Source organism: Mustela erminea, chromosome 5 (genome assembly GCF_009829155.1).
Source record: "Mustela erminea isolate mMusErm1 chromosome 5, mMusErm1.Pri, whole genome shotgun sequence".
Taxonomy (NCBI): Eukaryota; Metazoa; Chordata; class Mammalia; order Carnivora; family Mustelidae; genus Mustela; species Mustela erminea.
The window spans coordinates 115,939,187-116,223,117 of NC_045618.1; the positions used below are offsets into that span (position 1 = coordinate 115,939,187).

At 47.4% G+C, this 283,931-nt stretch overlaps 5 protein-coding genes, 4 long non-coding RNA genes and 1 pseudogene across 15 annotated transcripts; 6 read left to right on the forward strand and 4 right to left on the reverse strand.

Moving 5' to 3' along the window:
- Positions 1-5,210: 5,210 nt before the first annotated feature.
- On the forward strand, positions 5,211-31,722 carry PLEKHD1 (pleckstrin homology and coiled-coil domain containing D1). Its single transcript, XM_032344600.1, has 13 exons — positions 5,211-5,460; positions 15,554-15,647; positions 15,989-16,078; positions 16,308-16,384; positions 17,249-17,340; positions 18,358-18,410; positions 26,174-26,268; positions 27,669-27,762; positions 29,408-29,586; positions 30,144-30,276; positions 30,615-30,759; positions 31,111-31,260; positions 31,503-31,722. Exons 1-13 carry the CDS (start codon positions 5,312-5,314, stop codon positions 31,670-31,672), a joined length of 1,521 nt encoding a protein of 506 aa, XP_032200491.1. The 5' UTR covers positions 5,211-5,311; the 3' UTR covers positions 31,673-31,722.
- A 31,902-nt stretch (positions 31,723-63,624) lies between these two features.
- CCDC177 (coiled-coil domain containing 177) lies at positions 63,625-67,361 on the reverse strand. Its single transcript, XM_032344601.1, has 2 exons — positions 67,250-67,361; positions 63,625-66,249 (listed from the first exon to the last, which is right to left on the reverse strand). The coding sequence occupies exon 2, from the start codon at positions 66,219-66,221 to the stop codon at positions 64,101-64,103; it is 2,121 nt and encodes a 706-aa protein (XP_032200492.1). The 5' UTR covers positions 66,222-66,249; positions 67,250-67,361; the 3' UTR covers positions 63,625-64,100.
- Positions 67,362-67,484: 123 nt separating this feature from the next.
- Positions 67,485-93,582, forward strand: LOC116591588. Its single transcript, XR_004286059.1, has 3 exons — positions 67,485-67,582; positions 92,749-92,827; positions 93,536-93,582. It is a non-coding gene; the product is annotated as an uncharacterized LOC116591588 (long non-coding RNA).
- Positions 93,583-93,663: 81 nt separating this feature from the next.
- LOC116591589 lies at positions 93,664-96,595 on the forward strand. The gene is made up of 4 exons (XR_004286060.1): positions 93,664-93,712; positions 93,821-93,892; positions 95,647-95,715; positions 96,522-96,595. It is a non-coding gene; the product is annotated as an uncharacterized LOC116591589 (long non-coding RNA).
- Positions 96,596-100,768: 4,173 nt separating this feature from the next.
- SUSD6 (sushi domain containing 6) lies at positions 100,769-194,024 on the forward strand. Of its 3 annotated transcripts, XM_032344605.1 has the most exons (7): positions 100,769-101,082; positions 141,198-141,257; positions 145,204-145,406; positions 184,678-184,875; positions 185,868-186,006; positions 189,341-189,768; positions 191,920-194,024. In XM_032344605.1, exons 3-7 carry the CDS (start codon positions 145,286-145,288, stop codon positions 191,943-191,945), a joined length of 912 nt encoding a protein of 303 aa, XP_032200496.1. In that variant the 5' UTR covers positions 100,769-101,082; positions 141,198-141,257; positions 145,204-145,285; the 3' UTR covers positions 191,946-194,024. The 3 variants fall into 3 exon arrangements, with proteins under 3 accessions (XP_032200496.1, XP_032200495.1, XP_032200497.1); XM_032344604.1 differs by lacking the exon at positions 141,198-141,257; XM_032344606.1 differs by lacking the exons at positions 100,769-101,082; positions 141,198-141,257; positions 145,204-145,406 and adding an exon at positions 174,302-176,663.
- LOC116592180 lies at positions 134,174-134,235 on the reverse strand (annotated as a pseudogene).
- On the forward strand, positions 146,315-170,374 carry LOC116591594. The gene is made up of 4 exons (XR_004286061.1): positions 146,315-146,325; positions 148,855-148,861; positions 154,614-154,616; positions 168,135-170,374. It is a non-coding gene; the product is annotated as an uncharacterized LOC116591594 (long non-coding RNA).
- An 8,790-nt stretch (positions 194,025-202,814) lies between the features above and the next one.
- Positions 202,815-234,793, reverse strand: LOC116591595. The gene is made up of 3 exons (XR_004286062.1): positions 234,176-234,793; positions 231,679-231,829; positions 202,815-202,853 (listed from the first exon to the last, which is right to left on the reverse strand). It is a non-coding gene; the product is annotated as an uncharacterized LOC116591595 (long non-coding RNA).
- A 66-nt stretch (positions 234,794-234,859) lies between these two features.
- On the forward strand, positions 234,860-239,722 carry SRSF5 (serine and arginine rich splicing factor 5). 5 transcript variants are annotated; one of them, XM_032344609.1, is made up of 8 exons: positions 234,860-234,981; positions 235,877-236,021; positions 236,298-236,368; positions 236,493-236,591; positions 236,894-236,963; positions 238,190-238,263; positions 238,702-238,812; positions 238,910-239,722. In XM_032344609.1, the coding sequence occupies exons 2-8, from the start codon at positions 235,896-235,898 to the stop codon at positions 239,175-239,177; spliced, it is 819 nt and encodes a 272-aa protein (XP_032200500.1). In that variant the 5' UTR covers positions 234,860-234,981; positions 235,877-235,895; the 3' UTR covers positions 239,178-239,722. The 5 variants fall into 5 exon arrangements, with proteins under 5 accessions (XP_032200500.1, XP_032200501.1, XP_032200499.1 ...); XM_032344610.1 differs by having other exon boundaries at positions 234,861-234,977; XM_032344608.1 differs by having other exon boundaries at positions 234,864-235,777.
- Positions 239,723-241,989: 2,267 nt separating this feature from the next.
- SLC10A1 (solute carrier family 10 member 1) lies at positions 241,990-264,198 on the reverse strand. Its single transcript, XM_032344603.1, has 5 exons — positions 263,608-264,198; positions 256,905-257,115; positions 247,060-247,238; positions 245,330-245,526; positions 241,990-242,686 (listed from the first exon to the last, which is right to left on the reverse strand). Exons 1-5 carry the CDS (start codon positions 263,961-263,963, stop codon positions 242,511-242,513), a joined length of 1,119 nt encoding a protein of 372 aa, XP_032200494.1. The 5' UTR covers positions 263,964-264,198; the 3' UTR covers positions 241,990-242,510.
- Between the last annotated feature and the right edge of the window lie 19,733 nt (positions 264,199-283,931).

Genomic DNA, 283,931 nt, shown 5'->3' on the forward strand with positions numbered 1-283,931 from the left:
GAGCTGAGGAGGCTGCCCTATGGGAAGATCTGCTCTTGTCCCAGTTGCTGGGAGCTTTTGAGGCCCGATCAGGATGTGACTGCAGAGAGACCCTTGTCACCCTTTCCTGAGAATGTCTTCCTGCCCATTCCTGACTGGAGTGGGTTAAGGAAGACTCTGGCTCACTCTAGCTGAAGTGTAAGATCAGTGACCTGCACCCCAGTCAATATTCACACATTGTCTTACCATGGGCTAGTCACGTGTTGTGGCCATGCCAATACCTGCTTCATGCAACGATGGTGACTATCAAGTGGGCATGCAGACTCTGGATAAAGGCAACATCATGGTGATGTATGTTCTTTCATACAGCCAAGGAAATCATCAGAATGGAAAGACAACCTAAGGAATGGGGGAAAATATTTACAAACCATATCTCTGATAAGAGTTAATATCCAAAATATGTAAGGAACTCATAACTAAGTATAACCTGATCAGAAAATGGGCAGAGGTCTGGAATAGACATACGAGTACCAAGGTAGGGCTGTTGGTATAGGTGCCAACCGAGACACTTATGTGCAATGTAAACACACCCTCTGATGCTTTTAAGGGACAAAATATATGGTATCATCCACCAGGGAATATGCCTAATCCAGGGGTGGTATTGGCTCATGAGGACCAAACCACTACTGTGTTATCACTAAATGAAGATTTAACTAAAGCAAAAGCAACAAAAGCAAAAATAAATATGTGGGACTCTGCCGAACCAAAAACCTGCACAGCAAACCAGCAACAAAATGAAAAGGCAACCTATGGAATGGGAGAAGATATTTGTAAATCAGTGATCTGATAGAGGGCTAATATCCAAAGAAGACAACTCAATATATTTTTTTAATCCAATTAAAAAGTGGGCAGAGGAACTGAATAGATATTTTTCAAAAGAAGATATACGAATGTCTAACAGGTACATGAAAAGGTGCTCAGCATCACTAATCAGGAAAATGCAAGTCAAAACCATGATGAGATATCATTTCACACGTAGCATAGCTGTTGTCAAAAAGGAGATAGTAAGTGTTGGCAAGGAGGTGGAGGAAAGGGAACTCTCGTGCACTGTTGGTAGGAATGTAAACTGGTACAGCCACTATGGAAAACAGCGTGGAGATTGCTTAAAAAATTAAAAATAGAACTACCCTGTGATCCAATAATATCACTTCAGGGTATAATACTCAAAGGAAGTATCCTGAAGAGATGTCCGCACTCCCATGTTCGTTGCAGTGTTATTCACAACAGCCAAGATACGGCAACCACGTAAGTGTCTACAGATGGATGAATAAATGAAGAAAATGTGGTTCATATATGCACAATGGGATAGTATTCAACTGTAAAAATAAGGACTTTTGGCCATTTGCAATAACATGGATGAACTTGGAGGACCTTATGATAATGGAAATGAAACCAAACACAGAAGGACAAATGCCCTCTGATCTCACTCATGTGTAGAATCTTAAAAAGTCAAATTCATTGAACCAGAGGATGGGGAGATGTTGGTCCAAGGGTACAAACTTTCAGTTATAAAATGAGTAAGGTCTGGAGATTGAGTGTACAGCATGAGGTCTATAGTTAATAATACTGCATTGTATACTCGAGATTTGCTGAGAGTAGGTCTGAAGTGTTCTCACCACACACAGGCACACAAACAAAATGGTAACTATGTGAGGTGATGAATACATTAACTTGATTGTGGTAAGCATTTCCCAATATGCATGTAGTAAGTCATGTTGAACAATGTAAATATTTACGTCAGTCATGCCTCACTAAAGCTGAGGAAACAAATAAAGGCCAAAAGAAAATAAAATATATATTCCTGTCACTTCCCACATTCCGCACATATTTGAGGGTGTTTCATGCTCCAGAAATGACTAGGGGAGTAGTACACAACCTTTTTGAAAAGTAATAGACAACTTTTTGAACTTCATTTTACTCCCCTGGAGAATGAAAACTAATAAGTACCTCACTGAGACTGTTTCAAAAATTCAACGAAATGGATAGGATGTAAACAAGCTTCTTAGAACATCAGCTCTGGGGCTGAGCATCTGCCCTTGACTGGTCTCACCCAGTTCCTGGTTAAGATTGAGCAACACCAGTCCCTGCTGGGTCCAAGGCACTGAATTGCCACCAGCTTGTTTTGTCTTCCTCAGAAGCACCTGCCTGGCCTTCAGCACTCTCACCAGCGAGGGCAGAGAACACAATGGAAGCAGAAACGGCTTCTCCCAGGGCTCACTTGGTATGATCTGGGCTGCTTAGTTGAGGGAAGCATGCCTCAACCATTATCTAAGGTCGGGTCAGGTGTCCTGTGTGTAGAGGGGACCGGCAAAGATTGGTTTCTATTCGCCCCTGAAGAAACTTGTGCTCTGTTTGTTCCAGTAAAGACACTGAACATTTCTCAGGAGCCACTTGGGCTCATTCCGCCCGGCTCCTTGGGAACAGTTTCCTTAAGAACGCTTCCAGGTATCCTGCCTTTCTCCCTCCTATGGCTCAGGAGCTCAGCACTAGTCCTTCCCAAGCAGCTAAAGCTGGTCCTGACCTGATTAAGCAGAAAAGGAAATAATGTATTAAAAAGACATTGGCAGGGCTAGAGAACTAGAGAACTAGACCTGACCAGAGGTAAAGCTTCCAGGAATGCTGCCACACTGAGGAAGCCCGCTGATGACAAAGCTGCCACCACCACAGAACTCTTGATGCTGCTGTCTGCATGTCACCTGCCCAGGACAGCCAGTGCAGCCAGTGTGGACACTGCTTGCTGCCTGGGGGGATGCAATCTTGCAGCCACAGCTGACCCCCAGTCACGTGCTCCGAGTACCACCTTCCCTGGAGACACCGATGCCTCTGCAGGCTTTTTTCTTCTTGTCTGTCACCAGCATCTCCAAGTCCTGTCCTAGTACCCCCAACCCATGCCCTCCTCCCCAAAAGGCTTCCAGCACAAGTTTTCTAGCTTCCATCTGGGAAAAGCAGGACTCCTAAAGTGGAACATTTTCCATGCTTTGGAACCTGTGTCCAAAAGAGCCCTGAAGCGTGTGAAATGTCCACTCTGCCTTCTACCCTAGCCCTGTCTCTTCCCACCTGGTGGACCGGGGCCCTGGGCCGGACCTGACATGTTTCTGCAGGGGGCATGAGGAGGCACAAGGAAATTCAGATGTGGCAGTTTGGACAATGAGCACCAAGGTATGCAGCGGGGGCTTGGGAACTCCAGAGTTCATTAGGGGAAGGTGTGGGAGCCCTTGGGGAGACTCCTTCTTGATCAGACTCATGAAATGAAACGTTAGACCTGGGAAGGCTGTGGGGAGGACATAGTGAGGATCGCAAGCTCAAATCCCTACAGGGAGGAGGCAGGCAGTTAATAAATGAGCATGACAAGCTGAGCAAAGGACAATAGGGCATGGCGGGTCTGGAAGAAGGCCATTTTAGGCAGGAACATTTTAAAAATGTTTAATGGTGTGCAAATGTTGGTAAGAGAAAGCAGTTGCTTAGGAGGGGGTGGGGGATGGCAGTTGACTGGATAGGGGCAGGTAGGAACTTTCTGGGGTGATGGAAATATTCTGTATCTTGTTTGGTGGTGGTTACTCTGTGTACATAATTAACAAAATACACTTGGCCAGATAAATACTTAAGGTCTGTGCATTTATCCTGTAATAATTACACCTCAATTTTTTACTTGGGCAAATTAATACAGTATATCTATAAACCGATCTGGCTCTTAGGCGACCCATTTGCAAACTTTTTTTTTTTTTAAAGATTTTATTTATTTATTTGACAGAGAGAGAGATCACAAGTAGGCAGAGAGGCAGGCAGAGAGAGAGAGAGGAAAGCAGGCTCCCTGCTGAGCAGAGAGCCCGACGCGGGGCTCGATCCCAAGACCCTGGGATCATGACCCGAGCCGAAGGCAGAGGCTTAACCCACTGAGCCACCCAGGCGCCCCCCATTTGCAAACTTCTGTTCTAATCCAACTCCTTTTTCTTACACAGGAGGAATCAGAGCTCCTGGGGAGCGTGGCGTGGGGTGGTTTTTCTCAAGGGCACAGAGGTGGCTCCTCCGCCCGGGAAGGGTGACTGCAGTGTGGTCTAGCAGGCTGCCTCTTACTGCGCAAACTCACTCCCCTGCTTTTGGAGCGGTGCCAGCGGGCCGCGGGGTAACACAGCCCTTCCGTCCAGGGTCCCCAGAGGTTGGACAGACGTCTACCTAGGCGTGGAGGCCAGCGGGTCACCCAGAGCCCAGGCGGAGAGGAGCGGAAGTGGGTGGAGCGCCGGACCCCGCAACACCCGCCAGGCGCGCAGATAAATCACGGACGCAAACTGCACTGACGTTCGGCGCTGGCACGAGTGCCAACTGCCGACGCGGACAGCCAAGTTCTGGGAAGAGGAATCTGATCCCGGCGAGGCGGCAGCCGTGCCGACTGAAACCCACTCGAGGGGGGGCGGGAAGGGCGGGGAGTCTGCTCTCCCTGCGGGCGCTTCGGGCACTTACGGAATTCTTACCTGGCCCGCGCCCAGCCCGAGGAGGCACTGGCATCTCCGCTTTACAGGTGAGAGAAGCAAGGCTCTCCGCAGCTCCTCCGAGCTGCGTGAGGACTCAGCTGCGGTTCCAAACCTGTCTAACACCAAACCCTTGCCCCTTGCTCTCCTCTACCCAGCTCGAGTAGGTGTCTGCAGGAGTGACCCAAGCACATTACAAAGCACACGACTTCCCAACTTCGGTGAGGCCCTGCCCGCACGCCGGAGGGTACAGGAGGTGGCGGTGCGGGGTAGAGCGGGGCGCGAGGGGTGGGGGTGGGGAAACGCAGAGACCGCAGCCCCGGCCGAGCGACCCGCCGGGACCTTCCGGGCGCGCAGAGCCCGGCCCTCCAGCCAGCGCCCGCACTGATTGGCGCTCGCGGTCGGCCTCCAGCTAGCTCACCTGCCCCTCCCAGCCAATCGGGGCCACCAGAATTGGGACTGTCGCGGGAAGCTGGAGGGAGATGCTGCCGGCTGGAGGCTGAGCCGCCCTCCCAGCCGAGTTCCCACCGGGCCCGCCCCAGCCGCGAGTCCAAGGCGCAGGCTGCGCGCCCCGCGACCCTTCGGCGCCGCGCTTCACGCCCCTCGCGCTTTCGGGCAGCGGGTCCTGGCCCGGGCGGCTCGGCTCCTTTGCGGGCTGGAACGCGCCCCGACGGCGCCCGAAGCCGCGCGCCGACGCCGCCTCCCCGCAGCCCTCCGTCGCGCGCCCGCCCTCGCCGGAAGCCCCCAGTCTGTGCCGGCCCCGAGGAGTGGGTGGGCCCGGCCCCGGGCAGCCCCGTGGAGGCAGGATGTTCACGTCCAAGTCCAACTCGGTGTCGCCCTCGCCGTCCCTGGAGCAGACTGACTCGGACGCGCTGGACATCAGCACCAAAGTGCAGCTCTACGGTGTGCTGTGGAAGCGGCCTTTCGGGAGGCCGTCTGCCAAGTGGTCCCGGCGGTGAGTGCGCCTCCTGCGCCCGGTGAGAACCGCCTGGGGAGGGAGCCTGGGGCCTAAGAACCCTGTACCATTCTCGCTATTACCGTTGGCCTCTGACTTCCTTGGTGACCTTGGCCTCGCCCTATTTCACTCCTGCCTTGGCTGTCCCTGGAAGATGTGGATCTCCGCTGGGACCCGGGCCATCCCTGTCGGAGTGCTGGCCCACCTGGGGTGGTACCACTGGCCCGGGGACGGGACGGGGGGGGGGGGGTGAGATTCCTCTATGGAATGCATCTAAGTCTGAGTGGGGAGGTAGGGCATGGTCCGAAGAGGTCATGGCCGTGTTAAGTGCCCATCTGGGTCAGGTTAGGTCAGACTCTGCCTGGGAGGGAAAGATATCCAGCCAAACATATCCTCCTGGCATCCCCACGGACAATTCCATCATCTTCACAAGCCCCCCTCTCCCGCACTTGACCCTGTGCTAGCTCCACCGTGGGCTTCTGACTCAGCCAAGAGAGAGAGGAAGGGTGAGGAAAGGTCTGTGCCTGCGCTTGGTGGCAGTCATGTGGCAACCCCTCCAACTCTCCCTTGAACTGATTTTTAGAAATCTGAACCTTAGGGAAAAGAGTCTCCAGTGCTCTGGCACAGAAGCCGAAGAGGAGGAACTGAGCTGAGACAGAGATGCGTGGAGGCTGAGGGGGCAGGGGAGAGGATGGATCGGTCCTGTCCCAGGGATCGATCTGTAGGAAGGGGTGTTAAAGAGGGTCAGAGCAGCCCCAGCCCAGCTTCCCTGTCCACAACTCAGAGGGGACTCCCCAGATGCCAGGCAGTAGCCACTTTCCACTTACAAAGGGGCCCAGAAGGTATTGGAGGAAGGGGCTTCTTACAGGAGGAAGGTATTGGAGGGATGGCTCATAGCCCTGAACTTGAGGGAAGCTCCCCACGCTGGCTGCAGGAACAATGGGCCATCTTCTGGACGGCTTCCACCCTCAAGCCAATCTCAGTTCTGAGATTTGCTATTAGAATGGTCGCTAGAGCTCAGACACTGATCCAGCCTCTCCCTGGAGGTGCGACCCTGCACGGAAAGGAGGAGTGTGTCCAGATGCTCTTTCCCATCCCCCTGTGAGTCTGTCCTGGAGCAGGGCCTCAGATATCCCAGAACCACAGATCGCAGAGATGTTGCAGCGGTTGGTTCTGATGTTCTGTTTTGATGAATAATTTAATATTTCTATAAGACCCGTAGAACAAAAGGATCCATGGAAGATGCTTTATGATTTATGGAGCGGGTTTCACCTACCTTTGTTGGTTCTGCCCGGTTTCTCTCTGGGACTGAGTGGGAGATAGGTTTCTCGAATTCCTCCAAAATTAAACTTCTCTCTCATCCCCTAAACGGAGGCCCGGGGCAACGCGGAGGGCATCTTCTGGGGGGCTTCCAAGGTTGGGCTAAGAAGCAGTTCCTGGTCTTTAGCAGGGCACCCTGGTGGGGAAAGGGAGTGGGAAGGTTGCTTGTAAATTCAAGTACCATCATCGCAGTGACCCCCATGCCCCTCTCTTCTGCCTTAGTTGCTCCCAGCAGCTACTGGTCCCACCCCATCGGGTCTGGCTCCTGCCCTGAGTCTGGGTCTCATCCTCCAAGACCTTTCTTGCCAGCCACTTGCACCTGATCACATCTTTAGTAAATACTAGGGGCCTGTGAACCCCAGGGTCTATCTCCTAGCCCCCCTCACTTACAGTGGTGGGGACCCGAGCCCTGTACCCACAGTTGTTTTCAGGATTGGGAGGTGTCAGGGGCAAAGGATCCCAGCTCCAAGCCCATTGAGGGCACCAAGGGAGGCCTGGGAGGCTTTAGCTCCCCCACCCATACTCTGCATCAGCAGCCCCCACAGCCGCTCCAAAAACCATCCAGTCTCATTGAGAACAGCGTGTGCTCTGCAAATACAGCTTCAGCTCAAGTCCTCCAGCCTCTTTCTCAGGGGGTTGTCACCTCTGTTCCCTTCTTTTATAGGAATTCTAGAGCTGCCACTTAACAGAGTCCCCCTCCCCTGGGGTTCAGGGAACAACTAACAGCCCACCTGCCAGTTGGGGGTGGGGGAGGCCTGATGCTAAGCTTAGCCCCCTCTTGCTTCCCGGCAGGGCCCCCTGGGCCCCAGTTCCCCATTTGTGAAATAGAGTCTGGACTTCAGCTAATTAGTAGCCACAGGAAGGCTTGGGGAGGGGGCAGCCTAGGCCCGCCCCTGCAGAGCCTTGCCATTAAGGCGATCGATGCCCTGGCTGGGGCAGCTAAGGGGAGGGGGCCTGGAAAGGCTCCCGCCGCATCAATAACGGGCAGGATGGAACCAGCGGTGGCCAGCTGGGTTCTATAAAGCCTCTTCCGCTCAGTAGCTCGGGACCCATCTCAGGGCCTTTGCCTCCCAACCATACCCCACCCAAGCAGCCCTGCCCTTCCTGGGGTGGGAAGATTCCCTCAAGCTAAAGGACCCGCTTTCTCCCCAGGGGCTACCAAAGGGGAAAGGAATCAAAACCTTACTTAGAAGAGAGAAGAGAACCTGGGAGAAGTGACTAGAGGGTAAGGTTGATGACTCAGTGCTCCCTCGTCTGTGAGCAGTGGAGATGCAGAGGCTGTTGGCAAAGACCAGGAGGAAAGGTGTGGAGAGTATCTCAGCCTCAGCCAGTGTCAGTTGCTGCAGGTCTGGACCCACAGGCAGGCCAGCCCTTCCAGGGTTCAATCCTCTCCCCAGCCTCTAGTCCCTGTCCCAAACCCTTCTGAACAAATGCCAAGGCCTGAGCCCCTGATGAGGAGGGCCCAGTCAATTACTGCAGCAGGGCCTTCTATACAGCCCCGGGTTCCTCCTTCCCCCATATAAGGTGGCCATTAGGGCAAGCTAGGAGTCAGTGTCCATTAAGTGCCAGGGGAACTTAGGGAACTTAGTGGACACTTAGGAGAACCCTTCTGAACAAATGCCAGGGGAACTGTGAGACGGTGGCCCCACTTCCCAGATCTCAGGGCATAACCTGCCCGGGTGTGGAAAGATCATCTGTGGTCACCGTACCAAAAAAATCTCGGGGAGACTCTATTCCCACAGGGATTTGGGTCTGGGAGTTTCATCAGTGGCCCTGAGTGCTGTTTCCTAGCGATGACGTCACCACGCGGAGCCGGCTCCCAGGCTGAAGGGAAGACCTAGCATGTCAGCAGCACACGCCAGGCTCAGGCTCTCGTGGCAGTGCGACTTGGTCTCGTTTTCTGGCTGACACAGAACTCCGCACAGCTGGCTGCCTGAGGTGTCCCATGGGCACAGCTGTAGCGTTATTGCTCGTCTTCTGTGCTTGCACACTCCTCTTCTTATCATCGACTTGGGTCCTTCAAGCTTCATCTAGTGCCACAGTGTGGTGGAAGGTGGCCAGGGGGCAGGTGAGGATCTCTCCAGATCTTTCAGTCTGTTACCCCTGCCCCTTTTGGAGGTGGTGGCTTCCAGGTTCCCCTGAGCCCTTAGGTTAAGGAGGTGGGTGCCATCTCACAGCCAAACAATGCAATACCAGCTGTTCATTCCGGCTTCACTCACACGTGATGATTCACGGAAACTTCTTTTTTTAATTTTTTTTTATAAACATATAATATATTATTAGCCCCAGGGGTACAGGTCTGTGAATCGCCATACTTCACAGCACTCACCATAGCACATACCCTCCCCAATATCCATAACCCTACCACCCTCTCCTGACCCCCCTTCCCCCAGCAACCCTCAGTTTGTTTTGTGAGATTAAGAGTCACTTATGGTTTGTCTCCCTCCCAATCCCATCTTGTTTCATTGATTCTTCTCCTTCCCCCCAAGCCCCCCACATTGCATCTCCACGTCCTCATATCAGGGAGATCATATGATATTTGTCTTTCTCCGATTGACTTATTTCACTAAGCATAATACCCTCTAGTTCCATCCACATTGTTGCAAAAGGCAAGATTTCATTTTTTGATGGCTGCATAGTATTCCAATGTGTGTGTTTGTGTGTGTATACACCACATCTTCTTTATCCATTCATCTGTTGATGGACATCTAGGTTCTTTCCATAGTTTGGCTATTGTGGACATTGCTGCTATAAACATTCGGGTTCACGTGCCCCTTCGGATCACTATGTTTGTATCTTTGGTGTAAATACCCAGTAGTGCAATTGCTGGGTCATAGGGTAGCTCTATTTTCAACTTTTGAGGAACCTCCACGCTGTTTTCCAGAGTGGCTGCACCAGATTGCATCCCCACCAACAGTGCAGGAGGGTTCCTCATGGGGACTTCTGAAGGGAAATCAGTTACCAGTGCAAACAAGCCCCGCTTCCCTCTGCCCCCAAGCCCAGGAGCTGGGCCTTGTGGCTGCTGACGGCCTGTTTGAAAATGGGCCTCCCCAGAATAGGGGTCAGACCTCAAGCAGGGCCCACGCAGGCAGTTCAGGACTTGGAAATATGAAAGCGACTTCCTTTGAGAGCAGCTCTGGCTGTGCTGGAAAGCAAACCTAGGCTTAGAGGCGGGCGCTCGGAGTTCAGGTCTGGGCCTGTGGGAGACCAGCTGCTGAGCCAGGCCAGGGGCCCTGCCCCATCTCACCTCACGGGCTGCTGCAGTGGAGGTGGGTCACGCTGTGGTTTTTCAGCTGTGTTCTGTGGAGGACTCTAGAGATCCCTTGACCGTACCTAACCACAACAGGGTGGGGCTCCCAGCCTCTGCCCACTTCACCCAGTGCCTCTGCACTCCGATCGGTATTACATAGTAACCTTGTCTTTACTGTATTGTTTGAAGAATTGCGCTACCATTTGTGAAAACTCCCTTGGACTTGATGATGTCTGCATAAACTCCTACTTGTCATTCCTGGTGCCCTTCACAGCGAGGTTTCCTGCTGTCCTGCTGTCCACACAAGTGGCATAGGCCAGGACAAGCGTCCCCGGAGCCCACCAGGTCACTCGGCATGAATAGAAAGGGACATACGCTGGGGGCTGTGTCTTTTCTTACCTTCCTTCTGCCACTGCTGAAAAAGGACACTTCTGACGAGCTATCCTTCCCCTGCTCTAGGATTTACCTGGCCCCAAACACCACACACCTGTTCTCAGTGCCCGAGAGTCTCAGGGATAAGGGAGACGGTGTGCCGATCTATTCTGGAAGTTTGTGCCCAGGGAAGAAGGGGCAGCCAGGCAGCCAAGACATCCGCCTTCCGGTGAAACATAACCCTTGTGTAGCTCACCTGTCTACTGGGCTCTCGCTGCCCTCTTGAGAGTGAAGTTAACTGACCCGAGGTCTAATCCCACATCCTGAGGAAACCTACACCTGCCCCAGGGCTTCTGGCAATCCTCAGGGAGCTCCAAACGCTTATTTCCTGAGGGGTCTTCTGCAGCGGGTCCTCCCTGCAGCAGCTCAGCTCATCCCTCCGTCTCCCCACCCCCCTTCCCCACCCCCGCAGGGACATACCCGCCTTTCACACAAGGTATTTGCGAAGAGGTTTGGCAATGAAAAACGACGGAAGAGGCATTTAAATCACAGAAGTGTGAACCCTGTCTCATTGAATGCTGGCTCCCTGTTTTCCGGAGCCTTCCAGACACCCCGTCTTGCCACCCCCAGAGATGGGATTGTTCACCACTGTCTCTTGACACTGTAGGACCCAGCCGCTCACATCTGCCCTGGGGCCTCTGTCCTCTGCACTCTCCCACCAACCCTCCTCCCCACAGCCCTCCAGGATTTCCCCTGGCTCCAACTTGCTCTCGCTCTCGCTCTGTGCTCCAAGGCCCTTTCCCGCCCTGACTCCCAAACTTGACTTTTGCCTTTCCAAAGAGTAAGGAGCTCAGCAGAGTGGATCCCTTTCTTAAACAGGACCTGCCCAACTTTGAAGATACCCGTGGGTCTAAGTGTACTGCCTGTCCTCTCACTTCTGACTGGATTGACCATGAGGCCAGTGTTGGCCATGAGGCTCTAGCTGAGCCCTCGTTGCGTTCAGAGCACTGAGGAGGGGAGTAAAAGGTGGAGACAAAGCTTAGGAAATACCTCCCAGAGTCCCTTGTTCGTACTGGATGGCACTGGTGTCCACCCTGTCACCTAAGCCAGCAGCTGCCCTCATCAGCAAGAAGCAGCCCCACCCTGCTCTGGTCCCTGCTTCTCTCTTTGACCTTCACTCACCCCCTACTATCCCTCCCCCATACCCCAGCCTACCCCTTTTCTATTCATCTGCCAGTAATACCAGACATGTTTTATTAACCTTGAACACATGGTTCTTTACATGTGCTGTCCCTTCTGTCTGGAATGCATTTCTCCCTTTGCCTTCCTCCCAGAGTCCTGACATACTCCTATTCAGCCTTCAAAACCCTGATCAGTTGTCACCTCCTCTCAGAGAATTCCCTTGACTGGACACCTAAACCATCACTACTCCTTAGTCTATACTCTTTTGTACCTCATACAAACTGGTAATGTCAATGTGTATCTGTGTGCTTTACAGTGTCCCGGGGTGTGCTGGTGCTTGGCCATGTTGCAGTGCCCTGCCAGTGCCTTAGAATCATCCCAGCTCCCTCACTTACCAGCTGTGTGACCCAGGGCATATGACTTAACTCCTCTGGGCTCCTTACCTTGCCTCACTCATGTGAGGAACGAATGAGTTAACACACATCATGATGTTACCAGAACAGCGCCTGGTGCAAAGGAGAAGCTCGATAAGCATTAGCTGTTTTTTTAAAGGATTGATTTCTACCCAGTCTCTCCTGTATTCGACTCTAAGCTCCTCGAGGGCAGGGAGTCAGAAAGCCTCAGAGGCCCACTGAGGACTTGGCTCTACCCAGTGATTCATTAATGCCTCCTGACCTGAGCTGACCGGGAGCTTGCCATCTGTCTGCCGAGATGAGTTCTAGGAAAACAGCCACTGCAGGCAGGAGGGATTGGGAGGGTCAGGCTGAGCCATGAGGACCGGCCATCCCAGAGCACAACAGTCCAGAACATCAGCTGCGTCAGCAGACCGAGACGACTTCCCAGTCTGCCCCTCCCTTGCTGCTTGATCTCCCTGTGCCTCCACTAAGTCACCAACATCCAGAAGCACAAATACCTCCATCTCTTAGAGTTGCTGTGAGAGATAGAAAAAGATAATGCCAGTGAAATACTTGCCAAAGTGAGTGTCCTGGCACCTTGCAAATGCTCATTTAGCTGGACATGCAAATACCATCCTTTAGGGCCTGAGAGAGGAGGCCGTGGCCTTGACCAGACCCTTCCCCTCACTCACACGCTCTGGGCTGCACCCCAGGTGGCGTGGGGCGGGGCTCACTAGCGGGGCTGCCAGGGAGAGGCCTGGGACTGCCGACAGAGCTCGGGTCAGGCCTGAAGTTGTTCCTGGATGGAAGGGTGGGCCTTGGACAGGAGGGAGCTGAGATGCAGGGAGAAGCCCGGTGCTTGGAGGACAGGGGCTGGCCAGCTGGGCTGGAGGGGCCGAGGGCTGCTGCCAGTAGGAGCCAGTGGGCTGGCAGGGGAGATGGGAACAGAGGCTGGGGCAGCCTGCCGCAGACTCTAAAATATAAATAATAATAAATAATATTATAATCATATTTATTATAACCATAATAATAACAACAGCAGTAATAAAACTAAGCATTTATTGAATATTTACCATGTGTCACAATACACTACGTCTTTATATGAACAAGCTCATTTACTTATCCCCTAAACCCTAAGAGATGTGGCTGCTATGATTGTCCTCAGTCACACTTGGACCTGAGGCCTGGAGAGACCAGGTGACTTGCCCTGGCCGCACAGCTGGTACGTGACGAGCTCTGACCGGGACTCCCCAGCCTCAGCACCTCTCGCCTCCGGCTGGTGGTTTTCTGCCCAGTGCTGCCATGAGCAGAAGCAGCTCCGCACGAGGGGAAGTAGGAGCAGGGACTGTGGTCTGCAGGCTTCTGCCCCAGCCCCATCTCTGCCCAAGCTGGGTGACTTTGCCCATGTTATTTCTGCCGTGGGCCTCAGTTTCCTCATCTGTCAAATGGGAACAAAAGTCCCGTCTTCCAGGATTGTGACCTCGATCAAACACTCAGGCACACTCAGAACACTAAGCAGGGGAGCCAGCACACGAGAACAGCTAAATAATGGGGGTTGTCTCGGCCCTGGCATCGTCCGCCAACTGCACAGGGCACAGAAGGAGATGCCTCTGGCTCGCAGTCAGAATGAGAGCGTCGGGGAGCAAGGGGAATTTGAAGAAAGGGACAGGAAGAAGACATGTCCTGTGCCGGGCCACTCCGGTTCTGGGCTCTCACCTGCTGAGAGGAAGCTGGGCGTCATCAGTGGGAGCAAGGGCTGTCACTGAGACAGGTTTATGAATGAAGGTGGCTCCTGGAACCTGGCAGTGTACTGGCCAAATGCACCCTTTGTTGGGCGGTACTCACCCCTGCCCACTGCGGAGTCGCTCTCCTCCAGGTTCATGCTGCGCCCCCTCCCTTGACCTTCACGCCCACCCAAACCAAGCTGAGCAGAGCTGACGCGAGGCTGGCCTTGGTGTGCATGGTGTGTGGACCCTTCATGGGCCCCGTTATCGGATCTTGCTACCGCCATGCTGTGAGCCTCACGGTTCCTTCCAGAGCCCCACTTGGTTCTCAGGGCCTTTGCACCTGGGGCTTCTCTGCCAGGAGCATCTTCTCAAATGTCACCTTCATGATCAGGCGCGCCCTGAGCACTGTGTTTAATATCAAAACCCCCACCCACCACTCACCCCATTACTTATCCCACTTTATTTCCCCCCTGAGCATTTGTTGGTATCTGGTATGTGGACTTTTTCTCTTGCTTACTTACCATTTGCCCGCCCATGCACATATACTCAACTGTAAGCTCTATGTGTCTCTCTTGCCCACAGTTCGCTCCCTAGCACCGAGTACAGTGCCTGGCACACAACAGGAGCTCAGCAATGAGTCTTCACAGCAGCCCCAAGAGACAAATATTTGCACCCCTCATGCTAGAGAGAAGCTTTGAAAGGGAGGCTGAGCAAAGCTGAGAGCTCGCCTGAGATCGTGGCTTGAGGTTTGGGGGCTGTTTGACGCCAGAGCCCCTGTTGTCTCCCTGCCCATTGTGGCCAGTGACCATCCACCTGTTGTCCCTCCTCCCCAGCTATGTCCCTGGCACAGTGCTGTACCCTCGGTGGGGAGGGGACTCTGGAAGTGTCAGGAAGGAAAGAACCTATTTGTCTTTATTAGGCTCCCGTAAGAAAACACCAGAGACGGGGCAAATAGCCACTTAAACTGTTCCAGCTCTTCTGGGGTAGGTGTTATCATCCCCATTCCACAGGTAAATAAACTGATGCTCAGAGAAGTGAGCTAACTCGCCCAGGGTCCCCCAGGTGGGACATGCCAGGTCTGTCTGGTGCCAAAGCCTGTGTTCTTAACTACCCTATGAAGTTTCTCGGAAACCAGCAGGGGGCCTCTCCCTTGGCCTGTGGATCAGAGAGGGCATGCCCCTGCCCCTCAGGAGCCCAGCATCCCCTCAGGACAAGATGAACACCTTAGCGCATATGGGCGCTAAGGGTCCAGCGCACGGCCCAGTCAGCAAGGGCAGGAGGAGCTGGGATGGCACTGTGGGCCGGGCAGGTTCCCAAGGAAGGGGGCAGCCAGATGAAAAGCAATAGGCAGAGCTTTCCGGGGACGATGCACAATCTCCTTCGCAGGACTGTACAAAATGTAGTGAGGTGAGGGGTGGTGAGGTCAAGGTCAGTGTTGGCTTGGACAGAGAGGCTGAAGGCAGAAGTGGCGGGAAACCCACAGGGGTCAGGTGCTGGAGGGCCCAGACTGTCCCTGCATCTGGGCAGAAGGTGGTATTGGTGTCCTTTCTCCATCAGGGGTCGAGAGGCTCCTGTGCCAAGGATGCCAGTGTGGCAGGAGGGAGGTAGCCAAACATGGAGGTCCGTTGTGGGCGTCTCACTTCTGCTTCCCACTGGGGCGAGGGCCAGGCCGTTCCGGCGGTGGGTGACTAGCCAGCTGAGGCCTTGGCCCAGATGGGGAACGTGAGTTGGTGATGAGTCTGATCTAGTGTCCCCAGGGTGGCAGGACCTCCGAGGCCTTCTTACTGTCCCAAGAAACCTCACGCCTTCCCTCCTGGTTGCCTCTTCTTCCCCACCACCCACTCTAGGTTTTTCATCATCAAAGAGAGCTTTCTTCTTTACTACTCTGAGAGCGAGAAAAAGAACTTTGAAAGCAATAAATACTTCAATATACATCCTAAGGTGAGACATTCTCCCCCCCAGGGCCACAGAGGGGAAGGTCTCGTGGGGACAATGGGGGAGTGTATCCTGTAAGGGTAGAAGACCTTCTCTCTTCTTGCTCTGGTCTAGCAGAGAGTCTGGAGAACAAATCCTTCCTGGGGCACAAGACTCCCTGCCTCTCCTGGGCTGACCCCTGTGCCCTCCTATGCCCCAGAGCCTGCCCCAGCCCTTCCTCTTCCTTTTGGGAGTCAGTCTGGCCCCCAGCCTGGGGTGCTGGGCAGGACCTGGCTTTGGCTAAGGGCTCCCAGAGGCCTTGAGTGACCTGGGTGGGGTGGGGGCTGCCTATTCTGGTTCTTTCCCAGGGCGTCATCCCCCTAGGAGGCTGCCTGGTGGAGGCCAGGGAGGAGCCCAGCATGCCCTATGCCATGAAAATCTCCCACCAGGACTTCCATGTGAGTAAACTCTCCCCTTAGCGTGGACTTAGCGGGGCAGACCAGCCTCTCCAAGGACCTCCAGACTCCCTAGGGGCAGCCTGTCCAGTGGCCTGGCCTGGGAGGGTGTCCATGTCCTAGGGATGTGTGATGGAGGAGCAGAGCTGGGCCATTGGGGCCTTGTGGGTGGTCTCTGACGTCCTGGGAGTGGCCTCCCCTCAGGGACACCTGTGGCTCCTCTTCCTGGCAGGGCAACATCTTGCTGGCTGCTGAGTCCGAGTTTGAGCAGACCCAGTGGCTGGAGATGCTCCAGGAGTCTGGGAAGGTGTAAGTGCTCATAGGCAGGGGGACAGTCCCGAAAGGGAATGGTTATGGGCTGGGTCCACCCTGATCTCCATGCCTCTTCACTGGGATCCTGGGTGGGCACTGAGACCCCAGGAAAGGACAGGGTAGGGAGAAAAATAGCTGGGCCTCCTTGGAAACAGAGCTGTGGATGCTGGTTAGGGTGGGAAGAAAGGCCAGGCCAGGTGTAGAGCCTCTGAGGGGGATCTGCCAAGTGGCTTTGAGCACAGTGAGCTTGGCCTGTCTGGAGTCACAGGTGGCAGACGTGGACAGCACTTGTCCTGAACTCCTGGGAGCAAATCCAGCATCGCTCGGGGGGTTTGGCTGCCTCCCGACGCCCATCTCACCTCCCCAGGCCCACCGTGAATCCTGGCACAGCCTGACACTGGTGCTTTGTAAATCAGAGTCCAGATCATAGAAACCTCCAGCCTAGCACGATCTGTTTATCCATAAACCCCAGTCCTGGCACCTGCCTGTTCACGCCGGATCATGCTTTCAGTTCAACAAATAACACCGAGCGGGCCCCACACCAGGCCCTGTGCCCCGGGGGGTGGCGTGCAAGGGTGTGGAAGGAGCCTGGGAAGCAATCTCTTCCCCGCTCCGCAAGTGCTGCTGGCCCTGTCCACGGTGGCCCACTTCGCAGCCTGGGCCAGTCTCCAGGGACGGTAACTGATCGATGCTGGTGGCATGCCCAGAACCACGGGTGCCGGAGTGAATGGGGCTGGGATTCTGGAGGAGACGGGATGGGCGAGCGCAAACCATGCCCAGTCTCCTTCTCTGCCAGCCTTCCGTTGTGACGATTTTGTGTTTCTTCTTCTCTTCTCTGTCCCATCTGCCCTCCCTCCCCAGGACTTGGAAGAATGCCCAGCTGGGAGAAGCCATGATCAAAAGCCTGGAGGCCCAGGGGCTGCAATTGGCCAAGGAGAAGCAGGAGTATTTAGGTTGGCTAGAGGGATGGCCTGGAAGCTGAGGCTCCCTAGTTAGCAAGAACTTTGGGGCCAGGGATTAGAGTGTGGGCTTGGCAGTGGAGCTGGGGGCAGGGCTTAACGAGCTCTAGGGAGACACAGATCAGCCGGAAGCCTAGAGGCTTTGACCTTGTAACCTGTGTCCTTTTGGCCAGCATGACAGGGGGCAGGAGGACCTGGTGGCCAGGAGCCTGAGCTCTGGCCACAGCTTTGCCCCTTCTCTGTCAGCTGTGTAGTCCCCACGCAGTGTAGCCCCCATGAACCTCAATGTTCTCATCCTTAAAATGGAGACGAGAATAGTCCCTAGGTTTCAGAGGTGGCGGAGGGCCAGGGCAAATGAGAACATGCCTGAAAGTCCTTATTTCTTGCCCACACGGTATGGGCCCCATAAATGGAGTTGATGTTATCCTGCCGTGGGTCCCCAGGTCCCGGCTTTGCCCCTAATCCCTCGTACCTGCCAGCTCACTTTAAGCCTGACCTTGTGTTGGTGACTGGCTGGCCAACATGTTCTGTTTGGGAAAGAAGGTGAGACTGGGGGTTTGATCCTTTACCTGGGATCCTCTCCCCTGCCACCTCCTTAGACACTTGGGGCCTCAGCCTTGGTTCCTTAGACAGCCCTGTCCCCCCAGGACCTGCCCTCCCCCACCCGCCAGACACTAGTGCAGAGGGGTGGTGATCTGAGCAGCAGCACAATTAACAGCACTTCTAGGGGGTACAGACACCCACCCACCTGAGCTTCTGAAGATGAGGCCATCCTTGCCTTGTGAATGCATGAACAGGGACAGTGAGTAGAAAGGAGGGCGGCAGCGGAGGCCAGCACGGCGGCTCCCAGCCCCAGGAGCTGGCGCGGCTCTCTGGCCGGCCTGGGCATGGCAGGACGGACCATTTCCCTGGGAGATCCTGAGAGTGAAGGAGGTTCCTAGAAGGCACCGGCCCCTTCTTCTCCGGAGCTGCAGTGAGCTTTCTGTGAAAGGGTGCGTGCTTGCTTTGCAGACAAGCTGATGGAGGAGACGGAAGAACTCTGCCTTCAGAGGGAGCAGAGAGAGGTAGGCGCGCTGGGCTGCTCCGTACGGCTGCCCCTCCCCAGCATGTCCCACTCTGGTGACTCCTTCGCAGACTGGCCTGTGTTTCTGGCATTTGGGAATCATGCCGGGGAGCAAGGCCCCCAGAGAACTCGCTGGAAAGTCAGCCAGGTGGAGCAGAGAGGCCATGGGGTGACAGTGCTTGGGGCTGGCTCGGGCTTCTTGTCAGCAGTGTGTTTCTTCTTGCCGGTGCCCAGGGACAAAAGTGAAAAGCGTAGGTGACCACTTTCTAGAGAGAGTCATCCCCAAATTGTATGAGCTATGTCAGTAGGTAACGAGCTGCTTGTCACTGGTGATCTTCGTGGGAGGCTGGCATGACCTCTGTGATCTGGAGAGGGGCTTCTGCATATCGGGGTGATTGCATTGGATGATTTCAGGGGTTCCTTCCTTCTCTAAGTGACACAATGGAAGTACCAAAAAAGCCAAGCTAATGGGACATTAGCCTGGGGCAGCCTGTAGAGAAAGGGAGACCCTGGCCTCATTAAGGACAGGGAGCCACTGAAGTCCCCTTCATTTGGAATCTCCATGCAGCCTTGGGCCTTGCCTGTCCCGAAGGGCCATCAGCGCCCCTGAAGGTCAGAGACGGGGAGTGTTTAGCAGTACAGACTTGGAGCGAGGCTGCCTAGGTCTGTGTTTGATCTTTACCGCTTCTAGCTGTGCAACCTTGGACAAGTTACCTATCCTCTCTGAACGTCCGTATTCTTACATGAAAAATGGAGATCATGGAACCCATCTTCTCAGGATGCTGTGAAGATTAAGTGAGATGTTACATATAAAATACTTGGCACATAGGGCTGAGTGAATACCCATGTTTGTCAGTATCACGCTCAGATTATTATTATCTAGGGGCCCAACCCGCATGTGAGCTGCCTGAGGCCTGAGGCTGCGGAGTGGCCTGCCCATGGGGGGAGCCCGATTCAGCCCACTGCTCTTTGTCCCCTTGATTTTCCTTGTCCTCATGGGGCCGGGCCCGTCAGCCCCGACTCAGTGCCCGCCTCTGTGACTTCCCTCTCGCCAAGCATCTTTCCCGACCACCCCTCCCTGGGCTCTGAGGCAGACCCTACAGTCAGGAAGAGTCACCTTCCTGGAGCAGCCTGAATATTCCCCAGGCCCAGACCGCAGCTGGCCTAGGATGAGAGCTTGATAAATGCAGGATGACTCCATGAGTGAGCGTTTTGGATTCTTATAATTTCGCATTACATCTTGATTTTCATCCACTGGGACGATTCATCCTCATTTCTCTCCTTCCCCCAAATGGTGTCTGATATTCTTGCCTACTCATCCTTCCAGCTGGACTTGACGCTCACTTTGTCAATGCACAGCAACAGAAAAAAAAAAAAAAACCCAAACCAAACCCAAAACAAAACCCCAAAGCCAGTGGGGATTTGTATTAGGATTGCGTGGATTTGAGGATCGGCCTTGTGACAGCGCTGAGCCTCCCCCCCCGCCCGCCCGCGCATGTGTGGGCCTCCCTGCGTCCCTGCTGTCATCCAGGTCCTGTGTGAGACTCTTGGCATTTTCTTCACACAGTTCTGTCACTTTGAGAAGCCGGACTTCCGGTGCGTTGTCGGCAACCTAGAGACAGGTAACTGAAGCCAGAGGAAGGGATGGAATGACGGACACAGCCACCGGCAGGGAGAGAGACAGACTTATCCATCAGAGAGGCTAAATCTGGGGCAGCAGTCAGTCGGAGGAAAATTTAGACACTCTATCTAGGTCTTTAGGCAAGAATTGAGGACAGCGGAGACCCACTGCATGCCGGCCTCACTTAAAGCCATAGCACGTTGAAGGAATGAGGCCTGACAGCTGTGAACTCCCTGGTTTTGTGGCCCAAGAACGTGACTCCCTCCGGCCCGGCCGATTCCCACAGCGAAGGCGGCTGTGGACAGGCAGAAGGGAAAGGTCTGGGGCCAGGAGACTCAGATTGGAGTCTCAGCTCCATCACTGACTGCATGGCCTTGGGGGCCTCAGTTTCTCCATCTGTGATGCTCTGATAAGAGTTAACGACTGTGCCCGCCCAGCTCCTGGGTTGCCTTGAATCTCGGTGACTAGAAGTTACAGAGTGCATCAGGGACGCCCAAGGCTCTTGCAGGTGTGTGCCATGCGTGGTGGGGCCACACGATCCTCCATCGGGAAGGAAGGCCCTGGGACTCTAGACATGTGAGCAGAGAGTGTAGGTGGACGCCCCCAACCCCCCGGGGCTCATCTGCCCTGGGGCCAGGAGGCCATGCCCTTCCCTGGGTGCAGGTCCCTCCAATTTCCCTGGCTCCCTGTGACCTCATCTCTCTCATCCCCTGGAGCAGGGCAGCCTGCCTACTTTTCCTTTTCTGGCTCAACTCTGAGAGCTCAGCCTTGCCTGTGAGCAGGCACAGGGGAATTTAGAAAAGCCCAGGGCCCGTTAGGCAGGCATCTTGCCACCCAGGCTGCTCCTGGTCAGAACAGACTCTGGGTGTTGGAAAGAACCTTCCACTTCAGGGTGAGGCTCTCTGCTCACCTCCCTGAGGGATGATACCCTGATTCTGTTGTGGGTAACTCACAAGCTCTGGAGCTATTCTCTGCCTTATTGCTCTGTTGTTTGAAAGCTCTTCCTTCCCTTGAGCTGAAATTTGCCTTCGGGTGACTTTTCTCCAACCCTGAGCTCCTGCACCTTAGGTCAGGCCCGCGGGTCAGAGGAACAAGCCCTAGACTGCGAAGACAGGCTTCAGCTGCTGCAGGTAGGTCTTGGCTGACCTCAGCCTGTGGCAGGGCTGCTCCAAGTGCTCAGACCCTCTTGGCTGCAGGAACAGAAGGTTCTGGATGCTCCGGGTTTGTAGAGTCTGCTGTCATCCAGGCTTCTCAGGCTATACCCGGGTATCAGTTTTAGTTAAGACTCACACAGGTGAAGTGAAAGGTGGAAAAGAAGTGAGCGACTGGGAAGAGGTTTCTGTTTCTTTGTCCTCATTAGTCCGTAACCTTCTTGTTAACAGTAGAAATCATGCTCTCTGTAGAACAGCCTGAAAACAAGCGTTATCCTCGATCCCACAGTGAACAGACAACTGCTGCCAACATTTTGGTATTTTTCTTCAGTCTTTAAAAAATACATACTATTATAGGGGCACCTGGGCGGCTTAGTCGGTGAAGCATCCGGACTCTTAGTTTCAGCTCAGGTCATGATCTCAGAGTTGTGAGGTCGAGTTCTGCAGGGGGCTTCACACACAGCATGGAGTCTAGCTGACATTCTCTCCCTCTCTCTGCCTGTGCCCCTCCACCTGCTTGTGCTCTCCCTTTCTCTCTAAATAGATAAAATATTTAAATATATATTTATATACACATATTTATATGTATATTATTCTTATACATATTTTCAACATAAGAGGATATTCAGTTTTATTTATTTATTTATTTATTTTTTTAAGATTTTATTTATTTATTTGTCAGAGAGAGAGAGGAGCGAGAGCAAGCACAGGCAGACAGAGAGGCAGGCAGAGGCAGAGGGAGAAGCAGGCTCCCAGCCGAGCAAGGAGCCCGATGTGGGACTTGATCCCAGGACGCTGGGATCATGACCTGAGCCGAAGGCAGCTGCTTAACCAACTGAGCCACCCAGGCGCCCCAGTTTTATTTATTTTTTAAAGATTTTATTTATTTGAGAGAGAGAGAGCATGAGAGGGAAGAAGGTCAGAGGGAGAAGCAGACTCCCCATGGAGCTGGGAGCCCGATGTGGGACTCGATCCCGGGATATTGGGATCATGACCTGAGCCAAAGGCAGTTGCTTAACCAACTGAGCCACCCAGGTGTCCAAATATTCGGTTTTATAGCCCGCTTTTTCGTTATACCTTCATTAACACTGTAGCTTTAGCAAGTTTTCATGTCATTCAACATTCTTCAAAAACTTCATTCTTAATGACCATGTACCAGTTCATCCGATGTGATGTTCCATTTAACTACTCCTCTATCTTTGGAAACCTAGACTGTTTTCACTATTTTTTTAAAGATTTTATTTATTTATTTATTTGACAGAGAGAGAGAGAGAGAGAGAGATCACAAGTAGGCAGCGAGGCAGGCAGAGAGGTGGGGAGAAGCAGGCTCCCCACTGAGCAGAGAGCTGGACTCTGGACTCGATCCCAGGACCCTGAGACCATGACCTGAGGCGAAGGCAGAGGCTTAACCCACTGAGCCACCCAGGTGCCCCTAGACTGTTTTCACTATTTTAAATTATGGCACAGGAAACATCTCTGTACACTTAACTCTTGGTCTGCTGTCTAATTGTTTAGGAGAGATTCCAATGGGGGAAATCACTGAGTCTGAGCAAGAAATTTTAAGACTCCTGAGGCATATTGACAAATTGCTTTCCAGAAAATTTGTACCAGCTTTCACTCTCCCCAGCAGTGCGTAGCCATTTCCTTCTTGCTCTACGCTGCTACCCACGTTTGAGTCCTTCCTTCATCATTGACTAGCTACCGTGTGGGGAAAAGGGAATAAGTTTTCCTTGACCTTTAGGTACCTCCGCTTTCCTCATCTGTAAGATGAGGATAAAAATATTACCCACTTTCAGAGCTGTTATGAGGATTAACTGAGTTAATACGTGTAAAGTAAGCTCACAGAGAATATTATCCATCATTGTCATTATTATCACATACAAGACCTGTTTCAGAATTCCCTTTTCTGTTCCTTTGAATTGCTGTCTATCCGTGAACAGATACCACACAGTTTTGGTTTATAATACCATCTATCCTTTATTAAGCACTGACTATGTTGCAGACAATTTGCATAGATTAACTCATGTGATCTTCCCATTAACCCTACAAGGTAGTACTGCCCATCTCTAAGAGTAGCTCCATACCCTCTCTTCTCTCTGCACTACATCCAAAGGCAGTCGAGACCACACCACTGGCTTCATTTCCTGTGTGTGTGCAAATGACTCCCCATTGACAGGTGCAGTCCCTTTTCTCTGCTGAGCTCCAGCCCCTTAATATCCAACTGTTGATGTCACATCTCCAGCCAGATGTCTGAAAAGTACTGCAAACTCAGCATGTCCAAGGGTACTCATGATCTGTCCCAGCAGAGCTGGTGGTCCTCTAGAGCTCCCTATCTCAAGGAATTCACCACCATCCATTGTTGGTGCAGACTGGAAACCCGGGAGTCATGCCTCTTCCAAGGTCTGATAGCATTGCCCCCACAAGCTCTTGAACCCACCTGGCCACTTCTCTACATGCCCTGTTCTGGCTCACATTAGCAGGTCTTGCTGGACTAAGGCAGTGACCTCCCACCTGGGTTCCTTGTATCCCTCCAGGCCCCTCTTCATCCCTTTTCTCCATGCTGCAGCCAGAGTCACAGTTCACAATGGAAGTCGGATTCTGTTGCCCGCCTTCTTCGCCTACTCCTTGCCCAAAACCTTGCTCTTGCTCAGGAAAAAAGACCCAAATCCCCAGCATAGCCCAAGGCCCTGTGTGGCCTAGACTCCTCCCACCCACCCTCACTCTGGGCCCAGCTGTTTGAGTCTGTCTTGCTTCTTTCGGGGCAGGAGGTTTCCGAAGGGCCTTTGCACATACTGATCCTTCTTCCTGGCATATTCTTCCCTCTTATCTACCTTCTGCTCCCCCCACTAGTCATATCCTCCTTCTTGTCCAAGGCAGCTTTCCATAGGCCTGTGTCCCTGTCCTGCACATCACGGGCCTTGGTTTGTAAACATACTCTCGTGTGTACTTATTTTATTAGTTTCTGATTCTTGCGTTGAGCCGGAAGCTCCGTGAGAACTGAGACGTGTCTGGTTTTGCTCATCTTCACATCCTCAGTGCGGAGCCTGGCAGGTGCTTGGCAATATTAAGCACCCAATAAATATGTGTGGCATGAATGAATGAAACCATTCAAAAAAAATCTCATTGGGATTTTTACTGAAATCGCATTGAGCCTGTAAATTAACTGGGAAGACCCTTTACTATAATCTTCCCAATCAGGGGCCTGCATTCTTTTCAAAAGCATAATTACTTTTTACTGGGGATTTAGAAATAATGCAATGAAGCATGGTCGGCAGGGATTATCTGGCTTGGAGGAGAGGAAACTTGGGGACAGAGGAGCCGTCCCCAACACCTGAAGGGAAAACGGATCAGTCTTATTCTATGGATCTGAGGGGAGAAGCCGGACCTGCCGGTGGAAGTTACGAGAAGGCAGCTTTGGGCTCAGTTGGCCCAGGTGGATGAAATGGGCTGCCCCTTCTCCTAGGTGTACTTGGAGGACTCAGGGTGTCCACAAGTTGGCTGTGTCCTTGGCTTTGCCAGTCTTCTGTTTTGCTAAGCGCCGTTCCCCAGCTCTTCCTTTGCTGGCTGGGATCTTCAGGGTTCAAGGCTGAGGAATGGTAGCTGAGGACAGCAAGTTCCCAGTACGGGAGGTAGATGCTGAAGGGAGAGAGTGTGGTCCAAAGACAGAGGCGGCGACAGGAGCATTGGAGGGAAGTTTTGCTCCATCAACAAGAATCAGCCCTCTCCTCAACCCCGCAAGACTTGTGGCAAATTCTGGGCCCTTCCTCAATGCTTCTGTATTTGTAGCTTTCAGAAAGGGCCCATGCTGAGGTTGAACCCGGAAGGAAGAGCTGTGAGCAGGTTGTTCTGGAGTGAAACAGGCTGTCTGAAGGGGCGAGTTACCTGTCATGAAAGCCGCTCGAGCAGAACCCGGGCCATCTCTTGGCAGGAAAACTGATCCAGGGATTCGAGGGTCTGACGAAGACAAACACACCTTTTAAGTGCCCTTGACTGTAGAGGGCTCTGATTCATGGGTTCCCGTTTCTCTGACTGTCGCCCAGCACTCAGTGTGGGCCGGGCCCGTGGTTACAGACTCAGGTGGGAAAAGCATGTATCGCACAGACCTGGGGCCAACGCAGGGAGGAGGGGTAGGAGAAGCCCGATGACTGTTTGAGTGTGTTATCTTCAGGAGCATCGGTTTCACTCTCTGGTTCTTAGAGGCATCGCCAGGGTCTGCTGGCATCTGAAGTGCCAGAAAATTCTATCTTCCCGCAGTGTGAACTGTGGAGGAGCAAAGCAGTTGTTGCAAAACTGCTAGCAGCTAAGTTTCTCTCCAAGCGCACCCTGCAATCCCACCTGCCGGTGAGGCCTGGGAAAACAGGGCCTGTGGAGGGCGCATACTTGCTGGAAAAAGATGGTGCCGGCCAGCATTCCTAACAGCACAAGTCTGGCCCTGCCTGGGGGCCTGCCCGGCGCTTTCTGGCTCTCCTGTGCCCTTTGGGCTGAGCACAGGGAAAGTTGCAGCCACTGGGCTGCTTCCTAGAAGCCCCGAGGAAAAAAGAGCCCTGAAAAATGGGGAAATGGCTTTTCTTCACCACCCTTCACAGATGGCACTCTAGGGATCTTTGATGGGAATAGACACTCATCCCTTTTTCCTCTGGCACTTGAGAGCCGGCCAGCACGCCTGAGGGTGTTAGCGACTGGAGTTGTCTGGCAGAGTAGATGTCTGGAAAGATCTCCACCTCCAGTCCCAGGGAAACAACCTTCCAGCCTTTCTAAATGCGCAGCATGCTCAGTGTGTCTGATAAGGCCAAACCCCGCACAGACCTTGGGTTTGTTGAGATTGGGTGTCATTGAGTGGGACCAAGCCTCCTTGGGACTTGCCCCCGAGTCTGCTCCCATAGAGCCTGGCCTGGACTGCATCCCAGGGGGCTCCTGGATAAGAGCTGCGGTTCCGACCTCAGAAGTCCTTCGCTGCGCATGACTCTTCTCTTCCCCTCTGGTTCTCCTCAGGAGCTTGAACGCCTGAACCAGGTGCTGGAAGCTGAGAAGCAGCAGTTTGAGGAGGTGGTGCAGGAGCTGAAAATGGAGCAGGAGCAGATCAAAAGGTGGGGGTGGTGCCCAGGAAGGGGTGGGAGGGAGGTGCGCCTTGGACAGAGGGTGAGAACCCATGTTTCCCGTCAGGCCTGGGGAGCTCTCGGCCAGCAGAGCCTCACTACGTGATGGCTTGGTTTGGGTCTCTCTTACCAGTGCTCCAGGCCTCAGGGTACCCAGAAGGAGCTGTAGAGCCCACACAGACTGGACATGAGGCACGGGCAGGTGCAGACCAGCTCTCCCTTCCCCCCAGCAAGCCTCTGTCAAGCCTTCCTTACCCAGGGGCAGACGGGAGGTGCCATTAACCAAGACCCCCAACAGCCCCTCTTCTCGTTCTGGCTAATTCTGTCCCTTGGGATCTTTAGTCCTGGGTATGATTTGCAAACCCAGTTGCCCAGCTACACATTCCGATCGTGTAGCAGAATGAGAATCTCTTGAAGGTAGGGCCCAGAGAGCTATATTTTCAAAAGCTTTCCGGGTCACTCTGATTCGGACTCTCTAGGGATTTGGAGACTAATGCTCTGGGTTTCTGGGTTCTGCTGTGGGGGTGGTTGTCACCCTCCTCCTCATCATCACCACTGATAATCAGTGTTAGCTCAGAAAGACTTTTCTTGCAACAACCTTATAAAAGGAAGTCAATTAGACAATGGCTGCGGGGAGGGAAAAGCTCCAAGAATCTTAACAAGTAAACAGCCAAGCCAAGCACCTGCTTATCTTCAGAATTGTGCCAGATACTGGAATAGAAGATAAGTACTCTTATCTTACAGTGCAGGATCTTACAATTTGGTTGGGAAAACCAGACTCACACCCAGGAAACATCAACACAGTAATATATAATCAGCCATTAGGAGGCACAGTGCAGACTCCCTGTGTCATCGGAATTAAGGTATACATGTGATCCTCGTGGGCAAAAGAGAGGTTCGATTGAGCTGGACCTTGAAGGATGGGTAGGTTTTCAGAAATTGGGCAGGAGGAAGGGAAACCAGGAGTAAATGCCTGAGGGGGCCTAGGCTTGCAACAAGGAGATTATCACCCCAGAGAGGGGCCTCAGCCATGTCCCAATTCAGAGTGAGTAGGGGTTCTAGTAGGGTCCGTCTGCAGAAGACAGTGGGTGGGGCCAGGATCCCCATGGTTTCTCCAGTGCTTCTCTCTGCCTGCGGGGTGGTCCTGGGTTTATCCCATCTGACAGATGCCTGTGTACCTGGAGCACGTGACTTCAACCCCACTTGGCTGGCATCTCCTTCTTTCAGCCCCAAGTCCCTACAGCTGCTGTCAGGACCCCACCAGGCAGAGGGACTGGCCTTCCAAGGACCCCTCTGAGCCATATCGGGAGGTGAAGCAGAAGCATTTCTGTGTGCAGAGGGGATTGGGAGAGGTGGTGGACACAGCCATACCCAGCCCTCTGTCCCTGCAGGGAGCTCGAGCTGACAGCAAGATGCCTCAAGGGTGTGGAGCAAGAGAAGAAGGAGCTGAGGCACCTCACAGAGTCCCTGCAGCAGACGCTGGAGGTGAGGGGCCACTGGTCCGATGGTTGGCCTGGAGCCAGGCTGGTTGGTTGGGCCATATGACACTGTTTTCCCAGCAGCATTTCCCCAGAGGGTTCTCCATAAAGGGAATGGGGCATGATGGAGTTCTGATCTAAAAGATTTCTTCTCTGTGGACCAGCGAGCCCAGGAGGCCTAATGCAGGACCCAGAGGAGCAAATTCAAATTTGTCCTGCTGTGACCATGGCCTTGGGAAATCCACCTTCTTCAGTGTTCATATATATATATATATTTTTTTTTAATAAATTTCTTTTTCTTCTTTTCTTTTTTTTTTCAAGATTTTATTTATTGGACAGACAGAGATCACAAGTAGACAGAGAGGCAGGCAAAGAGAGAGAGGAGGAAGCAGGCTCCCCTCTGAGCAGAGAGCCTGATGGGGGGCTGGATCCCAGGACCCTGGGATCATGACCTGAGCCGAAGGCAGAGGCTTTAACCCACTGAGCCACCCAGGCGCCCCCAGTGTTGATATTTTTATACCAGATGAAGAATTACTTCTTGTGGCTCATTCACATAGCTGCTCCTGGGTGAAACTGATCATGAAGGGAAATCAACTGTCATATTACCTCCGTTTGATGCCACAGAAACTGTGAGGGGGAGGAAGGAGGTGGCATGTACCAAGGACCAAGTGCCAACTCTGTCCCCAGCTCCTCCTCCTTGACTTTCCCTTGGTTGTTCCTCCACACCTTGCACAAAGACACTCTGACTCCTCCTCCAAACCACTGAGCTCATGTGTCCTGGGGAAACCTAGCTCTTTCAGATTCTACACCCTTGCCCAAGCTGTTCCTTCTACACAGAATGTCCTTCCACCTTTTCTCCGCCTGGAGAACTCATCCATCCTTCTAAGACTCAACTCCAGCATCACCATACCCTAGCTTCCCTGACTCTTCCAGGCAAGGGTTTGTTCTGAGCTCTAGGCTCCTGCTGCACTTTGCACATCTGTTATGGGACACTAGGTTGTGTTTTCCAAACTGTGAAGTTCACTAGACTGTGTCTTAAGGTCTCTCCAACCCCAGCACCTAGCAGGAGCCTGGTACATTGCTAATGTTTACTGAATTCATGAATTACCTTAAAGGCTGCAAGGTTTCTATTTTCTCTCAGCTGACTGGGGCTTTGTTTCTGGTTCTTTTATTTGTTTATCTTTCCACTTCACATCATGATAGATGGTTCTCGTGGAGTGTTTCAACTCCAGAACTTTGGGGTAGTGCAAGACCCCAGATTGATAAATGGGGAAGACGTCTACCTCTGTTCTGGGCTCACTCCTCTTGGGTGTTCTTCATGAGCCCAACACACTCCATCACTTGCCCTTGGAGGAATAAAGACCCCCAAAGGTCATGGTGCCCTTGGGCCCCGGCTGTACAGGTGTCAAGTTCCCTGGAAGCTGCAGTGGGCTCCTCCCCGAGTCCCTTGGTGAAGGAGTAACCTTACCTCTTTGTTTAGGAGACCTTGCTTTACCTTTTATCACCAGGGAAGAAGTAAGATATTTCAGGTGTCTCTCCTAGAATGTCGAGTGAGGAGGGCATCACTCCCTGAAATTGAAGGGCAGATGAGGGCAGCCATGTTGGAGAGCCTAGATTAGGCTCTTTCTCTTCCCTCCCTCCCTCCATGCCAGGAACTCTCCATAGAGAAGAAGAAAACCCTGGCGATGCTGGAGGAGAATGAGAACCAGCTGCAGACACTGGCCAATCAGAGTGAGCAGCCCCCTCCCAGTGGGGGTCTCCACAGCAACCTGAGGCAGATAGAGGAGAAGATGCAGCAGCTCTTGGAAGAGAAGCTTCTGGCTGAGAAGCGGTGAGAGGCCCTTCAAGCTCTGAGTCCAGTGTGGTAACGTTCCTTGAACTGCACACCCACATTCTTGAGTTCTAGCTGGCATTGACCAGATAGATCAATTACTTCCTTTTGCCTAGGACTCACTTTCCCCATGAGGCAAAGGCAAAGAAAATTTTCACTACCCAGAGCTGACTTGATCATTATCTCTTGCAGTGGTAGGAACCATACAGAGAGGCATTAGGTCGATCTAACAGTGCTTTGTCACAGGTTGGGGATGTCTTCATAGCTCCTTTGTACAAATGAGGAAACCAAGCCTAGGAGGGTTGATAGGACTTTTCTGAAGTTACAGAACTAGCAAGACTAGGATCCGAGACTCTGGTCTTCTGACTCTAAGCCAGGGGCTTCCCCTCACTGTCCATACCACTCCTCTCATCCCCTGGGTGACAGAACCTAGAAAGTTCCGGGGTTCAGGAAGCCTGGGTGTCAAGACTTCTCCAGCTAGGTCTCCAGGAGGGGCTGCCCTCCCACTGGAAAGCCCCCTCCATGAGGAAGCACTGAGCACCCCTTGGGCCCCGCAGGATGAAGGAGAACGAGGAGCGCTCTCGGGCCCTGGAGGAAGAGCGGGAGTTCTACTCGACCCAGTCCCAGGCCCTGCAGAACTCGCTGCAGGAGCTGACCGCAGAGAAGCAGCAGGCCGAGCGGGAGCTCAAGGTGTTGGCCAGGGCCTGTGGGCAGCTGCCGGGTTTTGCACCTTCCCTCTCACATCCCTTACCCCGCCGTATCTCGGCCCGTCTGACCCGCTAGGGGCAGGCGATGGAGCCACCCCTTGGGGAGCAGCTAACGCGCTACTGGGGTGCAGAGGCTGGGGCCGGGCCATCTGCTCAAGGGCGCCTACCCTAGTCAGGATATGGTAACTTCCATCCAAGTCCAGAGGCAAGCAAGCCCTCTTGATGGGGGGTGGGGGTGGGGTGACCAGGGAGGGCTTCCACCGGAGATGGCAACTGCTCCCCAGGACCCCTTTTCGTCTGTTTTCCCTCTCCCCGCCCCAGGCCGAGGTGAAGGTCCGCATGGACCTGGAGAGGCGTCTGCGGGAGGCAGAGGGGGCCTTGCGGAGCCTGGAACAGGGGCTCAACTCCAAGGTGCGGAACAAAGAGAAGGAGGAGAGGATGCGGGCTGACGTGAGCCACCTGAAAAGTAAGGCCCAGCCCCGGGTGCCAGCCCCCAGTCCTCGGGCTCAGCCCTCACGGGAGTCCAGACCCTGCGGAGCCGGGATCCGGGCCGGGAGCGCCGCACGGGCCCCGGGGCGCATTAGGCGGTCCCGAGCTACCGAGGGAGTTTCTTCTACAGGCTCCTGCCGCCGGCGCGTCCTGGGCTAGGCTTCCTGGGGCTCTCGCACCCTGGTGGGGGCGCGGCGGGGAGTTCCGTGCCCTGCCCGGGCGGGTGGGCGGGGGGCGCGTGTGTGCGGCGGGAGTGGGAGCCGGGAGCCGGGGTACGGGGGCCGGGCCGGGGCCGGGCGGAAAGGACGCAGCGGCACTGCGGCCGCAGGGTTCTTCGAGGAGTGCATCCGGAACGCGGAGCTGGAGGCCAAGATGCCGGTGATCATGAAGAACTCCGTGTACATCCACAAGGCGGCCACTCGCCGCATCAAGAGCTGCCGCTTCCACCGGCGCCGCTCCAGCACCTCCTGGAATGACAGTGAGTGCGTCTGTCCGCTCGCGCCTGCCAGGGTGGGAAGTGCTGGTCCAGCTTGGAGGCCGGACTAGGCAGCCTGCACCTGGCTCCCCCGGGCCTGGCCTCGGGCATCTTCCAGGATTCCGAGAGCTCCGGTGGGTGCCGAGAAGCTTGTGGGGTGGGAGCGAGGGTGGCGGGCTGGGGTTGGGGCCCCGGGCAAGCCTCGGTGGCGGAGGGAAGGCTGCTCACGGCCTCCCTCTCCCCAGTGAAGCCGTCCCAGTCTTTCATGACCTCCCAGCTGGACGCCAACAACATGGAGGAGCTAAAGGAGGTGGCCAAGCGGCTCAGCCGGGACCAGCGCTTCCGAGAATCCATCTACCACATCATGGCAAACCAGCCAGGAGCGCCGTCTGTGGCTCCGCGGGGTGGGAAGTGATGAGGGGGCCTCCCCTGCTTCCCGGGTCTTTCCTCAGCCGCTGGGTGGGCGAGGGGTGTCTGACTCTACCCTCTCTGCTCGCCTCTGGGCCGGAGCTCCACCCGCAGCAGCCTCACCCTCAAAGCACAGGGATGGCCCCTCGCTCTCCCAGACTCTACCCTACCCTCGCGTTTACATCAGGCCCAGTCAGGCCCCAGCTGGGTCCTGCCTGGTGCTCACCTCAGGCTCCCTTGGAGGCCAGGGGGGGCCTGGCTGCGCTTGGAGACCTTTTGGTTGGGGAGTGGTGTAGGCCGGGCCCACAGCCCTTTCTTGTGCCCACTGCATCTCTCTCTGATGCTGTCACCCTATCCTTGTAATGAAGGCCTCCCCGCCTCACCTTGTCACCTGCTAACCCCTGTGGTTCCTAACCCTGTCTTTGCTTCTAAGACCCACAGATATCCCGCAGCCAAGGCCCTCACTTTTACTACATTGTGGGGCAGGGAAGAGAGGGGCCTAACACAGTGACTTTTGGGTTTGTGGCATACCACTCTTGCCATGGTGTCTCCTTTCCTGAGGTTGGGCCCTGATAGAGGGGCTGCCCACTCGCTCCCATCCTCAGGAGCCACCTGCGGCTTCAGGTGGCTTGGAGGGTGACGTGACCCTGCCCCTTTTCCCTCACATTCCTCCTGCTGGGTATCTAGGGCCCAGGGCCCTGACTGAGATATGGGGCCAGCAGTGATTCTGAGGGCTCTCCCAGATGACAAGTAGTAAGCTCAGGGGGTGGGACAAGGTGGCATTGCCTCCTACTGGTTGGATAAGGAGGAAGCTGCTTCTGGCTGTGGGGGCCCTGTTGGTCTGTGGGATCACAGCTGCCTCCCTCTGAGCTGCTCCTGCTTTAGCCACCTTGCAGCCTCCTCTTTCTGCAGAGGCTTTACCCACTGAAGCAATGTGACCCTGGAAGATGAAGGGCCTGGACCTGTATAAGACCAGTAGCCATTGGCTGGCCCCATTGTCATTGGGGGTGAAGCTGAAACATCTTGCTGGTGGTCTGTGAGGGGACAGCCCTCAGCCACAGACCGACTGCTCTTCTCTCTTCCTAGCCACACTCTCCAAAGCTGCCTGGGTCTGTTGATCTCTGCCAGAGAAAGGGGGTCTACCTGGGATCTGGGTGCTCATGGTCACTGTTGGTGTTAAAGGTGCTGATCTTCTGCTGCTTTGCAAACAGAGCGAGGAGCCCGGTCTGAGCGGTGCACAGATGGCTGCCAGGCACGCGCCAGCAGAGGTGCTGCCCCCACCCCCCCAAATGCGTGCATATCTGCTGGACAGCCTACCCAGGCCAGGCCGCGGTGCACTGCTCACGGTGCTCACGGCTGCCCGGCAAAGCTAAGGGGGACTCAACTAAAGTCCTGGGGGACTCTGATGGCTTTAGCCGGTCTCTGCAGAAGCCGGGTGGGAACAGGGGCAGAGACACTTAGAATCGATGCATCTGAAAAGGGATGAGTCTAAATGTAAAAACTGCAAACATGTAGAAACCTGCATAGACTTGGAACTCATTTATCTAACATTTATAGAGGATGGACTTTGAAATGAGGAGGAAGAGGTATACAGTCAAGATTACCGTGTTTTTGGTTTTTTAAATAATTCTGTTAATAATGGTTTGCTCTTGGAAAAAGATCCTTTGGAAATTTTCGAATGTGTTTTTCCCCCAGGCAAGCTATTAACCAGAAGAGAAAGTGCTTTTCCGTGCACATTCACCAATCCTTATTTCATCTCCTCCTATTTTACCTTGTACTTTCTATACCTCAGGCAAGTCTGGGCTATCTGGGTTATCTTCAACCAACTGAGCCGTCCATAAGTATTTATTTGTTAAAAGCTCACTATGTACCTAACACTGTAAATAGAAAAAAAGCAACATCTCTATATGAAAATATATCACAGTGGAAATGGCTTATTGGAAATGTACTGATCTGATTTTTTAAAAAAAACAAAACCCGTACTCCTTAGCCAATTAAATGGGTTTCTTGGAGTAACGCTTCTGGTGTGATCATTGCTGGAGAGATGTTGCCCCCTGCAGGCCAAATATGGACTTGGGCGATTCCTGGCATGTAGTCTTTTTTATTTTTATTATTTATTTTCCATTAACTTAGTGTATTATTTGTTTTAGGGGTACCGGTTTGTGATTCATCAGTCTTACACAATTCACAGCATCGTCGTAGCACATACCCTTCCCCAGTTTCCATCACTTAGCCATCCCATCCCTCCCATCCCCCAGCAACCCTCAGTTTATTTTCTGATATTAAGAGTGTTATGGTTTATGTCCCTCTCTGGTTTCATCCCAATTCACTTTTTCCTCTCTTCCCCCATGATCCACTGCCTTGTTTCTCAAATTCCACATATCAATGAGATTGTATGATAATTGTCTGTCTTTGAGTGACTACTTTCGCTTAACATAATACCCTCTAGTTCCATTCATGTTGTTGCAAATGGGAAGATTTCATTTTTGATGGCTGCATAATATTCCTGTGTGTGTGTGTGTGTGTGTGTGTGTGTGTGTGTGTGTGTTCGCGCACGCGCACGTATGTGTGTGTACCACAACTTTAATCCATTCATCTGCCGATGGACATCTCATCTAGGCTCTTTCCATAGTTAGGCTCTTGCTGCTATAAACATTATAAACATTGGGGTGCACATCCCCTTTTAGATCCTACATTTGTATCTTTGGGGTAAGTATCCAGCAGTGCGATTCCTGGGTTGTAGGGTAGCTTTGTTTTCAACTTTTTGAGGAACCTCCATGCTATTTTCCCGAGTGGCTACACCAGCTTGCATTCCCACCAACAGTGTAGGAGGGTTCCCCTTTCTCTGCATTCTCGCCGACATCTGTCGTTTCCTGACTTGTTAATTTTAGCCATTCTGACTGGTGTGAGGTGGTATCTCACTGTGGTTTTGATTTGTATTTTCCTGATGCCAAGTGATGCCAAACACTTTTTCATGTGTCAGTTGGCCATTCGGTTGTCTTCTTTGCAGAAATGTCTCTTCATGTCTTCTGCCCATTTCTTGATTGGATTATTTATTCTTTGGGTGTTGAGTCTGATAAGTTCTTTATAGATTTTGGATACTAGCCCTTTATCTGATATGTCATTTGTAAATATCTTCTCCCATTTTGTCAGTTGTCTTCTGGTTTTGTTGACTGTTTCCTTTGCTGTGCCAAAGCTTTTTATCTTGATGAAGTCCCAAGAGTTCATTTTTGCCCTTGCTTCCCTTGCCTTCGGCGATGTGTCTAGGAAGAAGTTGCTGCAGCTGAGGTCAAAGAGGTTGCTGTCTGTGTTCTCCTCAAGGATCTTGATGGATTCCTGTCTCACGTTGAGGTCTTTCATCCATTTTGAGGCTAGTTTTGTGTGTGGTGTAAGGAAATGGTCTAGTTTCATTCTTCCGCATGTGGCTGTCCAATTTTCACAACACCATTTGTTGAAGAGACTGTCTTTTTTCCACTGGACAATTTTTTCCTGCTTTCTCGAAGATTAGTTGACCACAGAGTTGAGGGTCTACTTCTGGGCTCTCTACTCTGTTCCATGGATCTATGTGTCTGTTTTTGTGCCAGTACCATGCTGTCTTGATGACTACAGGTTTGTAATAGAGCTTGAAGTCCAAAATTGTGATGCTGCCGGCTTTGCTTTTCCTTTTCAACATTCCTCTGGCTATTTGGGGTCTTTTCTAGTTCCACACACCACATGTAGTCTTAATAAGGCATCACGTTTGAGGAAATCCTTCCCACTGCTGCCCCTCCTGGGAGTGGCTTCTTAATAATGAACTGAAAAATCTGTGTTCCCACCCTGAGGTTCTGGCCATCCCCATGTAACTAGGACCATGAGCTATATTTTATTCCGATTTGAGCACTGACCAAAGGGAGCAGACTACATGAGTGGGAATACCCCAGGGGAGGCAAAGAACACCTGTTTTTATGGCTTGCTGGTTTCAGTGTCCCACTGGAAATTGACAGCATGCCTTCTCTGATCAGGAGAGGTTTGTGCTTTTGTTTTGTAATCCTATATGAGAGAGCAAGAAATGATAATGACTGGATTCTTCTTTTTGGTTTGTTTCCTCCCTGGGGATAGATAATTGATCATCATGCCCAGGACTCTCCCGGTTTGTATTGTTTCCCAGCATAATTATTTCTTTTTAAAGATTTTATTTATTTATTTGACAGACAGAGATCACAAGTGGGCAGAGAGGCAGATGGCGGTGGGGGGAGCAGGCTCCCTGCTGAGCTCCATCCCAGGACCCTGGAATCATGACCTGAGCTGAAGGCAGAGGCTTTAATCCAGTGAGCCACCCAGGCGCCCCTCCTAGCATAATTATTAATGGTTCCCAGCTTAGGCGATACTTCTGTGGTCATCCTGGTTGTAATACTGTTCCCTGAGAGTATGTTAATGGGTGAGGTAAGAAATCTTAAAACACTCAGGTCCTGACCCACTGCCCAGCTCCCAGCTCCCAGCTCCTGGGAAGGATCCACTGCCTGTGTTTGTCTCTGGAGAGACGTCACCCCCTAATCCTATCCCACCCAGCTCTGCATGACCTGGGCAGCCTGTGGGTGATCAGGTACCGTCTAAATAAAATTTGGAGCCCACCATGAGTGAATGATGTTGGTGGAACAGAGACTTACTCCAGTCTCAGGGAACCAGCCTGCGCCAGATTTGGTCTCCATGGAAAGTAGTCATTGAAACAAAAGGACTGCTCTGAAGCCCTCAGATAAAGGCCGGCCGCCCTTGGGGAGTCTTGTGCTTCTGCAGGGAGCTGGGATGGGCCTGCTTAGACTCCGAGGCTGCTGCAAGGGCTCCTGAAAGTCAGAAACCCTTATGGCATTGATTCTTGGGAGGAAAGCTACTGACTTCTTTTACCTCTCACATCCCTGGTGAGTAAGGGTAAGGAGTGTTCTGGTTTTGCTTCTGGGTGAGACTTGGTGATTGGGCAAAGAAGTAGGGTTGAGACAGAGCTGCTCAAAGGCAGGAGGCTCCATCTCAGGGGTTCCAGAAGATTGCAGAGCCAGAGTCAGCTGCCAGGGCATCTGGGGGGCTCATTCTCTGCACTCTGTCTTGCTTCCCCTGATGGATCTGATCCCTGCCTCTAGGCTGAGGGTCCTGCCATGAACAGATTCAACCTGTCCTGTTCCCTGGGCAAACACTGGGGCTGAGGGGCCTTGGAGTGTCACTGATCACAGGAGAACCTTTCCTCTAGCAGAGCACTAACCTGGCCACAAGGAGAGAAAGGAGGGAAGTTGGGCCCCTTGCACTTGCTGCTGTGGGGGTGGGGTGGGGGTTTCTCTGATGGTGAAAGGTCCATTCTCAGCTCTGTAGGTTTTAATAAGTCACTAAGTAAGATGCCTTCTTATAGGGGCATCTGAGTGTTTCAGTCAGTCAAGCATCGGCCTTCAGCTTAGGTCATGATCCCGGAGTCCTGGGATTGAGCCCTGCTGGGCTCCCTTCTCAGTGGGGAGCCTGCTTCTCCCTCTCCCTCTGCCTGCTGCTCCCCCTGCTTGTGGGCTATCTCTGTCAAATAAAATAAAATAAAATAAAATAAAATAAAATAAAATAAAATAAAGATAAAATCTTTAAAAACAAAAAAAGGCTTTTTTTTTTTTTTTGCATTTCAATTAACTTTATTGAAAAGTATAGCCCTGAGTACCAAAACATAATGGTGGTTGGCTAGGCTACCTCCACCAACTCAGAATTAACATTGATGTAGTCAAGTTTTTGAAATATATCAGCCTTTTGGGAAAACTGAAGTTATCCACAAAACACAGTTCACAAAAGTATAAGATACATTGTGGTTTTTTGGTTTCTTTTCCAGTGCACATTTACCCATAACGTGATATCAAAATTGGGTACAGCCATCGTGGATGGACTCAGGCTACTTGTTGCACTGAGTAACGGTTTACAACACATCCAATGCTGTGTATCTCCTTACAGTCCCTGACTTCATAGAAAATCTTGAATACAACCTTAGCAACTTCATACTTATGAAGATGCCTTCTTACTTCTTTAAAGACTGTTTTGGCACAGGAGGAGCAATTAGTGAAAGCATACTGTCTTTCTTTAAAAAATTCTAAATTAGAAGCAATAGTAGTTTTTATAAAAACAGCCCTTAGTAAAAACTTCTGGAGTGTTAAATCAGCAAGTTTTGGGGGCAAAGTTATCTTGAATTACTAACACAATAAAAACAAATTTTCTTGGTGAGATTAGATGGAGGCAATAGATACTGTGTAAATGTTATCATGGATACAAATATCACCTGTTTTTTAGAAAAAGTATTAAAGATAACTTAATATGCTAAAATGACTAAGACTGTAGTTTTGCTTTTATAAAAGGCCTTCACATTTGAGTGTAGTTCCCAGGTATCAATAAAGTCTAATCTCTGGATTATCTATTACTTGCACTACAGGTACCAAGGAACCATTTTATTTATTTGACAGAGAGAGACACAGCGAGAGAAGGGAATACAAGCAGGGGGAGTGGGAGAGGGAGAAGCAGGCTTCCTGCCGAGCAGGGGGCCCGATATGGGGCTCCATGCCAGGATGCTGGGATCATGACCTGAGCCAAAGGCAGGGGCTTAACCCACTGAGCCACCCAGCCCACCCCTGCCAAGGAGCCATTTTCATATAAATCTCTCAAATCTCTTGAGGCTGCTTGGAACCTTTGCAGTTATCAAGTTCTATGAATTGGGAGAACTGGGAACCTGCAGCTCTATGGTGAACAGAAACACGGCTGCTGCTACCAGGGCTGATCACAGAAATACGATTCTCAGGGAGGAAAGATGTTCTGGCTCAGGATGAACTTGATGCCATGGCATTGTCAGAAAATTTTAGTGTTGAGATGAGAAGAGGAAAGATAACTAATTTATTACCCCCAAAGAAAAGGCAGTGGTGATTAATCAGTCATTTGGAAGGCCATCCTAGGAAAGGAAAGATGTCTATTCTCATGTTCATCCTGATGTCTGAGACCACCTGTCAGGCATCAACAGATATTTATTGGGATGCCATGGCCTGAAGTCAAGCGCCCACCATGTGCTTATTATCTCTATCACTTGCTATTATTTTTTTCATTGTGGTAAAATATGCATAACATAAAAGTTACCATTTAGGGGCACCTGGGTGGCTCAGTGGGTTGAAGCCTCTGCCTTCTGGCTCAGGTCATGATCCCAGGGTCCTGGGATCAAGCCCTGCATCGGGCTCCCTGCTCGGCGGGGAGCCTGCTTCCTCCTCTCTCTGCCTGCCTCTCTGTCTACTTGTGATCTCTGTCTGTCAAATAAATAAAATCTTTTTTAAAAAGTTATCATTAAAAAAAAAAAAAGATTTTATTTATTTATTTGAGAGGGAGAAAAGCAAACTCCCCACTGAGCAGGAAGCCCAACTTGAGAAAGTCAAGCCCAGGATCCTGAGATCATGACCTGAGCCAAAGGCAGGTGCCTAACTGACTGAGGCACCCAGGCGCCCCCCCCATTTTGACCATTTTTAAGTGCACAGTTCAGTAGTATTAAGCGTTTTCACAAAGTTGTGCAACCACTTCCAGAACTTTTCATCTTGCAAAGATGGAACTCTACCATTAAACAGCTCCCTGTTTTCCCCTCCCCAGCCCCTGGCAACTACCATTCTACTTTCTGTTTCTATCATTTTGACTCCTTTAGATACCTCGTAAAAGTAGAATCATTCGGTATTTGTCTTTTTATGACTGGCTCATCTCACTTAGCATAACTATCCTCAAGTCTCATTCACACTGTAATGTATGTGAGAATGCCTTCTCTCTCTCTCTCTCTCTCTCTCTCTCTCTTTTTTAAGATTTTACTTATTTATTTGACAGACAGATATCACAAGTAGGCAGAGAGGCAGGCAGAGAGAGAGGGGGAAGCAGGCTCCCTGTTGAGCAGGGAGTCCAGTGCGGGGCTTGATCCCACGACCCTGAGATCATGACCCAAGCCAAAGGCAGAGGCTTAACCCACTGAGCCACCCAGGTGTCCCAGAATGCCTTCTCTTTTTAAGGCTCAATAATATCCTACCACTTTTGAAAAGAAACACTGATTGAAATCTTATTTTTCTATAAATTGTTGGTCCATGATGAGGCATCTGCCTGTCTTAAAGGATAAGAGAGTCACAGCTGAGGGGAAGGAAAGTTGGGTCCCTGTGCTTCCCTTTGCTTCCAGGTGGCTCCTCATCATGGCCTGGTCTGAAGGGACGCTGTGGAGCTCACTTCCTCCTTCTTCCCACCAGATGGCGGCCTGCTCTGCGCTGGGCTGGCAAAATCTGGGGGCCAAGTGAGCTAAGGCTCCCGGAGAAGGGGGAGGGCTCGGGGACACTGCTTGGTTTCTGCGTTATTGGTGATGAATCTCTCGGTTGTTCTCCCTTTTAAGATATGACACAAAAGTCTCCGCTTCAGCCATCGTTCATTAAATCTGTTCTACATCACGTAGTCTCACATTCATTTGTCTTTTTTGTCCTCACAACATTCCTCTCCTTGAAAGCCAGAGGTTAAGGGAGTTTGGTCCAAGATCACGTAGCTTCTAAGTGGAGTTTCAGGTCTCTGAGTTCATGGCCAGTGTTCTTTCTAGCATATGTAAAATATCATATCTAAATAATTCCATGTAAGTTATTATTTTTTTTTAAGATTTATTTATTTATTTGACAGACAGAGATCACAAGTAGGCAGAGAGGCAGACAGAGAGAGAGGAGGAAGCAGACTCCCTGCTGAGCAGAGAGCCCGATGTGGGGCTCAATCCCAGGACCCTGGGATCATGACCGGAGCCGAAAGCAGAGGCTTTAAGCCACTGAGCCACCCAGCCACCCCTCCATGTAAGTTATTTTTAGTGGGTTTCTTTTCTTCCCCACCCCTGCCACTCCTTCCCTCCATTTCTTTCTTCCTTCCTTCAGTGAATATAAATATACCGATTTCCTCTATGTTCTAGGCGCCAGAATCTGCCCACAAATTTTTCCTATTATGCGTCCTTAAGGGCTTGACTCAACTGTTTGGTGACTGAGAGTTTCCTGAGAATTCTTCCGTTCTGAAGATGTTAGTCCAACAGAGCAGGCCCTGAGGGTTGGAACATCTCAGCCTAAGAACTTTGTAAAGTAACCAAGCCTTTTCTTGCTGCCTCCAACCCCTCCCAGGCTGGCAGTCTCTTTCCCTTCACCCTCCTTTGCCCTCCCCCACGCTTCCCCGGCCAGTGTCCTCTGGAGCTGAAGCATCCTCTCTGGGAGGAGGCAGCCAATGGGAAGCCGCTGGGCTGGAGATCTAGAGGGTCTGGGTGGTCCTGCAGAATCAGAGATTAATTCCAAGAGAAGGCCAAGCCATTTGACCTCCCCCCCCACTTTGTACAATGAGGCTGTGGAATTAGATGCTCTCAAGAGCCTTCTATAATACTGGTGATCACACATCTCTGCTCGGAATTGCCTTAGGGGTGGGCATGAGATAGCAAGGAGACTGGTCCTTACTGAGTCGTCACTGAGTTCACCAGTCCTGGGTCTGCCCTCTCTCAGAACTTCTTGTTATGCAATCTGACTTTTATCTTTTCTTATTGTTTAGGCCTTTTTGACTGGTTTTTCTGTTATGTTCGAACAAGAGCTGCCTCATTAATAGTCACCTTAGCGTTTTCAGAGTTGTTGTGGGATCCCCAAAGACTGAGAGTTCTTTTCCTAAGGAAATCACAACATTTCCAGTCATGGACTGGGAACTAGAAGTCACCTACTCATCCAGTCAACAAATGTTTGTTGAGAACCCACAAGTATATTTTTAAAAATTCTAGACACACCCCCTCCACAACTCAAAATCTCTGAAATTGGGGTACAATTTAAATTTTTAAAGTCTTCTTATTTTTTAAAGATTTATTTATTTATTTGAGAGAGAAAGAGAAAGAGAGCGAGCTGGGAGAGGGGTGGAGGGAGAGAGAGAGAAAGAATCTCAAGCAGGCTTCATGCTGAGCACAGAGCCCCACACGGGGCTCCATCCCAGGACACCGAGATCATGACCTGAGTTGAAAACAAGAGTCAACTGCTTAACCAACTGCACCACCAGACGCCCCTGAAATTGGGATATATTTCAGATTGCTGCTGGTCACATGGCCATCTCCGTGAGGTTGCCACTGCCTTTGCAGACATCAGACATCCTAGCATCACAAGTTGTAGACTATGTGTCAACAGTTTGGTGAAAAAAATCCGCAAATACTCACAGAGCACACTCTTCATAAATAAGGGTCACGTAGTTGTCGGGGAGGTCTGAATCAGACACATTTGGGGGCCCAGAATCGTAAAGCTGGCTGTAGAGCCTAACACCCATGACACTTCATTCTTTTATGGATTCTTTTGAGAAAGGCTGCATCATCAAGACTCTTGATACCTCAAAGGAAGAGACGGTCCTTGTCTCAGTCAGATTCTCAGTCAGAAAGAGAGGAATCAGATTTGGAATGAAAAGCCTAGAAATACCTTTGCCCATTATTTCACTTCTATTTCCCGATTTTATTATGCACAAGCATAGTGATTTACGATGAAGATCCTTGACTCATCAAATCCAGAATGACTTTTTCAGTAAGTGTAAACTAAAAATCCAGAGTGAAAGCATCATGTCATAGTTTAATTGGCAGCACTTTTAATTTCTTAGTGGGACATAAAATAATGGTATGCCTTATAGTCAATGATGTCTTAAATTGGAGAATATGTACTCTGGCCCAACCTCTGTCCTGGCACGAGGAGACGACTGTGAACAAGACTCAGAACCCCTGGGGTGCCTGGGTGGCTCAGTGGGTTGAGCCTTTGCCTTCAGCTTCGGTCACGATCTTGGGATAGAGCTGGCATCCAGCTCTCTGCTCAGTAGGGAGCCTGCTTTCCCCCTCTGCCTGCCTCTCTGCCTACTTGTGGTCTCTCTCTCTGTCTAATAAATAAATAAAATCTTAAAAAAAAAAAAAAAAGAGTCGGAACCCTGGTTGTTTATTCAGCTTGGCTTTGGAGAGTCCTTTCGATATCAGTCAGGGACCTATAGGACAACCACGTTTCTTTTTTTTTTTTTTAAGGATTTTATTTATTTCTTTATTTGAGAGAGAGAAAGAGAGTGAGAGAGCCCAAGCACAGGCAGTGGCAGAGAGAGGGGAAAGCAGGCTCCCCACTGAGCAGGGATCCCGACATGGGGCTGGATCCCAGGACTCTGGGATCATGGCCCAAGCTGAAGACAGATGCTTAACGGATGGAGCCACCCAGGTGCCCCTGACAGCCACTTTTTCCCTATCAACTTGTGGCTTCCAAGGTTGCCCTTGAGATTATAGTCTCCAGCAATCCGCAAGAATTTCCCTTTTCTGTTGTGCCTGGGAGGAGCCCCAGCACCTCTGTCCTCACTTAATCGGTAGAAACTTGGTCACTTGGCCTCGTCCCCTGCAGGAGAGGCTGAGCACCTGGGGTAGAAGGTGACTAAGGACGGAGGCTAATGGGCAGCCAGTGGTCTCGCTGGGCCCTGTAAGCAGCACTGTGGAGATGCGGGAGAGTCGAAGCAGCCGAGAGCCTCCTCAAAGGAAGTGGAAACACCAACATGCCCATCCTGCCGTTGTGTCTCTGGGAGTATCAGGCACATCATTGCTTAGGAAGGTGTTCCCGACTCAGAATATTAGCCCCATTGGTAACCGGTTTTTGATAGCTCTGATTACCCATGGGAGCTAATGAGGTTAAGGGAGTGTGTAGTGCTTCTCCTAAACCATGAATCTCTATTTGAGATATTTTTGGGCAGAAGAGATTTTTTTGGGAATGCCTGTAAAGCCCCATCACTTAGCACTGCCAATTCCGCCTCTCTGCCTGCTGGGGGCTGGGGGGGGGGGCGGCGGTGCGGTGCTGGCGGGGCTGGATGGTTTGCTCACTGGAATGTGTGCTAGTGACTCGGCCTGCGGAGCTTCAGCCTACAAGATACAGAACAGAGCGGGGCGCCTGGGTGGCTCAGCGGTATAGGCTTCTGCCTTCGGCTCAGGTCATGATCCCAGAGTCCTGGGATCGAGCCCCACATCGAGCCCCACATTGAGCCCCACATCGGGCTCTCTGCTTGGCAGGGAGCCTGCTTCCCCCTCTCTCTCTGCCTGCCTCTCTGCCTACTTGCGATCTCTGTCTGTCAAATAAATAAATAAAATCTTCAAAAAAAAAAAAAAGATACAGAACAGAGCAATGGTGCCGAGGCCATCGGACGTCCTGGGGCAGAGCTTGGGTCTCATCTATTCCGTGCTGTGTGATTTGAACACATTCCTTAACATTTCTGGGCATTGGATCTCTCCGTTGTGAATGTGCAGCCCACAAATGTAACCGTAGCAGCAGTATCTGCCCTTACCACCTCACAGGGGTGTTGAGAGGATCCAGAGAGCTGCCGTAAGGGAGAGCTCTGTCTTGTGTAAATGCTTCCTACAAACAGTACTTCGCGTTGGCGAAGAGAGCAGGGGTGTGCACGGCGGGAATGCTCCTTGGGTGAGCGACGGTGGTCTGGCTCACTCTCTCTGATGGGACATTTCTAAGCCACTTGGTTGAAAGCCTCTCCCTTTCCTTACACACACACACACACGCGCGCGCACACACACACACACACACACACACACACACACACACACGGAGCTTGTTGTGTTTGGTATTCAAAGTAAAGCCTCTACGTCAGGGCTGAGGAACTGAGGCCTAACATTGGCGGGGAAGCCGGGCCATGTCTGCCTCTCCCCTGAGTGGGAACTGAGTACGTTTTTGTTGGCAGCTGGGGCTGGCTGTGAGTGCCAGGAGGCGCCCATCCGTATGCCCGGGTTGGCCCAGCACACAACTTTGTCTCCCCTCCCTGGCCAGCTCTGCGCACGGGCTCCTTTCTGTCTCTCCACCTCTCCTCAGCGTGAACCTTTCTGTCATCCTCTGAGTTCTGGGATATATTCCCGAGTTCCTGGGCCTCTGGAGCTGCGCTATCTCCTCTTGTTCCGCTGTCATTTCCTAGCAGAAAAGAGGTTGGGAACAAGATGCTTTCTTTCCTCTTGAGAGCATGCAAATCAAGACAGAGAAGGGAAGACATTTCTTCAGATGGGGCAGAGAGGAGGATGGGAGGCAAATGAGGAGAGATCGCTTGGAAAGAGGGAGGGCCCGTCAGGACACTTCTGTTTGCCCTGAGAGAACATGCTGGCTCCGGAGGCTGGAAATGTCTCTGAATCAAAGGACAGGCCTCGGGGCTTGGAACTGAAGACCCTGCCACCAGGGTGTTGGTTCTCTCTCTGCTTCTCCAGGCTTCTCTTTGTGTGTTGACCTTGCCCTGTCTCACTGCAAACATCTGGGAGAAGACCTAAGGCAGCAGCAGTTTGGCCAAAGGAAGGAGAGGGCGCCTTCCTTGAGGCTGGCCATACTCGTCCCGGGGAAGGGATAGGACCCGCAGCTCAGGTCCTGTTCCTGCTGCTTGGCTGAGCTGTACTTTCCCAGGCAATCCACCGGCCCAGAGCTGGGTGGGAAGGATATAGGCAGAGGATAGAGGTGGCGGTGTGTGTGCACGTGCCTGCACCTGTGTGAGTGTGTGTGTACATGTGTGCGTGTGTATGGTGCAACCTGTCTGCCAGGACTGTGGCGTCGGGGTGGGGGTGGGGGGAGTGCAATGCCCCCAGGGGAAGCAGCCTCCGCAGCAGCCGGATCACGTCCTCCCCAGGCTCCAGTGGCTTCCTGAAGGCGGGTCAGCAGCGGTTGTCATGGCAACAGCCTTGTGGGGAGGATCTTAAGGAAAACACTGAGGCTGGAATGTTGAGAATATTTGCCTACAAATGAGTCTGTCTTTTGCTAAGAGCCAAAGAGAGACAAAGCCCAGCCTTTGGGGCATTTCAGTCTGAGTAGATCAGTGGGCAGTGGTACAGGTGGGCTCAAATTTGAGTTTCCCTCCCTGAGATGGAGGAGGACGGAGGACACCAGGGGCTGGAGGACTCTTCTCTCTCTCTCTCTCTCTCTTTTTTTTAAAAAAATTAAAGATTTTATTTATTTATTTGACAGAGAGAAAGATAGTGAGAACAGGAACACAAGCAGGGGGAGTGGGAGAGGGAAAGCAGCTTCCTGCTGAGCAGGGAGCCTGTTGAGGGGCCCCCAGGAGCCTGGAATCCTGACCTGAGCTGAAGTTGCCGCTTAGCGACTGAGCCACCCAGGTGCCCCCTCTTTTTTTTTTTTTTTTTTTTTTTAAGATTTTATTTATTTATTTGATAGAGAGCCCACAAGCAGGGGGAGGGGCAGGCAGAGGGAGAGGGAGAAGCACGTTCCCCGCTGAGCAGGGAACTGGACACAGGACTTGATCCCAGGACCCTGGGATCATGACCTAAGCTGAAGGCAGAAGCTTAACCAGCTGAGCCGTGCAGGCGCCCAGCTGTAGTTCTCTCCTAACACAGTTGTGTGAACCCCATACCACCTGCCTGCCCCTGTGCTGGATCGTCTACCACAGACTATTGTTCTTCGAGGTGTGACAAGAGGGTTCCCTACTAGCATTCAGGCAGCCCGCAGGCAAGGACTGATTTCATACACCCTGAGCCCCTCCCAGGGAGCCTGCTGTTCCCCTAGGTATGTTCACTATCCATCTCCAGTCCAGCAAGGACTTGCTGGAGTAGAGACTGGCCACATCAACAAAGGTCACCCAGATTGTGAGGCTCCTTACCATAGGCTCTTTTTTTTTTTTTTTTTAATTAAAAAAAATTTTTTTTTTTCTTAAAGGCTTTATTTATTTATTTGACAGACAGAGATCACAAGTAGGCAGAGAGTCAGGCAGAGAGAGAGGAGGAAGCAGGCTCCCTGCTGAGCAGAGAGCCCAATGCAGGACTTGATCCCAAGACCCTGAGATTATGACCTGAGCCCAAGGCAGAGGCTTAACCACTAAGCCACCCAGGTGCCCCTTTGCCATAGGTTCTTATCTCCACTGGCTCAGCTTTCCTTCCAGTCAGCCCTTGAGGAAACAGCTGGTGCTTTTACAGTTCTCATTTTAAAGATGAAGAAAGAGGGCGCCTGGATGGCTCAATCAGCTGGGCGTCCGGCTCTTGGCTTCAGCTCAGGTCATGGTCTCGTGGCTGTGGGGTGGAGCCCCACATTGGGCTGTGCACTCGGGACAGAATCTGCTTTGGATTCTCTCTCCCTCCACTTGTGCACATGCTGTCTCTCTCTCTCTCTCTCAAATCAATAAAATCTTTTTTTAAAAAGGTGAAGAAACAATGGTCAGAGAATGCTGGCCTCAAGAGAAACCTGAAGCCCCACCCTCTTCTCCCATCCTAAGGAACAGGATGACACCAGGCCTGATTGGGTATGTAGGGAAGGAGGTCATGTTCTAGGCATGCTTGATGGGGAGGGGTGCCCAGGGACTTCCCTCCCTGAGTAAGCGTGAAGGTGTGGAATGAACCTGCTTTGCCTGAATGTTGGACAGAATTTTTTTTTTTTTAAGATTTTATTTGTTTATTTGACAGACAGAGATCACAAGTAGACAGAGAGGCAGGCAGAGAGAGAGAGAGGGAAGCAGGCTCCCTGCTGAGCAGAGTGCCCAATGTGGGACTCGATCCCAGGACCCCGAGATCATGACCTGAGCCGAAGGCAGCGGCTTAACCCACTGAGCCACCCAGGCGCCCTGGACAGAAATTTTTGCTCACTTGTCCCCAGCATGCTTTTTGTGGTATGCCCCTTTCTTTACTAAGGGAGTGTTAAGCTGTTCTGGGATTCAGGAGAAACGAAAAATGGCCCCCTAAGTGAGCCCTGAGCCTACATTAAGGGGTCCCTTATGTGGAACAGCCTTGCCTACCGGGGCAGAGATACTTCAGTTATAAAGTGCTTGCATTTCGCTTGTCTCGGGACAGGGTAGGGCTGGAGGGTATGAGGTCTCTGGCCAGATCCCGTTATGCTGTCACACCACAGAGCAGCCATCCCCTCAATGTCCCACTGCCACAGAAGGTAGAATTGGGGCTGGAGCTCCGCCTCTGGACCCAAGTCCCCATCTCTTTCCTTCTGCCCCTTCTAATCTTGAGACAATGCCAAGCCGTAAGGGGGGATGGTCATGCAGCCTTGGGCATCCCCGGGGGAGCTGTGCACACTGGTTCCGGGTTCCTGCTTGGGATCACCAGTCCCCGGTGGATGAGCTCCACACTAAGTCATCACATTCTTGCAGCTGCCCTGGGAGACCAGGGACATGTCACTGCGGGAGTGATTATGACTCCTTCCCCAGAGCCTGCTGCCTGGCATTAACTAAAGTCCTTGTTCTGAGATTGCTTGAAGGAGGCACTTTGTTCTATCACTAACTTTCCTTCTGCCTCCTCTCTCTCCCCCTCCCCATCCACCTTCCTTCTATCCTACCTTCCTTCCCTCTTCCCTCCCATCTACTCACTCAAATTTAAGCAGATGCATCCCCAAGGCGTGCTCCCCACTGTCTGTCTCCTGTAGGTTAAAAAGCAACAGAAACCAAATACTTCCCGAGTTGAGAGCCATGATGAATTAATTATTCATAGACCAAATCTACGGCAAATTTCAGAGTGACTTTTATTCAAGGTTGAGGTTGTGAGGTTCCGGGTAAAAGGATTAATGACCACTCGCGACACATCACAGTCCTCCCCGAGTAAGTCCTAAGTCCTTCCTATCATCTCTTGCCTCTTGCCCTTGACTGTGGTATATGCATAGACCATTCCCTCCCCGCTGTGATGGAAACTTCTAGTTGTCCACTAGTGCCCATTCTCTTTCCTTTTCTCGTAGTTTTAGCTTGACAGGAGGCTAATGAGAGACTATATTCTCCAGCCTTCCTTGCAGTCGGGAGTGGCCATGTGACTAAGTGCTGGCCAACGAGAAGGAAGAAAACCGGCGCACACAGCATCTACAGGAGGAGACTGTTTGCCTTCTAGGTCTTCTTTTTTCCTGGAACACGGAGATGGTGCTGGTGAGTTAACATTGATCACGCAAATGAGGAAAACACCCTAGAAGATGGCAAGGTAAGACAGAGGAAGCTGGACAACGGGGGGCATGGGGCCATCTACCCAGCCTGGTCCTACCTCCCTGCCCAGGCACTGGAACGCAACAGAAAAATAAGCCTCTTCTCAGCTTTGTGCTCATCCCAAGGCCTCACTTTACATGTGAGGTGTAGGAAGCCATTTTTTTTAGGAAGCCATCTTTGAGCCTCGCTGGACCAGCACTTCCTGGGAGCTTTCCCCCATGCCCTCACTGGAGCACACACCAGAGAATCCTATAAAGGCTTGTCGGTTTGTTTGTAACATACATGCTATACCTGGCCCAGCCTGGCAGTACTTTGAGGCAGGTACCACAATCTTACCTGCTCCTTTCACTCGGGATCTGGAATACAGTAGGCGCATAGTAAAGGTTGACTAGCTCGATGGGTAGAGCCATACACCTGCATTCTGCCTTAGTTCTCACCTACAGAGATTTGAAGCCCTTCAAGCCCAAACTGAAGAACGGTTCCCATTCTTCTGTCTTCCTACAAACACACACAGGACTTTCCTCCATGTCCAGTCAGCCAGGCCAGACCCCAGGAAGGGTTGCTTCCCAAGAGGGATTGTTGAGTATGGCCAAAGTGCAGCCCAGTGCTAGATCCCAATCCATGACCCCTATTATCAGATGTGCTTCACCCAAATGTGAGGCCTGGCAGTGTTTTCAGTAGGTCCCTGACTTATAGCAGGAGTTACCCTTCCTTGATTATCTTTGCCTTGAAAACTTGGGTAAAAGTGGTGGGCGTTGTGGAAATCTATGCATCACATTTAGTTGGAAAAGGTGTGCAAATTCTTTTATAATTTGTTTTCAATTCACACAACCATGGAGGTCTGTTCACACATCTGGGATGGGGCAGCCCTGATAGATTTCTCTGGTCACTACATAGATGGAACCATGCACCATCTGACAGACCAAGGCTTTGGCAGTTGCTCTGAGAGCTGGGGCTCTGGCCTCCAGCCAGCCTATCCTTGAAGACACTTCCCCAGAGCATTGACCTTGGTAGCACTTAGATGTTGCTGCTTCCTTTCCTTCCTTCCTTCCCTCCGCCTCTCTTTCTCCTTCTCTTTTCTTTTCCTTCTCTCTTCTCTCTCTCTCTTTCTCTCCTTCCTTCCTTCCTCCTCTCTCCTCCCCTCCCTTCCCCTTCCTTCTTTCCTTGTCAGACCATTCTTTGGGAGTTCTTTGTACAGACACCAGTTTTCACTGTGGCCTGAGGGTTCCGAAGAGCACAGTCTGCCTGCCTCACCACCCGCAACAACCTCAGTTTGGGGGACCAAATGCACAGCATCCTCACATTCCCAAACAAACCTCCAACATACACATTGTGATCCCACTGCCTAGAAGGCTCAGAAATAGCGTCAGCTTTCCAAGGGCTCAGTGGGTCTAGTGATCTTCAACCGGGGGTATAAGCAGGTCTTCAGGAATTGAGTTTGCCCCAGAGCAGAGGAATGTATCCTTGAGCCAAAAAAGAATGAGACTGGCACTTTTGAGAAGATGGGCCATTGGACCCCGCGTTTGCCTCAGGCATGATCTCCACCGTGACAAGGAGATTTTAGTGGTTTCCTCCCCAGCGTTTCAGCCAGCATCCCACGCTTTTCTGGAAAGTTATAAAATGCTGAGCTCCCTCGGGCACAAATTCTGATGCACGATGCTCCCGTTTGCTCCCTAGTGGAGCATGGGGTGAAGGGTGATGGGAGGGGAGGCCACCCTCAAGTAGCCATCAAACAGGGGAGTCCTCTGGCGTCATTAATCCCTTGAGCACACCCCTCATGGAGTCACTTAAGCTAATGCAAGGTCACCATTCCGAAGCTCATGTTCACCTTACTTCAACGTGTTCAGGGGTCATAAGATGTGGAAGGCATGAGTCTGTGTGATCTTAAGCTTTAAAATACTCGATATGTGTTGGCTTTCAATGGTCACACTTTTATACTACATTCTAGCATAGATATCCAGAAGCATGCGCCCAGGTCTTAAGAAAAACATCACTGGACACCATCTAAAATTAAGACAGTTTTATGTTTCGACTTAATTTTTTCTGTGAATTAAGAAAAAAACTGCCTTTATTCAGTTTGAATGGAACAGACACCTCCTGCCAGCCTGTCGGCAACCCTCCCAGCACTTCCTCTCCGAGCGAAGTTAAGAGAAATTGTTCAGCTAATGATTACCTCTGTTTCAACAGAATTCAACTTTTAGAAGCCACTGATTTTTTTAAAAATAATGAGATTAATAATAAAAGCTATTTATTGAGCTCATGCTACCTGCCAGGCACTATGCTTTTATTCTCTGTGTGCTTTTAAAAAAAAAAAAAAAAAGATTTTATTCGGGGCTCCTGGGTGGCTCAGTGGGTTGGGCTGCTGCCTTCGACTCGGGTCGTGATCTCGGGGTCCTGGGATCGAGTCCCACGTCGGGCTCTCTGCTCAGCGGGGAGCCTGCTTCCCTCTCTCTCTCTCTCTGCCTGCCTCTCTGCCTACTTGTGATCTCTCTCTGTCAAATAAATGAATAAAATCTTAAAAAAAAAGATTTTATTCATTTATTTGAGAGAGAGAAAAAGCAAGAGAGATCACAGAGGGAGAGGGAGAGGGAGAGGGAAAAGCAGACTCACCGGTGAGCGGAGAGCTCGACGTGGGGTTCGATCCCAGGACCCTGAGATCATGACCCGAGCCTAAGGCAGACACTTAATGACTGAGTCCGCAGGCGTTCCTTCTCTGAATGCTTTATCTCATTTTCAGGACAACCTGTCAGATATTTACCATTATTGTCCCACTTTACAGATAAAGAAACTGAGGCTCAGAGAACTGGTATAATTTGCCTCAGGTGACCCAAAAGCTTGTGTCTGCCTCTCCAGTTTTAACCACTACACAGTTTTGCAAGAGGGCTGGTCCTCAATGATATGGGCAGACACCAGGTTCCCTCACTGTAGGAAAGGCTGTGTCCTGCCATCCATATCTGATGGTCCTAGAATAATATTCCCAATCTTTGCACTTTGTTGTAGGGAAGGACCCGGACGGGAACTAAATTTAAAAAGACAACAAAATAAGGTGTCTTCAGAAATTTTATCTCCTGGCATTTGGTCTACAGCCTCTTCTGCGAAGGGTAACAGTTTGGCAGATCCAGCTCGAGTAACTTGTGGGGTCACACGGGACCCTGCACTTTGAAAGGCTTGTCTGTGGTTCAAGGCTCTACTGTAGCTGTCTTGAAATTGTTAGTTATATTTACATTTTCCCTTTGCACTGGGCACTGCAAGTTGTATAGCAGGCCCTGTAATTGAGGAGATAAAAGTAATGCATTTTCGACATCAAGTAGCTGCAGCCATGAACTAGTCGGGAGCCAAAGCTGACATGCTTTTGGCACTCCCTCGTCAACAAGCTCCTTGTATGGAAAGTAAGTGACCAGAGGAAGCCACACGAAGGAAATGTCCACTCCTCTGCCCCACAGCAAGAGCGGGTGTTGACGGCAGAGCAGAGACTCAGCGCTGACCCCATCAGAAGAATAGAGGGCAGTTGAGAGGGAGGCACCTCTGATCCTATTTGAAAATCCCAAGAGAACGGGGATAGAGAGCTCTGGGTGCCCTGAGTTTGGGTTTGCCTGATGCCCTGACTGGTGGCAAACAGCCCAATTTCAATGCCTCTGACATGAGTCTGTCCTTCTGATCTCCAGTTGGAGTTGGGAGCCCTTGCTACCCCCTGTTTTGAAACCCAGCTGTTGAATTGTCATACCATTGGAAAGGCTCTGCTTAATCAGGTGGGGTGAGGCTGGGGTGGGGTAGAGTATACACACCTGGCTCCCCGCCAAAGGGTGCCTAGAGGTCTGGAGGTCCTGCCTCTGGGTTAGCCATAGTGAAGCCCAAATTGAAGGGCAGAGTTGAGAAGGAGAGTTGATGCCATCTGGTGTGGCACCTGTCTTCACCCCTGTTTCCAGCTTGCAGATACGCCTCTACATTGCCTGTTTGGTTTTCTCACTTGTTTATGATTTTTCTCGATCCCCCGCACACTGCCAACAGTCAGCTGTCTCCTAGAAAGCGTCTCTGAGGGTGCTGGGTCTCAAGGAGCCATCCCTGCTGTGCTCAGGTGAGTGCTGTCATTAAATATTAGGGAACGGAAGCAGAGATCCTGGTACTTAGGCTTTGGCCACCCCGCTAGCAGCAGTGGCTAAGGGTGATATGGGCCAGTTGGGGAGGCAGCATCTATGAGACACACCATCTGGACAACACTGGAGCTTTATAAAGAATTTATCCAGTTACAAAGCACCAGCAGCCCATTATTTGCTGGATTCTCAGGATTTCTCTCCTCTTATTCAGCTGTAACAGGAAGAAAGGACATCCAAGCTGCCCTGAACTATTTGGCTTCAATGCCAAAGTCAAGGTTTATGAGTGATCATTGCTGGGCATCTGGAGACATTTTCTCACTGCTTCCCCAGACCCCTTTCCTAGAGTCTGGGCATTAACTCCCAGAATGCAGTGCTGCTCAGGCCGACTTTTGGCATCCCCGCCGCCCTGAGCCGTCCTCTGCCATCTGCCCCTAGGGCCTTTCTCTGGCTAGCTCTGAGCTAGCAGCCTGCTTGTGGCCCTGTGTTGTCATGGAGAAGGTTTTAGAAACATATTGTTGGATTGTGGGGTGTATATCTGCCACCTGGAAACAAGTGGGTTTGTAGAAGAGCCACCATGGAGGAAGGGAGAGGGCTCTTGGAGGGCGGAGCCGGTGCCAGAGTAGCCGGCTGGGGCAGAGGGACAGGAGCCTGCACTGCTGCTGGCTGTTTGGTATTCTGGACAGGAAGCCGCATGCCGATCAGCTTGCTTCTACAGGGCTCCTGGGAGCGTGCATCAGACAGAAGGCTACAGACTCTGCAGAAAAGTTTGCAGATTCTAAGAAAATGCCCTGCGGTGCAGCCCACTGCTGTGGTGGGGGAGGCCAAGAGAGCTCCCGTTTAGACACACGGATGTAAATTTTTGCTTCCTGCAGGTAGAGAAGCTGGCCTTTGCCTGTGCACACCAGCAGGCTGCCCTTGACCTCCCCGGGACAACTTCTGAATTCAGGGACATCTATTTTTGCATGAGACCTGGACACCCCAGCCATCTGGTCATAGCCTTCCTACCTCCATGCCCAGTTCCTGAGGGGCTGCTGACAACCCTTTTAGGGCACCAGTCACCTTGCTGTTTGCTGCTTTGTAGGTCAGAAAACAGTCAAGTATCGGCAATTTCATATTGTTCAGCCAAATTGAAAAGCTTCAGGGCAATCTGGCACCTTTCATCAGGATTGGACAATAAGAACAGTAAAGAAAATCCATAGTAGATTTTCTCTTGCCTAACGAATACAATCTATTACTTTCTAAATTATTCTAAACTCCAGCACTTTGTGTACATCTCAAATCTTCACCTTCCCAGTGATGCACTTTCTACCAAATGCGACCTCACAGTTACAAAGCTTTTGTAAAAAAAAAGCTCAAGCTTTTTTTTCTTTAAATAAAGATTTTATTTATTTATTTGACAGACAGAGATCACAAGTAGGCAGAGAGGCAGGCAGAGAGAGAGGAAGGGAAGCAGGCTCCCCGCCGAGCAGAGAGCCCGATGTGGGGCTCGATTCCAGGACCCTGAGATCATGACCTGAGCCGGAGGCAGAGGCTTTAACGCACTGAGCCACCCAGGAGCCCCTCCCTTGAGCTTTGTATACTTTTTCTTCTGCTACTCGAGGTAGAAACTGGATCCATTCTGGGGCCTCTGGGTGATTCAGTTGTTTAGCATCTGCCTTCAGCTCAGGTCATGATCCCAGTGTCCTGGGATCGAGCCCCGCTTTGGGCTCCCTTCTCAGCGGGAAGCTGCTTCTCCTCTTCCACTCTCCTGCTTGTGTTCTCTCTCTCGCTGTGTCTCTCTCTGTCAAGTAAATGAATAAAATCTTAAAAAAAAAAAAAAAAAAGAAAGAAAGAAAAGAAAAGAAAGAAAGAGACTAGATCCATTCTGATGCCCATACAGAGAAGAGACATCTCAAATGTACCTTCTAATGGATTCCAAGGATTTGTTAACTGCTTTAGTCACTGGCAGAAGAAACTGTACATGTTTCCATTACTTGTACATTCTTTTTGCTAGAAGTTTCAGCAACTTTTGGAAAACCCCTTGGAGTGAGCTTGCTTACCTTTATCCATACAGATCTGACATCTATGAACTGGGACTGCATTTTGAGTCGGGACCCAAATAGCAAAGCATCAGAGTCTAAGGCACCTGCTCTCTCCTTTCTCCTCCCTGGGTCTTCCCTCTGCTGCCTTAAGATGGTTCCAGTGAGAGGCTTTGAAGCATCTGTTGAAACACTGACTTATTTAGCCGTGCTCAGACTCACAAGATATATATCCCGCCTGTATTTTTCTGCCTATGGCTTCCCTCTAGTGTGCTCTAGCCTCTCCTCCCTTCTTTTTATTCCTATTATTTCTAGGCCCCCACGGCATGTCATAGTGATGCGTTTACTTATTTTAATAACCCTTCCTCGGGCAGCCTTTTCTCCTCCGAAACAGTTCACGTCCCTCCCTCCTTGTTATTTGTTAGCATTTCTTTTAGTGGCTGCAGGAAACGGGAGTCCATGCAGAATTCTTGACCTGCCGATGGCAACGGAGGCAGACTATGGAAAGCAAGGCCAGAAATTTTGGCTGGGCCTGCCTGTACCAAATAATTAATGGTTTCACTCTTCATATCCTTATTTTTAAAAAAGATTTTATTTATTTATTTGACAGACAGAGATCACAAGTAGGCAGAGAGGCAGGCAGAGAGACGGGGAGGAGGCAGGCTCCCTGCTGAGCAGAGAGCCCGATCCAGGGCTTGATCCCAGGACCCTGAGACCATGACCTGAGCTGAAGGCAGAGGCTTTAACCCACTGAGCCACCCAGGCACCCCACTCCTAATATCCTTTCGTTGTGAATCTCAACAGGAAGGGCTGGTCTGATAAATGATAATAGGTGTATCAGGTGAGGTGAAGCCTCCCCTACTGGATGCTCCTTTTCAGGAAGGAAGCAGGTAAACCACCATGCTTTAGCACTCAAACCCCTAGCTTCACAAGACAGTGAAAGCAAGCACTTGCACCTACGTGCAGGAGTAGCCGATTGTAACTGGGAATGGTTGGTACAGGCAACACCCAGAAAATAAAACACGGAGCTTGCAGCCCAGAGATGGAGGGAGCAAAGGAGAGAGTGTTTTTTGTTTTTTAAGATTTTATTTATTTATTTGACAGAAAGAGATCACAAGTAGACAGAGAGGCAGGCAGAGAGAAAGAGGGAAGCAGGGTCCCTGCTAAGCAGAGAGCCTGATGCAGGGCTCGATCCCAGGACCCTGAGATCATAACCTGAGCCAAAGGCAGCAGCTTTAACCCACTGAGCCACCCAGGTGCCCAGGAGAGTTTTATTAAACTGCTCTAATAAGTAGCTTTTTTTTTTTTTCTCCTTTTTGGCAGGGCAAAGTCTTCTAGAAAACCACGTGCTTAGGGATAATTGGGAAGCCAAGTCCTTGACACCTGCAACTGTCCTAATAAGACCAGAATGAGTGGAATGGGTTAGAGTGGGAATCCCCAGCAGAAGGTCTGACCAGGGCAGGGGATTTATTCACATCATTCAGATAGAGAGAGGGATGGATGATGTCTAATTTCCCTTTGAGTCCTAAAATATGGTCCGGTGGCCTAGGAAGTGGAAGCCTAGCCCCAAACGACACAAATTTGTCAGGAAGGAAAGAGTCGCCTAGAAACAAGTAGGTGAGGAGGTGGGAGAATTTACCAATGAGAGTTAATCACACCTGCAAGATGAACTGGACTTGGGCTTGTCTTCCAGAGCAGTGGCTGTCACACTTCAAAGAGCAGCGCATCGGGTTGCCTGGGCGGCTCAGTGGGTTAAGCCTCTGCCTTTGGCTCAGGTCATGATCTCAGGGTCCTGGAATCAAGCCCCACATCAGGCTCTCTGCTCAATGGGGAGCCTGCTTCCCCCACTCTCTCTGCCTGCCTCTCTGCCTACTTGTGATCTTCTCCCTCTGTCAAATAAAATAAAATAAAATAAAAATTTTTAAAGAGCAGCACAAATTAACTGGGAATCTTGCCAAAAAAGCAGCCTGATAGAACTTCCCATGTTGATGGACACATTCTACACTTCCGCTGTCCAATAGGGTGGCCAGCGGTCACGTGTGGTTATTGAACACTTGAAAGATGAGTAGTGTGACCGAGGAGCTAAATTTTTTAGTTTCATTTCAATGTGACTAACTTACATGGAAACAGGCCGATGTGGTTAGTGACTCCCGAATTGGAAAGCATGGGTGTAGAGCAGTGGTTCTCAAACTTAGGTGCACACAGGGTTCCCCCGGAGGGCTTGGTAAAACACAGATGGCAAGGTCCCACCTCCACAATAGCTGATACTGATCCTGCTGGCCTACGCCCACCCGTGGAGAACTGCTCTGGAACATGCACCGAGCTTCACGGTCAGCATGAGAATCTCTCATCTTTGCTCCAGGCAGCGAGCCTCAGTCGCACCCTCAGGGTCAGCATGCCTGTGCATGGCACAGTGGGTGGTGAATTCAAGGCTGGCTTTGGAAGGCTCCGGGAGGGCCCCCTTTTAAAAACTATCTTTCCCACTGATGCCCGAGAAGTGATAGGACAAGACGAGTTACAGCATTTACTGCACAGCCAGAGGAACTGAGGTCCAGGCTTGGTTATGCCCAACACTAGCCTTTGTGACCTTGGGTGAGTCACTAAAACTTTGTGTCTCAGTTTTCTCATCTGTCAGATGGGAAGAATAATAACACTTACCTACCTCATAGAGGCCTGCTGAGGATTAGGGGCTTAAAACAGCCACGTAGTATGTGCTCAGTATGGATTAGTTATCACGATCCGCAATCCCAGCATTCACAGATCATTCACTCCGGCTACGTACGCACTTGGCTCACCCTGCAGGCTCTCTTCAAACAAGAAGATACTCCTGGGAGTCACGCTCAGCCTGCCCTACTATTTTGCTGAGGGCTCAGGAGGCCTGTAAGGTCCACTGGGGACTCCCTCTAGGATGCCCAAGGACAGAAGAATGGTGACAAAGCAGGAGGGCATCTCGCTTTCTGACGTACACGTGAAAGCTAGCACGGGCCTCTCGGCTGTGCACTGCTCTATGTCCGGAATGGGGACTCGACTTCTCCAAGTCCAGCTGCGCCGCCAGCCCCCAGGCAGCTGTGTGCAGGGCCAGTGGGGCAGGGAAGGATAGCATTTTTCTGCACCTTCTTAGGAAAAGTCATCTGTTGAAGATGAAGCAATGAGAATATACACCCACCTCTCGCCTTCTGCTCCCACATCTGTTCCTACAATGAGCCATCAGCACTTTCCCAGGCTGAGCTTGTCCCAGACCCCCTTTCTCATGCCCACGTGGCCATAGCAGAGACAGCAGCCCATCCCAGAACTGCTGCCAGGCGTCACAGCTTGCAGAGCCGGCGCACCTCCCACCTCCTCTTCTACGTGGTTCTGCTAAAGATACTACTGTGGAATTTGGTACCATGACTGAAACGTCCTTTTCCCCAAGAAAGGCGTACCCATTTAAAAACATTCGGTCATCTTAACCATCATTTAGGAAGTCTTAAAATAAAATTTTGAGAATTATCACCAGATGTCAATTTTATTGCCAAACATTTGGTAAACAAGGTAATCCCTCCCTCCCCCAAACCTAGCCTACAGCACATCACTAGGGGAGCCATTACTCCAGAGCCCCTTCCTTCAGATTGGTTGGGGGACTGCCACACAGCAAGGGATACAGACAAACGCAAAGGGCTACCATCAGAGCCTGGTGTCCAGTGGGAGCACCTGGCTGGTGTTTGGCCTACCTCATTCCTTCCCTTTCTACCCAAGTTCAGAATAACAATATCCATGAATTGAGTGTTATTTCCCAGAGATTGAGCTGCTTTCCAAGCATTAACACATTTAACAGCTGCCTACAGTGTAGGATCTGTTGTCCTCCTTTTACAGATGACAAGAGGGGCCCATGGAACAGTAGGTAAGAGTCTGAATAAGTCAAGAGACTTGCTTCTTTGCCAAACTCTTTGCCTTGAAGCTATGGCAGCCACATGGACTGGATGTTCAGAACTTTGTAGATTTTAGTCATCCCATCATGCTGACATGTTCTGAATGTCAACATTTTGGCATCCGAATTCCATTTCCCAGCCAGTCTGCCACACTGAGTAGGGGAAAGGAGAAGTATGGTGGCAGTAGGAAGACGCTTGGTCAGTGTGGCAAGTGTGGCTCATTGCTGGGCTCCGGAAATATGGACCCTCTACTTACAGGCCGGAGCCTGAAGCAGCTCTGAAGCTGGAGGTAGGTGGGATCAATGGACCCTACCCAGGGGCAGCTCATTTTCTCCAGAGCTTAGCATTCCCTGGAAGAATACGCCCACCACTTCCCTCCCTCTGAAGGAACAGGGATGCTGTAACTGGTAGGTATGTGTGTGTGTGTGTGCATGTGCGCATACAGACACAAACACAGGAGTGGGTATGGATCTACTGTCTGACAGTCCTATGAATTGTGCACGTGTCTGACACAAGAACATGCCACCAAAACTGTACTAGTGGAGAGGAAGAGAGGCATGAACACTTCAAAATGGCAGCTAATTTAAAAATCACTTTGGACTAAGTCTGTACTCACATGGGACACGACAGTATTTGATGAATCAGGAAGAACAACAGGGCAAACAATGATCATCACTGTTTCTCAAAAGGAAACCACCCTCCCCTCTATGTCCTAACATCAGCTACTAACCCCACCTTCTGTCCCAGCCCTGACTTACGGGAAGCCTAAGCAGCACCAGGGCCCAGTCTGAAGGGACTTGTGAGGGGATGGCTGGGGCTGGGAACAGGTGCACCCAGAGGGAGCACCAGAGCTCCGTGGAACAGCAGACACAGGTGAGCAGAGCAGGTGCTCTTCTATATGGTCCGGTAATGAAAGCACGTGATTGGTCAGAATACAGCAGGTATCTAATACATCAGACAACCGAAGCCAAATGTGGATCTCATACGGGGCCCAAACCACATTTCTAGAACAGAGAGTTATCTGCTGGGTTCCTGAAAGCTGCTTTCCAGGCCCTGTCAAGAAATGCCAAGTTTCCCTGTGTTCATCTGCCAAATGTTTCTGGGGGATGTGCGGGCTGGAGATGGCAGACGTGTGGTGGAGAAAAGGCAAGTCTACAGAGCAACCTGCGGGCAACCTTGATCACCTGGAAGTCTTAAGAAGAATATTTAGTTCACTAACCATTCTCATCAGTTTAGTATTGATCCGCAATCTCTTTTTGTTGGAACTTTGAAGCTGGAAAGGCCTCCGAAATGTTGAGTTTCTGGTCTCAGCACCAACAGTCGAATGATGAAGCTGGTACCCTGTTTTGGTGATCTGGGACTCTGCACGGCCTGAGGCTCATTCTCTGCCGATCATTACCTTTCTTTTTTTGATGATCGTTGTTTATGCTGCCTCTGTTAACGTCATGACAAATAACATCCTTGAAGGTAATTCTTCTCACTCTCTCTTGACTGTAATTTAAAACTGATTAAGTACATGACCTTATGAATTCGACCTGATTAATCAAGGCTCCTTGTTAATCAAGGGAAAGAGAACAACAGGGACTGAGAGATGGTGTCATGGTTGGCAGATGGTGTGTCCTCAGAAAACTGAAAAAGCTTGAAGTTACTGCCTAAAGGACCATCAGATCTGCCCGTGGATGGATGCCAGGGTGGGGAGGTAGTTAGGCCCAATGAGGACATACAGATATATGTCTGCTCATGACCGTGAAGCATCAATGGTCCCCAGGGTCAGGGATGGGATTTTGTCTTCCCAGCATCCAAAGCAGTGGCTGGCACACAGCAGAGGTTCAAAGTAAATTTGTCAAATGAATGGAGGCTTGTCCACCCAATCTATCCTTCCCAGATCTCCCCAGATCACCAGTCAGTTGTCCACCAGCCCTCTACCATCTATGCCTCCCTCTCTCCATCTAGTATTTATGTGTATACCGTATGTGAGATGCTAAACTGTGAGCTAGAGGGGATTCGACACTAAACAATATACAGCCCCTGATGCAAAGTCAGGCACCCCTGTTTCAAGGGACTTTTTAAAGGCGAAGAATGAGAACTGGTGACCTTTACCGAGGAGCTTGAACACAAACTGCGTTATGATATGACTTCACTCCTCCATCCCCTCTTCACGTTTGGCAAATCCCTTGAAGATTCAGCCCGTGTTCTTCTGGAGGGAAACATCCATCTTCCTGTCCGGAGGTGGTGTAGGCACTGGTCATTGCTTGAGCAGGGCGCTGGACTAGCTTCACTGAGGTTTCCACCTGAAACAGTTTTGTCCTGCTTGTTTCCTTGGTAATGAACCAAACAAAGGCTTCTTCCAACCCTTCCCACTCCTTCCTAATCCATTTCACGTTTTCTCTTTTTGGAGCCAGGGGACGCTCCAAGAAGGCAAATAGAAAGGTCTGAGACCGCTTCGGGGCTGCCATTTCCTGGATGGTGAGAAAACTTCCAGCATGGTGCTCTGAGGTCAGCTCTGGGCACTTGTTAAAATGTTTACATTAGGAGAAGTACACCTTTCTCCACCCACCATCCCCACTGCCCCCCAACCCTCCAACTGTCCCTTGCTATGGTTCAGAATAAGAACCACTTCTCTCTGGTATCATGTCAAAGAGAATATAAATGAAGGGCCCGACAAAGGATTCTTGGAAATTGCTCCTCCTCAAAGGGCAACAGGACCATTTATCCTAGGATATAGAGATGGGTCTATATTCTAGAGGATAGTCTGAAATTTAGAAGAATCATTCTTTACGATGACTATGTCTGGTTTCTGTTTTTGTTTTAGTTTTACTCAGCTGTGTGGATCTCTCTCTCTCTTTTGTTTTTTTGTTTTTGTTTTTGGAATCCAAGTTTTTTTTTCCTTTACACAGTGCTCTTCTCTTAAGTGCAAACCTCTAATTTGGTGACATTCAGATTCAGACCTGGGCCTTTGCATCACATGGGACACTATGATCTGCAATTTGCTTTCTTTTTTTAACTTTATTTAAATTCCAGGTAGCAGCAACGTGCTTTTTGAGACCATTCTTTTCTGCACTAGATCACGACAGTACATTGTACTCTCTGGGCATAGTCCAGTCACATGATCCCTTCTGTCTGGCCATTGCACCTGCAGGTATAAAGTCATAGGGCTGAGAAACCACTTGATTCTGATTCATCTTCACAGTGCTGAGGAGGGCCGAAGTCACGATACCAATTCCACAGGTGGGGAAACCAAGGCACAGAGAGGTGATCTATCCAGAGTCACTCAGTAAGTCAGCAAACAAACTGAACAGAGGGCAAGGTAAGATCACCTGTGTACCTTTCAGTGCGTTATCCAGAAAATCAGACTGTGTCCTTCTCAGATGAATGCACGTACTTTGGAAGAAAGTAGTTTGAGGTGGAATTTTCTATTCAGGTTTCAAAAGCTCTCTAGGAAATCAGAAGCCACAAGGTAAGAATCAGTATCAAATTAACCTTTTAGTTAAATGCCCCTGACTCACGGACAACACCAATTATTCCAGCTAGCTCACTGATAATCTGGTTACCAACAAGAAGAAAATCAGAGGAGAAAATTCAGCCATTCAAGAAATAAACCTTGGCACAGCTTCTGTGTAACACCGAAATATTGCTCTTTTCTACACAATGCTTTTGCACCTGCAGGCATGCAACCGGGGAAGGGGGTATGGGTGAAGTGTGAATGTATGTGTGTGTGTGTGTAATACCAGACATTTCAGGGACAATTCTGTCCAGCAGAATATACACGAAACATGTCTAATATAGTAGTTCTCTACCCTGATTCTTCTCTTATTTTTATTTTTTGGTAACTTTTATTTCCTGATCCTGATTTAATGTAAAATGTAATGTTTTCTGTGATGAAGGCAGAGTCAGTGGGTGGATATGGCCAGAGGCTAATTTCAGCTTCATGGGAAGGAAGCACTCTAGACATTAAAGTTGCCTGAAGACAACGGAGTGGGACTTTTTGGACCAGGAGGTGGCCTGGTCTTGCAAATATTTTCTCCCAGAAGCTAAATGATTATCTGCTGTGACGCACTGCCCCTTCCAATGCCTAGGAATTCATGTTCCCAGAAACGAACTAGGCCAATGGCAGCCCTCCTGCCTCTCTACTCCAGGTCAAGAAAGGCACAAGGGAGACCAGCAAATAATACTGAGGCTGTGCTTTGGATCCAGAAGACCTTGAGGTACCAGGAGAAGAGTACTGACAGCCCCGTCTGGCCAGTGGGGAAGGTGAGGCACAGAAAGAATGATTCGACACTTTCAGCAAAGGTGAGGGGGAACCAGGACCTTAAGGGGGAACATTCTCTTTTTCCTCGTGTGAGGGAGGAGGGCAAGCTATACTATCAACCATAGCGGCCACAATTCTCCACAGCAAAGCGGCAAGGCTAGCCACCACAGATTACCCTGAAGGCAGCTGGATGGCTCCTTCACCGAGAGAACCTAGCTCCATGCTCGCTGGGCCCACCCTCAGGACTGCACCCAGGGCTGGAAACTGAGGGAGGATCCGGCTGGGCAGGCACATAAGGTAGGTAGCTCTGCTTCATAAGGCATGGCTGCTGTCTTTTGAGAAGTGGGCTCCACACCGGGAGGTGGGCATCAGACACGACCTCCCCTGAAGCTACCCTGCAAGAAAACAGAATCGGGGGGAACGATGCTACCTAGGGAACTCATCATCCCCAGGGGCTGGGGGCTTCCACTACAGCCAAACAGCATCACCAAACCAACCGACTTCTTGTGTCGCTGGGGAGAATAAGGGTTGGGGGGGACACAAATGGATCATTATTTGCAGATGATTGTCTAACTAGAAGGCCTAGGGGAATCAACCAAAAAACTACCATAACCGAGACCAGAGTTTGCTCAAGTGGCGGATTAAAAGTCAAGCATACAAAAACCAATCGCTTTTGGCGTCCCTTGGTGTGGTCTAACACCTTGGAAGAGCTGTGCTTTTCTGCGAGGCCTCTGAGCTTTGTGCAACTTGCCATTATTTTAAAAAGATGGAGGGGAGCCAAGGTCAGGCCACCTCAGCTGCAGATACCAATGTCACCCCAGGCAACAATATGCGGAAGGTGCCTGGGCTGACTGCTGCAGAAGGGGGCGGCCACCGCTACACCCTCTCCTACAGAGGCCCTCCCTCGCCTCGTCCCCACTCAGCCCCCCTCTCCCAGTTCTTTTTCTATTCCAAGCCCAAAGACACACTGGGAAGCATGGCAAGGGTCGCTGCGGGAGCCACCCAGGATGGATGTGGTTAAAGATTGTGCTATGTCATTTGCAAATAAAGTCTGTTTTTTTAAAAGGCGGTGGGCTGTCAGGTCTTTCTGTCCTCTCGTTGCCTCACTGGTCAAGACCCTGGCGAGGCCAGGGCGTTGAGCTGCAACCGAAGACTCCCCTAGTCTGGTCATAAATGCCAAGGGAGGCCCCGCAGGACTGAGCCTGGCAGCCTGGCCAGCCCAGGACGGTGGTCATTTGCGGTCCAGGCTGGCGTGCAGCTGGGCTTCCCGCACCATGCGGTCGAAGGAGCGCGTGTTGGTCTCCTCGCGTACCTTCTCCCGCACGTGGAAGGAGGCCCGGGCCGTGGAGCGGGCGGTCTCCAGTGCGCTCCGCCGCTCCCGAGAAAGCTGCTCGCTCCGCTCGAGCTTGCGCCCGATGGCCTGCAGCAGCTCCCGCCGGCGGGAGTCTTCGTCCCTCTCCACCTTCTCCTTATTGGCGCGCTGGGCTCGTTCCTTCTCCAACCGGCTCTGGCCCACACGCCTTGCCTTCTGCTGCACAGCTTCCTCGGCTGCCTGCGTAGCGTGCTGCAGCCGCCGCTCCCCGGCCCGGGCCAGCGCCTCCAGGTGCGCCTGGTGCTCGCGCCCTTTGCGCTCTGCCACTTCCTTGGCCCGCCGGCCCTGCAGCTCCTCCCGCCGGGCCCGCTCCCGCAGCTCGCGCGCGCGCTGCTCCACCAGCTGCTCGTAGTTCTCCTGTGCGCGGCCCAAGCTGGCCTCTAGGGAACTCCGCAAGCCCTCTCGTTCCACGCGCTCCTGCCGGGCCCGGCCTTGCAGCAGCGCCTCGTGGCGTGCTCGCTCCGCCCGGCTCAGCTCCCGCTTCTCCCGCAGCAGCTGGCCCTCCTGCCGCTGCTTGGTGCGGGCCGCGCGCTGGGCGCGCTCCCTGCGGACCAACTCGGCCCGCTCGCGCCCTTCCTGTAGGCCCTCCTCCCGCTGCTTCAGGTTCTGCTCCTGCTGCAGCTTGCGCAGCCGATCCTCCCGGGCCGCGCGCTCAACCCGCTCCCGCCGCAGTAGGCCCTGGCGTTCGGCCAGCTCCCGCCGCCGCTCCTCGCTGCGCTCGCACTCCCGCTGCCGCCGCCGCGCCTCCTCCCGTTCCTCGCGCCCGCGACGGCCGCGCCGCTCCTCCACCTGCGCCGCCCAGGCCCGGCGGCCCTGCTCCAGCGCGCGCTGCTTCTCCCGCTCCTCGCGCTCCCGCCGCTGCTCCGCCCGCACGCGCTGCTGCTCCCACTGGCCGTGCGCCGCGGCGCGCTGCTCCAGCAGCAGGCGCTCCTCCTGGTGGCGCGCCAGCATCAGAGCCGCGATCTTTCGGTCGCGGTCCGGCACCCCGCGCAGGCCCCGCTCGGCGCGCACTTGGCGCACTATGCGCTCCACGTGCTGAGCCGTCTGCGGAGAGTGGCTCAGGTCACCTAGGCTGAAGCTGCGGCCTGTGAGCGGCACCAAGGCCAGGGCGGAAGGACGGCCCAGGGGGTTAGGGGCGGAGGACGCGGAGCCCGCCGGACAGCTGTTCCTGGCCGAGGCCCGCGGAGGCCAGCGCAGCTCCCGCAGGCTCTCCCCGCTGTAGGAGGACGACGACGCGCCAGACTCAGAACTGAGGGCGCCCTCGCGCCGACGGGACAGCGAGTCTAGCGAGTGGCTCTTCCTACCTGCCCGCGAAGCCGCGGGCGGTGGTTGCGTCCGGGCCGGAGATGGGCTGGAAGAGGCCTTGCGGGTGGCGCGCGGCGCAGGCGAGCCCGGGAGGCTGGCACTGCTGCAGCTGCTGCTGCTGCCAGCTGCGCCGGGGACCGAGGCGGCGGTGGCCGCAGTCCCCAAGGGCGTGAAGAGGCGCCGCTTCTCCTCGCGCACAATGCGCTCTCGCTCGGCCCGGCACTGCTGCAGCTTGGCGCGCCGCTCCGCCTCGTAGGCCTCATACAGGCCGGTGGCCACTCGCATGGAGCGGCCCGGGGCCTCGCGCACCAGGTCTGCCAGGGCCCGTGGCAGCAGCTCCACGGGCTTGACTGCGCAGCGGGCGCAGGCCTCCAGCGAGCGGGGACTGGTCAGCACGTAGCGGCTGCCCTCGGCCTCCGGACAGTCGAAGTTGAAGAGATCCAGGTGGAGCAGCGGAGACTGCTCCCGCCGCCCGCCTTCTTCCGCTGCGCTCGGGACTTCAGCCTTACGGGGCGCCGCCGCCGAGGCCGAGCCCGAGGCTGAGGCTGAGGCCGAGGAGGCGGCGGGCTGCTGGGCCCCCTGTGCCTCGGGGGGGCCAGGTGCGGCGGCTGCATCCCCATCCGAACCTTCAGGCTCGGCTCCCTCCTTTTCCTCTTCCGGCACCGGGTCCACCATGGCTGAGTCCTGTCCTTTTGTGGAGTCCCTGCGCAAGACAAGGTAGGGACATCGAGGAATACATGAGAGCAGTCCCCCCGCACCCCCCCCCGCCCCATTCACATACCCCCACCCCCAACCTAATCAGCTTTGGGATTAGGCTCAGAGGCCCGGTGGGACGTAAATCATAATACCAATGCCCTGAAAACCCAGGCGAGGGTGGAGGGGGGTCGGGGAGAGTGGTAGGAGGGATGAGACTGTTCAACCGGAAAAGCCTCAACATTCCTTAGCCCGAGTGTGCGGGGCAAGGACCTGGGGCCCGGCTCCCCAGGGCGTCTGGCCCGCTGGATGCATCTCCTTCCTGCTGCAAGTTAAGATGAAAAGATCGCGGTGCAGGCAGTAGCCGGCCAGGGAGGCGGTGGAGGATTCCCGGGAGGATTAGTGTATTTGTTTGCAGCTTAGGCAGGGACCGGGGATGCAGCTTTGCAGGAACAAAAAAAAAAAAAAAAAAAAAAAAAGAGAGAAGAGGCCTGTTCATCCTCAAAGTGCATGGCTGCGAGGACCCCATTTACCTAGGGAAGAAGTTTATTTGGGATTAGGCTCAGAGGCCCTCTGATTTGTATGATTAAATTTACATGATGTATATTACATGATTGCCCCCTGCCAAAGGAGACCCAGGCCCCGGGGCCCGGGGCTGATGGAAGGGCTGAAATAAATGCCTCAATTACAGAAGGCCTGCCCGGGAGAGGTGTTCGATTCTTGTTCTGTCTTTTGGACAGATCTTACTGGGAGCTATGCCAGTCCTCCTACCCCCACCCCCGGTGTTTGCTGGGGATGGAGAAGGCGCCTGGGTCCTCTCAAATGCACCCGATCTCCTCCAAGTCTGAACGTGCTAAAGGCACCATTCACCCCCATCTAAGCTCCGACACCTGCCCCTGGATGCTCTCCGAATCCCCCTACCGTATCGCTGCGAAGTGGGCTCTGGGGACTCAGCTAGCCCGGCCACGCCAGTGCCCGCAGCTCCTGGCTCTCAGGGCAGGTTCACTCACCGCACGTCCCGGGCTTGGGCCCCGCGCGGAGGGCTTTTGTTCGCAGCTCGCCGCTCGCGGCTCTCCCTTGCGCGTCTTCAATCCCCGCGCCCGCGGGGTCGGATTACTGCCGGCTGCAGCCGCGGTAGGAGCCCAAGCTGCCACCGCAGCCACCGCCAGGGTCTCTCCATGGGGCCCGCACACATCCCAGATGCTCCCTACCCGCGGGAGGGGGAGTGCGACAAGGTCTCCCTAAAATAACGCGGCTCTGCTCCTTTCCCTCACACTGGTTCTTGAAAAAGGAAGCCGGCTTCCATCGCTGCTGCATCCCTCGCGTTCTCTCCAACGGTGAAGGTACCGCAGGTCTGGCGACGCCCCCGGCGCCTCCTGGTGGACGTTCAAGGGTGTTGGTTTGTTTGCTTAGAGGGCGAAGAAAAGAAATACTTGTATATTTGGCGGAGATGGATATATTAAGTTGTTTGGTGCGGATGGAGATCTATCTATCTCCATATATATATATTTCGGGGAGGTGGATCTATATATATTTGGTGGAGATGGCTATATATGTGTGTATATATATGTATGTATGTATATTTGAGGGGAGATGGATATATATGTATTTGGTGGGGATGGATATATATATATATATATATATATATATATATATATATATTTGGAGATGGATACACACACGCGCGCGCACACACACACACACACACGGTGGATATATCTGCTGAAAACCCCTATTCCATAAGCACCTCAACTGGGTAGAATGAAGGAATAGCTTGGCTTGTTTCTCAAGGGGACCCTGAAAGACATAGAAACTTGATAGTGAATAATTGCATAGAAATAGGGTTCATCATCCAAACTATGATTTTATTTTTTCAAGAAAAACTAAGAGCGTTCAGGTAGGTTTGAGACAGTCAGAAAATGTGTGAATAGTGTTTAATGTAAACTTGGAGGACTTTCGGTTCCAGGTAACACACATTGGAACCAATTAGGGCTGTTTGATGAGTGTTATTTTGAGACACCTCCTCCCACCTTTTTTTCCCATTTGGAGTGGCAGTGGCTATAGGAGACAGATGGGAGGAGGACTGGAAGGAGGAGCTTGGCAGGTGGGTGGGGCATGATGAACTATGTTGTTAATAACCTAGCTGCTGTCAGATAGGCAGTGAGAGGCAAGTGAAGGATTGAAAGCAGGGAAACAACATGATTGGATTTATATTTCTGGAACATAACCCTAGCAACAATGGAGTGAAGGGGGGGCGTTCAACAGGATGCAGGAAGCCCTGTTAGCTGGACACTATAGTCACCCAAGGCAGGAAAGATTGGGACTTAAGGGGGAAGAGTAGCAGGAGGTGCGGGTCTGGGTGACCTGGGGCATGTACAGATTCCTGAAATAGAAAAAGAATATTCAAAGATAGCTTGGCCCTGGGGGTGTGAGAAGCAGTGAAGGGTTAGAGCTGACTTCCTGGAGCAATGAGGTAGTTGGGTGACCCCAGTGAGAGCATGGACCCAGGAGGGAGGATTAGGTGATGGGGAGGGCCTGGGAAGGAGGGGTTCCTTTTTGGACCACTTGAGTGTGAGGCGGAGCTGGCCAGCAGATGGGGCTAGAGTTTAGGCCATCATCCCTATATACAATGTTCCTAAAACCAGCAGAGGGAGTGAGATCACCCAGGAAGGGCCGGAGGAGCGGCAAGGGAGGCAAGAAGGGTATTGATGAGGCTGCTCAAGGACGAGTCCAGGAAGGAGACCAATAAGGACAAGCATGAAAGCCATGGTGACATCAACAAAAACAGCTTCAGTATGGGTATTGGGGTTGATGTTGAAATGCAGGAGGTTAGGGGAAGGTGGGAAAATGAGCATTAGTAAAACTTAATCTTTTTTTTTCTTTTTTAAGATTTTATTTATTTATTTGACAGACAGAGATCACAAGTAGGCAGAGAGGCAGGCAGAGAGAGAGAGAAGGAAACGGGCTGTTTGCGGAGCAGAGAGCCCAATGCGGGGCTCGATCTCAGGACCCTGGGATCATGACCTGAACTGAAGGCAGAGGCTTTAACCCACTGAGCCACCCAGGCACCCCTAAATCTTAATCTTTTAGTGGAGGCTACTAGAAAACATGTTCAACCTTTACACCAGAGGGAGGACAATATCTTCAACCTCCTGGACAGAAAGCAAGTCTTCTCTGACCCGGAGGGAAACTCTATCTCCCAGAGATGTTTGCTGTACATACTTCCTTGGAAAAATGGTCCAGAATAAAAGCCTTTACAAGACATCCAGAAATGCTATGGAGAACTACCCTCAATAGGAAAAGGGCGCAATCAGTCAGGTGGCGAGGAAGAGGTGGGGCTAGGATTTGGACGAGGCCCTATCTGATCCTGAAGGGGCCACCATGCTTCGTGTTTCCACAAGTAAACTATATAGAGGTGAATTTAGGTGCAGGTGAGAGGGCAAGCCAACCTCTCCAAACCTTGGCTTTCTCTTTGCACAGAGTCCCATTCCATTGCCTACCTCAAAGATCAATAATGTCTGCTATGTAAATGCCACCTTTGTCACTGAGTAGGGACAATAATTGCTACCTTCCAGGATTGTTGTGAAAACTGGAAAGATATAGGCACAGTACCTAGACGAATGTCTAGGGGAATAAGCAGTGATAAAATAGGTACCATTCATTTTGATAAACCTCATCTTATAAGCATGGTCAAAATCGAGAAAGAAATACGTATAGTGTCTATAAGTTTTAAGGGGAAGCCCCGCAAATGTCCCGTGTTTGATTAAGGAATGATTCATCAACCGGGAAGGTCACAGAAGGAGAGGGCATGGGAAGGGGACCCTGAAATAGGACACCGATCTTTAGCTAGCCACTTCAGCAGAACTGACTTGCCCAACGGTGTTGGTGGGGGCAGGCAGGAGGCAGGTTTCACCACTAAACACCCAGATAACTCTCACCTCTCATCTTGAAGTGCATTGCACATTTCAGGAGATGGGTTTCTTTCTTTCTTTTTTTAAATTGGAGATGGGTTTCAAAGAGGTTAAATACTGATTTCCTTCAGGTTGGGAGTCCTAGCCTGCCCAAGGTCCAAGGTGTTAAATCCAAGTTTATTATGGTACCCAGTAAAGATAGGAGCCCAGTTTGGGAATGCACGCCCGCCCCTTGTAGGTAAGCCAGTGGACACGGTGGTGAGGAAGGTCGGCTTAAGAGTCATGCAGACTGCTTGTTCAAATGCCAGCTCAACAAAGCTGTATGATTTTTTTTTAAAGATTTTATTTATTGGGCACCTGGGTAGCTCAGTGGGTTAAAGCCTCTGCCTTTGGCTCAGGTCATGATTCCAGAATCCTGGAATCAAGCCCCAGCAGGGAGTCTGCTCAGCAGGGAGCCTGCTTCCCCCTCTCTCTCTGCCTGCCTTTCCGCCTACTTGTGATCTCTCTCTCTGTGTCAAATAAAAAAATAAGTCTTAAAAATATTTTATTTATTTGAGAGAGAGAGAGAGAATGAGAGAGAAAGAGAGCATGAGAGGGAAGCGGTCAGAGGGAGAAGCAGACTCCCCGCCAAGCAGGGAGCCCAATACAGGACTCAATCCCGGGACTCCAGGATTATGACCTGAGCTGAAGGCAGTCGCTTAACCAACTGAGCCACCCAGGCACCACAAGCTGTATGATTTGAGACAAGTTTCTTAGGTCCTCTAAGCCTCTCAAAAGAGGAGGCCACAATGGGGACCGTTATTTTGCCTTGCACAGGCCTTTAGAGATGATGATTTGTTAAGTACCCTGTTTGATCCTTTAATATCCTAGCTCACCGGCAGTCTGGGGAGCTATAACAAATTACCTCGCACTAGGCGGCTTAAACAACAAACGTTTCTCATAGTTCTGGAGGCGGGGAGGTCCGAGATCAGGGTGCTGGCAGATCTGGGGTTTGGTGGAGGACTCCTCTTCCAGCCTTGCTCATAGCCAGCCCCTTGGGTTGGCTCCTCATAGCAGAGAGAGAACAAGAGGGCACAAATTCTGTCCTGTCTTTTCTTATAAAGACACAAATCCCATCATGAGTGCTCTATCCTCGTGTCCTAATTACCTCCCAAAGGACCCATCTCCAAAAATCATCACATCAGAGGTTAGGATTTCAACATTCGATTTGGGGGACACCCAAACATTCAATCCATAGCTCTCACTTAATTTGGACAAAAAACCCCTCCAACAATGTAGACATTATATCTCCATTTAAATTCATTTTTCTCAGTGCCCACTACCAACCTCAGCTCTGTGCACTTGGGTTATCCCTTTTCTTCTCAATATAATTCTATTCACGGAACAGGGATTATTCAATCTAAAACTCTAAGTCAAGAGTTGGTAAACTATGATCTGTGGGCCAGATCAACTCACTGGCTGTTTTTGTACATAAAGGTCTATGGAACACAGCTATGTTTATTTGTTTCTATGTTGTCTATGCTACCGGTTGTGCAACAATATCGGAATTGAGTTTTCACAGAAACGGTATGGCTCAGAAAGCTAAAATATTTACTCTTGGGCTCTTTGCAGAACAAGCTTGCCAGTCCCTGTTCTAATGGCTGAAAATAGCTTGTGCTATTGTGCTAGTGATCAATTGATTGCCTTGCACTTCCAAATTCACTCTTCAGGACCTGTTCTGGGAGAGGGGACTTGACGCATTTTCTACCGGACAGTAAGGAGGATGCTGAGGTTTGCCAGTAGAGGGAGCTGGAGGGACGTTGCAGGAGAAAGGGGCCGCTCTTCCCGGTTGCTTTGGGTTGATTTGTGCTTTTACTGGTACAAGCTGCCTGATGAATGGGGCGGGCGACCATCCTGCGACACCCTGCTCCACCTGCATACCCACAACAGTCTGTGGCTTGCAGCTGGAGCCCAGGCCTGGGGAGCGCTTCTGAGGCAGACACCACATGTGTTCAGCCTTGTGCCCCTAGTGGGGCCCTGACTCCCTCTCTCCAGCCTCAGTCCACCTTTAAAGATCATTTCCTGCTTTGCGTGGCATCTGTGGAGCAGCCCCGCCCCAAACCTCTCTGCCATCCGTGGGCAGCAATCACATCCTTCCCAATGAGCTCTGAATCCCAATTGCCAGGCAGACCTCCCAAATTGTCCTTCCTGAGTACTCTAAGACTGCGTTAGGGAACCCTATATCTCTCTATATCTCTGTTTTTACTCTCCTTTTAAAGCTTAATGCCTCCTTATACCAGCTTCCTCTCTTTAAATTACTGTATCGTTTCTTTCTCCGGATTAGACCCAGAGTAATACACAGTGTAAAATGTAACCATTCCCAATTCTTGAGGCTAAAGCCTGAAAGGGAAATTTAGGACATAGATGAGCAGGTAAAACGTAGTATCTGTTAAAAAATAAAGTACTTATTTTGTACTTTGTTAGAGTAATAAAGGTCTATCACAGTAGGAAATGAGAAAATACAGGGAGAAAACACAGGAAAAAAATCACCTATAGAAAAAGAATTGTCCGAAGACTACCAGCTTGGTTACAGCTTGGTGTGTAGGTGGTAGGGACTTGTAAGTTGTGGGAGGAGAGGTCCCTATCTGTTTCCGCTCTCACCTGCTTAGGGCTTGGTTCACAGCACACCCTTCTGTTGAATGCATCCACAAGAGGGGGGGTGTCCAACCGGTGTTATTTTGTTTGCCATATATACAAGGAAAGTGGCCTTCTCAGAATATTTTGAGTCATTAAGCCACTTTGATGAATCACCGGTGTTCAGTATGGTGAAAAGGTGATGGTCATGTCTGAGAACTGTCCTGTGGGATAGTGGAGACCAGACTGCCCTAGACTGTGGAGGTGCATCAGAATGGGAATCTAGAGGGAATCTCACAGTTTATCTGATGGGGTTTTCTCTCCCTTCTGGAAGAGCCACACCTCATTCCATCCACCGCCCCCCATAGCACCAGAGAAGTGCCCTTGTTCCTGAGTGTGACCATGCACTAGGGGCGCTGCCCAAGGTCATTTTGTCTCTGAACAAAATGGATCTGCTCAAAAGAGCCGGCCGTTGTTCACGAGCTGGCCTTGATTCCAGTCTCTCTGCCTGTCCCCTGGGTTGTCTGTTTCTGGGATGAAGCCACTGCTGATCAGCTCTTTAGACCTCTTCCATTTCAGAGTGGTTAGTTACTCTGCACTGGGGCGCTGCGCCAAAGGCAGAAGTCACAGCTTGTGTTCCCCCAGGTCTCTCCTCTCACTCTCTGCCTCACTCACACACACTCCTTGTTTTAAATGGACAGTCCTCGGGCGCCTGGGTGGCTCAGTGGGTTAAAGCCTCTGCCTTCGGCTCAGGTCATGGTCTCAGGGTCCTGGGATCGAGCCCCGCATCGGGCTCTCTGCCCAGCGGGGAGCCTGCTTCCTCCTCTCTCTCTCTCTGCCTGCCTCTCTGCCTACCTGTGATCTCTGTCTGTCAAATAAATTAAAAAAAATTTTTTTTTAAATGGACAGTCCTAACTTCAGATGTTGTGCGCCATTACTCTCATAGGGTCTTAAACCAGTCATCCTGATATTTATATTCAGATATTCAGAGAAAAGTCATATTCCACTACTGGAGATGGTGGCCCCTTTTTGCACGTTTGTCTTGCTATTGGGCTCCGTTTTACCATCCACATGGGTCCATCAATCACACAAGAGGAACAGCAACAAAGGCATTGAAAACTTCTTGTTACAAAGACCCCAGTGGGGCTAGGAAGCCTGGGGATACCGAGAAGGGTGAGACAGGACCCTTGCCCCATGCGCCAGTTGAAATAACAATACCCAAACATCCCAGAAGTTCCATGAATAGTAGGGTTCAACCAGTTACAAGAGCTGGTAAACGACATAGAAGAGCAATCACGAGGCAGAACATTGTTAATACATTAGTAACAGGTGCATTACTGCAGAACGTCAATAATGTGTAGTAACAGGTGCGTTACTGATTCTTGTACAGCGTTAGGTGAATTCTTCAGCCTCTCCGAGTCTGACTCCCTTTCTGGACTGAATCAGTTTGCTAGGGCTCCTGTAACAGTATCTCACAGACCAGTGGCTTACCCAGCAGAAATTTGTTGTCTTATGGTCTGGAGGCTGGAATTGCAGGATCAGGTTGTCATCTGGCTTGGCTCCTTCTGGCATCGCTCTCTCTGGAACATCTTTTTTTTTTTTTTTTTTTTAAGGTTTTATCCATTTATCAGAGAGAGAGAGAGAGGGGGAGAGAGCGAGCACAGGCAGACAGAATGGCAGGCAGAGGCAGAGAGAGAAGCAGACTCCCTGCTGAGCAAGGAGCCCGATGTGGGACTCGATCCCAGGACGCTGGGATCATGACCAGAGCCGAAGGCAGCTGCCTAACCAACTGAGCCATCCAGGCGTCCCTCTCTGGGACGTCTTTCTGTGACGCAGTCTCCTCCTCTTTGAAGACATCAGCCCACCCTGACGACCCCACTTTAACCCCTTCCAAGGCCCCATCCTCAGTCACATTCAGAGATGTTGGGGGTTAGGACTGCAACATCTGAGCTATGAGGGGACACGGCTCAGCCCATAATATTGATGAAGTGGAAACAAGGGTTCCACTCAAATATTGATTGAGCGTCTATTGTTTGCCAGGCACTGGGATCACACGGACAGGGCCCCATTGGCATGGGATCTGTGATAGGGAGATGATTATGGATCAGTTACACCAGGGCTGGGAAGGAGAAGGGCTGCTGGGAGAGCGTCAGATCAGGTACTGGACTGCCATGGCCTGAACTAAGGCAGCCACAGTGACAGGGAGGATAGAAAAATGTTAAAAATGGGGCCTGGGTGGCTCAGTCAGTTAAACGTCTGCCTTTGGCTCAGGTCATGAACCCAGGGTCCTGGGATCGAGCCCTGCATTGCGCTCCCTGCTCAGCAGGGAGCCTGCCTTCCCTCTGCCCTACCGCATGCTTTTGCTCTCTCTCTAATAAGTAAAAAAACAAACAAACAAACAAACAAAACTTTAAAATTCTAGAAAAATGTTAAAGATATTTATGAGAAAGGATCAACAAAATTGATACATGATTAGACATGGGTCAAAATTCCTAGGTTTCTGGCCTGGGCAACAGATATGCGGGGAAGGTCATAGTATTTGCCGAGTTCTGGCAAAAATGACGAGTTCCACTTTAGACCTGTTTTTAAAATTTATTTCAATTTCTTTTTCATCATAATAAGTGCAGTTTAATCCCCATCTCCATTTCCCCCATCTCCCACCTACCTCTCCTCTAGTGACCGTCAGTTAGTTTTCTATAGTTAAGAATCTGTTTCTCGGTTTCTCTCTCTTCTCTTTCCCTTTATTTCCTTTGCTCATTTGTTTTGTTTCTTAAATTCCACAAGTGAGTGAAATCATGTGGCATTTGTCTCTCTGTGGTTAACTTATTTTACTTAGTATAATACTCTCTAGCACCATCCATGACGTTGCAAATGGAAAGATTCCATTCTTTTTTATGGCCGAGTAATATTCCATTGTGTATATGTATCACCTCTTCTTGATCTATTCATCTATGACACACAGCTGGGCTGCTTCCATATCTTGGTTATTGTGAATAATGCTGCTATACACATAGGGGTGCTCATATCTCTTTGAATTGGTGTTTTGTATTCCTTGGGTAAATATCCAGTAATGTGGGATCGTAAGGTAGTTCTATTTTTAAGTTTGTGAGGAACCTTCATGCTGTTTTCCACAGTGGCTGCACCCACTTGCATTTTCACTGCCAGTGTAAGAGAGCTCTTTTTCTCCACATCCTCGCCAATGCTTGTTTCTTGTGCTTCCCTTTGGGCCTGTTTATTTATTTATTTTAAAGACTTTTTAAAAAAATGTATTTGACAGAGAGAGACACAGCAAGAGAGGGAACACAAGCGGGGGAGTGGGAGAGAGGGAAGCAGGCTCCCCCACCGAGCAGGGAACCCCACGAGGGGCTCAATCCCAGGACGCTGGGATCATGACCTGAGCCGAAAGCAGACACCTAATGACTGAGTCACCCAGGTGCCCCACTTTGGACCTGTTTAATGGTCATAGCCATCAGGTGTCTAACGTAATAGATGAGATCATGAGTTTCTGAGTCTGCAAATCTGGGTCCAAATCCCAGCTTGTCCATGTCCTTGCTGTGTGGTCCAGGAGAGCAACTCAACCTCTCTGAACTACCATTTGTTTGCTCTAACCTGGCTAGCTCAGTTGGTGGAGCATGTACTCGTACTCTTGATCTCGGGGTTGTGAGTTCAAGCCCTACGCTGGGTGTGGGGCTATGTAAAATAAAATACAATTTTTTTTTTTTTTTTTTTAAGATTTTATTTATTTATTTGACAGACAGAGATCACAAGTAGGCAGAGAGGCAGGCAGGCAGAGAGAGAGAGGAGGAAGCAGGCCCTCCGCGGAGCAGAGAGCCCGATGCGGGGCTCGATCCCAGGACCCTGGGATCATGACCTGAGCCGAAGGCAGAGGCTTAACCCACTGAGCCACCCAGGCGCCCCTAAAATACAATTTTAAAAGGCTGCTGCTGAGACTTAAATAAGATGAAATACGTTCATCACATAGCACAGTGTACCTGTGTACCTGGTGCGGAATAAGCACTCAGTAAGTAACAGGGCATTATTGTTCCTAAATTTGGATGAGATGATGAGCAAATCCAAGCTTTCTTTTGGTTGATTTCCTTTGCATCTGTAGATTATGTCTCTAACTTAGATTTCCGTTCCTCTGCTCCCTTTGGAAACATTGCCGTCCGGTTATTTTGCCTCTTGTTCCTGGAGGTGAGAGGATTTCCCCGATGCCCTGAGAGAGCAGGGTAGAAGACAAGATTGTTTTGTTTACCCAGGCGAGTTTGAGAAGGGACCTCAATGATCACTTCACCTTCTGGCCTCCAGGTGGCGCCGCTCCTCTGCTTAACTCGCGTCTCTGGCGCTAAGCCTCTGGAGTGAGAAACCAGGCAGGAAAACACCAAACGGAATCCCTAAAGCCCAGGGGAGTGCTGAGTGCCCTTGAAGGACAGTTTCTTTCTTTCTCTTATTTTTTAAGATTTTTTTTTTTTTTTTTTTTTGACACACAGATCACAAGTAGGCAGAGAGGCAGGCAGAGAGAGACAGGAGGAGGAGGCAGGCTCCCTGCTGAACAGAGAGCCCGATGGGGGACTCAATCCCATGACCCTGAGACCATGACCTGAGCCGAAGGCAGAGGCTTTAACCACTGAGCCACCCAGGCGCCCCGAAGGACAGTTTCAAAAGGCAGCTTGAAGATGTGCCTTCCTCATTTGGCCTGTAGGAATTGACTCATAGGCACACTTCTCTAAGCAGGCCGTGGTGTTTCACGCTTCTGCCTCTCCGCAAGTACTTTTTGCTGTACTTTTTGATGCTACTCTGCCTCGAGAACTCCCTCTTGCCTCACAGGTCAGCTCACACGTCCCCTCACATGTCCCCTCCTCCGTGAAGCCTTCCCTGATTAGACCTTCATTTTGGGTTGGACACCTCACCACTGTGCTTTCACCACCCCCTGAGCGTTGCGTTTGGATGGAGCTACAATTATATGTATATATATTTTTAACACTTTATTAGAGAGAACTTCAAATATTAAAAAATGGAATAAGTGATCTAATAACATCAGTCTTGCTGATCTGTAATTTCGGCTTTTCTTATATGGTTCCCTCACTAGACAGTGACCTCTATGAGAGGATCTGTATTTTATGGCATCTGGCCCCAGATTCTGTGCTTGACATAAATATTCAATAAAGATTTGAGTAATAAGTGGAAGCATCCTTGGTCCCGTTTCTCTAGTCTACTTCCCCTTTTTTCTATTTGGGAGGCTCTTCCCACCTTGCCTTTGGTCTTGGAGGTGAGCAGGGAGAGGGCTGTGGGCATTGCTAGCGGCACACAGGACTCAATATGGCCCTGCTGTGACTCCCTCCTACATCATGTGACCAAATGTCAACTCTGTCTTTTTTTATGAACATGACAGATTAATGTCTCTGGGCCTCAGTTGCGTTATTTGTAGAAGAAAGAAAGAAAGAAAAGAAGGAAGGAGAAAGAAAGAAAGATAGGAGGAAAGGAAGAAAAAAAGCAATGATGCTTGCTTTGCAGGGCTGTTGTGAGAATCAGATAAGATACCCAATAGCTTGGTACACAGTGGGTATGCCACAATGCTACTTTCCTTTCCTGTGGGTTTTATGTTGACTCAAGGGAAATGACTTCATCCTTGGGAAAGAATGGCTGTTATTCATTATGCAGCAGGAACAAGGACAATGGGAGTCTTCGGGAAACACCGGCTTCCCCTGCCTGGCATGGGAAGTGGAATGTCAGCCTTCCCGCATGGCCAAGGCCTCTGTATCTGACAGGGGAGGCCAGACTGGCCAAGGCAACATGAGGAGGGCAGCAGGTGCCCTGCACAGTGCCCTCCAGTTCTGTTTGTCCTTTCTTCTTCCTCCATTCATCTGATGCCCAATGTTCTTGAGTGCCTTCTGTGTGCAGGCCCGGGGCTAGGTGCTCAGGCTATAGTGAACAGACAGACTTGACCATGCCCTCACAGAACCTGAGGTGTCTATGGATGGGGTGGAGGGAGACACAGGTGCACATTGCAACGAGGGATAAGGGTGACGAATGGAAAGTGTGGGCTAGGAAAGCAAATGACAGGGGGATCTCACCTAGTCTAGGGAATAGGAGGGTTTTCTTGGGGAAGTGACATTGCAGCCGAGATATTAAGAACAAATGGGAGTTAGCCAGTCCAAGCATGTGGGGAGAACAGAACCTAACCGATCTCCCAGCCTGGGTCATCTCTCCAGGTCCACTCATGCAGTGCCCCATGTGTGTGTCCCACCCAGAGCTCCCTGTCTCACAGCTCTGCTTACTCTGCATCTCCCCCAAGCCTCCTAGTCTGGAGTTTCCTTCTCACCAAGGAAGTCACCCTTAGATAGCAGCTGAGAAATGTTTCCTTCAAGGAGCACTTGTCTTCTGCTCAAGGATGGTTACAGAGGAATGGTCTTTCAAGAACAAATTCCGAATAGTGAGAATCACAGGTACTTTCTGGCCAATGTTTTGGGGGAATCACAATTGGCTGCAGACTCTTTCCTGAGCACAACCTCTGCCTCACAGAGCAATCTCTCTGCTCTCTCTCTGTCACCGCATCCCTTAGCTTCTGCCCATCAGAGCAACGTGGCAAGACCCAGAGCCCGTCCTTTCCGATTTGGCACTGCTGGAGGCCAGGGCCCAGGGCAGGCCAGGGGATCTGATGAGGGCAGGTAGGTGTTCTGTTACCAGGCAACAGGACCCAGCCCAGCTCGGGGCAAAGAGTGAACTGGACGTCAGCACAGAGTGAGGTCAGCCCACAAAATGGTCTGTGAACCTCTAAAGGAAACAAAAGAGCACCAAGAATGGAGCTAGTCTGCTTTCATTTCCTCTTCTTGACTAAGCTGGAGATCAGGGCAACACTGGCAATGGAAGGCGAGATCCTGGATTCCCCCTGTGGGCAGGGATGGAGAAGCACGTTCCCCATCAGACGATAGCCATATGGTTCATCTCTACTGACCCTGCTGTCCCAAATGCGGTGCCGTTCAAGGACTTTATGTGCAACTTGGATGTAGACAGCATGATCAAGCATGATGCTCATCTAAGCAGGGGACCATAAAAATAATTGTTGCTAGGATTTATGTGACAGACACTTTTCCCCACGCCACATACTTTTAAATTTTTAGTGGATGCTCACAGTGACCCTAAAATGTGGGGATTAGCCACTCAACAGGTGACACAGGAAGAAACAGATTGAGAGGAATTAAAATGCCCAAGGATACACAGCTGACATTGGTGAGACAGGCTTGGAAAACCATCTAAAGCCTTTCACCAGCACTGAGAAACTCCATTCATTCATTCACCCATTCGCCAGAAATTTACTGAGCTCCTTCCATGTGCCACAGGCAGTGTTTGAGGTAAGACAGACAAAATCCTGCCCTTATGGAAGTAAATCCTGGCAAGGAGAGTGGGAATAAAAAAGTAAACAAATTAAAGAGATAATTTCAGGGACACCTAAGTGACTCAGGTAGTTAAGTGTCCGACCCTGGATCTCAGTTCAGGTCTTGATCTCAGGGTGATGAGTTCAAGCCCCCCACGAGGCTCCGCACTGGGCATGGAGCCTACTTCAAAAAAATAAAAAGTAAAAAGAATTTCTCAGAACTTCTATCTAAAATGAAGTGGGCTAACAGAACCATTTGGACGGAATGGTCAGGGAAGTTGTCCTTGAAAAAGGGACATCTGTGTCAGAGGGAGCTGCCATAGGGAGGATCTGAGGGAAGGTCCTTAGGCAGGAGAGGAAACAGAGTACTGGACATTAATGGGTTCTAAGGGAGTTGTCATTCTAGACTGATTTTCAGGAACTTGACTGGGATACAGTAAGATCCAGTCCTTGGGCTCAGAACAACTACCTAAACACAGACATGGTAGACCCGCGTACACCAGCCGGGCGGACAGGGGCTGGAGGGTCAGTGAGCGGGGAGGGTTAATGTAATCTAGAATTACTCTCATCAAAGTAGGGCCTAGGGTGGGGAAGGGGATGGATCCTCTCCTTTGAGCAGGTTACGGCCCACCCGGAGATCTGAGCATACTCTGGGCACTGACTGCAGCGTAAGACACCGACAGACAATAGTTAGATGGTCTCTGTGGAGGGCAGCCACACCAGGGTGGTGAGCAGGGCCAGAAGACCATTTATTCCAGATGGAGAGCTGCCTCCAGAAAAATCTAGGATTGGCTGGAAGGAGTTACAAGGAGTCTGATTTCTTTTTCTTTCTTTTTTTTTCTTCCTGCTGATAAAATGAATATATGCAGACAATTCCCAAAGCAGAGAAAAAGTATAAAGGAAAAGGAAAAGAAATCACTTTATTCCCACTATCCAGAGGCAATCACAGGTCATATCTGATGTAATTCCTTCTAATATTTTTCTAGGCTTTAAAAAACGTAGTTGAATCAGGGCGCCTGGGTGGCTCAGTGGGTTAAGCCTCTGCCTTCGGCTCAGGTCATGATCTCAGGGTCCTGGGATCGAGTCCCACATCGGGCTCTCTGCTCAGCAGGGAGCCTGCTTCCCTCTCTCTCTCTCTGCCTGCCTCTCTGCCTACTTGTGATCTCTCTCTGTCAAATAAATAAATAAAATCTTTAAAAAAAAAAAAGTAGTTGAATCAAAGTGCACCTGTCCACGGTTTTGTCAGTGGTATGTGTGTACATAAATGTTGAGAGAAGCGGCGGAACAAGCAGACTGCTCCGAGGCTGGGCTCTCGAGTTCTTAGCCCGGGCTTCAATCCTGACAATGTCCCATATCAGCTGTCTGATCCTTCCCACCCCCTATGCTATCCCACCTCATCTGTAAAACAAGGATTATAATATAACCCTGCCACATAAGGTTGTCCGAGGTGTGAATGAGCTAGTGTTTGTAAACCTTAAAAACTGTGCCTGTAGACACCTGCTGCATAACGCTTGCTAAGGGAATACTACCCTTCTTTTGTCAAATGTTACATCATAACCATTACAGTGACACGAAGATGTTTTATGGAAAATTCTATTGTCTGAATCAAAGTCCATCCTGTATGTTCACGATAGCGAACAGTCCCCTTGTGTTGGACGTGGTTTATTTCTGACGTTTCAGATGGTGACTGCCTGGAACTAGTCACTGGGTCTACACTTCCAGTTGGTGTATTTGGATGGAGTCACAGAAGGGGATTAGTGGGTTAAAGGACATGGACTTTGTTTTTTGCTTTTTAAGAAAGATTTATTTTTAGGTAGGAAAACATCTAACTGCTAAAAAAATTCAAATAGTACAAAAGAGATTACAGTGAGAAGGACTGCTGTGATTCCTGTCGTCCACTTTCCTCCTCAGGGGCACCAAAATTGGTTTCTTGTTTATGCTTCTGGAGCTGATCAGTAGAAACAGCAGATATACCTCTATCTCTATCATCTCTATCTCTATCTCTGTCTCTATCTGGTGTGCATTTTTAAAAAGTTGGCATACTGGGGCACCTGGGTGGCTCAGTGGGTTAAAGCCTCTGCCTTTGGCTCAGGTCGTGATCCCAGGGTCCTGGGATCAAGCCCCACATCAGGATCTCTGCTCAGCAGGGAGCCTGCTTCCTCCTCTCTCTGTCTGCTTCTCTGCCTACTTGTGATCTCTGTCAAATGAATAAATAAAAAATCTTTAAATAAAAAAAATTGGTATACTACTACTAATGCATCTTGCCCTTTTATCTAGTATGTCTTAGAGACATTTTCTGTTGTTACCTAAAGAGTTGCTTCATTTGTTTGCATGCCTGCGAAGTGTTTCTTATTAAGGATAGGCAATAATTTAACTAGAAATAGATACAGGCATTTAAAAGTTATTTGATGCATATCAATGTATCTTTTAAAACTGTGCTCTGGTTAGCACCAGATAAACCCTATAGCCCGTCTGATTAGTGGAACCAGAATTAAAAATCCAGATCAGCTCAGGGGTGCCTGGCTGGCTCAGTCAGTAGAGCCTGTAACTCTTGAAGCTGGGGTCCTGGGTTCAAGACCTATGTTGGGCGTAGAGCATACTTAAAAAAAAAATCCAGATCAGCTCAAACCATGTTATCTCTGCAAAGATCTTCAAAGACTAATTAGTAGTGGTTGTCTCTAGGGAGGAAAACCAGTCACTGAAGAATCCCCTCCTGATGGCCCCCTGAGGAGATCTGACTAAAAATGAACTGGGCTGACTTGTGAGGTATAGGTCTCTCCATTTTTATTTCTTTTTATTTTACTTTTGAGAGAGAGAGAGAGAGAGAACATGAGTGGAGCGGTATGGGGGTAGGGCACGGTGAGGGGCAGAATGAGAGAAAAATTCCCCAGCAGGCTCTATGCCCAGTGTGGAGTCTGACACGGGACTAGACCTCACAACCCTGAGATCATGACCTGAGGCTCTCAGTTGTTTTTTGATTGTTTGTTTGCTTTTTAAGATTTATTTACTTGGGGTGGGGAGGGGGCAGAGGGAGAGGGAGAGAATCTCAAGCAGACTCCCAGCTGAGTGGGGAGTCGGTGGTTAACCAACTGTGACACCCCATGAGGCTCTCAGGTTTTAAAATGTTCAGACATCGGCCAGGTGATTGTATCTTCTAGCATGTTCTGGCAATTCAGAATAGAGGAACTATGGCTGTATGAGAACCAGCAGGCACGTTCTACCTAAAGACACTCCATTTCAAACACCTTTGTACACGGTGCTGAACACACCTCAGTTGTAGACCTCCAACACAGCCCAGAGATGCCTGGAAGGGCTCACTCTGTGCATGCCTGTGCCCGGCAGGCTGGTGGGCTGGCTGGGGGGGGGGGGGGGGAACACAGACTCCGTCTGAGCCCCGAGTCCATTCCAAGGCCTGATTCTTCTTACAAATGCCCTCAGGTGTGGAATGGAGAGGAGGCAACACTCTGAAAGCCTCCTGGAAGAGGTAGGGAGAAAGGTGCCCCACAGAGGGCCTTCCTGTGGGGACAGAGTGTATCTTGGCCCTTTGCAGGGCCAGCTTCATGGGATGAGATCTGTGCAGCTTCACGGGGCCCCACATTCAGTATAACCCTGCCCTTAGTTTAATGTTCTTCTGCTTTCATCTTGGAATTCTATTTTTTAAAGACTTTATTTTTAAGTCATCTCTACATCCAACGTGGGGCTCGAACTCACAACCTGATCAAGAATCACATGCTCCACCAACTCAGCCAGCCAGGTGCCCCTGTCTGAGAATTCTTAATAGTTTTTAAGCAAGGGGCGCCCTATTTTCATTCTGCACTGGGCCTGGCAAATTACGGAGCCAGTCCTGTCCCTTTTGATTACAGGAGAACGGTGACATGATTTTTTTTGCTGCCTTAATGCTAGAAAGGCGAGAACTGGGTCTGCCTGGAAACCTCCTGGCTTCTAGACCCAAAGCGGAGATGTGGACGCCAGACTGCTTTGCCTGGAGAAGGGGGAAGAGGACAGTAGGAGGGGGAACAAGAACCCTGGAAAGGTTTTGGGGCCTGCCTATCCTGACATGCCACTTGGTTACTTCCTCATTACACAAGAGTGTATCTCCAGGGGAGAATATCCATCAGTGGCCAGCACATGCCCGACATTTAGAGGCTGGGCCCCACTGTGTTTCAGCCTGACCTATGACCAGGAGCGGAGGGGATTAGTTGCCTGCTTGGGCTGGACTCTGGGATGAGCATGTCATCCATACGAGCTACACAGATAATATTGCATCTCCATAGATAGATCTATATATCTTGACAATGTATACCTATAAAAATATTGTATGTTTTACCAAAGACAAAACAGAGGGTTAAATAATCGGCATAAAACCACAAGAATATATAAATAGGACACAGAAGGAAAAACAATCACTTTTTTTTTTTAAAAGAAACCACTTTTAATCCCATTTTCCACTGGAAACACTTGGTAATTTCTAAATGAGGAGCTATCTCTGGAAAGATACATGAAAAAGTCACTGCCATTGTCTCTGGGAAGAACTGGCGAGAGACTAGTTTTACTTCCCACTTTGGTATGTTTTGAATTTTGTACATTGTGCATGTAATACAAAGATGTGTTATTTTATATAAATAATGGTAAAGAGTAGGAGCTTGGGACTGTTATAAGAAAGAAATTAGTACTCTAGTCATCTGGAGTGTTTGGAGTATGTAACTTAACCTGACCAATTTTTTTATGCCAAACTTAGGGGAAAATGCAGTTTTTAGAATTCCGGGATTTTAAATTTTTATTTATTTAGAAATATTCTGGGGCGTCTGGGTGGCTCAGTGGGTTAAGCCGCTGCCTTTGGCTCAGGTCATGATCTCAGGGTCGTGGGATCGAGTCCCGCATCGTGCTCTCTGCTCAGCAGGGAGCCTGCTTCCTCCTCTCTCTCTCTGCCTGCCTCTCTGCCTACTTGTAATCTCTCTCTGTCAAATAAATAAATAAATCTTAAAAAAAAAGAAAGAAATATTCTATTTATTTATTTGACACATACACACACACACAGATCACAAGTAGGCGAAGAGGCAGGCAGAGAGAGACGGGGAAGCAGGCTCCCTGCTGAGCAGAGAGCCCGATGTGGAGCTCAATCCCAGGACCCTGAGATCATGACCTGAGCCAAAGGTAGAGGCTTAACCCACTGAGCCACCCAGGTGCCCAGAAGTTCTGGGATTTTAGTTCTGAATAAGAAACTGGTAACCCTGTATTTGTATTTTATTTAGGAAGAAACCGTGGCTCCTCTTCTTTGGAGAGGTTAAGTAACTCAGTCAAGGTCATACAGCTTTAAGTGGTGAAGCCAAAACTAGAATATGGGTCTAATTCCAAAGCTAGTGCATGGGGAGAAGAGAGACCTGTGGGAACTCAGCTCCTTATGATGATGCCCAGAGCCATGCTGAAAGAACACAAGAGTGCCGCTTAGGGGTCTGTCCAGGGAAGCTCTATTTAAAGCAATGTTGTATAAATACATTGTAAATTCATTATGGATAAGTTTCATTGTAAAGAAACCATAAGTTATATACTCCTGACCTGGACTAAGGTGAAGTTATATATAGTTTTAAACATTTCGCCACAGAAAAATGAATGTGGGCTGCCTCATGCTATAACCAAACATCAGTAGGGATGTTACAGAATTTGCACTAAAGGCCCCATACCACCTTTATAAAATCCAAGGGATTCAGACTTCCAAAATATATCCAGCCCAAGAGTTATAAGAAAGATAAAGTATTAAAAAAGCAGTAGGCAGAGATTGCTAATTGCTTATCCAATATCCATTCTTACCATCTTATTTAATATAGAACTCTAACTTTCCTGGGACTAGAAGTGTGCCCAGGTAAAATATTACACTCCTAGCCTTCCTTGCAAATAGGAGTGGCCAATAAGATGTAAGTAGTTGAGTGGGGCTTCTAAGAAAACACCCCCTTTTCTCCTGGCTCTTCTTCTTACTACCGGAATGTGGATGTGATGGCTGGAGCTATGGCAGCTATAGTGAGTATGTTTAAGCCACAGTAGTTAGATCTCTGTTAAAGGTAATACTAACTGAAACAATGGCCCAGGAAAATGCCTGAGGACCTATAAATGTCATGAGAGTCCATAAGTGCTCCCTAAAATTGATGTGGTGCTCATGAAGATGTTCCGATGATGTTAAGGATACCCACAACAGGAAGGAGTGAGCTGGCAGTCTCTCAGCTCCCTATAGAACCTGTGTCCCTGTCATCAGAAAGAAGCTCTCAGGAGTCTCATTGGTGCTCAGTTCTGCAACCATTGATGTCAGTTTCAGGGAGAAAGGGATAAGGCCTCTAGGCTGTGGGTATAAGAGACCAGGAGGGGCTTTGCCACCCCCACCCCCGCCAAGGGTGTGTGTGGAAAATGATCAGTCAGTGGTGATGGGCTTTCACCAAATCCTGTTCCTGAACCCAACATGTCTTAAGAGAGTCTGTCCTAGGAGGGTTGGGATAGTATGGGGTGTGGAGTTGCTAAGAACCTTGGCTCTAAGGGGCTCTGGCGTGGAGTGGACATGTGTAAGGGGGTTAGAGTCAGAGGGCAGAGGCTGAGGCAAGCTAGAGAACAGTGTATTTGGGGTGCACAGGGAGAGAAACCCGAGCGATCTGAGGATGGTTTCACAAAGTGAACACTCAGTGCTGCTACAAAGACTCCAGAGGGCCCCACTGGGAAAGGGCAGGGGGCTGGGAGTCGGTGGGGAGAGGGGAAGGAGTGGCCTGGAGGACCTGTAACACGTCTCAGGGGTTGAAGAGGCCATGGGGATCTTAGATCCCTGAGTTAGGTTGTTTGTTGGGCCCTGGAATTCCCTGGAATTCCTGGAATATTTAATCATGCGGCTTTCTCTGCAAAATTGCTACAACCGCCATCAAAACACAAGATATTTTTGAGCTTCTGTGTCATTACTTGTCACAAAAGCCTTGTCCTCGGGGCACCTGGGTAGCTCAGTGGATTGAGCCTCTGACTTCAGCTCACTTCATGATCCCAGAGTCCTGGGATCGAGCCCCACATCAGGTTCTCTGCTCAGCAGGGAGCCTGCTTCCCCCTCTCTGTCTGCCTGCCTCTCTGCCTACTTGTGATCTCTTTCTCTGTCAAATAAATAAATAAAATTAAAAAAAAAAAAAAAAGCCTTGTCCTCTTCCAAGGCATGTTATAGAGCACCACGTTAGAATCATCTGAGATGCTGGGGAACTCAGATGGCAGTGCCACAGAGAGAGCGTCTTTGTGAACGAGATCACAGAATATTTAAATGCCCTGTAACTAGGTGAAAAGGTACATTCCCAGACACCCCTCTTAACTCCAAACTCCACAGTCCACTGCTAGAACTGACAAGTATTTCTGCCTGAGGACTGGTATCAAAGTTGGATCTCAGGGGCCCCTGGGTGGCTCAGTCGGTTAAGCATCTGCATTCGGCTCAGGTCATGATCTCAGGGTCCTGAGATGGAGGCCTGAGATGGGCTCCCTGTTCGGTGGGGCGTCTGCCTCTCCCTCTGCCTCTGCTGCTCCCTCCACCACCTGCTCATGCTCTCTCGTTGTCTCTCTCTCTTCCAAATAAATAAATAAAATCTAAAACAAAAACAAACAAACAAACAAAAAACCAAACCAAACCAAACCAAAACAAAACAAAGTTGAGTTTGAAATGCATAAGTCACATCTGTGGGCTCCTTGAGGCTTTGGGGGCCGGGTGGAAGTTCTGGAGCCAGAGCAAGCCCGTGCAGGCCTTCCTGTCTTCTCAATGTTGTGTCTCCTCCCTCTGTCCTCAGCCCTTCCCCGCTCCAGGGACATCAAAGCCGCTCCCTAGACCATACAAAGCCCTTGCAGGAACAGCCACATAAATGCAGCAGCTGTTTGCTGACTGGGGCTGGGAGCGGTGCCAGACCAGAGATTTGGGAAGGGAACGCTTCCAAATGCTGGATTAAGCCTCTGGAGCAGATGTTGCCCGTGGCTGGCCAGCATTCAGATTGCTGGGCAGGCAGCAGGCTCGGCCTGGGATTTGGATAGCTCACAGAACTGTCGAACAAAGACCCGAGCGAGGGTCAGCTGTCAGGGGTCCCCGGGGAGCCCGCTCAGTGCTCAGGAGACTGAAATCACAGTGAGTCATTTCAGACGGAAAGAAAGGGCATGGAACAAGTGTTCCTGTGAACATTTCCTTGACACCTCGCCTACGTGATACTCAATGGATAGTCCTCCCTCCCCCAGCTCTACACTCAGCCTCCCCATTTTAAAAATGGGAACAACTGAAGGCCTGAAATTTGCAAAGGAGTCAGGCTTTGAAACAGAGTAGGAATAATATCGGCACCAAATCCACAAACCCCGTTTTTGCACACGAAGCCCAGATGCTGAAACAGAGCTGGTCTTAGCCCCCTTTTGGAATAGGTGATGCGAGGGACCAGAGAGGTATGCCAGCTAGAGGATGGGTCTCTCAGCAAGGGTGTGCTCCCATGCCTGAAACACCAGCATTGCCAGCGTGAGGCACTGGATAGCTGAGTCAGGGCAGAGAGCAAAGCCGGGGGTTTGAAAAGACATAGTGAAATCTACCCTTTGCTGATTGTGCAGATTTGCCAAAGGGCAGGGTTGGGGCAGAGACACATTCTCCCACAGTGCTGAGAAAAAGAACACTGGATGTGGAGTCATGCAGACTGGGGTTTGAGTCCTGGCTCTGACACTTAACCAGCTGGGAGGCTCTGAGCTAGTTACTGGACTCCTGCGCCCCTGTTTCCCATCACTAAGCTGACTACCGATTCCTGCCTCACAGGGTTGTCATGAATGGGAATGCGCTCCTTTACCGGGACCTTGGGCACACATGTCATCTATTAGAAGCTGCAGCCCCAGGGACATCCCTGACATTGGGTATCTGGGGCCAGGATGTTCCATCAGCCAAGCAAATTCTCTGTTGTCACTGTTCATCTCAGCCCCAGACCCAGGCTTGTTCTTGGGCGGTGACTTCAGAAGCTGCGGCGACATTCCCTTCGAGCCGCTGGAGGCTTGGATTTCACCAAAACCTTCAAAATCTATCTGCGTTTTGAGGCCAGTTTCCTTTTGTCATATTTTTTCCATTTGTTCTTCGCCTTTGGGAGAAGCTTTCATCCTTCTAGCTGCTCTGAAATTAATCTTTCTCTGGATGTATTTCTTACCACCGGGGGAGATCTGGGCCTGCCCCCAGACAGATCTGCAAAGGGGATAGGACGGAGAAGAGAGAGGAAGGGAAATGGTTGGAGCGAGAACAGTGAAGAGAGAACGTGCAGGCAATGCAGTTAGCAGTGATGGGGGGGGGCGTGCTTCAAGTTGGCGGTAGGCGCTCCCTAACAAACTGTGGGCGCCAGCGGGCCCCTGAGACATGCTCTGGAGTGCAGAGCCGCCTGCCCCACAGAGCCTGAGCGGAGCCATGCGGGAGAGGCCTATGTTGATTCTAAAATCAGGGCCACACCGCAACTGCCCTCAGAATCTTCAAGCCCAGCTCCGCTTTCCATCCATGCTCCTGCTGCCTTGGAGAAACCCCTGGTTTCTCCTGGGACTTGCTTTCACTAAGCCTCATCTCTTGCACTGCTACCCTGTGCGTGGCAGGCTGCCTGCATCACTGAGCGAGGCCCTGTGCTCAGAAGACCCTGCCTGGGTGTCAAGGCTTTGCTTCTGTCTCAGTCTTGAAATTCTTAATAATTTTATCTGTGATAGGTTAAGCGGGTGTTCTGTAAGTGAAATACAGTGGGTCCACGGAAACTGCATGAATAAGGAACCTGGGTGATGCACACAGCAGGACACGCAGAGCAATGGGCCTCGTGGCCTGGCACACGCACGCAGTCCTGGGACAGTCTACAGCACCACTGGGCCCCGAGGTGGCCAGGCCAGGCCCAGGGCGGACCGGGGCAGTGACAGCAGCAGCAGCCACTGTAGGAGGGTGGAGGAGCTCTACAAGGGGCAAGGACCCCAGGCGGGTGGCCCATCCACATTCCTGGAGCCTATTCTTGCAGCGTCTATACCAATATGAACTCTTGGATCAGAGCCCCCGGACAGGTGCTGCTGGCACCCGGGCAGTCAATTTGTCAGTAGATTATTACTCAATTAAAACATATGCATAGACACTGCGAAGGAGCCTATCAGGAAGTTATTAGAATTCATAAAGGAGTTTAGAATCTGCAATTCTGGAAACTGCTGCAAAATGGCAGAGCAAATATTCATAGGCCGAGAAAGAGAAATGAGATTTAAAGGTCGTCGCATTCACTGGAAAAGAACACTGTATTCCCAGGAAGCTTCAGCTAAACCAGTTATTAACAAGCAAGACAAGTTCAAAATTAATCTGTTCTTGTAATTGAAGATACAGTGAAAGAACGCATAAGTAGGTGTTTTAAATTATGCGCAATAGCTGAAGTCACTTTCGGTTTCTGGTATGACCTCCACAAGTTACAGCAAATATTAGTGGAAACATTCAAAGGCCATTGTGTAAACTTACATTTAAGATCAAATTCAGACTTGCATGAAACTGATTTGTATGAAGAATTAAATCTGCTTAGAAAAGTTGTTCCACAAGAATCGTCAGCTCTAAGTGCTCTGAACTTTATATATATATATATATTTTTTTTTTCTTTTTAAGATTTTATTTATTTATTTGACAGAGAGAGAGCACAAGTAGGCAGAGAGGCAGGCAGAGAGAAGGGGGAAGCAGGCTCCCTGCGGAGCAGAGAGCCCGATGCAGGACTTGATCCCAGGACCCTGAGATCATGACCTGAGCCGAAGGCAGAGGCTCAACCCACTGAGCCACCCAGGCGCCCCTGAACTTTATATTTTGAAGTAATTCATCAGAAATGCTTTCCAATGTTGTCACAACCTGTCAAATATTCTTAACAGCTTCAGGAACAGTTACATCTGCAGAAGATTCCTTCTCAGGATTAAAAATCATCGAAAATTATTTGCGATCTTGCATTTGTCAGGAGCAACTAACATCACTCTCGATTACGATGATTGAAAATAAAGTAGCTAAAATTATACATTTGGATGACCTAATCAATGAATTTACAGGAAAACAGGCTGGAAAATCCTTAGGATTATTCTAGATCTAATATTAATAAAGTATTATTATTTATGGCATAATGATACCCCAAATAATTTTTTATGATCTGTGAGTTTGTTATTCCTAATATATCCCTATCATCCCTATTATGTTTAAAAGTGATGAAGTATTTCTAAAGGCAGAAGCTTTGCTCAAGAGCACCCATATTTTATTTTGCACCGAGCCCCACAAATTACGTGATCTGCTCTGCCTCAGTGCCTTGAAGTTTCTCTATATTTCAGTAAAACCCATAAACATATAAACTCTTAGATTTTAAGAATTCACGGGCACCCTAGAGCAGTGGATCTCAACAGAGAGCAGTTCTGATGCCCCCTCCGTCCCCCAGGAAACATGTGACAATATCCGGAGGCACTTTTTGTTGTCACGATTAGGGGGTTACTACTGTCCTCTGGTGGGTAGAGATTAGAGATCCTGTTCAATGTCCTGCAATGTACAGGACAGTCTCCCATGACAAGGAATTACCGAAATATCGACAGTGCCGCAGTGAAAAAAAAAAAAACATAAACTAGAAGCCCCAAGTGTAGTTTCAGACTAGCAGAATAGCATCCCTGGTGGTTTGTTTGAAATGCAGAGCCTCAGGCTCCATCCCAGACCTGCTAAATTGGAATCTGCATTTTAACAAGACCCCCAGGTGATCTGTGGGCACATCACATTCTGAAAAGCACTGAGTTAGGCTGTGAATGGTGTATTTCAGGCCCCCTTCAATCAGATATTAGGTCAGCCCCAGGGACCACCACTTTCTTCGTATTTCTTGCACATCTCCCCAGCTCCTCCAACCTCCAGGCGGGTGATAGGCAAGCCCAGGTACAGACACTGCAGGCAGTGTCTGACAGCACCTCACCCTTGTCACTCATTCTTAGATTGAACTTGTACCTCTGTCAAGCAAGTATGCAGAGAAAGCGGTCTGGTCTCAGGCCTGGGAAGTTCAAAGCTCTGGCCTGGCTCCCAGCTGCTCCCAGGCCTCCCTCGGCTGCCATGTGTCTCCATGGACCTGGAGCTCAGACACGGCACTGTTTTCAGAGCACGGCCTTTGAACATGCTGGGTCCTCCCTGTGCCCTGTCCCTGCTTGAGCTGCCTCCCACTGAGCCGTCAAGCCTCACTCCTCTGGCCCTCTTGGAAGCTTTTAGTTTTCCTCAGGGTCCCCATAGCTACCAGCAGATGGATCTCTGACAGTGGCCCCAAGCTCCAGGGTCTTCAAGGGAAGAAAGGAAATGCAGGTCAAGTCAGGGTTGTGGCAAATACAGGGCCCCCGGCCACACACGAATGCAGGCCCAGTGTTTCTAGAGCTTTGCGTTTTTAAAGAGAAGCCGAAAGGCTGGGTATTTTATGTGAAATCTTCTGATTTTTCAAATACTGGCAACTAAATAAAAAAATTAAAACAAACAAACCACAAGGGAGACCAAACGCCTCGGCAGCAGGCTAGAGCCAAAGATAGACAATCTGTTGCTGCTGGGCTGTGCAAACATTTGTCACAGTGTGCTGTTGTCTTTTGTGGACATCTTTGTCTCCCCACTCAGCCTGGTGGGAACTGGAGGTCGAGCCTGGAAGGAAGCCGTCCTCAGCACAGACTCGGTGAAGGAATGAACACATGAACGGGTGAGTGAGTAAAGGAATGGTATTGCATAAGCTTTGGTCCAGCAGGGTCTCAAACCACGGCTCGCAATGGCAGGGTCACTCCCTAGGGGTTGTCTGGACACCTGTGGGAGTATTTTTGGTTGTTACAATGATTGACAGACCCACCGGCATTTAGCAGGTAGGCAGTCAGGGTGATAACAACATCAAGCACTGATTTTGTGCTCACTGTATGCAAGACTGTGTTCTAAGAACTTTATTGAAGTGAACTCCATGACAGTCTTACAAGATGGATACTGCCATCATCCCCATAGCACAGGCAGGGGCAGGGGCCACTGGTCAGTCTGCAATGGACAGGACAGCTCTGCAGGGCAGGAACCACCCTGTGCTCTGCACACTCTTGTATGCCCTACTGGATGTCTATGCAGGAAAAACAACCTGTTCCTAATGATCCAAATTACAACTATCATGCAAATTGCTAAAAGGGTATGTTTTATTTTTCAGCATTTTACCAAGAGCTCATCATTTCACAAGAGTCATGCACCAGGCAGATATACTACACAAGGCACTTGAGTTTCTAAAACTGCATACCTATATCCATCTGCATGTAGAGTTGCCAAAGCCATGAGGATTCTAGGTGCAAGCGTTAAACTAATGAGCTGATTTTGCTGGGTATACTTTTAAAAGAAATATTTATTTATTTATTTATTTATTTATTTATTTATTTTAGAGAGAGAGAGAGAAAGCACGAGCAAGGGGAGGGGCAGAAGGAGAGGGAGAGAGAATCCCAAGCAGACTCTGTTCTGGGTGTGGAGCCCAGTACAGGATCCCAGGATCATGCGATCACAATGTGAGCTGAAATCAAGAGTCAGCCGCTTAACTGACTGAACCACCCAGGTGCCCTGCTCGGTAAACCTTTTATTGAATAACTACGTACTGCAAAAAAAGTGAGCTAATCATAATTATGTACTCTATGAACTTTTGCAAAATGAACACACCTGTGTAACCCGTACTCAGATCAAGAACCAGAACATTCTCAGCATCCTGGGAGTCCCTTCCTGCTGCCTGCCTGCATGGTTTCCCCTAAAGGTAACACCATTCTGACTTCTAACACCCTGTCCATTAATTTTGCCTCTCTTGGAACTTTATATAAGTGGAATCATATGGTGTATACTTTCTTTGTGTCTTGCTTCTTTCGATCACAATCACATTTGTGAGATTCGTCAGTGTCGTGCCTGAATTGGAAGCTTGTTCTTTCTCATGCCTCCATAGTGGTCCACTGTACGCCTCTACCACGATGTATTTATCTGTCCTACTGTAGGTGGACTTTGGGGTTGCTTCCAGCTTCTTGCTATTGTGAATAATGGTGCTGTGAACATTCGTGCTGATGTATTTTGGTGAACATATGCATGCATTTAGTTTTTACAGTTATATGTATTATCTGTAACTGTTATCTGTAACTGACAGTAAGGGGTGCTATAAAATATTTGCTATCCAAAGAGGCCTAAGTTCTGAGTGAGTAATTGAAATCCTCTGGTCTGACGCAGGTGCCTCTTTCCATAGTCCATTTGTCTGTTCCACAAGGACTGTGCCAGTGCCTGGTGCTGGCGAGCATCAGGGCTGTGCTTGGTGGGAGGGAGAGAACCTTGTCATAAGGTAACAAAGCAGAAGCCTGCATTCTCATTCCCACCAGTAGAGGTCAGCATTCACAAGGGACTCTGATCTGCCTCTCCTCCTTCCAGGCAGGCTTCTTAGGTTCCTGCCCCTTCTTCTCCCTTGGTAAATGGAGCTCCAGCTCTACCTGGGGAAATCTAAAAAAAGAAAAAAGAAATCTTCACAGTGCACCTCAGTGGAGGCAGATGGAACTGACACACTGGGGTCTGGCTGTCTCCTCAAGGTACCCACATGTTCCCTATCCTCACTCACCCTACTGGCTTTGCTGGTGAGTCAGTCTAGCCCTGGGCCACCTATGCTGGATTCTGCATTTCCACACAGAGGCTTCTGCAGACACAGGGGCTGGTTAAATGTTTAACAACTTGTTCTGGGCTGGGGGTGGTCTGATTGGTAGCTTGGCTAATTTCTGTGATGTAAAAAATTCTACCCTGTGTGATTTCAAGCTGTCAAGGAGGTGTTATTGAACATGGATTTGGGAAGAGATCCTAAGTAGCACAGTACATGGCATTCCCACCCTAAGTATATAATTGATGTAAATAAACTTGGAAACATTATTAGATAAGGATACAATGTAGTAAAGTAATTGGGAAGTGGTAAGTTTTGAGTATTTATTACTTAAGATATAATTTATTTAATTTTACATATATAATTTTATTTTTAATAAAGTCTGTGTTTAATAGTTGGCTCACAAAAATCTTGGCAAGTTCGCAGTTGGTTCTTGAAAGACAGTCCAGGGAGGTTCCAGCACTGCAGGGAACGGGCTGTGGTACCTCTTTAAAAATCACATTTGGGGGCGCCTGGGTGGCTCAGTTGTTAGGCGTCTGCCTTCGACTCAGAGCATGATCCCAGGGCCTGGGCTCAAGCCCCGCATCGGGATCCCTGCTCTTTTGGAAGCCTGCTTTTTCCTCTCTCACTCCTGCTTGTGTTTCCTCTCTTGCTGTGTCTCTGTCAAATAAAAAAATAAATAAAATCTTTAAAAAAAAATTAAAAAATTAAAAAAATAAAAATCACATTTGTCTTTCCCACTGCAAATTGCGGTTGTATTCCCAAAGAGGTTAGGTAGGCCTTTCCTCCTTAGTAACTATGGTCTCGGCCTTATCTTTCCCTCTCTGTACCTCAGTTTCCTAATCCGTAAAATGGAGATCATAGAATTCATACCTACTTTACAGGTTCCTGCAAGGATTGCATGAAATCATGGATGGAAAGCCATTAACACAGTGCCTGGCAGACAGTCTGATGTAAGTTGGCCAGAACTTTACAGCTCAGCCTCTGTCTCTTCAGAAAGTCTGAAGGAGGGGGTGCCTCCTAGCCCTTCATCCCCCTGCAGCTGGCTGAGCCAACTCACCTTGAAGTCACCTGAGAGTGGAATGCCCGGGCAGTCTGGAGGAAGAGAGTCATGAAGGGAAGGCAGTGTCAAATGACCAGGAGCCATGTGTATGTGGTTTGTGTCTGCCAGAGCCTCAGGCCCTGGGGCTGCCCCCACTGCCTCCTTTCTTCCCAGCTGGTTGACTCCCAGAGTCACTGCCCAGCCCCGGGGCAAAGGGCAGAAAGTAGAAACAGGGGAACAGGGTGACTAGACTAGAACCTGTTGAGGGGGGAGCTGGACAGTTATCATCTGAAGACAGAGCAGGTAGACACTCTCTTTGCCATCTTGGCTTTTGCTTGAGTGTATAACCCAGCCAAAGCTTTCATCCAGTTCACCTGATTTTTACCAGATAAAAATGTCAAAGACTTGTCAGTGCTTCAGAAAAACAGGAGGGGTTTTGGTCACTCTCTTAGACTTACTGACTGGGCAGTATTAGATGCGCACTGCCTCAGGTGTTCTTTTTCCCAGGACAGGGACTCCTTGCTTGAGCAGCCCTGCTCTGACCTCTGACCTCTGCAAAGCTCCATGACTAATGGCCACCAGGGCCGGGGTCACCGAGCCTGTCACTGAGAATGACATGTCTGGGGTCATAGGCTCCCGAATATCTGAGGAAGGATGATGGCGCAGGCCTATGTATTCAGACAACCAACCGCCTGACCTTAGGATCTTGCTCCCCAGGGTGGGAACTGCCCCTCAGACCTGCTGGTTCAGCCCTGCCTGGCCCACCCATCGTGGACTCTGACTCCCTGAGTGAAGATAGCTGGAAGAGTCCAGATCCTCTGAGGTCAGGTGCGTTTACTTATTCACCGTCAGGGGCTTTGGAGACTACTCAAGGAATCTTGAATCAAAACAAGAAACCCCACGCTAACTCCCGCATGAGGTCAGACAAGCTGGTAACCGCTTGGTGTCTCAACTTCCTTGTCCTTCAAAACAGGGGGTTAATTAATGTCTCATTTTATGGGAATGTTGTGCAGATAACATAAGCTGGTACGCAAGAAAGCACTTTCAAAAAGATCAAGAAATATGTGAGGACAATTTCTGGCATTATTTGCTATTTTTATTGGGGGTAGGAAGGGCCATATATACATATAACGTATTTGGATAAGTACAACTTTTGGACAGACAAGAACGAATTCTTGTTTTGCAACATACATGCTTTGGAGTTTTTTTTTTTTTTTTTTTAAAGATTTATTTATGTATTTCAGAGAAGCAGCGGGGAGGGCGTGGGGCAGAGGGAGAGAGAATCTCAAGCAGACTCCGAACTGAGTGCAGAGCCCGACACAGGGCTTGATCTCACAACACTGAGATCACAACCTGAGCAGAAACCAAGAGGGTGCTCAACCGACTATGCCACCCAGAAGACCCATGTAGTTTTTAATGTTACAAAAATCTCCATGAGACTGTTTCCTCATGTGTAAAATGGTGATGATATACTTAATTTGAAGGATTGTTGTCAAAATTAGTGGCTACATGTATAAAGTTGTGCTTACCAAGTACTTAGCACACAGTAGGTCCTAATAAATGGTAGCTGTCATTCCTGTTGTTAAACATAACAACGACAGCAACACAGATACCAAGTATTAATTCCCAACCTTTTCTCTCCTTTACTTCTTGCCCTTTCAGTGATGAAAGGGAAGCTCCTCGTTGCATTCCTGAAAGAGGGAGAAAGAAAACCATGCCCTGTGACTCATACTAGTGACCAACTCATTCCAGTTTGCTAGGACTCTCCTAGTTTTAGCACCAGAAGTCCCAAGTCCCAGGGACCCCACAGCCCCATACAAACTGGCATGATTGATTCTTCACCACCAACCTGGGCCCAACTCTAAGCCATCTTCCAATATCCAGGCTTAGAATGTTAAGATTTATACTGGAAATCTGGGAGGCCACAGGAATACTACCAACTCCAAGAGCCAGTTTAAGTCCTTTTAGGAAAGGTAGGGTCTCGATAAATAAATGAAAATAAAAAATTAACTCTGGCCTTAAAAGTCATTATGGTAGCCATAAGATACAAAAAATTAATTCTGAAGTCCACATACTATATGAGACATTTATACGAAATGTCTGGAATGGGCAAATCTCTGGATAGTAGCTTATTGGTTGTGTTTGGGGGGAGTGGGGGGGGTAGGATGTGCCTGCATGCGTTTAGAGTTTCTTTTTGGGATCATGAAGATGTTGATTGTGGTAATGCTTGCACAACTCTGTAAATATACTAAAACTTTAAATATATAATTAGACATTTAAATTGTGATTATATGGTATGTGAACTGGACCTCAATAAAGCTGTCAAATTTTTTTTTTTAAAGATTTTATTTATTTATTTGAGGGAGAATGAGTGAGAGAGAGCATGAGAAAGGAGGAGGTCAGAGGGAGAAGCAGACTCCCCAAGGAGCTGGGAGCCCGATGTGGGACTCGATCCTGGAAGTCCAGGATCATGACCTGAGCTGAAGGCAGTTGCTCAACCAACTGAGCCACACTGGCGCCCCTAAAGCTGTCAAATTTTTAAAAATTGAGAGTTTTTAATTAAAAAAATGATTCTTCCCAAATTAGAATTTCTACATCTAAATGATTCTTAACCCTCATTTTAAGAATTATCTTTTCAATGGCATAAAAATATTTAACCTCGGCCAGGAAATATCACCCCAATGTTGCAGAAAAAATGAGCAAGACCCATAGCAGAATGTAAAGAGCCTTTTGCTCAGTTCTATAGGAGGCCAGTGGAATTCAGGCAGGTAGGGAAATGGGAAGAGAGGAGAGGCTGGGGAGCCAGTATTTACAAAAGGAGAAAAGTGACTCACCCCTGACCCTGCAATATAACACAGAAGGAAATAGAAGCTAAACTGAGACTTGTCCAAAATGCCACAGAAAGGAAGGAGAGCTCTGGAGAGGTTGCAAAGGGTTGTTGTTGGAGAGGACATTCCAGGCATAGGGAACAGTGTGGGCACAAGCTCTGAGATGTAAAAGTAGGTGGCATGCGAGAGGTTAGGACACAGGTGGTATGTGGGGTGTGTGTAAGGATGGAGGGGACTTGGGACAGATTTTGGAGAGCACTGGACACAGCCCTGGCTTCGGAGTTGGATTTCATTCAGTGGACACTGGGAGATCCCAGGCGAGGATTTCCAGGAAGTGAGTTGCAGACCTGCAGTGAGAGATGGTGGGTCTTGCATGAGGTCACTAAGCTGCTCAGTGACCAAACTGACTGTAGTACAAAGCCAGGGGCTCAGACACCCAGCCTAACCCCTATTCCACTACACCGACATGCCTTTGTGGGTAATCTGCCCACCTTTTCTTCTCTCCATTTGTTTTCTTTACCCTTTCCCTTGTCCCCTTCCAGGCATTGGGTATGCCTGGGGTGTTCCTGCAGCCCACATAGGGTTACTGAGCTCTTTTGCAGACCCAGGCCAATCTAATACTTGCTTTCCAACCCCCTGGTGATCTGGGCTGTGCAGCCCCAACAGAGAGGGGAAATGAGCAGGATGGGAGGGATGCCCAACAGGAAGCCAAGGAAGAAAGAAGGCAGAGCAAGGACATACATACGGAAAAGGTAGCTAAAGCCACAGTTTCTGTGGGGTCCATGAGGGGAAGGTTCTCTTGGAGATGAATGCCTGAGCATGGGCTCTGGTTTTAGCTACCTTAAGGACATACTCTGTTAATTCACAGCACTTTTCCAAGGAACCTACTAGAACTAGGTTAGGTGAGAGGCCCTGAGAGGGGAGTATCCTGTCCGAAGGGCATCTGGGAGGAGGGGCCTGCCTGGCCTAAGCTGCAGGAAGACGAAGTCTGTGGGTCCAAGGGCAAACTCGGGCACTGATTCTCAAATAGGAGCACTTCTGAATAGGCACTGTGCAAGGTTCCTGGGCCACAAAGATAAAGTCACCATCATCGCCATCAATGGGCCACAAGCCCTGTAAACACACAAACGGAGGACTACCTCCGAGGGCTGCAGTGAGATCACCAACAGACGGTGTAGCGATATGGTGCACAAACCATTCGCGTAGTATATCCTGGAAAAACAGCCCAAAGAGGCAAGGCTCAGGATGGGACATAAAGTTAGGAGTATGGTGTGGTCCTAGCCCCCACTCTGCCGATCCTTGCTCTTTTGCTCTTAACTATAGTTTTCTCAACCTTGAGATCAGTCCAGTGCTTTCGGTGTGCTGAAAAATCACTTTGGGGAATGCTTCTTCTTTTCTTTTTCCTTTCTTTCTTTCTTTTTCTTTTCTTTTCTTTTTTTTTTTTTTTTAAGATTTTATTTATTTGACAGAGAGGGAGACAGCGAGAAATGCTTCTTAAAATAGATCCCTGAGTCCAATCCTAGTTCTCCTAAATCAGAATGGCTGGAGGCGGGATCCCGAATGTGCTTTTTTACACGCACCCACCCCCGTGGGGCAATTTCAAGCTCGGTAAACTACACTACACAGTTTGAGTACTCCTTAAAAGGGAGATGATGACCTGCATCAGTCCTAGGTCTGGCAAGCGATTCAAGAGCTAATATGGCAACATGGGTGAAAGCGCCCTGTAAACCTGAGAACAAATCAATTATTTGCAAATAATAGTAATCCCATAACCCAAAAAACATCCAAAAAATCCACAAAATAATAATAGTAAAAGAACTAGAGAGCGCACGGCAAACGCGGCGCAGGTTGAGCTGGTGCCACAGCCCGGGCCACTCAAGCATAGTAGGCGTGACTGTCCCTTTAAACAGCTCCCCCCACCCCCCGCCCCACCCTGCCCGGCCCCGCCCCGCCCCCTCCGGGCTCCGGGCTCGCCTCCCGCGGGGCCTGCGGCCTCTCCGGCGGCGCGTGCGTGCTGGCCGCCGTCGACCGGCAGGGCCTCCCAGAGGGGCGGTCCCGGCGGCGCGACGCCGGCGCTTGTTGCGTGCGCGCCTGACCCCGCCCCTTGCCCGCCCCTTCCCCTCCCCCCTCCGCGGTTCTCCCCCGCCCGCGCGGTACAGCTGGGCCAGTGACGCGGGAGCCGCTGTTGCTGCCGCCGCCACCGCCGCCGCCGTCGCCGCTACCGCCGCCGCAGCCGCCGCCGCGTTCCATTCTCTAAGCCGGCGACAGCCTCGCCCCCCGCCTCCCGCCGTCTCCTCCCGCAGCACTGGCCAGCGCCAGCCAGACAAGGGCACTCAGGGCCTCGCCTAGACCCGAGAGGGTTGCGGGCGCGCGCAGGCGGCAGAGCGGATCCCAGCGCCGCGGAAGCTTCGAGCGCCCCCCCTCGCGGAGGTCGCCGCGCGGTTCCCCGGGTGAGTTGTCACCGCGGCTGGGGGGCGGCGAGGCCGGGCATTGTGTCACTGGCGCGGCCGACAGGCTGTCAGGGGCGCGGGGTCGGCGCGCACCTCCAGGGACGGACGCCGGGGAGCCCCGGCCGGCCGCCCAGCGTCGGCTGCTGAGTGCGCCGGCCCCGCTGTCACCCGGCCGGCAGCGCGCGGGGCCGGGAGGGCGGCCGGGGAGGCTGAGCGGGCAGCGGCGTGGGCTGTGCGCAGGCCGGGAAGAGGACCGGACGGCCGGTCTGCGGCCGCGAGCTGGTGGCCGAGACCGAGGCGCGCCGCCTGGCCTCGCCCGGCGTATGGGGTCGCGCTCCCTGGCCGGGAGTCAGAGCGGAAACCAGACTGTGCGGGTCGCGGGGGAACATGAAGGCGGAGGCCCCTTTCTTATTACTGTTACTTTCCCCCTCCGGTCGATCAAAGCTGCGGGTGCTGCGCGGGGCAGGGTGGCTTGGCGACGGTGGATTTCCTGAGGAGATCTTGGAGTCCGTGTGTGGGAGCAGTCGGAGCTTTCTGGAGCCCCCGCTCCTCATCTGCTCTTTAATCGCAAAAACTTTACTTATTATCTGGGCTGAGACTCACCGAAATCACTTCCTGTTTATATATGTAGACTTCTTTTTTTGCTTCTGGTTTTTAGGCACTCCAAATAATAGTGTAGGTGTGACCCTCTCTCCTGGTTTGACTGTGGGGCTGCTGAAGTGGAAAGTTACCTGTAACGACATTAGCCGGCGGGTGAGGGTGGGACTGTTAAGACCCGAGACGAAAACGACGTCAAAATCAAGTCTTGGACTCCTTAGGGGGGGAGTTCATGTCCTGGCCCGCAGGCCTAGTACTGCTGTTCCCACAGAATGTACTCTTAGTGGTCGGGAGCTCGCTGCTTTGTTGCTCTTGCTTCCTGGGCCTGTGTGTGCTTTGTACAGAGGTGCAGTAGAACTACCCAGTTCAATTAACTGTGGGCCTTTCTTGATGGGCAGAGGTAGAAGTGTGTCTTTCCATCCTTTGCAGCGGTTAATTCATTTTTGCTCTTTTCATTCCTCTGGTGTAAAATGTGTGTATGAATGATACACACGCACACGCGCGCACACACACACACACACACACACACCTTTTCTGTTTTGGGAATTCCACACCCAAATTGTCACCATCTAGTGGAGGCTAGTACAGACATGTTCTTGGCGTTGAGTTCTGAATTTTCTGGGCTTTGCATTTTTAGCTAGATGTCTATTTAACCAGAAATGAAAATTTTCACAGTTGGTTGGGTGGAGGGGCCAGGAGTAGGTCTACCTCCCCCTTAGTAAAGGAGGTATTTAATAAAGCAACAATAATAGCAATAATAGGAACAGTTCTTGGGGAATGTGTACCAAGCTTTATGCCAAGAAGTTGACTTTCTTGATCTCATTTAATAATAGACTTTTGTGGTGGATATTGTTATGATTTCCTTTTTTTTTCCCCCCCAGTTGAAACCGAAACCAAATAACTTGCCTAGGGTCACAAAAATAGCTCTTGGTGGAGACCGCACTTCAACGGCTAGATTATACTGTTAGCTTCTGATTTGCTTACCATTTAATAAAATTGAAGCTGGAGTCTTTCTAGAAGTTTTTCAAAGCACTACTTCTTCAAGCTCTTTTTCAGATCTTGAGCATCCCTAATTCTCCAAGGTACACACTTTGGGCATGTTCACAATATTCAGTTGTTTATTCATTCTTCCATTCAGTATTCCCAAGTATTTAAGTGATGCGGAATGTATGTCAGGCACTGTGCTAGGTACTGGGGATACTGCAATGAATAAGACGGAACACAAATTAATTAAAAAAAAAAAAAAAAAAAAAGACCGAACACAGCCATGCCGTCATGGAGTTCAGTCTTTTAAGTCAGTGTATTTTGGTTTATGTTGTTAGTTTTAAGTGGTGACGATTTGCTGCTTAAGGACCTGCTGTCAAGTTAATTAAATTAGAAGACACTACTGGTATGAGGACTGATACTTAGGACTTCCTGTCTGCATAGTGACTTGGATACTGTAGTACTGTGTTCTCAGAGTAGGGCGATCTCCTACCCCACCCCGCAAACGTTTAAACCCTGATATCAAACCCAGTGTCAGTTGGCACAGTTCAACTTATTTTCCGAGGACTGGACTGCCTTCTCAAAGCCTAGAATTTAGGCAACAGAAAGGAGAAGAAATGTAGAGTGAGGTGTTGCAGATGTGGGCTGGTAGAGAAGAGACCTCAGCATTGTTTGGTTTCCTGGCAGGTCTCCATCCTGTGGTGACTGAACTTGTGCTCTTATGTAATGGTGCGTTTCCTGGCAGGGGATTTCCTCCTTTGCTGTTGCTGGGGCCGCAATTTCTTCAGCTATCCTCCCACTCCATATACATGTATGCACCCTCCAAAGGTATTCATTCACCTGGCTTTTTAAAAGTAAGAACTTATTTCAGGTTTATTGCTACTAAGCATTATTTCATTCCCTTCATGATTCCATGCTTTTCTGTAGCCCAGAGAAAAACTTGCTTTATATTTTACATCATTCCTTATGCACTCTTCCCATATCCTCAGCTGTTTTGACAACCAGGTAACTCCAGTTGGCTCTTAAAGAACACAGGGTTAGGGGCACTGACCCTTATGCAGTAAAAAATCCACATATAACTTGTGACTTCCCCAAAACTTTGCTAATAGCCTACTGTTGACAGGAATCCTTAGTGATAACATAAACTGCTGATTAGCACTTATTTTGTATGCTACATGTATTATATACTATATTCTTACAATAAAGTAAGCCAGAGAAAAGAAAATGTTCTTAAGAAAATCACAAGACGGAGGAAATACATTTATAATACTGTACTGTAAAAAAATCTGTGTGGAAGTGGACCCACGCAGTTCAAACCTGTGTTGTTCAAGGTCAACTCCCCTGGTGTCTGACTGTGGGCTTAGAGGATTACAGTATCTTTAAAAAAATTAGTCACACAAGCTTCCTCATTTCTGTATTGAAAGAAGTGAACTGTGGAGAAGTCTTGAGCAGAGCTGCTTGTGGGTAGAGAAGGAAGACCAGAGAGTGTTAAGTGCTATTTTTCCCCTCTACTTCCTCATATACAAGCAACAGTTCACTGAGAGGCAGCAGGACTATAGTGCCCACTTAGAGGCCTGCAGTGCCCACTTGAAGGCCTGAATGTCAGCAGGTCCACTGGTAGTGCTTGTGTAACTGCCATGCATGAAGCATTTTACTGAGCTCCTGAATTGACATGTGATCTCCTAGCTGAAGCTGACAAGCAGGATTCATTTTCCCTCTTCTATCTTCCTGGACAGTAAGGAGGTCTTACTTAGGGATCTTCCCTTAAGTGGTAGGGGAAAGAACAAGTAGAGGAAGAAGCCCAGTGCCTTATTTTTTTTTAATATTTGAAAGCAGATATTGCTCAGATGCAGACCTGAGTGTGGAGTATTAGGACAGTTGGGTTAAGGGTAAACACTGGGACAAATGCATGTATGATAATAGAGACTCTATCCAGGTTTCTCCTCAAGATGGCTTCAATCTAGGGGCCACCCCATATCCCACCATAGTGAGATTTCATTTAGTGGAATGGTTTCTAAAAAATTAATATTCTTTTTTTTTTTTTTTTAAAGATTTTATTTATTTATTTGACAGAGAGAGATGACAAGCAGGCAGAGAGGCAGGCACAGAGAGAGGAGGAAGCAGGCTCCCTGCCGAGCAGAGAGCCCGATGCGGGGCTCGATCCCAGGACTCCGAGATCATGACCTGAGCCGAAGGCAGTGGCCCAACCCACTGAGCCACCCAGGCACCCCTAAAAAATTAATATTCTTAAGTTATGTTGCCACATTGCAGAAGTCTTGGAAACTAGAGCAGTGAGAAACGATGCCTGTAGTGTGGGAGGGCTATTTTCATACCGGTGGGAATGAAGGATGCAGCTTGAAGTTTGGGGCGGGGGGTTTTGTGATGAGTATTTGAAGCTGCAGCAGCTGTGAATCTGAGACCAATGAAGCGATTCCAGGCCAGCGTTGGGGTGACTGTCCTTGAGCATCAAGATCTGTTCACTCCCACTCTCGCTGGAATTCAAGGTGACAACCATTGTTCCCTTGCATGCTTGTAAGTTCTTGAGTGTCTGTGTAAAACCTTTATTTGAAAAAGTAGAGGCACTGGGGAAAGAGGTACCTCTTACAGGGCTTAGGTTTTAGCAGTAAAACCTGTCAGGCATCTGTGGATGTTTCCTTTTTTTTGTCCTCATGTGTGTCTGTGATGGTGTCCTTTTTCTTTCCCTTTTAGTCCTTTGGCCTAGAAACCAGCAGGGTTCCTCTGTTCGCTCTCTCATCCTCTGATTCTTCTAAGGGTGGAAGCCTCCACTCTGCTGGTAGACCTCCAGTGGTGCTGAGCTGGGTCACTTTGGCTGTGAAAGTCCACCTGTGCTTCTGTCAGGGCTTGGGGACACTTAAATCTCTGAAGGTATTGGTATAGCAACAGCAGAAAATGCCCTAACTTGGGCAGATTTCACAGGCTCCCGTGTAGCCTGTAGTCTCCTTCCTGGGCCCTTATATCTCAGAAAAGGAAAATAGCACCCTTGAAACACCTGAAGGCTGCATGCCAAGAATTTATGCAGTATTCTAGAAACAGGATATTATTAAAGCGTTTTCTCAAGCAGAAACAGATGTAGTTCTCTGTTACTGTTGCCAGTGTCAGTAGATCCTTGAAATTACCTGATAGCAGTGTGCCCTTAAACGTACTCTTCCTCCCACACATATGTGTATGTGTTAGATTTTTTTTTTTTTTTTTTTTGAGGTCCCAGTTGCTTGATTTGGGGAAAGTTAGCCTGGGTTCCTGATGACAGTAATAGATTCTCAGGGATTTGCAGACAGCAGAGGTGGTGACTGACAATTCTTTATTACTCAGAAGAGGATCTTTTGTGGTGAAAAATTCAATGACTCAGGATTCTTTTCTCCTGTAGTTGGAGATTGGACATAAAACATCAGAGAAGAGGTATAAATAGGGACTCTTTCTCAGACTCCTCTTTCTTACCATCCTTTCTTAAGGATGGGGGAAAGTCTCATCTTTCCAAATCCAACCTCCTGCCAGCAGTGACTTGCCTTCACCCACAGAAGTTTAAGATCAGAGCATAGAGTTGGCCAGTGTGTAGACTCTCTCCACTTAGACTTTTGGCTAGACTAGGCTTCAGCTTCTGACAAAGCCAGTAAAATGAAATTGGCTTCTGGGAATGGGATAGGACTGTTTATCCCATTCTTCCTTCTTTGGGCTCTTCTCAATTGATCTGAGTAAACTAAGTGGGTGGAAGTTTTAAAAAGGGAACTTGAAAAAGAGAACAAGGTGATTTTGATCATTTTGCATTTTAAGTGGTAGCCTGGTCTCTCAGAGGGAAGACTGGAGTTACTTTTTTTTTTTTCCTTTACACAGTGGGGACAAGATTACAGAAAGCTTGGAGAATAGAGGGGGAGAAAAACTCACCATGTTCTACCATCCTACCACAAACATCATTTTCGTCTGTTCTGTGCTTTCTTTCAGTTGAAAATCCCTGTATATTCATTTTTATATATTTTTTTCATTTAGCATTATACCATCAATATTTTTCCATAATGACATATAGCCTTTATAATTATTTCTAATGGCTTTGTAATATTCCATCACTAAATCAGCTGTAGCTGACAGCTATCACCATATTCTAATTTTGCTACATTTTCATCACCTCAAAAAGAAACTCCATTAGTAGTCATTCCCTGTTCCTCACAATCCTTGCAGCCTACGGCTACCACTAATCTACTCTGTCTCTGTAGTTTACCTATGTGAACATTTCATATAAACGGACTCATACAACATGTGGTCTTTAGAAGTTGTCTCCTTTTACTTAGCATAATGTTGTTGAAGTTTATCCATATTATAGCATGTGTCAGTACTTTATTCCACTTTGTTGCTAAATAATCTCTCTCTTTTTTTTTTTTAAAGATTTTATTTATTTATTTGACAGACAGAGATCACATGTAGGCAGAGAGGCAGGCAGAGAGAAAGGAGGAAGCAGGCTCCCCAATGAGCAGAGAGCCCGATGTGGGGCTCGATCCCAGGACCCTGAGATCATGACCTGAGCCGAAGGCAGAGGCTTTAACCCACTGAGCCACCCAGGTGCCCCGCTAAATAATCTCTTGTATAGATATATCACATTTTGTTTATTCATCAGCTAATGGATGTTTGGATTATTTCATTTTTTGTTATTATAAGTAATGTTGCTGTTAACACCCATGTGTAAAGTTTTGTGTAGAGATATGTTTTTATTTCTTAGGGAGGTATTTTAAAAACTGCATCCATATTTCTACTCTGGAGCTAACATTTTGGTTATGCAGTTTGTTTTGGGAAGAACAGTGTTAAGGCAAAAACTTTACATTGTGTTTTGTTGAGGATATTGCCCTGAATTAAGAGAAGATGCTACCAAGAAAAAGAACAAATGAAAGGAAGAATTATGTGTGTAAGAATACAATAGCATGGTTTCCAAATCTTTGGTGCTGAACTTTAAAGAGTAGTGGGAGTTTACAGATGCAATAGTGCCTACATTCAGTGCCCATGTACTGCTGCTTTAAAAAAAAAAAAAAGATTTTCAGTATGAAGCCTCCGTTCTAAATCACGTCATTGTGTTTTATGGAGTGAACTTTACCATGAACCCCACAGAGCCTTCCTTATCAAATGTAATTTATAGTTCTCAGAAGCTTTTCCTTTTCTTATGAAGCATTCCATGCCAGTGTTCTGTGCACCTGCTTAGAAGTTTTGCTAGGCTGCGATGGAGAGCCAACCATCAAGGTATGGGGGGGAGGGGCACTGAGTGTGGTTTAAATGTAGGTCTGTGAAAAACTGCTCTTCAGAGCAGCTTTTATAGGGCTCTTACTGGTGGACTTCAGGTGCACCTGAGGTTAAAAATACAGATCATGCCAGACACAAAGAGGAACAGATGGTATTGCTGGGAGTGTCATTTCCTCTACAGGATATGCTCCTGGCTGGTTTCACACCATACCAGCCATATTACTGAAGTACAGAGCCTCCTCTTGCCCTTGTCCTAATTGGAACTACCTGCATTTGTGAGCAATAGCTGCTCTTGTTTTTCTTACTCCTAGGTCACTTACCAAAAGCTCTTGAAAGTGTGTGTGTGCAGGCCACCTCATTCTTTTATTAGAGGATCAGGGTGGTTCCAGAGAAATGTGGGGTACAAGGCACATGGACTTTTGTCCAATAAGGCAGACAAAAATTGGGAACTTGAATTATCTTCTCCTGTACCTGTATTACTTTCTCTTGTAGCTGGAGCCAAGCCCAAGGATCAGTCCTTCCAGAAAGTTCCTGCCTCTGTGTGTGTGTGTGTGTGTGTGTGTGTGTGTGTGTGTGTGTGTTTATGTTTGTATACATGTGTATGAATGCTGCCATAACTTCCCTGACAAAGTTTTAGAGTATTGGGGTGTGCTCTACCTGTTCATGCAAATTCTCTTCCCAAGTGCTAGAGGGGCTCAAAAGGCAAAGGGAGGTAAGATAAAATTCTTATCTGAAGATTCAAATTCTTGGACATAATATACAGGTATTATTCAGACTTCTGCACAGCAAACCAAGTATGTGATGAGAGAGACTCTAGGCTCATTAGATGCTAGAGTTGGAAGGTTGTAACTTTGGGGTAATTTCCTCCTACCTCCTTACTTTGTGGAAAGTAAAGTATTCTTTAGGAAGAATGGGAAATGGATGCTCAGAGCTGACTTCCCTAAGGGGTGACAGGGCTAGTAGAGAAGCCAGGGCTCCTGATCCCTAGCCTAGCACTCTTTTTGCCAGTGTATGGTCAACTTTTCTTTCCTCTGGTCTTGTCTCAGGGAAAGGGCATTGGAGCCCAGAACAGTGTATGGTTTATGTTGTTAGGAACAAATTCATGTCCTTTCTGTGATTGTAGTTTTTGTGTGTGTGTGTGTTTTTTTTTTAAAGATTTATTTATTTATTTATTTGACGGACAGAGATCACAAGTAGGCAGAGGGTGTGAGGGGGAGTAGGCTCCCTGCTGGGCAGAGAGCCCGATTTGATCCCAGGACCCTGAGATCATGACCTGAGCTGAAGGCAGAGGCTTAACCCACTGAGCTACCCAGGCGCCCCTCGGTGATTGTAGTTTTGAATCTAATAGTGAAATTACAGGGAGGAATTAGTCTTTAAGTTCAGTTCTTCTGAGGAAGAACTGCTGTTAAAATGGGCACTGTTGTGCTTAGGCTGGACCTGCTTAACTTTTGTATCTCTGTATTGTGCTTCCTTGCAATTCATAAAACACCACCAGCTCCAGGCCAGTGGGATGTGTTCTCTGAGTCCTTTTCCCCATTGGGTCCCTCTTGCCCAGATGGGACAGTGACAGGTACTGGTAGCATCCTAGATGTAGTAGGACTAACTGATAATTGGAAACATGCTGTTAGGGAGGGCTGATGCTCCCTCCCCCCTACCCCATTTGCAGTCTACAACCCTTCATGGCTGCAGTGTGAACACACATGTGTAACTGTCTCTAATCAGTCCGGAAGGAACCAGGCTTCTTGGGCTGAGGTCATATGTGCTAGCTTTCTCCACCCTGGAGAGCCAGTGAGCAGTTTTGTGCTCAGTGGATAGTGCTTCTCAGTTGGCCCACTCAAGACATTTTTAGAGAATTAGCAAGTGGTATGTTAGCTGGTCCACACCTTTATCAGTCCTTGATTCTTATCCACCTGCCAGGCGGAAACTGCTGTGGGAAGGCCATCCACCTCCTTCTTTCAGTCCTATGGGGATTTTGCATGTTACACAGTGGGATGGCAAGAAAAACAGGCTCTGAGTTTCATGAGAGTTCACTGGGCCGTCTTTTCCCCCGCTTTCCCTGCACCTTCAAGTCATAATAATTTGTGAGCTGATTCTCCTGTTGGACTTTGACATCAGGCTGGTAGGAGTTTAAATGGTTGGTGTAGAAACCAAAAGGAAGTAAATCTTACCATTTCTTTAGCAAGTATTTAGTGAATGCCTGTGGTCAATGTTAGGTATACAGTTGTAAACAAAGAACAAAATGGACACAATTCTTGCCTTCATGGCCTTAACAGTCCAAGGAAATACCCGTGGGTTATCTAATTTGAGAGTAGTATTAGAGGAATCTGTTGTATAAAGTAGACTTTCAGTTAGATACTCTGAAGGAGTTGCTCTGACATTTTCAGTGACGTCTGTGCTCTAGTCCAGCTATCACCCTGGAAGGGAGGTGGGCTGGAAAAATAATCTTGGAGAATTCTGGCCTTCCAGGCAAGAAAGCAAATTGCCTTTCTCAACAGAGTAGGCTAGATCTAGGAGTTTGATCTGGTGTGAGAATTCCTGTTTACTGGCTTTATTTAACCAATCAGTTTTTATCGTAGAAATGTTTTCTGACCCTGAAATTTCTTTTCTTTGCTTTTAATTGAGAGAGGAAATTAGGTGCGGGTTCCACAGTGAGAAACTGGGAGAAGGGAAATAGGAACAGTAGTGTGAATTCTTTAGGGAATGTTTTTTCTCCCATCTAACCCAGGCTTTAATTTTAGATGTAAATGTTGACTTGTGATATCTCTTTTCTTGAACTGTCTGTGGCTTTATAACCTGCTGGGGCAGCAAAGAACCAAAACAGTACTGGCACGCATAAGGCTCCCAATTTGCATACAGCCCCATATATTTTACTTCAGTGGGTAGCCATCTCTGTCGGACCAGGTTCCAGGCTGAGGTTGGAAGTCGCCTCAGGTCAGTCAGTGACAGTCTTGTCCACTTCTTTGTACTCAGCCCCAGGATTATTTGGTTGGTTGATTGACCAAGGATAGAGGATCAAAGTTAAAAGGGTGAGAGGGCAAGGCGACCTTGAGGCCATGAGCCGTGGATGACAAGGAATCAAAGAGTGGTATTAGTGATGAAATTCTAAAAAGAGGCATTTGGAGGAAAGGCCTGGGCTGAGTGAAAAACAAATATAAACAGGGTGAAAAAAAGTGGTTAACATTCACCAGCTTCACTCTGTCTGCTAGCAGGAAAAGAAGACTGCTCAGAAACCATGGAGGCGGGGCGCCTGGGTGGCTCAGTGGGTTAAGCCTCTGCCTTCGCCTCTGGTCATGATCCCGGGGTCCTGGGATTGAGCCCCGCATTGGGCTCTCTGCTCAGCGGGGAGCCTGCTTCCTCCTCTCTCTCTGCCTGCCTCTCTGCCTACTTGTGATCTCTTGGTCCAATAGATAAATAAAATATTTAAATTAAAAAAAAAAAAAAAAAGAAACCATGGAGGCAGGAGGAGGTGAAGCAAAGAGAGGGTACTAGAGATTCTTCCACATGTTTTAGCAAGGCCGGTGAAAACCAAACTACAGGGCCCCTTAAAAATTTGGATTCAAGACCACAGTTCCCCTTGCTAATTTTCAGGTCCAGGTTTTTGTTTCTGGAACTCTGTCCATGTTTTAAAAACTTCAGGAGGCATCAGTCATACCCTAAATCCAACCTACAAGTGTGTATCTACAGTTTGACCTTATTTACTTAATATATTTTTCATATCTACTGTGAATCTGTTTGCAATCAAGAAAGTAGTAGTAGGATGGCTTGTTTCTGTTTGTTCTCCAGAACTGAGCTCTTTTGGGAGTGGTTTTTTTGCTTCTGGAATTATAAAGTGTAATTGTGTGGGTCATCTCCTTTGAAGGTCTGTGCATGCTTTTGAAAAATCTCATCTTTGAAAGAAGGGCAGCTCTCTACAAATGCTCACTGCTTTTCTTGGATATATGTGAGCAACAGCAGAATGAACAGATTTCAGAGCCTCTGGTGTTAGTAAAACTTTCTGTGAGTAGCAACAAGGTATGTATTTTTCAAGCAGTGCATCTGAATTCATTTATTAATTGAACAAGTATTTATTGAATGCTCTTTCCTGTTTAATCATCTCCCCACAGGGATTCTTTGCCTCGCACAGCCTAACAAATGTTCTCCAGTATTTATTTTGGTTTGTCTTTTCCACTCATGGATTTTTAAACCCCTTGAGGATGGAAGGGCTGGTTTAAGTCTCTGATGTGTTTACTATGCAGGCTGGGCATCCATATTAAAGCAGTACAGATTTCTCCATTTTACAGAGTGCTTTCATGTAAGATGTCATGTCATACTGTGAGGAAGATTTTAGTGGGAAAGCCATGGCCTTTGGTAACCAGTAGACATTTAGCAGCCACTGTGCTTGTAGATAGTAACACTGAGTCAGCCCAGGGCTGGCTGAATCAAACACTGGTACTGCATGCTGGAAATAGGAAACCTCCTGGAATTGCAGACTTGATAAATCTTAACTTTCTCATGAAAAACAATACAACAACCCTTCCTGTTTCCCCACCCCATCTCAGCGTAGGTACTCTAAAGGTCAGTACGTTTTTGTATACAGTTGGGACAAGAATGTGGAAGTGTACAAAATCTGAAAGGCAGCTTTCATCTCCTAACTGAGGAAAAGTATTCTGTCCGAGGGGCTTTTATTTTTATTTTTGGAGGAGGGGAGTGGCTGTACGGTCAAAACCTTCGTATCTAGAAATCCATGCAGTTTGGGGATTATTAGAAGGTCCAGTTGGGGATAAGCCAGAGAAGAACTTCCAAGTTCTCTGGGTCTTAAGGACTCGGTGGTGGGGATTCAGAGCAACTCTGTAAACCCTGTTTCTAAAAGGGGACTGTCTTTGACTGAGACCTCATGAGGACTCCTTTAGGAACATCCTTCCTTTTTTTGCAGACAAGGGAACCTCGAGCCTCCTGTAGGCGAGGCTTGACCTCCTCTTCCCCATTGTCCTGCTCTTGTTTTCAGAGGAAGTTGGAAGTGAAGGTCCTGTCTCACCCACAACAGCTTAGATTTGGAGAAACATGAAGCAGTGCTGATGTTACTGGGGCAGGGTGTGCTTAGATGGCCCTGCTTTTTCCATGTAGTTGGGAAAGTGGAGGAGTAAGATTGGCTGTGGGCCAGGCACAGTTTCCCCCTTTCCTGTGGTGAATGAAAATGGATGATTGTTTTACGAAGCGGGTACTGAGTGGGAGGCAAGTAGAAGATAGCAGGCCTTGGACTCGGATTAACTCTGCTTCCACTGTCAGCTCAGCCATTTTTCAGCTCTATGCCGTGAGCAGTTTTAACCTCTCTGGTCCTCATTTTTGTCATTTGTAAAATGGAGATGATACTTTTTAACACTGCCTGTCTCCAGAAAGGTGGCTACCAAAATATCAATGATTACTTGCTTCGGGGGATTTGGGGGTGATGAAGGGTAACAGGAAAACTGTAACTTCTTAAACTTTCTTTTTATGTCATTTGAATTTTTGACTGTTGGCATGTATAACTTAAAAGTACCCCCTAGTGGAATTATTATGAAGATCAAATAAAATGGAATATTTAAAACCAGGTACAGTACCTGACAACTAAAATATATGCAATTGGCAGTTTATTTGGGGAAGAAATGATATATATATATTTTTTAATGATATATATTTTTTAAAGATTTATTTATTTATTTGACAGACAGAGATCACAAGTAGGCAGAGAGGCAGACAGAGAGAGAGGAGGAAGCAGGCTCCCCACTGAGCAGAGAGCCGGATGCGGGGCTTGATCCCAGGACCCTGGGATCATAACCCGAGCTGAAAGCAGAGGCTCTAACCCACCGAGCCACCCAGGCGCCCCGGAAGAAGTGATATTAATATTAATTCATGGTCAGCCCTTGCTTTTGTTGTGTTAAATTTTCAGTCTGCTTTGAGTGGTTTGGGTAAGTCTCTTCATTAAGCCCCAGTTTCTTGAGCTGAAAATGGGGGTTTATGGTAGTATCTACTACATACATGGGGTTTGGAGGAGACATAGCAAGCGGTTAGCCTGGTATCTGGCATGTGGTTAGTGCTCAGTAAATAGTAACTGTTACCAGCTGTTATCCTCACAGCTATGCTGGAAGCAAGGTGGAGTTATGCCCACTTCACAGTTACAGGGAGTGAGGCACAGAGTGAGTGGTCTAGTGCCTTGTGTTGAGGCTGTGTTGAATCAGCAGCAGAAATGGCCTTCTCTGTTAACTGCCCTCCTGCAGTTCACACCAGCAGCCTCACAGCCTGGAGTCTGCTCACCTCTCCTTCCTTCATCCTGGAAGGCCTGCTCAAGGATGGGCTCAGCCTCTCCAGGGGAAGGCCTCGCTCCATACCACTTTGGTACTGCCTGTGACTTCCACCTGCTCTATAAATAACTCTCTTCTGCCTGTTTGTGGGACTGAATGGTTGTGCTGAAGTTAGACTTGGTGGGAAATAGGTTTTGAGCTTTGTACTGTGGGCTTCTGCTCTGTATATTCACATTTTTCCCCCTTTTTTTTCAAAGATTCTATTTCACAGAGAGAGATCACAAGCAGGCAGAGAAACAGGCAGAGGGGGGGGGAAGCAGGCTCCCCACCGAGCAGAGAGCCTGACATGGGGCTCGATCCCAGGACCCCAAGATCATGACCAGAGCCGAAGGCAGAGGCTTAACCCACTGAGCCACCCAGGCGCCCCTCTGTATATTCACATTTAGCGGGGGGGGGGGGGGGGGGGGGGGAAGCGGGGAAACCCTGAGTGATTTCTACCCAGAGTTGTTTCCAGAAAGTGGGAGATCCTCCTCATCAAACTTAAGGGGTCAGAGCTGATGCCACCAGTTTCTCCCCTTGGGTTTGTACAGTACAGGTCTCACCGTTGCCTCTTTGGTTCTCTTCATCAGACTTTACAACATTTGTCTTGCCGCCTTCTTCATAGGAGTCATGAGGTACTTACCATCTGGTGAAAAATACTGGCAATGCAATGTCAAAAGTTATACCCATCTAAATTTGCCTAGTGGCCTGGAAGGAGTATAAGTATTTATACAGATTCTTGCACTCCATAGTTTTTTTTTTTTTTTTTTTTTCATGTATTTCAAATACACCCTTTTCCAAATTTGCATTTAGTGCCGGCTGGCAAACCTTGTATTCCTTTTTTTGGGAATATATACTTGCTGTAGTATTGCATTTACATTGTATAATTCCACATTAGGATCTGAAGGGCCCTGCTATTGAGGCAATCATTTTTCAGTACTTAATACCAGTCAAGTCTGTGCACCTCTAGATGAGTCTGCTCTGATTCCCATCCGGCTTTCTTTTCCTTATTTGTGGCTGCCTAAAGACCTCTACTGAAGCACATCAAAGTGGTTCCTGTTGGCTTGACAAAAAGAAGATCTTGGAGGAGCTTAAAGACCTCGTGGAAAGGACCCTCTTAATCTTAGCTAATCGCAAAATGAGATTCTACAGTGGAGAAGCCACCCTCGCACCCACTTTATGGAAACTCCTCTAAAATACAAGTTGTTCAGGCTGTTTGTTATGTTTCTGTAGTATTTTTCTGGTTTTTGAAAACAGACCTGCTTAAATTAATTCTGGCTGGTATCTGGAAGTGAGGTGACTGTATGCCCACTTCAGAGTTACAGGAAGTGAGGCACAGAGTAATTTGATGACTTCTCTTAAGTCCATACGTTGAGTTAGCCAGGGTGATGCCTGGAAGATTTGAAGGAGATATTTATAAAAGAACGAAGCTCTGGGTTTATTTCAGGCCTAATCGTGAACTTGCAGGAGCAGCTTCCGAGCACTGGGGAGAGAGGAATGGCACACTGCCTTGGAGCTGTCATCTAGGATGCCACCTTTTGGGAACCATATTGTAGGCAGTCTCTGGCCTATGTGAAGTCGTGCCTGGGCCTTATCAGAAATGAACCAGATGGTGTTTCTAGTGAAACTGGCAGCTGTTCTTGCTGACAGAATTAATTAAACATTTTTACATGTAAATGTGGAATTATGGGAAGCTTTCTTTTGGAGTTTTAGTTGAATATGAGAGTGCTGCCCTTACCTTCCAGAGGCCTTAAAATTTTTTTTTTAATTTAAGTTCATTTAATTAACATATAATGCATTATTAGTTGCAGAGGTAGAGATCAGTGATTCATCAGTTTCATATAACACCCAGTGCTCATTATATCACGGGCCCTCTTTTATGTCCATCACCCTTTTACCCCATCCTCCCTGCCCCCACCCCTCCAGCAACTTTCAGTTTCTTTCCTGTGATTAAGAGTCTCTTATGGGGGATGCCTGGGTGGCTCAGTCAGTTAAGTGTCTGCCTTTGGCTAGGTCATGATCCCAGGATCCTGGGATTGAGTCCCACATCAGGCTCCTTGCTCTGCAGGGAGCCTGCTTCTCTCCCTACTTTTGCTAGCATGTTCTATCTCTCTCTGACAAATAAGTAAATAAAATCTTTTTTAGAAAGTTTAGAGACTTTTTTTAAAAAGTCTCTTGGGGCACCTGGGTGGCTCAGTAGGTTAAAGCCTCCGCCTTCGGCTCAGGTCATGATCCCAGGTCCTGGATCCCAGCCCTGCATCGGGCTCTCTGCTCGATGGGGAGCCTGCTTCCCCCTCTTTCTCTGCCTGCCTCTCTGCCTATTTGTGATCTCTGTCTGTCAAATAAATAAATAAAATCTTTTAAAAAAATTAAAAAGTCTCTTATTGTTTGTCTCCCTCTCTGATTTCATCTTGTTTTATTTTTTCCTCTCTTCCCCTATGGTCCTCTGTTTTGTTTGTTAAATTTCACATATGAGTGAAATCACTTGATAATTATCTTTCTCTGATTGACTGACTTTGCTTAACGTAATACCCTCTAGTTCCATCCATGTCATTGCAAATGGCAAGTTACCATTTTTTCTGATGACTGAGTACTATTCCATTGTGTATGTATGTGTGTGTATAACACATGCACACACATACATACACCACATCTTCTTTATCCATTCATCTGTCGACGGACATCTGGGCTCTTTCCATAGTTTGGCTATGGTGCCCCTTCGGATCACTACATTTGTACCTTTGGGATAGATACCCAGTAATGCAATTGCTGGGTCATAGGGTAGCTCTGTGTTCAACAGAAGTCTTTATTTATACTTTGCTTCTGGCCGTAAGTGACCCTCAGCTCTGTGTCTTTCCCCTCTGGTTACTTTCTTCACCAAATGGGCCATTTATGGTGGGGAGGTATAAGGTAACCAGTCTTCTCTCTAGTGTAATTTGAAGGTTGCTGATGGGATCTTGTCCCAGAATGTACCTGCTACATGGATAACCTTGGTGACTAAAATCTTCATCATTTGAGTCCCTCCTTTGGGTTAAGACATTTGGATGTAGCACATATGATACCTGGGAACAGTGACAGAGTACGAGACCCAGAAAGGAAAGAAGAAAAATGTGGAGTCGGACAAGGCAGGAAGTACTGAGTGCGTGCTGTGCGCCAGGTTCTTTGCTAGGTGCTGTGCTAGGTGCTGTAGTCTGGTGGGCTTGTCTTTATTTCCCAGATCAGAAAAGCTCTCAGAAGTTAAGGGCTGTAAATTACTCTGTTGGGGGTAGAACCAAGGTTGGAGTGATAACAAAGCCTGTGTTTTTCAGGGCAGATGTAATATATGTGGGTTAGGAAGTTAGGGTGGAGGATGAGGTGGTGAGGGAGACGGAGAACAAATCCTCAGAGAGGAGGTCAGGGCCAGGTGGGGGCTGTAGTGGTGGGGTGCACGGAAGTGGGTGGTCCTCAGGGAAGGTCTGGGAAGGAGGGGTCGGGGAGCAAAAATAAACTGAAGTGGAAAGAAAAAACGGTTAAGGTATCACTTGGTGGGGGGTCTATACTGTTGGATGATGGCAGCTTTTCCCTCAGGGAAACTGGGGGGTTTGTTTAGGGTAGTCTCTGCATTTAGGCAGGTGGCAGTTGGCCCCACAGGAAACCTTTTAATCCCTGGTATTTATAGACTGTCCTATACTCCACTGAAAGGCAATTCCCATTTCATTTAGGGAAGACAGCATTATCTGCCTTTGAGATGCGGCATTTATAGATCTCCCTTTGGCCCAGCAGGAGGGGCTGGGTAATGCCCGGTACTATTATCCTGGTTCCCTGCTGACTCAGAGGTTGTGCAGGGACACTTCTGCCATTTACCTCTAAGTGACCTCTGGCTGCTCCTTATTCTATAGTTGCTGCTTTTCTTCTCAAAGTTGAGTTGGAATCAGGACTGGGAAAGGTAGCCCTCTTGTCTCTGTGTTTAGGGTAGCCAGGAATTCCCTAGAATAGTGGTTCTGATTTGTTCCCTAGCCCTTATCATAAGGCTAAGATGGCTCTGTTGATAGCATGGCCAAACCCTACATTCAGTCCAGTTCACCATTGATTTATTGATTCGTGCTAGTATGTATGGGGGTAGAGTACAAAGATGACTGAGACAGGTTTCCAGCTGCAAATCTAGGGGGATAATGAGTAATGAACTCCCATTTGGGGTCAAGCTAGTTCTTCCTTATAGTAGGAAATGCTCATACACTTGCAGTCTTGTCTGACTTAAATCATTATTGTGAGGAGTAATTGTAGCAATAATCAATTGAGATTTATATATATATGTATATATATATATATAGATGTACATACACACACACATATGTGTGTGTATATACATATATACCTAGATTCATGTAAAACTTTCTTAATATTACAAGGTAGACTCATAATAAAAGGTAAGGTGTGTGGAGTGCTTTTTACATGGGCACTGTTCTAAGTGCTTCGTTTGTATTAGCTTATTTAATCTTCACAGCTACTTTGAAGTAGGTTGCTTATACCCATTTTATAGTTGTGAGAATTAAGGCCAAATTGGATTAAAAAAAAAAAAACTTTCTAGGATGGCATGGCTTGTAAGTAGCAGAACCAGCTTCTGGTAAGACCCTGAGGAAATCCAGGAAGACAGGGCTTCCCACCCCAGGGGGAGGCCATAGCCAGGGCTTAACCCTCAGAGACTAGAATGGAACAGGGTGAGGTCAGCCTGGTGCCCAAAAAATCATTAGCATTTCTGTACAGCTTAATTAAATTACTGAACCGTTCTGAACTTGGAGCCGTGGATCTTGTATAGTAATGCAATTGAAAAAGATAATATAAGCTAAGGAGAAAGGACAAAATTGGTAGCTCACATATTTGGATGGGCACTTAACTGACAGATTAAAACACAGAGAGGCCAACCCTAACGCCTGTATATCTTTATTCAGTTTACAAATGAGTGCAAAGACCTAGGCAACGTGCTTTGTGTAGGGACTTTTAAAGAACAAACATTAAAAAAATAAAAAAAATTCTTCCCCTCTCAGCCTTTTTCTGTTGAAGTTTCTTTCTTTTTTTTTTTTTTTTTAAAGATTTTATTTATTTGTTTGACAGACAGAGATCACAAGCAGGCAGAGAGGCAGGCAGAGAGAGAGAGGAGGAAGCAGGCTCCCCGCCGAGCAGAGAGCCCGATGCAGGGCTCGATCCCAGGACCCTGAGATCATGACCCGAGCCGAAGGCAGCGGCTTAACCCACTGAGCCACCCAGGCGCCCCTCTGTTGAAGTTTCTATTGAAGATACCTGAATTTGATCACTAAGACACACTGTATCCATCTTTGGCCATTATTTTCCAGAGAAATCAAGCTCATTTTTGAGGCATCTTCAGGCCAGTTTATCTCAGCTGTGGAAGATTGGGAACAAACATATATGCACATTGTGGAGAGGACAATCTCTCCATTAGATGCAAGTCTATAAAGGGAGCTCTGGGAGTTAATGTCTCAGAATTCCTGTTGCAGTCCACTCCACTCTTTGAACGGCTTTTTTAACGTGCGGTGCCTGTCTCATTAGCAGTTCAGGGGAATTAGCCTTCAACAACTAATGACCTAGTTCCCAAATTTGCAGCAGCTTCAGAAGTTTCTAGAATGCCCCGATGCCATGTTTCTCAAAGTGTGCTTAATTAGAATCACCTGACCCACCTTGTGTTGGGAGTCAGCTCCTTTGTGGGTGGGGTCCTGGCATTCATGTGTAAAACACGTCCTTCTGCTCAGGTTCTGAAGTAGAGCTTCGAGGCCAAATCTAAGTCCACCTTGAGAGGCTATAGAGCTGCTAGCTGCAGCGTTGAACAGTCTTCAAGGCTTCCTGTTTTCTTTTATAATGAGTGGGAATTTTGCCTCCTATTCCATAATACATCCAGGATCATTTTAACATTTAAAATGAATTACATTAATCTAATATGGAATAAATGTGAACCCCTGTGCTTTGGGATGAGACTGCCTAGTTTGTAGTCTTGGTGTCATGAATTGCTAACCGTAATGACCTTGGGCAAGTTATTTATCTTCTCTATGTCTTGTCTAAAAATGGAGATAGTCATAATACCTACCTTTTAAGGTTGTTGTGAGGATTAAATCAAATATTAGATAGAAAATGCTTAGATCCATGCACAATGCTTAAGCAGTCAAGTACCAGTTAATAATAGTGATGCTATTATTACTGTTCTGAGTGTCCTTGTCACTGGGAGTCTGACCAACCCCCACCCCTCGATGTAGCTATAGAACTGTTGTTTCAGATTGACAAAACATCCCTGTCCCCATTGACACAGCCAGGCCACAGGCTTATAAAAAGGCCTTTTGCCATCCATAAGAAGCCTAAACAGAACACTGAGAAAATGCTTTGCCATAACAGATCTTCTCAGGTCACACCCTAGTTTTATTTTAGTTGTTTGAGGTCCCTGTGTGAAGTATGACTGTGCTCAAGCTGTCAGAATCTGGTACGGGTGGGAGGGAAGTGCTTGTTTAGAAAATGTCAGAGAATCCACCAAGTTGCTTTAACCAACAAGTGTTCTTCATTCAGTTTGCACTTTCCCCCTTTATTCTTGTTTAATAGGAAAGAGGACTAGATTGCACTTTTCCTTTGTAAAGTACACATCTCAGATTTCCTCTCTTAACTTACTTGTTTTTTAAAAAATTGAGAAATCTCAAGTTGTACTTGTTTCTTTTTTTTTTTTTTTTTTTTAAGATTTTATTTATTTATTTGACAGAGATCAGAAGTAGGCAGAGAGAGAGAGGAGGAAGCAGGCTCCCTGCTGAGCAGAGAGCCCGATGCGGCCCGATGCGGGGCTCCATCCCAGGACCCTGGGATCATGACCTGAGCTGAAGGCAGAGGCTTAACCCACTGAACCACCCAGGCGCCCCAAGCTGTACTTGTTTCTTTTTTTAAAAATTTTTTTTATTTTTATTTATTTGTCAGAGAGAGAGAGAGTGAGCGAGTGCACAGGCAGACAGAGTGGCAGGCAGAGGCAGAGGGAGAAGCAGGCTCCCCGCTGAGCATGGAGCCCGATGTGGGACTCGATCCTGGGACACTGGGATCATGACCTGAGCCGAAGGCAGCCGCTTAACGAACTGAGCCACCCAGGCGTCCCTGTACTTGTTTCTTGAAGAAAGTTCATGAAGTGCTGGTCTAGCAGTCATGGAGGGAGAAAATCACCTGTGATTTCCCTTCCTCCTCTCACCGTTGTTTACCTGTTTAACTGTGCTGCTTCTATCTAGGATATCTAGGGATGGCAGAATGGCCAGCAGAGTCTTGGGGAGAAGGGCCACATTTCTGGGAGCCAAGGTGGCCCTCCCCTGGCTCATCCTTACAGTAGGCAGCCCCACTTTGGGGCAAGCACTTGGCCGCACCCTCATCCCCAAGTGTCCTCTCCCCTTCAGAGCAGTTATGTGGAAGTCCAGGTCCTTGTTTCCAGAGTGCCGTGTGTTCAGGCATTTGTGGCCTGGTTTATGTTGATTCTGCTCTCCTGATCTTATGCTCATTTTTCACATAGCTAGGTGCTGACAGTTCTTGGGCCTCTTTCCTTTGTAGGAACTAATATTGGCCCTCAGGGCAAATGCTTCTGTCTCATCCCTGTCTCTCACTAAATGCAGGTAGAAAGATGTGTTTTACACGTGAGTTCCCCTAGGAGGAGAACTCGGTTGGGTAAAGAGAACATTGCCCCAGGGCTTTTTTTTTTCTTTTAGAGCTTTTTAAACACTAGACTTCCTCCTCCTTTTCTCCTCTTCCCAGAAGAAGAGCTGCCAGTAAAATTTTAGTGCCCGACTGTTGAGATATATTTATCACCATTGTGATGGATAAAGGACTTAACTCCTTTCCTTATTGATCCCCTTCACCTCCTTGTAAATGGGAATTACAGGAAATCACAACTAGTTTAAAAGACGGTGGGCAGATGGGAAGGATAGAATGTGTAATCCCCATTCCCAGAAATAGGAGAATAGCTGAGCTGATTGACCTTAGCATTTGGTGGTCAGGAGGAGGGTGAAAGCATGGCTTGAAATAATGTCACCATCTGGGAATTGAAACCTAAGTCTTCCTTCCTGCTCTCTGACTTCTTATCATCATGATTCCCCTCTCCGATCCCTTCCTTTCTAGTCAGTAACCAGCCCCTGCCGTTCTTTTTTCTGTAGGTCTTTGTCACCACCATCCTGACCAGACCTCCTCATCCTGTCTGACCTTTTAGGCTGCTTTAGTCTCTTGGGCCAGGTTCATCTCCCATGAACATTGTTCTTTTGTCGTGAGATTAGGTGAGAGAATGAAGCCCTGTGTGTGTGGGAGGTGGTATTAACCATCTCTTTCCATGGTGACAGTGCCCTTTGAGGGCAAGGAGTCAGTGTTCTGGTGCCCCTCACATAGTAGGCTTTTATTAAATACTTGTTCATTTGGCTTAGGTCATGTTTCCTGCTCAAGCAGTTACTTTCATTGGCTCCCACTACCCACTCATCAAAGCAGAATCTCTCTGCCTGTTTTTCGTGGCTGTACAAACTGGCTTTACTAGAAGTATTCAGCTGAGTATACGTAACACTGTGTAACACTGTGGAATAACGAGTCTGCGAGGGATAGATCTAGGAATGCTCTAAGAATTGTCCCATGCCCTGGAGGATCTTAAACAGGGTTTTTTTCTTCCTGTTTTTCCCTGATTCTTGGCCTCTTTCCCTCTCCTTTCCCCACCTCCTCCTCCACCCCCCAATTTATATATTGCTTACTTCAGCCTTTCAGGCTGAGAAATTCCTTCTTTCTCCATACTTGTATTCAGCTCTCCAACTTTTCAGGTCACATCTCCTTTCCTTTTTTCTTTCTTTTTCTCGTTGTTCCCCTCTCTCTCTTTCTTTTTCTCTCTCTTTTTTGTTTAAGATTTATTTATTTTTAGAGAGAGTACACCTGTGCAGGAGAGGCAGAAGGAGAAAAACAGACTCCCTGCTGAGTGTAGAGCCCCACGTGGGGCTCAGGGCTCTATCTCATGATCCTGAGCTCTTGACCTGAGCTGAAGTCAGAAGTTGGATGCTTAACGGACTGAGCCACCCAGGCGCCTCTCCCTTCCTTCCTTCCTCTTAAGGTCCTCTTTGACTGTCTTGGTTCAGACCCTTCCTGGTTTTTGTTTGTTTTCATTATTTTGTTCTTACAAGTAGCTACTGCTTGTTCTTCCTTATTTTCTAGTTATTCATACCTTGGGATTTAGCATCTTATTACACCCACATGGAATACTGAAATAGATACTCCTGCCTTCCTGTGTGCCCTGATTGTTTGCTGTCTGTGTTTGCAGCCTCCCCAGCTATCCTGAAGGTTTCAGGTGGGGTGGGGCCTGTGCCTCCTGTGCTTTTTGCAAGCTGTAGATGAAGGACTGACAGGAAATGATGCTGCATGGGGTAGACACTAGAGGTGTCTACCTTTAGACACCATTAGAGGTGAAAGGTGATCTGACAGTGCTTTGAGAATTCTACAGGTTCTGGAGCAGAATAGGGATTGGAGGCTCAAAGACCATCCAGTAGGTCTAGGGCTCTGGAAACCAAGACCTGGTAGGGTCAGGCTTGTCCCCCAAGAGTTTGTCTCATTCTGAGATTCACTTGAAATCCTGGTTCACATGGAAAATGTGCTCATACTAGAAGGTTACTAGGGTTCTTGGGGAGTTGTGAGGCCAGATTGCCTGTGTGTTGTATCTTCCCAAAAGGAGGATGAAAGGGACCTGACTGTAGGAAAGCTTATAGCTTAAGAAGACAGACGGTGAGGGGCAACAGTGAACAGACCTGTTGGACTCAGGATTTGATATATTTGTGTTAATGACACTTGTATTGATTTCTCTGGGAAATTTGGAGGAGTATGAATGTATCCTGCAAGTATAAGTAAGCATTTTCTTTGCTTTGCTTTGTCGCTGATGGGGCTTATAGCTTATGTTGCAGTTGTCCTTCTGACAATAGAATCTTACATGAAATTAAAAGCAGTGTTTTCCTTTTCTGCCTTTGTCAGAATTTTAAGCATCGTGCTTACTCTCTCCTCAATCCCCCTTTTATTTCTCAGACCCACCTAGGACTCTGAAACAGTTAGTTACTAATATGGCTGTGGGCTGGGACCAGTTTTAGCCAGTTGAATGCCCTGCAATCCAGTTTAAGTCTATGGGACACATCTAAACTTACTGGAATTCGAGGTAAGAAGTGAGGTTGCAAAGGCAAAGCCATTTAATTGTAGCTTGTATGAAAATAAAACCAGTTTGAATTTTCTTCTCACAAACTTTCTCTGAAACACCTCTTTAGAGCTTTTATTTTTGGCAAATGGGTTTCGAGGTGACAGCCTCATTACTGTTGGGTGGAGGGATATAATAAGCCAGTGGGTGATTTCCCAGAATTCTGAGCCTTTGAAAAATGCTATTCTTTTTGGAAAGTAATAAGTGCAGAAGCCAGGATGCCTGTTTCAGATTTATTCCTTCTTATCCTATTCTCAGCTAGTAAATACTGTGGTCTCGGTCTGCCTAAAAACAATGGCATACATTTGCTTAAATTTCTCTAGCAGTTTGGAAACGAAGTTTAGCCCTTTGATGATCACAGTGACGATGATGATGGTGATGATGATAGGCTGTCAGGAGTGGATACACTGAATTGTGAGCTAGTTCTTTCCAAGATCCTGGGAAGAAAATCACTAACCCATTTTATATGTGAAGGTCATAGCGTTGAATGGAGGAAGAAACAGCTTTGGAGTACAGAGAAATCATCCGCTTAAAGGTTATACTTTAGAGAAATACTTTGAAGGAAGTTGTTTTCTATTTGGATTGGGTGTTTTTTTGTTTTTTTGTTTTTTGTTTTTGTTTTTGAGAACGCCTTTTACAATGGTATAAATGGTTCCTCTGGAACTCATAGCAGGATTCTTTTTCTATCCTCTCCTGTATTTACAGCTGCTTTTTCCCTAGGGGAACATTCATCTGTTTTAAAAAGCAGAGAGAGAAAACAAGAAGTTCTCTCAGTGATGTTTGGAAATGAACTGCATTTGTCTTTCAGGAAGGCAAGTTCTTAAGGGTTGCTGTTTGGATGAAAGAGAAGGAAGTCTGGCTACAGTGTTATCCCCCAGTACACCACACGCATGGGCATGCACACACACATGCACAGAAACCCCTCCTCTCCGAGGCTCCTTGTGGCAGGTACTAAGGGATTTAGGATGCAAGGTCCCCATTATGGTCCCTTTGTTATATTAGACCAAAACATTGCTTTTCAGCCCCTGAGTAAGTCAGTTTTTTTGGCAGGCCACTTCTTTGCCCTGAGTATCCTTGTGTAGGGTCCTGGGCTGGCACTGGCACTCAAGCCCGGGACTATACTTGGATGTGAGCTCAGAGGCAGTATCCAAGGGCATTTAGGACAAGAAAGAGTCCTGATGTTGAGGATGTTTTCATCATACTGATGCTTTAAGGCCTTGGAGTAGATGTTTTCCGGGCATCTAGATGAAGTTAGTAAATGGGCTTAACTAAGTGCCCCTTAGCCAACTTTTCCACAGTTTCTACCAGCTAGCTGGTTGTTGGCATGCATCTTTGTTTTGTTATGAGAAGAAGAGGAATTCTGTTTTGCAACTAAGTTACTGTGCCTTCCATTCGGATTCTGTGGATGGTTACACTAGAAAAGCTAATGAGTACTTCCATGCGGCACACACTGATGCAGAGTGGGTGGATGGCAGGCTGGAGGCTGGGTGACCTTCATAGAGCACGTGCTATTGAAGGCAGATACTGAGATGACACTAAGGTCAGATGTGCCCTGAAGTTCCAGTGGCTTGGCCCCCTGTCTGCTGGTGCATTCCCCAAGGCTAAGCCAACAGAGTTCTTTAGCTTTTCTGAAATGACTGCTTCTCACAGCTCCTTTAGTGTCATCAGCCAGAGGAGGGACGTTAAAGGTAGGACAGTCTTAATTAAGTTTGCCTGGTTTGGCAGTCACTCAGACTCATCTCCTGTTTCTGTGTTGACTGATAGTCCCCTCCAGTTTTCCAAACAACCCTTCTTTATTTCCAAGGGGGGAGGCATTTTTCCTAAACCTTCCTTCAAAAAAACACAAAACACAAAAAACAAAAACAAAACCCACAAAAAAGCTATAGCCTACCTTGATTATTGGTGTGTGTGCCTTCTGTCTCTTTCTGGCAGTGGCGGGTGGCCACTCTTGCTTTTTCATGAGTTGCTTCTACCCCCTTGGAGTTCCTGGAGGTTAATGCTATGCTGAACTTCCTTGTCAGGCAGAGGCCTGGACATGAGCCCATTCTTGGGTTCTCCGAATGGACAGAGCACAGTGGAGAACAGGGCTGGGGCTGGCACTAGGTCTGAGGGAGCTCAGTGGTTAGATTCTGATTGGGGGATATTTGAGGGAACTCTGTTTAGTGAAGAGGTGGGAAAACTGAGTTCTGGTTCAGCCACCAGCAAGCCATGTCCTTGGGCAAGTCATGGCCCCTTTCTGGACCTTTGTTCCCCTCTAAAATGGGTAGATTGGACTTTACAAGATGACCCAAGACCCAAAGTTCCTTTAGACAGTAATGTGTTAACGATCCCCACACAGATCCCTGAGTCTGCTTGTGGTCAGGGTGACCAGAGGCTAAAAAGGCAGAAAAACTTGCTCTTTCCAGTTCTCTTTTGCCTCCAGGCTTTTTGCACAGGCTGCTCCTCTCCCTGGAATGCCTCTTCTTACAGTCAGTGTCCATTTAGATCACTCCTTGCCCTCGTGCTGGTGGGGTGCCCCTGCTCTGTGCTGCTGTATCATTCAGTGCTCAGCACTTATTCCACTGTGTTAATGTCTGTTAACTTGTGCTTCCTGAGGACAGAGACTGTCTGCTGTCACCACTGTACACCCAGTTGGCCGGTGCTGTGTCTGGAATGTGGTATATGCCCGCGAATGACCCTTCCTGGGCCACCACACCCAGTGCTCTCGGAGTTGTTCTGGGTTTTCCCCGCCTTACCAAGCCCTCTTTCTGATGAGCTGTATGTGGGTGCAGGAGAACTTTGGATAATGCTGAGAATTGTTTTCAAGGTTCAACTCAGTGTGCTAAAGTGTGGAGTGATGTTGCCACCCCGCCCTGGGGGTGCTCTTTCTAGGTGTTGCCTTAGACCTGGGAAGAATCTGGACTTTGCCCTGCTCTTCCCCATCTGCAGCCGTGAGGGAGGGGCAGGCTGGCGCCCGCAGATTACTTTTACTGCCAGGTGTCTGGGGCTGGGCCATCTGCTGCTGGTGACAGTGGGTAGGGTGAGGGGTGAGCAGCAACCTAATCTCCTTCACTGCACAGACTACTCAGCAGAGTCCAGACCCCCTTCTCCCCACATTTTCTCTTCTGTTCCAGTGCTCTGTAATGCTACTCTTCATTTCCATCTTGCGTTTGTTCCACTGCTGCTCCCCCACCACTCTGCTACGAGAACCCTTGCTGCGGTTTTGTTTACTCTGTGTGTGTGCCTTGCCCTTTAGCCTGAGCCCCCAAGAATCTTGATGTGATGTAAGACAGCAGCAGCAAAAAGAAAAAAGCAAAAAAAGCAAAAACCAAACTTCAGAAATGAAACTTTGGACCCCTGTTGGTCTGTGTCTGGATGTAAATGATGAGACTCTTCCCATCAGAGTTTGTACCTTTGGGTTCACCACTCCATTTTCTATTCCTCCTCCCAGGGAATCTTTGAACAGCGGGGGTGGGCTGAGTCACTTACAAAAAGCTCTAATTTTGCTTGTGTTTTAAGTCTTGCCTTTTTTCTGGCCTTGTGAGGACACAGGAAAGAGCCAAAGAGAAAGAGAAAGCCAAGAGAAAGTAACCTTTCCCGTCACTCTTGATGACTCTGGGTTTGGAGGTTTTGAACTGGGGTGTGTGCATGCACATGCGTATGTGCTCGTGTGTGTGTGTGTGTGTGTGTGTGTGTGTACATGTGCACAAGCTACGCCAGGAGGTGGGATTAGGGGGGAATGCAGACAGAGTCGTAAAGTCATCTTTACCAAGTGAAGTCGTGACAGTGCAGAGAACAGAAGGGCAGGACTTCTCAAACTTTAACAAACATAGGAATCACCGGTGGAATTTTATTAAGATGCAGATTATGATTCAGGAGATCAGGGATTCCATACAAGTTTGTAATAAGCTCCCAGCTGATTGCTGGTGCTGCTGTTCAGTGATCCATAGTTTGAATAGTAAGAACAGTAAGCCTCCTTCTTCCTCCTCCTCCTCCTCTTAAAACTGATTAAAGATTGACCTGGGGAGGGCAGGAGGGAGACTAGTAAAGGACTTTCATATTTTAAACCTGAGGGCCTGGCTTGGCCTTTAAGCCAGTGTTTACAAAGCCCTTTCTCATGTCCCTTCCTCCTGCCTGAGTTCCTGGCTTTTCTGGAGCTCCCCTTGGCCCAGTTTGGTTTCCATAATATAAGAACCTCTGTCCTTCAGATGTGGGTGTGCATACAGTAAGACTGGATCTTTCCCCTTTCTCTTTGACTTACTGTAAATAGATAAGGCCAAAACTAGTGTTTAAAATAGAACTTTTAGAACTGGAGGAATTCTTAAATTATCTTTTCTAATCCCTCTAGTTTACTGAGGAGAAAACGGGCCCAGAAAAGTTTTGTAACATGTTCAAAATTAGTGGAAGAGCTGGAGTTAAAAGCCAGATGCCTGAACGCCTGAGCTCTTCTCTCAAAGGGACTCTAAGGGACTCTAGCCCTAGTTAGGGACTATGGGAGGATCAGTGTTGTTTTGGAGTCAGGTGTTAGGACAACAGGCCTTCTAGTAGTGTGAGGGAATTGTACACAACATGGGACACAACGGTGGATCTGCTGTAGCTCAGCAGCCATTGACTTATGCCAGGGTTCTCAACTGCAGCACTATTGACATTTGGGGCCAAATAATTCTTTGTTACGAATTCTTTGCTTTCTTTAATTCTTTGTGAAACATCATAGGGTGTTTAGTGGCCTCCCAGCCTCTTCCTACTAGATTTCAGTAGCATCCCCTCCCCTGATGTTATAGCAATCAAAATTACTCTAGCCATTGTCAGATACCAGGGGAGAGGATAAAATTGCCTCTGGTTTAGAACCTGTAGTTCAGGCAACAAGTATTTTGGGGAAGAAGGTTGCTCTTGGGCACCTGTGCTGGGGTTTTTTATGTGTGATTTGGTTTTTTTTTGTTGTTGTTGTTTTTAGTGTACTTCAGTCTCAGGCTTACAAAGAAAGCATATGGCCGATGAGGGGGCCCCAGCCTTCCTGGGCACTTACAGTTTTGTTTATAGTTGAGTGGGGAGACCCGAGCAGCCAGTGCATGGGACAGACAAATTGCCATCTTAATGGTCCTTCCAGGATGCAGAGCTGCAGGATGGACTCTGAAGAATGTGGTGCCAGCCCAGGGTACTTAATGAGGAGGTTTTGCTACCTGGGCTGGATTGCATGGCTAAGAATTGAGTAATTCTCGTTAATATCTTTAGATATTCTTACCTACTTACCTACTTCTGTGCAAGCTGCACTCTTTCATTCTGAAAAAACATTTCATCTGAATCAGGTACATTCACCAGCAGATACGTATGCTTGAAGGTAGGGGAACCTACTCAGGCCTGATGCTGGTAAGGCTAACTCATTCCTTAATGAGATTTACTTTTTACTTCTAACTTGGTTTTTTTTTTTTGCTATGGCGTGAATCCTTAGATAGACCTTTCTTGTCTCTTTACCATTGTGTTCAGCAATATTGACATAAGACTACAAAAGAACTACAGACTGTAATGTTCTGAATATATAGATACAAAAAACATGGTTAAGTGCCCCTCTGTGTGAACCCAAGAAAGGGTCCTTTACCTCTTTTTATTCTTCACAGGATACCCTCTCCATCTTAAGCTCAACACAGGCCTCCATGAAAAATGTTACTTCAGAGCACAAAAAGCATTAGTGATGGGAGCTTCATAGTTCTTGTCAATTTTTCCTTAACCAGTGCCAGACTGTCGCTTTTCCCCAAGACTTCCAACATGATGCTCCATTGCCTCCTGGGTTGCATTGTTTCTAATAATAAGCCCACTGTAACCCTTTGGTCTTTTGAATACAGTATGTCTCTCCTTCCCCCCACCTATTGTGGGTGCTTTTAACATTTTCTCTATCACTCGTTTTCAGCATTTTGACTACGGTGTGCCTTGTGCTCTCTTTTTGTCCTTCTTGGGGTTTGATGAGCTCTTGAATCTGTGGGTTTATAGTTTTCATCAAATTCGGAAGATTTTTTGCCATTATTTCTTGAAAAATTTTTTTGTGTCTACCTACTCCACCCCAGTACACACACACACATACACATACACACACATTATATGTATATATAACATATATACATATATGTAAGGCGCTTGATATTGTCCCACTGCTGACTGATGTTCTGTGTATATCCTTTTGGATAGTTTTTGCTGTGTTTTCGAGTTCATGAATTTTTTCTTCTACAGTGTCTAATCTGTTAATCCTATCCTATATATTTTCCCTTAAGATAACTTGTATTTTTCCTTTTAGAAATTCAGTTTGGGTCTTTACTATCTCTTCATTTCTTTCCTCATCATGCTCATGCCTTCCTCTTCTCTCTTGAACACATGGAGTATATTTATAATAGAAATTTTAACATCCTTGTCCACTAATTCTGTCACTGGGTCAGTTTTATTCCTGTTTCTATTGTTTCATTATTCTTCTAGTTATGGTCATATTTTTCTTCCTATTTGCATTCCTGTTATTTTTTTTATTCGAACCTAGATATAGTGAGTTTTATTTTTCTGGGTGCTAGAACTTTTTTTATTCCTTTCCATACTTTTGGGCTTTGTTGTCAGAAGCAGTTCAGTTACTTGGAATTTGTTTGATTCTTTGTTTTCAGGGCTTGTTTTCTTGCTTTGTTAGGGTAGGGCCAGAACAGCCTGTAGTCTAGGGTGGGGATGGTCCCACTACTAAGGCCAAAGCCTTCTGAAGATTGCATCTGATGCCCTGTGTATTAGGAGATTTTTCCACTTTGGCCAGTGGGAACATAAATATTTCTGGCTCTGTGTGAACTCTGGGGTTATGCCACCTACTTCTTTCCTTTCATTCTTGCCCCAGCATTGCTAATTTCCTCACACATATGCACAGATGAGTACTCAGCTAAAGGCTCAAGGGGATCTCTCTACAGATTGCTGGTTTTTTTTTCTCTTTGTGCCTTCTTTTCAGTTTTTTTGCTCTGTAAAGCTAGCCACGTTGGTGTCCTCAAATTCCCAACTCTTTTTTTCAGACGCACTGAGATTGTTTAACTCTTTCAGATTTCTCCTCTCTACTCTGTGTCCTGGTGGTAGGGCACTAGTAGGGTTCAGTGCATTTCTTTCCTTTTAGTCAAGGATCACTGCCCTCTGCTGCCTGTTGTTGAATGTCTGAAAACTATTATTTAATATATTATATCTGGCTTTCTAGTTCTTTAAGGAGAGAGAATAAATCTAGTCCCTGTTACTCCACCATGACTGGAGGTAGAAGTCCCTCAGATTGTCAACCTCAGACCAGTTTTTAACCTTGGATGTCTTTTTCCTCCTGTGTACACTTGTCAAAAAATGGATCCATTGAGACAGATTTTGAGAATTCAGCCAGATTCAGGTCATGTCAATTTGCCACACAGTTACTGGACTCCTATGTCCCAAAAAAATAGCATCGTTCAGTATCATGCTGTATATGGTACATTCTGTAATTTTACCTGTATTGTAATGCTACACTTCCTCCAGAAGGCTGGGTGTGTGCTTCCAGGTGTTATCCTAACATGAACATGCACATAGGCACACACTTGAGTCTCTTCCTTGCACCTCCTGACCATGTTCCCATTTAACCTGGGCAGCTGACTGAACTGATAGGCACAGTGGATGAACAAAGAGCAGGGGCCCAGCTGTCTGAGCATGAGTTAGGCCCAGATAGCCTTCTGTGGGGAAGACAAGAGCATTAACTCTCCATGTGCAGTGCCCTTCCACTTTACCTAATCAGACTTTTCTGGATACTGTAGTACACTCTTCAGAAACGTGTGAATCATGGACTCTTTGGAATTCTACGAAACAGGTATTATTACCTCCATGGTGTATATGACAAAACAGAGGCTCACAGCAGTTAGAGCAGTATACCTGGCATCTGTAGGAACCCAGAGGCAGAATCAGGATTTGAAGTCCCTTTTGTGTAACTCTAAAACCCACAATGAATGATCCGGAAAGTAACAGTTTTATTTCCCTCTTCTGGGATCCAGCTTAACATATTTTGTCTTCAGCATTTTGGCTATATATCACCCATGTGTTTTCACTTTCTACCTCATATTTTGGTTATTTCTATATATGTCTTATCTCCCCCAGTAGACTGTAATCTCTTGTAGGGCATATGCTTTTCTCCACCTTTGTACCTTTCATGGAATCTAGAATATGTAGGTACCCAATGTAAGTGTTGAATGAAGCCAGTAAGTTCCTTAAGAAAGATATTTTTGAGGAATGAGTCCAGATGCCTTGTCTGGAGGGAAATACCAGATTTCCTCATTAATTTATGGTGTTTCTTTCTCATCTGCTGTGTTTATCATACTCCCTCTTAACATCTTCCAGGATGTATTCTGGACTTTATGAAGTTCTTCATTTGTTACCTCTCCCTGAACTTTGACTAATTTGAGGTTACTTTTTGAGTGTGTGTTCAGAGATTTAAGGGAATATCTGTTGTGAATTACATTCCTTTCTTCTCAGGTCCTGATTTAGAGCCCCACAGCTGGAGAACCAGAAGTGTGATTGGAGCGAGAACTGGAGCTTGTAGGCCTTGGTAGAAGGTATAGGTGGAGGCAAGGGTGTGGGACTAATCAAAGGGGAAGGAACAATAGGCAAGTTCCTATTTCTTATTTTTTGCTTGGGGCCTCACAGTCCGACCTTGATGACTTACAGGAAGCTTGGGTAATTTGCAAGGAAGAGGACAGGAAGAGTCATGGTTTGGTTATAGATTCACAGGCTTCTTGGAATTTATGCAAGATGGAGGAGAGCACTTGGCGCCAGAAGATGGTGTCTTGTTTGGCTTAAGTGCATACCTGATTCCAGCTATTGCTGTTAAGCTTCAGGAGATGGAGGTAAAGAACATACTTCTAGAATTCTGAGCCTGAACCAGAACCTCAGAGGAAAATACTCAGGTAGATATTTGAGTAGAAAGGAGGAAAATGGCTGGAAGAGGGACCATATTTATGGAGAATCTTAAGGCCTGAGAGACACAGGAAAGGTCACTTCTGGCCCTGCTACTAGGCTGACCATTTCTTCTCACTCACGAATCTTACAGATGTAACAGTTTTGGGGTAGGGGTGATGGGATGGAGAGGCTTTTTTGTTGCTGTTGAACACTAAGGAAGCAGGCAGCTCTTTGATACTCATCCCCAACTTCTCCCTAGCTTTGGCCAACCACAGCATGTGGGAGTGTCAGTTCAGAGCGACTCTCCAAGCTCTCTGGGCAGTTTAGGAATCTTAACTAAAATCCTTGGGTTAACTGAGCAGGTGCAGCTTATAAGATACAAATGCTTTCTAGCCACCCTCTAGTCTTTCTTCTCCCTTCTTTTCCAATCCCTTGTCCCCAATAGTTTTGGCCTTTATGGTATCCACTTTCTCACTTTGAATTCGTGTTAAAAGATCAGTATGATCTACCCTCACCACTCAGATGAAACTGCCCTTGATAGGTCATTAATGTTCTTATGACCAGAGCAGTCTTCATTGTACTGGACTTTCACTGTCAACTCCCCCTACATTCACCTTCACTGTCTCTGTCCGTCCCTCAACATCTTTGATGCATAAGGCCTGGTTTCCTTGTACTTTTTGGAGTGTCTTTCATAGGCTCGCCTTCCTTGACATGCTCCTTTAAAAAGTTATTGCTCTTCCCAGGATTCTGTCCTTGACTTTCTTCTCTTCCCACTCTAACTCTCTTAGGTGAGTCCATCTATAGTACACTGTTCCAGCCATTGCTTATAGGCTGCAAACTCCAAGCTCAAAGTGCTCTGCAGAACTTCATACTCATTTCTTATTTCGGGCCATGCTAATCTTCTCTGGATTGTTCTAATTTTAATATATGTGCTGCCAAAGCGAGCACCATACTTATTTCTGATTTGCCTGTTAGACCTTTCTACCTGAATATCCTTCAAGTATATGTCCCAAGAATAACCTGAACTCAGTTGATTACATTCTTCAATAAAATCTGCTGGTCCACCTGGGTTCTTTCTCCTTTGGTAGCTTTCACCATTTATGATATCACTTAGGCCAAAAACCTTGGCACCACCCACTGTTGTTTTGACTCATTCCATCCTATTAGTTTTTGGCATCTTCTGCAGCATTTGGCACATCATGGACATCAAATGAATAAATAAGAGGAAAAGTTTATTAATTTCATCTGAATTTAATTATAGTTTAACTAGCACTGTGGCTTTGATAAAGTAGAATAGCTATGGTTTCACTGTAACTTTAGGGAAGGGCATTTGACTTTTGGCAACATTCATATTATATTAAGGAGAAGGCACTTTTTTATTTAAAACAGGAACACTTTGTGGAGGGATTGGTCATTATTAGAAATGAATGGATTGGGGGCTTCTGGGTAGCTCAGTTGGTTGGGTGTCTGCCTTCCAACTGCCAGGGTCCTGGGATCAAATTCCGAGTTGGGCTCCTTGCTCAGTGGGGAGCCTGCTCCTCCCTCTGCCTGCTGCTCCCCCTGCTTGTGCTCACTCTCTGTCAAATAAATAAATAAAATCTTTTTTTTTTTTTTAAAGATTTTATTTATTTTATTTGACAGACAGAGATCACAAGCAGGCAGAGGCAGGCAGAGAGAGAGGAAGGGAAAGCGGGCTCCGTGCTGAGCAGAGAGCCCGATGTGGGGCTCAATCCCAGGGCCCTGGGATCATGACCTGAGCCGAAGGCAGAGGCCCTAACCCACTGAGGCACCCCTAAATAAATAAAATCTTAAAAAAGAAATGAATGGATTGGATTGACCACTGTGCTATCTTTCAGGGCTGGTCTAAGATGCTGCTGACAGTTATAGAGAGGTGGGTGAAGTCAGATTGTACTGGCCCAGAGGGCCTTGTCCTTGGTGTTCATGGGAGTAGAGGCAGTGTGTCAAGGGTGAACTTGTCACATGCTGTGGGTTTAATGCAGGAATAGGGAAGACGTTTCCATTGGGGAGGGTAGTGTGCCCTTTTATTCACTGATGGATTTCGTAGTTGTATCCTCATATTTGTAAATGCTGAGAGGAGGTGTTTGTAACTGTCATGTTTTGCCAAGTTTATTTTCCTTCCTTTCTATTTAGCCCCTTAAAAAAAAGGAGATGGTGACTTAAAATCATAGGATTTTGGAGCCAGAGAAGCTCTTCAGGTAGTAGTCTTGCTCAACCCTTACATATTCAGAAAATAATGATAATACTAGGGATAGGTGGTACTAGTTCGAATGTATGTTCGATGACTCATTAAGTGCCAGGTGTTATGTTAAATGCTTTATATGTGTTTCCTGGTATAATACTTACCCATGAGGTATCTTTTATTAGTGCTGTTTTAAAGATAAAGAAATTGAGGTCCAGAACGATTGGATAACCGCATTGGAGTTAGGTATGCTGAAACAGCTATTGTGCAGAAAGATGAATTGTCTTGCTTGCTCAAGGTCATGTTTTCCAGTTAGAGGCAGAATATGAGTAGAATCCAGATCTCCTGACCCTGAACTCAGCATATATTTTTGTTTTGAGCTGAGAATTCATTCTTTGTGGTCATTTGTGTCTCATTTCTTGCTCAGTCCCTTTTAATTTTAGTGAAATTGAATGAAGTAGAGGAAAGGGTGGTTTAGAGTTGGGGTTTTGGGTGAGTTTTTTAAAGTTTATTTTTAAATAGGCAACCTTCCCAGACTGACTGGGAATGTAGCAGAAGGCCTGAGAACCAGGAAGTGACACAGACCTGTTTATACCATCCCATTTGGGGGCTTTTGGGAAGCCATCCACAGAGATGGTAAAAAGTAAACATAAGTGCATCAGCCAGTTCTCTTGGGTTTGCTATTTTTGACCTGGAGGAGGTGTTTCCTGCATAGCTCTGAGTACTTTGGAAACCAAAACCTAGCACCTAAACATCTTGATTGAAGGTATATAGATAGATATTTATTTCTTGTTACCAGACACAGCATTCAGTGGTGCCTGGCAGACAAAATTACCACTTTTTTTTTCTTTCTCTCTGCCATCCTTTTGGTGAATTGCTTTTCTCCATTTCTTTTTCTTTCTTTGTAATTAGCACTATGCATGCAAATCTATCCTGAGAGCCCACTAGGTCTGCGCATGATTTTGAAGGTCCAGTTCAACATTTCTCTTTCACTTCCCGCTAATCCCACTCAGAAGTCTTTGTTCCTGTCTCCTCTACATTCTCAGAGCACTTAAAAACAAAAACAAAAACAACTCTTTTGTTGTACCCTCCTAACACTTTCACAGTGTTATATGGATAAACATATAATTCCTCTCACGTAGGTTGTGAATTCCTTGAGAATAAGGAATTCATGTCTGTGCTGCACTTCATCTCCGTGATCACCCAAGCCTTGCACTAAAGACAGTCAGTAAATATTTGCTGAACTGCAGCGTAGTCACTGCAAACACAGAGCCCTAAAAAGTCAGATTTAGCAAATCAGCTTCCCAGACTATTTGCCCAGTGGGTATTGAAGCCTGCTCAGCTCAGCTCTGATGGGAACCAAGCAGAGGGATGTGATGACACGTAGAGATATCTGTCGGGTCTAGGAACCAATTACAGCCCCTTCTGCCAAGCACGTATTGCTACCTGGCCAAAACTTCAGGATTTATGCCCTTTTCCTCTCCTGTTTTATGTCTGCTGCAACTTCGCTTTCTTGCATTTCCTACACAAATTATGTCTTTTGGGTTTATCTCTTTTCCCCCTTCAGTGAACAAGTAAATGTTGAGCACTTTGGGGTGTAGAAAGAGGCAGAGTTGGTGGTCTCTGCCAGAATTTACTACCTGCAGTAAATGCAGCATACAGCAGTTAAGTAACCGTGAGCAGGCCCTAGGGAGGGACATGATTGGTTGCCCCATTCATGGTCCAGGGAGTAATGCTTTGGGTTCAGAAGGGCCTTCCGTGCTTATGGGCTGAATTGATGAGTTTTCTCAGAAGAGAAGTGGCTAAACTTGACCTTGTATTTGGAAAAAAAAGATCAGGAAGCCCTTTGCAGTAGGAGAGCAGGAGAAGAATAGACTTTGGTCCCTTGGATTTCATTTATCTGTAAAAGGGGGTAATGACACCTATTTAATGAGGTAATAAGTGTGTGTGTGTGTGTGTACACACATATATGTATCAAACATTTAAGCTGTGTGCCTCATCCTTTCCTACAACATGTTCAGACTAGAAAACCTCCTAGGTCTCTCTGAATACAAATATTGCCTTAGTATAGTCAACATAATTATAATTTGGGGGGAGGGAATGTGAAGTTCCTTTAAAAAATACATTTTTAGAACGTCATAGGGAGAACCTTGGATGTTTACTTATTTGACCTATTGGCTGTTTTTTCATTTAAACTGACTGTGTTTTGAGCCTCGGCTCAGGGCATATGTTTCTAGCCCAGCTGAAACAGTGCCCTTCAGGAATCCATTGGGTGCTCAATTACAGCCTTTTAGAGCAGGAAAGGGCCTTAGTCAACATTGATTTGAGTACCCATTGTCCCATACACCATCCTGCGTCCTTCATGTTTATCTCATTTCCACCTCACGACAACCCAATGAAGAGTGGGTATTGTGTGTCCAGTTTATAGATGGGAACTGAAAATAATTTACCCTAGACTACCCAGCTCATACTATCCAAGCAGAGCAGAGATTCTGGCCCAGTCTGCTAGAATCTTTTCACGATCCCAACCTCCCTTAGGAACAATTAGTTGAACTGTTTCATTTTACTGATGAGGAAACAGAGGCCCAGGAAGGTGGTGTGATTTGTCTCAGTTAGCCCATCAGTCATTGGTGAAGCTGGGACTTAGGGAAGAAGAGGTTTCCTGCCTTCAGGGTCGGAAATTTATGGCCTGAGCCAAGTTCCTGCTCACAGCCACTCTGCCTTCATTCTTCTTTTTTTCTGTCCTGTCTTGAGTCTATGTTGTTTTGTTCTCTTCTGTCCTCTCTTGTGTGTTTTCTCTTTCCTTCTGGGCCTACAGCTCTGCAGTGATCTGTGTGGTGTGCGCGTGCGCACGCACAGAGGCTAGGGTTTTTTGTTAGATGTTTGTTATTTTTGGAAAGCACTTTAGGAACACTGTGTACGGATGGCCTATACAAATGGTGCTGATGGGTTGATTAAGCTCTAAATGGGAAAGTGGAGTTTCCTGAGTTTGCTGCAGTGCAGAGGGAGATGGATGCTGAGATGGGTCTTGGGAGAAGAAGGGGTAGAGGACTGCTCATGCAGAACAAAGAGGATGGGTTTAACATTTCTTCCTTCCAGTTAGAACTTTTGTTGACTTGTGTTTTCAGAGGAAATATTTCTGGGCCGCTCCTATTCCCTAGAAGACATTCCAGATTCCTTAGAACTGAAAGGGCATTTGGGGATCACCCAGGCCCACCCCTTGAGGACCAGGAAGAATAATTGACTTGCCTGAAGCCAGTCCACTGTTGATTGGTGGAGCTGGGACTTAGAGCTGCCTTGTGCATTTAGGTCCATGCTGCAGTCATCCTGCTGTTAGGTTCTAGAAGAGATATTGGAGACTTAGAAGCTTAGGTGTGGGGCTGGGGTAGTGTCTCTGCTGCTGTCCCTGCTGTCTGAAGCTTGAGGACTATGGTAGGGGTAAAGTGTGACAATGGGAGGATGTGGGGAGCAGTTCTGGGGAAACCAGACAAAGATACAAAGAATATCAAAGCAATTAAAAAAAAAATAAATACTCTTTAACACCTGCCCTACTCTGACTTAGGTGGCTTATGAGGAAAGCTGAAGGTTATTTTGGGATTTCTAGGAGCTGAATTTTAACAAGAATTTGACTTTTTCTTTTGGGCTTTGGACCTGGAGATAAAAAGAAAATGGATAAGGCGTCATTCTGGCTGTTGAGGATCTCCAAGTCCAGTAGAACACTTTGTGCCTGTTGAAGCCCTCGCATGTTAGTGGTACAAAAGAAAGGGGAAGATACAGAGGTTAAACACGACTGGAAGGAGTCACAAGGGGAGAAAAAAGGAAACTGAAGATGTCTAGAAGTAACTTCATTTTGGAAGGAAGAGTAGGAGGCATTAAGATCTGATTAACGTTTAGATATCTTTTGCTGCTTTGGCCAAGTGAGTAGGAGGGAAGTGGAGGAGACATGGAAGGGAAGAAAGGGAGCAGTAAGGGAGGCCTTCCTGGCATGTTAGCCACTTCTCTTATCATACCCTCTGGGAGACTTATCACATCCTCGCAGAGTTAGGACTTCTTATCTTTACATTCTGAAAGGTAATTAACTGGTTAAATTCTGGTCACATTTCACAAACTGTTCTTTGTCTTCTCCTATCACATGGCAGCATTGGGGTTGGTGAAGATGACTAATCAAAGGAACAGACTTTCTTGTTCTAGACTCTCCACTACCACCATCCCCTTTCTGGACTAGGTCTGAAGCAAGAAAAGGACTTATGTTGGTTTTACCCATCCAGTTCCTTCTCTTAACTAACAGATAGATGGGTCATTGTTTAGGAAATAATCTGTCCTGAAAATTACATGTAGACTGAGGCTGATCTCAGAGAACTGGAGAGAAACCTACTTTGTACCTGGGAGCCGAGTTTGACAGAGTCAGGACTCTTGCCTCTGCAGAGGAGAGCTCAGTAGAATGCTACATGACCCTGTTTCTCCAGCAGGACCGAGGCAGCCAGGCACGTGGGCTGAGGAGATCTGGGCCCTGAGCTGTCTCAGGGGCAGGGTGCCCTAGGTGTTTCATAGCTGGCCCCACCTGCTGCTGCTGCTACCCTAAGCTATGAGCCATTTTTGAAGGTGACTCCCAGGATACCTTTAATCTTTTCAGGCTCTTTGGTTAACCTGGAAGCATCTGTGGCAACAATAAGCAAGCAAACCATTTGGACTTTGGGCTTGTGTTACAGGTTGTCCTTTACTCCAGAAGCGTGTCATGTTTGCATCATCATTTTTTATGGGCAGATAAAGAATGCCCATAGATAGGTCTCTGCTGTCTTGGCTCCTAGGCCAAACTGTATATAGAAGGACCCGAGTTTTGCCAGTTTATAGAGCTTTCCTTTGTATTTTGTCCTTTTTGAGCCTCACTACAGAGTAGGGAGATAGTTAAAGCAAGCAACAACCCCATTTTATAGACAAGGGTATAGAGGCAGAGGTGAGGTAAGTGGCTTCCCCAAAATCAGAGCCATGGGGCCTCATAGAGGATTGTTCTGAAAGGAAATGACTGTTCATGACGTTTAGCAGAGCACAGTCACCCAGCTTTTAATGTTCCGAGTTCACAGAGGTGTGAGAGACCAGATGCTGACCTTGAGGGCCAGACATTCTAGCTCATGGAGACTCTCTTTACCACATGCTATTGGGGCAGCAGCACCAGTCCCAAGGAAGAATATCAGGATGAATCTAGATTTTCCATGACTCCTCCTGACCCCATATTTTAGAGGGGAAGGCAGGCAGAGTTGTATTATATGCAGAGAAGCTCGGATGTTGTGGTGAATTCTCTGGCTGAGAGAGACCTTCAAGCCTTTTTTAGATATGGAAATGGAAGCCAGGGAGCCTTTGTGACCAGCCAGCTGTTTGGTGGCAGAGAGGGGACTGACTTGCAGCCCTGGACCCTTTCCCCATTGTACCTCTAAGTTTAAATGTTCCATGCCTTGTGAGGATGGATGAGTGCCAACTTTGAACATGAGGCCAGGCTCCTCTTTAATCATAATTTTTCCCCAGATTTTTTTGTGGTAAAATACACATAAAATGAAATCGATTGTCTTAACCAGTTTTAAGTGTGCAGTTCAGTGGCATTAAGTGCATTCACACTATTGTACAGCTGTCACCTCCATCCGTCCATCTCCAGAGCTCTTCTGGCAAATTTGAAACTCTGTACTTACTAAACACTAACTGTTCTTTCTTCCCCCAGCCCCTGCCAACCAGCATCTACTTTCTGTCCGGGGAAGAAAGGTACCAAAGGAATACTCAAGTGAGATAGATTCTTCTCCTTCCCCTTCTCCTCCTCCAAGTTTTTGTCTGTGTGTTTCTCTAGGGGTAATGAATAGTTAATTTGTTCTGAAGTGTTTTTCTTTTCACTTAATCTAAAGTCACAATTCAAGGATAGGTTTTATTTTTTAAATTCTGTGTTCAGAGCAGATCCCTTCTTAAAATGAAGAGATGTACATAGGTAACCCTTTCTCTACAATAACTGGGTTCTCCCATTCTGAGCAATACCTGGGGTTGTAGGTCTTCCTTTTCTCTGTGTTACTTCTGAAGCACTAACTCTTGGCCTGGCCTTGCATGTAAACACTCCACTGACTACCCTCTGTTCATCTTTTTTTCTTTGTAGAGCTCCCATTGTCATTACCCCCATCTGTTCTTCCCTTAATCTGGTCTTAGGCTTCATGGTGGAATTGGTCCTTTGGCCCAGGTAGCTGCTTAAACAATAAGGGAGGAGTCCGTTGTTTCTTTAAAACAGAACAGGAGTTCATCTGTATGCATTTTCTTCCCAGTACTAAATGGGCTCCTCCCCACAGTATTCGTGAGTTTGGCAAGCATTTGTTTCCTGCCTGTCAGGTGCCAGGCCCTGTTGCCCTCTCTTTTCCTAAGTATCCTGTTGAGTCTGATGAGGCGAAACAGATAAACATGTAGATATATTAACCTATTAGAGGTATAGTCATAGCAGGGTGCAGGATACTTGGGATGTAAGAAGGGGGTTAGTTCTACTGGAGGTGGGCATGGTAGGAAGTGTCAGAACTCCCCCAGGAGATGCCCCCTTGTGCTGAGCCCTGGAAGTGACTGTATTCCTGGCAGGAGGGGTAGTCAGTTTTATTTGAACGTTAAGTTTGTTGAGGGAGGAGACAGGCGGTGTGCAAGAAGACCTTGCTACTTTAGTTTTATTTTACATTTTTACCCATTTGAATATGTAATACATGTACACGGTACACGGCTCAAGGAGATTAAAGGGGAATATGTACAGTGAAAAATAAGTTCTTTTCCTGTTAATCACTCATTCTCCTCCCCAAAGGCAGTCGTTAGCTACCAATTTTTTATGCATCATTCCAGAGAGAGATTTTCCAGGCATGCATGTGTGTATATGTGTATCCCCTTTAAAAATACATGCAATACTCACAAGTGGTTTTTTTCACGTGCTAATTTTGGAAGTGATTCCATATATAAGTACAGACTGACCTGCCTAGTTCTTTTCAAACCAGTGCATAGTATTCCATTACATGTGTGTATGACAACTTGTTAAACTCGTTTCACTTCAATCTTTTGCCGGTACAAAGGATGCAGTGATTATCTTATATCTACATCATTGCTCATGTGATTTTTGAGGACAGGTTCTAAAATAGAACTGATAGGTTAGAGAATATATGCATTTTGGGGACAGATGTCAAATTGCCCTCAAAAGAGCTCCACATTAATTATAAAATACTAAATTTAAGATCCTTTACCACTTGGTGCCCCCTACACCCGACTCCAAAATCCTTGCCAGAGTATCTTCCTAAATGAATTTGGTCTTATAACTTCTCTGTTTATAATCCTGTAAGTGCTACATAGTATTCATGGTAAAGTTTAAATTTCTTAGCCTAGCCCTTAACTCTGCCTCTGCCAAGAGTACTGTGCTCTCATTGTTCTGTTCCACTTGTATTTGGTACTTTTTTCCTCCTTTTTCACTAACACTAGCAGTCAGCATCATTTCTTCCGGGTAATCTTTCTTGATTGCCTTCACTTGTGCACAGAACATCTAAGCACCACTCTGATCCGGCGCCATCCATTCACTACAGAAGTATTTGTGCACGTGCTGTGATGGGGCACAACCAGGTATTATTATTCTCAGTGATCTGTAGGCTGTTGCCTTGAGGGAATGATGACTACTTGGTAGAGCTGCCTGCTGTCAATGAACCAAAATTGGCAGCACCAAAGGGCCTTTTGCTAACTGGCTATATTCTTCAACCTCTTCTGATCTTGGTTGTGGCATCTGTCGAATGAAGAGGTGAAACCTTATGACCTCTAAGGTCTTATCAAGCTCAGTCCTTATTAATAATTATAACAGCAATAGCAGGCAGTGTTCACTGAGGACTTGCAAAGTGCCAGGGACTTGCCAAGTGTTTTGTCTGATAATCTTTACATCAAACCTATGAAGACCTATGGTTAGTATTCCCATTTTACAGATGAGGAAGCTGAGGCTAAGAGAATGATTTGGTCACATGGTCATAATAGAGGAAACAGATTTGAATTTTGGCATTCTAACTCCATTGTTCTTAGCCACCTAAATGTGTATACGTTCCACATATTTACATGTACACAGTTTTGTGTACTGATTTGGGTCACTTACTGACTCTACCCCCAGACTTCTTCAGGAACCATCCGTTTTTTACAGCTTTAAAGGCTCAAGTTGGAGCCTGTGTAAAAGCTGTGGAGAGAAGACTGCTACATTCACAACTATTTGGTGGTAGTGAGTAAAGTTAGCTCTGTTTTTGAACCCCTGGTTCATGCTCATTGAAGACTTTCATAGCTGCTTTTCCTTCATACTGAGACAACTCATGCTGCTGTTTGGAATAACTCTCTTTAGCAGGGGATGTAGGCCTCAGTCAAGGCTTCAGACATAGATAGAAGGCAGGGCTGGTTAATATCCCTGGCAGAATCTCAGGGGTATCCTTTATTAGGGTTGTAGATGGCCGGCTCCCTTATCTATTTACATGAAACCTTATTAATGGAGAAGGAGGTATGTGTATGGAATTTAAAAAGGGAGTGTAATCTTATTTGGAATACCTGTTATAAACAAGGATAAATGAAATCAGATGAGTTAACTAAAATATAATAGGCCTGTATCAACTCTTCAGCTTCTCTGAAGGCATGTAGAAAAGTAATCCCTGAAAGTCTTGACCCCTGATTTTTTTTTTTTTTTTTTTAAAGACTGGTTCCTAGTTGTCTTAAGTCATAGTCTGAACGGGGTGGAGAGGGGCAGTTAACAATTACAGACCGTCGGGGCGCCTGGGTGGCTCAGTGGGTTAAAGCCTCTGCCTTCAGCTCGGGTCATGATCCCAGAGACCTGGGATCGAGCCCCACATTGGGCTCTCTGCTCCGCAGGGAGCCTGCTTCCCCCTCTCTCTCTGCCTGCCTCTCTGCCTACTTGTGATCTCTGTCTGTCAAATAAGTAAATAAAATCTTTAAAAAAACCCCAACCAAACAAAAAACAATTACAGACTGTCCTCCCTCTAGAGATGGTCCTCCCTCTAGTTGTTGTCAGGTGCAATCAACAAGTGTGGCCTCTGGGGTCACAGGTGTGTTGGGTGAGCCTGGATTAATTGGTCCATTTTTGAGAGTCATGGCTGTGGAGTCAGTGTCAGATCCTCAGGGGCTCATCCAGCCTCTGGCAGTTGAACAAGCCTGGCCAGGGCTCTTGGCTTCCACTGCTGCATTCCTTCTCTAGGCGGTGTATTTCTCCCTTTAAGACACGTGTTCTCTATTTTTTTTTTTTTTTTCCTTTTGGTTTGTTGAACTTGCTATGAGTCCAGGTGGCAAAGGCAAAGCCTGAGTCAGGGGTGTAGCACTGTGTCAACAGCCGCCTCTCCCCTCCTCTCTGCTGGAGGCTGGGAGGTGGTGGGGCAGAGCCGGGGCAGTTTCTGAAAGCTCTGCTGTGCCCGACAGATCTTCAGATGAGCCTGTGCTTGTGTCCTTGTCCTGTTGCAAGGATCTGGCTCCTGGCTGTGGACGCTCGTGGCACTCTGCTGCAGGCCTCAGCATTTCCCCCAGATACAAGTTGAAAAGCCACTTAGGCGGCTGTCCTTTCTTGGCAGCAGGAATTCATTTACTAGAATTCTTGAACTTTGTGACTATATAGCTTCCTTATCAAAGTGTCTACGTACAACAAACTTAAGGCTGAAGCTTTCACTTATGTCTTTGTTTTGTTTTGTTTTGTTTTATAGGTAAATCTACCCGTGGCTGACTTTAGAATTCTTACTTCTGGCTTTTAAATTTTTTTTTTTAAATAACTTGGACGGATAAAAGATGTGCCATGGCAGGATAGCACCAAAGAGCACCGCAGCGTTGGCCGTGGCCTCCGTGGGACATGGAGTGTTCCTTCCGCTGGTGATCCTTAGTACCCTCCTTGGAGACAGCCTTGCCTCAGGTGGGTTCGGGCCTGCCTTTCTGTGGGGGAGGGAAAAGGCTCATACCTTTCTTTCTCCTGAAGCTGGGATAGGGGACTCTCCACCTAGAGGCCAGTTGCAGGGAGTCTTTTGTGCTGTGGTAAAGCAGGGGGCCAGTCAAGGGGGAGTGGCAGTAAGGGGCCTCCTGAGCCAGCTGAAGGGAGGGGTGTGTAGGAATGTCCAGGGGATGTTGTTATGGGCTCTCTCTCTACAGCTGGAGTCACCAGGGAGGATGGAGCTGTAGCCTTCAGAGCATGATAGGCAGCAGGTTTGGGAATCAGACTGCCGGTGTTCTGAGTCCAGTGCTGCTGTTGCTGGCTCTGGGACCTGAGCAGATCTCACTTCTCTAAGCTTCAGTTTCCTCAGCGACAGAATGGGGTGATACTAGTCCCTACCTGGGGACTAGTCTAACACAATTGGTGCTTCATGATTGTTAGTTCATTATTGTTTGTTTCTTGTCTCTTTATGTTTTCTCTCAGAATAAGTAGAGTTGAGGTCTTGTAATTTAGTGAAACCAGGACCTGGTCACTGACACTCTAAACTTCGTGATCTCAGACATGCCATTTAGCCATTCCTTGGCTCAGTTTCTCCATTTATGAAACGAAGGAGTTGACCTAGATACCTTTAAGGTCATATTCAGTTCCCTCCTTCTGTATTTTCGTGATTCTGAGGACTTTCTGATTGAATCCGGTGAGGTGCAGGGGTCCTAGCAGCAGCTGAAAATGCAGCCGTGAGCCTTTTTGAGTTTGTATGGTCCTTATTGCCTTCCACAGTGTTCTGAAGACCTTTCCCGGTTCTATTCATGTGGTCCTCTACACCCGGCGTTCTTCTAGAAAAGGGCGTATTTGGGTTTGTACCATAGGCATCTGGGTGATGCTAGAGAACCTCCATAGAGCCTCTGTATTTGCAAGCATCAGTAGGGGTCTCAACTGATGATGATTTTTTTAAAAAAAGATTTTATTAATTTATTTGACAGACAGATCACAAGTAGGCATAGAGGCAGGCAGAGAGAGAGTAAGGGAAACAGGTTCCCCGCTGAGCAGAGAGCCCAATTTGGGGCTTGATCCCAGGAACCTAGGCTCATGACCGGAGCGGAAGGCAGAGGCCTAACCCACTGAGACACCCAGGTGCCCCTGATGATGATTTTTTAAAAAGATTCTGTGTATTTATTTACTAGAGAGAGCATGCATGCACACAAGTTGGGGAGGAACAGAGGGACAGTGACAAACATACTGTGCTGAGTGGGGAGCCCAATGTGGGACCTGATCCCACGACTCTGAGATCACGTTCCAAGCTGAAATCAAGAGTTGGACGCCCAACCGACTGAGCTGCATGCACCCCTCAACTAATTATGATAGTAATGTGGCCCCTGCCAGACTTCATTAGATATATACAGATGGTAGTTTTCTTTGGACAGCGTTCCGTAGAGAGGGATCTTAGTTAGATTCTGGAAGGGGACTTCAGAAGGATAGGGGCAGTGTGGTATAGTGCAGTGTATAGAGTCCCCATAGCTCAGTGCTCTCTCTCATTCTCTGTCATCTCCCACCACCCACTTACCAACACATACAGATAATGGTGCAGTCTCATCTACGATTTTTCTTTTGAGCTGCTGGGAGAAATAGTGACGCGTCTCTTGTTGCCCTGTAGCCTTCTCCACCATCCACGTACTGATCTTCTTGTCCATTGCCTCCTCTTCACCCTGCTCTGACACTTAATTTAAACCTTTGCCATAAAGCCTAAGATCTCTCTGGTTGTGAGGAGCTCCTAGCACAGTCAAGGAAGCCGCTAATGATTGGGACCCCACAGTCTGGGCATTGTGGCTATATGAAGTTCCAGAGGAAAAAGTGGCCAGGATCCACCAACATACAGCCAGGTGAAGCAGGGCTTATGTTCCCAGGACTTGCAGCCCAAGCCAGAGACGCTCTCTAGAAGTGGTAGTCACAGAGCCACAGAATATGAAGACCCTGTCTTGTTCACCACTGTATGTCTAGAGTAGAAGTTGGCAAGCTATGGTCCCTGGACCAAGTCCTCTATGCTACTTTTATATGGCCTGTGAGCCAAGAATGGTTTTATATTTTTAAATGATCGGGAAAAAATCAAAATATTATTTCATGTATATATAAAAGTTTTAAGTTCACATTTCAGTGTCCATAAATAAAGTTTTATTGGAACATAGCAATATTCATTCATAATATATTTTGTCTGTGTCTGTGTTTGTATTATAGTGGCAGTGTTGGGTAGTTGTGACATAAACTGTGTCACCCCCAAAACCTAAAGTATTTTTTTTTTAATTTTATTTATTTATTTATTTGACAGAGAGAAATCACAAGTAGTCGGAGAGGCAGGCAGAGAGAGAGAGAGAGAGGGAAGCAGGCTCCCCGCTGAGCAGAGAGCCCGACGCGGGACTCGATCCCAGGACCCTGAGATCATGACCTGAGCCGAAGGCAGCAGCTTAACCCACTGAGCCACCCAGGCGCCCCCCTAAAGTATTTAGACTTTAAAACATTTAGCCCTTTATTAAAGAGATTTGCCACCCTGCCCCTAGCCCAGAACAAATGGTGCTCAATAAGTATGTGCATAAGTGGAATGACTGTCGGAGCTAGGATTTTTTTTTTTTTTTTAATTTATTTATTTTTTTTTTTAAAGATTTTATTTATTTTTCAGAGACAGAGGGAGAGAGCGCGAGCGAGCACAGGCAGACAGAGAGGCAGGCAGAGGCAGAGGGAGAAGCAGGCTCCCTGCCGAGCAAGGAGCCCGATGTGGGACTCGATCCCAGGACCCTGGGATCATGACCTGAGCCGAAGGCAGCTGCTTAACCAACTGAGCCACCCAGGCGTCCCCGGAGCTAGGATTATAGAGGTCATGTACTCGCCAGGATCCTACAGCTAGGGTCCTACCGTCTTACTCAGGATCAGAACCTGGCTTAGTGCCTGGTATGCTACCAAGACCGTCTTCTTCCCAGGCTGCATTAGGGGAGCTGTCCCTTTGTGTGACCTGGCAATAGTAGGGTAGAATGTCTGCCTTTGGTTTCTGAAGTCTTTAGCCTCTTTAGCTTCATTAAGCCATTCCACCTACTGCCACCCTCTTTTTTATGGGCTCCACCCTTGCCTCCTCCCATTTCCCACCCCATTTTCCAACTACGCACACCTTCCCAACTTTCCATCCAAGGTCTGAATTCAATTATCAGGGACTGATGGTTTCAGACTGGCTGGATAAAGGGATTATTATTCTCCAATGTGGAAAAACGTATGTCTGTAGTGTGGGCTCAGAGCAGGATGGAAAAGTTGGCTCTGTAGTTTTTTCCCTCCCCCATCTGCACAGAATCCTCCCTCCCCTGCCACCCACCCCCAGGTCTTTTCTGCTCCCCGTAAAATGTGTACTGGCACAGAGCAGGATGCAGGCAGGGGAAGGGGTGGCCCCATTACTTAGATCCAGTGTATCATCGCGCTGCCAGTGCGTTTCCCTCTCTGCAGTGGCTTCTTAGGGAGGAAGGCACCCACTCCTTGGCCTGAAACCCGAGCACACCTGTATGGCTGTGCCTGCCATAAGCAGCTTGCCAGATAGGCTTGCCAAGAAACCTAGACTTTCAGATACTCTGAGGTCAAGGAAAGGCAGTTCAGTTCAGGAAAGGTCCCCTTTTCCTCTTGGTATGTATCTTACCAGCTCCTGTATCTGCACCTGAACACCCACTCTGGAAGCATTTTAAAAGGAGGTGCTTGTAAATTACACAGTCTTTGTTACCCAGTGGGCTCTAGTAGACCTTGAATGTGCTTCTGTGAGAGTCCCACTGGACATAGGGAAGTGGGCATCCTGTAGGGGGGCAGTTCATCAGTGTGGTCTCTGGTTATAAAATACCACAGTCACCTTTAGTCTTGGTCATAATTGCTCAGGTGTAGAAAAGAATCATGTAGGACGGGCACTAGAGAATTCTGGTGCAGAGTTATGCCATGATCGAGGTTCAGTTTTCCATCTTGGTTTCCAGAGGCAGTAGGTCCAGCTTCCCCTTTGGTCATTCCTTAAACAGAGAAGATTATTAGAAGTCTCCTTTTGGGGAGTGACAAAAGGAAGCTTTTTTTTTTTAGATTTTTATTTATTTGACAGAGGTGGGTGGGGGGAGCAGGCTCCCCGCCAAGCAGACAGCCCAATGTGGGACTCGATCCCAGGACCCTGAGATCATGACCTGAGCTGAAGACAGAGGCTTAACCCACTGAGCTACCCAGGTGCCCCAAGGAAGCATATTTTATCTTCACACCTGGTTCACACTGTGTAGGCAGACCAGAATTAAAAATACACACACACACACACACACACACGTATGTATATGTATATATATATTTTATATATATACATATGTATATATATGTATATATGTGTGTATGTATATATATGCAGAGTACCCAGCTTCCCTCTCTTCTTGGGCTAGAGAAGAGTTAGGGTCCCGACTGTGTAGCAGCCTTTCTCAGATCTCACAACTCCTTCCCTTTACCTGTGATTTAAAAAAAAATATTTTATATATTTATTTGAGAAAGAGCACGAGCAGCAGGGGGAGGGTCAGAGGGAGAGGGAGAAACAGAGTCTTTGCTGAGCAGGGAGCCCAGTGTGGGACTCCATCCCAGACTCTGGGATCACGACCTGAGCTGAAGGCAGATGCGTAACTGACTGAGCCCCCTAGGTGCCTTTACCTATGATCTCAAGAAACTTTACCTAAAAAAAAAAGAAAGAAAAGAAGCATGTTTTATGACCTTAGGCAAATCATTTGACCTCTTTGTGTCTCCTTCAAAACAGAAACAAAATCCTTAAGGATGTGAGGTTGGTGTTGTGTAGCCTAATAAAAATGATTGGAGGATACTTGGCATATAAAATGTGTGCTGTAATTCCCAAATAATGATAACAACAGAGTTGGTATGTGACCCGCTGTTGAGTCATGCTGGGCAGGAGATTTTTATGCAGATGACATCCTTTGCTGTCTTTAAAAAAACAAAACTAAAGATGCAAAGTCATTTTTTGTGTTCAGGATAAGGAAGTGGGACCAGGTGTCTGACTTGACCAGTTGAGGAAGGACTGGTCTTTTTGAAACCCCTTTGCCTTCCGGAAAGGTCTAGTGTGATGGTCTCAACCCGCCTGCTCGCTGACTCATGTGAAAAGCTTTTGATTTTCATTCTCTCCCTTTCCTGAGGGGATTTACTGGAAAAAACTCTGTATTTTACTTGTTTCTGACTTTTATTTTTTTTAAGATTTTATTTTGAGAGAGAGAAGAGCGAAGAGGGGAGGAGCAGAGGGAGAGAGAGAAGCAGAATTCCCAATGTTGGGGAGAAGCAGGGAGCCCAATGTGGGGCTTGATCCCAGCTCTCTGGGATTATGACCCGAGCCAAAGGCAGACTTAACTGACCGAGCTACCCAGGTGCCCCTGTTTCTGATTTTTTCCCCCCCTTAAAGTGTTTCCATGACACTCTAGGCCATGTTAAATATCACACAAGCACCTAAACCAATTTTAAAATAGCAGGGAAAACAGCCATCTACGTTTCTATGCAGTAGGGTGAGAAAGCCTGGCAGTTAGTGTTCACTGAAGATGGAAAATGCTGAGAACAAGGCTCTCAGGGATAGGATGTGGCTTTGGCCCTTGACTTTGCTGTAGCGGAGAGGGGTTGACAGGTGGCCCTGGCTCACCATCGCCATCTCTGAAGGGATCTGGGGTCAGAGGTAATGTGCACTGAGCTGGGGGGAGAGGACAAGCTGGAAGCTGATGCATACAGAGCATCATTTATGTGTCAGGCTCTCTGTGTATCATCCCATTTGAAGCTTTCGGAAAGTTGTGTGCTGGGTGGTCATGTAACCATTTTATAGATGAGAAACTGAGGCTGAGAGAGGTTACATAACCCACTCAGAGACAGGCAGCAGTCAGTGGAGAAGCTGACTGGGATTTGTGTCCAGTCTGTCTTAACTCTGCTGCCCAGGGTCTGCTGAGAACCACACTGCCTGTGCTGAGTGGTAGGCTTCTCTGAGACCCATTTCTTGTGTCACCCTTTTGGAGCACTCAGGGCAATCTTCAGAGGATTCTTTTGACAGAAAGAAAGACGCCGTCTGTGTTTTCTCCCGTGGATAAAGGATGAAGGAGTCATCACTGGGTTACCATGTTTGCCTCTGTGGTGATTTCTGTTCTCATCTACAATGGCCCTTAGTTGTTTGGTTCCCAGTTTAGGCACAAAGTTTGCAAAGGCGGTTCTATTCTTGGAAAAGAACAATAGGAACCACAGCAAATTGTTTGCTAAATGAGGATGTAGTTCCCAAAACATCCGCACAGCATCTTCCTGTCAGTTGTAAACACTGCCGATGAAGTGATGTAATCTCTCCATGGTGTAATTACCTGTGACTATAAAAAGACTTGAGGATTGTGGGAGGCGGCTGGATGGGTCATTATGGGGCTTGCTGAAGGGTGGCATCAGGAAAAGACATTGAGAAATTACCTTCCTCAGGCTGATTGTTGTGCCATGTTGAGAACACTTCAGACGCATGGCATCAGCCTTGCACTGTAAGTTTTGAGGAACAGAAACCAGGAGTCCAGTGAACTGAACATCTGAGTGGGTCTCACTTTGGTTAAAGCCCTGAGTCAACACAGATTCCACCTTCTAAGCAAAGGTGCCCTAACTACCCAGGCCTAATTTGTGAGCGAGGATGATATCCTTAGATGCCCAACTCCTTCTGCAAAAGGGGCCACAGGATGCTTTAAAAACAAAACCGAAAAACCTAGGGCCTCCTTTCAAAGTTCTTAATTATTCTAGTAGGTTTGCAGGTTGATTCTTTTCCTCACCTCTTACCCTCTGGGAGATTCTTTTCCTCTACCTCACTCAGGAGGGTGAGCCTGTGGAGGGTCTGAGCCTCCACTTCCATTCTGGGTGGCTGGCTGCCTGGAGTGTGGCCAGGTCAGGAGTGACCTTGGTCTGACTTGTGTTAGCTTTGAGGCCCAGAGGGACAGCAGTATTTAGAGACAACCTTTCTATGCTGCTGCATGAAAAAGGGTGCTGGCTGCTGATCTCTCCTAGCCCTGTTTACCTGCCTCACCTGAAGCCAGCCTAATGCATGAAATCTGAATGTACTGGAAGATAGGGTGAGATTATAACTGTTTCTTTTTTTTAAGATTTTATTTATTTATGACAGAGATCACAAGTAGTCAGAGAGGCAGGCACAGAGAGAGGAAGAAGCAGGCTCCCTAGTGAGCAGAGAGCCCGATGTGGGGCTCGATCCCAGGACCCTGGGACCATGACCTGAGCCGACGGCAGAGGTTTTAACCCACTGAGCCACCCAGGCACCGTGATTATACTATTTCTTTAAAAAGTTAATTTATTTGTTTATTTAAATAATCTCTATGCCCAACGTGGGGCCCAGAGGTCAAGAGTTGTATGCTCTTCCAGGTGCCTGGGTGGCTCAGTCAGTTAAGTGTCTGCCTTCAGCTCAGGTCATGATCCCGGGGTCCTGGGATCGAATTCTGTATCAGGTTCCTTGCTCAGTGGGAAGTCTGCTTCTCCTTTTCCCTCGCTATTGCCACTGTTTGTGCTCTTTGACTCTCTCTCTCTCTCTCTTTCTCTCTCTCTGTGTCAAATAAATAAAACCTTAAAAAAAAAAAAAAAGTCGTATGCTCTGCCAACCAAGTCAGCCAGGTGCCCCTAGGTGCCCCTAGATTATAACTATTAAAAAAACATTGTCCCCTAGCATTTTTTTTTTTTTAAAGATTTTATTTATTTATTTGACAGAGAGAGATCACAAGTAAGCAGAGAGGCAGGCAGAGAGAGGAGGAAGCAGGCTCCTGGCTGAGCAGAGAGCCCGATGTGGGGCTCGATCCCAGGACCCTGGGATCATGACCCGAGCCGAAGGCAGAGGCATTAACCCACTGAGCCACCCAGGCGCCCCTGTCCCCTAGCATTTTTTCACAGAGCTGTCTCTTGTTAGGTGGGGTAGGATTCAACTCATAAACACCTTAGAATAGTAAATACCACCCGCAGCTCTCATGGGGCCATTGAGGTCACTAGTACAGCTCAGTGTGACATCCGGCTGTCATTATTCTTCAGGCATGCCCCTTGCGTGTTGTTTTTAATTCCAGTGTAATTAACATATGGGGTTATATTAGTTTCAGGTGTACAGTATAGTGATTCAACAATTCTGTATATTAGTCAGTGATCATTACGGTTAAGTGTACTCTTAATCCCTTTCACCTAATTCACCCATCCCTCCACCCCCCACCCCCCCACCCCCCTGTAACCATCAGTGCATTCTCTGTGGCTAAGAGTCTGCGTTTTTTGTCTCTTTTTTTTTCTTTGTTCATTAGTTTTGTTTCTTAAGTTCCACTGATGAGTGAAATCACATTGAATTTGGCTTTCTCTGACCCCTGCCTTATTTCACTTATGTCACGTGCTTCACTAAGCATTATATCCTCTAGATCCATCCATATTGCTGTGGATGGCAAGATTCTTTCTTTTTTATGGACTTCTTGTTTTTGGAGAGGCAGTGTATTCTGATTAAAAGCATGGACCTTGAAGTCCACTTGCCTCAGTTTGAATGTGGCCCCTACTCGTAGCTATCTGTGTTACCTTGGATAAAGTTCTGACCATACTGTCTTTGTTTCGCTAGAATGGGGATGATAATAATGCCTACTTCATAAGATGATTGTGAGAATTAAATGAGGTTGTGTATGTAAAACATGGCCTGGCATACAAAGAAATAATTCCCAGGTTGAAAGAATGGGTTTGGCTCCCCTTTTTTCCCACCCATAATTCCCTCTATTCATCTCTCAAGTCAAGGCCAAGGGGACTCCTTTTTCTGAACATTAACACCTTCAAAGCCTGTTCTCACTATTCTTCCAGTGGCTAGATTCCTGTGGCTGGAATTGTGCCTCTTCCCCTTCCTCCTAAACCTGACTCTTCATCCTTCAAAATCCAATTCCAAGTCACATCCTCTACGAGACCCCGCTCATACCCTTACTACTAGAATTAATAGGGTCTGGAGGGAGGAGAGTAGGCTTTGTGTGTATTTCTTGCATGGAATTAGTAGGAGCTCCTAGTCCTTTTTCTTGAGGTTGTCAGAGGTTTCCCAAAGAACAAGTTTCCAGTTCTGGGAACCTTGACTATTTTTGATGGAAAGGAATCAGACAGCTTGTTAAGACTTCTGGGAATTGAAGGGGGTGCATGGGTGGTCAGTCGGTAAAGTATCTGCCTTTGGCTCAGGTCATGATCCCAGGGTCCTGGGATTGAGTCCTGCATTGGGCTCCCTGCTCAGTGGGGAGTCTGCTTCTGCCTGTACCTCCCCCAACCTCCCTGGCCCCACCACTGCTCATGCTTTCTCTCTGGCGCGCGCGCGCACTGTCTCTCTCTCCCTTAAATAAATAAATAAAGCATTAAAAAAAAAAAAAAAAAGACTTCTCAGAATTGCAGCTTTGGGAAGCCTGAACCCCTTGTTCTGCAGACCATGATACACACACCCTATAGACTTGCTCCAAGACCTAATGACTCGGGGTGGCCAGGGTTGCTGTGGTACCTACTGGGTTTGGTATTTTCCTCAGCAGCGTTACCTCATTTAGCAAGCGAGTGTTGACGTAAGGTGGGCAGGGAAGACAGCGGGAAGTATATAATGCCATGGAGGGCTTTCTGGGGCCAGGCACTGGACTGGATTGTGGTGGAAGGTCTCTCCTGTAGTTGGGTCCTTGTGGTATGTCCGTGAGAGGAGGGCAGCTGCAGCCAGGGCCAGTGCTATACCCCAGAAGGAGCGCAGAGCAGACGGCTCCTCTGATCCTCTGATGTACTTGGTCACTTGCTGACACCCCTGCTGCACGCCAAGATTGCACCTGCTGCGTTTCTGCGTGACTCATGCTGGGGTCAGGGCAGGCCCTGGACTAGAGGACTGCATGTGAGAGGGGTTCCTGACTCAGATAGGGAGGGCCCCGGTAGCTTTTTCTGAGGGAGAGAAGTCTATACCCAGAGCTGAGAGGCAAATAGGAGCCAGCGAGTAGGGGAGACGAGATTTCATAGTAGGGTTAAGAATGCAGTCTTTATAGGATCTCTCTGATACGAGGAATTGAGAGGCAGAGTGGGGGTCTTGGGGGGTAGGGAAGGAAAAAATGAAACAGGATGGGATCGGGAGGGAGACAAACCCTAAGAGACTCTTAATCTCACAAAACAAACTGAGGGTGGCTGGGGGGTGGGGGGGTATGGAGAGGGTGGCTTGGTGATGGACACTGGGGAGGGTGTGTGCTATGGTGAGTGCTGTGAAATGTGGAAGACTGAGGATTCACAGACCTGTACCCCTGGAGCAAATAATACATTATATGTTCATTTAAAAAAAAAGAGAGAGAGAGAGAATACAGTCTTTGGGGCCAGACAGGCTGGTTTGAATCCTAATTCTGCCACTAACACGTAGTATCACTTTGAGCAAGTTTCTCAGAATTGATGTCCTTCAGTTTTCCTGTGTGCGATATCGGGATGATAACACACTGGCCATGTAGGGTCGTGGTGTTCTCTCATTATTGTTGTTCTGTGGCACCTCACCAGTGGCAGGGACAGGCAGCATGGTGGGGGCAAGTGTAAGGAGGACAGGGAGAGAGTGGAATGTAGTGTCTGCTCTGCTTCCTTGACCCTTCCTTTCGAACTTGCTGTGCTACTTCTGTTGAAACCTTGGAAGTCCTATGCACGCTGTCCCCTAAACTGGTGTGCCTCTCGCCATGCTGGATGAAGGGGTGGTCTCTGTCTTGGTGGAGCAGGATTGGAAGCTGAGGTTTTAGAACAAAAATAAAGTCAAGCCTTAGTCTGAGAGTTCAGAGATGGGGCTGAAGATCACCAACAGCACAGTGTTAGGGAAGCTTCTGGGAGGTGAGAAGCTGCTGGTGCAGCCAGTGCCTTTCCTGCTGAGTTGTTCCAGTCATGGAGGAGAGGAGAGGGAGTAGGAGGAAGAGAAACAAGGTCTGGGCTGGAGTGTCTCAAGGATCAAAGGGTTTAAGAGAAAGCAAACACCAGCTAATGGATTCAGGGTTGGATGAGTCTAAACTGGAAATAAAGTGGGCTGGAGGAGGGTGTTGGTTTTGGTACAAGTTGTAGGAAAGGTTGGGGCTGAGAAGAATTGGTAGTTGTGCCCCTATTTGCCTGTGGGAACTCAAAGTGACCAGCTAAGTGAGATCCCTTCCAGCCTGCTGGAGGGGACAGGGTCACTCAGGAAAGGCCCCTCATGCTATGCCTCAGCCCAGCCAGCCCGTGGGAGGCGTTTCTGACAACGACTCCTTCTTTCAGCCAGTCTAACTCATAGCACAGGGTCCCATGGGGGTCTAGCTCAAGTCCGGAATCCCACGGGAGGCTGAAGGGTGGAGGAGGCTCCTAATTGATTTGGAAGGGAGAGGAGTGGAGGAGCAGCCGGCATCTGGGGTGTGCAGATGTATTCCAGGAGTCTTCAGCTTGGATTGGCGCTGGGGTAATCGGAGACGCTGGGGTGAGGACTGTCTGTGATTTGATGTATTTGGGGCGTAGAGAACTTTTGTGACTGCCAGTCCAGATATGTCTCGGATTTCTTGAGAGTGGCTCTCGGCAGAGGAACTCATTGTCCACGCTCTTGTTCTCTCTATCTTGTGGTTAGGCAGGGCAGGGGTTTTGAGGTCCCTCTCTCTGGTATTCAGAAATTCTGTTAGCAGTAATGGTAGACCTGGCCTTGCAGGAATAATTAAGACTGTGGATAATAGGATTAGATGAGGTCATATATGTAGAAGTGCTGGGTGAACAATAAAAGTCTATTCTAATGGAAAGGATTATTATAATATTCCTTTTTTTAGTTGGCGTCTCTTTTCCAAATTGCTCAAAGCACTTGGTTAACAGTAACTGGTTAATCCTTCATTTATCCCTGGGTGGGAGGCTGGCATTTAGTGGCCCCTTTTTATACAAGATCAAACTAAATTTGCCAACAGAGCCCCAAATCTTGAGTTTGAAGCCCAAATCTGTGGAGTGGAAATCTAAAGCTTGGATCTCTGAATGTGATGATGCCTCATTTCTGGGAATAAAGAAGGTGGATGGAGAAAGGGAGACATCATTTAAAAAATTTTTGTTTTTCTTCACCGTCAGGTTAGACAAGGTTGTCATAGTCAGGGCTTTAAGAGAGTGGAAGTCCAACATCCATTTTTCTCTAAGAAGCCACAGAGGCCCTCTTGAGAATAGGCCCCGGGATAAGCTAGAGAAGAGGAAGGCTAATCAGTGTAGGTTTGGGACAAGGACAGAGAGCGGGAGCTGGTGGGGTTGTTAATGCTGTTCTCTTAAGGCTGTGGTTGGCAGTGTCTGCAGTGCCAGTCCAGCACCCCAGTCCCACCTTCCTGACACACACCCCTGGAGCCTCACGTGCTGCTCCGTTGTGTCCCAGGAAGTGTCAAGGGACCCAGTAGGTGCTTATTGTTGGTCTCAGGGTGAAACCCCATAGAGGGGGTTCAGAAACCTCCCTGAGTGTCTGGCCCAGGCCAGTTTTACTGCAGAACAAGTACCTGCAGTTTGCATTTGGTGGGATGGTGTCTGGGCAGATCAACCTCAAGTCAGTGCCACAGTCAGGGAGAGGTCTAGGCCCACTGAGCCACCTTTCTCCCTTCTGAAAGGCTTCACTAGTCGGAAGTTGGTGAAGAGGTCCTGCTTTACAGTTCGCATTGCTGGGTCACCTTTCTCCCCATGCCCATGCTTTCCTGCCTCTGGTTAAGGCTTGAAGGACAGTTGATGTATTTTCTTGCATAAGGTTTTGGACCCTGGAAGCAAGAGAAGAATATGCTGAGTTGAGAAGTTTCTCCTTCCAGTGGCAGCTACATGGACTCCTAGGCTTGAGATTCTAGAGATCATTCAGGTGTGTCATTTAAGAGTCACATATTGGGAGAGAAGCAACAGGTTGAACCTTACAGGTTATACGCTCCATTGGGTCTCAAATTTGAGCATGCGTTAGAATCCCCTGGAGGGCCCAGATTGCTGGGCTTGCCTCCAGAGTTTCTGAGTCAGCAGGCCTAAGAATTTGCATTTCTGCTAAATTCTTGCATGCTGCTGCTGGTGATCTGGGGATCACATTTTGGAAACCACCAGTTTACACTTGAGGTGAATAAGCCCATCTGATCTTTTCAGAGCAATTTTTGGTAAGGTGGGGACAGAGGGATAGAGAGGTCTTGAACCCACTATGGGGAGAAGTGGTTCAGAAATAGGATGTTGCAGGCAGGCCCATGTAATTTGGAAACTAGGAAAAAGTTAAGTGAGTAAGGGAAGAAGCTCACAGGTCTGTCTCTGACCTTCTGTGGGCTGGTTCTGGTCCTTAACCACCGTTCCGCAGAGAGAGCGCAGGAGGGGGTGTAGGGTGGACCTTGCGAGCCTCTGGCTAGGTCATCCTGGACATCCTCTCCTCACCCACTTCTTACTCTGCCCTCTTAGGCAGTAGTCAGTCCTGGAAGTCTGCATTTTAGGAAGTCTTTCCACAGCTCAAGGTCTGGGGTGTAAAGAGTATGAAGAGCAGAGCCCCGAGCCGGGGATCCCGGGCACCGGCACCAGCACCGGCACCGGCACCAGCACTGCTTCTAAAGAGCAGTAACTGAAGGCCCCTTATTTGCTCAGAGGTGGGGGGAGAGGTGGACAAGCTTTCCAGGGCCCTTTGAGTTCTGACACGTGGGATTCGCTAATGCCTCTTTTGATAGCTTCCCCCACCATGCTCAGGAACTTCTGCATACTTGTTACCTGCTTCTAATGTTCTACGTACGGGAAAACTTCTGTTGATAAGCAGTACTGATCAGAGTCCTGTCCAGAGACTGCCTTGCCCAAAGTGAAACTAGAGAACAGTTTGGGAATTGGAGTAACTTTTCTTTCTAGAGAGTCTCTGGCCTGTGCCATTATGCTGCTTCCATACAACCTATGTCCAGAGAGGAATGACTTAGCATGGTCGTCGGACCCCAGGCCCATTACTGCACATCGTCACACTTGACTGCAAGGTTTCACAGGCTTTCTGTTCCCTTCTCGCTTCCAGGGTGCTCAGGATTGTTATTCTACTTCCTCCACTGCCAGGCCTGGTGCTCCTGGTAGGCCTGGTAAATATTTGCTGGGTGAATGGCGTAGAGGCTTGTATCCCTGTACCTCTTTTCCTTTCCTTCAGTTTCTCCCTTCCTTTTTCCAGCTTGGCATAACTGTCCTCCTTTGCCCTCCCGCCTTCCCTCCCTCCAGACATGTTTCATCTCACCTGTGCGCTGGTGAAGCTAGCCTGCCCTGTTGGTGTATTGAGTGTGGTGGGGTTTGGGAGTGTCTGAGGACATTACAAAAGGCCCTACTCAAGCCGTCTGTGTGAGGGGGCACCTCCTGAGCTCCCTGGTCTTTACCTTTTTTTCCTAAGGTACCTGTAAGTTACAGAATGTTTTCCCCATCCTAGAGGGATTTGCTGTTCTTCAGATTGAGTTTGACCCCGTTTTCCACCTTTATTTCCTGATGTTTGTATTGGCAGGCTAAGAGACTCCTGGCTTGGAAAAATTAGCTTGTTTGCCTCAGAACTATTGTCTGGCCCTGTCTCTCCAGCCTGGCTGTAGGGGCAAACAGAAGATTTCCCAGCCTTGGCTAATTGTCACTTAGCCCCTCTGATCCTGCCTGGGCGGCTTTCAGGAAGCTCAAGAACTGAACAGCCCAAGGTTTTTATTGAAACAGGGAAAGATTGAGATTGATTTAATTCATTTTAAGTCAAATCATCAGCCTTTTGATGATTCCATTAATTTCCTCCCTTCTGAAAACCCTCCTGTTAGTGGTAATTGGAAATCTTGACTCTGTTTCTCATTTTCCCCCACTACCCTACTTTAATCAGAGGCAGCTGGATACTGAACTCTGCTTTTCATTTGCTGGAAGAGTGGTTTGAAGATGATTTTAATGACAGGCTTCGACAGAGACTGTGGCTACACTGAAGTTAACACACACTTGGAGGCCTCAGTCTAGTTCACCTGCTCCTATAAAATTTTACTTAGTTCTTTCTGTACAGATGGGAAGGATTCCCCATAGCCTCTCATCCCAGGCAGTAATGCAAACTCTCCTGTGGTGTGCCAGACACTGTTCTGGTTGCCGAGGGTTTCCCTGGCACCTCCTCCCTGCCCAGTTGGGGTGCAAAGGCCCAAGTAGGTGAGGTCTGGCTGGCCGGTGGCTGCCCACAGTCCTTGGGAACTGTGGCCTCTGAGGCTTTATTTCTCTGTATTCTTATGGTTTCAATCCTTGTTTCTGTGCTTTTCCTTCGTGGGTTGGAAAGAGGAATAAATAATACAAATCAGCTCTTGAAATCAGAGAAATAACGGTAGCAGTAGCTGCAAGAGCTTATACTGTTGGCAGGTGACAATATGCAAAACACTTTCTCATGTATCATGTCATGTTGGTGTCCTCACAATAATGAACTGCTCACAGCCAATCAAGGATAAAGCTGGGATCTGAGCCCAGGTCCCAAAAAGCAGATCCCAAAAAGCAGATACTTCTTATACCAATTTTGTGTGTATGTGCATATGTGTGTGTTTTAGTATTGACTTCCCTATGCCATTGTCTTTAGCTTTAAGTCAGCCATTTAAGTGTTAAAAAGCTCTTATATATACACTGGGCCCTCTTCCGGGAACTGAGGCCCTCACATCTAACTGGGGGAAAGGTAAGAATACATTTTCATCCCCCTTAAGTGGTTCAGGTACTGAGTGCTATTAAAAGGAAGAGAATTCATGCTGACATCGTCCAGGAAGGTTCTTAGAAGAGCGGGGACTTCCACTGGGGCTGGTGGGAAGGGATTTCTGGGAAAGGGAGTTTGGTTGGTATTTAGCTGCCTGAGACTCTGGGATACAGTGAACATGGTATAGTTTTGGTCCCTTTATCAGACTTAGGAAACCAGCATCTGCTGGGGTGATGCTTTTCCAGTGTTACTGTGCTCTTAAAAATTGATTTGGGCTCCCCGCGCCCACAAAGAATCGTGTGGTTGGTCTGGGGTGCAGCCCTACAGTCTTCATTCTCTGAGAGTTTTTCGACAAGACAAGCAGTCTTAACAGCCTTTCACTTTTCCTCAGGGAAGAAACCAAGGGTGCAGTTATTTCGTTATTTCCCTGCCAGAGGCCGAAGCTGTTTAACCAGTTGCCCATCGTTCTGTCACAGGTTGTGGGGGGGGGGGCACACTTTGAAAAACACTGTACCCTAAGGGCATGCTCATGCCTTCCATGTTGCACGAAGGGGACCTGGGTTTGGACATCATAGAGATCCTTCTCCTATGGACTAAGCTTTTAGGCTAAAGTAAGGAAGAATGGGTGGAGTGGAGGTTAAATGATGAAAATTAACTCTGGCAGCAGCCCGGGCAATCTGGCTGCTCCCTTGTCTTGAAGGCAGGTGGTGGGGCCGTTGAGGCTGAGCAGCCTGAAAATGAAGTCCATGCCCAGAATTACTGCATGTTCCTCTGACTGTCGAGAAAAGCATTTTTACAGATGCTATTTGGTAGCTTAGCTTTCAGATGAGTGTGCTGGGGTCGGGGGTGGTGGTCAGGGGTCAGTCATTGGGCGCAAACAGGTCTGGGATTCGGGGTCCTATACACTGAGAGCCCAGGAAAAGGTAATCCCAGATCTTCCATAGGATTTACCAGTCTTAGTGAATCTTGGGATTTCTGTTTGTATTTTGGGACCAAATGGGACTTCTGGTGGTTAGGAGGATTAGATAAGTTACCAAGTTACCAAATACCCCTGTTAAGAAATTATATATATGCCTTAGTTTGGGATTGTAAAATATTGACACTTAAGTGTGCAGTAGGTTCCAGGAGGTAGCCACTTGAAATCTATTATCTCATTTTCAGTGTTTCAGTGAAAAATTTCAAATGTTAAAAACATTAAAAAACTATGGAGACCAATATCATACCTGGGGCCTTGCTGCCCAGATGTATTATTTTGCCATATTTGCTTGAGAAGTGTCCTAAATTCACGTGTATCCTTCCAACCATGTTTGTGTTTTTGCATACTTACATGTGTATTTACATGTGTTTTATATGTTACATATACAGGTTTTGCATATTTATACTTAGATTCTTAAGCAATATGGAATATTGTCTTATATGTTTTTAAATGTTTGTAATTTCCCATAGCCCTCCCTGCCTTCACTCAGCATTGTTTCTAAGATTTAGCCATATTGATATGTTCATTTTACCTGCAGTATTCCATTGCATTGTGTTAATATACCAAAATATTTGTAACCATCCTCTCATTGATAGATATATAGGTGACTTCAGTTTTTCACTGTTAGGAACAGTACTGCAAGGAGCATTTTTTTTTAAAAGATATTATTTATTTGACAGGCACAGCAAGAGAGGGAACCCAAGCAGGGGGAGTGGGAGATGGAGAAGCAGGCTTCCTGCTGAGCAGGGAGCTCGATGCCGGGCTCGATCCCAGGACCCTGGGATCACAACCTGAGCTAAAGGCACACTCTTAAATGACTGAGCCACCGAGGCACCCCAACAAGGAGCATCTTGTACATGTGTCATAAGCATGTATATAAGATTTTCTCTAGCATAGATATCTAGCAGCAGGGCTACTGGATTAACAGAGGTATACAGCTCCAGCTTTCTACATGTTGCCACATGGGTTTCCAAAGTAGTTGTATCCATTTCCACCACTACTGATGTATAGGAACATCCTTAGTTCTCCACTTGCTCTGCAATACCTGATATTGTTAGATACGAATTTTTGCCAGTTGATGGGCATGAATCCACATGTGGCTTTAATTTTGTATTTCTTAACTTCTCTTATTTTGTAGATGTTTTAAAAGATTTTATTATCGTGGGGCTCAAAACAACCTGGGATCAAGAGTCACATGCTCTACCAACTGAGCCAGCTAGGCCCCTCCCTTTCTCTATGGCTGAGGTTCTTGAGGGTCCTTAAGATCCTTTCAGCAGGTTGACAAGGTTTGAAACTGTTTTCATGTCAATTCTAAGATGCTATTTGCCTATTCTGTACTCATTCATTCTTTCACAGGTGTGGGGTAGAGTTTCTGGAGGCTACATGACATGAGTTAACATGATTGCTGTGACATTTTTTGTTGTTGTTTTTTTAAAGATTTTATTTATTTATTTGACAGAGATCACAAGTAGGCAGAGAGGCAGGCAGAGAGAGGGAAGCAGGCTCCCTGCTGAGCGGAGACCCCCCCCCCCCCCTCCATGCAGGATGCAGGGCTAGATCCCAGGGATCATGACCTGAGCCGAGCAGAAGGCAGAGAGGCTTTAACCATTGAGCCTCCCACGCGCCCCTTTTGTTTTTATTTTTTAAATTTATGAACACACAATACAGATTTTTTTAGTTTCATTTTTGTCTGTGATATACATTGATAGATGTAGCACATAGATAAATCTTTGGGGGATCTTCAATTTTTAATAGTATAAAGGGGCCTATAACAAAGAGTTTGAGAACCATTGCTGCTTTCAATGTCAACTTTATTAATATTTTTTCCCTTCTGGAATGTAGTGGGTTTTTAAAAATTATTTAAGAAATTCTTTCCAATTTTCATAAAGATGGGCTCTTATATTTTCTTCTAGAAGTTTTGGAATATATTTTTGTGAGTGGCATCTGCTGTTTCCCAGGCTCTTCAGCCATGAGGAATAGTTTTTAAATTTCATACCCTCCTAAGAAACTTTTACATAGGTTGAATAGAACATTTCCCACAAAGATCCTCACAATGGAATTTATTTATTTATTTATTTATTAGGGGGAGGTGAGGGAGGGGATGGGGGGAGAAGGATCAGCAGGGATTTAGGCACCTTCTTCATATCCCTTTCATTCAAGAGAGTTTCCTAGCATTTTGCAAAATATAGTAGTCTCTTGTCGAGATGGTGTACACCCTCATTTTGGATCCTTGCATTCATTAGTTCATTGTAGCTTGCTGCCCAGGGGACCAGAACTTCCCAGTGACTGGGATTCTGGAAACATACCTCCTTTTCAAAACCCCCACTTTCCACTGGACACTTGAGTTTGTTTAGCATGGAAGCACCAGAGCTCTTCGTCCTGGTTGTGTCTGCGCTGGGCAGGTGGGCAGGCAGCTGGTGTGCTAACTGTAGTCTGGGGTATGAATGATGGCCCCTTACAAGAGAAAACACTGCTGACATCCAAGGCCTCATCATCTCTCTCCACACTCGTACTGTCTCCCCCACTTCCCTCCCTTCAGGTCTGTCTTCTGCCCTGCTACCAGAGTAACTCGGAGAATTTCAGACTTAGAACCAGCCTTCTCTCCTTAAAACAAAAGAAGTCAAACTCAGGGCTCACTCAAGGACGTACATTAAGGTGCATATGCCTTAGCAACGTAATCCTCATCTGTGCTTTCAGCTTCCTTTGTAGCCACTTCCCTATCTTGTGCTCTAGACTGCACTTTGTCATTCCCATAATAAAAGTCCTGTGGTGCCTTGCGCTATTCCCTCCATCTCAAGTGCTGCTCTCCTTTCTTGTGTTAGAGGAGAGCCTGTTTGACTCTCAGACCACACAAAACTCAACAAGTATGAATTCGGAGAGGATGCTTTCATTTTCATCTTTGTCTTCCCACTGACTCAGTCTTTCCAATTAAAACGAACACTCGAGGTTAATTTCGGTTAAGTCTTTGTTTCACTTGTGGCTTTGTTAAGGCACAGCAGCTCAGTCTCCATCTCTTCCCCACAAGTTCCTTCCCCATAAATTCTGATACAGGATTGGCCCCTGTCATTTTGCAACCCAGTTGTTCAGTAGCTGCAAGAGAAGGGGATTTCTTTTGTGGTTAAGGAGCCCATGTAGACATCCTAGTAAATCTTCACATCCTGCCTGCATGAAGAGGATGCACTGAATGAAGAGGTTGGAAACACCTCGTCCTTCACTCTCCCCACCACTCATTCAGCCGTTGCTTATTTTGAAGTGTAGTAAATTGACTGGTATATTTAAAAAGTGCTACATGAATTGCGCGTATGTGTTATGCTGCTGGCAGAAGGGCTGTCCTCGGAGATGGTACTGGGTGGTGCTGCTTTTCCCATTTAGACACACCCAGCCTCCCACCTCCCCTTCAAAGCCTAAAAAATATAATTTCATGACCCCTGGAAATCTGTTAGAGATGCAAATTAGGAAGATCAACTTTTTATTTCCTGAAAGAGCTTTATGACGGGAGTCCACAAGGTACCAAGAAAAGGGGCTCCTTCTGCTTTGAAAGACTGCCGGCCTAAGTGGCCTTGCTAGAAGAGGGGTGGGGGTGGCAGTTAAGACAGGGAAGGCCCTGTGGGGGAGCTCAAGGCAGAGGCTAGCAGGTGGCAGGCACCTTTTTCACCTTGTTACTGCATCTGAAAGGAGTTGACTTTCTTTGGCAGTTTGTAGTTTATTGTAGTTCTGGAGAGTGTTCTCTAGGTAAGTGGGGAAAGTAAGACAGCACAAGGGGAGGAGTTATTATTCCTTGGGTTATGTTGCTGATAAGGGTAAAGCTAAGATTTGCTCTGTTGCACACTGCCTTCTAATTTATGCAGACAGGCTAGGTGGATATGAATTCTCAAGTTCAGGAGAAGGGGCTTACGCCACAGGAGTGAGGTCTCAAGGCTTACAAATGCTGTGTTGCTAGCTGTGGAGACATTAGGTTTTCATATGGACCTGGGCCTAAGAGGTTTCCTTTGTGGTTAATGCTTTTCTTTCTTGCTACTTAAGGAGCAATGCTAATGTTGCTGTCATGTTTGAGTACTAGTAGCTACAAAAGTGAAATATTAGGAGTACCTAGATAAGGCTTGCAGATCAAGCAAATGATAGGGGTTCTCTCCTTCTACCCTAGTTTGTCCACGCCTCCTTGCCTGAAACCCAGGCGCTCTGGAATACATAAGAAAACAATCCTTATGTAATCAAACCAATCTATGAAATACAAAATCACCACCCCACCACCTCCGCCAAAAGTCGTTATTGCCAGAAGATTTGCCAACCACTGAAGGTGTCTCTGTGCAGCTGTTTTCAATAGCAGGTGTCTCTGGTGGATGTAAAATACGATTGCATTCGCACCCAGCCTTTTAGGGTCACATTTGGTGTTGAAGGCACGTGAGGGAAAGAGGAGGTAGGGGAGCTCCCAGTGGCACCTCAGGCAGTATCAAGTGAAGCATTAGGTTGGGCCTCTGGCTCTGAACACAGTGCTGAGTCCCACGTCTGCCCATTAGGATCTGCCTCCTTTTTCTCCCTGCAGCTCCCGTTTCCTGTTCGCTGCACAGCCGGCTCCTTTGCCAAGCATGAAGAGTCTAGATGTCAAATCCTTTCTCTCTGTCCTGGCAGGAATGCTGTTCTGTTGGGTTTTCCAAGAAGCCTTTTTACACTTGGGGGATTTTTTTTCTTTTCTCTTATGGGAAGTTGCTTCATCATTTCCCAAAAATACACCACACCTCTTGTTTAAACAGGGTGCCCTTGAAGAGCTTTGGAGCCTGGAGGGGGTGGGGATGTTGTGAAATCCTTTGTTCGAAGCTTTGATGCAAGCCAGAATACTGGCTGTTTGCAGGCAGAAGTCTCGGAGTTTGCCAGGACTGCGTCCAGCAGTGGGGTGTGGGCAGGAGAGACTCTCAGGGAAGCAAGAGCTAGGGTCTTCTAAAGCAATGAATCAGTCCGTGTTGTAAGAGGTCTCAGCCCTTCCAGATACCGCATCCATCAGATGTTTGTCCAGTGCCTTAAACGTGCCCAGGCAGGTAAAGGCAGGTTCTGCGTCCTTTTGGGATATTCACAGTACCCTGGAGAGACAGTATCAACTCACGTGTAGCAACAGACGGTATGTAACTGTGTGCTAGGTTGTGTGGCCGTGGATGTTTTAGCCCAGAGGAAGGAAGTTCCTTTAGGAGGGAGCACTGAGATCAGCCCTGCACAGGATGTTGGGTTTGAATTGATAGAGGGAAAAGTGGAGGATAGTGAGGAGACAGGAAGTTGAGAAGAACCAGAGGGCTGATCTGAGGCCATGGTGATGGGTGAGTAAGGCCAGTGCAGGTAACCTCGTGGGGCTTGGTATTGGAGAAATGGGACGAGAAGTTTGTGGAGAGCCTTGCATATCCAGCAGAAACATTTCTACTTGTAGAAAGAAATTGGCAGGCTTTCGAAGATTCTAAGAAGAGACCATTGGAAAAATGTGGGTTTTGTTTTGTTTTTTTGGAAGATTAGTTTACTAGGGCAAATTGGAGTATTCTTCTAGGTGCGCAGTGGGAGGGGTTCCCAACTCTATCCATAGTTCTTGGGTTGAAGTAATGCAGTTAGGTTCTGGCGGGGAAGGAATGGCCTGGTGGAAGTCTCTTATGAGCATGGTCCCAGGGGCCTGTGCCAGTAGCCCTTTGCATCTCCCCTAGGAGGGCACAACAACTCCAGCCATGAGGTCGTTGCTGTCTGAGTAAGTAGGACTAGCTGTTGAGTGCCACCCTGAGTAAAGCTTTTTCCAACCAGGCCCTGCTCGGTGTAGAAGGGATGTCCCCTGATAGGCCCTGTGGGACCAGGCATAATGTGCTGCAGGTTCCAAGCCTCTGGCATCATTGTAGAATGTGAGTTACCAGGGATTACTGCTCAGGTCCAGTTGGCGCGAGTCACATCATGCCTAATGAGCAGTAAAAGTGCTGTTTCCACATCCTTTGCCAGTGTTGCGTATTGTTACCTTCCCCTGGACCTGTACCCCCTTAACAATTTTAAATAAGGAATTTGGGTAACTTTGAATTATAAGTAAAAGCAAAGAGGACCAGTGAAAACATGCTCTTCCTAATAGAGTATCTATCTAGTAGTTGCTCTTAGTGAAAAATGAAACTTGGGAAAATAAATTTTTGTTGAGAGATTGTAGCCGTTGAGGACAAACAAGCATAAGCAGGTTATGCTTATCGCAAGATCTATTAATTTCCAGTGGGAGGGGAAAGCGAGTGGTTGCCAAGGGAGGTACTGCTCAGTTCTCTTAAGTCAGGAAATGAATGACAGTTTCAATAGCAGCTGCTGGGCCTGGGCCGGGCCTACCACTCCCAGCCAACACAGCCCAAGCTCCCTGGCACAGACCCACAGCATGGCCAGGGTAGGCATTGTGGATGCAGCCCTGGGCGGCAAGCAGTTCCTCTTTGAGGATCACCCCAGCCTGTTGCCAGACCAGGGTATAGGCCAGGCAGAGGTTCCACTGCCAGCTTTGGTTCTCTCTGTCTAGGGGTCTGCGTCCCTGGCCCAAGGAGAGGTCCTGGAGGGACACTTGGCTGGAGCCTTGCGTCTTCAGCTGCCACTTCGTATTACGGTCTTGTAAGACCAGTGCTTTCTTCCTGTTTTTCCCAGGTGCTCTGCTCTGGATTGCTGGTAGGTAAACTGCTAAACCCATTCTGAGTAACCACTTCATTATAGTTACTGGGAGAGGGTCTCCTTATGGTTGTGGGAGAGGGTGCTCCCTAAAACAGGGCTTGATGTTCAGGGGCCCTGCCCCACATTTGGGGAGGGTCTGGTAGTCTTTATGTTTGTTTTTCTCTGTCCTTCTGAGAGGTGAGGCTAGATGGAAAGATTGAGGGAGACGGGGAAGAGGTGAAAGCAGCAGGCCTGGAGTTCAGAATCAGTTGCTCTGCAGTTTTGGGGTGCGTGGTTTCATTTGATTTTGCAGAAGGGCTGCAGGTACACGTGGGCTAGCCCGAGAGGACAATACGCACTGGCATGGAGATTGTGAGGCACACTGATTCCATTACTCACAGGCCAAGTTGCTCCCTGTTGGGGAAGGAACCATTGTTCTACTAACTTGTTCCACTGCAGGGTCTGGCCAGAGACATCTGCCAAGATTGTAAGGCTCCCTGATTGCATATGTGACAAGCATTTTCTCTCAACAACGCATGGAGGCTGGGGAAGCCCGGGATGAGCTGTCATCCTGAGGAACAGGCTTGGGGCAGGTGCTGATGAGCGTGACTAATCCTGGTGCGGCGCAGACCCCCGCCTTGGATATGCAGCCCTGACTTCTTATAGAATGCAGGTGTGTGTGTTGCTGGGCCCAGAGAGCCTGGATCCTAGGCATACTTCTCTTTTGTATCTGGGCCTACCTAAGAATTTACTTTCTCTGAGTTCACTGATATGATTGTGGGCCTCTGGGGCCAGGGGAACGAGGAGGCAAAGAATGCAAATTTGACACCTTGTGAGATGATTCTAAAGCAACACTGAGCCACCAGCTTTTAAACATTTGTCTTTGGCACTACCTGTTCTTTGGTCTATTGGAAGCTGATACCAGTTGCCTTTGTGTGATAAATTTGGACTTCTGTGCAGCAGTTGAGGAAGAAACTCTTGAGCAGCCGCGGGTTGTGGCTACGTGCCCTGAGTGCCGTGCCCTGAGCACGTACCCTGAGTGCCGTGTCCTGAGTGCTGTGCCCTGAGCCGGCCCGAACTGTGCAGCCAGCCATGTATGCTGGAGCAGGACCTTGAGTGTTTTGGACCTTTATTTTGCAAGGGTGAGTTGAAAATGGAAAAAAGACATTGCTAATTGTAGTTAGAAGAAGGGTAGCTCTTCTAACATTGATATAATTAAGGAAAAGCTTTTGAAAATTCAGTGGGCATGCCAGAAGTGGGGAATTGTTCGTGTCAGGTGAACACTCGCTGAGTCAACAGCCCTGTGTAATTGTGAATACGAATAAACAGAATTAAAGAATAATATATAAAACTGCCAAACTGTATTGACCAAGATCGTATCTAAAAGGCAGAGTATAATTAGGCATTTTACAATCTTGTTTGGCTCAGAGGACATGACTTCCTTATAGTACATGTAAACCTATTATTTGACTTTGGGGGGCCCTTTTAGGGAAATGGGGGGACTACCTATAACCAGCTTCTGGAATAACAAAGAGTTATGCAAAAATAAAAGCTTCTCTGTAAGTGTGCAAGGCCTTTCCAGGACTGAGAGCCCGTCCTTTAGAATTCATTCTGTGTTGACCTCCTCTCTGATGTATTAATGCCTTTACCCCTCATTGTATTCATTTATATGCTAATGTCTACCATCTCTTTTCCATTTAGATACATTATGATTTTAAGCTGTCAGGTAGACTTCTGTTTTAAAAGACCTGGCTGCGCAAACATTGCCAGCCTCCTCTCACTGGAAAAGCCCCAAGTTTAGGGGGCAGGGTGGAGGTAAGAGGAAAACCACCACCAGAATAAACCAGCTAGCTCCTAGGCTGTGAGCTTTTTCATATTCTCCAGTCTCCGCCTCTGTCTTTCCATGCGGAGTTGCACGTGTGTGCTTAAAGCAGTATAAGCGACACCCCACCTCGGTGCACTATAGTAGAAAGAGAAGAACTCTTTAATTACCGCAGTGTTGCAGGCTTCTCCCACGGCCGGCTGGCCACAGCATGGAGTTGGTAAGCATACAGTGTCTTTCATACTTGCCATTACAACATGTTAATTAAGAGAATTCAGCTGTGGCACCAGCTGGGGATGTCTGGCTTTGTGGAAGATTGCAATTAGATGCTTTATTTTCTATTTTCTTTTTCCCCTTTCAACTTTGGTGGAATGCCTTTGAGTAGGGGCTTTTCGTCTCAGCAGTATAAATACTTTAATGTGCCTAATTATGTAATCGTACACTTACGCTCCTCTGTGTACACACACATGGTTTTATGGATTTTTATCCCCTTTTCTCGTACATGAAACACCCTGCCTGCTTTTTGGTTGGTATAGGAGAGCCAGATTCCTTCGTGCATGTCAGCCAGGAAGAAGAAGAGATGAGAGGCAGTTGTGACTTTCCTCCACTTATAATCCATCCCTCCTGCCCCCCTCATTGACCCATTGACCCTTTTATGGGCAAGTCCTTTATCTCTCAAATAGTTAGCATCTCAATAGTTTCCTAGCAAAGTCAAGGTAATTTAAATAAAATTGAACTTTATAATACTGTGTCTTTTCATTAATTTGCAAGTGCCGGCTCCCAAAGCGCGTAGTGTTATTTTTCCCAGTCCTCTTTTCCAGGCAGGCATAGGGCATTAGCCTGGACATGAGAGCGCATGCATGAAGGCACAATGGAGCCCATTGATTTCTAACATGCAGCCTGTGCAAAGAGGTCCTGTAACCCCAGCTGTTAGAATCAGGACCTGGGAGCAGCTGCTTTCTGAGATCCACTCCTCTGTGGATAGGCCATCTGCTGCCATGTGAGTGAACCCTGGGAAAGAAACTGACCACAGGACACCTTTGTGTTCCTTTTCTCTGCTCCAATCCCTCCATTTCTTTCCTAGCATTCTACCCCCCACCACACACTCACACACACACACGCATGCACGCACACACATACAAACGCACACGCACACACACACCTAGGCAAACTTAGGCAGCATGATGAATCTGCACCAGAAAACTCACATGATTTTCCTCTCTGTCCTTCTGATGAAGTTCTTGAACCTTCCCTGTTCCGTCTCCACCACAGCAGCATACCCTGCTCCGTTGAAAAATAGTTTTGAGAGGAGGCAGGTACGTTTATATGGCTGGCTCTTTCTGCTGGATTAGTTCTAGAGAGCAGGCTTTCATTTTATTATTAGCAACATCACTTTGCATTTTAGAACTGGAAAGGTCCTTAAAATCTCATTTTATGGAAAAGGAACCCAGTATTTTTTAATTCTCAGCTTCATATTCAGGATCTTCCCGTTGTGGTGCCAGCCTGATTTTCTAAATGTCAGCTGTCTCCGGTTAAACATGGGAGCTTCTGCTGCTTTCCATACAGACCTCTTCTTACTTCTCTGCCTGTGATGGTGCTCTCATTTCCCCCTTAGATGTTCTTCCTGCTCTCCTTTATCCCATGGTCATAATCCTGCTTGCCCCAAAAGTCAGAGTTCTAATACCATTTGTTGCATCCTTTCTGATCTCTTCCTCCTTAGATCAGTCCTTCTTCAGAACTTCCTGTTGATTTCTAATGTGTGTCCATTATGGTTACGTACTAGACAGTAAGCTTTCAGAGAGGGGAGTCTATGTCTTTTTCATCTGCCCCTTTTCTTCTCCCCTTGCCTGCAACAGTGCTTTGGGACTTAGTGTAAAGACTTGTGGAAAGAATGAATGGATAAATGTAATCCTTATATGAACTCTAGGAGATAAGCAGAGTAAATATTACTATTACCTGGTTGGGGATCCTTATCGATGCCCTCAAAGAGTCTAGCCGAAGCGAGCACATCCCATGGTCATAATCCTGCTTGCCCCAAAAGTCAGAGTTCTAATACCATTTGTTGCATCCTTTCTGATCTCTTCCTCCTTAGATCAGTCCTTCTTCAGAACTTCCTGTTGATTTCTAATGTGTGTCCATTATGGTTACGTACTAGACAGTAAGCTTTCAGAGAGGGGAGTCTATGTCTTTTTCATCTGCCCCTCTTCTTCTCCCCTTGCCTGCAACAGTGCTTTGGGACTTAGTGTAAAGACTTGTGGAAAGAATGAATGGATAAATGTAATCCTTATATGAACTCTAGGAGATAAGCAGAGTAAATATTACTATTACCTGGTTGGGGATCCTTATCGATGCCCTCAAAGAGTCTAAAGTCTTTAGGGACAGAACCGTGTATTATTTACTCTTGAATTTCTAGCACCAACCTGGCGCCTTGGTATGTGGGTGTTTAATAGATACTTGTTAAATTACTGAAGTGTAATTCCTATTAGGAAAGTGAAACCCAGGGATATTAAGAATCAACACTTTTAAATGTTTTTCACTCTCTTCTGGGTGAAAGTTATTAAACCCGCTTTTTGGAAGACAAAAAGTTAAAGGGTATTTTCTGTTTACCTGTGTGACATCTGAGCATAATTACCTACTGACACATAGAATGGGCGAGACTGCAACGGGCAATATGTTCTGACCAGGGATCTTGGACTGGTTAGTCAGAAATGACTTGGCAGAGTCAGGGGTCCAAAGACCAGGAGAGATGGGGCGGTGTGAGAATGGTGACAGGAGCACAGGCCTCAGCATGATTAGTAAGAGCACAGTTGACATCCTACTGGGACTCTGACCTGGTCTGGGCCCAGCCTTTACTAATCTGTTCTGAGGATGCTCTGCTTAGTTATTTAGGAGTTTCCACACTGTGCTGGAGCCAGGATGGTAAATACACAGGCTAAATCAAAGGGGAGGCAAGTCTTAGTCTTCTGGAAAGCGCCTTGAGAGCCATGTGCCCTGCCTTGGACCTCACAGTGGATTTTAATGGATCCCTGCTGTTTTTAAAGTTTCTTAAAAGAGGCATAAATAGGCCTCAGAGAAAAGCAATTGGGAAGGATTGCCTCCCATGCTTGGGAGAAGGAACAGAGTACCCTGTGGCAGGCCACCTCTCCATTGACCTCAGTGGCCCCCTCTGGTCCAGAATTTTAGAAAGACCCAAATGTTAAAAGGTAGAGAAGAACAACAAAAACCCTTGGGAGAGTTTGACTCCTCATTATCCTTGATCAGCTGATGGTGGCACAGGGTGGTAAGTTCACTTTCTAGGAGGTACAAAGGAAATCAAGAAGTCTTGATAAGCTGTGTTTTCTGTGGTGGCCATGTGAGACAGAGTGGTTTAAGATCAAGTGTTTCAAGAAGAGAATCCCATCCCCCACAAGACAGAGGAGGAAGAATACCCAGATCAGTGGACTTCATAACTGTGGATTCCCAACTGCCTATGCCCATTGTCACCGTGTGCCTTATACCTATGGGTTCAAAGGTTGTAAGGGCTTCATTACCCCCACTCGCCCTAAACAACAGCAACAACAACAGCAACAAATAAAAAAACCTTTTCCTTTTATATTTCCTGTCCCTGACTTATGGTAAAGTCAGGCCCGACTTGAGCCCCCACAGAATGTACAAGGCTTACTTCATGGCGTACCTTTGTGTTAACCTTAAAAATAAAAGTCCTTTGTTTTACCAGCAGAAATGGGTTTACTTAGGAATAGCAGAGAATTGCAATTCGGGACATGCAAACTATGACAAAACCATAGAGATAAGTCCAACAGACAAAATAGAGGAACTTTATTTTATGGAGGAGGAAGTTGGGAGGGGTTGATTTGAACCAAAGTCCGTTGGAGAAAAGCAGCAGTTCATGGTGATGACGATTTCTCATTGATTGAGTTGTAGGGATAATCAGTTTCTTGTAGGAGATGCAGTATGCATATTTCCCTCTTGGGGCCTATAAATGAGGATTCTTTCCACTGAGATGCTCTGCTAGGGGTCTGTGACTGATAGTTCTTTGGGTAGTAGACATTGAGTGGTGTGGCTGTCCATTTTATCCACCCTTCTGAGTTTGCTTCTGTGGAATTTCCCTTAATTCATGTTTACAGCTCAGACTGTCTGTTAGTTATAGTTTATATGTCATGAGGAGACTCAGTCACATCTTTCTTCAGAAAGACCATTCAAATCTTTGCCCCTCAGTTACTGGTGATTGGTTTTCAGGGAACTATGGTGTTTTGTTGGTTGATTTAGTCCACACCTGCTCTCTGTCACCATCTGTAGTCAGAGTTTATACCAATTCTTTCCTTTTATTCTTTGAAGTTGGGTAGGGCCTCAGTGAGTAACAGTGTTCTGTTGAGCACCTTGGAGAAGCAGAACACTGCCCGAGTCACTGTTTGGTGGCACATGGCAGAGGCTTATTATTTGGGGCTTTGGCAGAGATGCCCCAGTGACCCTTTGTGTTCCAGGAGCTGGCCCAGAAATCAGCCCACTGTCCAATTCTAATTCACCTCCCCATTCTGCGTTTAGTGACAACCTTCCTTTCATACATCCTTCTAGGAAAACTGCTTAGGAAGACTTTCTTAGCTGAAAATGCCCCCATACGTTCTCCTCTTGCAGCTTTGGTAACGGCAGTCCCTAAATAGCTTGTTTGTCACTCTTCAGGGGTTAGTGAAGGAAACTCCCCCCCCAACCCACCCCATTGCTCCTGAAAAATGTGGGCCCACTTGTGATTTGAGCTGAGTCCTCTGGGCACAGGTAAACTCGCCTGTTCACATTCTTCTCCAGACAGGACACTGCAACTTTTGTCAGTCCTACCCCACCCCGTGTTATACCTTTGTAGGTCTTGGGGTAAATTTTTTCTGCTCACATCTGTAATCAAGGAGCTTCTGTGTAAGAGGGAGAAGGGCAAACTAGAGTTTGAATCCAGACTTGTAATGCTTAGTAGCCAGGTAACCTCAGACATTACTAAATTCTTCAAAGCTTTTGTTTGTCTGAGCAAACTGAGTATTCTACTGCCTTCCTGGTAGGAGGGAGAATTAAATGGGTTGGCAGCTTGGAAGCGCCCAGGGCGGCAGCTGGTGATACGTGTTCATTCTCTTCCTCTCTTCTGCTTCCATTCTGCTGGACAAGAGAAATCACTGAATCTGTCTTAAATTTAAGTTTATGTTTCTTGAGGGCCTACTGTGTATGCGTGGCACTGGCCTTGGCATTAGGAGTTACGAGTAGAGTGGGAAATGAAACCCCAACCCTGATCTTCGCGCCTGAGTTCAGCCTTGCTTCAGACTCCAAGCCAGAGTGCTAATTATCACCTGCTTATCAGTGACCCTTCTGGAGCTGAACAGTGCGCTAGGCAGCAGAAGGGGACCTTTCTCCAGAGGACTAGCCTGCATCCTCTTGGAGATGGGGGATTCTGAGCGGGGAGAGCAAACACATGTACAACTTAGTTAGATGGTAGGGTGAAGGAGGTGAGACCAGGAAGTAGCAGTTGGTGAAAAAAAAGAAAAATAAACATCATCTTCTTTCCCTTAACCCTTTCATCACTACCACTGTCAAAGGATGCGTAGTAACATTTGTTCGTGCACATGGAATGGCTTGACTTGCCAGCTCTGCTGTCATCCCACTGTCATGTGGGCTTTGCTCTGTAGATCACTGCACTGGGTGACGCTCCAGGCCTGGAGGGAATAGGATGAAGGCCAGTGGTCCTCCTGGCCGCCCTTCCTTTAGCACTCATGACAGTAGGAGGGGGAGTGGTGGGGGCACAGCCATAGCTGGCGGCCTGTTCCCCTGAGTCCCTGAGCTGCAAGAATGGGAGGAGGTAAAAGGGTAACAGGCCATATGGAGGCCATTTGTCAGTCAAGAGAGCAGCCCAGACTGCTCTGCTGAGAAGGCAAGTGGGGGAAGGGGCTGGTGTCAGTGAGCTGGAGCAAGGGGAAAGCAAAGCAACACACCCCCTGACCAAAGGCTCATCCTGCTCTATTCTTGGCCTGTCCTGTCTCCAGATAGCCAGACAGTCCTCCAACAACCTGTTTTCTTATTTTTGCCAAAGCCTTTGCCCTACCCCATTCCAAAAACCAGAAGTAAAGGTCTGCTTTGCTACGTGAAAATGAATGTAAAGTTTATCAGTTCCTGATATGTGCCAGACATCATGCGAGTATCGTTTAGGTCTCGTTTTTATCCTTCCTCTTAAACACTGCTTGCGGGTGGGAATGACTATCAAGAAGTAATAATACTCAAAGCAGTTCAGGCCATTGACAGAGTTGCAGATTGGGCCCCTGAGTCAAACCGAAACTCTTCTGGCTGACATCCAAGACCATGCTCTGCCCTGACCTGGCCCTGATCCTGTCAGGTCAGGAGGATGTTTTCATACCAGATTTAGAGAACATGAGCTGTACCTTGCAGGGGGATTCTCTTGGCTGTTACTTGTCCTTGCCTCATGTCAAATCAGGAACATGACAGTGCCTTGAAGTGTGGGCAGAATTTTGCCCACACAATCAAAGCAGTTTTCTACCAAATATCTTCTGTCCTCCAGATTTTGTGCCAAGATCTGGGGATAAGAAATGAGCAGAACAAATACTTGCCCCGGGGGTTGGGTGGGTAGGTGTGGGGGCGGGGGACTGACCTGTGAGAAGTGATTATTGCAGAGCCAACCACACGGTGACAGTTGATAGAGAATGCAGGTGTTATGGGAACACAAAGGAGGAATAATAAAGCTGTTGTTTGTTGAGCACTTAGTATATAACAGACCTGGTACCAGGTACCAGGCGCTTTACCTGTGTACTTGTGACTCACGCGCACAGCCGCCCTGTAGGTAGACACCGTGCTTTAGGATCCCTACTTTACTTACTTAGCAAGGTCACAGAAATGAGAAGATGGCGCCCAGCCCATACAGGGGTAATGGTTAGCAGTGTGACTCCAGTGCTCTCATTCTAGACCTGTGCTGGTGAGCGCTACCCTGTGCTGCTCTGTTCTCCCTGACAGTGCTCTTTGGAATGGTTTTCTGGAGCTGGTGACTTGGGACTCAATCTCCAACGATGGGTGGGAGTCCAGATGATCCATGTGCTTTCAGGTCAGGGTTCCCGGGAGGGGAGCCCTTCTTTCAAAACAGCTGGGGGCTTTGCTGGCTGCTTCCAGGTTCTAAGAGTTTCCTCTCTGCAGCAGGGTACCATGAAGATGGTCCTCCTCTCTGGCTCTGAACCCATGGCTTGCATCTCCCCTTTGCTGTGAAGTGGAGGGAGAGAGAGGCGGGGAGGGACCCAGATTGACAGACTGACAGACTGACAAGACTGACAGACTCTGAAACCAGTCCCACTTCCCTAGGCCTCTGTAGGGGAAAATGGGGGAGGGGGCCTGGGAGGAGCAGTAGAGGCAGCCTAAACCATGGGTGGGTCCCCCCTTCTCTCCGGTGCCCCAGCCCTGGGACCACACCCTGAGAAAGGCCTGAGCTGTGTCTGTCTGGCCCTCCCCCAGCACGTGGGAAGTTCTCATGAGAAAAGGGATCCCAGCTGGACAATGGCTTCCTGTCTGAGTGCTGAGGTTTGTCTTCCAGGAGAGGAAGGTTGCAAATGGCATGAGAAATTGTCTCTTCCCTCTCGCTGCCATCGTTTGAGACTTTTGACTGTTTGCTGGGGGTGGTCAGGAAGGCAGAAAGCTGGGGGATGCCAGGGACAGAAGCAGCCCTTGGGTATCACTTGAGTAAGAGAACTCCTCTTGCTGTTTTCCTGTTCCCACTACACACCCGAGGCAGGAATCTGCCCAGAGGGGTGCAGAGGTTTCTTTGGGAGAAGCACCTCACACCTCGTGCTTGCCTGAAAACCACCCTGGCTACAGGACTTTGACTAAGGAATCTTGGGTAGGGGTGAGGCCAGCCACTCAGCCAACTTCAGACAAGTTTGCAAATGTCAGAAGAGACCTCAGAGGACATCTGGTTCAGTCCTGTTGTGTCATAGAGCCCACTGTCCACAGGCAGTACCCAAATTGTCTTTGTCACTGAGCTCCCTTTCCAAGACGTGGGTATGGGAGGAGAAGTTGGGCTCGGAGACCCTCTGTTTCTGCCTGGTGCCATGCAAAGGGAAGTCAGCCTTCCTGGGTTCAGATCCTGACTCTGCCCCTTTCTGCTTGGTGCCCTTGAGCAAGTGTCTTAACTTCACTCAATTTACTCATCTAATAATCTGTATAGTAATTATGTTTCTTACAAGGTCTTTGTGAAATTAAATGAGTTACATATGTAAAGTGTTTGGACTGGTGCTTGGCATTTAGTAGTTGGTCAATAAATGTTAGTCCTGAGATGTTTAAGGGCAGCCTCAGAAGAAAGCTTTTAACTCTAGTCAGATGTGATCACTACCTCCCCCACCCCTGCCTCTACATTCGTCCTGAATGTCCACTCCCAGCTTTCTTGGGAGGTTTTCATGGCACCTCTGTGTGAGCTAGTCTTTTCACACTATAGGATGACTTGTCCTGTCACATACAATGTTAGCAGGACGTTCCAGAAGCTTGGGCTTAGTGTGTCGGGACGAGCCGCAGTACGGCACGCAGGAACGAGAGTGCCTGTTGAGCCCACCGTTGTCATTTACAAATGTGTGATCTGTGACAGATTTCTCAACTCAGCTGAGCCCCATTGTTCTTAGGAAATAATATAGCACCTGCTTCATGTTAAGAGACAGCTCACAAGAGTGCCTGGCACATGTAATAGGCTATCTGTTTGCCATAATTATTACCTTCCTTGTTTTATGTCCAAAAAAAAACCACAAAAAACAAACAAACAAAAAAACCAAAACACCAGACTGCACATCTGAACACCTTTTTGTCTGTTTTTGCCTTGATTTTCCTCTGGCTTCTCATTGCCCAGGTCTCCCTTCATATCTGCTTCATCACCTCTTATCTCCTATGCTGGGGTGTGGCTCCGGACCCTCCCCACAGCTTGCCCATCCCCAGACACCTCCTCTGATTCTCAGACACGGACTCTCCTGCACGATCTGTGCTGTACAGGCTCCAATCCCCATATGGCTACTGAGAGCTTGAAGTGTGGCTAGTCTGACTTGAGATGGGCTGTAAGTGTGGACTTAATAATGAAAAAAAATTAAATATCTCAATATATTTGTGTATCGATCACATGTTGAGATGTAATCACTAATGTATTTTTTATATAGTAGGTTTAATAAAATAGATTATTAAAATTCATTTCATGTGTTTCCTTTTACTTTTTCAATGTGGCTAGCAGAAAATTTTTAATTACCTATGTGGCTCCATTATATTTCTGTTCGTGGTGTCCATCTGGTCCTTCCTCCCCTCCTTATTTTTTTGATCCTGTTTCTCTTTGCCCTGGGGTCTCACCAGTGCTCAGATGAGTAAGAGGTGTCAGGCTAGTAGAAAAGCTAACCTTTTAACACTTCCTTCTTTGATTTACATTAGAGTTGGATATATGTGAGTCTGTCTTCTCTAAATTATAAACCTTTTGTGGGTCTCAGAAGTCTGTCACATGGTCCTGTGACATGGGTGGCCCTCCTAGGATGACTTGTGGGGAGAGGCGAGCTCCAGTCCTTTGATGGAATAACAACCAAATAGGGACATTTACAGTACTGCTTCCAGTGGTGTCCCTGATGATTGCAGCTGCTGGGTTTGTGTGCTGGATTTGGGGGAGCCTTTTTCTTGTCCCCTGAATTCCCAGGAAAGCTTTTCTCTGGCCATCCTTTCTTTGGATACCTTGATTAAGCAGCTGCTTCTCTGTGCTCAATTGTATTCTCAATGTTACTCCTCTGATTTAGTCTAAACCTGGAAGTGAACACTGACAGTTTCTTAAGCCCTCAGTCCCAGTGTTTGGGAGTAGGGTGTTTTCTTGAGAACTGACATCAGCCAGAAGAAACCTCTTTTGTTGAGTCTTAAAATGCACATCTCTTTCCCCTCCTCAGGCTGGTGGTAGTACTCCTTCCTCCCTACACCGCCCTTTGCAGGGGCTCAAGTGCTTGTTCAGTTTGTTAAACTGAACAGTTTGATCCTGGGCCCCTTCCTGGAGCTCCCTTTGATTTTCTTGTTACAGAATCTTACAGAGTTTGCTTTGTTTATTGCCTCTTCCTCCTCCTCCTAAGAGGCTGGTCCCCACAACAACAAAAACAAAACCCATTTAGAAGGGCTGATGGAGGGTTCTTGTTTTCTACCAAGTGTTTGAGGCTACAGTGACTTGGAGTGGAAGATCAGCCAGCTTCCTGTGCGTCTACTGCATCTGTCCCCTCCCCAACCGGTTGGATGGCCTTTCCCTGAAAGACTGCTGTGCGCCAGGCACTCTGCAGCCCCTGAAGAATTACCTCGCTGCTTCCTGTGCTCACTGGAGGCCTAAGTGGCTATAGGAGATAATGGAAAGCAGAGAAGGAAGCTAAGGAGAATTAATTGATTTTTTTCTGTAAAATTTCTATCTTCTGGCTTTCTCGCTCTTTTAAAAATTATGCAGCTTTGCCAAATCAGATGAGTTCATTTTCTTCTTGCGGTTGAGAACAGAGCTTTTGAAACTCCCTCTGTGGACCAAGGGTTGTTAGAGAGAGCCTGATGCATAGAGTAAGTCAGCCTCTTGCCCAGAAGGGTGGCTTCCAGAAGACTGATTATTTGCTCTTCCCAATGCTCTTCCCTTGTTAACCCAGGCATCACTGAGAGGGTCCTCTGGAACATCTGCTCTTTGCCATGACTCTCCTGCTCTGATGTTTGACTGGGCAGCAGGGCAATATTTTTTTCTTGTGTTCCTGGTGTCTTAAAATGACCTTGCCTCCACCTACCCACCCCTTTTCGTTTTTACTTCCACAGCCTCCTTACTTCCTTGGACCCAGGACAGCCTCATTGCAATGCTGAGCCCTATGCATTTAGCTTGTCCCCTTTGTCTGACCGTCATAGGAAACATAAAACAAGTGCGTGCACTTAACCTTACCGTGCTAGCGTTGCTCTACTGTTGACTTACTCTAAGGCTCCCTCGAGCTCTGTCCGTCTTTGATCAGATTCAGCTTCTCTTATAATTCTGCCCTCTCAAGACCCCTCAAAATCTCCCTTTGTCCTTTGAACATAGTACAAACACCTGTTGCAGTCAAGGCCCTCTGCAAGATGGTTCCATTGCTTATCACTTTTTTCTGAATTTTGTTGTATTATGCAACCTAGCTAACCAGGGCTGCTTGATATTATCTAGGTTTTACCTATACTTTCCTATCTCTCTGCATTTGCTTAAACCTTCCTCTGATGTAAAGCCCCACTTGAAATGCTGCCCCCTTCCTGAACCTCACCTACTCTATCCTGAACAAGATGTGTTCTCTCCTGTATTGTGCTCCCTGTCTTGTGGCACTAATCATGTTTTTTGAGGTGTATTAGAATGTCTGTGTGTGGAGTATCTTTGGAAGAATATGAAAGAAATGGGAGCAGTGCCTTCAAAGAGAGGAACTGAGTGACTCAGAGGCAGGAGAGGGTTTACATATCATGTGTATGTATTTCCTACGATTTTTTTTCCTCATAAAATTATTATTTACATAACAAAGACCCACTCGAAAAAAACACTGAGGGGTACGCGTATAACCTCAGAGAAGGGAAAATGTCCTTTAGACACAAAACCCAGAAGCCATAAAGAAAACAATTTTTAAAATATATGTGAATACTCGGGCGCCTGGGTGGCTCAGTGGGTTAAGCCTCTGCCTTCGGCTCAGGTCATGATCTCAGGGTCGTGGGATCTAGCCCCGCATCTGGCTCTCTGCTCAGCAGGAAGCCTACTTCCTCCTTTCTCTCTCTGGCTGCCTCTCTGCCTACTTGTGATCTCTGTCTGTCAAATAAATAAATAAAATCTTTTTTAAAAATAAATAAATAAAATAAAATATATGTGTATACTTATTTGTCATATCCTTATTTGGCTCCAGGTACCTGAAGTGCTTATCTTTTTTAACCTTTTTCAGAGTGTAGCACAATGACACCTACGTAATAATCAATAAATACTAGTTGAATTGAAATGAAATGAAACTGCAAGTCACTTCTTTGTAGACCTCATTCTTTTTCACTGATCAAATGAATGCTCGGTGGTCTCCAGGGTTCCTCGCAAAGATTCGTGCAGATGTGGGCTTTATGGGCAGGAATACCAGCAAAGCCGGAGTGGCTTCAGAATGAGCCGTTCTTCCTCTGAGACCACCTTTCCCAGGACACTAGACCTGTGAGTGGGTCCTGCCTGCTTCATGGAGCCGCCCTGCAGTGCTCAGCTTTAATTATGCCTCGGAAATGCCCCAATTAGACACAGTGCTAGGAGAGCCGGGGGATCTGTGGCAGGCTTGTTGCCCTGAACAAAAGAAGGAAAGTGTAAAGAGTAAAGCCATTTGTAGAGGTTTCTTTGGAAATCCAGTTGGCCACCTTCTTTGAACCAGTTGGCTAGAGTTGGAGGAGGCATCAGAAGGGGTGTGGTGGGTCTGTCCTCCTCCTGTTCAAGACTTCGGGTGAGGTGGGTGGCGTGGGAAGAAGGCGTGTCCCTGGCTTATTTAGTCTCATCTGTTAGTTTCAGAAAACAGAGAAGCTGCCCACACCTCTCCTGTGGATCCCCGGGCCACCCACCCTGGCCTTATCTTCTAGTGAATCTTTGCAAATGAGTCTTTTCTCCCCACCTCAGCAATAAGGCACTTGTAGTCAGGGAGCTATCAGCTCTTCTTTGACAGGACCACCCCCCACCCTACCCCCACGCCCGGCTGGCAGTCAGTGTGCTTACTAGCAGTTTGCAGGTTGAAGGGAAGTGGTATTTGGTGAGAGACTGTGAGGGCATGTGTGTGCGAAGGAGTGGTGGGCAGGCCAGTGAACAGGATGGGGCACAGTCAGACTCCAGATCTGGTAGAGGAAGTGGGGGGGATTAAAAAAAACAAAAAACCAAAAACAGAAAAACCAGCAGTTCTTATTTTCATACAGATGTTCTTGTGATAGTCAGGATAGGGGCAGGGTATCTGTCAGCAAAATCAGATGTCCTTTGAAAACCTTTATCTTTTTTTTTTTTTAAGCATTTAAAAAATATTTTTATTTATTTATTGACAGAGAGAGAGATCACAGGTAGGCAGAGAGGCAGGCAGAGATGGGGAAGCAGGTTCCCTGCTGAGCAGAGAGCCCAATGCGGAGCTTGATCCCAGGACTCTGAGATCATGACCTGAAGGCAGAGGCTTAACCCACTGAGCCCCCCAGGCACCCTGCCTTTATCTTTCTTGTATTAGTATGGCTTTTGGAAAGTTGAAGTTCATGGTACCCGGCTATCCTGCCTGCACATCTTCTCCCGCAGCCCAGCCTTCCAAACAGCACTTCCTTTTGTGCCCTTGCTATGTCTCTCCTATCATAGCTAGGGACACCCTGTAATCCATTCTGCAGCATCTGTCCAGGATTGGAAGGGCAGGCCATGGCATGAGAGTCCCCTTCTTCTCGAGCTACTCTTGACAGAGTCGACTGGGTAGGTCTGCCCTTATACACTGCCTTACGCTTGGCTACAAGTCATTCAGCTTCTGTCGGCCAGTGTGCTCATCGACAAAGGGGCGTGATGATCCCCTTCTCCTGGAGCTGTCAGCATAAATAGGATGGGAGGGGAAGGTATTTCTAAAGCTAAGTAGTCCTACCTGAACAAAACATGTGGCTTTTACTGTGGGGCAGAGACAAGTGCTGGCAGTGACTACTCTAGTCAGAAGGTGGGGGCTTGAGAGGGGGCCTAGGAATCCATCAGATATCCCCTCTCAGGCCATGAAGGCACATTTTTTCACACAATGGACTCCTCGCTTGTATTGATGCTGGAAACAGGGGTACTGTGTCTCCTTCCCAGGCTGACCGTATTTTACCACCTTTCACTCTGATTCTTTGTGTGTCCCAGTAGGTTTTATCAAAACCATATTATGTGCTAGATCTCTGTGAGTTCACAACTTTGTCAGAGTCTGTCACTCCCTCATGGATACAGTCCTCTCCAGGCACGTGCCAAGGGAAAGGGGCAATGTTGCAAGCAGCCAGACTTTTTCCCTGTGGCCAGCGTGCTTCCCTGTGTCCTTGGCAACCTGAATTTCCAGAGTTTGGCCAACAGCCTTTCCAAGGGAATGGCTCTTAGTTCCTCCTGTGGAACTGTCTGGCTCACCGTCGCGGACGGGATTCCCACTGGAAGACCCCAGCACTGTAGCACCGTGCACTCTCTCTGTCTTTGCAGTGTGTTCGCTGCCACCAGAGCCAGAGAATGGTGGCTACATCTGCCACCCCCGGCCTTGCAGAGACCCCCTGAACGCGGGCAGCGTCATTGAGTACCTGTGTGCCGAAGGCTACATGTTGAAAGGCGACTACAAGTACCTGACCTGTAAGAATGGAGAGTGGAAGCCAGCCATGGAGATCAGCTGCCGTCTCAACGAAGGTCAGTCTGGCAGATGCTAAGGGGGACTGCTGGGGTTCTGCTTCCTGTAAACTGAAAGCAGTGGTGCCCACTTCCTCCAGAGCACCTGTGCCACGGGGCAGTGTAGCTCCTTTGATGCCCTGCGGCCTCCCTTCCTTTGGGATTTCATGTCTTTGTGCAGGACATCTGGGGTTGCTGGTGTGTGTCCTGCTGCATTTCAGCTGAGCCACCGAGGGGCTCTGTAGCTTTACTGAGGCCTCTGTTCTGCTATGTAAAGTCCCTTTGATGCTCAGCATCTCCTGTTTGCCCAGCCAAGTGCTGGTGACCTTTGACCGTGTTCTGCTAACACCTTCTGGAGTGTCTCTTTTATATTATTTTACTTTGAATGGAAATGGACTGTTTTGTTATAGAGCTATAGTCCAGCTGGACAGAAGACCTCTCCCCCTCCTGCCTCCGCCTGTCGTGCATGACAGGAAACTCCAGCTGCCTGCAGGAAAGCGTGTGTCAGACAGCCGTCTTTGTGCTTCACACTCGGGCCCCATGACCATGACACACCCAGAGAAGGCTGGGGACCAGCCTGAGATTTACAGCTGAAGTCACAGGATCTTAGAACAGGGGGTTATACAGCCCCGTTCTTACCAGTTTTCCTGCCACGTGCGGGAAACATGGTTAGGACCTCAGACTGTGGAAGGCCGGGGACATGGAAGTGGTAGATGTCTACCAGCCTGATGGCCCTGAGGGCAGCCTCAGAAGGGGTTCGTAAAGGCCAGATCTTGGGGGGTTGGGGAAGGTAGGCGTGAGATGGCCCACACAGGTCTGAAATGAATTTTAGATTTAGAAACAGGATGGGGAAGTGGCCCCTTTCCTTGTATGTAAACACTGTTCTGCATATCAACTTCTAAAGTGGCCCGAGCTGTGGTACCAGGCAGGGGACCTTGGATGAGGTCAGCTGTGGGAATTCTGTGTTCCGGGTCTGGGTATAACCTAATCCTGGCGATGGTTTATTTCTGTAGACAAAGATGCCCACACGTCCCTGGGGGTCCCCACACTATCCATAGTGGCTTCCACTGCCAGCTCCGTGGCGCTTATTCTCCTCCTCGTGGTGCTGTTTGTGCTACTGCAACCGAAGCTGAAGTCGTTCCATCACAGCAGGTGAGCCCTTGTGGGGTGGAGCGGCGGGGGGGGGGGGGGGGGGGGGGGGCGGCGCACATCATGGGGTCTGGCCTCTGACTGCACAGGGGTGCTTGCGAGACCAGCAGCCTCTTCTGCCGTATATGCCCTGGGAAAGGGGATGCCCTCCTGTGTGTTTGACTCCTGGATGTGGCTGGCCCTGTGCTTATCACTTTGCCTGCATTAGATTTATCTTCACAGGAACATTGTAGATCAGGAAGCTAAGGCTCAGAGAGGTTAAGTCAAGGTCATCCCTCTAGATGATGACTGCCTGGAGAATTAAACATAAATATGTCCAGTCCCTGAGCCACGTCATTTGCCCTACATTGGTGGTTCTCAAAGTGTGGTTCCAGTTGCATTGGCATCACATGGGGACTTATTAGGCACGGAGATTTTCAGACCCCACCCAGACCAACTGAATGAGAAACTGAGGCTGAGACCTAGTGACTGAGTTTCTTAAGTGCTGCAGGTGATTCTGATGTAGACTCATGTTTGCCAGCCACTGCCCTGTCCCTCTAGTTCCTAATCCTGGCTGCACATAGAGGCATCTGCTGGGAGTTAAACACAAATACCAACACCTGGGCCCCTACCCCCAGACATTCTGATTAATTTGGTTTGGAGTGGGAGCCTGGCATTAGTTTTTCTTTTTTTTAAACTTCCCCAGTGGTCCTAACATGCAGCTAGGATCGGCAACCACTGCACTATACCGCACTAGAAATAGGGGTTTTTTTGCCTGCCTTTGTTACTTTTCTTTTTCCGTGAGTGCATTAGCCACAAGTCATCCTAGACGAGGTAGATGAGATGGCGGGTGGGTGGCAGATGGTCAGGGACTGACCCTGCGTGTATCCCTTAGGAGGGACTCCTCTTCAGGCCTGTCCTGGCCTCTGGGGTTGCCTGGCTTGGCCCAGCAGCCCCTCTTTCCCCTGAGAATGGTTTGTGTGCGCTCACAGCCGTTCATCAGTCACTTTCGCCATCCACAGGCCCAGAGGAGCAAACAAAACTGTTTAAAATTTTTGCTTCCTGGTCTGGAATTTACAGACCAGGCCCAGGCTAAGTCCTGATGTTCTAGGTGTGATTTTTCTGTCTCCTTTTTATGTTTTGTTTGGGAGAGCAGGTTGCAGCTTTTTTTTTTTTCCCCCCCAAGATTTTATTTGTTTGAGAGAGAGAGAGATTGAGAGAACAGGTAGGGGGAGGGGCAGGGGAAGAAGCAGGCTGTCCGCAGAGCTGGGAGCCTGATTTAGGGCTCAATCCCAGGACCCTGGGAACAGTAGCTGGAAGGCCGCAGTTTAGCCTTAACCTATTGAGCCCCCAGGAACCCTGCAGCTATTTATTTTTTTTTTTTTAAGGTTGTTAAACAATTAGTAAAATAAAGAGGATCTGGAGGGTACTGTTTACTTGAAGGAATCAGGTATTTCCACATAAAGTCAAGGTGATCTGCTTGTCAAGTCATTCAAATTAGGGAATATTTTCCTCTTGTAGTTATCTGGTAAGTGTGTTCAAAGTAATGGGCTGATTTTTCCTGACTTGAGTAGAAGAATGATTTGGTTTTTAATAGGGACTCTGTTTAAATTTTGTGCTGTGTGCACATACTAGGTTTTAAGCAAACAAACAAAAAGCATTTTAAGTAACAGGAGTTAAACACATAGCAGAATGCACACTGCTTTCTCTGCCCCCTTGCCATTAGTTTCCCTTCCAGAAACCTCCACACATTTCTGAGTACCATTTCTGTCATCCTCACAGCGTCTGCACCATTTGAATTGGGCGCCACAGATTTTGTTTGCAGGTACAGATGAGGAAATCCAGAGCTAATAACAACAGTCCAGCCCTTAACCTTCTGTGTCTCTGACATAATGTACTGAGAAGGACACACATCACAGATGACTCAGTGTTCCAGGCAAACACTGACTTGGGATCTTCATCCCAAAGAAACAGTTCAGTCCAGATTGTGGAATATTCTAGGAGAAACCAGCCTGGACCCTACAAAAAGTGTCAGTGTCATGAAAGAAACTCTAGAGTGGACTATTCTAGAAGATAGGAGATGAAATAAGACTAACTGCAATGCATGATCCATAATTGGATCCTCAAAAAAAACAGACAAGACAGCAGCTGAAACATCTCTTTTGGGGTAGTTAGAAAAGTGTATTACAGTCTTAGACCATTGTTCAATTTCAGGACTGTAATGATGGTGCAGTTACATAGGAGAAGATGTTCTTGGGAGGACTGTGCCAAATAATGTTTTATGAGCAAAAAAATAACATACTTTCAAAATATCGGGGGCGGGGAGATGGGGTGGAAAGTGTATATGTATTAAAAAGTGATCCCAAGAAAGGTGCTTGCGTGAATAAATCTCATACACATCAAGCTGAATAAAAGGAGCCAGACACATGTACACGTGTACCTGTACACATGTACACACACATTCATCGTATGTCCCACTTACATCAAGATCGAAAATATGCAGAACTTAGTTGCAGTTTTGAAGGGTTCATGTTTAGGCAGTAAAACTATTAAGATAGAAAGCAAAGGAATGATTTTCGTGAAAGTTAGGGTAGTGATTAATTTCGGTGTGAGGAGGTAGGAGATCAGAGGGACAGTGGGAACAAGGGTGTCTGGGGGTGCTGGCAGCATTCTCTGTCTTGACCTTAGTAGGGGTTATACTCCAGTTACCTCTGGGATAAAGCAAGAAGCTGTATATTTTTTCTATTTTTGTGTGTTGTTTGTGTTACAATTTACATACAATTAAGTTTTTTAAAAAAGGACAAAGTAACTGAGTCAAAAGAACAAAATTCCTTAGATTTCAACTCCAGTGTTTCACAGTGCTTCTTCTCCCTCCTTTTTTTAAAAAACCGCTTTATGGAGCTTTAATTCCCATGCCATAGAGTGTATCTACTTCCAAGTCTTCAGACAGTATATCCGCAGATAGATGCGGGCATTGTGCTCTTACGTCTACAACTGTGCTGAATGATGGCGTTATTTTCAGGTCTCTAGATTCCTAGTTTCTGCACAGGTCAAAAGGGCTGGGTACCTGTGCCCAGAGAGTAAGAACAGAGTCTCTGGAAGCAGACGGAACTGGATTCACATCCCAGCTTCCTCCCTTACCTGCTGTGTGACTAGGCAGGTTACTTGACTTCTCTGAGCCTCCTCTGCACTCTTAGTGAATCTGTCCCCGACAGGGCTCAGGTGAGGGTTTAGTGGGATAAAGCACTTAGTGCTGTGCCTGGCACACTGTACGTGCTCAGAAATGGTTGGTGCTGTTGGTGCCGTGGCATCTAGTTGTGTGTTTTAATTCTTCGTCTGTCTTTTCCTTTGGCTGCAGGCGCGACCAGGGAGTATCTGGCGACCAGGTGTCCATCATGGTGGATGGAGTCCAGGTTGCGCTCCCGTCCTATGAGGAAGCTGTGTATGGCAGTTCCGGTCACTGTGTGCCACCTGCTGACCCCAGGGTGCAGATCGTGCTGTCAGAAGGGTCTGGGCCCAGTGGGAGGAATGGGCCAAGGGAGCCGCAGTTGCAGGACCAGGGGGCCTGTTCATCTGCCGGTGGAGAGGAGGAGGCCCCGGGCCAGTCTGGACTGTGTGAAGCCTGGGGTTCTCAAGGCTCTGAGACTGTGATGGTGCATCAGGCGACCACCTCTTCCTGGGTGGCCGGCTCAGGGAACAGCCGAGCGGCATACAAAGAAGCCCCAGATTCAGAGAACAGTGACATACAAAGCCTTTTATCCCTCACATCGGAGGACTACACAGATGGTAGGTGGTCTGCACTGAGCATGAATTAGGAGCTGCTTGGGGGCCTTGTGGGGAGTGAGGAAGGATTGTGAGCCTCTCTAATAATGGGGTACTGGAGGCAAAGGAAGCTAATACCTGGGGGGCTAGCCTATAAAATAAGGTCTCACCCTCAGCTCCTGCTGGGGCTTTGGGCTCTGTATAGGAGACTTTTGACTGTTTGTGAATCTTGATAGTTTGGAGTTTCCAAAATTATTTGTGGCTACAAGGCTGTGCTAAATCAAAGGGAGGACAGCTGGTTGGAGGCGGGAGCGGGGTCTGTTCTTCTGTTATAATTTCTATGTTCCCGAAAGGCTAGGAGTGACAAGGAGGTATGGGGTCATATTACAGTGAAAATTGGAGCTGGTCTCTCTTCAGGGCTTTCAGCAGTTTCATTTGAAACAGGAGTATGCCTCTCCTGTGTGATCGTTCTCCTGCCCTATTTCAGTTAAACCTCACATAAACCTCACAGTGATCGTGACAAGTAGGTGTTACTACCATTCCTACTTTACTGATGAGGAAACTGAGGCCAAAACATACATCACTTTCCCGTCGATTCGTGACTGAGCTGGCATTTGAAGCCAGATGGATCTGGCTCTGAAGCCTGTGTTTATAACCCACAGTGCCATGCTGCCTCGCAGGTGACTTGGGCTTCTCTGTGGCAGGCCATCTGTAGAGGGAAATTGCCACTTCCTGACTTTTTTTTGGAACCTGAAGGGTTGAATATCAGGATTGACTCAGTCACTTTAAACAATATCTTTACATGAAACCCTGGTGTGGTTCAGGATGAGGCCTAAACCTAGCTGTTTCCCTTTGGACAGGGCGGCTTCTGCACTAACCAGGCTCCTCTGAAAGCCAGCGAGGAAACTGTGCCCTGGGAGTCCTGGGCCCAGTTAATGTCTGACGCTTAGAGTATCCTAAAGCAAAGAAGTTGGAAATTCTTGAATGCAGATCATGTTTAGGAGTTTCCTGAAATCAGCAGCATGCCCTTTCTCTTGGTGGAATAGAGAATTGAAGAAGGGGTCGCTAGACCTGACTCTAAAGGTGGAAGCCAGTAACCCCGTGGAGAGCCAGCTATACACGTATCATGTGTCTGCACTTATGGACGCCTGTCCCCAGTGCACTTCTCGGCCCTCACCTTTCCTCAGGAGCCTGGACAGGGCCTGTTCTTCCCCCTTCTTCTCCTTGCTGCCTTTCTTTGTTCCATTTATTTAACAAGCATTTTTGAGAACCCATCTACACCGGTGCTAGTTAGGTTTCTGAGAGGATAGAAAGTCTTGTGAAACCTGCTGTCTGCCTGCATGGATGGTCAATCTTTTGGAGAGATCTGGCCTATATTTGCGAAATAATGGAACCAAGAGTTTTAGTGCCCATGTCTTATTGAGTGGTGCACAGTTTATCCAGCTTGTTGCTGGTGGACTGAGCTGTCAGGGCCTGATGGCACCATAGGAAATCAGGACCTCGAGGCATTGGTGGAACCCAGTGAACATAAAAGGAGACCAAGACCCAGAGAGGGGAGTGAGTTACTCAGTATCACACAGCTGGTGGGTGGCCTGAAGGAGGAGGTGGGACCTGAGCAGGGGTCTGCAGCCTCTTAGGGTGAGATTAGGGATAAAAAGAGAAGCAACTAGACCAGCAGAGTCAAGGCAGAGAGGAGGTCCACGGTGGTGAGACCAGAGGGGATTTGAGTACTAGACTGAATATTCAGATTTTGTTAAGCAGGTATAGAGGGAAAGATGAACAAGGAAGGCCTGGAGAAAGGGCGAGGGGTTTAGAGTTGTTGGAAGGGTATGCATGGGGCTTATTTTCCTTAAGTTTTAAAATTTATTTTAGGGAAGAGAGAAAACGTGAGTGGGGGGAGAGGCAGAGGAGGAGAGAGGGAGAGGGAGAGGGAAAGCAGCAGACTGGCCACTGAGTGCGGAGTCCCACGGGGGCTCAGTCTCCTGACTCTGAGATCATGACCTGAGCAGAAATCAAGAGGTGGGAGACGTTTAACTGTCAGAGCCACTCAGACGGCCCTGAGTGAAGCTTTTCATGTCTTCAGACCAGGCCTGCATGGAGACCCTGAAGTGGGGTCAGGTGTGCTGCCGAGAGCCCCAGGGCGGTAACTGTGCTTTCCAATCTTTCTTCCTGCAGATATCCCACTGTTGAAAGAAGCATGAGCGCTGCCATGGGCCTCTCCTCTCTGCGACGGTCCTCTCTGCCCTTCGTCCCTCTCCCTGTGGGTTTGAGCACCCTGTACTCCAGCCACCCTACCCGGATACCTGAGCCGCCACCTGTGTATCTGTGTATCTCTGTATCTCTGAGGGCCTCCACGCCCACCTTGCTGGAAACTCAAGGAAGATTCTCGCCATCTGCCTGCTGGACAGCTGGAGGAGCTGGCATTTTGCCTAGCCCGGCCTTCCCATCTGTGTCGGGGACATATTTGAATGTGCTGGACAGAACTCTTCCTCTCCCTGAGCCCTCTGGATCCCCTGCGGCCAGCTCTTTGGCGGCAGACCCCACCAGCCCGCGCGGGCCTGAGAGCCGCTGTGTTTACTTGTGCCTTCCCCCACCCCCGACCCCTCCAGTCCTCCTGTCACGCAGGCTGGTTGCTCTCCTGCAGGCCTCAGTGGCTGCACTGCTGCCCTCTGCCGCACAGGGTACCTGGCCTGGGGCTGGGGCTGGCCTGGCGCCACTGCCCTTAGCAGGAGCAGATCCGAAGGTGGCTCTGATTAGGGCGAGAATGTGGGTCCCTGGCCTGCCCTTGGTTGATAACTGGTGGCACATGTCTTTGGCTGAGGATGCAGGATGTGGAAAATCATGCCAAAGCTCCCCTAGCGCCCAGCCATCCAGCTCGGAGGTGCTGGATCCTGGCCCTGCTGAGTTTCCAAGAAGCATGGAGAAGATGCTGCGGGAGGGAAGGAAGGTGGCTGAGAATGACTGTCTTCCTAATACGCAAGTCCTCACTTCCTACTTCCAGCATCGGCCTTCCTGGCCTTGGTTTTCTCTGTTTCACTGGAGTGTAAGGGGAAGTGGCCTGCTGCCTCCTGGGTTGGATCCTTGGCAACCTCCGCCTCCTTGCTGCCCACAGGGGCCTGCGTGAATCATTGCTGGGACGGGAGAGTTGCTGAGGTGCTGCGGAATGCCCGCGAGGCCACTGGCATTGGGGGCAGTTCCCCCATTCTGGGTTCGTGGTGACGAAGGAAGCCTGAGAGGCACAGACCGAGTCTCCAGGCAGCTGCAGGCAGCTCCGCCCCAGTCCTGAGGGTCCTCGTCACCACAGTCACGTGCCTTAGTAACTGTGCCCAGGAAGCCTGCCGCTGCTTGCTGCGCCGCTGCTTTTCCTCATCGTGTTTCCCTCCCACCCTTCCACGTGTCGCAGCTAACGGACAACTCCCTGCTCTCCCCGCGCACCTGGAGAGGGGCTGACTGTGCTAGACACCCCGCCTTCTAGACACCCCGCCTTGCTGCTCTGCGGTGGGTGAAAGCTTGCCAGGCAGCCTGGCCCCAGGGCTCTGCCGTCGAAGGGGGTGGGCTCCGTGCTCCCCGGTGCTTCTGCCGGGGGCTCCCGCTCGGCCGCCTGTGGCTGCTGACCAAGGCCGGGGTGGCAGAGCTCAGCCAGGCTGCTGCCATCTGCAGATGTGGCACGGAGGAGTGCTTAGTTCTGTTCTGTTTTTGAAGCACTGGGGCTGAGACACTTGTCACTGACCCCTTCTGCACCTCTGCTCGTCCCCGAGCCGCTCTGTTGGGGTAGTGAAAACAATAAAGAACCCCTGTATTTTCAGTACCTGACAGAACAGGGTAGCTCCAGGCATGAGCCGCTACAAAAATGAGGGGAATGGCCTCCTCTCAGCCTCCTGCATCCCTCTCACACGCACTTTACTACCCGCTCGTTCCCAGCCTCCTGGCACCACTGTAGTCTTCCTTCGCTCAGGGTAAGGGCAGTGCCTGCTGGGCCTGCGGGCACCCCCATGTCTCTCCCCTTCCCCACCCAGGAGCCTTCACATGCTGTGCGTAAAGCCCTGGCCGGCGTGGTTCATCTGGAGCAGGTTGGCAGGGGTGCTGGGACGCAGGCCTCTGAGGGACCCGCAGAAGACGGGGGGCCTGTCCTTGGCCTCCAAAGAGGCCGTTTCCGGAGACGTGCCTGCCAGCAGGGGCTGGCACGGGGCCCATCTGGAGGGTGGGTTCCCGACGAACCCTAGTGGCCTCATCACACATGGGCTCTCCTTTACCCACAGGGGTGCCCTTGTCTTCCTCCAGGAAAGAAAGCAGGGACAAATGGTGGAGGGATCCAGAGTCTCACTGTTGGGCTCACAGCCAGAATAATGGTCTAGAATATTTTTTAAAATGGAAGCTCTTACCCTTTTTTATATCATTACTCTGGGTTTTCTCCCTAAGAGATTGTGCTGTTTGTTTTGGGTTTATTCAGCCACATGGGTGACTGGCTTAACCCTTGGGGGGGGCGGGGGGAGGAAAGCCTTCTTCCACCTTGGCTGCCATTCACACAAGCCCAGATTTGCCTGCCTGGTAGGAAAGAAAGTCTGGATAAATGGGAAGTTCGTGTAAGCACTCTCCATCCACCCCCCCACCTCCACGTCATTGGCTTTGCCCAGGCCTCCCATTCATCTTGCACTTCTCTGAAGCAGTTTCTCAGCCATCAGCCAGGTGCTGATGTTTCTAGGCTTCCAGGCTTTGTGGATTAGGGATTCCACAGCTGCCTCAAGGTGGAACCTGGAGGAAAAACAAGGGTGGTGGCAGGTGGCAGGCTAAGCCTAGAGTGGGTGGGAGAAACTGCCCAGGGCCGGCTTTCCAGAGCTCACATCTAGGGGAGTCCAGCAGAGGGCTTGTCCAGGAGAATGGCCCACACCAAAGGACTAAAAGTGTCTTTTTGCACACATGAGCTGACTCACTGCAGGTTTTATATCCTGGAGACTTGCTGTCACAGGCCAGCGACTTTCAAGGGCCAGTATGTGGTAAAAATCACTTAAGATTTCCGTCCCTTTCAATGCCTTAGTTTAGCAGATAGGCTCTCTGTTTTGCCATTTCTGAATTTTGTGTGCTGTGTTCCTGTTTCACTGGCTTGAACTGTGAAATGGGCTGAGTCCTAGCCACTTTGCAAGTTCTTTTGGCTTTGCAAGGCATTTCAATGTGCATTCTACTAACACTCCATTTGCAAGTAGAACTTAAGCTCATGTTGTCTTCCCCATTCATCCTTTCCTCCTCCTCCTCCCCTCTTTCCCCCCAGCTTTCAAGTTCTGTGGAGAAGCCTGATGGCAAGACAAGGGTAGACTTTTCCTGCTTCTTTAGTGCTGGCATAGGGATCCACAGGCACTCAGCCTCTCCCTTCCTAGTTCTGCCTGAGCTCTCAAAGCACCTGCTCGCCACACAGCAGTGTCTCTTCCACTCGCAGGGAACATTGGCACATGAAGAATGGGATATGCTGCAAACACTTCTACATCCTTGCCTTTCTTTCCTCCTCACAGAGAATAAAGGACCCAGAAGGGAAGTGGTACACAGGCTTTATAGCTTAATTCCAGATGTGCTTGCTGAAGACAGTGATGCTGGGGGCTTCTCTCGGGGGTGCTGCTGGAGCCCCTGGCTCTCAGCAGAAGGCCAGTCATTACCGGTGCCCACGGAGGGGCTGGAAGAGATTTTGCTTGGCGGAAGCATGGACCGAGTGGTAGAGTAGCTGGTTCCCTGGACAGGGAAAGGCAGCAGGCTCAGCTTTGCTGAGAAGCAGCTCCTCTCAGTCTCCAGTTGAAAACCTGATCAAATTTTTGAATGAAAACCTCCAGGTTGAGGCTTCTGTCGGGCAGCAGAGCTAGCTGGAGGGCAAGTAGGGGCCAAGCACTCAGATTGCCAGGCAGGAGGAGAGAGGGACACGGGTTGCATGGCAGCCCACCACACCCTGCCCTGGCTTCTTATCACACCACTATGGAATCCTTTGCAGAATGGTACTCCTATATAATGGTTTCAAACGACACGTGCATCATTGACTGTGCAGGATGTCACTCAATCAGTTTGGGTTTGCTTTATTTTATTTTATATATATATTTTTTGGTATCCTGTACATTGCAGTGGGTGTGAAGATAGTATTTTAATATTTGTACAAAGTTTAATTTAATTTTAATTGTTCTATGTATATAACTGCATTTCTAAATAATAATTAAACAAAGGTTCTTATGAAGGCAGTTGTGAGAGATGTGATCCTTCCAGAAAGTCTTTGCAGAAACCTGATATGGAAAAGAGAGTATGTGGTGAGAGCTCATGATGGGACGAAGCCCCAGCTCTAGGCAGGGGTCCCTAGCAAGAGGAGACGGGACAGGGAGTGTGCTGTTCAGGGACGGGAGAGCACAGGCCTTGCTGGAAACAGATTCCATGTCTCTTCAGACATCCTCAGTGCCAGCCACTGTGCTGCACTGGGACTCCGCGGAACCTGTGGCGGGAAGGCGGGCAGTTGCAACAGCGTGCCTCCGCGATGAGGGAAGCTATGCCCAGGCACGGTCAGGGGACATCCTTTAGATGGAAAGGGCCACACAGCCAGGCTAAGGGGCGGGACACGACACATGCTTGTGGGTGCTTGTGGGTGCCGAGGCAGCAGAAAGCAGGTGCGGGGTTGGGGATAGAAGAAAAAGAGGGGCCCAGGGCTGAGGGGAGGAGGGGGCAGAGGCTGGGCGGCCCAGGCCCTCCGAGTGAGGAGTGGGGAGGTTTGGCGGTCTTCTGTGTGGCTGCAAGTGCTCTGACAGTGTTAACAAACAATAAGTGAGCTCCCCTTTTCTGGGGGACATGCTGTCCATCTCCTAAGAGGAATGTCGGGGGATAAAACATACTGTACCTGGAGACCATGTAAGAAGCTGTCGGTCTCGGGAGGAAGGCAGTGCGAGCAGCCAGCAACCCTTCTTTGAGACAGGGAGATGGAAGCCATGGTCTGGGGAGGGAAAATGATGGGGAGATCCTAGGACCAGAGGGCAGAGCACATGGAGGCGGAGAAGCCGACTGGATCAGAGCAGCTACCACAGGTGGTAAGGGAGTGAAAAGAGGGAAGATGGAGAACTTGGGGATAAAAAATCACTCTTGAATTGGCTCTGGGTTGGTAATTGACGGGCAGGGTGTGTTTTTGTAATACTTAGTGTCAGGTGGGAAAACGTTTTAGGAGCATCCGTGCCAAGTCTCCCCACTTAGTAGCCCCAGTCCTCAGGTCAGATCCACACAAGCATCACTGCCCTTTGCTGCACGGAGGTGAAGGGAAGAGCATTTCACCAGCTTCTCAAAGTCGCGGTGATACCGGCGGATCTGTCCAGGTGTTCACCCCGTACCAGACAGAGCTCTGGCACTTTGTGTGTGTATCACTCAGCACTCCAACACCACCTATAATGAAACTGAGGCATAAAGAGGTGCATTAACCTGCCCGAGATGGGGCTGGGATTGAACTTGAACTCAGGTAGTTCTGCGCAAGTGATCCTCCCTTCCATGTGCCATCTCCAGCCCTGCAGATGCTGCCTGCCTCCCCAGGCCCTCACCGCCCTCCCTCTGCCTTTCAGTCTCTGTTCCAACCAGGGAGCTGCAGGCGCAGGAAAAACCAGTGTCCTGGCAGGGAAATCACACCATTCTCTAGGGGAACAAAGGACTCGAATCTCGAATCTTGAAGAATGGGAAGTGACCGGCTTGGTGTAGGGCAGGAGGCATTTCAGACCATGATAAGAAAATTCACAAAGCAGCAGGAGTTGCTCCCCCACAAGGAAAAATTTATATAAAAAGGAAAGACTGCTTATTTCCGTGAGAGGTAAGTCTTCTTTTTCGCTGGAGAACAGGCAGAAGCGTGTCCCATCAGGTAAGGAATGCTGGGGAAGGCAGCCTTGTCAACTTGGGGTCAACCATAGGCTTGTTACCTTTCTCTTGACGACTGATCAGGGAAGGAAGAAGGAACAATTGCGGGGGGCGGGGGGGCTGGCTTTGAAGTGCTCCCCTCAGGTGGGGAAGGGTGGAGGGGAGGAGAGAAAAGGAATTTCCCCGCCCTGTGGCTGGACCCCCACCTCCTAGTTTGGAAAGTGGAGGCCACACGCCTAGACAACAGAAGTAGTCATCTCTCTGGGAAGTCTTTCTCAGACCACTTAAAAATATTGTTAAATACACCAAAGTAACACGAAATGAGTAACATTTCCTCATTTCAGGAAATTTAGCAAACTAAAATCTTTCATAATACCACCTCCTACTGGTAATGTTGGTCTTTTTCCTATGCCTAAATAGAGCCTCCTCTTTTAAAACATCATTTGTAAATAGCATTTGGGTTTTTTAAAGTTTATAATCCATTACAATCTCACAGAACATCAATCTACATCATTTTTAATAGTTGCATGGTTTTCTATTGGTAATTTGGGCTTGTAGATTGCCAAAAAAAAATTTTTTTTTACATTCTTATAAACAAGGGTTTGACAGTATTTTAAATTATTTCCTTGGGATAAATGACTGGAAGTGGAATGCTAGATCAAAAGAAACACATATTTTAGTGGCTTTTGCTCTATCTCAAATCTCCCACCAAGAAAGTTAATCCAAATTGTACCCTCATTCCCACAGCCCCACCAGCATGGAGAATTATTAAAAAAAAAAAAAAAAGGCCAGTTGAAAGAAAATGGTATTGTTTTGATTCACACTTGTGTCATTATTCCTGAAGTTGAATTCTGAGGAAGTATATGGTTTGTCTACTCTTTATAACAAAAGACATTGAAAATTGGGCAAGTTGGATGTTTAGGATGTCCATGTTTGAGATGAAAAGTCTTAACTGTGATTTCCCCTCTAGATCCAATAACGCATGATAGATGGATACACTGGTACATTGATAGTTCACTCCTGTCGGCTCCTGGGTGGTAGAGGAACATCTCAGGGCTTGGGGACCTTCCTATCCCAAGCCACTCACGGGGTGAACAACTGTTGGGCGTTTCAGATTTTCCATGATTGCCCCAGTGCCCTCAGAAAAGAAAATTTCATAACCTAGGATTGTCCGGAACAGCCCCATCTGGAGCAGCTTGAACTGTTCGTGACCTAGGGTAGTAGATGACTCTCAACTTGGCAGGGCACCGTGGAGGCTTTGGCAAGGATGGGCTTCCCCACACACAGCCTCCCTGGAGGAGCAAGTAAGCAGCCCCCAGCAAGGGCAGCCTGTTTGCAGGTGAAGCCTGTGCCGGCCAGGGCTGACCATCTGGGGTGATTTGGGGTGTGTGAAGGAAGGTCTATGACTCAACACAAACACCAAGAGTGCAGCCCGCTCTGACTTCTAGGGTGGTCTCTAAGCCCTTGAGCCTCTGGGTTCCAGAGACTTAGAGGGACTTCCCGTGCTGTAGCCTGACTATGGGATGGAAGGCCATCCCCACTCCTGCTCCAAGCACTTATTTATTCATTCATTCAACCAACTTTCTTTTCTTTCTTAATTTCTTTCTTTTTTTAAAGATCTAGATCCACTTTATACAAAGCCTGGTATTGGATTTCAATGGCACAAAAGGGAGTAAGACTTGGTCTTTGACCTCAAATAGTTTGCAGACGAATAGAGAGAAAGAGATTAAGCAGCAACCTAAAACTTAAGGCAGAATTTAAAGAATGTCTAACACAGTACCAGCTCAGTGCCTGGGTAGTGAAGAGGAAGAGTTCATTTCTTAGGGGATGAGCAAAGATTTCCCCAGCAAGGTGCCATTTATTTATTTGGCCTCATGAAGATCTTCTTGCAATACTATAGGTAGGGGAGTAAGAGAACAAGGAACCATGGCATGGAAAGTGTGAAGAGGACTTTTTGGGCCATAGAGACCTGTAGGAGAAAAGTACCAGCATATACAACTATGAATCATACCAAATTGCCAAGTTGGCAGGTTAATAAAAAAAGGTCAGATGTGGGCAATTTCAACCTAATACATAGTGGTTTTAAGAGCTACCAAAATAAAAAAATGCTTTTCTTCTTCTTCTACTAAACTTTATTTTAATCACAAGAAAGCAATTTCAGCACACCCACAGACAAGTGGTCTGTGGAGACTGGAGACTTGAGACTTGAGACTGGAGACTTGCTGTCCCAGAGTCTAAATGGAACACTGAATGGAGGGGACTTTCTGGTCGAAATCCACCAGCGCCTGGCCCCTGCCAGCAGGGGGCGTCTTCAGAAATCGCAGGATTGATCCAAGTCTCCAGCACATGGGCCAGTTGGCTTGCTCTTTGGGGTGGACAACGGAAGGGAGACTGGCTGCTTGCAAACAAGTTTCAACCAGCAACAGCCAGGTAGCGATTCCAAAATTAAGAAGTGTTTTGGGGTTTGGTGGTGTTTTATTTGTTTTGTTTTTTTTACCCTTTTGAATTGTTTCCTTTAAGACAGAGGTTGAAGAACAGCAGTAGCATCCAAATACAACACTCCTTTCTTGTCAAGTGCCTCTATTTGTCATTAGAAACATTAAAAAATGACCAAGCTGGGGCACCTGGGTGGCTCAATGGGTTAAAGCCTCTAACTTTGGCTCAGGTCATGATCTCAGGGTCCTGGGATTGAGCCCCGTATCGGGCTCACTGCTCAGCAGGGAGCCTGCTTCCCCCTCTCTCTCTGCCTGCCTCTCTGCCTACTTGGGATCTCTGTCAAATAAATAAATAAAATCTTTAAAAAAGATGATCAAGCTATCTTATAATGAAAGTAATACATGTTAAAACGTCAGAGATGACATTTCCCACCTATGATACTGTACTGGCAGAAGAAAAAGTTTAAGGTGTATATTCTCTTTGAGTATAGAGAGTATAAAGTGTACATTCTCTTTGCAAGGCAATTTGGCAATGACCATGGAGTTACAGTGCAGTTCCTGGCCCTTCTCTTGCTGAAGTCTGTTCTAAAGCCATTCGGTGGAGGCAGAGTTACAACCTCAGAAAGAGCCACAAAACAAACCCTTCAGGAGCAGTTTGGAATCGTAGGTATGTGTGTGCACTCCTGGTTTTCGGTCTACTTAAACAGATGCAGAAATTAATAGAGGTGTACTGCATGCTCCCACGTACACATACACACAGATATTCCCTAGTTCTCCCCGGAGGGCTTGGGAGCACACCTAGAATTCAGATCTTAGCTTTATACTATTTTCCACTAAAAGGAACCAGGGGTCCTTGGACAAATGTCTCAATTCGGAGCTAAGGCAGGAAGATCATGTGATGGGCCTGAAAGCAAGAAAGTGTTCAAAAAATGATGAGTATAGACCCAAAAGACTCCCACTTGAAGTTTCTTCTACTGACTAAATGAGGAGCAACATGAGCATCAAGGTAAATAGGGATGGTAATGGATTATAATCCATTGAATAAAATAGGAGGCCTAGAGACCATACAGATAAACAGAAGCCTGGTAGACATTACTTTAATCAAATGCGAACAAATCAAAATCACGCACTGCCTGATGGGATGCAAGGAGAGAAACCAGCAACTTTTTCGTGATGTTCCCACTGAAATGCAACGAAAATCGAAATGTGAAAAAAATGAGACAACCCAAACTGAGTGATATGAAAGAACTGGCCTGTAATCTTTAAAATGTCAGGGGCATGAAAGTCAAGGAAAGACAGAGGAATTGTTCCAGAAGGAAGGACACAGAAGAGACATGAATAAAAAGAAATTCAAGGCATCACTAAACTGGACAAACGGTATTATCGGAACTATTGGCAAAACTGAAATGGGGTGTGAAGGTAACACAACCATGTTAATTTCCTGATTTGTTGCTTATATTGTGGTTATGTAGGAGAACGTCATTGTTTGTAGGAAATACATGTTAAAGTCTTTGGAGGGGATTGGACAACATACTCCCAAATGGTTCAAGAAACAAAGCTGGTGATTGTTTCTAAACAAAATTATTTACTTTTAAATATATTGCAAAACACCTCTGACCTAGAAATTCTCATTTCAGGAATTTTTTCTACAGATTTTCTTGTTCATATATCAAATATCTTATGTGTAAAGCTAGTCACTGCAAGTGTCTAATAAAGCCAGAATTTTAAAAAAACACCCTAAATAATCACCAATATGGAGTTAAACACGTATGATATGTCCAAGCACAAAACGGATACAGAGAAGAGAACAATATAGCTCTGGACCAATCTACACAATACATTGTTGTATGGAAAAGGCCAAGTGCAGAAGAAGTGTATGAATGCTATCTTTGTGTACAAGAAAGTGATACAAATAAATGTGTCCAAGTGCATGTTTTTCTACATACAGAGGGTCGGTCCTGATCCACACAGCAGAGGTGCCCCTTGTGAAGAGAGAGTCCCTGGAAGAAGGGTTATCTTTTACAGCTTTTGTAATTTTGAACTTTGTAGCAAGTGAATACATTACTTGCTTAATACATTATTTCTAAAAATGCTAAATGTATGTTACCTGGTATCGGAAGGAATATTCACAAAAAAATTTGCAAATTTATCTCATCTTTTCTCTTGTTCCAAATCAGTAATCTGCCTTCTGGAAAGGAACACCCAGCTCCCCGCAGTGCCAAGTTTAAGGACAACAAGCAGTACGCATTACCTGTTATTTCCATCTTCTTTCCCTGATAAAACAAAAATGATTTCTTGGGATCTTTGGTGTTCTGCATTGGACTGTCTTCCCCTAAAATGCATATGTGGAAATCCTATTCGGAGGAAGTGTTTTTAAAGAAGAAGGTGAGTTCAAATAAGGTCATTGGGGAGGTTCCTCTTCCAAAATGTCTGGTGTCCTTATAAGAATAGGGAATTGGGACACAAACACGTTCAGAGGGAAGGTGATGTGAAGACACAGGGAGAAGATGGCTGTCCACAAGCCCAGGAGACAGGCCCGGGACACCGCCCTCTGTTGGAACAGTCCCTGCTGGCTTCTTTTTTTTTTTTTTTTTTTTTTTTTTAAAGATTTTATTTATTTATTTGACAGACAGAGATCACAAGTAGGCAGAGAGGCAGGCAGAGAGAGAGGAGGAAGCAGGCACCCCACTGAGCAGAGAGCCCAATGCGGGGCTCGATCCCAGAACCCTGGAATCATGACCTGAGCTGAAGGCAGCGGCTTTAACCCACTGAGCCACCCAGGCGCCCCCCTGCTGGCTTCTTGATCTGGACTTCTGGCCTCCAGATCTGTGAAAAAAAAAAAAAAAATCTGTTGTTTAAGCCCCCTGGTCTCTGGTACCTTGCTACTGCAGCCCTAGCAAACTAGGACATCCAGTCTAAAATAGGGGTCTGACCGAGACTCTCCCCAGCAACGGTGACTTCTCCAGGCAAGGGACATGAGTCCAGCATGGAGGGAGCCAGGGAGGTAAGCAGTGAGGGAGGTACGCCAGCGCCCAGCTGGAGCAGGACTTTCTCTTTTAAGATTTTTAATTTATTTATTTGCTGGAGAGAGAGAGAGCACAAGCAGGAGGAGAGGCAGGCAGAGGGAGAAGCAGGCTCCCCACTGAGCAGGGAGCCTGAGAGGGCTTGACCCCAGGACCTGAGCCCAAGGCAGACGCTTCACCCACTGAGCCATCCAGGAGCAGGACTTTGAATGTCATATACTAGGGATGTGAATGTGATTCCATAGGCAAGTGAGGGCTTTGGAAGGATCTGAAGACCAAATGTTGTGCTCTGAACATAGTACATTAGAAAAGAACTCAATGGACAGCGAGTTGGAGTGAGAGCCAAGCTAGAGACCACTGCGGGCATCCTGGTGAGTGAGGAGGAGGGGCAGGCCTTGGGTGGTTAGAGCACAGGGGGCTTGAGTCCATCTGGGAAGATTGCTCACGTGTTTGGGGAGCTCATTCGGGTGAAAAGCTCTGAGCTCTGTGTTTGACTGTATGAAGAGAAACGGACAAAAGGGTCAAAAAGACTATACATCTCTATGGTGAGGAGAGGAAGAGGAGAGCCAGAGAAATGAAGGAAAGCTCTGATTGAAAAAAGCATGTCAGAGGCCAGTGCAGAAGGTCAAGGAATATGGGACTGAGGGGCCAGGACCCAGGGAAGTTTCCTTACCCTCGTTTGGGGGTAGGAAACACAGCCAGGGGGTGGCTTCTTGGGTGAAAATAGAAGTAGCTGCTCCCCACAGGAAGTTGTAGAAGGAGCTGAAGGAGAAAGGAAAGCCTGCCTTTGAGGGCAGAACCCGGTAAGCAGTGACCCAGCACCGCCCCCCTACTTCTCCCAGTAGCAACTGGAACACTGAGGCTGCAAACACAAATTGGGGTCAGCGGGACAGTGTACAGAAAGAGGTTCTGGTCTCTTGGGGACACAGCCTCTGGCTTCACCGGGCCTGGATGCTGGCTTGGTTCTTATAATCCTGGGATGGAGAGTCACAGTATTTCTGGAAACACAAACACTCACTCACTCATGGGCCTACTCTGACACATCCGTAATTAACAGTGTGTGTTGAGCACCTACTGTGGGCCAAGGTCTGTGCCGGGCCCTAGGAATACAGAGGGGCACAGATCCACACGGTTCCTGGCTGTGAGAACTGCTCTGGTCAGTGGGATCAGGAAGAGTTCCCTTTTAGGAAGCCATAAGATGCAAAAATGCACAGGGGTGAGCTAGGCAAGGAGGGTGCCGCGTAAAAGGCCCAAGGCGCCCGGAGCTCTGAAGTAGTAGGCAAGGCTCGGAGCCAGGAGAGTGGCGTGAGACCATGCTGCAGGGCTAGGCAAGTCAGCTAGGCCATGATCAAGACCTTGTCCATTGCCTAAGAGCACTGAAGCCATGGAAGGAGTTTCTCAAGGAACTGAAATAATCTGGCGTTATCTCTAAAAGGTTCTTCTTACTCTGCTGTAGATGGATGGACGAGGGTGAGGGCAGGTGCAGAGAGATGAGCCTCAAGAATCCTCGGGTCACCGCAGCTTACAAAAATGTAGATCAGGATCCCACAGACCGGGAGTGGGGACCTGAGACTCCACGTTTCCATGTTCCTGGTCGGTGCCCATGCTGCTGGTTCACAGACCACACTCCGCAGCAAGTGGCTTGTCCAGGTGAGCTGGTCCCTGGACCAGCTGTGTGGTCCCTGTGTGGTGGCCTGGACTAGAGCGGGCAGGAGAAATGGAGATTAATGGAGACATCTCAGACATCGGTTGGAGGCAAACTCTTCAGTACTTGGCAACGCATAACACTCAGGGGCAAAGAGAGAGCAAAGTGTCAAAACAGGGTCTCAGACGCGGGCTTCTCTGAGAGGAGGAGACCGCAGAAGGAGCTGATGGGCCGGAAGGACGTTAGCCACTGCAGATGTCAAGCCGGGAGGAGAAAGACACCCTGTCTTTCCTCCCGCAGCCTCCCCGTGTGCTGAGATAGCAGTACTCACACCCAGGGCACCCCGGCCGGCCTGCCCCAAATCACCATCGCGAGGCCTGCACTTGGGGCAGGAAAGCCCTGCCCATCCCGGACAGGGCTTGCGCTTGGCTCCCAGCCCGGGGCCCCACCAGCCTCACCCTCAACAGGCCGCTCAAACTCAGAGGCCGGGCGTGGGGAAGGGCGAGTTGGGGTTGGCAGGACAGTTTGCAGGGGAGAGGATCCGATTTCCTCTGTGCCTGAACAAAAGCCGCTTTCTCTGGAAAGAGCTTAAAGGAGTTGGGCGTCTGATGGGCTCGGATTTGCAGAGTCCCTTCCGCGGCCCTCGGTGCGCCGGGAGCGGCCACGGCTCAGTCCGCTGGCGCCATCTAGTGTGGATGGGGCGGCGGTGCTGTGCGGGTCGGAGCGGGGAGGCTGAGGCCGGCGTCGGGTCGGGGGAGATGGACTGGAAGAGCCTGGGACAGCTGCGGCCTCCCGGGGCAGCGGAGGGGGCAGGCGACTCCGGAGTTTCTGAGCAATGAGTCTTGGGCTCTGTATGGAGGTTTTAAAGTCTGCTCCTAGGGCTGCCCGAACAGGGTAGCTTAAAGCAACAGAAATTTATTCTCACAGTTTTGGAGGATAGAAGTTCAAAATCAGGGGCGCCTGGGTGGCTCAGTGCGTTAAAGCCTCTGCCTTCAGCTCAGGTCATGATCCTAGGGTCCTGGGATCAAGCCCCGCATCGGGCTCTCTGCTCAGCAGGAAGCCTGCTTCCTCCTCTCTCTCTCTGCCTGCCTCTCTGCCTGCTTGTGATCTCTGTCAAATAAACAAATAAAACCTTTAAAAAAAAAAAAAAAAAGAAGTTCAAAATCAAGGGGTCATTCATCCTCGGAAGGCTCCGGAGGGGGACATCTTTCCTTGGCTCCCCCTGCTGCTGGTGCTGCCAGCAGTCTTTCCTGTCAGACGGTGGGTTCACAGATCACTCCAATGCCTGCGTCTGCCTTCGGTCTCCCCTGTGTGCCTGTGTCCAAATGTCCCTCCATTATGAGGACACCAGTATTCGGATTAAAGCCTACCCAACCCAGCATAACCTCATCCTAACCTGATCACATCTGCAAAGACCGTATTTCCAAATAAGGTCACACCTACGGGAACTGGGGGTTCGGACTAGAGGGGATCCCTTGGGGGACACACGTCAATGTAGAAGTGACTCCTGTCACCCAACAGCCATTCCCTGAGCATTAGCAAAGTCCCCCCCACTCCCCGCCGCCCCCGGTGCTGGGGGCTGGTCTGTCCAAGCTGAGGAGCAGACCTGCTCCTCCTCCCTTGAGGTTTTCACAGGGGGCTCTCTAAGTCTCCTCACTGATCTGCCACCTCCCGGTTCACCCGTGACTCCTCAGCACCCAGAGGAAAAGGATGTAGGAAAGGAGGACGAGGAAGGGTAAGAGAGAGGCAGGAAAGGTGGCCGGAATGATGAGGAGGCGACGACACAGGGGGACAGGCGTGCGGAGCAAGAGCCTAGAGCTTTGCTGAGCGCATGACAATGGAGTTGGGTCTTGAAGCCATAGGAGTTTGCCGGGAAGGAAAAAGATAAACAAGGGTGGGGGACTTGTAGGCAGAGCTGAAGGTGTGGGCCATGGCCTAGAGGGGTGTCAGAGGCTGTGATGTTGGGGAGCGCGGAGGAGTCTGGTGTGGCTGGAAATGAGGGTGTGTGGTTGGAGGGGTGCTGCCTGAGGGCATAGCTTGGAAGACAGTGGCTCTAAGGGGAAGGGTTTTGAGGACTGTCCTCAGGGCTTTAACTATTATCCTGTAGGTGGAGAGGTACTTGGAAGTTTCCTGTTTCTTTGTATCTTCATGTATTACAACATTTTTTAATAGAACATGAGAACATAAATTACCAAAAAACAAACCCAGCCATCCTCCTTTAACTATAAAATGAAATGAAATACTATGCAGCTGTTATAAATGAGGGACTACAAACTTACATAGGGGTACCTACATGCTACCTTTTTTCAAAGTAATTTACTCATGTGACCACATTATAAAAAAACACCACATGCACAACTATATATGCATATATCCTCAAGCAAATGGGTACAAACATTCAGAAATAACTAGACCCAGTAAATGGTTTAATAACTTTATGTAATTTTATGTTCTGTGAGCATTTTGCATGCTAGAAGCAGGCATTCATGTTTTTTATCTTATTTTATTTTTTTAAGTCTATTTTTTTAAAAGATTTTAATTTAGAGAGAGAGAAAAGGAGAGAGAGGTGGTGTGGGGGGTTGCAGAGAGACGCAGGGAGAGAAGGAAAGAGAATCTTAGGCAAACTCCCCACGGAGCCCAGAGCCCCACACGGGGCTCGATCTCATGACTCTGAGATCATGACCTGAGCCAAACCAAGAGTTGGATGCTTAACTGACTGAGCCACCCAGGCAATACTTTTGTTAAGTTTATTTTTATTTGTTTATTTAATTTCTATACCCAATGTGGGGCTTGAACTCAGGACCCTGAGATCAAGAGTCATATGCTCCGGAGCGCCTGAGTGGCTCAGTGGGTTAAAGCCACTGCCTCCGGCTCGGGTCATGATCCCAGGGTCCTGGAATCGAGCCCTGCATCAGACTCTCTGCTCAGCAGGGAGCCTGCTTCCACCTCTCTCTCTCTGCCTGCCTCTCTGCCTACTTGGGATCTTTGTCTGTCAAATAAATAAAATCTTAAAAAAAAAAAAAAAAAGAGTCATATGCTTCACCAACTGAGCCAGCCAGCAGCCCCCCACCTTGGAGGTTTTAAAGTCTGCTCTAGGTGTCATAATTACCAGGGGTAGAGACTGTGTAGCAGGCAGAGAGCCATGACAAAGGTCCAGAGGGTCTCCTAGGTAAAAATTGAAATATAGTATTACCCCCACTTTATGGTAGCACTTAGTCCAGAATAAAACCATGTTGCCTTGAAACTTCCCCAAAATACTTCCCACAAGCCCCTGGTCGCACTTCACTGAGGTGTGCAAGCTTCACTGGTGGCCAGTACCAGGAAACCTGATCTGTGTTAGTTTAGGTCGGTCCCTCATAGTCTGGATCTGGGCATCACCATAGTAAAGGAAGTGTCTTTTAATCTCCAGTTTGCTGAGTGTTGTTAAAAATAAATGAATGTTTTGCGGGTGCCTGTGTGGCTCAGTGGGTTGGGCCTCTGCCTTCAGCTCAGGTCATGGTCCCGGGGTCCTGGGATGGAGCCCCAGGAGCCCCAGGAGCCCCAGGGGCCCCAGGGGCCCCAGGGGCCCCACGTCTGAGGGGGGGTGTCTCCGTTCAGCAGGGGGCCTACTTCTCCCTCCCCCTCTGCCTGCTTGTGATTTCTCTCTGTCAAATAAATAAAATCTTTAAAAAAAAAATGAATGAATGTTTAATTGTATCAAATGCCTCTTCTGCATCTATTAAGATGGCAACACATTTTTCTTTAATTGTTAATTATTTATTAACAATTAACAATTGTTAATGTAATGTACTGAATATTGTTAGAATTTATTATTAAATTATCTAAATTATCTAAATTAATTTATTATTATTAAACTATCCTTATAGGGGCACCTGGTTGGGTCAGTTGGTTATGCCACTGCCTTCGGCTCAGGTCACGATCCCAGGATCCTGGGATCAAATCCCACATCTGGCTCCTTGCTCAGCGGGGAGTCTGCTTCTCTCTCTGCCTCTGCCTCTGCCTGCTGCTCTGCCTGCTTGTGCTCTCTCTCTCTCTGACAAATAAGTAAGTAAATAAATAAAATCTTAAAAAAAAAGAAAATCACAAGAGAAAAATACATTTATAGTATTGTACTGTATTTATATATATTAAAAAAACCTTTGTGTAAGTGGACTCACGAAATTCAAACCTGTGTTTTTCAAGGGTCAACTGTACTTCCATTGCTCACTTCTAAATAAGTGTCATTTCACCTTTAACCATGAGCTATTTGGGAATAAATTGCTAAGTTCTCAAATGTGGATTAAAAATACTTTTTAAAAAAATTATTGCTTTTTTTCGGGTGCCTGGGTGGCACAGTGGGTTAAGCCTCTGCCTTTGACTCAGGTCATGATCTCAGGGTCCTGGGATTGAGCCCCGCATCGAGCCCCGCATCGGGCTTTCTGCTCAGCAGGGAGCCTGCTTCCTCCTCTCTCTCTCTCTGCCTGCATCTCTGCCTACTTGTGATCTCTCTCTCTTTGTGTCAAATAAATAAATAAAACCTTAAAAAAAAATTGTTGCTTTTTAACTTAGTTGCATCGCTATTAGAGACAGTGATTAGTATGACAGATTATTTGAACCACACTGAGATTTTCTTTGTGATCTTCTAACTGGTCAATATTTGTGATGCTCCTTTCACATTTGAAGGAATGTTTGCTTTCTATTTTTTATATGTGTAAGTGTTTATATCCAAGCACACAGTACTTTGAATGGTGCCTGGTACGTAGGTTCTTAGTAACTATGAGCTAAGAGTATTACTATCTTCTATTTTCCCATTTTTTTTCTGCATGATCTGCCCATTTATGATAGAATAGAGGCTATTAAAATCTCCCACGAGGCCTAGGCATTTGTCTATTTCTTTTGGTCATTACGGCCCTTCTCACTTTCTACAACTTGAAGCCATTTTATCAATTATCTGTTACTATATAACAAATTACCCCCCCATCCCTAAACTTAATGGCTTAAAACAACACTACACTTGCATAGTTTTCACAGCTTCTGAGTCTGAGATTCAGAAATGGCTTAGCTTGGTGGTTCTGGTTTGGAGTCTGTCTGTGGGGACACTGTCCTCTGAGGGTATACCTGGGGCTGGAGGACTGGTTCCAAGTTCACTCACACGGTTGGGAGCTTGATGCAGGCTCTCTCCCTGCCAACCCCTCTCGGGCTGCTGGAGTGTCCACATGGCCATGGCAGCTGGCTTTCCCCGGAGCAAGTGATTCAAGAGTGCACGAGGCAGAATCTGTGATGTCTTTTATGATTAGCTTGGGGAAGGTCAGCCCATATTCAAGGCCTGGGAGTTAATTTCCATCTTTTGAAGGAGAAGGGGTTCAAGAATCTGTGTGCATATTTTAAAAAGTGACTCGGCTATGTTATTCTATCTACCAAGATTTTTGCCCTCTTCTCTTAATGGCGTATTCCTTTATTATGTACTGTTCCTCTTCATCATATTAATTTTTAAAATACCATATGGTTTATTTGCCTATGTTATGTGGTTAAGCCAGTCTTTCATCCCTTTATTTTCAATTTCTTTTTGAGGTTTTGTTATAGGTCTCTCTCATAAGCAGTGTTTTATTGGATTTTTAGGACTTTGATCTGATACATTCTTTTAATATCTGAGTTTATTATGTTTATCTTTCTTATAATTATTAATACATTTGGATTTATTTCCACTATCTCATTTTGTATTATCTTATTAATATTCGTCCCTTTTACTTTGTCTTATTTTTGTCTGGATTGAAAATATTACCAATTTTCTATAATCTCTTTTTTTTTTCTTTTCTAGTTGGGAAGCCACGAGATGATATTTCCATTCTTTTAGAGGTCACCATGCTTTGCTTTCAAAAATTGAAGTTATTATTTCCATTGCCCCAAATATTTCATAGAACTTTGCTTGTCTTGAGATTTTAAAAAACTCTAGTTATAAATGTCTAATTTTATTGCTCTGTCGTCAAAGACTACAGTCCGAATGGTACGGATCCTTTGGGATTTGTAGCTTTACGGCTTACTATATTGTTTTAAATGTTGCATCCCTCAAAAGGAATGTGTATTTATTTTTTCCAGGCATGGGAGGTTATAGATTGCTAATAGCCCAGTCTTATTAATTATGCTGCTTGACTACAGAGGAGTGTGGTAATGCTTCAAACTACAATTGTTGACCTACTAATTTCTCTCTGAATTTTTGTCATTTGTTGCTTACCCAATGTCAAGATGCTCCCCTGTGCTATCACAGACACATGACACATTGATTTTTCTGTGCATGTATTTAATTTTAATGTCAAACTCTGTTCTCACTTGTTCCATTGGGATAGTTTGTTGCTCGGGCATATTGCCCTCTTTCAAATTGCAATAAAAACGCTGGCTAAGGTTGGAAATAGGTTTGGGTTTATTAATCGGTGGTCAGGAACTGATAATGGATTTGGTAATGAGGAACAACCTGTTTGAAGAACATTTGAAGAGCTTCCTAACATTTGGGATCTAGGTCAGCTGTGGAGAGACTACGTCCACTAGGTGGCGCACCAAACACATATTTCGGAGCTCACTCATCCTCATCCAACCTGGGCAAGAAAAAGATTCCCCCCAAGAATTATAAGGATTATCCTGAGTGAAATAAGTCAAGCAGAGAGAGTCAATTATCATATGGTTTCACTTATTTGTGGAGCATAACAAATATCATGGAGGACAAGGGGTGTTAGAGAGGAGAAGGGAGTCGGGGTAAATTGGAAGGGGAGGTGAATCATGAGAGACTGTGGACTCTGAAAAACAGTCTGAGGGGTTTGAAGTGGCGGGGGTGGGCGGAGTGGGGGTGGGAGGTTGGGGTACCAGGTGGTGGGTATTATAGAGGGCACGGATTGCAGGGGGCACTGGGTGTGGTGAAAAAATAATGAATACTGTTTTTCTGAAAATAAATAAATTGAAAAAATTTAAAGAAAAAGAATTATAAGGAATGGGGAATGGGGGATTTTTCAGTGAAAACGAGAGGCCTAAATCCAACAGTGTGTGCACGTGCATGCGTGTGTGTGTGTGTGTGTGTGTCTGCAGGATAGAAACTTAACAATAACAGAATGTGTGATTATTATTATTATTTTCTTTTTAGCAGTGACAATTGATTCAGAGAATAAAACAAATGATTTGGCTCATTGGCTCATGAGTTTGCTCATTTATTCATTCATTTGGAAACATTTCTCCATGTGTTTTTTCCCTTCTTGTAAAAAAACAAAAACAAAAACAAAAAACCCAAACCCCTACCCCAACGTTGATGTAATTAAAAAGTACTTAATCTATTACTTCTTTCTGTAATGTAGTATTTGTGGCTTTTTTCCAAGGTTTTATTTATTTATTTGACACAGAGAGAGAGATCACAAGTAGGCAGAGAGGCAGGCAGAGAGAGGAGGAAGTAGGCTCCCCACTGAGCAGAGAGCCTGATGCAGGGCTCCATCCCAGGACCCTGGGGTCATGACCTGAGCAGAAGGCAGAGTCTTTAACCACTGAACCACCCAGGCACCCATAGTATTTGTGTTTTAACAGAGATGTCTTTGTATTTCTGCCCCTGAGAAATGTCTTGCATTGCCTTAGTTGTTGAAACAAAAAAAAACCGAGTTGTTATGTTTATCTTGTCGCCCCCCCGCCCTTTGCACTGATGTTCATTTGTTGGACTTCTCGTTTGTCCCCTGCAGCCGCTTCGAACCATAATTATAAAGATTTTATTACCATGTTGGAAATGCTTATAATATGGCAGGCAACAAAAAGAAAGCATAAAAATAGAAGATTTTCTGTCATTAGAGCCATGGAGAGATATGTGCACATATGGTTGTAGGCTGTAAGTGGATGATGGAGAAATAAACACGTGATTTTTCTTAGGAGACTGGAGTTGTGTATGGTTTTTCTCTGTTACAAGTCATATGCTGTTGTTATAATAATTTGATAAGGAATAAAAAAGGGAAGCCAAAAAATATATGTTTTGATATAAGTTTTTTCTTTTAAAAAGATTTATTATTTATTTATTTGACAGACAGAGATCGCAAGTAGGCAGAGAGGCAGGCAGAGAGAGAGGGGGAAGCAGGCTCCCTGCCGAGCAGAGAGCCCGATGCGGCACTCGATCCCAGGATCCTGGGATCATGACCCGAGCCGAAGGCAGAGAGAGGCCTTAACCCATGGAGCCACCCAGGTGCCCCTTGATATAAGTTTTTTTAAAAGATTTAAATTAAGTTAATTAACATATAATGTATTATTTGTTTCAAGGGCACAGGTCTGTGATTCATCAGTCTTATATGACACCCGGTGCTCATGACCTCACGTGGCCTCCCCAATGTCCATCCCCGCCGTTACCTCATCCCCCGACCCCCCTCCCCTCCAGCAACCCTCAGTTTGTTTCCTATGATTAAGAGTCTCTTATGGTTGATATACAAAGTTGAATACAAGAAACACTTCCCTGTGTTTCTTTTTTGGCCCTTTTTATGATTTGTTTCATTCCATGATTCTTGATGGAAATAATTTTGTTGTGGAGAGGAGGATGTTGTGAAAAACCGAGCTGCTCTGATGGTCAGATGTCCTGGGTCGGCTACCCTCCGCCACCTGGGTTTCTTCTCTCACAATTGAGACTAATAAGAACAGGACTGTTTGAGGGTCAAGTTAATGATTTGCATGAATTAGCTGAAGTAATCGCTGTACATGTATTTAAACTTTGATGCAGTAAATTAAGAAAGCCTGGCAAAGCAGAGGGGCGCATCTCCCGTTTGAAAGTGTGAGCCAGACTTTTCTCTGAACAGCGTCTCCGCAGCCGAAACCACTTGTAGGGGGGTGGAAACAGGGACGACTTTGTTGCTGGGGCCAGGGGTGGCTGTTGGGGGCGGCACCTCCTGGCTTCCCTCTCTTGCCCTCCCTGCAGCTGTCCCAGCAAAGGTGCCACTTTTTCTGTCACCTGCGGCCTAGAAACAACAGGAGAACTAACTCTCTGTGTCCATTCAGCTTGGAAGTTGAAGCTGGAAAGGAAAAAGAAAGTTGAAGGCTTCAGAGGAGGGACGGCTCAGGGTAGCCTCTCCCTTCTGGACAGAGAAGGGTCTGGGCAGGCAAGAGCTCTGCAGGTGTTGGCCAGGTGGGCTGGGCTGCGCCTTGGGGTTTCCCACCTCATTGGTTTCATTGGCCACGGTGCCCTCTCTCTCAGCCAGGTCCCGTGGGCTTCTCCTGAGGGGCTTCTCCTGAGGGGAGGCCCACGTGGGGGTCTGCTCCCAGGACTTCTTGTCCCTGTCGGTACCGCTTTCTCAGAGAGCTCCCCAGGCCTCTGCACATGACCCAGATATGCTTGTCTTCCTCACCCTGAGGATGGAGAAAGCCCATCTTACAGATGAGGAAACTGAGGAGGGTTATTACCTTCAGGGTGAGAGAATGCCCTCAACCAGCATGGGGTTCCTTTCTGTGGTACAAATAGCTTCTTGTTCTGGAAAAAGCAAACAACACAGGCCTCACTGAATCATTAAGAGTGGGAGCCTTGGTTTGAAGAGGAAGGACTCATTGTGTCAGCGGTTAGACTGTGAGCTCCCTAAGGAGGAGGACTGGCAGGGTCATCTCTGTCCCCCGGGGTTCAACACAATGACTGTCTTGTCGTCCTTGGGAATTAAGAGGGAAGAGTAGCCACCATTATGTCGGAAATTGTATGGGAGCTCTTCCATGCATTTCTGTGAAGCGATGCTCTGTTTCCTTCCTAGATGGGCAGCTGGGGTCTAGAGAAGTCAGATAATTCGTCTAAGGTTGGTGAAGGGCTGAGACAGGAACTGCACCTTTCACAGGCATCTGGACCGGTTCTGGAACAGGTGGTCCCATACTTGGACAAATACTGTCTTCAGAGAGGGGGCCAGGGGAACCTGGGAGTTTCCTTTCTAGTAAGTCAAGAAGATGGACTTGGTTGGGTCTAGTGGTCCCAACCCTTAGGCAAGGCAGGTGGCCGGGGGTCAGGAACTGCAGCTCTTCCTTCTACACTTACTAGTTAGCTGTGTGACTTTGGGTCACTCACTCACCTTCTCTGGCCCTGAGTTTCTTTAGTAAAATGAGAGGATTAGACAAGGTCAGCCATTTTTTAGGTGTATTTATTTATTTATTTTTAAAAGATTTTATTTATTTATTTGAGAGAGGGAGAGAATGAATGGGGGGAGGGTAGAAGGACAAGCAGACTCAGAGCTTGATGCAGGGCTCTGTCCCAGGACCCCGAGATCATGCCCTGAGCTGAAGGCAAATGCTTAACTGCCTGAGCCAACCAAGATTTTATTTTATTATTTTATTTTTTTAAAAGATTTTATTTATTTATTTGACAGTCAGAGATCACAAGTAGGCAGAAAGGCAGGCAGAGAGAGAGAGAGGAGGAAGCAGGCTCCCTGCGGAGCAGAGAGCCCGATGTGGGGCTCGATCCCAGGACCCTGGGATCATGACCTGAGCCTAAAGCAGAGGCTTAACCCACTGAGCCACCCAGGCACCCCCCCACTCCAGGTGCTTTTAAGCAAGTCCCCCAATACAAATTTTTAGGGGAAAGCCCCAATTAAGAATTACTAGCAGGAATAACTTTGGTCTTAGACCCAATATTAGACATTTATTATCCTGGTTTTTATGATTATGTTTTAAATATTGCACAAGCAAAATAGAATGGAGAGAAACAAAAACAAAACACACACCAAAAGGCCTGTAAAGCCAGAAATTTCAGTTTTCCCTGTAAATGATTAATCCTTGCTCTCATTGCCGCTGCCATTTGGCTGTTTGCTGGTTCTCACCTGCGCTGGCCTGTCCTAGGACAAAGCAGCACAGCCGAGCTGCACGGCCAGGAAGGCCCGCACGCGGAAGAGGTGGCACGTGACTTCATTCACCAGCGGCTCGCCTCAAGCCCAAGGCCTCTCACTCAGGTCTTACGGGGCAATCCCATGCTCAGGAGGCGGGGGCGGGGGGCAAAGGCTGCCTAAGGCAGGGGTAAGCGGAAAACGCTCCTACTGTGGAGCAAGGAGCATCGTGGGGGCACTCAGACTGTGCTTCTAGAAGTGGAAGAGGGAGTTTCTCCCACAAGGCTCAGGTGCTAATGATGGGCTAGGGCACTCAAAGCCTGAGCAAGAGGCAGGAAAGGGAGTAGGCTGGTGCCCAGAACAGTGGGCTCCCTCTTTGCTTCCCCTCCACAGCACTCTTTACCCCCGTCCCCCAGGCCTATCACCTTGTAGTAGCTTTTCTAGAGTTAGGACCACCTGCCCTAAATCTCCCTATTAGTTTTCTTTTCCAAGCAGGCCACTGACCTCAAATGAACTCAAGGATTTGTTCATCTCCCCAGCCCTGGGGTACGGTCTCAACTCAGGTCAGAGGGTGAGAGCACGTGAGAGGCTGTTTTTACCCACTACCACGGGCGATTTCAAATAGGCTCACAATGAGAGGGTCGTTTGACAGACCTCCAGGTACCTATCCCTGCGCTGCAACAGTGATCAGTATTCTATCAATTTTGTATGATCTGTATGAAAATGTACTGTTTTTTACAACGAGCAGTTGAAACTATATTTACTGATGGGAAAAAAGATATTCCTGGTTTACAGAAAAAGACATTTTCTTTGTTTTTTTTTTCCCCAAAGATTTTACTTATTTATTTGAGACAGTGACAGAACATGAGAGAGGAGAAGGTCAGAGGGGAAGCAGACTCCCCTCAGAGCTGGGATGCAGGACTCAATCCCAGGACTCCAGGATCATGACCTGAGCCGAAGGCAGTTGCTTAACCAACTGAGCCACTCAGGCGCCCTGGCAAAAGATATTTTCTAAAGAATTAGTAGCCAGTGCAACACGTTCCCGATCACAGTGAAATGCATCTTCAGACTTTCAGAACTGCAGATTACCACAAGATATATTTGTCCTGCTGACTCTCGCTGTGCCCTTGGTGGTCTGTGTGGCCTGTCCTGGTGGCTTATTTTCAGAAAGATCTTGTCCCATTTAGAGGGACAGGGTTAGGCAGGCTCCTGTCCGGTTTGGAGAGACACATAGCTGTCAAGTCTGATGACCACACTCAGAGGAGGAAGGTCACAGAGCTGGAAGAACCAGTCGGACAAAACCACTGCACACTACGGCGTTTCCTCGGGTGTAAAGGAGTGTGCAGGTGGGGGTACAGCGCTGGGTGGTGCCCAGGAATCAAAAGAGCCCGCGGAACCTGGGGCACCTCGGATGTTCCGTGTGCCCATGCGTGCGGACACACAAGTGACATTCTCTAGCACAGCTGGGCCGACACATGCGGAGGCCTCTTGATAACATAGGATCCCTTCCCCAAGGAGCCGAGGAGATCTGTCCATGAAAAACCAAACGAAGTCCAGAAGTGACACCCAGACAGCAAAGCAGAATTCTAAGGAGAGAAAGGCCGTGCTCCCTGAGGAAAAGAGAGCCTCTGGCTGAGGACAGTGTTAGAACCCGGGGGGTTGCCCCAGGAGCCTCTGCCGGACTTCTTTAATGAGCAATCCAGGGTGGGCTGATATTTCCATGAAAAACCATCGTCCACCTTTGAACTGGTAGCGGCCCGTGCAGCAGAAGGAAAGGAATGTTTTTGGTTTTTTGGTTTTTTTCTTTTTAAAGATTTTATTTATTTATCTGACAGAGATCACATGTAGGCAGAGAGGCAGGCAGAGAGAGAGAGGAGGAAGCAGGCTCCATGCAGAGCAGAGAGCCCAATGTGGTACTCGATCCCAGGACCCTGGGATCATGACCTGAGCCACAGGCAGAGGCTTTAACCCACTGAGCCACCCAGGCACCCCATGGACACATTTCTTCACCTCAGGATTTCATCGTTAAATATGGGGATAATAATGCTTAAGTCCACCGGACCGTCTCTATATGTGACAAGGGTAGAGGTTAAGGGAGCACACAGACCGTGGCAAGCTGTGGGCATCTCAAACAGAGTAGGAAGGGGTTTTCATACAGGTTGGGGCTTTTGCGGGATGATTCGGGGGGAAAAAAACCAGGGCGTAAGCAGGAGCAGCTGCTTATCATCAGGAAGTAAGAACAGTGTGGTGGTTGGGTTTTTCGGGAATCTTTGTCTGAGGCAAGAGAAACGAGGGTGTTACTGGTAAGAAAGTAGTAACGATTCAAAGGAAGAGGGGTTGTATGGCCTTGGCCACACCCCCTTAGAAACTGGCTTAGGCTCTGTTAGAAACTAAGTCTGGGGCTCCTGGGTGGCTCAGTTGTTAAGTGTCTGCCTTCAGCTCAGTCATGATCTCAAGGTTCTGGGATCGAGCCCCACATCGGGCTCCCTGCTCGGCAGGAAGCCTGCTTCTCCCTCTCCCACTGCGCCTGCTTATGTTCCCTCTCTTGCTCTCTCTCTCTGTCAAATAAACAACAACAAAAATTAGAAAAAAAGAAAAAAGAAACTCAAAGTCTGATGACCATCCAGGCTAGGGAGTGAATTCAGGACGCTTGTCTCCTCACTATGAAATCAAATAACTGTGGAATATCACATCCCCAAACCCTCTATCAGAAGCTCCGCACCAAGGCTGGAAACCAAGGTTGCCATGTGTCATAGGGTCATGCATCGCTCAGAACCTTCAGTACCTTTAAGGGAAAAGATTTCAAGCAGGGAAGTTTTTCATAGTTTATGATTCTGAAGAATAAGATTTCTCGGCCCTATGCTGTTGGTATTCAATAATATTACAATCGGGGCACCTGGGTGGCTCAGTGGGTTAAAGCCTCTGCCTTCAGCTCAGGTCATGATCCCAGGGTCCTGGGATCCAGCCCCGCATCGGGCTCTCTGCTCACCAGGGAGCCTGCTTCCTCCTCTCTCTCTGCCTGCCTCTCTGCCTGCTTGTGATCTCTGTCAAATAAATAAATAAAGTCTTAAAAAATGTATATATATTACAATCAATTTTTTAAAAGACTTTATTTATTTGAGAGAGAGAGAGAGAGAGAGAGCATGAGCAGGGGTAGGGGCAGAGGGAGAAGCAGATTCCCCGCTGAGCAGAGAGCCTGACATGGGGCTCAATCCCAGGACCCCAGGATCATGACCTGAGCCAAAGGCAGACACTTAACTGACTGAACCACCCAGGTGCCCCTTGCAATCACTCTTTATGGTTCTTAGTTGTAACAAGATTTAAGCGCGTGGTGCCTAGTAAGGGCCCAATAAATGGCAACTGCTCTTACTAGTTTTAGGGTTAGTGATGGTATTAGTGTTAGCACTAGTTTGTTCTTTCAGGTTTCCTGTTAAAACATTCCTTTCCTTCTGCCGCACGGGCCGCTGCCAATTGAAAGGTGGACCACGGTTTTTCATGGAAATCTTAGCCCACTCTGGATTGCTCATTAAAGAAGTCTGGCAGATGGGGCGCCTGGGTGGCTCAGTGGGTTAAAGCCTCTGCGTTCGGCTTGGGTCATGATCCCAGGGTCCTGGGATCGAGTTCCAAATCGGGCTCTCTACTCAGAGGGGAGCCTGCTTCCTCCTCTCTGCCTGCTTGTGATCTCTCTTTGTCAAATAAATAAATAAAATCTTAAAGAAAGAAAAAAGAAATGTGTCCAAATCACATGGTTTCTAGATGGCAGGACTTGGTTCTGAAGCCAGGTGACCTGAAAACAGCAGTCACCATTACTAAGCCTTTCCAGGTACAAAGCACATGCTTAAGGCCACTATGTCTGGGACATGTAGCAGGGTCTAGAGCCAGGAGTCTGCTGTCCCTCTCTTGAGGTCCATACCTCAAGAGAAGTACATTCAGCAGCTCTCCAAGCCATTGCTTCTGGAGTATGAGAGAATTTGGCCAACAGACAGATTCCCACAAAGGTGACTGGGGAAGGACTGGCCCGGAGTAGTTAGAAGAGTGATCCAAAAACCAAAGTGTACCCAAGAGTCACCAGCAGCTGTTAAAATGCGGATTTCCCGACACCTCCCTTTGGTTAAATAAACTCTTCAGACACATTAATTACAAACATGTTCAAGTTTCTTTTCAAACTTGCTGCAAGGGTGAAGTCTTTCCAAACAAAAACAAAAACAAAAACACAACTGAATTCAAAGATTTCCTTCTTGGCAGGGACATTTTAAGAGGAAGTCATGAGAGTGTTTAAATCTCTGCGGTTTAGCCTGGGAGTCACAAGCCACATGTGGCAGTTGAGCACAGGCCACGGCACAGGTCTGGCAGAGGAGTAGTACCAGTAAATACCAGTAAAATACCCAGCAGACTATGAAGACTTAACATGGTAAAAATTGTAAAATAGTAAATTAAGAATTTGTATATTGATTGCATACTGAAATGATAATAGTTTGGATTTCTTGAGTTAAAAAAAGTAATGAAAATTAATTTCACCTATTTTACTTTTTAAAAGACGTGACCACTAGCGTTATATTTCTATCGGACGTGTGGATTTAGATAGTCATTGTCAGACTGTGGACAAAAAGAGGGCGGAAGGTGTTTATGTTTACATAAACGAGTAGATGGGAATGGATGGAGTTTTGTTAAAGTGATGTCACACAATTTGTAAAATTCCTTGTGAGTTATATGTCCAAAATGATTTTATGGCTGATTAAAACTACACTCTTTTTAGATTTATTTATTTGAGAGAAAAAGAGAGAAAGAGCACAGTCAAGCTAAAGACTGTCAGAACGACCTTGGTTTAACATTGATTAAAGCCCTCTGGCTTCTCCCGTGCCTGTCACAGGCTGGGTAAAGTTCCCAGAAAAGGTTCTAAGGCCAGTTAAAATCTGTCCAAAATTGCTCAAGTGTTTTCTCCGCAACGCAGTTTTTCTAGGAAGGAACAACTCTTCATACCAGACAGCACCATTCACACCAGCTTGGGCTGGGGACAGTTTCTTTCTCAGAGACCATGATTCCACAGGTCTGAGGAGGACCCAGAAATCACATTGTCATCCAGGCCCTTCGATGAGTCTGATACTGAGTTTCAGAGCTGCTGACTCCAATGGTGTTTTGGGTTTTGTTTTAAGATTTTATTTATTTGAGAAAGAGAGACAGTGAGAGAGAGCATGAGAGGCGAGAAGGTCAGAGGGAGAAGCCAGGGAGCCCGATGCGGGACTCAATCCTAGGACTCCGGGATCATGACCTGAGCTGAAGGTAGTTGCTTAACCGTCTGAGCCACCCAGACGCCCTCTAATAGTGTTTATATAGGCTTGGAGCCCCACAAGAAGGGAGGGGAAATGGCCTTTGGGAGCAGCCCTCTGCTTCCCAGAATGTCACCCGATGGAGAAGCAGGGAACAGAATTGATAGTGTGGCCAGGTCTCCAGTCTCTCCCTGAGGCGAGGTCATTCCCCCTACACTTGCCCTTTTGAATCTACTTCCTTGTGTTCATGTGTGGAGTTCCGTGGCTCAGACCTGTGGTCTTCTGACCTCACTGTTCATCTTGCCTTTAAAAGAACTTGGAAAAATGATGGACTTTTCACTACATTTTTAAGGTGACAGCTAAAGCTTTTCATCATCGATTGACATAGTTATAAAGGACGTGATTTCTAATGCATTTTCTTTAGCAACATTCCGGAACAAAACTATGACATCACTCTTACGCAAATCCATTGAGATCTGCATACCGTTGCAATTTGATACTATCCTGGTCATTTTATTTTAGGATTTTATTTACTCATTTGAGAGAATGAAAGAGAGAGGGAGAGCATGAGAGGGGAGAAGGTCAGAGGTAAAAGCAGACTCCCTATAGAGCTGGGGGCCTGATGCAGGATTTGATCCCAGGACTCCAGGATTATGACCTGAGCTGAAGGTAGTTGCTTAACCAACAGAGCCAACCAGGCACCCTATCCTGGTTATTTTGTTTTTTTAAATTTATTATTTTTTTTAAAAGATTTTATTTATTTATTTGATAGAAAGAGATCACAAGTAGGCGGAGAGGCAGGCAGAGAGAGGAAGGGAAGCAGGTTTCCTGCTGAGCAGAGAGCCCGATGTGGGGGGCTCGATCCCAGGACCCTGGGATCATGACATGAGCCGAAGGCAGAGGCTTAACCCACTGAGCCACCCAAACGTCTCTCCTGGTTATTTTAAAACAAGGAAACTGGTTCTCCTCCCCCCTCTTCTTCCTCCTCCTTCTAAAATATTTATTTATTTATTTATTTATTTATTTATTTATTAGAGAGAGAGAGAGAGAGAGAACGTGCGTGTGCGCGAGCTAGCTCACTGGGGGTGGGTGGGGGAGGGCAGAAGAAAGAGTCTTAAGCAGGCTCTAGGCTGAGCACCGAGCTGGATGTGGGGCTTTGATCTCATGACCTTGAGATCACAACCTGAGCCTAAATCAAGAGTCAGATGCTTAACCAAATGTGCCACCCCGGTACTTCCCAGTTCTTCGAAGACAGAAATTTTTATCATTCCTTTTCTTTTTAAGACCCTTTCAATTCCTCCGCCCCCACAGACTTTAATCCTATTATGTTTTTATACCTGAAAGTATTTTTAAGCACTTTCTTATTTCTATGCATCAACATTGGGTATATAAATGGAAAATTTCAGGGCGCCTGGGTGGCTCAGTCAGTGAAGTGTCTGCCTTCAGCTCAGGTCATGACCCCAGGTTCCAGGGATCCAGCCCCACACTGGGAGTCTGCTCCTCCCTCTCTCCGCTCATGCTCGCTCACTGTCTCTCTCTCTCTCTCTGAGTCTCTCAAATAAATAAATAAAATCTTTAAATGGAAATTTCAAAATGTTCAATTGCCTGTCATCAATACAACATAAAGGTAGAGGCTGCTTTTAGGCAACAGGCTTGAGGGAATAGAAACTTGAGCAAGGCTAAAGGGGCCCACAGTGACCGCGGAGCTGAGGCATATAGGTTCATTAAGCTACAGGCTCTAAAGGGTCAGTGGGCTACTTCCAGCCAGGTGCAGTTGCCAAGATTACCAAAAAAAGGGAAATTCCATCTGTGCCTGTGTTCCCTCACTCTATCCCGTAAATACAGCCCCTCCCCACCCCCTCATGGCCGTCTCTCCTTTGCTGTACTGCCTGCTGCTCCCTTGCAGTGTACTCAATAAAATTCTATTTCTTTTGTCCTACCTCAGGTGAATTCTTTCACCTTCTATACCCCGCAATAAATATATTACAATTTCGGATAGTTATTCCATTTTGAAAGTAACTTTACTGGAAAGACATCTTTGAATGAGGTGGATCAGGCTATTTTTCCCCACATAACCTTGAAGGAATATTATTTATTCATTCATATTTAATGAATATTATTAAATAATATTCATTGCAAGAAGGAGGCATTTACATATGTAAGTGCTGAGAAATGTTTACATAAGCATATGTAAACATATGGTTACACAAACGTATTTATGTAAACATAAATGTTTACATAAACGAGTAGATGGGAATGGATGGAGTTTTGTTAAAGTGATGTCACACAATTTGTAAAATTCCTTGTGAGTTATATGTCCAAAATGATTTTATGGCTGATTAAAACTACACTCTTTTTAGATTTATTTATTTGAGAGAAAAAGAGAGAAAGAGCACATGCACATGGGAAGGGGAGGAGCCAGAGTGAGAGGGAGAGAGAGAATCCCAAGCAGATTCCTCAGTGAGTGCAAAGCCCAACTCCGGGCTCCATCTCATGGACCTGAAATCATGACCTGAGCCCAAACCAAGAGTCAGACACTTAACCAATTGTGCCACCCAGGTGCCCCAAAATTACATTTAATAAGGTGTTGGCTGGCGACTTGGTTATAACCTCCTCCAATTTAGTTAAAAGCAAAAGATTGGAAAGGAGGGTTGTTAGGGACTGAATGTCTGTATCCCACCCCCCCCATATGTAGAGATCCTAATCCCCAATGAGATTGTGTTTGGAAGTGGGGCTTTTGGGAGATGATCAGGTAAAGGGATTAGCGCCCTAATAAAGGAGATCCAGACAGCGCTATCACTCCTTCATCCATGTGAGGGGACATGGAGAAGATGGCTGGCTCCTCTATGAACCAGAAGGTGGGCTCTCATCTGATAAGGCATCTCCTGGAGATTTGATCTTAAATTTCATCTCCAGAACCGTCAGAAATCAATGTTACTGCTTATAAGCTACCCAGTTTAAGGTGTTCTGTTACAGCAGCTCAGACTGGCTAAGACAAGCATCTAGAATTACAGGTGGGTCCCTTAACTTGGACTTGAATGCAGACATCCCTTAGAAAGTAATGGTGTGTCCCCAGGGGTTTACATACTGGGAAGCGCTGTGCAGGCCTGCTGGATGGAGCCGCTGCTACAGCTTCCGACTCCAAGTAAGATAACCTTGACCGCCCACTGGGAGGTGGAAGCTGCCTTCTCACAGGGTGTGCTTCCTGGCCAGTCACACTCGGAGCTGATGCCCCTGGTCTTGTCTTCCCTCTTGTGTGACCACTTGTTTTCTGAAACTCCTCTCTCTCTCTTTCTAACTCCCTTTTTTTGAGCAGGCTCCATGCCCAGCATGAAGCCCAGCGGGGCTTGAACTCACAACTCTGAGATCATGACCTCAGCTAAAATCAAGAGTCGGACGCTGAACCGACTGAGCCACCCAGGTATCCCTGAAACTTCTCTCTGGTCCTCAAGTTGTCCTTGCAGACTTACCCTGTATTTACTTTTCGTCATAGCAGTGTCACTTAGAGCCCTGTGAGATGACAGGCTCGGGTACCCAGGCTTGCTTGTTGGGTGATCCCTGGAAGTTGCTTCCTTTAGGTCTCTGTCTCAGTCACCTCTAATGAAAACTTGGTTTGTTTTCAAATTTAAGTGATTGAATGCACGCAAGGTCTGGGCAGCACAGCGTCAGGAACAGTAAGCACTCAACACATGTAAGTGGTTATTATTATTATTGGCATTGCCCTAAATTTGGCCCTTTCAAATCTTCCTGGGATAAGCAATACTTGTAAAATGCTTTGAGACCCAAAAGATAAATCACCACACAGGACATCAAACCCTGCTGTTAGCATCATATTATTGTGTTCCTTTTTAGCCCCATCTTCCTGGAGGAGGTTGGGTCGAAGAGGCAGTGTGCTGAGGGAGGTCTGGGGGAGGCCAGGACAGCCCCTGAGCCAGAGCTCTGTTCCACTCTCAGCCTGTTTTCCAAGACTCCACTCTGCCCACCTCTCCATTCCATACTGAAATTGACCTTGGCCCAGTGGAAAGAGCAAACTGACCTTGGCCCAGTGGAAAGAGCAATATGTCCTGCCCGAATTGTAAAGTGAGTTACTCATATTCCTGGAACCCTTGGTCCTGCCCAGATTGTAAGCCTCTGGTCGGCCTACCTCCCCGCAACTCTCGTCCCCATAGTGTTCATGCTTGGGGTCCCCTGGACTCAAAGCCCTTCTTCCATTGGTCCCTGGAAGCCTCCTTCCAAGGCAAATACAGTATATATGGATGTATGGATGTATGGATGTATTTAAGATTTTATTTATTTATTTGCCAAAGAGAGAGAGCAAGAAAGAGAGCACACAAGAGGGGGAGCGGCAGGCAGAGGGAGAAGCAGGCTCCCCACTGAGCAGGGAGCTCCACGTGGAGCTCCATTCCAAGACCCTGGGATCATGACCTGAGCTGAAGGCAGATGCTTAATAAGTAAGCCACCCAGGCACCCAAAATATAGTTTTTAAAAAATTTATTTTTATTGATATATAACTGACACTCAACATTATATTAGTTTCAGGTATATAATGTAATGATTTGATATTTGTATATATTGCTAAATGATCACAGTTCATCTGCTCATCACACATAGTTATGATGTTTTCGTCTTGTGATTAAAACTTTTAAAATCTGCTCTCTTAGCAACTATCAAATATGCAATACTGTATTTTTAACTGTGGCCTCCATGCTGTACATGACATCTGAAGAACTGATTAATTTTATGGTAAATACATTTTCTTAAAGATTTTATTTGAGAGGTGGAGGGGAGCGTGCGTAGGAATGTGTATGCACAAAAGCAGAGGGGAGATGCAGAGGGAGAGATACAAGCAGACTCCCTGCTAATCCCGGAAACCAGGGCAAGGCTGATTCCAGGACCCAGAGATCATATCATGACCTGAGCCGAAGTCAAACACTTAGCTGACTGAGCCACCCAGGCACCCTGCGCCAAATACATTCTTTTTTTTTTTTTTTTTTAAAGATTTTATTTATTTATTTGACAGAGAGAGAGAGAGATCACAAGTAGGCAGAGAGGCAGGCAGAGGGAGAGGAGGAAGCAGGCTCCCTGCTGAGCAGAGAGACCGATGCGGGGCTCGATCCCAGGACCCTGAGATCATGAGAGGCTTAACCCACTGAGCCACCCAGGCGCCCTGCCAAATACATTCTTAATCTGTCCTCAGAATGCTCTCTCCCCATCTTGGCCTCAACAAAAACCTGGGTGACTTCATCTATTTCACTGTCCAGCTGTCACATCTCTGGGGAACCCTTTCAACTGGATCTTAAAAACCGCTCTGGGGGTGCCCAGCTGGCTCAGTCAGAAGGGCACACAACTCTTGATCTCTGGGTTGTGAGTTCGAGCTCCATGTTGGGTATAGAGATTACCAAAAAATAAAAATAAAATAAAAATAAGATAAAAACTTAAAAAAAAAAAACCCAAACCTGCTCTGGCTTAAACTGCCCCCTCTGCTTCAGACCCTGTGCACCCACTGCCTGCTGGCATCTCCTCCCAGAGATTCCAGTATGTGGCTGTCCCGTGGACTTCCAACTCCAAGAAGCCGAGGGAATTGATGGGCATTACCCCTCAATCCTGTACTCCGTGTCATGCACATACTACAGCCTAGAGGTGAAATCTGATGCTTACCTCCCCCTTACCTACCCTGTCATATCCCTCACCAACGGGGTGGAACTTGCCTTCTCAGCATTTCTCTAATTTGTCCCCTGCCTTTACCACTACCCTGTCAATCCCATGACTGACAATTGTTGCTTCGCCATCTCTCTTCGTGACCTGCTGCTGTGTGACAGGTTACCCCAAAACTCAATAGCTGGAAGCAAGTATGTATCGTGTCCCACAGTTTCTGAGGGCTAGGAATCTGGGAGTGGCTTAGCTGGGTGGTTCTGACTTAGATATCACTAAGGGGGGCTGCACTCCTGCTGTCGGCTAGGGCTGTGGTTATCTCAAGAGTCAGTGGGGCTGGAGAATCTGCTTCAAGCCTGCTTGTGTGGTTGTTGTCTGGCTCCCTTCCTTGCGTGCTGTTGGCTGGACGCTTCAGTCAGCCTCTCCTTAGGTTACTGGAGTGTCACCACTCTGCGGCTGGCTTTTCTCTGAGGTGGTGGTGGTGGTGGTGGTGGTGTGTGTGTGTGTGAGACAGAGAGAGAGAGAGAGAGAGAGATTACTCAGTATGGAAGCCGTAGTCTCTTAAGCCTAATTTCCAATGTTTTCGCTTCTGCTGATCACATTCTACTGATGCTACTGATTTACTGATCTACTGATCTACACATTCTTCTGATATTCTTCTGATCACATAGACCAAACTTGGTATGCATTGGAGAGGATGTGTGAAAACCAGAATGTGAGGATCCTTGGGGGTCATCTTGGGAGTTGGTTACCACAACATCAATTTATCCCTTAAAAAAAAAAAAGATTTTATTTACTCATTTGACAGAAAGGTAGAAAGAACAAGTAAGCAGAGCGGCAGGTAGAAGGAGAGAGAGAAGCAGGCTCTTAATTATGTGCTGGCTGACTGGATTTAAAAAAAATAAATATGTTGGCTTAGGAAAGGTGAGATGGGCAGTTTGACAAGTAACAGAGGTTAAGAGGAGGGTTTCTTTAAAAAAAAAAAAAAAAGGTTTTAGGGCACCTGGGTGGCTCAGTGGGTTAAGCATCTGCCTTTGGCTCATGTCCTGATCCCAGGGTCCTTGGATCAAGTCCTGTATTGGGCTGCCTGCTCAGCAGGCAGTCTGCTTCTCCCCCTCCCACTGCCCCTCCCCCCTGCTCATGTTCTCTCTCAAATAAATAACTAAAATCTTTAAAAAAATGTTTTAAAGGGGGTAACTGTTAAGGATCAAAGACATAGTGGAGAGGATGGAACTTAAGATAGAAAGAAAAAGGAGAGAGAAAAATGATGCACGGAGCAAGGTCTGGAATCTGGTACACAAAGAACCAAAAGGCTTGGGCAGATATTAAACCCCTTGTTTCTCTGGGATGGATGGGAAGAAGATGGGTGACAATATACATAATCTGAAGATGGAGGGGGAGAGATGGAAGCAGTGGCAGCCTGATAACTTCAGTTCTTTTTTCTTTATTCCCAGATAATGGAAGATAATGTCTAGGGACAAATGAGTAGTTCAGTCAGTTGACCATCTGCCTTTGACTCAGGTCATGATCCCAGCGTCCTATGATAGAGTCCTGTATTGGCTCTCTTTTCAGCAGGGGAGCCTGCTTCTCCTTCTCCCTCTCCCTCTATTTGCTGCCCTGCCTACTTGTGCTCTCTTCTCTCTCTTTGGATAGATAAAATCTTAAAAAAAAAAAAAAAGAAGAAGAAGAAGATAATGTCTATTTTCGTTCTTTCTTTCTTTTTTTTTTTTTTTAGATTTTATTTATTTGTTTGACAGAGAGAGAGAGAGAAAGCGCAAGAGCGAGCACAGGCAGGCAGAGGGAGAATCAGGCTCTGCACTGAGCAGAGAGCCCGACGTGGGGCTCGATCCCAGAACCCCAGGATCATGACCTGAGCCGAAGGCAGTCACCCAACTGACTGAGCCACCCAGGCACCCCTCTATTTTCTTTTTTTAAAAGATTTTATTTATTTATTTATTTGACAGAGATGACAAGTAGGCAGAGAAGCAGGCAGAGAGTGAGGAGGAAGCAGGCTCCCTGCTGAGCCGAGAGCCTGATGCGGGGCTCGATCCCAGCACCCTGGGATCATGACCTGAGCCGAAGGCAGAGGCTTTAACCCACTCAGCCTCCCAGGTGCCCCGATAATGTCTATTTTCTGTGTGACATAGGAAGCATTGTGGTAGTTAGTCTTTGATGACCCCTGTCATGCCCTCCCCCTGGTTCTCATGGCCTGTGCAGCTCCCTCCCACACTGTCTTACACTGTACCAGGGTTGGGCTCTGTGACCAATAGCATATGGCAGAAGCTCTGTGTTCTGGGTTGAATTGTGTCTTCTGCAGAAAGGTGTGTTGAAGTTCTAACCCCCAGCGCCCCAGGATGCAATCTTAGTTGGGAATAGGGCCTTTATAGACATAATTAAGTTAAAATGAAATCATTAGGGCAGACTATAATCCAGTGTGATTGGTGTCCTTATCACAAAGGGGAAATTCGGACACAAGTGTGAACAGACAAACACGCAAGGAGGGACAATGATGAAGACACACAGGAGGAGATAGCCATGTGACTGGAGTGGTGCATCTGTAAGCCAGGAACCCCAAGGACGCCTGACAAACACCAAATATTAGGAAGATGCAAGACGAATCCTCCCCTAGAGCTTCTGGACGAAGCACAGCCCTGCTCACACGTTGAGCTGGGACTTCTAGCCTCCAGAACTGTGATACAATACATTTTCTATTGTTGTAATCCACCCAGTTATTGGTATTTTGTGATGGCAGCCCTAGCAAACTAATAACACTATGGTATGCCATTTCCAAGATCAGGTTATAAAAAGACTGCATCTTCCTCTTTGGTGCACTCTCTCAGATCCCTCTCTCTCGGGATACTCAGCCGCACTGTCATGAGGACATTCGGGCAGCCTATGGAGAGACCCCCATGGGAAAGAACCAAAGTTTTCCATCAATGGCCAGCAAGGGCCCGAGGCATGTCAGGAGTTGTGGAAGTGAACTTGGAAGTAGACAATCCCCCCCCCCCGCCCCCGCTGAGGCCTCAGATAAGACCGAAGCCCCAGTCAACAGCCTGACTGCAGTTTCATGAGAGACTCAACGCTGAACCACCCAGTCAAGCCATTCCTGGATTCCCGAATCACAGAAACTATGAGATCATGAATCCTTTTGTTTCAAGTTGTTAACTTTGGGGGTACTTTGTTATCTAGTAACAGATAACTAATACACCTGCTAACAATGAAGGAGACAAGGTTGCTTGAGAAGAGGAGAGAGAATATGGACTGGGTGCTGAGATCGTGAGAAAGGGAGCCGCAAACCAACAATACAGGTCTGATTAATGGATGCAAACTGTAGTTCAGAACCACTTGATGCAGGTGCCAGTTAGATATTTAGATTCCTGAGTATCACATTCCTGAATCGGGCTTTTCTCTGGGAAAATGGCACTGTGGATCTACTATTGGAAAAGTGCCCAGATGATTCTTTTTAGAAGAACCATTGAGTTAGGAGTGCCTCGGTGGCTCAGTCAGTTAAGTGTCTGCCTTCTGCTCAGGTCATGATCCCAGAGTCCTGGCACTGAGTTCCTGTTCAGCAGGGAGCCTGCCTCTTCCTCCCCCTCATCCCCACCTCATGTTCTCTCTCACTCTCTCTCCCAAATAAATAAAATCTTGAAAAAGAAAAAAAGGAACCATTGAGTTAGAGGATAATCAAGAACAGAGGTAAAGAAGACGGAGCTAGATGATAGATGGATTTTATGAAGAACAAAAAAGTGAGCTCCTCGACCTCGTTCAGCGTTCCTCTCAGACTCCTGGTTGAGTATCAGAAGCACCTGCAGCCCTTACTAACACACTCGGTAGGGTTCCAGCCCAGACTGAATCAGAATTTCTGCCAGTAGGAACCCAGGCAACAGAACACTATAAACACTTCCCATATGATTTTAGTGGATGGCTGGTGTTGAGAAATATTGCTCTAGGCGCTGAAATTAAAGTTGTGGGTTCACAGGTCTTTTAACTATTATGCACTAAATTAAAAAATGATAAAAAACCACGATGTAGCAATAAAAAGAAGTCAGATAGGGCTGTAGGGATAAATCAGTCAAAAAATGGAACATTTTTAAAAGCCATAAATTTCCAAGAAAGATTAAGGATACCCTTTCAAAAAAATCTTTGGAATTATTAGCTAGAAGAAAGGAAGCAGATTTTTTCTTTGTGTTGGAAGTTTTGGATAGGAATTTTTAAGCATCTGGTGTTATTTAGTACATTTTCAGAAAAACAGAGTTATTGATTGGGATGAGAATTTTCCCCAGTCATGTGCTTGTGTCATGTTAAGAGGAAACACAGACACAAATTTGAATATATACTTTTGTTCATAAACATATTAAAGAAACATGAAAAATGCCTGTGATTATGTTTTATGAATAAAAACCCCTCATGAAACCAAATTCTATATATGAGGATGATTCATATTTTGGAAATGCAACTGTGCTTTTGAGAGGAACACTACAGAGAAATTATTTAAAAGGCCAAATAGGTATCCTTCAGGGTTGGGAATAAGGATAGCATTTTAACATCTTTTAAAAATCTCTGTGGGGGTGCCTGGGTGGCTCAGCGTGTTAAAGCCTCTGCCTTCAGCTCAGGTCATGATCCCAGAGGTCTGGGATTGATCCCCGCATCGGGCTCTCTGCTCAGCAGGGAGCCTGGGTCCCCCTTCCTCGCTGCCTGCCTCTCTGCCTACTTGTGATCTGTCTGTCAAATGAATAAATACAATCTTTAAAAAAAAAATAAATTTAAAAAATTTAAAAAATCTCTATGTTTTTTGAAAATGATGATGTATTATTTTTGAATTAGAAAATAAAATATGTATTAAACACTCAGGAAAGAAAACATAAGAAAGAAAAACAGCGAACCATAATCTGAGGTTCCCTGGGTGAGCTGGCTTCACAAGTGTTCTCTTCTTTCAATTATCTCCCCTGTTGCACATTTTTGCAATAATGAGCATATAGATATTTTTATAATTGGAAAATTATGAACTCTATTTAAAAATAAAGATTGAATTCTCTGTCCTTTACAGTTTTATCTCACAAAGGGAGTTGGCTGGAGCATTCACGAAACTGTTTAAAGTTTAGGAATCAGTTAGCTCAGGGGTTGGCAGATGTTTTCTGTAAAGGACCGGATAGTCAATATTTTAGGTATTGTGGTCCATATGGCCTCTATTGCAACTATGCAGCCCTGCTTTTGTGGCAAGACAAACAGATCTAGACAGTAAGTAAATGAACAGGAGTGGCTGTGTTCAAAAAAAGCTTTATGGATACTGACCTTTGAATTTCATCTCATTTTCATTTGTCACGAAATCTTCCTTTGCTCACCTTCTCTCAACTCCAACCATTAAAAATGTAAAACCATCCTCAGGCCACACAAAAACAAGTGACAGGCTGGATTAGGTCCACAGGCCATAATTTGCTGACCCCTGTGTTGGATGAAATTAGGAACGTGATGAATGAAATATCTCATGGTTGTGTTGAAAGACCCCAACAGAAATGGCCCATAAACTGTGTTAATATTTTAATTTAATTTAATTTTTTTAAAGAGTTTTAAAAAATTTATTTGACAGACAGAGATCACAAGCAGGCAGAGAGAAAGGGAGAAGCAGGCTCCCCGCTGAGCAGAAAGCCTGACGCGGGGCCCGACCCCAGGACCCTGGGATCACCACCCGAGCCGAAGGCAGAGGCTTTAACCCACTGAGCCACCCAGGCACCCCAAATATTTTAATTTTATTTTATTGTGTTTATTTTAATCTGTGATTTCCCTGAGTCTTTTTTCTCCCTTTTCTAAAATTTGCAACTCACTTGGATGTCTTGGGAAAAAGATGCTATGCCATTCTGTTGAAACATTAATATAGGAGGAGGATGACTTGGGGAAAAAAAAGATGCTAATCTGAATCCAAGTTTACAGATACCAAACCTTTTCTGTGCTAGGCATTTCGGGGGAAAAAAAAAACACAACACATACCCATATGCAGGAACTGTAGATTAAATCACTAGGCACACTAATGAAAAATTACCTTTGTGGAAATCAAACCTTTTAACAGTAAACAAATCAAGGAAAAGGCTTTGTAAAAAACTAATGAAGAGAAAACTTACTAGAGTCTGGAGGCTCTAGTGGGAGCTAAACCACACATCTGCAGTTACAGGAATAAGTGTCAGTTAACAGATCCCAAAAGAAGAAACCTCAAGAAGAAAGAATCATCACAGTCTCCAACATGGAAAAGGTATACACTGTATTTCCTATGAGAGAATGTCTATCCCTGGGGCCTCTCAGTACATCTGACTTGGTTTTGGCTCAAGCAAGATCTCATGGGTTGGGAGATTGAATCCCTTAATGGTTGCTGGCTTCAGCAGGGAGTCTGTGTGGGATTCTTCCCCCACTGCCTTTGTCCCTTCCCACTAGCACGCTCTATTTCTTTCTCTTAGATAAATAAATAAATCTTTAAAGAAAAAAAAGAAAGAAAATGACCACTCTTGTACTGAACAAATGAGAAAACATGCTTTTCTCCAACAACCTTTGGACTTTCCTTCAAAACAATCCCTCTAATTTCCTCCTTCTCCCTAACATGTTCCTTTCCTTGTAGGACTTGCCTATGGTTTTTCTGCAGCTTATATGTCTTGAATTATAGTTCTCTACTATTCCTGAATAAACTCATTTTGCTGGTGAAATAACGGTTTTCTTTTTAAGATTAATAGGCTTTAGAAAAAAAAATTAGTCCTGAAAAAATCACAACACTGTGTGCTGAAGACAGCAACATTCTTCATGATATACAACACGATCAGTCTTGTCTTTCACTCCCAGAAAACCTTCTTTAGATTACTTTGTTATTGCAGCAAAAATAACATTTAGAGACTAAAATCACAAGTGATTGCTTCTATCATAGTCAATAGAAAAATGTAGAAAATAATTGGAAGGCCAATTTTTAAAAATTATGCAGAAAGGGAGCAAATGTAGCTAAATAAATACTGGTTTGGGACAATTTGTACATTACAAGAGGCCAGTATTTATTGGGCTAGTAGCTAAAGGTATTTTCTTATAACAAACTCTTAATTTCTTTTAAATCCATCCTTAATTTCCCACACTATAGACGGCCTAAGTTCACAATTTTACTACATACTTACTGAGGCTCTTCTTAAAATAAACAAATGTTTAGGGGCACTTGGGTGACTCAGTTCATTCTGTCTCTGCGTTAGGCTCAGGTCCTGATCCCAGAGTCCTAGGATAGAGCCCCATGACGGGCTCCCTACTCCGAGGGGTTGGGGTGATGGTGTTGGTGGTGTTGGCCTCTCCCTCTGCCCCTCCCCCCATGCTCTCTCTTGTTTTCTCTCAAATAAATAAAGTCTTTTAAAATTAAAAAAAATAAACAAATGTATAAATGGATGAACTCATCCCATAAAAACTATCAAAATTCACATCTAGAGTTTCTAAGAGCTAGGAGGTCAGAGCGGGGGTCTGTATCTCTGCGGCTTCTTGAACTACTCTTGCTCTGTGTAACTTTAGTTGCAAATAGCAACCCTAGATGTCTGGCACCTCTGAAAAAATGGGGTGCCTTGGGTTCCACCTAAAAGCGTTAAAGAAAAGTAACCTTTTCACATTCTCTTTATGCCTGGATTGCTAAGCCTGACAATCTTGCTGGGAAAATGTGTAGCTAAGGATGTGGAAGGCTGTTTCACCCACATTTTGAAAACATAGTCTTTTGTTTCTGAAGAATAGTATACTTTTATGTGTTACGTTACAGAAACTTAAATAGGGAAGGTTAACCAAATACCATTTGGGACTTTAAAAGTAGCTTGAAACCTCTTCCAACCAGCTCAGCTCTAGTGCAGAAATCTGCATTTTGGCTTCAATTCAAGATGGCCTGCTAGCTGCAGTCCCAATTTCAAGATTTCATTGTGCGAGAACCTTCCGTTTAAAAAAAATACTGCAGTTCCTCAGTCTTCTTAGTGTAAACCACATGTCCATGGTATGACAGTATGGCTAAAATATTCACTTGTGCATTAAGGAGCATCTGCCGAAGTTCAACCACAAACAGCAAGAAGCAAGGGGTCATAGATGGCCAAATATTTTTGCAAAGTCTGAGTTTCTTTCACCCCGTATTTCTGGGGGTATCTTTAAAAGACTTCAGATAAAAAAGAAATGTCATTGGCTCTAGCGTATCTTCACCAGGCAGACAACGGTGAACAGCACTCCACCGCCCAGTTGACGCAAACACCTTCCACCGCGGCCCTTTGAGCGTGGGGCACCTGACGGCCTCACCCACGCCAGTTCCCGCCCCTCGGCCCCGCCCATCCCGGGTACAGGTTTCTGGGGCGGTCGCCGTTAAGAGGCTCCGGCCCCGCGTAAACTTCCGGCTCCGCGGAAATTTCCGCCCTTAGAGCCAACGGGAAGGTCCCAGGGGCGGTACCGGAAGTGACGCCAGGGCGCGCCTTCCATTTTGTGGGACGCAGGAGCAGCTAAGTGCGTCAGTTGTGAAAAGGCGTAGACGAGACTAGTCCTGGTCTGCGGGGAGGTAGACGGCTCCGTCGCAGACTACGGACCTCTCTGGTCTCAGCTGCCAAAGACCCTGTCCGGTAGGTGAGTGGCTCACTTTGAGGGAAAGGCTTCTCGGATCGAAGCTTCTTCATGGCCGTTCAGATCGTGAGTGGCCAGGGCTGCTCTCTTTGCGGAGGACGGCGTCCAATGAGTGCAGTTTATTCGAGGTGGGCGCTGGGGCACGTCTCCCTTTGGGTATTGCTTGAGGGGAACTGACGGTGGAAGGGCGGTTGTGGTTATGGTCGTTTTTACACGGGGGTCGTGTGCCCCTCCCTGCCTCCTTACCTCTTCACTACCCGGACCCTCCCCGAGTATTGGGCTGATGCCTTTGCTCGGGGCGTGGTTAGGGCTTTCTGGGACGGGCACAGTGACTCCGGAACTGTGGAGTCCGGGGAGGGGGGAGGGAGAAGGGCGTTTGGCACGCGCGGCTCACCCCACCGCTGGCTCGGTCGCCGCCATTTTATGGCTGCCAGCGTCCGCCCGCCGCCGTCTGCGCAGGCGCGGCGGTGGCGTCGCGAGATTCCGGCTTCCACCCGCTGTGACGTTCCTGGGAGGCGGCGGCGTGCTCGCGGCCCGTCGCCATTGGGCTGGCCTTGCGGAGGGCGGGGTCGGCTCCGCCCGCACTTCTCGGCCTTTCCTAACTGCGGCAGATGGGAGGGGGCCAGAAGAGCCGGGGAGAGAGTGCGGCTGCGCAGTTCCAGAGGCGGCAGTGGGCGTTGCGGTTGCTGCGGTCTGGGCCCAGGGAAGGATCGTGTTGGGAGCCGAGTTTTAATTTTGTCTGCAAGGGACCTGGCCTAATAAGTGGCACTCTTGGCAATCTTGTTTATAACATCACCGGGTAAACATTTTATTTTATGCCGTTTATGTTTTTGACCCCTTGACCAGGCATTCTTCGGACATTCACTGGTATTGTCTCAATTGAATTATTTTGTAACAGGAAATACTAGCCGGACACCATGAGTGGTTGTCGAGTATTTATCGGGAGGTTAAATCCAGCGGCCAGGGAGAAAGACGTGGAAAGATTCTTCAAGGGGTATGGACGAATAAGAGATATTGATCTGAAAAGAGGCTTTGGTTTTGTGGTAAGTATTCGCAACTGGTTCTTTAGAACTGCTGTTAAGTCGGTAAAGATTTTGATAAGCAGTGTTTTTTATTTTTACTGAGCGTAGGGTATTTTTAAGGGATTAAAAACCTTGCTGTTAATTGGAGGGAAACCACTCCTGATTGCATTTCTGTTGAGCTTATGTGTATGGGACTGTCATTAAGATACTCATTCTTGACACGGTTTTGGTGCTTTTACTGTTGGAGAATACATTTTAAAGTCATGTTAAGAGCTGTCTTTCACGTTCACGTTTTAGGAATTTGAGGATCCCAGGGATGCGGATGATGCCGTATATGAACTCGATGGAAAAGAACTGTGCAGTGAGAGGTGAGAACCTGAGTTTTGTGACCCTTAGCACTGTAAGGTAGAACAGACTAGGTCAGTTGGGATACTTCAGATTAGCTGTCAGGTAGCTTGTGTGGATAACAGAGACTTCTTTCCTTTCCTGTAGGGTTACTATTGAACATGCTAGAGCTCGGTCTCGAGGTGGGCGAGGTAGAGGACGCTATTCTGACCGTTTTAGTAGTCGCAGACCTCGAAATGATAGACGGTATGTGATGGATCGTGAATGGCTGCTTTGAACAATCATTACTGCAGGAGGAGATTTTAATGTTTAAGAACAATTAGCGATAAGTGGTTTTTTGCTTACTGTATAATCACTTCTATTATTCCTGTGGCAGTCTGCTGTTCTTGATTAGTGTGTGTAGTAAGTCCTGTAAAATAATTCAGAAACTCAATGGAAGTCATTTGAATGACTTGTTCTATTTTATTGCTTGAATCTGCCCACAGTCGAACACAGTAGGTACACACTGCTGCATTTCTTCCATTGTGAGTACTCATTTTCTTCCTCAGAAATGCTCCACCTGTAAGAACAGAAAATCGGCTTATAGTTGAGAATTTATCTTCAAGAGTCAGCTGGCAGGTTTGTTGAAACACAGTTTTGAGCTATTTTAATGTGGCTTTTTAAAAGTTAATGGGTAGTTAATGTTTTATTATGTTTTTATTAAAAGTAATTTTATCTTAAATTAAATTAATGGAATTAATTGTAATTTTAAAATTTTGATTAAAAGTAATTGGGGGATATTTGAAACTTTAATTAATTTGATCAAATGTTTAATGTTTTGAGGATATTTTCTCTTGTTTTTTAAAATCAATTTTAACCAAATATTAAACCCTTTATTTGCCAGCCTATCTGTGTCGTTGGCCTTATGACGAGGAGTGCCTGTGGGTTATCCTAATCGTTGTCTTGGTCACTCTTGGTTGGGCCTGGTTGACTTTGCCAGTCAGCTCCTACAGTGATCAGTTGGCCACCTCTAGATCTGTGTTTGCCGGTCTAGACGTAATCGGGGCACTTACTTGAAGTGCCAGGTTGCAGCGATCCCAGAGCGTTGATAACGTGATCTGATCCCTAATTGAGAGCTGTCTTCCTGTAACGCTTCCGAATAAGAGGTCCTGGTCGAAAAGAGTTGAAAGATTCGAAATTAGGTGGTCGTTGGAATCCTGATCGCAGTAAAGTGGTCCTTGGTAACTGCACAAGAGTAGAAGGTGCCTGCATCCGCCAATAGTCTGCTAATAGGGAGGGCTGTGCGATTAAAGGCTTCCACCGATTGGGTAGTGTCCTTCAAGTGGGTGGCGAAGAGCCAGTCGGGCATATGTCATGAAGGTTTCTCCGACCGATTAATGGTTTGCTGCTTGACTAGCCTAGGGAAATAATAATAAAGGTAAAGTAAACTTTTTTAATGACATATGGGGCACAAAATAACTGGTGTCTTGTAAATGTTCTGTTTCTTTTTTTTTTTTTAATATAAAATCTTTAGTCTTTAAAAATATGTACTGTTCCTTTTTGTTTTGTTTTTTTGTTTTGTTTTGTTTTCTTCCTTTTGTATTGAACTCAGTATAGACTAATACTACTTTAATGTTAAAATCTGAATTTTCCTGTAGCATTTTGCTTAAAAGCAATATGCTTTTTGCTTATTTCGTGCCCTGGCATAGATAATTTTTGAATTCTGATAGAATACAAGTGTGGTAAATACCATGTTTGTACTTTATCTAACATCTTCTCTTCCAGTAGTCTTGTTTTTTATACCATGTGGTTGTTTGTGTGTCAAGTTTCCTTTTCTTCGCGTGACACAATTGTCTTGTGTTAAGGATCTCAAAGATTTCATGAGACAAGCTGGGGAAGTAACCTTTGCGGATGCACATCGACCTAAATTAAATGAAGGGTGAGTGTGTTTTGAAGGTCATAACAGCCTTTTGAAAACAATGTTTTCAGAAATCTGAGAATTTGGGTATGCTGGAGTATGGTGGTTCTCATTTGAGGATGAATTTGCTCTGTAGGGGGCATTGGACCACATTTTTGGTGGTTGTAATGGGTTTAGGGTGCTACGGGCATCTTGTAGGTAGAGGCTGGGATGCTGCTAAACATTGGCTACCAAGCATAGGCAAAAGCCTCCACAACAAAGAACTGTCTAGCTTAAAATGTCCATGGTTTGGAGGTGGAGGAACCTTGTAATGCTGTTTTTAAGATCTAAGATTCTTAATAATAGCAGTAGCAGAAAGTATCTAGAAAAGGTAATCTTGATACTCTGGATTGCTATATGTAGTTTGAGATCAGACTACCAGATGTATATAATTGTACAAATGGCTTTTTTCCATTGTAGGGTGGTTGAGTTCGCCTCTTATGGTGATTTAAAGAATGCTATTGAAAAACTTTCTGGAAAGGAAATAAATGGGAGAAAAATCAAATTAATCGAAGGCAGCAAAAGGCACAGGTATCTAACATATTAAAGACAAAAGTTTTAGTTGGTGGGTTTGTAGCTCCTGCCACTTACATTGTATTTTTGTTTGTTTGTTCATTTTCCTCCCTAGTAGGTCACGGAGCAGGTCTCGTTCCAGGACCAGGAGTTCCTCTAGGTCTCGTAGCCGGTCTCGGTCCCGGAGTCGCAAGTCTTACAGCCGGTCCAGGAGCCGGAGCCGGAGCCGGAGCAAGTCCCGTTCTGTTAGTAGGTCTCCTGTGCCTGAGAAGAGCCAGAAACGTGGTTCTTCAAGTAGATCTAAGTCTCCAGCATCTGTGGATCGCCAGAGGTCCAGGTCCCGATCCCGGTCAAGGTCCAGATCAGTTGACAGTGGCAATTAAACTGTAAATAACTTGCCCTGGGGGCCTTTTTTTAAAAAACAAAACAAATTCCCAAACCATACTTGCTAAAAATTCTGGTAAGTATGTGCTTTTCTGTGGGGGGGGGGGTGGGATTTGGAGGGGGGGTGGGTTGGGCTGGAAATCTTTGTAGATGTGGACCACCAGGGGTTGTTGAAAACTAATTGTATTAAATGTCTTTTGATAAGCCTTCCGCTCACATTTTTGTGAATGTCTGAAGTGTATAGTTTGTGTATATTGAGAGAGCTCTTTTATAACTAAAGCAAATTTAATTTTTTTGTACTAGAAAAGATTTGAACATTTTAGTTCTTGGTTATTCAAATATGTTAATTCAGAATTAGTTTAATGCCTCAATTAAACTAATTAATAGCTTTGGACATTTAAAAGAGCTCTGAATTTGCTTGTACATAAAGGCTTGAGTTTTCCTTGTTAGGGTCAAGGGTGTCCTCCCACCCACCCTTTAACAGCTGCCTGACAAAGACAACGGTAAAGCAGCTGTTGTTGATAATAAAACATTATAAAAACTGTTTTTGTCTGTTTGTCTGAAGGATGTATGCTATTATTTTTCCCTATCCATCTATGTCCAGCACATTTAAAATACCTTGTGGAGAATCCTGGAATTTGGTTGGTGGATTTTTAAAGGTTTCTTTGAAAATTTGAGTCTTAAAAACCCTTGCCATTTCTGGTCTAGTCAAAACAAGGGCAGAGATGTCTACAAACTGTTAAAATGATGATGACAGTTAAGTTTCCTGTGTGTGACTGTACCAAAGCTCTTTCCATTTATCACTTTATTGTATTGGTATCAGGTTATTTAGGCTTCCGTAACCAAGAGAAGAAAAATTGGAGAACAGATTTTAAAAATGTTTTACGCTTATTTCAAAGGTAATAAATTTTGAAGGTTAGATTATTATGTAAAGCTTATTTAAGTCCACGCACAAGAATGCTTTAAGGGGTTTCACGTTTTACTTGCATTGATGAGCTGTGGATGTGACTGTGTATTAAAGGGAAAACTGCTTAAGGTTCTACATCCATCTTCGTTCTGAGCGTTCCATACCGAGATGATGATCTTTATTGTCTCCTAGTAATCTCAGAAACTACTTAGATTTTCTTAGTTCTCTATAGGAATGCTCAGTTGGATAAATGTTTGGTAGTGGTGAATGGCATGTAGTACTTAGATAATGTTACAAGTATCTTCTCTTTATGCTCACTGAATCTTCACAGCTACTAGGAACATAATCATTTTACGGGAGGAAACTCAGGGCCAGAGAAGAGCCAAGTAAATGGTGGACTGGTACTGGAATTGAGGAAGCCTAGTTTCCCAGAACCTGAAAAGCTCATTTTCTTTCATCTGCCCCAGCCTTGCATGGGTTTTTTGAGAAAGAAGTACCAGAAGGATTGCTTTTCGCTTTACAAAAGTATGGGGATTAGGTGGTAGGACTCCCATTTGGGGTAGGTTTGAGAAGTTGTTGGTATATATATTTTTTTGTTACATCCGAGACAGTAGAAGCTCATGCAACAAAAATGGGGAAGCTGCTCCGTTCTGTGAAGGGCCAGTTCTAGGGGGGAGTTTGAGTTTTAACACTTGTTAATTTGCTTGGGTGGAGGCTGATGTAAAGGAGTGGAACCTAGGTGTGTTTGTTTAGTTTGGAAGGCTGGAAGTGAGCCACAGTTGCTACCAAATGGAAAGGCAGTTTCTTCCCTTAAGTTTTTATATGTGGTGGTATGATGTACACACTTGATGTTTTACCAGTTGACTTTATTCTATTTTAGTTTCTCACGTTTCTTTACCCCTAGATAGGTAAATTGTCAGTGGCTTGCCAATTTGTCATTACAAATCGTTGTCATACAGTGAAGCAATAAAATGAGGCCCTTTGAGCAAATGGCAGAGATGACTGGGAGTTGGTTTGAACTAACCTTAATTGCCCATCGAGGACCTGAGAAATAGGAGTCTGAATATAATCCTAAGCAAAGTTTTAGAACCAGCTTTTGTGTGAAGTAACAGAACTTTTCTTTTGTGTTTTATCTAGTTCTCTTTTGAAGGATAATTTGAGATTACTAGAGCTCAAGTCTAGCTTTACCTTCCTGAGAATACTAATGCTCTTGGTTCTGCTTAACTAAGTTTCCTGGCAGGTGATACTTGCTGAATGTTTAAACGATTTGAGTAGGTATGTAAATAGGCAGGTAGATCTTTTCACAGGTCTTTAACGGTATTAGTGACCCAAATTGGTAATTTTTTTAAGTAGGCTCCATACCCACAGTGGAGCCCTGTGCTGGTTGTGGACTGAACCCAGATGAAGACCTGATTTGAGATCAAAAGTTCGATTGACGCTTAACTGACTGAACCACCCAGGTGCTCTCCTCCTCCCCCCAGTTGGTGATTCTTAAACTTGCTCTGGTATCAGGAGTACTGGTGGTCCTGGCCATTGGGCAACTGATGCCCTAAAATTCTTTTAGGGTTTCAGTTGAACTTAAACATACTAAATGGTATGAAAATCACAAGTAATTGGGCACAGTCTTATTTGCAGGTATTGTTTATTAATTTGCCTAATGCTTGTCTGCGTATGAGCAGTATGTAAAACATTTGTTTCATTGGAGAAAATTTTGCAATTTTGGAATCCTATTTTAGCGAAACCACTCATTTTCCAGTAGCTTTTGCAGTACTTGAGTTTTGAGGGGGATAATACAGAAACCATTGTCAGCTAATGAATTGATGACTAATCTATCCGATTAGTGGGTAATTCTGTGGATGTTTGTGTTTTCTTGTTTTCCTGACTTCTCTGATTGTGTTCTCTAGAAATGTCCATTCATTTCATTATGGCTGATTTTTTAGTTAATCTTGTTTATAATTGCTCTTGCATTTCATGTCTGCCTTTGTACATTTAGTGTCATGTTGGTGTTCTCAGGAGCTTTAATCCCAGAAATAACAAACAAGGGAAATTTGGAAGGTTAGAAAGGACTTTGGGCGTTTGAAATGCGGCAGTGCTCTGAGCATTTTTTTCCCCCATTTTCTGTCAAAAAGGTTGGAATAGGATTTGGATATTTGATGTAAGGGTAAAAGGCCCCTATTTGTTGCCTAGTTCAGAAGTTGAGTGTGTCTTATGTGCCTGTGGAACACTTCTGGAAATGCAGGGACAAAAGGCACTTTTGGTTTCTGCTTTCATAGGGCTGTCTTCGAACAAGTCTTTATTTCTTAAACAAGTATCCATCTCTGAGCTGGGGATACGTGAGGCTCTTCAGGTGGATCCTCCAGGCAAGACTTGTCAGTTCTGGTAGTCCTGCTAGCACTCTCGAAAGACTCCGTCTCTGGTGTTCCTTTCATCTTTTGCTCTCTAGTTGATCACACTGAATTGCCTTCTGACCAGAATCCAGGCCACTCAGGGAAGGCTGGGCTGTGCAAGGGGAGCACTCCTCCCCTTTGTGGGTGCCATTTCCTAGAGTTGCTGGAATGGCTTCTTCAGTTGCAGCAGCTGTGTAGGTCATTTTTGTTTTATCTGGAAAGTTGAAAAGGGAGTGGAGAAGGAGAGCAACTATAGTTAATACAAAGCTTGTTCGGTCAAAGAACATCCTAGGTATTAAGTTGTATACTGTGGGGTTTTGTCAGGTCCCCCCCACCCCCAAATCACTTTACCACCTATCCTGCTATGACTTAAATTCTGGGGGAAGGATTTGTTTTCCCTTCAACATCCCTTATGGTAATACTATGAAGTAAGTCTAATATACTTACTAATATAAGTATATTATATTAATTATATTTTATTATATGTATATTACTTTGTAATATATATAATCTATTTTTATAAATATTTAATAAAATTTACAATATATAATATACTTCTCAGTACAGGAAATGTGTTCAGAAGGTCACCTTGCATTTGGGGAGAAATGAGGGGCAGGGAGGAAAGAGTAACTTTAGGGGGTCTTCTGAGTGGAGTTTCCATGCCCCTTCAGTGTTACTTGGTCATCCCTCTTTGCCTGTATAGAGTTGGTGAGTTGTGATCATAGGAGTCAGAGTTCACCTGTCTTGTCCCCATTTTTGTAGAAGGGTACAGGGCTCAGAAACAAAAACAAATCTTGACCCTGAGCACAGGTGCGGCAGCCCTTACAGTGTGTAAGCTCTTAAGGTCTTCTGAGCTGCATTGTAGCCCTGCAAACTTAGGAACCTGGTTGGTTGGTTGGTTTAGAAACTTCCACCTCACACTACTTTTGTAAGGTAGTGAAGACTAAAGATTTCATGGGCAGTTGCCTTCAGGTAAGCATCAGACTGGATTCTTCTCTACAACTCCACTGTGGTTTTGTTTTGTTTAAGATTTATTCTAAAGATTTGTTGGGGGAGAGAAGGAGCACACAAGCAGGGAGAGTGGCAGGCAGAGGGAAAAGCAGTTTCCCCCACTGAGCAAGGAGCCCATTGGAGGACTCGATCCCAGGACTCTGGGATCATGACCTGAACTGAAGGGAGATGCTTAATTGACTGAGCCACCCAGGTGTCCCTTTAGGTTTAGGTTTATTTTAGAGCATGTGCTCCTGAACACGGGGAGTGAGAATCTCAAGCACACACTACTGAGCTCAGAACCTGACCCGGGCTCCATCTGACCCTGAGATTATGACATGAGCTAAAGTCAGGAGATGGATATTTGACCAACTGAGCCACCCAGGACCGCTTCCACTGTAGGTTTTGGTTGCGGGACTCGATCCCAGGACCCTGAGATCATGACCTGAGCCGAAGGCAGCGGCTTAACCCACTGAGCCACCCAGGCGCCCCTTGTCTTTGTTTTTTAAAGATTGTTTGACAGAGATCACATGTAGGCAGAGAGGCAAGAGGGGGGGTGGGGTGGGGGGCAGGCTCCCTGCTGAGCAGAGAGCCTGATTGGGGACTTGATCGCTTGGACCCTGGACTGTGGGATCATGACCTGAGCTGAAGACAGAGGCTTTAACCCACTGAACCAGCCAGCCGCCCCTCCACTGGTTTTTTTTTAAGATTTTATTTATTTGACAGAGATTACAAGTAGGCAGAGAGAGGAGGAAGCAGGCTCCCCATGGAGCAGAGAGCCCGATTTGGGGCTTGATCCCAGGACCCTGGGATCATGACCTCAGCCGAAGGCAGAGGCCTTAAACCACTGAGTCACCCAGGTGCCCCTCCACTAGTTTTAAACTAACACTTGAAGTTCTGAAATATGGTCAGCTACTTAACTGGTTTCTTTTTGACTGATAAGATTACATACATCTTAATTGTAAATCCACATTTACTATTACATGCAAAAATTCCAAGAAGGAGATTGTCTCCTAGGGTCTGAGTCCATTCCCAGGGTCTAGAAACATCTTGAAGGAACCTTTCAGGTTCATGAGAAAAAAGTTCCAGTTGAAGAATTTGATTATGTTGATGTATAGAATTACAAAATCCTGAAATAACTTACCAAGTAAGGTTTCCTGATTTGGAAGAAAGACATTTGCAGTTAAGGTCCACCTAGAGGAGAGGGCCTTAGTGGTTTCCTTGAGGTTGATAGTTTAGAGAGAATAAAGAAGGAACGTCTTAGAAGTGCCATGCTATTGTTTAAAAAGTGATTCAATAATGACCAGACTAAGCTGTCAGACCAGATGATTGTGATACTGTTTAATAAGCTTATACTACTTTTGTTTACTCTGTAACCAGAGTTGGAGTCTTTTTGGCTCTTGGCTTATTAGTCTGTATTGCTTTAATATATTGTCTTTCATAAAGGAGTGCCAGTGGTGCTGGGACCTGGTTCTAGGACAGGAGAACCTAGCCTGAAGAAAACTTGAGTTTTCTAGATTGTGAATAGGAGTCCATCACACAACTACCACCTCACAGCTCTCTAATATCTTAGAAAAATTTGCCCTATTCATTCTGAGTCTCTGTGGTCTCCCTAGTTAAAGTCAAAATTGCCTTGCTCCCATGAGGGCAAAGTTTATCCACAGATTCTTCCAGCTAGAAGACCACTGGAGTGCAGTGTCTGGAAATAGCCCTGGCTCTTTGAAGTCCTTTCCTGCTTTTGGTGCTGCCTGGTTTCTCGTTGCTTGATAAGAGCTGAAGGCCCAGCCAAAAGGTCCCTGCCAGAGATCTCTCTGCTGGCAAGGATCAGATCCAATATGGGAGAACAGGAGAACGATTAAATACTCACCCTTGGAAGACTTCATTTTCTCATAGCACCGAAAGATGAGGATAAGAAGAACCCCTTCTCCAAGCTGGAAAATCATGTAGAGGAGAGGGAAGAAGAAAAGTGGTCCAATGTCTTCAGGGCGAAATGTCACATTGAGAATGGTGGAGCAGAGTTGAACATTTTGACATCCAGTTTCCATACTGACAGTGCGGCTGCACCTGTATAGGTTGAAAAAAAAAACCAATTACCTCAGAAGGGACGTGAGGGTGCAAATTCACTTGTCCATCTTTCTCCTTCCCAAATTACTTAAGACTTATTTATTAATAAGACTACTACTTTGAAGGTTGAAGTGTGGTGACTAGTAGGTTCACTGCAGGGTTACCAAATTAGAATTTGGAGAGCTGTCTGGCTGAAGAGGGAGAAGTGGGAACCAGCATCATTCATTGGCTTGTTCTGTGGTTTACATATGGGACAGTTGCAAGGTGAACATAAAGTAGAAGATTGAAATGCCTGGGGGACCTTGTCCTGTTACCTAGTTTCTGATTTGAACATCTTTAATTCCAAACCCATAATGACAAAAAACTTGATGGAGTGCCTGGGTGGTTCCATTGCTTGAGTGTCTTGACTCTTGGTTATGGCTCAGGTCATGATCTCGGGGTCGTTAGATTGAGCCCCACGTGGCGGCCTTTGTTCAGTGGGGAGTCTGCTTGAGATATCTCCCTCTGTCCCTACCCCCATGCTTGCAGACTCCCAAATCTTAAAAAAAAAAAAAAATGGATTCAGACCCATTTTCTATCTATGGTACATAGAACATACTCTTGCTCTTGTTTTACGGACTAAAGAGTGGGATGTTTACATTTAGTAAATACACATTTAATTTCGTTGAGTTGTAGCGTTTTAAAGTAGTGATTAGAAATTCTGAAAGCCGTCTCACCACATTTATTATGGTTTCTCGTTGCTTGATAAGAGCTGAAGGCCCAGCCTGTCAGTCAGGATGACTGACCCTTGATTGGGCATTTATCGCTGAAAATTGACATCTAGGGGGTCTTTGACAGTTTTAACTTTACTAAGTAGCCACATGCTACATCATATAATTTGTTCTTTATTAGTGTGATTCTTAAAATCGATAACTTTTAAAGCTATACTTTTAAAGCAATTTAGTTTGGGTGGGGGGCAGAGGGAGGGCACTAGGGTGCTACTAATGATTAGACTCTGGCAGAAGTAGTTGTCTATAGCTGAAAAGAGGCCAAGTTTCTGAAACATAATGCCTGTCATACAGACTGTCAGGCTGACTGTCCCTGAAAAGAGCCCCTGAGTCTGTGAATTGGATTAAACTACAGAAGAGGTCCACAGCCGCTTTGACTCTTCCTGCCACTTAGCAGAGCTGTTACCCAGTGGTGTCCTTGTCAAGACTAAAGCCTTGGCAGCCAAGGAGGAAGCGTGGAAAAGGAAGATGATCGTCAACACTTAGCCATGATGACTTGGAGGCACTCCAGTTGTTTAGCTACCAGATTTCAGCTCAGGAGGGAGCGCTTTGTCATGCTGTTGCTCTTTGGGTTATTAGATGCTTTTGTTCCCAAACCATTTAGTAACTTCAGTGTTTCTCACAGTCCAAAGTTTCTTGTTCAGTTGATGCATTTGTACATACTGCCAGGAAAATGCCTCCCCGGGGTTTTGGATCTTAGCCTTTTCCTGAGAGACGAGGACGAGAATGAAGCCTGTGGGACACTGAGATCTAAAATAATACCTACCGTCCGTTGAGGCGCAAGAGGGTAGAGAGAACATAGCCCAGCAGGAAGCCGACGAAAGGCATCAGGGAGGAGGTGGCCAGCAAGTGTGGTGTCATGACAAACATGATACTCTTGCCCACGTTGATGACAGAGAGAGCTATGATGGCCACACTTAACAAGAGCATGATGATCATCCCTCCCTGTAAATGAGGACAGGAAGAAAAGGGAATTAGAAGGGTGGTAGGGGATAGGGAGGAACAAAGAGTCTGAGGAAGCATGGGTGGGTATTAAAGGTGGAAAACATGTTAATGAAAAATTGGTACTTGAAGGGAGTACAAAAAACTTTATCTCCCATCTTTTTGGAATTCTTACAGGTAGCTAGGAAGCATTTTTTTTTTTTAAGATTTTATTTGACAGAGATCATAAGTAGGCAGAGGCAGGCGGGGGGCAGGGGGCGGGGGGGCGGGAAGCAGGCTCCCTGAGGAGCAGAGAGCCCAATGTGGGGCTCGATCCCAGGACTCTGAGATCATGACCTGAGCCAAAGGCAGAGGCTTAACCCACTGAGCCACTCGGGCGCCCAGCTAGGAAGCATTTTGAATGACAAATCTAAAATTTTTGTTACTATTGACTGTTAATAAGATAGCCAGATAATTGCCAGCAAAATGAGTTTTTCTGGAAATAGAGGAAGTACAGCTTGGGACAAGTAAGCTGTGATGAACCATAGGCAAGTGCTCAGAATAGGCAACTATGCCTTTAGAGAGGACAAGCTGGGAGGGGCTGTTATACTAAATCCTCACTGGCAGGGCTGTTGCTTGGCAAGGAGAAATTCTTCCTCCTGCTGTGTTATGTAAGGCAAGCTTCTTTTGGCTATTGGTAGTGCAGGAGAGCTCTCCAGGGCTTCTGGGCTCCCCCCCCCTTTTTTTTTTTGGTTTTTTAAAGATTTTATTTGACAGTACAAGTAGGCAGAGCAGCAGGCAGGTAGGGTGGGAAGCAGGCTCCCCGCTGAGCAGAGAGCCCGATGCAGGGCTCAATCCCAGGATCTTAAGATCATGACCCAAGTCGAAGGCAGAGGCTTAACCCACTGAGCCGCCCAGGTGCCCCCTGGACTCCATTTTAAATGAGGTTTTCTTTATTTTCACATTTCTCCCTTTTGATCAAGGTCTTTCTTCAAAAGTATTGCCGATCCAGAGTCAGGTTTTTTATATTTAGCGGCTCCATCCACTAAAGTGGTTTTCTTCCTCAGTGCCAGGAAGGACTTTCCCTGGTGGTCATGTCCCATGTTGGAAAGTGCATAGGTTGGAACTGTTGAGGCTACATTAGAGTAACAAGGAAGGGTATGAGGGAGAACTCTTCAGGCATTTTCTTTCTGAGGTCTATATCTTGCCAAGATTGTAAGCGTTGGAGATCATCTTGGAAGTCTTTGAGCTAACATCTCTCTATTGGTGTGTCATTTCTGTAGAGATTTGATAGTAAATAAGAAGTTTGTGAATATCTAGCAGAATAATTTGTATGTGTAATAGTCCTAAACTAGGATTCCAAACCTTAAGGCATCCAGCTAAAGAGGTCAAAGAATTGGGATGCCTGGGTGGCGCAGTCAGTTGGGTGCCTGCCTTCAACTCAGGTCATGATCCCAGAGTTCTGGGATCAAGTCCCACATCGGGCGCCCTGCTCAGTGGGGAGCCTGTTTCTCCCTCGGCCCGCTGCCCCCCTTGCTTGTATGCTCACTCACTCTGACAAAATCTTGAAGAAAAGTCAAAGGATTGATGGTTATGGTTGGAGAAAGGTTGAAACAAGGTCTGAGAACATCTGGCCTAAGAGCCTAACCTGACAAGTCTTGCAGTTATAATTTGGGATAAAAGAGAAATTGGTTACAGGTAAGGAATCTCTGACCTCATGAACAGATTGCAATTTCTGGTGACAGGTTGAACAGTTAGAAAGTTTCTCCCCTTTTACAATAGATTGAGCCAAGAAAGGGAGGAAATAGCGCCTGGGTGGCTCAGTGGGTTGAGCCGCTGCCTTCGGCTCGGGTCATGATCTCAGGGTCCTGGGATCGAGTCCCGCGTCGGGCTCCTTGCTCAGCGGGGAGCCTGCTTCCCTCTCTCTCTCTCTGCCTGCCTCTCCATCTACTTGTGATTTCTCTCTGTCAAATAAATAACTAAAATCTTAAAAAAAAAAAAAAAAAAAAAGAAGCAATATTGAAAAAAAGGAATACAGGCTTAATATCTTGGGAAAACTCTGCTTCAAGTGTCATCTGCTTCGATTCCTAGAAATCATTATTTTTATGTCATGAATTGGTGTGCAGGTCCAGTCAGGGTTTGATGCTTTCATTAGATGATCCAAAAGGTCTGTTCCTTAGTTTGGTGGCACAAGAGTTAACAGTACCTGTTAGGGGCATTTTCAACAGGATTGAGGGGAATTCTGAGCTGTCTCTTCCAGTAGGTGAAATCTCTGGACTACAAGGTGTGATGGTTAAAGTCTTCATCTCCTGGGAGCACACTATGGAAAGATTACTAAAGCAAGTTGAGCAATAGATGATAGATTTCGAAGGATTATGGCAATGCCTTTGGCCATGGTATTTGAAAGGTCTCTACAAATTTTGCCAGTTGGGTCTTAATGATACTGTTAATGTGTTCAGCTAGCCCTGAAGATTGAGGGTGGTGAGCACAGTGAAAGTGTCGTAAAAGTAGCTGAACTCCACAGACTTGTCAAAGCCCATGACTGGTGGAGTGAATTTCCTGGTCACTATGAAGTTCCGGGGGGCATTGACGACCTTTAGTGGGATTTTAGCCGTAGAAGTAGCAGTAGCCTATTACAAAGGAAAGCTTCAGTCCAGTGAAGAAGCATACAAACCATTACCAAAACACATTTATATACATGAGGTGGGGGAAGCTCTGTAAAATCCATTTATCAAACTTCAAATAGTCTAGTAGGTAGTTTGAGGTGTAGGGAGCAGTGTGGACACGTTTTCTTGAATTGTGTTTTGGGCAGGTGGGGCAAGCAAAATAGGTACTCCCTGGGACCTTGTTAATATCTCTCCACCGGTATTGGTTCATGAAGGTTTTCCAGTCGTCAGTAATGGGAACCTTGTGTCTCGAGCAGGACTAGATGATTATTATTATTTTTAAAAATTTTAATTGACCATGCCATTTTTTAAAAAGATCTTATGTATATCTTTGTCAGAGAGATCGAATACAAGCAGGGGAGCACCAGGCAGAGGGAGAAGTAGGTAAAGGGAGAAGCAGGCTTCCCACTGAACGGGGAACCCAATGTGGGACTCGATCCTAGGACCCTGGGATCATGACCTGATCGAAGGCAGATGCTTAACCCACTGAGCCACCCAGGCTTATTATTTGGCCCAAGCCAAATAGATTTTTGGCCCAAGCCAGAGTTTTGTTTTGTTTTAAATTGACTAGCAGTTAATCGTTATTCTAATATTTTTCCTTTTGTGGGGCCAATTGTTAAGCATCTCTGGTCAGTTCTTCTAGATTATTATTTGGGGGAACATCCTTTTGAACATGACAGAGGTTTAGTTATTGGTTCCTTTGAAAGCAGCATTCTTTGCAGAAATATCCATGAGGTGGTCTCCTTTAAGTCCCAGGGAATCAGGTTTAGGATTCCCAGGGACCCTGATAATGGCCAAGTGGCTGGCAAGAGTATGGCATCTAATAATTTCTGGACAGAAAGGCCATTTTTAGTTCTGTCCCCACTAGAAGTGAGGAAGCCTTACTGGTTCCATACCATTCCAAAGCCACAAGCTACACAAAAGGCATACCGATTCTCAGGAGAGTGGTAGTCCCTTCAGGGCTTCCCAACTGCATTCTGAGTGAGATTTCCTTTATTTTCACATTACTAAGCCAGCACGGCTTCTAACTGACCTCTTTGAACTGCAGGTATTTCAGTGACTGCTGTGACTCTGAAGGCATGAGACTATTCAGTCCTCCCACAAGTGTTTATTTTCTTACAAAGTCATTATCTCTAGAGCCTGTATACACATATCTACGATATTACCATCGCTCACTCCGCGTTATTTAGGAACTTGGAAGTTCTTGGAACCTGTCCTACTTGTCTCAAATACCTCCATTACATGTAGGGACTGCCTCTGTTTTCAGATGAATCTGATTTCTGGAAGTTGCTAAGAATCATCTGAAGTGAAGCTGGTAAAGGGTGGTGATTGAGCCAGGTAATGTGATTTTAGACTCCAAATTGATTTATAACCATAAAAGGGCAAGCCTACTTTCTTGAGTGACCTGCAGATTGCATATGAAGGAAGTTACCAAAAGAAGTTTCAGGAATGTTCTGGGTAATAAGGCAACATCAGAAATGCTGCAGGTCTACCCTGCCCCAGGGGAGTGCCTACAAAAGCAATATTTGCTGGGAACAGTGGTATGTTTTCATTTATTTTAGAATTTGCTTTATTTTAAAATTTGTTGATTTTATAGTTACATCTTACATATTATTTTATTTTTTATTTTTTGAAAGATTTTATTCATTTATTTGAGAGAGACCAGAGCACAAGCTGGAGTGGGGTGAGGTTGGGGAGCAGAGGGAGAGGAAGAGCAAACTTCCCACTGAGCAGGGAGTCTGACACAGGCCTCAACCCAAGCTGGAGGCAGATGCTTAATCAGCTGAGCTCCCCAGGCACCCCCATCTTACTTACCATTTTAACATTTCAATAGGTGAATTTATGATGAAATTACAGTAGAACTTTTTAGCATGTAACATAAGAATGAAAGCTTTCAAACTGCACTCACATGTCTGTTCATTTTGGAGAATGACACACCAAACTGATAAAATATATGCATAAATTTAAGGCTCTGTATCCCTTTAATCCTCTGGGTAAAGGAATATATAACAAACTTTTGTTGAACTTAACCATGTTATTTTCTAATATTTAGGTGTATTGCTTCCAGTTTCCAGTTCACTCATGTGACAGATTTCCTAGTAATATTTAGAAAATTGTGGTAAGGGGTGCCCAGGTGGTTCAGTCAATTAAGCATCTGCCTTCGACTCAAGTCATGATCATGGCGGGGTTGGTGGTGGTTGGGGCTGCTTCTCAGCAAGAGGTCTGCTTCTCCCTCTCCCTTTGCCTCTGTTTGTGCTCTCACATACTTTCTGTTCTCTCAAATAAATAAAATCTTTAAAAAAAATAGAAATTGTGGTAAAATGTGTGTAACACAAAAGTTGCCATTTTAATCATTTTAAAGTGTATAATCCAGTGGCATTAGTTACATTCACAAAGTTGTCTTGGTAACATTTTAACATTTATTTATATTGCTCAAATTTCAGCTGCACTGTTTTGCATTTCTGTGTTTGAATCCATATTGTAACGGATATGGCCATTTAAAGATTTTTATTTTTTATTTGAAAGAGAGAGTGAGTGCATGGGCAAGGGGGAGGGGCAGAGGGGGAGAGAGAGAGAAGCAGACTCCCTGTTGAGCAGGGAGCCTGATGCAGGGCTGGGTCTCAGGATCCTGAGATCATGACCAGAGCAGAAGTCAGATGCTTAACCCATTGAGGCACCCAAGTCCCCTTTGATGTGAAAATTTAAATGTCAACCTGTAATGACTAGTGGTCCTACCCCAAGATAGGAAGGACTTTCACAGACTTCATTGATAACCACATTTCAAGTTATATCGGAACACTTCACTGATGAGCTGTTAGTTTGCATTTGGATTGACTTCTCTTTTGGATTTTTTCCTCTATTCAATGACCAAATAGATTTTGTCCCCATCAAAAGAGTGTAATGGGTAATATAGGGGTTACTGGGCTACTGAAATTGTCCATGAACCCAGATACCCTCTTCTCTGTGGGCATCTGCTCTCATTCTCTCACTCTGGTTCTCCTGGGGTTGTAGAGTGGTTTGGAGCATAGATGTTGGTGCGACCCTGGTGTGAAGGCTGACTGCCAGTCTCCAGGAGTGTAAACATTGCTCAGCCACTCCACCTTTCTGAGTCAGTGGACAGCACAGCACTAGGCATGTAAGAACTGACTCACTGAATTGTAGCCCCTCTTCTTATTCACGGGTTAAGGAGGGGAATTGAACGCCCCAGAGCTTCCTGTCCTCTTGGTCCTGCCACTTGTCCACAACCTCCTGCTGAGACAGGCCAGAGGTAGGTGCTTCTCCATGTTTTCTGTACCGCCTGACTTCACTGCTCTGTTCGAGCTGACAGAAGCTGTGAGCAGCCTCCATTCATAGCCAATCCATCAGCGTGCCAGGGACGCAGGAGATGATTTGGCTTATTTTTCCCACAAAGGTGGCATACAGAGGTTGCTGAATGACCAAACTAAGATGATCCTCTCATTTAGAGGGTTTGCAGAACTACAGAGACGGAAGCAGGAGCAGAGACAGGCCTTGAAAGACAGCAGCGTAAGCCGCAAGTTGGCAAACACTATCACACGGAGGTGGGGCGTTCTCCTGTAGCAGCAGGTGGGGGAAAGCTTGGGGGAGTGGCTGAGGCACTGTAACAGCAGGACCCTTATTTAAGGGTGGTGGGTGGCTTGTGGTACAAGCAGACCAGGTCATGCTGGGGTTCATCAAACTGACCACATAGACTTGCATGGGTAATTTAGGGTATTTTACTTGAATTGCCATTCCAAATAGAGCATCCTTGAACTTGTATCTTGGCCTGTCTAGATGTGACCTCCCACAAGATAATGCAGGTGATGGAGCAGAATTTGAACGGATACCTTCTGCCAGAGCTAGTTACCAGAAGTTGGGTAATTGTGATTTGAAAGTCTCTAGAAGGGTTACATGTGGAAAAGGGCAGGGGCGAGTATTTGCTCAAATTTCAGCTTACCACTCATTCTCTTACGCAAGAGGGAGATCTCACTGGACTCCATTTCTGCTGTTGAATTGAGTGGTGGGTATGCAACAACCAGCAACAGGAGACAGAGACTGGCTCTGCCAAGTAGGTTCCGGGGCTTCTGGTTATTCCATTGGAATAAGGCAGGAGACTGAACTTTATCTTGAAAGCCTTGCCAGCTCTACGATCTGAGATGGTTTCTGCATCTTCAGGTGAATATTTTTAATTAAAGTTATTCTGAGTTAAAAAGACCTACATTCTAATACTAGTTGTGACTGGCACTATAGTCCTTGGCTTTGTCACTTACAAAATGGGGAAGAACAGAGTTGCATTAAATGATATCAGGGTCACGTCCCATTTTTAATTTATTTATTATTATTATTATTTTTTGCATTCCTATACTTCTACAAACTATCTGGAATAACATTAAATGATAGATGCAAACATGTCTGGGGTTTTTGCCCCTGCAAATGTGGGAAGTGTCCCAGGTGGAGGGGAGGACATGTGCGAAGAGAAAAGAGCTGGGACTGGGGAGGTTGGGGATAGCAAGTCGAGAAGGGCCTAGAAAGCCCCATTAGGGAGTTCAAAGTTTATCCTCGAGAACGTACAGAACCGACGAGGTGTTTTAAGCAGTGGAGAGACACGGGAAGTGTTCGTACTGTCCATCTCCACCCTCGGGTTAAAACCGATCAGGAAGCCAGGTTAGAAGGCTGTTTCAGTTGTCCTGTGAGAGAGGACAGTGGCCCAAGTAGATGATAGTGTTCTCAGAGATGGGGCGGAGTGGATGGATCGAAGCGACACAAGGCAGAATAGACAACAGCTGGGTGGGAGAGGAGATGGAGAGGGGACCCTGAGAACGATTTGATGATTTTGTGGCTCCGGCAGCTAGGCACATGGAACGCCATGGCTTGAGATAATCACATGGGGGAAGAGCAGGCTTGGGGAGGAGATAGTTTGAGTTTAATGCATAATGAGCTTTAAATGCCTGACATATATTCAGGTGGAAATATGTGGCAGTTAATAAACGAATTCTGGAGTCAGGAGATAGTTGAGGGCTGGAGGTGGTGGTCTGGAAGTCATCAGCTTGTGGATGGTCATGGAGATGGACCAGATCTCACGGTGGGGAGATCCTGGGCTTAGGGAAATCTGGCAAGAAAAGCAGAAAGCCTGGGCTGAAGGCAGAGAAGTAACTTTTACCAGGGAAACTCACTAGGAAGTCCAAAAAGAAGTGCCCAAGAGGTGAGAGGAAAGCAGGAGTGCCCGGTCACCACAGCTGAGGGGGAAGGCTTCTGAGAGAGAAGCATCGTCAGTCATACCAAAGGTTGCTAAAAAAGTTAAGGATGAACCAAGAAATGTCTGTTGGATTTGGCAAAAAAGTAGATCATCATGCTGAGTGGATGGGAGACCAAGGAGGAGAGAGAAGTGAGAGATTCAAGGAGCTGAGACTAATTAGCTGAGACTAATTGTTGAGGGTCTGTCACTTGTGAGAGCTGCCCTCGTGGGTGTGGTGGGAGTGGAAGGTGTGGGGGTGACACAGGTGCAGGGAGGGGTGTTTCTTGAAGCATGGGTAGGGGAGGAAAGGCAGCTGTTGGAGCCCAGGAGGGATGGCTTTTGTTTTTGTGGTTTTTTTTTTTTAATTTTATTTATTTATTTGACAGACAGAGATCACATGTAGGCAGAGAGGCAGGCAGAGAGAGAGAGAGGGAAGCAGGCTCCCTGCCAAGCAGAGAGCCTGATGTGGAGCTCGATCCCAGGACCCTGGGATCACGACCTGAGCCGAAGGCAGAGTCTTTAACCCACTGAGCCATCCAGGCGCCCCTGTTTTTGTGTTTTAAAGAGAGGAGAGAAGCGAACCTGTATCAGTACTGATTGTGAAGAACCAACCAGCACGGAGACTTGAGAAATGAAAGCAGAGGTGCCGGAGGCTTGGGGACCCGGGGGCCGTAATCACTAAAAGCAGATCTCTGAGAAGCAAGAGTGGAGAGAATGGGTGAAACCACCCAGAGTTGAGGTGGGGAAACTGAACATGGACTGAGGAGAAATGACTTTCCAGGTCTGTCAACAGAGTGGGAAGGACAGCTGAAGCCACTGAGTTAGGACTGGGCCAGGACAAGGGCAAACCTACCCTGGGCGATGGTGGTGCGAAAACTGAAAAGTCCTGACAACTTGCAACTCCTTGGTCTCAGGCCCAAAGCTGCTGCCAAGGCTTGAGCTTCTAAGCAGCAGGTCTTGCAGGCTGATCTGAGGCAGAGTCCTTCCTGAGGACAAGCATGGAGTCCAGGCCTTGGGGGGTGGGCAGTGAGCTGGAGGGGGGAGACTTACAGGGACTGAGCTCCAGGGTTACAAAGTTGGTTGGGGTCCATCGCAGCACTCCCAAGAGTCTATGTTTCTTCTGAGGACAGGGCAGTGGCATGATGGCCTGTGTGTGACCACAGTGCTCCTCCAAGCCCCCTGGGGCTAGTCATCTCTCCTTCCCATCCCACACCTGAAATGCTGGGAGTGTGCACAGTACCTCTTCCCCTGTTCTCTTCTCCTCTGGCTTCTTGTAAAGTCAGCCAAGTTTGCTGTCATTCCCCCTGAGTTCCTCTACTCAGGCTACCCCCCGACCCAGGCTGACCCAAATCCTACCCTTCATGGTCTACCCCTCCCGATCTTGCATTCAGCCAATACCTAGTTGTGCACTGAATTTGGTCTTATTTCTCATGTGTTCCTTCACTGTCTGCTAATAACAGACTCACTGACGACAACAAGCCTCTGAGTATAGCATAAAACTTAGCATCTAGTAGGTATATGAGAAGTTTTTTATTATGAAAATAATGAAAATAAAAATTACGAGAAATAATCATCATATGATTGTGCATGTGTTCTACTTTTTTCTCCTTACTTTTCAAAAGTATTCTCACATACGTTACAACCCCACGAGGTAGGTGTACCAATAGTCGATCCTTTTACTTCTTCCAATAAGGAAGGAAACAGACACAGAGAAAGCCATGACTCTCCTCAAGCAATACACTGAGATGATCGTGGCATTCTTGCTCCCTGTGCAGGTCCCCAGGTTCTTACCTTGGTGACATAGCGAACATATTGCGGCCGTTTGGCATTGAGATAGATTCCAATGGTGCAAGGAATGAGAACCAAGATTAGTGATATCACGATGCCTTTGTAGGGTACCTTGTCCTTCAGATCCCCATCATAGATCCCCCTGGAGTAGACAAACAGGAGGAGGGGCATCATTCCCAGAGCAAAGAAGGTGGAGCAGGTGGTCATCACGATGCTGGGAGGGAGAAGCAGAGAGAGTACAGAGTGAGCCCATTAACATAGACTGTTCTGTTGATTACCTGCTATGAGCCAGGCATTGTGCTAAGCATTTTACATACATTTAATTTCTTTTTTTCCAGTACGCTTAGGAGAGACAAGTTACAGGTTGATACTCTCAAGTTCTTTACTTTCTGGTTTATCTTTACGTTATTTTTGATAAGTTGAGTGTGAGTCCCAGAGCCTGAATAATATATCTCTGCTCTAATCTGTATCCTAATTGTACTATTACCGTTTCCATTTGGACTCCACTACCTGTTAGTCCTGTATAGGGAGAGGCCTTCTGGAAAGGCGGGTTGAAAGAATAAAGAAGCTAGAAAATATTGTTGGATTTGTGGATATTCATGTGACCATATATGGCTCTAGCTTCCATTCTTGTAGGAGGGTTGGGCATGAGGGGTTGGCAAGATCCCAGGAAAGCCCCACTAAGTGTGTGTTTCTCCTCCCCACAGCCCTATTATCTATCTACACTGGTTGTTTCCATAGAAGTAAAATACAGCTTCATTGCACATCAAGCATGACCTAAGTCAAAGGGTCCAGAGTGTAGCCATCAAGGACAGCAACAGGTAGAGGTATCACTAGGAATAAGTAGCTGCCAGAGGTGAGGAGAGACCCTCAAAGAATATTGTGAACTAAATAATGGGAAAATCCTTCTTCCAGGAATATCTAAAACACTAAATACATATTTGAGCTTGTAGAAAAGTTAGGGAGTTTTCCAGGTACCAGCAACAGAATGCAAAGGAGTTTGTGGGTGAGCTTATTCTGAAGCGGCATGGTGTGGAGTGAGTAGGGAGTAGAGTGTTAGTCTTGGTAATCTGAAGGCTTTGGTTTTCATGATAAAGGGAGGGACCAGAACTGAGGTCATCTGGCAGATTGGGCGCCTGGGTGGCTCAGTGGGTTAAAGCCTCTGCCTACGGCTCAGGTCATGATCTCATGGTCTTGGGATCAAGACCCACATTGAGCTCTCTGCTCAGCAGGGAGCCTGCTTCCTCCTCTCTCTCTTACTGCCTCTCTGCCTACTTGTGATATCTGTCTGTCAAATAAATAAATAATCCAAAAGAAAAATTCCAGAAATATTTTTTGTACATTGAGACCTAATCCCCCAAGCCAAATGAAGAGATAAGGGCAAAGAATAGCGAACGTAATTTTCTTTTTCCCTTTCTTTCTTTCTTTTTTTTAAACAATTTTTTTTTTATTTATTTGAGAGGCAGAGAGAGCCTGGGGAGAAGCAGAGGGAGAGGGACAAGCAGGCTCCATGCTCAGTGCAGAGCCTGAGGCAGATCTCCACCCCAGGACCCTGAGATCATGACCTGAGCTGAAACCAAGAGTTGGACGCTTCACTGACTGGGCCACCCAGGCACCAGGTGTGGAGACTTACCTTTCAGATATCAAGACTTACAAAGTCATGGTAATTAAGAAAACGTGGTATAGGGACGCCTGGGTGGCTCATTTGGTTAAGCATCTGCCTTCAGCTCAGGTCATCATCCCAGCGTCATGGGATCGAGTCCCACATCGGGCTCCTTGCTCCGCAGGGAGCCTGCTTCTCCCTCTGACTCTGCCTGCCACTCTGTCTGCCTGTGCTTGCTCTCACTCGCTCTCTCTCTGACAAATAAATAAATAAAATCTTAAAAAAAAAAAAAAAAGAAAAAGAAAACGTGGTATAAGGTGGCCACACAGACCAAGAGAAGAGAGATTCCTAGAAACAAACCCACACATACTGGTGAATTTTATCTACGTGAGAGATGGCATTATCAATTACTGGAGAAAAATTCATTCAGTGGTACTGGGAATTCCCTCTATTCATTTGGAAAAGATAAAATTAGATCGCACTATACATAAAAATGAGCAATTGAAAATCTCCATGTGAAAAGCATAACTTAAAAACTTTTCAGGGGCACCTGGGTGGCTCAGTGGGTTAAGCCTCTCTCTGCCTTGGGCTCAGGTCATGATCCCAGGGTCCTGGGATCGAGCCCTGCATCGGGCTCTCTGCTCGGTAGGGAGCCTGCTTCTCCCTCTCTCTGCCTGACTCTCTGCCTACTTGTGATCTCTGTGAAATAAATAAATAAAATCTTTAAAAAAAAAAAAACCCAAAAACTTTTCAAAGAAAGTGTAGGGGAATATCTTCATGATCTTGAGCATAGTCGATGATTTCTTAAAGGAACCCTCCCCAGACACAAACTGCCAAGGAAAAAGATTGGTGAATTTGAGTCCATTAAAATGAGCACTCTCTATTAAAAGACATCAACCTATGAAGACCAGTCCCAAACTGAGTTGACCGTTGCAACACACAAAAACAACAAATACCTACAATTCAGTGAGAAAAAACGTGCAAGAGGGCAGTCCAAGAGAAAAAGCAGCAAAGGACATATTCCTAGCAGAGGACCGATGGTGATCCGGTCATTGGCCAAATGGCCAATAAACATATGAAAAGGTGCTAAACTTCCCTTGAAATCACATTTAAAACCGCTGCGACCCATTCCACGTTCACCAGATGGCGCCAATGACAAAGTCTGACAGATGACGGCAAGGAGAAAAAAGGATCTTCATTATGCCACTGGGGAAAGTTTGAAGGGCGAGGCAAGAACTACTCTGGAGACTCATTTGTAGGCGTGCGAACCCCACGACCTGGCAGTCCTGCTTTGATGTTAAGCACTTTCGCCCCGGGAGCATGGGGCACAGGTACAAGACTGTTCACAGCAGCAGAACGTAAAATCCACGTAAATAAATGTCTGTCAGTAGAACAGATGCATTCCAGCAAACTGCACTGTGGGTCAAGGGCCCTGGAGAAGCTGTTCTGCACATATGCCCATATCTTAGAGAGGTGAGTTGTCAAGTGGTCTGGCCAGCAGGCTACTGTTTATATACCATTTGAGGACATGCAAGTTCAATGATGTGTCCTGCTTAGGGATCCATGCAAGGAGATAGTAAGAGTGTAAAAGGGTCTGTGCTCCCTTGGGGTGGGTAAAGCGGCCCCAGACAGGGGAGGGACACGGGGCTCCGGCGCTAGCTATGGATCTCATTTTGGGAGAAAAGCCACACACAACTTGTGTGCCTGTTTTGATGCCCTTGGGCAGAGGAGTCATGCTTACTCTGGCTTGGTAGTCAGAAGTTCTGGAATTTGCTCTGGGACGTGGTGTGCCTTGCGAACTCTGGTGGATGGAAACCATGCCCCAAGACCTCTGGTACCTCCTATCTCACCAGTGTCTCTGACTGTCATGATCCTCCCTTTATCCTGAAGGACGGGGGAGGACTTGTCCAGCATCTAGCTCTGAGATGGGGGTTTGTTTTGGCGGAGCAGTGTGGACCTGGCTGCCTCGGGGGAGGACAGGGAGCAGAGGGCCAGAGGGAAAGGAGTCCATGTCGTTTTTTATTTCTCTTTCTTGCCTCTCAGAACACTGCACATGCCCTGGTCTTGGACATCTCTACACCCTGGGTGGGGGGACAGGTTTGGGGCCCTTGTCAGTAAAGGCACTGGAGGCTGAAGCTGAGGGAGCATGGGGGGACCCGACAGCTTCTGGCGGAGTGTGAAATTCCTGGAACACCTTCTGTCTCAGCCTGGTTAGGCTTCCTACCTCTGGGGTGGGGAGGGGAAGGCCTGCGGACTGGTTGAAGGTGTGGGGCAGCAAAGGCGGTCCGAGGGGCTCACAGCCTAGAACGTGGCCTCTGGCCCGTGATGGCGGTGACCCCAGACTCACTCCAGCCGTGAGGAGCGGTACGAGTGGGAGAGGCTGGGACTGGCTCCAGGCGTGACTTTCCCGCACATTCTGGGAAGCCTCTGGCAAGTGTCTGGACTTCAGTTCCTCATCTCTAAAGTAGAATCAGGGCCTTAAGATTAACCATAGCTCCGCGTGGGGAATCGTCCCGTGCTGGGCTTAAAGAGAGGTCCTGCCTGGTAGCCTCCCAGCTGTAGTGGCTGGCTCCAAACAGGCTCCATTGGGCTTGCACAGGGTTTTAAAAAGATGTTAATGAGTTGTCAATATGGAAAACTTTGGAGCTTTCAGGTAAAAAAGGGAGATTCGACTTTTTCAGGAAAAGCAGGAAACATTCGGCGGCGGCTTCATGCTCCCATGGAACACCCATGGCGGGGACACCTGGGATGTGCCCTGTTCCGGGGACCTGCACCTCACGGCTGGCAGGTCACTGCCAGTCACTGTGTTTCTTTGTATTCATGCCTGGCCCTGAAGGTATCTGAGTGAAAGGACAGCATTTGGAGCCTCGGACACATGTATTAGCCTCTCTGTGCCTCAGTTTCCTTATCTTTAAAATGGGATTCGGGGCACCTGGGTGGCTCAGTGGGTTAAGCTGCTGCCTTCGGCTCAGGTCATGATCTCAGGATCCTGGGATCAAGTCCCGCATCGGGCTCTCTGCTCAGCACAGGGCCTGCTTTCCTTCCTCTCTCTCTGCCTGCCTCTCTGCCTACTTGTGATCTCTGTCAAATAAATAAATAAAATCTTTAAAAAAAAAAAATGGGATTCGGCCCAGCACCTCCTCCCAGGATGCTGTATGCAGGTTTCCTGCAAAGTGCTTGCCGCAGTGCCTGGCTGTGCTGTATTATCAGAATCATTTCTCTGTGATGCATGGAAGTTGTTGTCCCAGATGAACTTCGACTGTGATTTAAAGTCTGGCAGCCCATGAAGCTAGGTGATGTGGAATCCATGTTCAGCTGTGGGGGTCTGAGGCATGGTTCAATACGCAGGGAGGTCTGTCTGCGGGAATGGGCTTTATGGCAGAAGGTGGGCATCCCAGCATTTTCTTTGTGGGGTCTTGGGAGAGGTGAGGGTCCTCTGGAGCCCAGACCAAGAGGTCAAGCAGGAGAGCACAAGGGCTCATGCTCCTGTGTCGCTGGAGGCTGGGCTGAAGGCTCGAACCTCACAGAAACTTCACAGCATCCATTGGCCACCGAGGCTGGGACATCTGGTCACTCACACTTACGACACCCCTTTAACACTGGAATGAAGCTATAGTTCGGGTTTTTCGGGACACAGAGGCTGCAATGCGCCTTGTCCACAGGGCAGACTGAAGACGGAGGGCTTGCTTTGCGGCAGGAAGGATTTGGATCAGATGGAAGAATTTCCTCACAGGGAGTTGAACATTGAACGTGTTCCCATGGGAGACTGTGCAAGCCAAACCCCTACTTTGTGCCTGTCTTCCCATCAGCTGCCTCAGTGAGTGCTAAGTCACGTGGGTAGAGAGTCCAGAGCTCAGAAGGTAGGTCCCAGTAAAGATCCGCTCACTATTTGTTTTTCATTTAAAGTTCGGTGGCCTTCTTCTGCACCAGATTTCTTGGCTGGTGTGCTTAGTAATGTTCAGCCGGGTGCTGGCCAGCATGAGCAGCTGGACCGTCTAAGCCCACTGCCCTACCTGGCATGGAAGAGGGTCTCCACTGGGCACTGAACCTCAGAGGGGGGTTAGGCTGGACATGGAGGCTCACAGAGAGGCCGGGGCTTTTGCTGGTGATTTTCCCTCAGCCAGCACGGGCTGCTGCTAGGGCTGGAGCAGGTCTGAAATGGCCTCACTCTGGCAGGCATTCTAGATCAGAGTCCCGTTCAGCTGGCCCCTGCAGAAGTGAGCCCTGATTTCTGCTGCGATGCTTTGGGTGAGGGGATATGGCTACACTGCCCCCTCCCAGTGTGGCTCATGCAGCCCAGCACGGCCTGGGAAACTCTGGGATCTGCCTAGTTGTGTCTTTGCATGGATATGTTCCTGTGCCTGGTAGGCCCAGCGGGGTTAGGAGAGGCCATCCCATAGGCCTGGATAGCTGGAAGGATCTTTTTTTTTTTTAAAGGTTTTATTTATTTATTTGACAGAGAGAAATCACAAGTAGATGGAGAGGCAGGCAGAGAGAGAGAGAGAGAGGGAAGCAGGCTCCCTGCCGAGAAGAGAGCCCGATGTGGGACTCGATCCCAGGACCCTGAGATCATGACCTGAGCTGAAGGCAGCAGCTTAACCCACTGAGCCACCCAGGCGCCCCTGGAAGGATCTTTGAAAAGATTTGTCTGTTCTACAGGGATCGGAAGGGCTCTTTGGTTCTAAGCCAACTTGATCTCCCTGGAGAAGTCTGGAACCCATGTGCACTCCCTTTCAGATCTCTGGCCTCAAGGCAGACAACTTGCCCACCATGGTTAGGGGGCAGAGCTCCCCAGAGGCCTCTCGGGTTTAAATAGTACTCCTATAAGTCGGTTTCTGTGGCCCATCTGAGACACCTCTGGAAGTAAGGGGGTCTTCAGGAGGACTCTGGATCAGCTGGTCCCCTTTGACTTGATCCTTAAACAAGGATGTATCCCAACTCCTGTCTGCAGCCCAGTGTAAGCCCTGACAGCAGTCCCACGCACCCCTACCCTAGCCTCCACCTGGCCCCCACTCACTGCCTATCCTGACTTTGACCTTGACTGGGACATCTCCCATGCAGCTTCCATTCCCCAGGCAGCTCCCTCCTCACCTCCAGTCCTACCTGAGGTTCATGTCCCCCTTCATGGCCAGACTGAAGATGTTGGACAGGGTCCCGCCAGGGGAGCAGCCGCAGACGAGGATGGCCAGGGCCTCGATGTTGTTGAGCCGGAAGACCTTGCCCAGAGTAAAGGCAGTGAGAGGCATGATACCATACTGGGCCATCAGGGCGATGGCCAGTCCCTTGGGCTTCCAGAAATGGGCCTTGATCTTGCTGAATTCCATGGTGCAGCCCAGGGAGAGCATGATAATGAGCAGCAGGAACACCAGGATGACACTCAGGGCTGTGTCAGTGGGGCGCTTGCCGAAGTGGGGCGGGAGGGTGAAGTTGAGAGGGGCCGTCCCGTTGTGAGCCTCCATCCTCCTGGGCAGCTGCAGAAGGCCACGGGACCCAGCACAGCCCTTGTTCGCTGAGGACTCCCTTCCCTGTCCAGTCTTTGCTAGGTGCCTTCTTCAGTCCCCTCTAGGGCAGGACTGTGGCTCCGGGCAAATAGAAGGATTATGCAACTGGCTGAGCTGCTTCTCTGGAGGCGGTCCAAAGGGGAGAGAACCCAGAGCCTTCTCTGCCTGCTCCAACTCTGCCTCTGCAGCCTTCCCAGGGGGCCCTTACGCTTCCCTCTCAACACTTTGGCTACCCCTGGCACAAGAGAGCGGTGTCTCTCCTTCGCTGCCCACTGAGTGCGCCCCACGGGCGTTCTGCCCCTGGGGACCTGTCCAGGGCCTGCACCGATCCAGGTCTGGTCTTCCCTGTTCTCTGCTCAGTCCCTGATACCTCCGCTTTCATTCAGGGGGAGATGCCCTTTTCATTCCCCCAAATCTGGGTGGTGAAACAGCTGAGTGACTCGTTTCCTTGCGGGACCAGGACCGAGGTAGCAGATCTCAAGGGGCTGTGGGACAGGGGAGGGACAGGCATGCAGCAGGCTTCCAGGAAGCGATTTGTCCATGGCTCTTCTCCTGCAAGATGATAGGGCCCCATGTCCCTCTCGCCTGTTCTGGGAAAACTCTTATCTTATTCCCGCCTGGACAGAGCAGATCCTGAGAGGTGACTATGCTCTGCAGAGGGTAAAGCCTGCTGGGACGGTGAGGGCCTCTCAGGAAGGTGGGGAGGCTTTTTCCTTGAAAGGCAGCTCTCAGGGAAACCCTGCAGCAGAGATGGTTGTGCCCCGATTTCCCAGCCAGCAGCAGCCGGTGTGGACCCATCGCTTGGGAAACTTGCAGAGAAGGAAGAAGGAGCGCACAGGCTTTCCTCTCTGATGTCCTGACTGTTCTACTTGCTCTTTGCGCGTGTGTCTGAGGCTGGGAGCCAGGTTCTGCGTGGCCGCAGAAGGGCGGAAGGAGAAAGAGGTGGGGACGTGGGGCAGGGCACACCGTGTGTGTGTGTGGGGGGGGAAGGCAGCCCTGAGCCTCCCCCTGATGAGGGAACAGAAGGCTGGCTGCAGCCAGAACGCAAGCTGACATCCCGCAACCTCCTCCCCTCCCCGCCCCCCACTCCTGGGTGGAACCCCTGTGATGTTTTTCTCCCAACTACCTTAATGTTAATACCTTGCTAGAGGGGAAAACAACTTCAACAATGGCAAGACCTCATTATCTTGCATGTCCTCTTTAGCATATGAAAGTTCTTTTGAAACCTCCCTTTTCCTTACTTCCCCCCAACTCCCCAGTATATAATCAGCCACTCCGCAGGCCCCCCAGTGCCTCAGCTCTTTCTGCCCATGGGGCCTATCCCTGAGCGGTAATAAGACCACCATTTTGCACCAAAGATGTCTCAAGAATTCTTTCTTGGATTTTGGTTCTGGACCTCACCCCATCAAACCTCACCTGTATTCCAAAACCAAATCACCTCCGTCCCAGTGGCAGGGGTAGGACAGACCTCTTGGGTGGGTTGGAGCCCACGAGGCTTGGGTGGTGTCTCACAGTTTCATATTTGCCGAAATGGGATGTTAGGCTTTGTCTGGGGGGCGGGGGGACTCGAGAACAGGACAGGGACGGGTTGTGAACCCCTGCGGGTTGGGGGTGGGAACAGATTTTGGTTCGGAATGAGGAACCACTTAAAAATGGTGGTGGGGGGGGGGGACCCTGATAAAGGCTGGGGGATCCATCCATGCCTTTTCCACCACACACAGGAAGTTGCTGCTCCCTGAAGCAGTCTGTAGGCTGAATACCATGACCTTGGGACAAGAGCTTGAAGCTGAAAGAGGATTTCATCCACCATCACTTTGACCTCAAATTTTCTAACTGATTAAGATCTTCCTTCCACCTAACGATTCACACACCTGTACCCCTGGGGCTAATAATATATTACATGTTAATAAAAAAATAATAATAATAATAAAGATCTTCCTTTCAGCTCATCTCGGGCAAAAGACCCTGGAGTCAAGGCATCACCAGATTACCCCCTCAAGCAGTAAGGGCTGCTCTCTGAGCCCCCAGGATCCCACCCGTGAGGCTGACGACCTGACCTTTCCTGCACTCCGGAACATACCCACCAACCTTGGCCCCGCCTTTTTCTTGTATAAACCTGGACATATTTTCAGCCCTTCAGAGACCATCTTTAAGACGCTAGTCTGTGGTCCTCCCGGTGTTGCCTCACTGAAATAAACTCCTTTCTTGTTTCACCACCACTACTCTCTCTGCCTTGGGATTTTGTCAAGGGCAGGTGGCCTAACCTGGTCTCTTTGGGACCCCTCTCGTGCCCCTGTGCCTGGGGCACGATGTGGAGAATAAAGGCAAAGTAAATGTAGATAAAATTAAATTTCCTTATAACCTGCAGCCTGTTGACAAATACTTGAGGCAGACGTAGTATGACATTCCTCCAGAAACTCCCAACTGTCTCAGTCTTAATGCCTTGCTGGAGGGAAAAACAACCTCAGGGTGACAATACTAGGCCTCCAGGATCCTGTAAGTCTTCTTTAGCATATGAAAATCCTTCTGGAAACTTCCCAGGTCTTTCCATCCCCCCAACTCCAAAGTATGTAATCAACCCTCCTGTCCCTGTGCTTTAATAAAACCACCTTTTTGCACCAAAAACGTTTAAAGAATTCTTTCTTGGCTCAGGAACCCTGCTTGCTACATCAGCTACAGGGCTCCTTTCCCTCTCAACGTAGGAAAGATATTAACGTTTGAAGCTGAGAGCCAAGAAAGAATTCTTTTTTTTTTTCCCCCCAAGAAAGACATCTTTGGTGCAAAAAGGTAGTTTTATTAAGGAACAGGGACAGGACCTGTGGGCAGAGAGAGCTGTACAGAGGTGGTGAGGAGTGAGTGGTTATATTCCAACTTTCAGGCTGGGAGGGGGTTAAGGACAGTGTGAAGTCTCCAAGGAATTTTGGAAGCAAGGTTTCTAGGACCTCGAGGGGGTTAGCTGTTGTTGGGAAAAAGTCATTTGTTACCGTCTAATAAAACTGCAGTTGTGGGACCCTTCAGATGTGTATCGGTGGGCCATATGCTTGGGGGATGATTGCCAGTATGTACCTTGGGGGGTTTAGAGACAAAGGAAGTTTCCAAAGGAATTTTTATTTGTTAAAGTAGGCTTAGGATTCTGGGGTTCAGACCAAGATTGCCTTTTGCCCTTGGCAAAGTATTAACATTGAGGCAGCTGAGTTCCTAGAGGAATGTCACTCTGCCTGCTTCAGGGACTTGTCAGTGGGCTGTGGGTAGTAAGGAAATTTAATCATTTTTCTTCTGCCTTTGTTTCCCACATGACTTGGATTGAGTGTACCTGGAGGGTCAGAAACAGGCCAAGAGAAGGCTGCTTCCTCTCATGGGAGCAGGTCAGAAGAGGCCCCTAACAGAGTACTAGGGCAGAATGATCACAGGCACTCTGGGAATATAAAACACTCTAATACATGTTTTTGCCCTCAGGGACTTTATAGTCCATAGAAGACCATACGTGACCAGATGATGACAATGCAAAGCAGAAAGCAAAAAATGTCCCAGGCCCAAAATGTCACTTGGGGCCGGCCAAGTCAGGAGAATGGGGCTTCCTACCTAATCTAACTGCAGTTCCAACCTCCCCTCCAAATGTAGCCTTAAATGGTCAGTCAGGAATTTTCTGATAAGCATCAGTGAGGTCATCCATCACACCGGCCTTCTCTATCCCCGCCCCCCCAACAAGCAAAGGAAGATGACACAATCTTCATAAAAAGATACCCCACCCCCATCAAGGAAAGGTCATCTTGTAGGAACCAGTCTTTTGCTGATAACTCTCTTGTCTCGCTTTCCTTCCTATATCAACCTTCCATTCTGTACAACTTTTCGAAGTCACCACCACAGGGTGGTGCCTGATTCATGAATCACTTAATAATGCCAGTTAGATCTTCAAATTCACTTGGTTGAATTTTGTTTTGTTTCGCTTTTAACATGTGCAACCATACCTGGGACCCTGATGCCAAAACATTACTTTTTACACATCTGTCTGATGCCCAAGGCCGTGAGAGCTCATCAGTCAGGACCTGTTAGACGATTGGTTAAAAGCTCCCCAGGGTGTGGGGAGTCATCTACTGATGGATTACACACAGAGAAAGGGCAGAGCTCCCACAAGCGCTGTAAACAGGATACTAATTCAGCTACTCCACATTTCTCAGGAACCCGAACTTCTGCCTCCCACTGTGGACTCTTCCCTTTGGGAGAACACACTTTCTTGCCCTCCCCTCCCCCCAGCTCCATTCCGTTCTGTTTGTTCCCAGTTATGTGCCTTTGCACCGAAAGGAAAAAATCTAGGAAGCCAACAACCTCCATCCTTTTATCCATGTCTTCTCTGTACTTCCTCTGATGCCGTAACATTTGGGGGATGGAAGGGTCTTCTGTGTTACATTAATGACATTGGACAGTCGCCTCGCATGCGCTCTGCAACAGACACTGTGACTGAAATCACGTTTCTTCTTCGGTTCTCACAATAACCTTGGACTTGTTAGGTGCGGTTGCTATCCTCTCCCAGATTAGGAAAGCCTGGCTCAGAGAGGTTAAGCAATCTGCCCAGTTTGTGTTGCTATGGGTGGGATTCCTGTGCAGACCCCCGTCTGAGAAGCTCATCTTTCCAGCAGCCTGGCTCTAGGCCCCTCAGTGCTCTCTCATGTTGCTTTGTGCTGCTCCTTTCTTCCGCCTCTGCCTTCTGAGATCTCCAATGTTTGAATGGAAAAACTCATTGATGACATAGTTTTTCCAAACTGAACTGGACCAGTTCTTTCACAGGCTGGTTGGAGCCAGCAGTGCAGCACCAGAACGACTTATGAGGGGTAGTGGAAGCCAGGAGAATCTGCTTAAGGGGCAATGTTGCTTCAGTTCCAGCAAAATGGAGCTGTTGCCCCATATTCTGCTGTGGCATTAAAAGCCCTCCATCAATCATTGCCCTTGCCCGCCAAATCCTGCTTGCAGAGAATTCTCCTGCAGAAATACTTTTTCGAGTGCACAGAGGATCTAGGTAAAGGGATCCTCCCTTGCAGCATCGCTTGAAACAGCGAACTGTTGGAAGCAACCGGAGTGTTAGCAGGTGAGCGGTGATGGTGATGGGCGCCTCGGTGGCTCAGTCAGTTAAGTGTCTGACCTTGGCTCCGGTCATGATCCTGGGGTCCTGGGATCGAGCCCCATATTGGGCTCCCTGCTCAGTGGGAAGCGGCTTTCCCTTTCCCACTCCCCCTGCTTGTGCTCCTGCTCTCGTTGTCTCTCTGACAAATAAACAAAATCTTAAAAACTATATATATGGGCATTGAAAATCTAGTAGGGACTCATGATATGAAAGTGTTTGTGGAATATGGTGCCTAACGGGGATGTCTTTCGATCGGATGGGAGCCCCCAAATGTGGGGTAATGATGGGATGGAGGCTAGTGGCCCTAGAGGTGAAAGAATTCACCTGAGGCAGAACAAAGGAGATAGAAGTTGATTGAATCCACCAGGGAGTGTGGGCAGGACAGCAGAGGCAGTGGATGGGAGCTGTTCTTTTTTTTTTTTTGAAGATTTTATTTATTTGAGAGAGAGACAGTGAGAGAGAACATGAGCAAGGAGAAGGTCAGAGAGAGAAGCGGACTTCCCGTGGAGCTGGGAGCCCTATGCAGGACTCGATCCCGGGACTCCGGGATCATGACCTGAGCCGAAGGCAGTCGTCCAACCAACTGAGCCACCCAGGCGTCCCTTGGGAGCTGTTCTTAAAGGGGGAAGATAAGGTGCCCTGTGGAATCTTCCTTGTTCGGGACCCAGCCCATTGGTCACTTAGGGTCTGTGGCTATTTTGAGGTATGTGGCCTGCTGGCCCCTGTGTATTCAGCCGGGGAGTGGGGTGGGGGGATCACGGTGGCCCTTTCTATATTCCATTGCTCTAGCCTATTTGCCTAAAAGCGGCCTCTACACAGAAACCAGTGTTTTCTTCTCTTTTCTTGGAAATCATTCAAAAGCAACAAGAAAAATGGAGGGAAAATCCCACAGACTATATATATACTTAAAGTTTTTATTCATTCATTTATTTTTAAGTAATCTCAACACCCAGCATGGGGCTTGAACTTACAACCTTGAGATCGAGCGTCTCATGCTATTCTGACTGAGCCAGCCCGGCGTTCCCCCTCCAGACAATAGTTTTTTCGTTTTTTTGGGGGGGGGGGCTAGATTTTATTCATTTATTTGAGAGGGAGAGAGAGAACGTGAGCAGGGTGGGGTGCACCTGAGAAACAGTAGAGGAAGAGGGAGGGAGAAGCAGACTCCCCTCTGAACAGGGAGCCCGATGTGGGACTCAATCCCAGGACCCCGGGATCATGACCTGAGCAGAAGGCAGACACTTAATCCACGTGCCCTCAGACAATAGTTTTTTTTTTTTTTTAAAGATTTTTATTTATTTATTTGTCAGAGAGAGAAGCGAGTGAGAGCGAGCACAGGCAGACAGAGTGGAAGGCAGAGTCAGAGGGAGAAGCAGGCTCCCTGCGGAGCAAGGAGCCCGATGCGGGACTCGATCCCAGGACGCTGGGATCATGACCTGAGCCGAAGGCAGCTGCTTAACCAACTGAGCCACCCAGGCGTCCCTCAGACAATAGTTTTTAATGAAAGTAGGGGACAAATACAATTTGCAGACTCCAAAATATGGGAAAAGGCTGCCCAAGTGCCTGAGAGCAGGCAGAAGTCATAAAAGAAAACAAAACAGGAAGAGGAATGAAGAGGAACAGACAGGAAGGCTCAAAGAAGATAGATGTGAGAAAGTTCCGGAAATATATGTGCCCCCTGAAAGAGAAGAAGGCAATGTCAAGGGATATCCCTTCTTTGTAACAGCAGTTCTGGGGACCGGGTGAGCCAGTCTGACAGCAGAAGACATTTTAGAGCCCAGTGAGGTCCCAGCAACCAGTAGAATGTTTCTGTTATTCATTGCTGTGTAACAACCCCCCTCTGAACTTCATGCCTTAAAACACCAACTTAGAATCTTTCACAATTCTGAGATGTGGCAGTCTCAGCTGGTTGGGCTTCCTTATTATAATTGCTGTCAGAGGGGGCTAAGGTGAGCCACGGGCGCCTCCTTCGCTCACGTGTCTGCTGCCTCGATTTGTCCCACTCCTTGCTCTCTGTGAAGCCTCTCCATGCGGCCAGGATGGGTCTCCTCAGAGCTTTGTGGTCTCAGGATAGTCCGACTGCTTATGTGGTCGCTGACTTCCATCAGAGCAATTGCTCCAAGGGGCCTGAGCCAAAGCAACAAGGTATCTGTGACCCAGTTTGCGGAAACCCCACGCTGTCACTTTCACCACATCCTATCTGTGGTAGAGTAGCAAAGGATCTGCGGCCATCTTGAATCCTTCACGTAAAGGTATATAAAGCAACAGACGGAAGAGCAGTAATTGTAGGCAACAGCCTGTGTCTCTAGTTGAGGATGGTGGAGAAAACCAGCTAGCCTGGAAGGCTCCCCGGCCTCTTCTGCAGGAGCCTCAAGCAAATTACGAGCCCATTCAAAGATGAGTACTACCCAGCAGCAAATTAAATCCACCATAAAATGAAAGACGAAGAGAGTAGGAAAAATTCCCAACAACTGAAGAATACTCATCAGGAAAACATGGCCGCAGAGCAGAAGAAAGCAGACCAAACCTTACACTGTTGAATTCTAAAAAGTGAATGCAGTCATTGCTATGAAGGAAAACCACAAACTAGAAATATGAGAACAAAGGTTTTTTGAGTCCCCATTCTGGAACCCTTAATGTAATAAGCTGATTCAGGTAAGAATTCTCAAGAGATGGGGCGCCTGGCAGCAAGGCAGAGGGAGAAGGTGGCTCAGTGGGTTAAGCTTCTGCCTTCGGCTCAGGTCATGATCTCAGGGTCCTGGGATCCAGTCCTACATCGGACTCCCTGCTCAGTGGGGAGCCTGCTTCCCCCGTTCTCTCTGTCTACTTGTGATCTCTCTCTGTCAGATAAATAAATAAAAATTAAAAAAAAAAAAAAAGAATTCTCAAGAGGTGCCAAACCCTTTGGTAAGAGGTAACTGGGGAATAAGATATTCATATGGTGATAAAGTATCATCATACAGATTAATTAATAATTATAGAGAGAAGATATGTCCTTTTACCTTGGTGAAACTTGGCAGTTACCCACCTTAACCAAGTGATCAAACTGTGAATTACTAATAATGAGACAAGCTGATGTCATATGTCTCCTGACAGAATGCAGTATGAAATGCACAATGTAATTACAGCAAATATGTTTAATATGAATCTAATTAAATCTTTAGACCTAGCTCATAGCTCATTGAAAATATAAGTGCTACAAAACAAATGAAATAAAAAGAACTAACAAGACAAATCTAGAATATGGGACACTAGAATATGGGTGTATGTTTAAAAAAGTAAATGTAATGGAAGTAGGGGACCTGTTCTACATTAAAAGAGAATGAAGACACAGAACAACCAAATGCAATGTATGATTGGATACTGCTTAAAAAATATCTAACATGGGGCACCTGGGTGGCTCAGTGGGTTAAAGCCTCTGCTTTCAGCTCTGGTCATGATCCCAGGGTCCTGGGATTGAGCCCCGCATCCGGCTCTCAGTTTGGTGGGGAGCCTGCTTCCCCCTCTCTCTCTCTGCCTGCCTCTCTGCCTACTTGTGATCTCTGTCTGTCAAATAAATAAAAATCTTTTTTAAAAAAATCTAACATTTGGAGGGTGATTGAGGACATTTTAATATGGATTACATATTAGATGATATTATGGGATTATTGTTATTTTTTAAAAAGATTTTATTTATTTTTTTGCCAGAGAGAGAGAGAGAGAGAGAGCGCACAAGCAGGGGGGGCAGCAAGGCAGAGGGAGAAGCAGTCTCCCTGCTGAGCAAGGAGCCAGACACAGGACTCCTTCCCAGGACCCTGACCATGACCCAAGCTGAAGGCAAATGCTTAACTGACTGAGCCACCCAGGCGCCCTTATGTCTGCAGTTCATTTTGAAATGGTTTGGAAAAATGTGTTTGTAAAGAGAGGGCAAAAGTTCAGAAAGATATGGGGCAACGCTGACAGCCGGTGAATCTATGAGAAGAATCTATGGATGCTCATTGTAGTATTTTTCTAACACGTTGTCAGTTTGCAATTTTTCAAAATAAAAAGGTGAAGAGAGAAAGAACACAGAAATGTTGAGATAACAGGAGGAGAGGAAGCATGGGCAGGTAGAACCCACAAAAAACAAAGTACCAGAGAAATAGTGATGAAATGGAAGGAGGCACAGGGCACCTGGGTGGCCCAGTCAGTTAAGCGTCTGCCTTTGGCTCAGGTCATGATTCTGGGGTCCTGGGATCGAGCCCCACATCGGGCTCCCTGCTAAGCCGGGAGTCTGCTTCTCCCTCTCCTGCTGCCCCTCCAACCTGCTCATTCTCTCTCTCTCTCTCTCAAATAAATAAAATATTTAAAAAAATTTGTTTAGAAATGGAAGGAGGTACAAATAAGGGGCAATTAAAAAAACCATAGTAAGGGATGTGGAGGAGAGACACCAGAAAGGCAATAAAATTGAGTGGAAATAGAGGATTTAAAAAAGATGAGAGAAAAAATTTTAAAAAGAGAGAAGACGATAGATCTAGAATACAGGCAAACAAGAGTCAAGACACATACTCACAGCCTCCAAAGAAGAACACCAGAACAGTGGAACAGATTGAATAGAACTATGATTTTCTGAAGTAAAGGAGACTTCAGTTTTTCCCATCCGAAAGGAGAAATTAGCCCAGGAGAGTCACCCTAGAGATTCAAGGTAGTAAAGGTGTTAGACCTTTAAAGACAATTAAACAAAACCATCAAGATGCTTAGAGGGAAAAAAATCGGGCTGGCCTCCAGTCCTCTCCAGCAATGTTCAAGGCCAGAAATGATGTCGCAATACTTACAAAGGGAAAGAAAAGTGTTACCTAGGGATTTTATATCCAGCCAAATTACCCTTCAACCATAAAGCCTACAGATAGTCTTGAACTTGAAAAAAATCAGAAAATATTGATTCTGTGGACCTGTCTTGAGAAAACTCCCAGAGGATGAATGTCAGCCAAGTCAGAGATAATCAGGGAAAGTATGGAAGGAAGATTGGCAACAAGCCTTGAACACATTTACTGGGGACCACGCTAACATAATCCTACACATTACAGTGATTGAAAAGGGTGTAAGAATTATGCTTCCTGACAATATCAAATCATGTAACAAATGTTGGCAGAGGAAGGGGGAAAGTAGGTGAGAGGTCAACTCTGTTTCCCCCGATTGCTAGGTCTCTAACAACTGGGAGCCAAAGAACATTCCTCAAAGCTAAAACAAACAAACAAACAAACAAAAAAACCCAACCTCTGGGAAAGATACTATGGACTAAAATTGGATAGAAGAGAATAAAAGGTGAAGAAGAGAACGTGCTCATTTTTTTCATTGTTTATAGAAAGGTAATTGTTAGATAATAGAAAACAAGAGGTATTATTAAAATTGTCATTATAAAAGTAAACGCTAGGGGGCGCCTGGGTGGCTCAGTTGGTGAAGCGTCTGTCTGTGGCCCAGGCCGTGTTCCCGGAGTCCTGGGATCAAGCCCTGCCTGAAGGGCTCCCTGCTCAGCATCTCCCTCTCCCTCTCCCTCTGCTCAACAACTCCCAACCCCCCTCCACCACCTGTGCTCTCTCTCTCTCTCAAATAAATAAATAAAATCTTTAAAAACTAATAAAAGTAAAAACTAGAGCAAAAATGAAAACCTGGAATTTGAGAGGAAATTAGTCATAGCAACAAAGGCGACAGATTAGTTAGTGAAAGCTTTTTAAAAACTTTTAGTATATTTTAGTATGATAGAACTAAGGCTAACATGTGGCATATCAATAAATGTTGAAACAGGCTTCACTCACCTACAAAAAAAGAAAAAAGATTCAGACTGTTCTTTAGGCAAAATCCACCTTTTTTTTTTTTTTATCTTTTTTAAAGTTTCTTTTATTTATGAGAGAGGGAGAGATAGCATGAGCAGCAGGGAGGGTCAGAGGCAGAGGGAGAAGCAGGCTCCCTGCTGAGCAGGGATTCCCAATGCAGGGCTTGAACCCTGAGACCATGACCTGAGCCAAAGGCAGATGCTTAACCGACTGAGCCATCCAGGCACCCCAAGACCCACCTTTATACTGTAAGTCAAACAAATGACCCATCTAGGACACAGTGTCTTCTGAAAGGTCGAAAAGGAAAGTATGTAAAAGGTACATGAGGCAAATACAAAGAAAACAGAGCACAGGTCACAATTATTTATTTATTTTTAAAAAGATTTTACTTATTTATTAGAGAAAGAACGAACATGAGAGGGGAGAGGGCAGAGGGAGAGGGAGAAGCAGACTCTCCACTGAGCAGGGAGCCTGACTCAGGACTCAATTCTAGGACCCCGAGATCATGATCTGAGCAGAAGGCAGGTGCTTAACTGATTGAGTCACCGAGGTCCTATAGGTCATCATCTTAATACCAAGTAAAGTGAAGATGAAGAAAGATACTTTATATGCTCAAAGATGCAATTGACGGTGACTACAGAGATTGTAGATATGTACCAGATAACAAAGCACAATATGCATAAAGCTACAATTACAGGAGACACAAGTCAGAAATGAAGAAGCAGACAAGTAGCAGGGGATTTGAACTCATCCCTCTCAATCCTTTCTAAATCATCTAGAAAAAATTAATTGGGCTATAGAAGACCAAGTATTATATTTAGAGAAGCAGATTCAGGTCCATAATTTCTTATGAAATTTCCCACGACTTCTCAAAGTTTGCAAAGATGAGGTAGGGCACTGAGTGCAGCTATGTGACATCCCGACTGGGGTCTGGGGGTAATATCATAACCCAACACATCAATAGTCCTGATATTCTAGTATTTCTGCCATGAATCATACAATGGGACAACTAAAGGTCATAAACAGCTTCACAGCAGTTCAGAATAGGGTTTGCTATTAAATGAATCACAAAACGAGCTTCTAGGTGGCAGAGCATTTTGGATTTGGAAATTGCAGCTTTGGGAGGGTGAATCTGTATTTGATACTAACCTATAACTGTCATCTAAAAAAGGATTGAAGGACATTGAAAGTGCCTGTCCCTGGGGCTACGGTGGGTGGGGAAGTTTCAAGCAGAGAGGGCTTTTTCAGGGGACTCACATATCAAGCATCAATCTGACCTGAGACTCCAGGGTTAAGACCAGTTGGGAGGAGACAGACAGGTTAGCAGGGGCGGGGAATGAATGAAATGTGTTCACAGTCCTCAGCATGGTCTGTTACACATCTACTGAGATTAAACCAAAATGGTACTGGCCAATGTTCTAGCCTGTGGTTGGGAAATGTGTGTACAAGCTACTAAATCAGCAAAGATGACAAACACCCTCTTTCCCACACTTTTATAGAGAACTGAACCCAGTCCAAAATAAATATAAAACGCACCGAAATGGGGGATAGCAAAGCGGGCATTGACACACCGCCTGGCTTGTCCTGGAGCTTCCCATGGCCAGAGATGCTGACCCACCCCTGGGGTTTTTTTGAACTCTTTCTGTTCCATGAGACACTTCTGTCAATGCCCGAATTGGATACTGCGAAGCTGGAGGCCTCAGCAGGTTGGCAGGTGGTTCCGGGGAGACCAGTAACGGAGAACTCGGTCCACCTCGAAGAGCTGAGAGGTCAGGTGGACGCTGAGCGGACATGGCACATGGCGTGGGCAGAGGGCATTAGCATGCTCCGATGACCTGATAATGATGAGCTGATGCTGGGGGCTGGGGAGATGCATCCCAGGGTGTTAACCCTTTCCTGAAGAAGTTCTTCCATCATCCTCCGGAATCACTCTGGCTGTGATTCCTGCCACGCCCCCTATTGTCTCTCTACCGCTCAGCCTGGCCGAGGGGTGAGCCTCACCCCTGAAGCATTTCTTAACTGCCTGTAGATGTGAGCAAATATACTCATTCCGTGGCTGGGAGAGAGCGAGATGCACGGGAGGCTAAAGTCCCAGGGGCAGGCAGCTGCGGGACCCACAGGGTCAGGGGTCCTTTATAACATTGATTTCTTTTTGGCTTAAACAACATTACACAAGCCACCTGGGCGTATTTTAGAGGAGGGAGAAAATAAAGATAAGCAAAAAGGACAAAACAAAAGTCTCACCACCCAGAGATAAGTGTGGTTAATTTTTTAGCAGCTTCCACCTGGGTTCCTAGAGGACCCGAGACTCTGCGGAGGTGCTTCTAAGACTCCACAAACACTGGTTGGAATGTGATCAAGAAAATGGACACCATCTGGGCCAGAAAAACTGTAGGGAGCAAGTGGGCTGATGAGCTTGGATGAGCCGTCCCCTGGTGGTGACGGCCAGCACAGGACCTTGCCTCTCTGGCCAGCTTCGCACACAGCCTCACCCGCTGTCCCTGGACGCTTACTTGTGCCTGTCCTCCCTGTGCCTCGTGGGCAGGCTGGAGCCCTGCAGCCCTGCAGGCAGACCCACGGGAGAGAGAGGCAGGCAGAGGGAGATGGAGAAGCAGGCTCCCTACTAAGCAGAGAGCCCCATGTAGGGATGTAGGGCTTGATGCCAGAACCCTGGGATCATGACCTGAGCCAAAGGCAGACGCTTAACGGACTTGCCACTCAGGTGCCCCTAGAAATATCTTTTAATAGGTGGCAAGATGATAATGCTGAATATTAACCTCCCCCATTCCTAAACACGACCGGCTGGCCCCTGGTCTGCCTGGCTGGTGAGTTCTCAGGCTTTTAGAGGAGGAGTTCAGAAATGCGAGAGAAACAAGCATGTGGATACTCAGCTGTTTATTTGAAACTCAAAACAGAGAGAAGGGTCTTGATCACTTTCAAGACCAAGGTCTAAGCAGTAATTTCAGAAGACCTAGGGCAGGGAGAGAGGAGAACCCGGGGGGAAGGGGGCAGTGTACCCAATGTCCTTGGTGGCAGGCCAGCCCCCGGTCTAGATGGTTCCTGCAAGTTCAAGTCTGATCTGATCTCCAGTCCCCTATGACTTCTGTGAGAACCCCTAAGTTCTTTCAGCAATTCCCCTTTTTTTTAAAGATGATCAAAGTTGATTTCTATGGTTTTCAACCATACACTCTGGCCCAACCCACATAAGATGCCAAAACATTATTAAAGTCCCTTTTGTTGGGGGAGAGAGATACAGCATACAGGCACTCAGAAGTCACTATCAGTGCTCTCTTTCTTGATCTGGGTGATCTGTACTTAGGTATATATGTTTATTTTTGGTGACATATATATATGTACATAGGCACATGTATGTGTTATTTAGATATAGAAGATACGTCATAATAAATATAAGCATTAAAATGATCACTGGAATGAATTGGAAATCGAGTGCTAGCTAACTGAGGTGTCTACCTGTAACTCTATTCATATCTGGGGAAAATTAAACAGGTCCCGCTTTCATTGATTTAGTGTTCTAGGTCAGGAATAAAACACAGTTGTTGGCATGTTTGTACCCTCGAAGTGCAATCTGTTGGGGGCAGTGCTGGGTCAGACTACCAGCCCGAGAGCCACGGGAAGTCAGCTGGAATTCTGAAATAAATCAGTAGCAGTGTTATCAACGAGGGACGATTCATTATCTACATTTTAGAGCCTTGAATTTGCCTTTCAGAAAGTAGCCCCCGTAGGAAAACAGTGAAAGAAAACAAGAAAGAGAAGAAGAAACACAGGAAAGTTGAAAACATTTTGCTGATAGAGTCAGAAAAAGAATTTTTAAGCACTTTTGGATGTTGTTTTCTATCTATATCATTACAAACGATCTCTTTTATTTAAGTGTGAATGATTAAAGCTTTATATGAGCACATGTAAGAAATTCCTTATTTGAACATGAGAAATTATATAATTTCTATATAATAGTTTGTATATATAATAATAATTTCTATGTATAATTTCTATTAGGCAATAGTTTTTTAATAACTAGAGCATCCCTACTCCAACTAAACATGTTAAAACAGATTTGAAGGGGTCTCAAGTTATCATCAGCTCCCCCCGAACCCAAATGTCTCTATCTAATTCTGGGAAGAGGTGAAGATTTGTCCTTCTGTACATTCCGCACAGCTCCTGGGTGCTGTTAAATAAATGGTTGCTTTGTGCGTGGTAAAATCACGTCCTGGGTTTAGTGGCAGAATCTGCGGACAAAATCCTAGCCGCCCTTACCAATTCTGCCACCAGATGGCAGCAAGTCACCTCTGATGGGATTGCCCTACAACTTGGGACGGCTGCTGGGGTGGGTGCTGGGGAATAAATAGGGATGGAGAGGCCAGGGAAGGTGTAGAGATGGTGTCTTGATATGGAGAATCCTTTGCAGAAAAGGGAAAATCCTGCCAGAAGTATAACTCAGCTTTTCCTGCCCACAGCTTCATAAAACATTTTGTATGTACAATGTTCTCATTGATAAACACAATTTAAGAGTATCTTTCTACATATCTGTATTTCCTCTTGACTTTTTATCCACAGTCATTCTGAAATAATATAAGCTTATTTTGCTTTTATGGCCAAACTCCTCTTACAAACTTAGAGACTTCTAGTTGGTTCACAAAAGGCATGTAAGACTATGAAGTTGGCTTTCCTCCTCATTGAAGAAACACTTACGACATTTATTGGGGACCTACTTTGTACCAAGCATTTTACATGGCAAATTCCTTTTCTTTCTCACAATTGCCTTGGGAAATAGTTTCCATTAAACCCATTTTACAGGTGAGAAAACTGAGATACAGAGAGAAAAATAACTGGTCTCCTAATAAGTCAGTAGCAGACTATGGGTCTGAACCCTTAGACTGTTTGGGATCCACACTCATGCATGTGTCATAGGGGTTCTCAACATTGGCACTACTAACATTTTGGACCAGTTAATTTTTTGTTTGCAGGAGTGAGAAGACCGTGGTTATCCTGTATATTGCTGGATGTTTAACAGCCAACTGGCCTCTACTCACTAGATGCCGGGACCACCCCATCTACCCTACTTGTGGGAACCAAAAATGTCTCCAGACTTTGCCAAATGACCCCGGGAGGCAAATGCATCACCACCGAGAGCCATTGAGACATTGAAGCTTTGGCTGTAGACCAGTGCTTCCTCAGAGCAGGGAGATGGGGCTCTGCCCGGCATGGGCTTTTGAGAGTCCTATTTTGCCTTCTTCCATCTGCTGTCTTCTCTACAGGGTGAGGGGTCCCCAGAGTCATGGAATTGCCCACCCAGAACAACCCTAGCCTTCCGAAACATATTCCATTTTTCCAGAGCCTGTGTGGGTTTCCGGTCAGTTCCCCCAGCTGATGGCATGTACACTCTGAAGGGTGGTTCAAGGTCTGCTGAGGTGGGAGGGAGTGGGCGGGGCTGGCCAGGCCAACTAGATTGTTTGGACCAAATCTGTGTATGAGCAACTTTGGTGAAGGGTGATGGTGTTGGAGATGGGAAGAGAAGGGTAGTGGGCTGTGGGACAGGGACCCCCTTTTTTTTTTTTTTTTAAGATTTTATTTCTTTCTTTGACAGAGAGAGAGACCAGCAGAGGGAGAGGGAAAAGCAGACACCCGCTGAGCAGGGACCCTGATTTGGGACTTGATCTCAGGACCCTGGGATCATGGCTTGAGCCAAAAGCAGACACTGAGCCACCCAGGCGTCCCTCCATTTGTGTCTTGACTCAGTTTGCAAATTAGGACAGTCCTGCTCCAGACCCCAGCTGCTGGCATAGCTGGTGGGAGATGTGGTTGTGGGTCACACATTCTGATGTGTCTGTTTGAAGATTTTAGGCTTGCCATCTTAGGCAACATAGAAAGGCTCTTGGGGTTCCAGACTCTCCGGAATCACATTTTCTGGGGGGAAATGTTCACTTTATTTACATTTCACTTGGTGGTCATTTCCCACAAAGAAACAGTTGTTACCATATTTCTCCTGGAAAAGCAGCAAGAAGTCAGACCAATAGAGGCACTTGGAGAAGTGGGTGTATTCAGCTCTGCAGAGGAATAGTCAAAATCCTGGGTCCTCCCACCCCCCAAATTGAACAATCTTTACTATCTTCACATTGAAATGACTTCTTGATATACATGGTCTCAGGTGATGTAGGTGCAGAAATGTTTTAATTCATTTGCAATTACTTAAATCACAAAGTCTATCCATAATCTCTATCAATGCATATTTTAGTGTTGTTTTCAGGTTTTGTAAAAGATTTTATTTATTTATTTGTCAGATAGAAAGAGGGAGAGCCGACATAAACAGGGGTAGCAGCAGGCAGAGGGAGAAGCAGACTCCCTGCCTAGCAGGGAGCCCGAAGCAGGACTTGATCCCAGGACCCTGGGATTAGGACCTGAGCCAAAGGCAGATGCTTAACTGGCTGAACCACCCAGGCGTCCCTGTTTTCAGTTTTTTGAACACTACAGGTAATCCATGTCAGTCGGCAGAGGACCCCTTATTCATTTACGGTGGCTCTACATCCTGGAATCCAAAGCAAACATCACAATTAGGAATAAGTTTAAAAAATGAGCCAAGATTAATTTCCTTATTTATTCATGTAACAAATATATTCTAAGCACATAGTAGGTGTTGGTGCTGGGTTAGGCACTGGGTAATAAAAATACATGTTTTGACTCGTGAAGATGTCCCTTATGGAACATCGAGCTTAAAAAACCATTTTACAGTGTACAATACAATCGTAGACATGCTGTTGTGTATTTATGTAAGTGTAATAGGACTATTTCCTGAATGCTGGGACTCACTGTGCCTGAAAAATGAGGCTAAGCAGTCATACATGAGAATTTCACTTAATTCGTATGATGAGGGCGCCTGGGTGGCTCAGTGGGTTAAGCCGCTGCCTTCAGCTCAGGTCATGATCTCAGGGTCCTGGGATCGAGTCCCGCATCGGGCTCTCTGCTCAGCAGGGAGCCTGCTTCCCTCTCTCTCTCTCTGCCTGCCTCTCCATCTACTTGTGATTTCTCTCTGGCAAATAAATAAATAAAATCTTTAAAAAAAAAAAATTCGTATGATGAGTGAGATTTAGGGAGGTTACGTCATACACACACCCTTAAGTTGCACAGTTGGCATCGACTCTAACTACAGAGTCCGAGATCGCTGTCGTTGTGCTTTATAGCTTTCCCCAAAACATAGACACACAAGGAAGAAGGGATCTGTGCTGTCAGGATTATGGGAAAATTGCACAGCTCCTTTCCCTGTTCTCTGAATTTTGAATGAACTTTGTAGTCAATTCGTCAACTTCCAGAAAAAAAATGGTGGTTTTGATTAAGATTGCATTTAATTTACAGAAGACTGGGGGTAGAATTACCTTCTCTACAATTTTCAGAATTCCTGTCTAGCAATGTGGCAAATCTTTCCATATACATTCAAGTTATTTCTGCCCTGCCCTTAAATTAAGTGTGGCGATTTCAAATGCATAGATTTCCACACCTTTCTTGTTAAGTTTAATTTCAGGTCTGGTGGCTCTTTTAAAAAATGGACTTTCTCTCCAGTTTCTTATTCTGAGTATTTCTGTCCTAAGTCAAGGTAATTGATTCTTGGGTGTTAATTTTTATTCAGCCACTGCATCGAGTCATCTCATTTGTTTTTAAATTGAGGTAAAATTCATACAACACTCAGTGAACCGTTTAAAAGTTCAACAATTCGGTGCCATGCAGCACGTTTATAATGCTGGGCAAGCACCGTGCCCGGGTCCAAAACACTGAATCCCCTGAAATAAAACCTTTGTCGGTTAAGCTATTGTTCCCCACAATTTTTTTTTTTTTTAATTGAATTTTAGAAGCCAAGGCCGTGAAGCCCATGCGTATCTTCAGGTCAGGTGGCATTGCCACAGGCTGGAAGGGGTTGGGATGGCGCTGTGAGGAAGCGGGCTCCTCCCTCGTGGGAAATCCACAGATCCGGGATTTTTCCACTGCAGCTTCTCCCTCGGATTCCGCCCTTCCTTCTTTGCAGCTCACCTTCCTCACGTCCACAATCAAGAGGAGGCGTCTCGTTCAGCCGGGTTAGCTCAGTCAGTTAGGACTAACGCCTCAAATTCCCCGGATTTTGCCTGGAAAGCCCTGGATGGGAGTTTTGGGACGACCCAGGTGGGGAGATGAAACGATCTGAGGTTCCTGCGAAGGCTCGGACACCCTCTGCCCGGTCCCCAGCCTGCTTGAAAATAAATAGTCTGAGATATTGCTGCTGAAGTGACCCTCAGACCTCCGTTGGCCGGTCACAAGCCTGGCTCTGGCTGCCAAGGATAATTGGTGCTTCCGCACGGCTGGCGCCGAGCTACGTGCTGCCAGGGCGGCCAAGAAGCCCTGGGGCGTGGGGAGGGCAGCGCGGGTTGCGATCCTCCACTCGCGGGGACATTTGCATAATATATGCGTACAACCTGCATAAGCTGAAATATAGTCCCAATTCCATGTAGGTAAAATTCCCTGTTCTTAAACAAACAAACAAACAAAAAACCAAAGAAAAAAAACAAAACAAAACCCTTGTCTTAACGCAGGTCATGTATGAGCACCCTTGCGATGTTTTCACTGTTATTTTACATTTGTCTTTTGTTTTGTTTTTAAAGATTTTATTTATTTATTTGACAGAGATCACAAGTAGGCAGAGAGGCAGGCAGAGAGAGAGGAGGAAGCAGGCTCCCTGCTGAGCAGAGAGCCCGGTGGGGGGCTCCATCCCAAGACCTTGAGACCATGACCTGAGTTGGAGGCAGAGGCTTAACCCACTGAGCCACCGAGGTGCCCCTTACATTTGTTTTTTAATTTTATTTCTATCTCTGGCACGGGGATGGTGTGTGTGTGTGTGTGTGTGTGTGTGTGTGTGTGTGTCTGGGTGCCATGACCTGTGCTTGGCACTGGAGACATCAGGACAATGTCTGTCATGTCTTCAATGAGCTCCCAGTAGGGACGATGAGAAACTCCCTTGGTCTCCCAGCTCCACGCCCTGTG

Bases quoted from the DNA above. Each gene is read 5' to 3' on its own strand.
- CCDC177 (XM_032344601.1), bottom strand. From the start codon at position 66,221: ATGGTGGACCCGGTGCCGGAAGAGGAAAAGGAGGGAGCCGAGCCTGAA.
- SLC10A1 (XM_032344603.1), bottom strand. From the start codon at position 263,963: ATGGAGGCTCACAACGGGACGGCCCCTCTCAACTTCACCCTCCCGCCC. The intron at 257,116-263,607 runs GTAGGACTGGAG...TCTCCCTCCCAG, and splicing joins AAGGGGGACATGAACCTCAG to CATCGTGATGACCACCTGCT. The intron at 247,239-256,904 runs GTAAGAACCTGG...CCTCATTTACAG, and splicing joins ATGTTCGCTATGTCACCAAG to GGAGGGATGATCATCATGCT.
- SRSF5 (XM_032344609.1), top strand. From the start codon at position 235,896: ATGAGTGGTTGTCGAGTATTTATCGGGAGGTTAAATCCAGCGGCCAGG. The intron at 236,369-236,492 runs GTGAGAACCTGA...CCTTTCCTGTAG, and splicing joins AAAGAACTGTGCAGTGAGAG to GGTTACTATTGAACATGCTA. The intron at 236,592-236,893 runs GTATGTGATGGA...TTTCTTCCTCAG, and splicing joins AGACCTCGAAATGATAGACG to AAATGCTCCACCTGTAAGAA.
- PLEKHD1 (XM_032344600.1), top strand. From the start codon at position 5,312: ATGTTCACGTCCAAGTCCAACTCGGTGTCGCCCTCGCCGTCCCTGGAG. The intron at 29,587-30,143 runs GTGAGAGGCCCT...TGGGCCCCGCAG, and splicing joins AAGCTTCTGGCTGAGAAGCG to GATGAAGGAGAACGAGGAGC. The intron at 30,277-30,614 runs GTGTTGGCCAGG...TCCCCGCCCCAG, and splicing joins AGGCCGAGCGGGAGCTCAAG to GCCGAGGTGAAGGTCCGCAT.
- SUSD6 (XM_032344605.1), top strand. From the start codon at position 145,286: ATGTGCCATGGCAGGATAGCACCAAAGAGCACCGCAGCGTTGGCCGTG. The intron at 145,407-184,677 runs GTGGGTTCGGGC...CTGTCTTTGCAG, and splicing joins TGGAGACAGCCTTGCCTCAG to TGTGTTCGCTGCCACCAGAG. The intron at 184,876-185,867 runs GTCAGTCTGGCA...TTATTTCTGTAG, and splicing joins CAGCTGCCGTCTCAACGAAG to ACAAAGATGCCCACACGTCC.